Here is a 243,793-nt window from a genome sequence, read left to right on the forward strand (position 1 = left end):
AGCCACCTTCTGAGGGGATAGACCTTGTCACCCAGCAGCCATTCATCCAGCCGAGCCAGAGCACTGAAGAGCCTCAGCACCTGGGAGTGTCTGAGGATGTAAGCGTCGTGGGAGCTGCCTGGGTACCTGGCACAGACTTGTAGATTCAGCATCCTGAGATCACACACTATGCACGTTCATGGAGTGGAAGCCCTTCCTGTTGATGAAGGCACCAGGCTCATCTGCTGGTGTCTTGATGGCCACATATGTGCAGACTATAGCACCCTGGACATGGGGGATGTCAGCAATGGCCCCGAAGCCTCTGGCTTGTTCTGTCTGGCTGGCCTCATCCCAGCAGTAGTGGATGAAGGTCAATGCACGCCTGAACAGAATGTCTGTGACCTGCTTGTTATAAGTGTGGACAGCTGATTGGGTGACTCCGCAAAGATCACCCACTGACCACTGGAAAGATCCAGAGGCATAGAAATTGAGGGCAGCTGTGAACTTTAGAGCCTCTGGCATGGGGTGTCCACCCACACAGTTAGCAGAGATCTCAGGCCCTATCATATTGAGGTAGCTGCTTAGCCTTCTGTATACTTTGGTAGCAGGATAGTGCCGTTTTCTGTGTCCCCTTCCACCTTGGGCTACCTAATGGCCCTGCGCCCCTTGTGCCTGTGCCTCTCCTGCCAAAGGTGTCTTCCCTGGAGGCTGAATGTGCACTCCTGGCCTCCTCCCCATTCTAGCCCTCCCTTCCTCCTCAGAGGAGGTGCCTCCAGTAGAGAGATTACCTCCCATTCCCAGTCTCAGGGGGGGATTCCTGAAACCTACAGCCCCAAAACAAATCCTCACTGAAAAGTGCTGAAGGTTATGAGTCCAAGCAGCTGCTACGCGTTTGCAATGTTTCCATCACGCACAGGCAAATTTCACTAACTTTTGAGCAGTAACTTTTAAATGTCTGGATTCGCGAACCCACTGAGCTTTCTTCTCCCACCCGTGGATGAGGTTCATACAAACTTCGGCTACCCGCCTCGTGCAACAGACATTGTTGCGTGCCTGCCCACGATATATCACGATGGCAAGCGGTGACTTCGTCATATTACGCGTCAGTGTGCAGGTCCCGCCCTCCGCACACTGACGGAAAAATTCTGCCCAAGTTTCCAGGCAACAGGACCAAAGGTGATGTTACTTTTTGGATACTGTTGTCATTAAAGGCTTCATTCAGTGTTTTCTAATGAACAGAGCTTTCAGGGAATGAAAGAATGATGGTATAAAATTCATGATTTAGTATTGCCGATGCAGACATGCAGACAATGGAAACACAGAACAGGAATTTGCTTGTGGAGGTCATTTTAAACCATTTTATACATACAGGACATGATTCAGACTCCCTGGCCTAAATTCCCGATATGCACTTCAATTGTCAAAGTTGTGTGCTTGAGGTGCTAAATTGTAATACTTAGCCCAACGAATTACAAATCTCATTTTAGGATTAAACCCAATTTCACCACCACCACCAAAGATAAGTTCCAGAATTCAAGTAAAATAGGACAAACCTGGAAACATCTGTACAAAAGCAAAATACTGAAATAGAAACAGATAATGCTGTTAATACTGAGCAGGTCAGACAGCATGTGTAAAGAGAGAAACACAGTTAATGGGTGAGATTTAATGTTTAAGGTGGGTTCATATCCGTCGGCTGCAAAGCTGGTGGGAACTCCACATCGAACTTTTTCAGGGGGCCCAACAAAATTTTGTGAGAATGTTGCATCCGACGATGTGGAATCTGTATGGGTAGAGCTGAGAAACACTAAGGGAAAAAAACGTTAGTGGGGGTTGTACATAGACCCCCAAACTGTAGTGGTGATGTTGGGAATGGCATTAAACAGGAATTGGAGACGCATGCAATAAAGAAACATCTGTAATTATGGGTGACTTTAATCTGCATATAGATTGGGCAAATCAAATTAGTAATAATACCTTGGAGGAGGAATTCCTGGAGTGTATACGGGATGGTTTTCTGGACCAATACGCTGCGGAACCAACTAGAGAACAGGCCATCCTAGACTGGGTATTGTGTAATGAGAATGGAATAATTGGCAATCTAGTTGTGCAAGGCCCCTTGGGGATGAGCGACGATAATATGATAGAATTCTTCTTCAAGATGGAGGTGACGTAGTTGATTCTGAGACTAGAGTCCTGAATCTTAATAAAGGACACTACGACGGTATGAGGCGCGAGTTGGCTATGATGGATTGAGGAACATTACTTAAAGGGATGGCGGTGGATAGGCAATGGCAAACTTTCAAAGAGCTCATGGGTGAACTGCAACAATTGTTTATTCCTGTCTGGCGCAACAGTAAAACAGGAAAGCTGGCCAAACCATGGCGGACAAGGGATATTAGAGATAGTATTAGATGCAAGGAAGAGGCATACAAATTGGCTAACAAAAACAACAGACCTGAGGATTGGGAGCAGTTTAGAATTTAGCAAAGGAGGACCAAGAGATTGATTAAGAAGGGGAAAATAGAGTATGAGAGTAAGCTTGCAGGGAACATAAAAACTGACTGTCAAAGTTTTTATAGGTACGTGAAGAGAAAAAAATTGGTGAAGACAAATGTAGGTCTCTTACAGTCAGAAACAGGGGAATTTATAATGGGGAACAAAGAAATGGCTGACCAACTAAATACATGCTTTGGTTCTGTCTTCACAAAGGAGGACACAAATAACATACCAGAAATGTTGGGGAACACAGGGTTTAGTGAGAGGGAGGAACTGAAAGAAATCAGTATTCATAGGGAAATGATGTTGGGGAAATTGATGGGATTGAAGGCCAATAAATCCCCAGGGCCTGATAATCTACATTCCAGAGTACTTAAGGAAATGGCTCTAGAAATAATGGATGCATTGGTGGTCATCTTCCGAGATTCTATAGACTCTGGAACAGTTCCTACAGATTGGAGGGTAGCTAATGTAATCCCACTATTTAAAAAGGGAGGTAGAGAGAAAACAGGGAATCATGGACCAGTCAGCCTAATGTCAGTAATGGGGAAAATTCTAGAGTCCATTATAAAAGATTTAATAGCTGAGCACTTGGAAAACAGTGGCAGAATCGGACAGAGTCAGCATGGATTTACGAAAGGGAAATCATGCTTGACAAATCTACTGGAATTTTTTGAGGATGTAACTAGTACAGTTGATGAGGGGGAGCCAGTGGATGGGGTTATTTGGACTTTCAGAAGGCTTTCAACAAAGTCCCACATAAGAGATTAGCGTGTAAAATTAAAGCGCTTGGAATTGGGGGTAGTATATTGAGATGAATAGAAAACTGATTGGCAGACAGGAAACAAAGAGTAGGAATAAACAGGTCTTTTTCCGAATGGCAGGCAGTGACTAGTGAGGTACCGCAGGGACCCCAACTATTCACAATATATATTAACGATTTAGATGAGGGAACTAAATGTAATATCTCCAAATTTGCAGATGTCTCAAAGCTGGGTGGGAGGATGAGCTGTGAGGAGGATGCAGAGATGCTTCAGTGTGATTTGGACAAGCTGAGTGAGTGGGCAAATGCATGGCAGATGCAGTATAATGTGGATAAATGTGAGGTTATTCACTTAGGTAGCAAAAACAGGAAGGCAGATTATTATCTGAATGGCTATAAATTGAGAGAGGGGAATGTGCAACGAGACCTGGGTGTCCTCATACACCAGTCACTGAAGGTAAGCATGCAGGTGCAGCAGGTGGTAAAGAAGGCAAATGGTATGTTGGCCTTCATAGCGAGAGGACTCAAGTACAGGAGCGGGGATGTCTTGCTGCAATTATTCAGGGCCTTGGTGAGACCACACCTGGAATATTGGGTGCAGTTTTGGTCTCCTTATCTGAGGAAGGATGTTCTTGCTATAGAGGGAGTGCAGCGAAGGTTTACCAGACTGATCTCTACAGCCACTTCTTTTAAGCCCCTAGGGGAGTCGTTAGCTTTTTGTACCCTTAGTTTGCATAGTGAGTTTTCTCTATGATAATGATCATTTTATATTCCTCCTTCCCTTTCTCCACCAGATTTTCTACTGTTATTGACACTTCAGATGTCTCATATAATGAAGACAGATTCAGAATATTTGTCCAAAGTCTGCCATTTCCTTGTTTCCCATTATTAATTGCCCATTTCCATTCTCAAAAGAAGCAATATTTACTTTAGCTAACTTTTTAGGTCTGTGGTATTTCTTAAGATCTGTTCTGATGAAAGATCACAGACTTGAAATGTTAACTTTGTTTCTCTCCCCACAAATGCTGCCAAACCTGCTGAGTATTTCTCGTATTTTCTGTTTTTATTTCAGATTTCCAGCATATGCAGTGTTTGCTTTTGTTTACTTTAGCTACTCTCTTCCATTTTATATGCTTGTAGAAACTCTGACTGTCTGTTTTTATATTTCTTGCTAGTCTACTCTCATATTCTAATTTCTCCCTCTTTATTCATTTTTTAGTCATCCTTTGCTGGTTTCTGAAATTTTCCCAATCTTCTGGTCTACCACTAATCTTTGCAACTTTGTATGTCTTTTCTTTCAATTTGATACCATCCTTAACTTCGTTAGTTAGTCATGGATGGTTCATCCTTCTCAATTGTTCTTTCTTTCTCAGTGAAATATATCTTTGTTGAGAGTTGTATCTCCTTAAATGTCTGGCACTGCTTATCCTACTGTCTTACCTTTTAATCTAATTTCCAGTCCACTTTAGCCAACTCTGTTTTCAAATCCTTTGTAATTGCCTTTATTTAAGTTTAACACATTAGCTTCAGGTCCAAGTTTCTCATCCTCAAACTGAATGTAAACTTCTATGATCATTCTTCCCTAGAGGATCCATTATAATGAGATCATTAATTAATCCCTTCTCATTACAGGTTACCAGGCCTAAAATAGCCTGTTCCCTGGTTGGCTCTACAATGTATTGTTCTAAGAGATTGTTCTGAAAATAATTTATGAACTCATCCTCAAGACTACTCAAGGCCAATTTTATTTGTCCAATCTATATGATTATTGCCATAAGTATTGCAGTATCATCCTTAGAAGACCTCATTATTGATTGATTTATACTCTATCCTACAGTGTCACACTATTCAGGGGCTTAAGGACAACTCCCACCATTGACTTCTTTCCTCTGCTATTTCTTATCTTCACCCAAGCTAATTCTACATCTTGAATCTTCTGAACCAAGATCATTTCTCAACACTGTACTGATCTCATCCTTTCTTGCCAGAGTGACCCCACCTCCTTTTCCTTTCAATCTATCTTTCCAAAATATCAAATACCACTTCCCAGCTTTGATCACCTTCCAACCAAATTTCTGTAATGGCTATCATATCAGACCCAATTACTTCTATTTGCACTGTCAATTCATCTATTTTAATGGACTCATGCATGCATTCAGATAAACAGCCTCAAATTTTGTCTTTTTACTATTTTAATTTTTACTATGTTTCCCTGCTCTGACCCCAAGGCGTCATGCACCAGGAGTGACTAATTGGTTTGGCATTTCCTTTATGATCAGTTTTAACTATAGACAAATGGAAACTTCTTTCGATGCAACAAAGTTAGTTTTGGCTCAGTAAATGTTGGAGGACAGAGTAGAAGTTATTAGATTTTGTGAATCACAGGTAAATAAAACATGAATTAATGGATCTATGCCTAACCATGCATAAACATTCACTAAAGACTATTTGAGGAAGTGGTGAGGTTAACTAACCTTGTTTCACAGCATTTGGAGACAAGAGGCATATGATTAAATAAATCACTTAGCGATTGGTCAATTTGACTTGCATAGTTTTGTGATGATCTGGAGTTCCTCACCATTCACTTAGCTGTCTATTCTCCATGATTCTCACTGGTCTATGACTTTATTATAATCATTTTTATTTTAGGGTTTGGTTTTTTATATCACCTGTATACATTCTGACATATTTGTGACCAATTTGTTGCATCTTCCTGTAAGAGATTGCTGACAGTTGTGATAAACAATTATAGTCAGAGTTCATATGACTAGAGGGCATTGCAACACTGAGGTTCGATATAACAATGATGGATCAATATGCAGTCTGAAAAAGCCGGAAACTTGTACAAACTTGCACTTTTAAAAATAACTTGCCTATTTTAACAACATTTTTGCAAGTACAAAATATATATATGTTGTTTGTAATGGCCATTAATGGAACTAATTAGATAAAATCAAAATAATCAGGCAGACTCAACATGGTTTTCTGAGAGGGAAAGCATGTTTAATCAATTTATTGGAGTTGCTTGAAGAAGTAACATGTGCTGTGGAAAAAGGGGAACCTGTGGATGTAATGTACTTAGATTTCCAGATTTGATAAGGTGCCACATCAAACGTTATTGTGGAAAATAAAAGCTCATGGTATAGTGGATAACATATTGGCATAGGTAGAAAATTGGCCAGCTAACAGGAAACAGAGAGTAAGGCATAAATGGGACATTTTCTGGTTGGCAAGATGTAACAAGTGGTGTGCCACTGGGATCGTGCCTCAACTTTTTACAATTTATATAAATGACTTGGATGAAGGAACCAAAGATATGGGGCAGAATTTTTCCGTTGGCGTTCAGGGGACAGGACCCACACACCGACACATAATATGACACACGGTGATATTGGGCTCGTGTCCCAACGTCACCGGGTGCCATCGCGATATTTCGCTGGGTGGGCACGTGACTACATCCATTGCACGGTCACCAGTCATTACCGGCCCAATTAAGGTACTTATGGGTCCAATTGTCCTGGATTTTAAGGCGTTCATGTGATATTCGGCTCATCGCATAGGTGCAACAGGCTTTTGGCTATCCGAAACTTTAACGCTCCTTATCCACGGGCGGGAAAGAGGGATCATTGTTTTTGCAAATCCACACATTTAACAGTTAGTGCTCAGAAGTTATTGAAAGTTGCATGTGTGAGGTGGAGAAGTCTGAAACACATAGCTACTGCTTAGACTGCACTCAATACCTTCAGGTCAGCACTTTTCAGTGAGGATTTGTTTTGGGGCCTGTAGGTTTCAGCAAGCCTTCCTGAGCCTGGGAATGGGAGGTGATCTCTCCACTGGAGGCACCTCATCTAAGGAGGAAGGGAGGTCTAGAAGGGGGAGGAGGCCAGGAGTGCACATTCAGCCTCCAGGGGAGCCACCTTTGGGAGGACAGGCGAAGGCACAAGGGGTGCAGGGCCAAGAGGTAGTCCAAGGCGCAAGGGGCCACAGAAGATGTCACTATCCTACTGTCAGGGTATACAGGCGGCGAAGCAGCTACCTCAATATGTCTGAGGTGCAGAGCTGAAGAAGGCTCTGTCTCTCAAGGGAGACAGTCAACAGTATCTGTCAGATGATAGGGCCTGAAATCTCTCCTAACTGTGTGGGTGGACACCCCATGCCCTCTAAAGGTCACAGCTGTCCTCAACTTCTATGCCTCCAGTTCTTTCCAGGACTCAGTGGGTGACCTGTGCAATGTCTCCCAATTGGTTGTCCACGCTTGTGTCAAGCAGGTGACAAATACTCTGTTCAGGCGTGCACTGACCTTCATCCACTTCCGTTGGGACCAGGCAAGCCAGGCGCAGTGAGCCAGAGGCTTCATGGCCATTGCTGGCTTCGCCCGTGTGCAGGGTGCAATAGGCTGCACACATGTGGCCATCCAGGCGCCAGCAGGTGAGCCCGGTGCCTTCGTCAACAGGAAAGGCTTCCATTCCATGAACGTGCAGATAGTGTGTGATCACAGTATGCAGATCCTGTAAGTATGCACAAGGTAGCCAGGCAGCCCCCACAATGCCTACATCCTCAGACACTCCCAGAAGCCGGGGCTCTTCAGTGCTCCAGCCCGGATGGGTGGATGGCTGCTGGGTGACAAGGTCTATCCCCTCAGAAGGTGGCTCATGACACCTCTCCGCCACCAAAAACAGAAGCTGAGCCGCGGTATAATAGAAGTCCTGCCTCCACAAGGGCTGTGGTGGAGAGAGGCATCAGTCTTCTCAATATGTTCTTCAGATGCCTGGACCGTTCCGGGGGCGCACTCCAGTACCCCCCAGATCGAGTGTTGCTTATAGTGGTTGCTTTCTGCACTTTGCACAATCTAGCACTGCAAAGGGGGGATGCTGTGGACGAAGAAGATGTAGACAGAGTGGCTGGGGCTGAACACGATGAGTCCAGCAGTGAGTCCGAGGATGAGCACACACAGGGAAATGCTAAGGGGGCACAGGCTGACCTGGGCATGCTCCAGGGAGGCAGGCATATCTAGGACACTCCAATCCAAGGAACCTTTATCTACCACAGCACATATGGACGTGCAACACGAGCCTGGCATGTATCCTCCATTCTGGAGACCTCATCTGTCTGGATAGGAGGATTGGTGATGGGCGCCATCAATAAATCTGAAAGACACACAAATTATTCACCAAATCTCAGAAATCCATGCACCATTCCAAATAAAGAGGAACCCACAGACATTTGCGACAACATTAATTTAATATTGTTACCAAAGGCTCGTCAAATTACAGAAATCAAAATGTGTTGGACTTCCCACAAAGTTCTAATCAACTCTTGTGGGGGGGTGGGGGGGTGGGGATGGGGAATGGGGGCAACAAAAAGCCACCAGTGATGAACCCAGGGTGTACCTAAGGTGCCTTCATCTTTCGTTTGTGGGACTTTGTGTTGCCCCATCGCTGGCAGTGGCATCTGAGGCAGCCTGCTCTCTCTGATGTCCTGTTGGCCTCGATGACCTTGGTGGGCATCCTCTGGCCTGTCGAGTCTGTGATGGGCCCACATGGGAGGGAGCTGGCATCTCCCCAGTCATCTCAGCCTCTTTGGGTGCCTCAGTCACTGGCAGAGGGGCGGAGGAGCTGCTGCCCTCATCTGCAGTGCCCTGAGAGGTGCCAGCAGAGACACCAGGCAGCTGCGACGCCAACGTGAGATCCATTTGGCCCTCCCTGCTCACCGTAAATGGATGGGCACCGAGGTGGGATACCTGGTGGCAAAACCGCTGCCCACACGGGCACTGACCAGACAATGTCAATGCCCCTGTGAGGACCTGCAGGTCCGAGTGCAACACAAAGAACCCCTGATCCTGACCCTGGAGCTGGGTCTCCATGAGCATCGCCAATCTCTCCATGGAGGAAGCTTGGTTCTCAGCCATGATGCTCAATGCATTGGCCACGACCTGCATAGACTTCTCCACCACTGACACCAAGCCAAGCCGAGCCTCATGTACCTCCACCAAACGTTCCCAAGCACCTGGCTGCATGTGAGCACTTGGCTGCATCGCCCACGACTCCAGAGGCTCATCATCTGCCACAGACTGAGCATGTGCCTGGGTCCCTTCAGTCTTCCGACTGCAGGCGCCATCGGCACTCTCTGTCTCCACCAGCTGCTACAGCGACTATGAAGTGCCCTCACTGCTGTGATCCGGGACACTTGCCAAAGATATGATGCCCACCAAGGTGCCAGTATCTGCGCTGGTGCCTGCCTGGCAGAGATGGTGTGACGCTTGTGATGGTGCAACCTCATGCCCCTCAGGTGTCAGAGGGGGCCCCTGCTGCTCTGGGTCCCGGCCCTGCGCCGCTGATGCTAAAAGGAAGAGTAAGGAAATTCGATCAGTTAGCCTGCAGGCAATGTCAATGCACATGCCTGCCCCCCGGCTCATCAAGCACTCATCATTCCACACACTCTGGGCAAGCCATGTTGGTAACGCCACTCACTGAACAATCAGCAATGGCATGGATGTGGGAGACTACTGATGCCGTGAGTGCTGGCCATACCTACCTGCCCGCAGAACCCCAATCTCTCCGATTGCAGTGGACGTGGGTGCATGCTGCCTCTCCAGGTCCAGTGCCTCCTGCTCATAGCAGCTGAGTATCAAGATCTGGGCTGGCCACCACCGGTCCTCAGCTGTTATGAGACTTTTTCTCCTGAAAATGAAAAAATTGCATTGATAAATGATACTTGTACCATCAATCTCCTCGTGGCCAGCCCACCCCAAGCCCAGGTGGCCACTGTAGGTTTGCAGTGCATCCTTCCCACTCACACTAATATGCCTGGTACTTTTCCCCACCCACATGCTGCCTTCATCACAGCTGGGAGCACACAGTTGTACCAGCTCTTGCAAGGAGGCACAATGACATGGACCACAGAGGGCAGCACATCCATCTGTGCCACAGCACCTTGAAGATTCCCTTACACCGTGTCATCACCCTGACTTCCACATGTCTTGGAGTTCGACCAGTGCGCCTGGGTGAGCTCCTCCAGGTTGAACCCACCGCAGTCATGTGGGTGTCAATGCACCACATTTGCGGATGTAGAACCCATCTCATCTCAGCCCTCTCATGCTGACGAATGCATAGGCAATGTCTGGTGGGCTGCCCAGTTAAGTACACATGCCGTCACTAACCCATTGCACTCAGACCACTCAGACATGAGTCGACCACCAGCGAGGGAGAAGGTTACATGATGGGTGCAGTGAATGGTGGCAACATGCTACTCACTCTTCCCATGCACAGCAGGTCATTGAAGCGCTTGCGGCACTGGGTCCAGGCGCGCCGCACCACGTCATGTGAGGTCACAACCTCCACAACCTCCTCCCACGCACGCTTGCTGAAGTGGGGTGATCTCCTCCTCCTGTCCTCGGGGACAAGCACATCCCGCCGTGCTGCCACCTCCTCGAAGAGGTCAGCAAGGCACTCATCAGAAAGCCTGGGCTCACGCTGCCTACCAGCCCTACCCTCCTGCATGTCTCTTTCTGATTTGCCTTGCCTTGTCCCCAACTTCTGGCCACGTACAGCAGCCTTGGTGCGGCTGCAGCTTGGCCTTTAAACAGGGCAACATGGCAGTGATTGCCATTCCACCTGCGCCCGCCCACTTCCACCAGGAGTCGCCAAGCATGTTGGGCAGGCCTTAATTGGCCCACCTGTGCAAAATAGCAGCGTCCCCACCCGCACTCCCCAACTGATATGGGGAAAATACTCCCCATGGTTGCTAAATTTGCTGATGACACAAAAATAAGTAGATAAGTAAGTTGTGAAGAAGAATAAAGGAGGCTACAAAGTGATAGTGATAGTCTAAGTTAAGTTAAGAGTGGGGATAGATCTGGCAAATGGAGTATAATGTGGAAAAATGTAAAATTCTCCATTTTGACAGGAGGAATAAAAAAGAAGCACATTATCTAAATGGTGAGAGATTGTAGAGCTCTGAGGAACAAAGGGATCTGGGTATCCTAGTGTATGACTTACAAAAGGTTAATATGCAGGTACTGCAAGTAATTAGGAAAGCTAATAGAATGTTATTGTTCATTGCAAGGGAAATTGAATATAAAAGTAGAGGGTTATGCTTCAGTTATACAGGGCATTGGTGAGACCACATCTGGAGTACTGAGTACAGTATTGGTCTCCTTATTTAAGAAAAGATGTAAATGCATTGGAAGCAGTTCAGAGAAGATTTACTAGATTAATACCTGGAATGGGAGGGTTGTCTTATGAGGATAGTTTGAACAGGCTAGGCTTGTACCCCAGAGATTAGAAGAGTGAGAGGTGACTTGATTGAAACATATAAGATCCTGAGGGGTCTTGACAGGGTGGATGTGGAAAGGATGTTTCCTCTTGTGGGAGTCACTGTTTAAAAATAAGAAGTTGCCCATTTAAGACAGAGGAGAAATTTTTTTCTCTCAGAGGGCCATGAGTTTTTGGAACTCTCTTCATCAAAATGAAATGGAAGCAAAGTCTTTGAATATTTTTAAGGCAGGGCTAGATAGATTCTTGATTAACAGGGGACAAAAAGTTACTCGGGTAGGTGGGAATGTGGGGTTGAGGTTACAATCAGATCAGCCATGATCTTATTGAATGGTGGAGAAGGCTCAACAGTCTGAGTGGCCTACTCTTGCTTCTAATTTGTATTTTTGTATGAAAGTAAATGTTGTTGTGTCCATTTCAACAGTCTTTCTGGCCTATACTTATACTAACAACAACAGCACCTTTAACACAATAAAATATTTCAAGATACTTCACAAGAGCATAGTAAAACAAAGTATGATACTGCATTACCAATGAAGGTATTAGGTCAGATGACAAAAGCTTGGTCAAAGAAGTAGGAATTAAGGAAAGTCTCAAAGGAGGAAAGTTTAACGGAGCTAAGACCTCACATGTTTTATGAATTTTTTATGATATATATATAATAGCTATTTCCTAAAATTTTAAAAACTGGTTAAAGAGTTTAAAATAACTGAAGCCATGCCTGACTGTGGCTTTCGAATACTAAGAGCTATGTGGCAGTATTGCAGTACCTTGCACCTCATTAGCTCTGAAGGGCTAATGACCATTGTGGCTGCACAGGTCAAATTTAAAGGGATTTATACAAAGGCCATCTATATTTCCTAAACCAGGCCTGGACAACGGAGACTACTAATCTGCTAAAACAAAAGACCCCCAACACCTTAACCCCATCCCACGGCACCTTCCCATGCAATCGCAGAAGGTGAAATGCTTGCCCCTTTACTTCCCCCCTCCTCACCGTCCAAGGGCCCAAACACTTTGCACTTCCCACAAATTGGCCTACTGCATTCATTGATCCCAATGCAGTCTCCTCTATATTGGAAAGACTGAAAGTTGCAATGTTCCATTGAAGCTCAACGCAAACTGGAGCAACAACACCTCATCTTCCAATTAGGCACTTTACAGCCTTCCAGACTTAACATTGAATTCAACAACTTCAGACCATGAACTCTCTCCTCCATCCTCACCCTACTTTTGATCTCCTTTTTTCAATATTCATTTTTTTTTATATATATTATTTTTATTGTCATTTTTAAAATTTATTTTCATTTTTATTCATTATTTTATCCCCACCTTTTAACCTATTTTCGATCTTTTTTCCCAACACCATGCATTTCCCCCACCCCAACCCCACTAGGGCCATCTGTCACTTGCTCATTCTGCTTTGTACTCTTAGGCCAGGATTTTCCGTTTGGGGAGGAGGAAGCGGGAGTGGGAGTGGGTGTGGGCGCGGGCGGGCGTGGATCTGTTTGCTGTCCGTGATCGGGTCCGCCCTGCCATTTTACACGGGCCGGCCAATTAAGGCCAGGCCAGCCTATTTGCCGACTCCCTTGGATAGCGGGAGTGTGCGGGCTGCAGCGGGTGTTCACGGATTGTTGGGTCCAATGGTGACCCGGCAGTCTGTTTAAAGGAAGGCCTGGCAGCCTCCTGTAGGCTACTCACAATGGCCAGTTCCAGGCCACACCAGAGGGGTTCGGATGAGCAGGCCAGGCTGGAGAGAAGGCCACAGGAGCAGGGCAGGCTGCAGGGTAGGCCAGCAGTGAGGGGGGGGGCAATGTGCCCCTTGCTTTTCTGATGATTGCCTTGCTGCCCTCGAGGAGGTGGTAGAACGGCAGGAGGCGTTGGTCCTCCCGGATGAGAAGAGGAGGCCCCCCCACATGACAAAACGTGCCTGGGAGGAGGTGGCGGAGGTGGTGAGCTCCCGCGATGTGGTACGGTGCACCTGGATCCAGTGCCGCAAGTGCTTCAACAATTTGTTGCACTCTGGCAGGGTGAGTACTATGCTGGCATTGGGCATTTAACCCAGCTGGTAGCTTTACCCTCTGAGGCTCCCCCACCCCAAGTCTTACTGTCGTGACTGCATTGAATCATGTAGGGCATTTTTCCTTTGCTGGGTGGCCAAGCACATAGTGCCCATGCTGAAGTCAGCCTGAGTGGGTCATGAGGAAATGAGTTTTCCCCCACAGCGTGTGTTGATCTGAGTCCCACATGACTGGTTTGGGGGCAACCTGGAGGAGCTGCACATAGGTGCAGACTCAGAACTCCAGGACATGTCCTATTCAGGGTGATAAGACGATGGAAGGGGAGCCTCAAGGTGTCATGGCAAAGAACTATCTGCTGCCCTCTATGCTGCACGTTCTTGCACATCCTTGCTATGGGAGGAAATACTGCGTGGTTCCTAATGTGATGTAGGCAGCATGTGTCCAAGGGGCCGTTGGAGGAGTGGGGAGTAGGCCTAGCATCTCTGTCTGAGTGATCAGCAGCAGTGGGGAGTGGAGGCCTGATATGCCCCACTCTGTTTGTGGTGTGGCGTACGCGAGCAGAGTCCATGTGTAATTTGCCCAAATGAATGGTCTTCTCAATGGTGTTGATGAGGCTGGGTTAGCACGGCCAGGTATTAAAGGCCAACAGTGAAATCCGCATTGTCCTCCCAATAGCCACAGCACTGAAGATTGTTAATTAGTTATTGTTGCAACATTGCTGGGCCATTGGTTCTGGAACGTTGAGCGCATAACGATCCGGGGTGACAGGGATGAAGTTTGTCACTGTGTGCATGCTAACTGATCCACTGTCCTTGTTCTTCCTTTCAGCATCAGTGGAGAAGGGCCAGGAGAAGGAGCAGCAGAGGCCCCTCTCACACTTGAGGGGCCTGAAGTCTCACCAGCTTCACCCCATTTCTGCGAGGCAGGCACCAGCACAGATACTAGCACCTCAGTGGGACTTCAAACATCGGCTAGTGTCCAGGGGCACAGTGGTGAGGGCACTTCACAGTCACTGGAGGAGCTGGCAGAGACAGGGAGTGCCCATGTTGCCAGCAGTTGGAGAGGTACAGGGGACCAGGTACATGCTCAGTCGGTGCCTGATGATGTGCCTCTGGAGTCATCTGCAATGCAGCAGGTGCAGGAAATGCAGCCGGGAGTGTGGGCGCATCTGGGGGAGATACATAAGGCTATGCTTGGCTTGGTGACCATGATGGAGTCGTCTACGCGGACTATCACTGAAGCAATGAGCCACATGTCCGAGCGCCAAGCGTCCTCCATGGAGAGAGTAGTGAGTCTCGTGGACAGCCTACTCCAGGAGACCCACCTCAGCTGGTCACTGCCAGTGTGGGAGATGGTGTGGGTATCAAGCTTCCCAGCTTGTTGCACATCCATCCACGGTGAGCAGGAAGGTCCAAGGCGGCCTCACGTCAGCACAGCAGCTGACAGTCATCTCTGCGGGCTCTTCTCAGGGCGCTCCAGATGAAGGCACCAGCTCCTCTGCCTCTCTCCCAGTGACTGTATCATCCAGTGAGGCTGTGGCGACTGGGGAGATGCCAGCTGTGGAACTGGCAGCTCCCTCCCAGGCGGGGCCAGCACAGGCTTCACAGGCCAGAGGACGACCACCAAGGTCATCGAGGCCAACAGGACAGCAGAGTCAGCAGACTGTTTCAGATTGCCACTTCAAGAGATGGGGCAGCACCAAGACGTAGCACCCGGAAATAAAAGCATAAGGCACTTTTGGCACACCACGGGTTTTTCACTGGTGCATTTGTGTTGGCCCGAGATGAGATCCTTGTGATTTCTTTTGGATTGTTGACACTGTTGTTTAATAATTGTAAGAACTTCTGATTCACACATTAAATGCCAGATGTGTGACCATGACTGAGGGTGCCTTGTTTCTTCTGCATGTGTATGTTTAAAAAGTGTCATGAGTGTTTCTTTGGACATTCATCTTTATGTACAGGCCCTTAGTTCCTGCTGATGACCTAGCAGATTTTGCACTTAAGTGTCGAGTATCAAGGCGCCAGCCCAGGCTTGTCCTGGTGATCCATCTGTGCTGTGCTAGCTGAAGGTTCGTTGGATTAAAACATCCCAGGTGTCCCTGGCTCCCTGCGGTATGCCCAGGTCAGCATCTACTCCCTCAGCATTTCCCTGTGCATACTCATCCTCGGACTCAATGCTGGACTCATCGTGTGCGGCCGCAGCCATTGCCTCGATGTCTTCATCATCCACTTCATCCCCCCTTTCCTGCGCAAGATTGCGCAGAGTGCAGCATGTAACCAGTATCACTGAGACAAGATCTGGGGGGTACTGGAGTGCACCCCCTGAGTGGTCCAGGCATTGAAAGCACATCTTGAGAAGACCGATGGTTCTCTCCACCACAGCCCTTGTGGAGGCGTGGCTCCTATTGTACCGCTGCTCAGCTTCTGTTCATGATGTGGAGGGGCGTCATGAGCCACCCTCTGAGGAGATAGCCCTTGTCACCCAGCAGCCATCCATCCAGCCGAGCTGGAGCACATAAGAGCTCCAGCACCTGGGAGTGTCTGAGGATGTAGGCATCGTGGGAGCTGCCTGGGTACCTTGCACAGACTTGCAGAATCTGCACCCTGTGATCACACACTATCTGCACGTTCAAAGAGTGGAAGCCCTTCCTGTTGACGAAGGCACCGGGCTCACCTGCTGGCACCTTGATGGCCACATGTGTACAGTTTATTGCACCCTAGACACGGGGGATGCCAGCAATGGCCACGAAGCCTCTGGCCCATGGTGCCTGGCTTGGATGGTTCCAACGGAAGTGGATGAAAGTCAGTGCATGCCTGAACAGAGGGTCTGTAACCTGCTTGATGCAAGTGTGGACAGCTGATTGGGAGATACCGCAAAGATCACCCACTGAGCCCTGGAAGGAGACAGAGGCATAGAAGTTGAGGTCAGCTGTGACCTTCAGAGCCACTGGCATGGGGTGTCCGCCCACACAGTTTGCAGAGATCTCAGGCCCAATCATCTGACACATGTAGTTTACTGTCTCCCTTGAGAGTCTGAGCTTCCTTTGGCACTGCACCTCAAACATATTGAGATAACTACTTCGCCGCCTGTATACACTGGCAGCAGGATAGTGGCTTCTTCTGTGGCCCCTTCCACCTTGGACTACCTCTTGACCCTGTGCCCCTTGTGCCTGCGCCTGTCCTCCCAAAGGTGGCTCCCCTGGAGGCTGAATGTGCATTCTTGGCCTCCTCCTCCTTCTAGCCCTCCTTTCCTCCTCAGAGGAGCTGCCTCCAGTGGACAGATCAGATCCCATATACAGACTAAGGGAAGGCTTCCTGAAAGCTACAGGCCTGCAAATGATTCCTCACTGCAGAGTGCTGAGCTGAAGGTTAAGGGTCCACAAAAAGCTGCTGGGATGCGTTCTGAAGTACTGCAGATCACACAGGCAAGTTTAAAATACTTTCTCCAATAATTACTTCACAGAGCAGATTCATGACCTCACTGAGCCCTCTTATCCTGCCTGTGGATGAGGTCAGTAGAATGTCTCCTACCCGCCTGCCCGATGTGCCCATGTAACAACCTGAAGATCACATGGGTGCTGAAAAATTGGCATTGATTGAAGACTATAGGGCCTTAAGTGGCCTGTTAATTAATGGCGGGCACAAGTCGGACTTCATTGCCCGGCCCCCCAACATGTCAAACAGAAAATTCTGCCCTTAATGTCACCATTAGCACCTCCTTTAGCCAGTATCACCACCATCAACACCCCTTTGACCTTTTGTTTATGACATCTTTTGCAATCTCTCCTTTGCCTCCACTTATCACTGGCCTTCTATCCAGCTTTAACTGTTTCATTTCCTTAAACAGTATATATTTCATCACATTTTTCCTTCCCTTTAGCTCCACAGAAGAGTCATATGGACTCGAAATGTTAACTCTGTCTTTCTCTCCAGAGGTACATTTAAAATCGCCCACTAAAGTAAAAAGTGAACTGATCCAGTTGTTGGCAGAACATTTGGATCTCATGCTACCAGTAGCGGAGTTAGATGTCGAGCTCAATCATCACTCTGATTCCCCTCCCCTAGTCAATTTCAAGCTTGAAAAGGTCAGATTCCAGCTAGAATTTCAAGGCAGTGAAAAGGAAAGAGAAAGGGAAAGAGAGAGAGAGAGAGAGAGAGAGCAAGGGAACAAGAAAGAGCAAGAGAGAGAAAGGGAGAGAGAAGAATTCCAGCTCCGAATGTTGGAAATGGAGCTAGCAGCTCAAAGGGATTGAGAGATCCGACAATTGGAATCTGTGAGTGGGAATCTCCCTGTACCCGGTGACACCTGCTAATTCCCTAACCTGGAACCACTCTCTGAGGCCTTCAGGAATGCCAAATTCATTCCCAAATTTGAAGAGGGTGATTTTCTGTCACTTTTGAGAAAATAACAGAACAGCTAAAATGGCTCTCAGAGATCCGGACATTTTTAATTCAAGGGCAGCTGTCAGGGAGAACCCAAGAGGCTTACTCCATGCTGCCTCCTGATGTGTCCCTGAATTATGAGCAGGCCAGGGCCACCATCCTAAGTGCCTACGAGTTAGTCCCAGGGCCATATCACCAGCACTTCTGGAATGCTCGTAAGTAGCCCACACAAACCTACATCGAGTTTGAATGACTGAAACAAGTCACATTCAACCAATGGGTCGGATCCCTAAGAATCCCATGCACCGATGAGGGATTGTGGAGCTGGTATTGCTGGAGAAATTCAAAAATTGCTTACACTCCAACCTGCAGATATGCTTAGAGGAGCAGAGAATCCTCACAGCCAGGGGTACAGCTGTCACAGCGGACAGCTATGAACTCACCTGTAAACTCAGGCAGACCCTTTCCAAACCATTCCCATGTGCATTGGAAAGAGAAGCAGGGCAATCTAGATAGGAAACCACTCCCCCACAGAAAGGAAAACCCAAAAGAGGGTGCGAGAAGCCCCCCTCCCCCCACCCCACAGCCTGAAAGGAGAACCCCCAGAGACCAGTGTGTCCCCATTGCAATAGAATAGACCATTCCAGACCTGAGTGTTGGTCTAATAGGGCTCCACATGAGTAGTCCCCCAGAAGATGCCCCAGTGTATAGTGCAGCAGAGCAGGCGGGGACTCTAGATACAGAAACTTACCCTTTGGAGACCATGGCACAATGTGTGTCTGAGCCAGACAAACTGCCAGAGAGCTTCCGGAGTTTTGTCCTTTCTGGAACAGTGGCCCCATACCCGTCCCAAAAAATGAGCAAGTCCTCTGGGACACATGGGCCACTCAATCCTTACTGTTGGAGGGAAACTTAATCCTAACCTCCCCCACCCCCCACCGTCACCACCCTCCTCCCACGTCCTCCCTGAAGGCCAAAGCACTGATCTGTGGACTGGGAGGAGGATCTGTGTTTGCAACCCTCCATAAGATTCACCTAGAGCGTGACCTTGTTTCAGGCCCTGTTACAGTAGGAATTGTCCTTAAACTACCAGCAACAGGAATCAATTTCCTCCTTGGGAATGATTTGGCTGTCAGCCAGGTGTTAGCTAGCAAAAGAAAAGAGGCCAAGGCCAGCAGAAACCTGCAGGAGAGCAGAAATCTAGGGAAGGGCCCAAGGCCCAAAAAAGGTGAAATAACACCCATAAACATTGAGCGAGGGCTGCTCACATGTAGCAAGATCGAAGCCAGTCAGTAAACTTAAAAGAGGTCTAGGAAAAGCCTCTAGAATCTAAAATAGTTTAACAGAGTGTCCCAGAATTAAATCTGAACCAGAGAAGCCCTAGAGCAGAGAAAGAGATAGTGAGGGAAATGCCCCATAGAGGTGATAAGCCTGAAGGAAGGCTGGTTAACTAAACCAGGAAAGGAAAAGTTTAAGGACTTGTCTGAAGCATGGCTAGCAAAAACCTTCTATCTGACATTAAATAGGGACAAAGAGAGTTCCCAAACCAATGAGCAGATAGGGAGTGATAAACCTCCCCCAGTTGAAAAGTCACAAAGGATTGTAGCTGGGGCTGCTCCTCCACCTGAGAGCAGAAGTGTTCCAGGAGACATGGAACAGACCAGGAGAGCACCCCTCCAATGCCAAAGGACCCAGATAGCAAGCAAATGATTAGTTTAGCCAACAGCTTTATGGCAAATTTAAATATGGACCAAGAAAATTCCCAGATTAACCCAGAAAGAATGAGGGTGATGCCTCACTTAGTTGAAAAGACACCAGGAGATACAGCAAGAGTTCGCTACCTACCAGAAGGAAGGAGTGTCCTAAAAGACATGACATCTACCACCCAACTTACCAGTAGAAGGATACCAACCAGCTTGGATGCCATACTCTCCAACTTAATGCAGAATTGCAAGGTCACCTGACAGGGTTGCCCCCTGCAATTAAAATAAGCTATAACAAGCCACCAAGCTACAGTACTGTAGCCCTACCCAGTGTGGATGCAGGGGCAGCCCCTTTCGGAAGGCCATCTTCCTATCATCCAGGCCCAGAAAGGCTAGCCCAAGCTCAGGAGAGGACAGCCTGCCGGGTGCCAGGCCAACCTAAAGCACCTAGCAACAGAAGCTAGAATTCTCCATCTTATGCTAGCAGCTGAGCCCAACACTGAATCGGAATCCCCTAAAGAGGCCAACATTCTTTTAAGACACCCCAACCTCTTGCCAATCAGCCTAACCACAGTCCCTGGGTTTGAACAGCTGAACCCACAGGTTACCAAAGTGGACAGGCAGAAGTTAAGCTGAACAAGAGCAGCTCAACCCCACGACCAAAAGGCCTGTCACTCCAGACTGAGATACCCAGCATTCCCCTGCGGATAGCCCAGGGCAACTTGACTGTCACCCTGAAAAACCCTCAGACCATTTAAAGGGTACTTAATCAGGAGTTGTACAAGCAGAGTTTTGAAACCAAGGGTTTTGCTCTGATCCCCTACAGAGGAAAGTTCAGACCTCTAATCCTGAATACCTTTCCCCAACAGGTGACTTTCGAATCTTCCCAAGTCACATCGACCTTCCACATCCCAAGACAGGACAATGTCCCTGCTGATGCACTAACCCAGATTTAAACCTCAGAAAAAAAAAAATGCAGCAGGGAACTGCCATTGCCCCTGCTAGCTATGTGTATGACATGCCAGTTTGAATGAGAAAGTGCATTTATACTTCTTCGCTTTCTACTCTTACTTCATAAGAGCACATAAAAACAAAAAGAAAATGAAATAGAAGTCATTTTTTTCTCCAAGGCAGCAAGGGATATAATGGAGCTAAGACCTCACGCTATATTTTTATGAAATATAGATTTATATATCAACATGGCCACTCCCTAAGCTTTTAAAAACTAGACAAAGACTTTAAAATGACTGAAGCCATGTCTGGCTGTGACTTTCGAATAATAAGAGCTATTTGGCAGTATCGCAGCACCTTACGCCTTGTTATCTCTGAAGAGATGCTAATGACCCCTATGGCTGCAGAGATCCCATTCAAAGGGAATTAAATGAAGGCCATCTACATTTCCTAAACCAGGCCTGGTCAACGGAGACTACTAATCTGCTAGGTCAAAGGATCCTGAAATCTCCTATAAAATTCTTAATGGTTGAAACATTAACAATCCCAAGAATCCAGACAAAGGAATATACATCCTTTGTCAAAGCCAGACTGGAGAGTTGGGAGTCATATGGCCCCCCCTCCCCCACCCGCCCCCAGCTGATAAAACTAGCTCTACAGGGTTGCTGGGCTGCAACTCAGTCTGCCATTTTCCATCTACCAAGCAGCATCTCAGAAAAAGGGCTCTGTCCAGAGTTTAACGCCTGGCCCCACCTACACTCTTCCTACTGGAACTTCTATACCATCACCATCAAGACTAATTCATCTCTGCATGCCTGTCTCATTGTAGAAGTCATCTCTACTGGAAAAATGAATTATCCAGCATCAATTTTGAGCCTGACAACCTCTGTGAAGGAATACACCATAGGACTTTGATTCTGGACTCTGGATACATGTAAAACAATATATTTTTACTCTGTGTCTTTGCCCTGTAAACCTTTCTTCCTTCATCCCCCTCTTTTATGGTATGAGTGAAAAGGAGGCAACATTGCTACTCTCCTTACACATTTGGTTGTGTGCAAATAATTAGTAATTGGGTCACACCAAAACTGAGGGATTGGAAAAATACACCATCGCTTATGAAGGGGCAAATCAAATCTAAAACACCTTTCTGTTTACGGACGGGTGGTGAGAGGAAAAATCAGGGCTGTTTAAATTAAACCCCCTTCCAGTCCATAATAGAAAACAAAATAGAGGTGGAGAGTTGTAGAAAGGTTATTTCAGAGCTTGGGTCCTAGGCAGCTGAAGGCACAGCCACTAATGGTGGAGCAATTAAAATTGGGGATGCCCAAGAGGCCAGAATTAGAGGAGTGCAGATGTCTTCGAGGGTTCTAGGGTGGGAAGAGCTTACAGAGATAGGAAGTGGCGAGGCCATGCAGGGATTTGAAAACAACAATGAGAGTTTTAAAATCAAGATATTGCTTGACCGGGAGCCTATATAGGTCAGCGAGCAGAGGTGTGATAGGGATACAGGACTTGCAGCGATTTAAGACACCGGCAGCAGTTTTAAATGACCTCAAATTTATGAAGGGTAGGATGCAGGAGACCAACTAGGAATGAGTTGGAATGGTCAAGTCTAGAGGTAATGAAAACATGAATGAGGCTTTCAGCATTAGATGAGCTGAGATAAAAGCCAAGTCGGGCAATGTTATGGAGGTGGAAATAGATTGTCTTAATGATGGCACAAATATGAGGTCAGAAGTTCATCTCGGGATCAATGTGACACCAAGGTTTCAAACGTAATTAGTTTAATCTCAATCTGTTGGCAGGGAGAGGGATGGAATCAATAACTAAGGAACAGAGTTTGGAGCAGGGAATTAAAGCAATGGCTTCATGCAGTCTTCCCTGTATTTAATTAGAGAAAATTTCTACTCATTCAGTATTGGTTGTCGGATAAGCAGTCTGATAATTACTGAAGTCAGCTGATGGTTTATATTTCCAAATTCATAATGTTCACCTTATATTTTCTACAAAAGACCTTTGGCACAAATACAGCAAATCTCCATCCAAGAAAGTAAAACAAAGGGATGCCAGAGCTAAAAGAACAACATAGCTTCATGGAGTGGCCAGCAGGAGGTGTGCACTGCCCAGAATTGTGCCAGTTAAGTTTTCCTTTAGCAGCCAATAGCGATTATCTGAACGTGAAATGTCCCACTGTGTGGTTCAGCTGAAAATTGACCAAATTACTGATGTATTTGTCAGAACCGTTGAAATCAGAGCCTGGAAGTGCAGTATGTAATCCGGATATATCATGAAATTATCCTGCTGCTACTCAAGCAAACTGATTGCCTGCTGCTCTTTTCAGAGAAGCTCTGAAGGAACAAAGACCCAATGTTTGAAACTTATGTCTGCAAAACAAGTTATTGGAGCATAGCACTTTCAACCTACATATGGAACTGTGCCAAAATGAGACATGCCACAAGATTTTAAACATCTAGAACTGTTTTCATATCACAAGACTTGAAGCAGTTTCTCACTTCCTGCCTCTTTTCAGACAACTTGACCACTGAACCTAATCCCAAGGGTGGAAAAACTGAGCCTGAAATGTAACTATACATGACTTCCAGCTGGCTCATAGTTAGCTTCTCTTGAGTAATATATTTTTCAACAAAAAAAAGTCTGGAGAACATCAGCAATTAAAGTGGAAAAAACAGCCTGGGTGGTTTTAGTTGGAACAGAGCACTTATGATGACACTGAATGGGGTAGGAGGGAGGGTTCCAATGTTGATGCCATTATATTGATAGTTCGCAGAATTTGATTACAAGCCAAATGTTGAATGATCTTCACTAAGTACAGAAACTTAGATCCAGACCGTGAGCATCTACATTTAATATACAAACGTACATATGCAAAAACAGATGTGAAAGGACTAAGACCTCCTCCTGTACATTTTTAAATAACATATATATATAGATATCCTCATGGCTATTTCTAAAGTTTTAAAAACTAGACAAAGACCTTTTAAAATGGCTGAATCTATGTCTCTCTGTGACCCTTGAACAAAAGGAGCTACCTAGCAGTATGGAAGAAACTTGAACCTTATTATCCCTGAAGAGACACCAAGAGAGGTCCTTTGTGGACTGCACAGATCAAATTCAGAGAGAGCTGTAGGCTAATTGCATTTTATAACCCAGGTTGGCAAACTGGAGTCTACTTATCTGCTAGGACAAAGTGCCTTGGAATCTTCCTTTCAATTCTTAATATTAGCGACATTTAATCATCTCAGGGACACAGATGAGGGATACAAATCCCTTGGCCAAGACAATGTGGAGAGGTGGGACTCATGTGACATAGTTTATGGAACCAGTAATATTGCCTTGCTGTACTGTAAACTCAGTCTGCTGTTTACCATCCTACAAGCAGCCTCACAAAAAAGGAGCTCTGCCCAGGTTGTACCCCTTGCCCCAGCTATACTGTTTCTGCTGGAACTTCTGTAGCATTGGGCATCTCTGCATGCCCAACTCATCATGTGAAGTCAGCTGCACTGGAAAAGTGAATTATACAGCATCGGTTTTCAACCTGCTGATCTCTGTGAAGGAATAGCTCATTGAACTTTGAGTCTGGACTCTGAAACCCACATGAAACACTATTTCTTTCCTCTGTTGTCTCTGCACTGTAAATCTCTCTATCACTCTTTTACTGTATGAATGCAACCAGACAAAGTTGCGACCCTCCTCCCAAATTTGTGTGTGCAAATAAACTAACCCTTTGAATTCAACCTATCTCGAGTTTGTTGTGGGACTACCAATAGAAAATTGGATCGCACCAAGCTGAGAGGTTGGGAAACATGTCAGCACTTATAAATGGGGAAGGAAATCAAAAACAACATTCTTTTTAAGGACAGGTGATGAGAGGAGAAATTGGTGCTATTTAAATTAACCCCCCTCCTGTCTGTAACACACACGTAGGGCAGAATTTTATGCCTCGCAAGTGGGCGCACACCTGACCCAATCAAGCGTAAAATAGCGTGAGAAGACATCAGCCAAGTTTCCCAATGTCATCCCGCACATGCACAGTCTTCAGGTCGGCGGACGCTCGTGGGTGTAGGAGCCATGACCGTCATCAATTAAAAGGCCACTGAAGGCCATTAGAAACTGAATTGATCCAGATTCTATGTTGCCTGTGAGATTTTGTGCTCATCGCACAAGCAAAACAAGCAGACGGGCAGCGTACATTTTGCAGAACCTCATCCAAGGGCGGGATAAAAATGGTCAGCAGCACTGCCAGTGTGAGTAGTGAGGAGTTTAGAAAATAGTTTGCTGCTGGTTGCTTATTTGAACTTGACAGCTTCATCTCAGTTCCGAGCTTCATTGTTAGCATTTCCAGGCTTCATTTCAGGACTCATTGGTATCCCCAAGGCTCCCGGAGGATTTTGACCATGTGGACCCTTCCAGGTATCAGACAGCCTTCTGTAGCCCTGGTAATGGGGTTTGTGGTCTCCACTGGAGGCACCACCTCTGGGGAGGAAGGGAGGGACAGAATGGAGAGGAGGCCAGGTGTCCCAATACAGCCTCCAGGGGAGGGACCTGTGGGAAGAGAGGCGCAGGCACAAGTGGCACAGGGTCAGCAGATAGTCCAAGGTGGAAAGGGCCGCAGAAGATGCCACTATCCTGCTGCCAGGGTTTACAGGCGACAATGCAGCTATCAGAATATGTCCGAGGTGCAATGCCGAAGGAGGCTCCGCCTCCCCAGGGAGACTGTGACTTCTATTTCTCAGATGATTGAGCCTGAGATCACCTCCAACTGCATGGGTGGACATGCCAGTGGATTTGAAGGTCACAGTGGTCATCAACTTCTCTGTTTCTGATTCTTTCCAGGGGCTCAGTGGGGGATCTTTGTGGTGTCCCAATCAGCTGTCCACAGTTGTGTCAAGCTGGTGACAGAAGCTCTGTTCAGGTGGGTAATGACATTTATTAATTTCCATACGGATGAGGCCAGCCAGGCTGAGGGAGCCAGAGGGTTTGCAGCGATTGCTGGGTCCCCCACGTCCAGGGTGCAATTGACTGCACACATGTGGCCATCAAGGTGCCAGTGGGTCAGCCGAGTGCCTTTGTCAACAGGAAGGGATTCCATTCCATGAACGTCCAGAAAGTGTATGACCTGGCAACTCCCATGACGCTTATATCCTAAGATTCTCCCAGGTGCCGAGGCTTTTCAGTGCTCCAGACCAACTGGATGGATAGCTACTAGGTGATACGGTCTATCCATTGAAAAGGTGGCTTATGACGCCTCTCTGCCACCCAAGAACAGAGACAGAGTATCGTTATAATAAGAGTCATGCATCCAAAAGGGCGGTGATAGAGAAGACCATAGGTCTTCTCAAGATGCGCTTCCAATGCCTGGACAGTTCAGGGGGACAACTACAATACCCCCTAGAGTGGGTGTCACTGATAGTGATTGCATGCTGCGCTCTCCACAATCTGGCACTGGCAATGGAGGACCCACTGGAGGAAGTTGATGCAGCTTCACAGGCCACAGAGGATGAATCCAGCAGCGAGTCAGAAGAGGGGCACATTGAGGAGAACACTGAGGATGTGGAGGCAGACCTTGGTAACCTCCAAGGAGGCAGGGACATCAGGGACACCTTGATCCAATGCTCCTTCAGCTAGGCTACCAAAGATCTGCTTCCACCTCATGCCAGGGTTGTCAGGGTTCCCGGATGTCTGAAATGACCCTTTCATTTGAACCCAAAGTCCAGTCAGTGCCTGTGCAGTAAAGTTTAGATCCACTCACGTCCAGCATTACATACTGGCGTACCCTGTGCCAAAAAAAAGGTGAAGAATACCCGACATGGTATGACAAAATCAAAATTTATCTGGTTTTGACAATCTAAACAAATTAACAGACCAGACCAGTAAACATAAACAAAACAGTACAGAGCAGAAGTTCACCCGTGACCAGGCCCTCTTGTGCTCATGGTGCCTTAAACTTACGTTTGCGAGTGCTAAGTCTTGGTGCCCCCCACCCCTCGCTGGCAGTGGCACTGGAGGCTGCCTGCTGACTCTTCTATCTGGTAGGCTTGATGACCTTGACGGTCATCCTCTGGCCAGTGGAGCCTGTGCTGGCTCTGCCTGGGAGGGCACAGTCTGTGCCACGGCTGGCATCTCCCCAGTCATCACAGTCTCATCAGATGCCAGGGTCACTGGCCGAGGGGCGGAGGAGCTGCGGCAAACCTCCAGGGCTCCCTGAGAGGAGCCCGCAGAGCAAACAGGCAGCTCGTGTGCCATCGTGGGGTTGCTCTGGACCTCCCTGCTCATCATTGATGGACGGGCAGGGATACTGGGTGCCTCATCCATCTCCCACACGGACACTGACCACCTGAGGTCAGTGCCATTGTGTGGGCTTGCAGGTCTGAGCGCAATCCCAGGAACCCCTGATTCTGTCCATGGAGCTGCCTCTTCATGACAGTCACCACTATCTCAATGGATGAGGCAGTGCACTCGGCCATGAGGCTCAATGCAGTGCTTATGCTCCACATAGACTCCTCCACAACAGAGACCATGCAGGCATACCCTCATGGATCCTCCAGCACATCCCGCTGGACATTCAGCATCTGCTGCCTAATGGAAGACTCCAGAGGCTCATCATCTGCCTTCAACTGAGCATTGTCCTGGTCTCGAGCAGTCCTCCGACTGCTGGCACCCTGGGCACTCCCTGCCTCCGCTTGCTCCTCAAATGAGTGTGAAGTGCCCTCACAGCTGTGCTCCAACATTCTAGCTGAAGAACTAACACCCACCGAGGCGCTGGTATCTGTGCTGGTGCCTGGTTCAGAAAGCGGGTGTGACACAGGTGTTTGAAGCTCGGCAGTCCTCTGGCATCAGGGGTGGCTCTTCGGGGTCCTGCATTTGAGTACGTGCTGGTGAATCTAAGGGAGAACAAGGACATGTCATTAGTTTAAGTCATCACGCTGTCACTGTGCATACCAGGCACCCTGGTGAGACAATGGAGATCTGCATCATGGTGCCATTGTCTTTCAATGATCAATAGGGAATCCAGTTTAGTAGCTCCCATCAATGGTGAGACTACACAAGAATGATTTTCTTATTCATTCATGGGATGTGGGCTCTGCTGGCTGGGCCAGCATTTTATTGCCCCATCCCTAGTTGCCCTTGAGAGGGTGGTGGTGAGCTGCCTTCTTGAACCGCTGTAGTCCATGTGGTGTACATAGACCCACAGTGCTGTTAGGAAGGGAGTTCCAGGATTTTGACTCAGCAACAGTGAAGGAACAGTGATATATTTCCAAGTCAGCATGATGCGTGACTTGGAGGGGAACTTCCAGGTGGTGGTATTCCCATATATCTGCTACCCTTGTCCTTCTAGATGGTTGTGGTGGTGGGTTTGCACCATCCAAAACTCTCACCTCTTTGACTTGCACTCTTACCTTCGTCTGACACCCCAGCCTCTCCACGACTGGCTGACCGAGGTACATGGCGCCTCTCCAATTCCAATGTGTCCTGCTCAAATCTGGTTAGGATTAGAAGGTTTGGGTGGTCTCCGCCTGTCCACAACCTCCCTATATTGTAATAGGCCTGAAAGGACAGAGGAGCATGTGTTAGTCCAATCTCTACCTGCAGCCCCATTGCCGCCTGCCCAACACCACCTGAGGAACACCTTGCAGGGCACATCTGAGTCATGGCTCTCAAGCAACAAGGCACTCAGCCCAAGCAGCCAGGACTCACCCGCCTTGGTCAGCTCCAGTGTCATTGACAATTGGCACTCAGACTCTAACACTTCTAAGCTCCACAGGGAAATGGCCAGACCTTAACACTTCTGCACACTAATACAGGCCAACACAGTACTCACCCTTGCTGAGCGCAGCAGGTCACTAAACTCTTTGCAGCACTGCACTCATGTGCGCAGCACAATGTTGTGACTGCTGACCTGGGCTGCCACCTCCTCCCAAGCTCTTTTTGTTAGGTGATGAGGTATATTTCCTGGCAGCCACCTCCTCCAAGAGGACCGTGAGGCACTCATCCAAAAATCGGGGCCTGCGGAGGGTGCCAACTTGACCTGCCCTCCCGTCTGGCATCTCCAGTCGCACCAGAGGCCATAGCTTCAGTCTTCAGGGCGCTGCAAATATATTCTTCCATGGCAGCTTTCAAGGAGCTACCTGTACCGTTTTTAAACTGCCTGCCAGGTCACCATTGGACTCGACGGCCGACAGGCCCCGCCCTGGCCCAGCCCTTCCCGACCATTGGGAAGACATGTTTCACGCTGGGTAGGCCTTAATTGGCCAGCCAATGTGAAATCGCGGTTAGGGGCCAATTAAGGCCCGCCCAACATGAAATGCGTCTTCCCAATGTTCGGGAAGGACTGGGTATGCCTTAATTGGTCAGCCAGATAAATTCTTGGTCAGATGCCAATTGCTGGTGGTGGCCCATATATCTAGTACAATTACATTTCTACTGCTACATCTCTATATCTTTTCACAAGGGTAACTGTTGTCAGTAGCATGTTGGAATTCATTTCCACTGGTTCCCAATCATTCTAGTTAGAAAAATAACAAACTTTCTTTCTTTTCACTTTCAAAATAAAGGATTGCAATCATTCTCATTATACGTTTTTTTAATTCATCCTTGGGTTGCAGGCATTGCTGGCTAGGCCAACATTTATTGCTCCTCACTAATTGCCCTTGAGAAGCTAGTGCTGAGCCACCTTGAACTGCTGTAGTCCATGTGATGTAAATACTTCCGCAGTGCTGATAGGGAGGGAGTTCCAGGATTTTGATCCAGTGACAGTGAAGGAATGGTGATGTAGTTCCAGGTCAGGATAGTGTGTAACTTGCAGGGAAACTTTGCAGGTGGTCGTGTTCCCATGCTTCCCTTGCCTTTGTTTTCTAGGTTTAGAGGTCATGGGTTTGGAAGGTGCTGTTGAAGGAACCTTGGTGAGTTATTGCAGTGCTTCTTGTAGACGGCACACACTCCTGCTACTGTGCGTCGGTGGTGAAGGGAATGAATGTTTAATGTGGTGGGTAGGGTGCCAAACAAGTGGGCTGCTTTGTCTTATCATATCTATGTCAGGTGGTCAATGGGGTTGTGGGAGTTGGGTGGTCAGTGGGGAGCTCATATGGTCAGGGGTGGTGAGTAGGGGGTGGGGAGGGGTACAGGGAGGGCAGTTGGGGATGGGGAGAGGAGTTGGAGATGGGGATAGTCAGTGTGGGGAATCGTTGGTGGTGGGGTGTGCAGTCGGGAGTGGGGACATTCGGGAAAGTGGAGGGTATTTGGAATGTGAGGATGGTAGCCAGGGAGGTAGTCTGGGGGTGGGGGAGGGGCTTAGTCAAGGGACAGTTGAAGAGTAGGGAGGTAGCCTGAGGCTAGGTATGGGAAGTTGGGGTTCCTGTGGGGATTTGCAGGTGTTGGGGGATTCGGGCAATTGCCATGCAATCCTTATCTTGGGACTTCCGTGGGGATGGGGGCAGCACATCATACGAACATACGAAGTTGGAGCAGAAGTAGGCCATTCAGCACCTCAAGGCTCCTCCGCCATTCAATAAGATCATGGCTGATCTGTTTGTGTCTCAAATTCCACATTCCCATCTACCACTGATAATGTTTGACTCCCTTGCCTAACAAGAATCTATCTACCTCTGCCTTAAAATGACCACGCATCCACCACCTTCTGAGGCAGAAAGTTCCAAAGTCACACAACCCTCTGAGAGAAGAAAATTCTCCTCATCTCTATCCTATACGTGTGATTCCTTATTTTAAAACTGTGACCCTAGTTCTGGGCTCACCCACAAGAGGAAACATCCTTTCGATGTCCACCTTCTGAAGACTGTTCAAGACCTTATATACTTCAACCCCTCAGTCTTCTAGACTCCAGTCATCCAGCCTTCCCTCATGAGACAACCTGCTCATTCCAAGTATCAACCTCTTCTAAATCTCTGAACTGCCTGCAACGAATTTACAATCTTCCTTAAATAAGGAGACCAAACTACACACAATATTTGAGGTGCGGTCTCACCAATGCCCTGTATAACTAAAACATAACATCCTTACTTTTATGTGCAATTCCTCTCATAATAAAGGACAGCATTCCATTAGCCTTCTTCATTACTTGTTGGACCTGCATACTTACTTTTTGTGACTCATGCACTAGAACACCTAGAACCCTCTGCACCTCAGAATCCTGCAGTCATTCTCCATTTAAGTAATACTCCTTGGCAAGGAAAATAGAAAAGCAGAATATTATGCTTCACATTTTCTCACATTAAACACCATCCAGGCCAAAATCCTAGAGCTCCCTCCTGAACAAGGAGAGGCAATGGCGTAGTGGTATTGTCGCTGGGTTAGTAATCCAGAAACCCAAAGTAATGCTCTGGGGACCTAGGATTTTGAATTCAATAAAAATCTGTAAGTAAAATTCTAATGATGACCATGAAGCCATTGTCGATTGTTGTAAAAACCCATCTGGTTCACTAATGTCTCTTAGGTAGGAAATCTGCTGTCCTTACCTGGTCTGGCATGCATGTGACTCTTAAATGCCATCTGAAATGGCCTAGCAAACCACTCAGTTGTATCTGAAGGCAGCTCATCACCATGTTTGCTACCTTCATCACCACCTTCGTCACACAGCGTCACTGGTCACCGATGCTGAAGAGATGGGGGCCAGCCCCACCTTAAAGGTGCTGAGAGCACACAGAGAGAATGACGGAACTCTGTGACGCCTGCCCACGACATTCTGGCAGCAATGACCAGCACCATCAATGTACAGGCATCACTAATGTGTCCAGTGAATGTGAGGCCAGACTGTTACTTCGATCTGAAGGCTGCTCAAAGCACAGGGAAGATGCTCTGGACTGAGACACCTGCCTTCATCTAGTGCAGGAACCAAGGTTTCATATCTGAGTGACACAAACACTGCTCATCAGAACAAGGCAGGGAGACATTCTTTGGAGCTTATTGATAATAGTGAACATTATGTACAAGTGATCAACAGTTGCGTCCAAGCTGTGCAACTACACCTTCTTAACTTTCCTAACCCTGCTGCTATGTTTTGATACTCCCTCGGACATCCACAGCAGAGGTGGAGGCGGCTTGCTAACTGCTATGCCCTGTCTATTAAGAACTTGGGGGCGTCATCTGGAGGGCCAAAACCTGGAGGGCCCTGGCCTGCTTTCAGAGTCCTGCTGTGTGGCAATGGCATCCTCCTCGGCCTGAGGAGCTGGAGCTATCAAGGTCACAGGAAAAGGGGATTTGGATGGGCTGGATACTCCTGGAGTCACCTGGATGGATGGTCCGGGGTGTCAAGCTGCTTGTCCTCATGCTTATGCATGCCCAACGGCTCCTGGCTGACCCCTTGAGGAGAAGGGGTAGCTGGAGAGTGATCAAGCAGGTCCGCATCCATCTCACATGCAAACTGTTGGAGGCCAACTATGATATCAGTGATAGGGTTCAACCTGCGGAACAAAGTCCCGGAACAAAGTTTCCAATGGCTGCCGCCATGCTACCAGTGATGACCCGGGTGCGTTGGCATGCCGGCACTATCACCTCAGACTGAAGGTGGACGGACTCCTCCATTGTGCTTTGCAATCTGAGGAGTGCAGCAGACATCTCTTCCTGATGTGCCAATCTTGCCTTTGTAGCTCCAGTAACTGAGGTATAACCGAGCCCAGAGGCTCGTCATTTGACTTAGACTCAGCAACGTTCTGGTCTCCAGGAGTCCTCTAAGTGCCGGAGACTGGGGAAGGCCCTGCCATCACCTGCTGTGGATCAGACAATGCGATGTGCTCACCAGATTTTGATCCCGAGACTACTCTAAAGCTTGGTCCCACCAACATGTGTGTCTCTGTGCTAGTGGAGGGTGTAGGTGAGCACTGTGATGGGTCTTCAATGAAGGTGCCTTCAGGTTCCCCCTCAGAGGTATCTTCGGGGCTTGAATGGAGACCTTGGGTCAGCTGTTTCCCAAATGTACCTGCGGAAGCAAGGAGGGGAAGCGACTGACAACATGGCTCTCTGTTGGATGTTGCAATGCTGGATCCTCACTTGGTAGAGCACTGCCGACCTCATCAGCAGCACAGGAACAGTCCAGATTGTCGCCAACCAGCTGGATGACTCTATTTTCAAAGTCCATGAAGACCTTCATTTCAGGCATTCCTCCACCAGTCTGTGACCTTTTCCTCTTGTGCCAGCTTGTCCTGCCTAAATACAGATGGGGAGAGTGTAAGCGGGACGCCTACCAGGCCAGATGATAAGTATGCCTGACATGTGTGAGTGGTGAATGGTCCCATGGACAGTTTGGGGACAATGAAGGTGTGCATGAGAGAGTGAATGGTGATGTCCCTTGAACTGGCAGTGAGTGAGATCCCTGTGGATGTGTGACGGGTTTGTGATTGTGAGAGTTGGAAATGGTGAGAACAGTGACTTACCTTGGCGGAATGGAAGAGATCATTCATCCACTTGCAGCACTGGGTGGCTGTCCTCTTTTGCAGATGGCACTGACCACCGCTGCCAACACCTCCCAAGCCAGACTGGTGATTTTGTTGGCCCTCCTTTAGCCAGAGAGGGGGTAGAAGACATCATGGCTGGCTTCCACAGCATCCAAAAGGTGCTTGAGGGACATGTCACTAAACCAGGGCGCTGCAGTCTTCTTGTCTTTTTGGGCCATGTCTTCTGTGCAGCAGTCCTGAGCTGGAAGCACTGAGAGGTGTTTGTGTGGCTGCACTTTAAATATGGTACCCAGTGTGAGGAAGCGGCAAGACAATGGTGTGATGGGTGAATTGGAACCTACCCACCATCAAAACGGCATGTACCCCGATAATGCATGATTAATGAGGCAAGTTTGGGACGAAACAGCATGAAATGCTGCCATTGCAGCCATCGGGTAAAACATCCTTTTTCCTGGCCACTGCCGCACTTAGTGAAAATCTGGGACGATACCACCCTTTGCCTGTGTATTCTGAAATATCCCCTTAAATGTCTGCCACTGCTTCTCAACTGATCTATCCTCTATCCCAGTAAACCAGTTCACTTCAGCTAGCTCAGCTTTCATGCCCACATAGTTGCCCTTATTTAAGTTTAAAATGCTAGTTTTAGACCCACACTTCTCCCTTTCAAACTGGGTGTAAAATTCAATCATATTGTGGTTGCTGCTGCCTAGGGGTGCCTTCACTCTGAGGTCATTAATTAATCCTGTCACATTACACAATACCAAGACTAATCTAACCTGCTCTCTGGTTTGTTGCAGAACATGTTACTCTAAGGAACTATATCGAAAGCATTCTATCAACTCCTCATCCAGGCTTCTACTGCCAATCTGTTTTTTCCAGTTTATATGTAGATTAAAATTACCCATTGTTGTCCCTTTATCACAAGTACCCGCTTATATACTTTGTCCACAATTGTGGTTGCTGTTAGGGGGCCTGTTAGGGGGTCCCACTGGTGACTTCTTTCCCCTATTATCCCTTATCTCTGCCCAAATCAATTCTACACCTTAATCTCCTGAACCAAAGTCATCTGTAACTGTTTCACTAGATCCATCCTTGATTAACATTGCTACCCTTCCACCTTTACCTAGCTTCCTATTCTTCTTGAATGCCATATACCCCTCAATATTCAGGACCCAATCCTTGTCATTCTGCAGCCACATCTCCATAATGGCTATCTGATCATATTTATTTACTTCAATGTGCACTATCAATTAATTTACTTTGTTGTGAATGCTATGTGCATTCAGATACAAAGACTTTAGTTTTCTCTTTTTGTTATCTTTGTAACATCTAACCTTAACTTTTGGTGCATTCTTAGGTTTTTTCCTCTGTCACTTCCTGCCATTCTCTGACTGTTGCACTATTAGCTGAGCTGTACTATTAATAATAGAGTTGAACTGCAGACACTTCTTAAGTGGAAACAATGTTTGTTTACAATATATTCAGCAGCAATGACACGTGCTTTCAACACCAACTCTGCCTCTACACTGTGTCCTGAGGTAGCCCACACTACTCTCCTATTGGATCATGTGATCATGTGATCTTCCCTAACAAGTATTAATCTTAAAGGTACATTATACACTGGATAAAACCATAATTAATACATTCCTCCCGTTTTAACTCGGCTATACATATTATATTTACATGTACAGATTTTTCAAGACAACATAATATTCACACTGGGTAAGGAACTTACATGTTCAGTATTTCAGGTTGTTTCCTGGTACATGTGGAACGTTGCAGCTCCACAACTTCAGATTTGTTGGCAGGAACCTCCTCTTCCAGAGTTGCCTGAACATCAGGTGCTTCGGTGGGCACTTGCAGTTGTGTATCCTCAACTCCCACAGGAACATCAGACATGTCAGTCCTGGGTATCCTCAACAGGAATCGCAGAACCGGTCATGGTCACTGGTGGAACCATATCTTGATGATTTGTCTCTCTCTCTTCCTTAAATGGTCCATATGTTTATGAATGATCTGGCTTTCCACTCCACGTGATAAGATAGAGGTCCAGTCACCGCACTTATTTCACTCAATAACCACTTTGGTCCTTTCCTGAAGTTTTTCACGTTCGCTGGCTCTCTCACGGTAAATTTCCTTTTGCGACTATGTCAGTTGTGTCTAGTTTTCTGGCTTCCCTGACTCCTTTCCACCTTTCTCTCTCAGCTTTATTAAGCTCAATCTCATCCCAACAATAACTCAGCAGGTGCGATACTTGTTCTTGTGTGAGGGTAATCCTATAATGAAAAAGAAAGTGTGCTAGTTTGGTTGCCAAGGAATCATCAGTGAGCTTTTTCACACCCGTCTTGAATGTCTGAACCACTCTTTTGTCTGGTCTGTTTGAGGAAGGGTGGCACGGTGCAGTTCTTACATGAGTAATAAACGTTGAAGCTGATAAACAGTTGAAACTCAGCACTCGTAAATGCCATACCATTATCAGAAATGGCTACTTCTGGTAGTCCATAAGTGACAAAACTCTGACGTAGTTTCTCAATTGTAGCAGCCGACATTGGTGACTTCACCTCATATACATCCAACCATTTTGAATAGGCATCGACAATGAGCAGAAACATTGTTCCCAGGAAAGGTCCAATGTAATCAATGCACCCAGGGTCTACCTGGCCACTCCCATGAGTATAATGGAGTTGTCACTGGCAACTTTTGCAATTGCTGATATTGCACACAGAGCTTTACTAAACTCTGTATTTCACCATCCATCCCTGGCCATAATAGGTAGCTGTGTGCTATGGTCTTCATTCGGAAAATTCCTGGATGAGCATTGTGTAGTTCAACTAAAAGTGGCCCCCTTTCCTTTGGAGAAACTATTACTCAAGCACCCTACAATAGAATGCCATCCTTACTGGTTATTTCATGTCGTCTGTTGAAGTACGGTTTCATTTCATCAGATACGGGGTCCTGTGACCAACAATGTAGGACTTGTTCTCATATTTGAGATAAGACTGGGTCCCAACTTGTACATAATAGCGAAGAATCTGAGAAATTTAATAGTATAACAAGTTCCTGTGGAACTGGGACGTGCTTATCTTTTTTTGTAAAGGCAAACAACTAAGGGCATTAGCATTTGCGATTTGATTGCCAGGACTATATACGAAAATCAATTTGTATGCTACCAGAATTAAGGTCCTATTGGTATTTCTGTGTCTTCTTTCTACGTGCCTTCTCCTTTCTAGCGCAGACTTTAATCTCAGCCTCATTTTTGACTTCACTGTTGGCCAGACTTCTCTCAGTTGCAAGCTCGACTTGACTGAGCTTTCATTATCTGCCTGGTTTTTGGAAAATTCTGTGACTTTTGCTTCCAAAGCCTCTTTGGCTTCATTTAGCTGATTCTTCAGCTCTTCAAACTCTTTTTAGCATTTGTTTGCTGCCTCCTGGAAAATTGAACATTGTTGTGTCTTCTATGCCAACTCATTCTTCAGTTTGTTCAGAAAAATGCTGAATTCTTTCTGTTTCTCTTCATACTCTTCCAGAGGTACAAACTTTGACCTGAGGGAATCTTGTTGTGTGTGAAGGTCTTTCAACAGGTTTTCTCTTTCCCCGCGAAGGTTGCTCACCTCAGCAAGCAGGGTCTCTTTGACTTCCTTCTACTGTTCTTCCAGGCTTTGATTTAAGACAACCTGTGTTTCTTCAGGTTGCTGAGTCCTTACACACTCCTTTTCCAAAACAGGAACACTTCCAGCTTCCTTTTGGAATCTCAGAGGCCAATCAAGGTTGATTTCCCTTAGCAAATTTTGCTCTAGAGGGTTTGGTCCTCTGCCTCTCAATACCAACACTGGTAGCTTTGCTGATTCCATAATTAACAGTTACTCTGCTTATGCCTTTTACTTGAATGTCTTCACATGTATATGTTTTTAGTTTGGCAGTTGTTTCTTCTAAACTTAATTGATGTTCATCATTATTCTAATATCTGTATGTTCCCTAGTTACAGTAGTGGAATCTCCCCTGTCCACTTCCATTCTAACAGGTTCACCATTTGTTTTCACTGTGACAAAAATTGGTTCTGTCTTCCCAACTTTCAGATTAAACAACAAGTAAATGTCTGAATTTGTTGTTTCAGGCTCTTCTACATTGTAGATTTAATTGGGCTTCTCCTTTTGTTTACAAGCCTGCTTGAATCTTTCCTTGTACTGCCTCATTATTTGTCCATTTCTGTGACAAAAGTGGCATTCGACTTTTTTAAACTGCCAATCACTAAAAGATTGAATGTTTCCATCTCTATTAAAATTATTCTTCAATTTCGCTGCTAAGTTATTTTTCTTTATTCCTCAGCTAGCAGGGGCTGTTTCCCATTTCTTGACAGTCTCACTTTTTAACGTCAGTTTCAGCTGGGGTTTCCCACCCGACGTGGAGGATGCCGCCAGTTTGTGTATCCTGTATTGCTTTTAAATCTCTTACAGCACTTGCCATGGCCAGCGCTATCTCTAGTGCCTTCTTGAAATTCAGATTCACTTTGTGCAATAATCTTTTCTGAATAGTGTCCTCTTACACATCACACCCTAAACAATCTCTGAGCATGCCATTCAGAGTCATACTGAACTCAAAATGTTCCTTTAGCTGCTTCAAATTTGCCACGTAGCATGCAATTGTCTCAACCAGGGCTCTATTTCATGAATTAAATCTAAACATCTGCATTGTGACTGAGGGCTTTGGTTGAAAGTGACTCTTCATAAGGTCCACCAATTCATCAAATTTCTTCAAATGTGGGGCACTGGGTACCATCAAACTTCAGGTCAAACCAACGGTTTTGCTACCAAAAGTACTCAAGAGGATCACCTGCCTCTTCTCTTCCCCCGTAGTCTCACTCACTTGAAAAAAGAATATGAGGCCAATTGAGACCAATCATCTGTGGCTGGTTCAAAAGGATCAATTCTCCCAAATTGTGGAATTTTGAGAGAGGACAACTTCTTCCGTTCTAACGGAGCTTGCTACTTACAATCACTGGGTGAGGTACAGTGCCAGTTGCTTTCTAACTTGATTTCTTATGTTCAATCCAGTTTTATCCTCATCATCATTTATCCAGTTTGTAGTAGGATGGCTGAGTTGTACTATTAGTAATAGTACACTTCTTAAGTGGAAACATTAAGTTTATTTACAGTATACTCAGCAGCAATTACATGCGTGCTTTCAACTCCAACTCTATCTCTACACTGTCTCCTGAGGTAGCCCGCGCTATGTTCCTATTGGTTACTATAGATCATCTTATCTTCCCTAAGTATTATTCTCAAAGGTACATTACACACTAAATAAAACCACAATTACTACATTGACCCACATTTCCCATATTATTATTTTGCTCTCCTGCCCTGACTCTACCCCTTGATTTGTTAGATCTACCCAAGCCTGATCCCTCACCACCTGCCATCCCGCCTTGTTTAAGTTAAAGCCCTCTCTATTTCCTAAGTTATGTGGCTCACGAGAACACCAGCAGGGTTCAGGTGTAGACTGTCCCAATGGTACAGCCCTCACTTTCCCCAGTGCCCCACAAAGAGGAACCCACTTCACCGATGCCAGTCTTTGAGCCATACATTCATTTCCCTAATCTTATTTACCCTATGCACTCAGCTCAGGTAATAATCCAGAGATTACCTTTGAGGATCTGCTTCTTAATTTGGTGCCTAGCTCTTCATACTGACTATGCAGAACCTCTTTCCTTGTCCTGCCTATGTCGTTAGTAGCTACATATATCACAACAACTGGATCCTCCCCCTCCCACTGCAAGCTACTCTCCAGCCCCGAGCAAATGTCCTGAACCCTGGCTCCAGACAGGAAACACAGCCATCTGGACTCTTGCTTTTTCCTGCAGAAAACAATATCAATCCCCCTGCCTACCACCACTACATTCCTGTTTGTTTCCCCTGCTTGAACGGCTTCCTGTCCCATGGTGCCATGGCCAGACTGCTCATTCGCCCTTCAGATCTCACTTTCATCCATTCAGGTGACAAGCACCTTGTAGCTGTTTGACAATTGCAAAGTCTGAGGCTTCTCCACAACTCCCTGATTGGTCCTTTACCTGCCTCACTCACGCGCACATCCTCCTGTCCCTCACCACTGTCCATAACAGACAATCCTATTCTAAGAGATGTGACTGTCTTCTGGAACAAAATGTCAAGGTATTTCTACACCCTCCCTTATAAGACCATAAGGCCATAAGACGTAGGAGCCGAAGTAGGCCATTCGGCCCATTGAGTCTGCTCCACCACTAATGAGATCATGGATGAACTGATAATCCTCAACTTCACTTTCCTGCCTTTTCCCCATAATCCTTGATTCCCTTACTGATTAAAAACCTGTCTGTCTCAGCCTTGAATATACTTAATGACCCAACATCTATAGCCCTCTGCGGTAAAGAATTCCACAGATTAACTACTCACTGAGAGAAGAAATTTCTCCTCATCTCTGTTTTAAGTGGGTGACCCCTTACTCTGAGATTATGCCCTCTGGTCCTAGGCTCCCCTACAAGGGGAAACAACCTCTCAGCATCTACCCTGTCAAGCCCGCTAAGAATCTTATATTTTTCAATAAAGTCATCTCTCATTCTTCTAAACTCCAATGAGTACAGGACCATCCTACTCAACCTCTCCTCATAAGAAAATCCCTCCAGCCCCGGGATCAATCTAATGAACCTTCTCTGGGCTGCCTCCAATGCCAGTATATCTTTCCTTAGACAAAGGGACCAAAACTGTTCACAGTGTTCTAGGTGTGGTCTAACTAGTGCCTTGTATAGTTTTAGCAAGACTTCCCTATTTTTATACTCCATTCCCTATGAAATAAAGTCCAACATTCCATTTGCCTTCCCTATTACCTGCTGAACTTGTATGTTAGCTTTTTGGGATTCATGCACAAGGACCCCCAAATCCCTCTGTGCTGTCTGCAGTCTTTCTCCATTTAAATAAAATTCAACTCCTCTATTCTTCCTGCCAAAGCGCATAACCTCACATTTTCCCACGTTATATTCCATCTGCCATATTATGTCTACTCTCTTAACTTGTCTATAGCCCTCTGTATACTCTTGGTGTCATCCTCTCCATTTGCTTTCCCATCTATTCTTGTATCATCTCCAAACTTGGTGATAGCACATTCATTTCCTTCATCCAAGTCATTAATATATATTGTAAATAATTGTGGCCCCAGCACTGCTCCCTGTGACACTCCACTAGTTACAGGTTGCCATCATGAAAATGAACCCCCCCTCCCATCCCAACTGTCTGTCGTCTATTAGTTAGCCAATCCTCTATTCATGCTACTATACTACCCCCATGGGCTCTTAAATTATTAAGTAGGCACAGTGTCCGCAATTTGGCTTCCAGATCAATAATCCTGATCCAGAATTCCTCCAGCTGCTTAAACTTTCTGCTGACATGTTTGCCCTGGATCATCTTGGCCTCCAGAAAACCCACATTCCACAGATGCAACATAACATCCATCCTCCCATTTTTCTACGTTATTAGTTAATTTATTTAATCACTTTCATAAATAATTTAGAATAATTCCTATGTATACTACAATTAATCCCACCAGCAGCAGTGGCAACAGCAGCATTGGTTAGCTCTTCTATCTCCCGGCTCCTCTCTCGCTCTTCTAACTCCTGGCTCCTCTCTCTCTCTTCTTTCTCACAGCTCCTATCTCGCTCTTCCATCTCCGGGCTGCTCTCTCGCTCTTCTAATCTTGGCTCCTCTCTTGCTCTTCCATCTCTCAGCTCCTCCCTCGTTCTTCCATCTCCCTGCTCCTCTCTCGCCCTTCCATCTCCCGGTTCCACTCTCATTCTTCCTTCTCCTGGCTACTCGCTCACTTTTCCATCTCCCGGTACCTTTCTCGCTCTTCTATCTCTCGGCTCCTCTCTCGCTCTTCCATCTCCCGGCTCCTCTCTCGCTCATCCATCTTCTGGTTCCTCTCTCGCTCTTCTAATTTTGGCTCCTCTCATGCACTTCCATCTCTCAGCTCCTCTCTCGCTCTTCCATCTCCCAGCTCCTCTCTCATTTTTCCATCCCCCAGTTCCTCGCTCGTTCTTCCTTCTCCCGGCTACTCTCTCGCTTTTCCATCTCCCGGAACCTTTCTCGCTCTTCTATCTCTCGCCTACTCTCTCGGTCTTCTATCGCCTGACTACTCCCTCGGTCTTCTATCTCCCAGCTCCTTTATCTTTCTTTCTCGTGCTCTTCTATCACCCGGCTCCTCTCTCGCTCTTCTACCACCTGGCCCATATCTCGCTCTTCCATCTCCCGGCTCCTCTCTCGCTCTTCCATCTCCCGGCTCCTCTCTCGCTCTTCTAATCTCGGCTCCTCTCTTGCTCCTCCATCTCCCGGCTCCTCTCTTGCTCTTCTATCTCCTGGCTACTCTCACGCTCTTCTATCTCCCGGCTCCTTTCTCGTTCCTTCTCGTGCTCTTCTATTTACTGGCTCCTCTCTCGCTCTTCTTTCTCCCGGCTCCTCTCTCGCTCCTCCATCTCCCGGCTCCTCTTTCGGTCTTCTATCTCCTAGTTACTCTCATGCTCTTCTATCTCCCAGCTACTTTCATGTTCCTTCTCGTGCTCTTCTATCTACTGGCTCCTCTCTAGCTCTTCTATCTCTTGCTACTCTCTCACTCTTCTATCTCCTGGCTCCTCTCTCGCTCTTCTATCTCCCGGCCATTCTCTCGCCCTTCCATCTCCCGGCACCTCTCTCACTCTTCCATCTCCCAGCTCCTCTCTCGCTTTTCAATCTGTTAGCTCCTCTCTCGCTCTTCCACCTTCCAGTTCCGCTCTCGCACTTCTAACTCCTAGCTCCTCTCTCGCTCTTCCAATCTAGGCTCCTCTCTCGTTCTTCCATCTCTCTGGCTACTCTTTCGCTCCTCCATCTCCCAGCTCCTCTCTCGATCTTCCATCTCTCAGTTACTCTCTCGCTCCTCCATGTCCCAGCTCCTACCTCACTCTTGTTTCTCTCGCCTCCTCTCTCATTCTTCCATCTCCCGGCTCATCTCTCACTCTTCTACCTCCCGTCTCCTTTATCGTTCTTTCACTTGCTCTACTATCTCCCAGCTCCTCTATTGCTCCTCCATCTCCCGGCTCCTCTCTCGATCTTCCATCTCTCAGTTCCTCTCTAGCTCCTCCATCTCCCGGATCCTACCTCACTCTTCTATCTCGCACCTCCTCTCTCATTCTTCCATCTCCCGGCTCGTCTCTCGCTCTTCCATCTCCCGGCTCCTTTATCGTTCTTTCTCGTGCTCTTATATCTCCCGGCTCCTCTCTCGCTCTTCTAGCCCCCGGCTCCTCTCTCACTCTTCCATCTCCCGGCTCCTCTCTCGCTCTTCCAACTCTCGGCTCCTCTCTCGCTCTTCCATCTCCCAGCTCCTCTCTCACTCTTCCATCTCCCGGCTCCTCTGTCGCTCTTCCAACTCTCGGCTCCTCTCTCGCTTTTCCATCTTCCAGCTCCTCTCTCGCTCTTCCATCTCCCCTCTCGCTCTTCCCTCTCCCAGTTCGTCTCTCACTCTTCTATGTCTCAGCTCCTCTTTCGCTCTTCCATCTCCCAGCTCCTCTCTCGCTCTTCCATCTCCAGGCTCCTCTCTCGCCTCTTCTATCTCTCACTCCTCACTCGCTCTTCTATCTCTCGGCTCGTCTCTCGCCCTTCTATCTCCCGGCTCCTCTCTCGCTCTTCCGTCTCCCGGCTCCTCTCTCGCTCTTCCCTCTCCCAGTTCCTCTCTCACTCTTCTATGTCTAGGCTCCTCTCTCGCTCTTCCATCTCCTGGCTCCTCTCTCGCTCTTCTAGCTCCCGGCTCCTTTTTTGTTCTTTCTCGTGCCCTTCTATCTCCTGGCTCCTCCCTCACTCTTCCATCATCAGGTTCCGCTCTCGCTCTTCTATCTCTTGGCTCCTCTCTCGCTCTTCCACCTCCCGGCTCATCTCTCACTCAACCATCTCCCGGCTCATCTCTCGCTCTTCCATCTCGCGGCAACCCTCTCGCTCTTCCATCTCTCGGTTCCGCTCTCGCTCCTCCATCTCCCGGCTCCTCTCTCGACCTCCCATCTCACGGTTCCAATCTCGCTCCTCCATCTCCCAGCTCCTAGCTCGCTCTTCTATCTCCCGGCTCCATTTTTATTCTTTCTCGTGCTCTTCTATCTCCCGGTTCCTCACTCAGTTTTCCATCTCCCGGTTCCTCTCTCGCTCTTCCATCTTCAGGTTCCGCTCTCGCTCTTCTATCTCCCAGCTCCTCTCTCGCACTTCCATCTCTCGGCTCTTCTCTTGCTCTTCCATCTACCGGCTCCTCTCTTGCTCTTCCATCTCCTGGCTCCTCTCTCGCTCTTCTATCTCTCAGCTCCTCTCTCGTTCTTCTATCTCCCAGCTACTCTCTCACTCTTCCATCTCCCGGCTCCTGTATTGCTCTTCCATCTCCCTGGCTACTCTTTCGCTCCTCCATCTCCCGGCTCCTCTCTCGATCTTCCATCTCTCAGTTCCTCTCTTGCTCCTCCATGTCCCGGCTCCTACCTCACTCTTCTATCTCTCGCCTCCTCTCTCATTCTTCCATCTCCCGGCTCGTCTCTCACTCTTCTATCTCCTGGCTCCTTTATCGTTCTTTCACGTGCTCTACTATCTCCCAGCTCCTCTCTCACTCGTCCATCTCCCGGCTCCTCTCTTGCTCTTCCATCTCTCCGGCTACTCTTTCGCTCCTCCATATCCCGGCTCCTCTCTCGATCTTCCATCTCTCAGTTCCTCTCTCGCTCCTCCATCTCCTGGCTCCTACCTCACTCTTCTATCTATCGCCTCCTCTCTCATTCTTCCAACTCCCGGCTCGTCTCTCGCTCTTCTATCTCCCGGCTCCTTTATCGTTCTTTCTCGTGCTCTTCTATCTCTCGGCTCCTCTCTCGCTCTTCTAGCCCCCGGCTCCTCTCTCTCTCTTCCACCTCTCGGCTCCTCTCTCACTCTTCTATCTCCCGGCTCCTCTCTTGCACTTCCATCTCCTGGCTCCTCTCTCGCTCTTCTATCTCTCGGCTCCTCTCTTGCTCTTCCATCTACCGGCTCCTCTCTTGCTCTTCCATCTCCTGGCTCCTCTCTCATTCTTCTATCTCCTGGCTAGTCTCTCACTCTTCCATTTCCCGGCTCCTCTCTTGCTCTTCCATCTCTCTGGCTACTCTTTCGCTCCTCCATCTCCCAGTTCCTCTCTAGATCTTCCATCTCTCAGTTCCTCTCTTGCTCCTCCATGTCCCAGCTCCTACCTCACTCTTTTTTCTCTCGCCTCCTCTCTCATTCTTCCATCTCCCGGCTCGTCTCTCACTCTTCTATCTCCCGTCTCCTTTATCGTTCTTTCACTTGCTCTACTATCTCCCAGCTCCTCTCTCGCTCTTCTACCACCTGGCCCATATCTCGCTCTTCCATCTCCCGGCTCCTCTCTCGCTCTTCTAATCTTGGCTCCTCTCTTGCTCCTCCATCTCTCGGCTCCTCTCTTGCTCCTCCATCTCCCGGCTCCTCTCTTGCTCTTCAATCTCCTGTCTACTCTCAAGCTTTTCTATTTTCCGGCTCCTTTCTCGTTCCTTCTCGTGCTCTTCTATTTACTGGCTCCTCTCTCGCTCTTCTTTCTCCCGGCTCCTCTCTCGCTCCTCCATCTCCCGGCTCCTCTTTCGGTCTTCTATCTCCTAGTTACTCTCATGCTCTTCTATCTCCCAGCTACTTTCATGTTCCTTCTCGTGCTCTTCTATCTACTGGCTCCTCTCTAGCTCTTCTATCTCTTGCTACTCTCTCACTCTTCTATCTCCTGGCTCCTCTCTCGCTCTTCTATCTCCCGGCCATTCTCTCGCCCTTCCATCTCCCGGCACCTCTCTCACTCTTCCATCTCCCAGCTCCTCTCTCGCTTTTCAATCTGTTAGCTCCTCTCTCGCTCTTCCACCTTCCAGTTCCGCTCTCGCACTTCTAACTCCTAGCTCCTCTCTCGCTCTTCCAATCTAGGCTCCTCTCTCGTTCTTCCATCTCTCTGGCTACTCTTTCGCTCCTCCATCTCCCAGCTCCTCTCTCGATCTTCCATCTCTCAGTTACTCTCTCGCTCCTCCATGTCCCAGCTCCTACCTCACTCTTGTTTCTCTCGCCTCCTCTCTCATTCTTCCATCTCCCGGCTCATCTCTCACTCTTCTACCTCCCGTCTCCTTTATCGTTCTTTCACTTGCTCTACTATCTCCCAGCTCCTCTATTGCTCCTCCATCTCCCGGCTCCTCTCTTGCTCTTCTATCTCCTGGCTACTCTCACGCTCTTCTATCTCCCGGCTCCTTTCTCGTTCCTTCTCGTGCTCTTCTATTTATTGGCTCCTCTCTCGCTCTTCTTTCTCCCGGCTCCTCTCTCGCTCCTCCATCTCCCGGCTCCTCTTTCGGTCTTCTATCTCCTAGTTACTTTCATGCTCTTCTATCTCCCAGCTACTTTCATGTTCCTTCTCGTGCTCTTCTATCTACTGGCTCCTCTCTAGCTCTTCTATCTCTTGCTACTCTCTCACTCTTCTATCTCCTGGCTCCTCTCTCGCTCTTCTATCTCCCGGCCATTCTCTCGCCCTTCCATCTCCCGGCACCTCTCTCATTCTTCCATCTCCCAGCTCCTCTCTCGCTTTTCAATCTGTTAGCTCCTCTCTCGCTCTTCCACCTTCCAGTTCCGCTCTCGCACTTCTAACTCCTAGCTCCTCTCTCGCTCTTCCAATCTAGGCTCCTCTCTCGTTCTTCCATCTCTCTGGCTACTCTTTTGCTCCTCCATCTCCCAGCTCCTCTCTCGATCTTCCATCTCTCAGTTACTCTCTCGCTCCTCCATGTCCCAGCTCCTACCTCACTCTTCTTTCTCTCGCCTCCTCTCTCATTCTTCCATCTCCCGGCTCATCTCTCACTCTTCTACCTCCCGTCTCCTTTATCGTTCTTTCACTTGCTCTACTATCTCCCAGCTCCTCTATTGCTCCTCCATCTCCCGGCTCCTCTCTCGATCTTCCATCTCTCAGTTCCTCTCTCGCTCCTCCATGTCCCAGCTCCTACCTCACTCTTTTTTCTCTCGCCTCCTCTCTCATTCTTCCATCTCCCGGCTCGTCTCTCACTCTTCTATCTCCCGTCTCCTTTATCGTTCTTTCACTTGCTCTACTATCTCCCGGCTCCTCTCTCGCTCTTCTACCACCTGGCCCATATCTCGCTCTTCCATCTCCCGGCTCCTCTCTCGCTCTTCCATCTCCCGGCTCCTCTCTCGCTCTTCTAATCTCGGCTCCTCTCTTGCTCCTCCATCTCCCGGCTCCTCTCTTGCTCCTCCATCTCCCAGCTCCTCTCTTGCTCTTCTATCTCCTGGCTACTCTCACGCTTTTCTATTTTCCGGCTCCTTTCTCGTTCCTTCTCGTGCTCTTCTATTTACTGGCTCCTCTCTCGCTCTTCTTTCTCCCGGCTCCTCTCTCGCTCCTCCATCTCCCGGCTCCTCTTTCGGTCTTCTATCTCCTAGTTACTCTCATGCTCTTCTATCTCCCAGCTACTTTCATGTTCCTTCTCGTGCTCTTCTATCTACTGGCTCCTCTCTAGCTCTTCTATCTCTTGCTACTCTCTCACTCTTCTATCTCCTGGCTCCTCTCTCGCTCTTCTATCTCCCGGCCATTCTCTCGCCCTTCCATCTCCCGGCACCTCTCTCACTCTTCCATCTCCCAGCTCCTCTCTCGCTTTTCAATCTGTTAGCTCCTCTCTCGCTCTTCCACCTTCCAGTTCCGCTCTCGCACTTCTAACTCCTAGCTCCTCTCTCGCTCTTCCAATCTAGGCTCCTCTCTCGTTCTTCCATCTCTCTGGCTACTCTTTCGCTCCTCCATCTCCCAGCTCCTCTCTCGATCTTCCATCTCTCAGTTACTCTCTCGCTCCTCCATGTCCCAGCTCCTACCTCACTCTTGTTTCTCTCGCCTCCTCTCTCATTCTTCCATCTCCCGGCTCATCTCTCACTCTTCTACCTCCCGTCTCCTTTATCGTTCTTTCACTTGCTCTACTATCTCCCAGCTCCTCTATTGCTCCTCCATCTCCCGGCTCCTCTCTCGATCTTCCATCTCTCAGTTCCTCTCTCGCTCCTCCATGTCCCAGCTCCTACCTCACTCTTCTTTCTCTCGCACCTCCTCTCTCATTCTTCCATCTCCCGGCTCGTCTCTCACTCTTCTATCTCCCGTCTCCTTTATCGTTCTTTCACTTGCTCTACTATCTCCCAGCTCCTCTCTCGCTCTTCCATCTCCCGTCTCCTCTCTCACTCTTCCATCTCCCGGCTCCTCTCTGGCTCTTCCATCTCTCCGGCTACTCTTTCGCTCCTCCATCTCCTGGCTCCTCTCTCGATCTTCCATCTCCCAGTTCCTCTCTCGCTCCTCCATCTCCCGGCTCCTACCTCACTCTTCTATCTCTCACCTCCTCTCTCATTCTTCCATCGCCCGGCTCGTCTCTCGCTCTTCTAGCCCCCGGCTCCTCTCTCGCTCTTCCATCTCTCGGCTCCTCTCACTTTTCCATCTCCCGGCTCCTCTCTCGCTCTTACGTCTCTCGGCTCCTCTCTTGCTCTTCCATCTCCCAGCTCCTCTCTCGCTCTTCCATCTCCAGGCTCCTCTCTCGCCTCTTCTATCTCTCGGCTCGTCTCTCGCTCTTCTATCTCCCAGCTCCTCTCTCGCTCTTCCGGCTCCCGGCTCCTCTCTCGCTCTTCCCTCTCCCAGTTCCTCTGTCACTCTTCTATGTCTCGGCTCCTCTCTCGCTCTTCCATCTCATGGCTCCTTTCTCGCTCTTCTATCTCCCGGCTCCTTTTTTGTTCTTTCTCGTGCCCTTCTATCTCCTGGATCCTCCCTCACTCTATCATCTTCAGGTTCCTCTCTCGCCCTTCTATCTCCTGGCTCCTCTCTCGCTCTTCTATCTCTCGGCTCCTCTCTTGCTCTTCTATCTCTCGGCTCCTCTCTTGCTCTTCCATATCTCCGGCTCCTCTCTCGCTCTTCTAGCCCCCAGCTCCTCTCTCGCTCTTCCATCTCCCGCTCCTCTCTCGCTCTTCTATCTCCCGGCTCCTCTCTCGCTCTTCCATCTCTCGGCTCCTCTCTCACTCTTCCATCTTCTGGTTCCTCTATCGCTCTTCCACCTCCCGGCTCATCTCTCACTCAACCATCTCCCGGCTCATCTCTCGCTCTTCCATCTCGCGGCAACCCTCTCGCCCTTCCGTCTCTCGGTACCGCTCTCGCTCCTCCTTCTCCCGGCTCCTCTCTCGACATCCCATCTCACGGTTCCACTCTCGCTCCTCCATCTCCCTGCTCCTATCTCGCTCTTCTATCTCCCGGCTCAATTTTCATTCTTTCTCATGCTCTTCTATCTCCCGGTTCCTCACTCAGTTTTCCATCACCTGGCTCCTCTCTCGCTCTTCCATCTTCCGGTTCCTCTCTCACTCTTCTATCTCTCGGCTCCTCTCTCGCTCTTTTATCTCCTGGCTCCTCTCTCGCTCTTCTATCTGCCGGCTACTTTTTCATTCTTTCTCTTGCTCGTCTAACTTCCAACTCCTACTTTTCTCTACCATCTCCCGGTTCCTCTCTCACTCTTCCATCTCCCGGCTCCTCTCTTGCTCTTCCATCTCTCTGGCTTCTCTTTCGCTCTTCCATCTCCCGGCTCCTCTCTCGCTCTTCTATCTCCCGGCTCCTTTTTTGTTCTTTCTCGTGCCCTTCTATCTCCTGGATCCTCCCTCACTCTTCCATCTTCAGGTTCCTCTCTCGCCCTTCTATCTCTTGGTTCCTCTCTCGCTCTTCCACCTCCCGGCTCATCTCACACTCAACCATCTCCCGGCTCATCTCTCGCTCTTCCATCTCGCAGCAACCCTCTCGCTCTTCCATCTCTCAGTTCTTCTCTCGCTCCTCCATCTCCTGGCTCCTCTCTCGACCTCCCATCTCACGGTTCCACTCTCGCTCCTCCATCTCCCAGCTCCTATCTCGCTCTTCTATCTCCCGACTCCATTTTTATTCTTTCTCGTGCTCTTCTATCTCCCGGTTCCTCACTCAGTTTTCCATCTCCCGGTTCCTCTCTCGCTCTTCCATCCTCCGGTTCCTCTCTCGCTCTTCTATCTCTCAGCTCCTCTCTCGCTCTTTTATCTCCTGGCTCCTCTTTCGCTCTTCTATCTGCCGGCTACTTTTTCATTCTTTCTCGTGCCCTTCTACCTTCCGGCTCCTCCTTCTCTCTTCCATCTCCCGGTTCCTCTCTCACTCTTCTATCTCTCGGCTCCTCTCTTGCTCTTCCATCTACTGGCTCCTCTCTTGCTCTTCCATCTCCTGGCTCCTCTCTCACACTTCTATCTCCCGGCTCCTCTCTTGCTCTTCCATCTCTCTGGCTACTCTTTCGCTCCTCCATCTCCCGGCTCCTTTCTTGATCTTCCATCTCTCAGTTCCTCTCTCGCTCCTCCATGTCCCGGCTCCTACCTCACTCTTCTATCTCTCGCCTCCTCTCTCATTCTTCCATCTCCCGGCTTGTCTCTCACTCTTCTATCTCCCGGCTCCTTTATCGTTCTTTCACGTGCTCTACTATCTCCCAGCTCCTCTCTCGCTCTTCCATCTCCTGGGTCCTCTCTCACTCTTCCATCTCCCGGGTCCTCTCTTGCTCTTCCATCTCCAGGCTCCTCTCTCGCCTCTTTCATCTCTCGCTCCTCTCTTGCTCTTCCATCTCCCGGCTTCTCTCTCGCTCTTCTATCTCCCGGCTCCTCTCTCGATCTTCCATCTCTCAGTTCCTCTCTCGCTCCTCCATCTCCCGGCTCCTACCTCACTCTTCTATCTCTCACCTCCTCTCTCATTCTTCCATCGCCCGGCTCATCTCTCGCTCTTCTAGCCCCCGGCTCCTCTCTCGCTCTTCCATCTCTCGGCTCCTCTCTCACTTTTCCATCTCCCGGCTCCTCTCTCGCTCTTACATCTCTCGACTCCTCTCTTGCTCTTCCATCTCCCAGCTCCTCTCTCGCTCTTCCATCTCCAGGCTCCTCTCTCGCCTCTTCTATCTCTCGGCTCGTCTCTCGCTCTTCTATCTCCCGGCTCCTCTCTCGCTCTTCCGTCTCCCGACTCCTCTCTCGCTCTTCCCTCTCCCAGTTCCACTCTCACTCTTCTATGTCTCGGCTCCTCTCTCGCTCTTCCATCTCATGGCTCCTCTCTCGCTCTTCTATCTCCCGGCTCCTTTTTTGTTCTTTCTCGTGCCCTTCTATCTCCTGGATCCTCCCTCACTCTTCCATCTTCAGGTTCCTCTCTCGCCCTTCTATCTCTTGGTTCCTCTCTCGCTCTTCCATCTCGCGGCAACCCTCTCGCTCTACCATCTCTCAGTTCTTCTTGCGCTCCTCCATCTCCTGGCTCCTCTCTCGACCTCCCATCTCACGGTTCCACTCTCGCTCCTCCATCTCCCAGCTCCTATCTCGCTCTTCTATCTCCCGACTCCATTTTTATTCTTTCTCGTGCTCTTCTATCTCCCGGTTCCTCACTCAGTTTTCCATCTCCCAGTTCCTCTCTCGCTCTTCCATCCTCCGGTTCCTCTCTCGCTCTTCTATCTCTCAGTTCCTCTTTCGCTCTTTTATCTCCTGGCTCCTCTGTCACTCTTCCATCTTCCGGTTCCTCTCTCGCTCTTCTATCTCTCGGCTCCTCTCTCGCTCTTCCATCTCCCGCTCCTCTCTCGCTCTTCTATCTCCCGGCTCCTCTCTCGCTCTTCCATCTCTCGGCTCCTCTCTCACTCTTCCATCTTCTGGTTCCTCTATCGCTCTTCCACCTCCCGGCTCATCTCTCACTCAACCATCTCCCGGCTCATCTCTCGCTCTTCCATCTCGCGGCAACCCTCTCGCCCTTCCATCTCTCGGTATCGTTCTCGCTCCTCCTTCTCCTGGCTCCTCTCACGACCTCCCATCTCACGGTTCCACTCTCGCTCCTCCATCTCCCTGCTCCTATCTCGCTCTTCTATCTCCCGGCTCCATTTTCATTCTTTCTCATGCTCTTCTATCTCCCGGTTCCTCACTCAGTTTTCCATCTCCTGGCTCCTCTCTCGCTCTTCCATCTTCCGGTTCCTCTCTCACTCTTCTATCTCTCGGCTCCTCTCTCGCTCTTTTATCTCCTGGCTCCTCTCTCGCTCTTCTATCTGCCGGCTACTTTTTCATTCTTTCTCTTGCTCGTCTAACTTCCAACTCCTACTTTTCTCTACCATCTCCCGGTTCCTCTCTCACTCTTCCATCTCCCGGTTCCTCTCTTGCTCTTCCATCTCTCTGGCTTCTCTTTCGCTCTTCCATCTCCCGGCTCCTTTTTTGTTCTTTCTCGTGCCCTTCTATCTCCTGGATCCTCCCTCACTCTTCTATCTTCAGATTCCTCTCTCGCCCTTCTATCTCTTGGTTCCTCTCTCGCTCTTCCACCTCCCGGCTCATCTCTCACTCAACCATCTCCCGGCTCATCTCTCGCTCTTCCATCTCGCGGCAACCCTCTCGCTCTTCCATCTCTCAGTTCTTCTCTCGCTCCTCCATCTCCTGGCTCCTCTCTCGACCTCCCATCTCACGGTTCCACTCTCGCTCCTCCATCTCCCAGCTCCTATCTCGCTCTTCTATCTCCCAACTCCATTTTTATTCTTTCTCGTGCTCTTCTATCTCCCGGTTCCTCACTCAGTTTTCAATCTCCCGTTTCCTCTCTCGCTCTTCCATCCTCCGGTTCCTCTCTCGCTCTTCTATCTCTCAGTTCCTCTCTCGCTCGTTTATCTCCTGGCTCCTCTCTCGCTCTTCTATCTGCCGGCTACTTTTTCATTCTTTCTCGTGCCCTTCTAACTTCCGGCTCCTCCTTCTCTCTTCCATCTCCCGGTTCCTCTCTCGCTCTTCTATCTCTCGGCTCCTCTCTCGCACTTCCATCTCTCGGCTCTTCTCTTGCTCTTCCATCTACCGGCTCCTCTCTTGCTCTTCCATCTACCGGCTCCTCTCTTGCTCTTCCATCTCCTGGCTCCTCTCTCACACTTCTATCTCCCGGCTCCTCTCTCGCTCTTCTAGCCCCCGGTTCCTCTCTCGCTCTTCTATCTCTCGGCTCCTCTCTCGCACTTCCATCTCTCGGCTCTTCTCTTGCTCTTCCATCTACCGGCTCCTCTCTTGCTCTTCCATCTCCTGGCTCCTCTCTTGCTCTTCCATCTCTCTGGCTACTCTTTCGCTCCTCCATCTCCCGGCTCCTTTCTTGATCTTCCATCTCTCAGTTCCTCTTTCGCTCCTCCATGTCCCGGCTCCTACCTCACTCTTCTATCTCTCGCCTCCTCTCTCATTCTTCCATCTCCCGGCTCGTCTCTCACTCTTCTATCTCCCGGTTCCTTTATCGCTCTTTCACGTGCTCTACTATCTCCCAGCTCCTCTCTCGCTCTTCCATCTCCAGGCTCCTCTCTCGTCTCTTTCATCTCTCGCTCCTCTCTCGCTCTTCCATCTCCCGGCTCCTCTCTCACACTTCTATCTCCCGGCTCCTCTCTCGCTCTTCCGTCTCCCAGCTCCTCTCTCGCTCTTCTATCTCTCAGCTCGTCTCTCGCTCTTCTATCTCCCGGCTCCTCTCTCGCTCTTCCATCTCCCGGCTCCTCTCTCGCTCTTCCCTCTCCCAGTTCCTCTCTCACTCTTCTATGTCTCGGCTCCTCTCTCGCTCTTCCATCTCTCGGCTCCTCTCTCGCTCTTCTATCTCCCGGCTCCTTTTTTGTTCTTTCTCGTGCCCTTCTATCTCCTGGCTCCTCCCTCACTCTTCCATCTTCAGGTTCCTCTCTCGCTCTTCTATCTCTTGGCTCCTCTCTCGCTCTTCCACCTCCCGGCTCATCTCTCACTCAACCATCTCCCGGCTCATCTCTCGCTCTTCCATCTCGCGGCAACCCTCTCGCTCTTCCATCTCTCGGTTCCTCTCTCGCTCTTCTATCTGCCGGCTACTTATTCATTCTTTTTCGTGCCCTTCTAAATTCCGGCTCCTCCTTCTCCCTTCCATCTCCCGGTTCCTCTCTCGCTCTTCTATCTCTCGGCTCCTCTCTCGCACTTCCATCTCTTGGCTCTTCTCTTCCTCCTTCATCTACCGGCTCCTTTCTTGCTCTTCCATCTCCTGGCTCCTCTCTCGCACTTCTATCACCCGGCTCCTCTCCCGCTCTTCCATCTCCTGGCTCATCTCTCGCTCTTCCATCTCGCGGCAACCCTCTCGCCCTTCCATCTCTCGGTATCTCTCTCGCTCCTCCATCTCCCTGCTCCTATCTCGCTCTTCTATCTCCCGGCTCAATTTTCATTCTTTCTCATGCTCTTCTATCTCCCGGTTCCTCACTCAGTTTTCCATCACCTGGCTCCTCTCTCGCTCTTCCATCTTCCGGTTCCTCTCTCACTCTTCTATCTCTCGGCTCCTCTCTCGGTCTTTTCTCTCCTGGCTCCTCTCTCGCTCTTCTATCTGCCGGCTACTTTTTCATTCTTTCTCTTGCTCGTCTAACTTCCAACTCCTACTTTTCTCTACCATCTCCCGGTTCCTCTCTCACTCTTCCATCTCCCGGCTCCTCTCTTGCTCTTCCATCTCTCTGGCTTCTCTTTCACTCCTCCATCTCCCGGCTCCTCTCTCGATCTTCCATCTCTCGGTTCCTTTCTTGCTCCACCGTCTCCTGGCTCCGACCTCGCTCTTCTATCTCTCGCCTCCTCACTTGTTCTTCCATCTCCCGGCTCGTCTCTCGCTCTCCTATCTCCCGGCTCCTTTTTCGCTCTTTCTCATTCTCTTCTATCTCCCGGCTCCTCTCTCACTCTTCTATCTCGCGGCTATGCTCTCGCTCTTCTATCTCCCGGCTCCTCTCTCGCTCTTCTATCTCGCGGCTATGCTCTCGCTCTTCCATCTCCCGCTCCTCTCTCGCTCTTCTATCTCTCGGCTCCTCTCTCGCTCTTCCATCTCCCAGCTCCTCTCTCACTCTTCCATCTTCCGGTTCCTCTCTCACTCTTCTATCTCTCAGCTCCTCTCTCGCTCTTTTATCTCCTGGCTTCTCTCTTGCTCTTCTATCTCCCGGCTCCTTTTTTGTTCTTTCTCGTGCCCTTCTATCTCCTGGCTCCTCCCTCTCTCTTCCCTCTTCCGGTTCCTCTCTCGCACCTCCCTCTGCCGGCGCCTCTCTCGACCTCCCATCTCACCGTTCTTCTCTAGCTCCTCCATCTCCCGGCTCCTATCTCGCTCTTCTATCTCCCGGCTCCATTTTCGTTCTTTCATGTGCTCTTCCATCTTCCGGTTCCTCTCTCGCTCTTCTATCTCTGGGCTCCTCTCTCACTCTTTTATCTCCTGGCTCCTCTCTCGCTCTTCCATCTCGCAGCTCCTCTCTCGCTCTTCCATCTTCTGGTTCCTCTATCGCTGTTCTATCTCCCGGCTCCTCTCTCACTCTTCCATCTTCTGGTTCCTCTCTCGCTCTTTTATCTCCTGGCTGCTCTCTCGCTCTTTTATCTCCCGGCTCCTTTTTTGTTCTTTCTCGTGCCCTTCTATCTCCTGGCTCCTCCCTCACTCTTCCATCTTCAGGTTCCTCTCTCGCTCCTCTATCTCTTGGCTACTCTCTCACTCTTCCACCTCCCGGCTCATCTCTACTCAACCATCTCCTGGCTCATCTCTCGCTCTTCCATGTCTCGGCTCCTCCCTCGATCTTATATCTCCCGGCTCTTCTCTCGCTCTTCCATCTCTCCGCTCCTCTCTCGCTCTTCCATCTTCTGGTTCCTCTATCGCTGTTCTATGTCCCGGCTCCTCTCTCACTCTTCCATCTTCCGGTTCCTCTCTCGCTCTTCTATCTCTCAGCTCCTCTCTCGCTCTTTTATCTCCTGGCTTCTCTCTCGCTCTTCTATCTCCCGGCTCCTTTTTTGTTCTTTCTCGTGCCCTTCTATCTCCTGGCTCCTCCCTCTCTCTTCCATCTTCCGGTTCCTCTCTCGCTCCTCCCTCTGCCGGCGCCTCTCTCGACCTCCCATCTCACGGTTCCACTCTCGCTCCTCCATCTCCCAGCTCCTATCTCGCTCTTCTATCTCCCGCCTCCATTTTCGTTCTTTCTTGTGCTCTTCTATCTCTCGGTTCCTCTCTCAGTTTTCCATCTCCTGGTTCCTCTCTCGCTCTTCCATCTTCCGGTTCCTCTCTCGCTCTTCTATCTCTCGGCTCCTCTCTCGCTCTTTTATCTCCTGGCTCCTCTCTCGCTCTTCTATCTGCCGGCTACTTTTTCATTCTTTCTCGTGCCCTTCTAACTTCCGACTCCTCCTTCTCTCTTCCATCTCCTGGTTCCTCTCTCACTCTTCCATCTCTCTGGCTTCTCTTTCGCTCCTCCATCTCCCGGCTCCTCTCTCGATCTTCCATCTCTTGGTTCCTCTCTTGCTCCACCATCTCCCGGCTCCTATCTCGCTCTTCTATCTCTCGCCTCCTCTCTTGTTCTTCCATCTCCCGGCTCGTCTCTCGCTCTTCTATCTCCCGGCTCCTTTTTCATTCTTTCTCATTCTCTTCTATCTCCCGGCTCCTCTCTCGCTCTCCTATCTCCCGGCTCCTTTTTCGTTCTTTCTCGTGCTCTTCTATCTCAAGGCTCCTCTCTCGCTCTTCCATCTCCCGGCTCCTCTCTCACTCTTCCTCTTCCAGTTCCTCTCTCACCCTTCTATCTCTTGGCTCTTCTCTCGCTCTTTTATCTCCTGGCTTCACTCTCGCTCTTCTATCTGCCGGCTCCTTTTTTGTTCTTTCTCATGCCCTTCTATCTCCTGGATCCTCCCTCATTCATCCATCTTCCGGTGCCTCTCTCGCTCTTCTATCTCTTGGCTCCTCTCTCGCTCTTCCACCTCCCGGCTCATCTCTACTCAACCATCTCCCGGCTCATCTCTTGCTCTTCCATCTCGCGACAACCCTCTCGCTCTTCCATCTCCCGGCTCCTCTCTCGACCTCCCATCTCACGGTTCCACTCACGCTCCTCCATCTCCCGGCTCCTATCTCGCTCTTCTATCTCCCGGCTCCATTTTTGTTCTTACTTGTGCTCTTCTATCTCCCAGTTCCTCTCTCAGTTTTCCATCTCCCGGTTCCTCTCTCGCTCTTCTATCTCTCAGCTCCTCTCTCACTCTTTTATCTCCTTGTTCCTCTCTCGCTCTTCCACCTTCCGGTTCCTCTCTCGCTCTTCTATCTCTCAGCTCCTATCTCGCTCTTTTATCTCCTGGCTCCTCTCTCGCTCTTCTATCTCTCGGCTCCTCTCCTGCTCTTTTATCTCCTGGCTCCTCTCTCGCTCTTCTGTTTGCCGGCTACTTTTTCATTCTTTCTCGTGCTCTTCTAACTTCCGACTCCTCCTTCTCTCTTCCATCTCCCGGTTCCTCTCTCGCTCTTCTATCTCTCTCTCCTCTCTCGCACTTCCATCTCTCGGCTCTTCTCTCGCTCTTCCATCTCCCGGCTCCTGTCTTGCTCTTCCATGTCCTGGCTCCTCTCTCCCTCTTCTATCTCCCGGCTCCTCTCTCGCTCTTCCATCTCGTGGCTCCTCTCTCACTCCTCCATCTCCCGGCTCCTCTCTCACTCTTCTATCTCCCGGCTCCTCTCTCGATCTTCCATCTCTCAGTTCCTCTCTCGCTCCTCCATCTCCCGGCTCCTACCTCACTCTTCTATCTCTCACCTCCTCTCTCATTCTTCCATCTCCCAGCTCGTCTCTCGCTCTTGTATCTCCCAGCTCCTTTATCGTTCTTTCTCGTGCTCTTCTATCTCTTGGCTCCTCTCTCGCTCTTCTAGCCCCCGGCTCCTCTCTCGCTCTTCCATCTCGCGGCAACCCTCTTGCTCTTCAATCTCTCGGTTCCTCTCTCGCACCTCCATCTCCCGACTCCTCTCTCGACCTCCCATCTCAGGGTTCCACTCTCGCTCCTCCATCTCCCAGCTCCTATCTCGCTCTTCTATCTCCTGGCTCCATTTTTATTCTTTCTCGTGCTCTTCTATCTCCCGGTTCCTCACTCAGTTTTCCATCTCCCGTTTCCTCTCTCGCTCTTCCATCCTCCGGTTCCTCTCTCGCTCTTCTATCTCTCAGCTCCTCTCTCGCTCTTTTATCTCCTGGCTCCTCTCTCGCTCTTCTATCTGCCGGCTACTTTTTCATTCTTTCTCGTGCCCTTCTAACTTCCGACTCCTCCTTCTCTCTTCCATCTCCCGGTTCCACTCTCGCTCTTCTATCTCTCAGCTACTCTCTCGCACTTCCATCTCTCGGCTCTTCTCTTGCTCTTCCATCTACCAGCTCCTCTCTTGCTCTTCCATCTCCTGGATCCTCTCTCGCACTTCTATCTCCCGGCTCCTCTCTCGCTCTTCCATCTCCTGGCTCCTCTCTCGCTCTTCCATCTCTCGGCTCCTCTCTCATTCTTCTATCTCCCGGCTACTCTTTCGCTCCTCCATCTCCCGGCTCCTCTCTCGATCTTCCATCTCTAAGTTCCTCTCTCGCTCCTCCATCTCCCGGCTCCTACCTCACTCCTCTATCTCTCGCCTCCTCTCTCATTCTTCCATCTCCCAGCTCGTCTCTCGCTCTTCTATCTCCCGGCTCCTTTATCGTTCTTTCTCGTGCTCTTCTATCTCCTGGCTCCCCTCTCGCTTTTCTATCTCTCGGCTCCTCTCTCGCTCTTCCATTTACCAGCTCCTCTCTCGCTCTTCTATCTCTCAGCTCCTCTCTCGCTCTTTTATCTCCTGGCTCCTCTCTCTCTCTTCTATCTGCCGGCTACTTTTTCATTCTTTCTCGTGCCCTTCTAACTTCCGGCTCCTCCTTCTCTCTTCCATCTCCCGGTTCCTCTCTCGCTCTTCTATCTCTCGGCTCCTCTCTCGCACTTCCATCTCTCGGCTCTTCTCTTGCTCTTCCATCTACCGGCTCCTCTCCTGCTCTTCCATCTCCTGGCTCCTCTCTCGCTCTTCCATCTCCTGGCTCCTCTCTTGCTCTTCTATCTCTCGGCTACTCTCTCATTCTTCTATCTCCCGGCTCCTTTATCGTTCTTTAACGTGCTCTACTATCTCCCAGATCCTCTCTCGCTCTTCCATCTCCTGGTTCCTCTCTCACTCTTCCATCTCCCGGTTCCTCTCTCGCTCTTCTATCTCTCTCTCCTCTCTCGCACTTCCATCTCTCGGCTCTTCTCTCGCTCTTCCATCTCCCGGCTCCTGTCTTGCTCTTCCATGTCCTGGCTCCTCTCTCCCTCTTCTATCTCCCGGCTCCTCTCTCGCTCTTCCATCTCGTGGCTCCTCTCTCACTCCTCCATCTCCCGGCTCCTCTCTCACTCTTCTATCTCCCGGCTCCTCTCTCGATCTTCCATCTCTCAGTTCCTCTCTCGCTCCTCCATCTCCCGGCTCCTACCTCACTCTTCTATCTCTCACCTCCTCTCTCATTCTTCCATCTCCCAGCTCGTCTCTCGCTCTTGTATCTCCCAGCTCCTTTATCGTTCTTTCTCGTGCTCTTCTATCTCTTGGCTCCTCTCTCGCTCTTCTAGCCCCCGGCTCCTCTCTCGCTCTTCCATCTCTCGGCTCCTCTCTCGCTCTTCCATCTCGCGGCAACCCTCTCGCTCTTCAATCTCTCGGTTCCTCTCTCGCTCCTCCATCTCTCGACTCCTCTCTCGACCTCCCATCTCAGGGTTCCACTCTCGCTCCTCCATCTCCCAGCTCCTATCTCGCTCTTCTATCTCCTGGCTCCATTTTTATTCTTTCTCGTGCTCTTCTATCTCCCGGTTCCTCACTCAGTTTTCCATCTCCCGTTTCCTCTCTCGCTCTTCCATCCTCCGGTTCCTCTCTCGCTCTTCTATCTCTCAGCTCCTCACTCGCTCTTTTATCTCCTGGCTCCTCTCTCGCTCTTCTATCTGCCGGCTACTTTTTCATTCTTTCTCGTGCCCTTCTAACTTCCGACTCCTCCTTCTCTCTTCCATCTCCCGGTTCCACTCTCGCTCTTCTATCTCTCAGCTACTCTCTCGCACTTCCATCTCTCGGCTCTTCTCTTGCTCTTCCATCTACCAGCTCCTCTCTTGCTCTTCCATCTCCTGGATCCTCTCTCGCACTTCTATCTCTCAGCTCCTCTCTCGCTCTTCCATCTCCTGGCTCCTCTCTCGCTCTTCCATCTCTCGGCTCCTCTCTCATTCTTCTATCTCCCGGCTACTCTTTCGCTCCTCCATCTCCCGGCTCCTCTCTCGATCTTCCATCTCTAAGTTCCTCTCTCGCTCCTCCATCTCCCGGCTCCTACCTCACTCCTCTATCTCTCTCCTCCTCTCTCATTCTTCCATCTCCCAGCTCGTCTCTCGCTCTTCTATCTCCCGGCTCCTTTATCGTTCTTTCTCGTGCTCTTCTATCTCCTGGCTCCCCTCTCGCTTTTCTATCTCTCGGCTCCTCTCTCGCTCTTCCATTTACCAGCTCCTCTCTCGCTCTTCTATCTCTCAGCTCCTCTCTCGCTCTTTTATCTCCTGGCTCCTCTCTCACTCTTCTATCTGCCGGCTACTTTTTCATTCTTTCTCGTGCCCTTCTAACTTCCGGCTCCTCCTTCTCTCTTCCATCTCCCGGTTCCTCTCTCGCTCTTCTATCTCTCGGCTCCTCTCTCGCACTTCCATCTCTCGGCTCTTCTCTTGCTCTTCCATCTACCGGCTCCTCTCCTGCTCTTCCATCTCCTGGCTCCTCTCTCGCTCTTCCATCTCCTGGCTCCTCTCTTGCTCTTCTATCTCTCGGCTCCTCTCTCATTCTTCTATCTCCCGGCTCCTTTATCGTTCTTTAACGTGCTCTACTATCTCCCAGATCCTCTCTCGCTCTTCCATCTCCTGGTTCCTCTCTCACTCTTCCATCTCCCGGTTCCTCTCTCGCTCTTCTATCTCTCTCTCCTCTCTCACACTTCCATCTCTCGGCTCTTCTCTCGCTCTTCCATCTCCGGCTCCTGTCTTGCTCTTCCATGTCCTGGCTCCTCTCTCCCTCTTCTATCTCCCGGCTCCTCTCTCGCTCTTCCATCTCGTGGCTCCTCTCTCACTCCTCCATCTCCCGGCTCCTCTCTCACTCTTCTATCTCCCGGCTCCTCTCTCGATCTTCCATCTCTCAGTTCCTCTCTCGCTCCTCCATCTCCCGGCTCCTACCTCACTCTTCTATCTCTCACCTCCTCTCTCATTCTTCCATCTCCCAGCTCGTCTCTCGCTCTTGTATCTCCCAGCTCCTTTATCGTTCTTTCTCGTGCTCTTCTATCTCTTGGCTCCTCTCTCGCTCTTCTAGCCCCCGGCTCCTCTCTCGCTCTTCCATCTCTCGGCTCCTCTCTCGCTCTTCCATCTCGCGGCAGCCCTCTCGCTCTTCAATCTCTCGGTTCCTCTCTCGCTCCTCCATCTCCCGACTCCTCTCTCGACCTCCCATCTCAGGGTTCCACTCTCGCTCCTCCATCTCCCAGCTCCTATCTCGCTCTTCTATCTCCTGGCTCCATTTTTATTCTTTCTCGTGCTCTTCTATCTCCCGGTTCCTCACTCAGTTTTCCATCTCCCGTTTCCTCTCTCGCTCTTCCATCCTCCGGTTCCTCTCTCGCTCTTCTATCTCTCAGCTCCTCTCTCGCTCTTTTATCTCCTGGCTCCTCTCTCGCTCTTCTATCTGCCGGCTACTTTTTCATTCTTTCTCGTGCCCTTCTAACTTCCGACTCCTCCTTCTCTCTTCCATCTCCCGGTTCCACTCTCGCTCTTCTAACTCTCAGCTACTCTCTCGCACTTCCATCTCTCGGCTCTTCTCTTGCTCTTCCATCTACCAGCTCCTCTCTTGCTCTTCCATCTCCTGGATCCTCTCTCGCACTTCTATCTCCCGGCTCCTCTCTCGCTCTTCCATCTCCTGGCTCCTCTCTCGCTCTTCCATCTCTCGGCTCCTCTCTCATTCTTCTATCTCCCGGCTACTCTTTCGCTCCTCCATCTCCCGGCTCCTCTCTCGATCTTCCATCTCTAAGTTCCTCTCTCGCTCCTCCATCTCCCGGCTCCTACCTCACTCCTCTATCTCTCGCCTCCTCTCTCATTCTTCCATCTCCCAGCTCGTCTCTCGCTCTTCTATCTCCCGGCTCCTTTATCGTTCTTTCTCGTGCTCTTCTATCTCCTGGCTCCCCTCTCGCTTTTCTATCTCTCGGCTCCTCTCTCGCTCTTCCATTTACCAGCTCCTCTCTCGCTCTTCTATCTCTCAGCTCCTCTCTCGCTCTTTTATCTCCTGGCTCCTCTCTCGCTCTTCCATCTCCTGGCTCCTCTCTTGCTCTTCTATCTCTCGGCTCCTCTCTCATTCTTCTATCTCCCGGCTCCTTTATCGTTCTTTAACATGCTCTACTATCTCCCAGATCCTCTCTCGCTCTTCCATCTCCTGGTTCCTCTCTCACTCTTCCATCTCCCGGTTCCTCTCTTGCTCTTCCATCTCTCCAGCTATTCTTTCGCTCCTCCATCTCCCGGCTCCTCTCTCGATCTTCCATCTCTATGTTCCTCTCTCGCTCCTAAATCTCCCGGCTCCTACCTCACTCTTCTATCTCTCGCCTCCTCTCTCATTCTTCCATCTCCCGGCTCGTCTCTCGCTCTTCTATCTCCCGGCTCCTTTATCGTGCTTTCTCGTGCTCTTCTATCTCCCGGCTCCTCTCTCGCTCTTCTAGCCCCCAGTTCCTCTCTTGCACTTCCATCTCCTGGCTCCTCTCTTGCTCTTCTATCTCTCGGCTCCTCTCTCACTCTTCCATCTACCGGCTCCTCTCTTGCTCTTCCATCTCCTGGCTCCTCTCTCGTTCTTCTATCTCCCGGCTACACTCACACTCTTCCATCTCCCGGCTCTTCTCTAGCTCTTCCATCTCTCTAGCTACTCTTTCACTCCTCCATCTCCCAGTTCCTCTCTCAATCTTCCATCTCTCAGTTCCTCTCTCGCTCCTCCATGTCCCAGCTCCTACCTCACTCTTCTTTCTCTCGCCTCCTCTCTCATTCTTCCATCTCCCGGCTTGTCTCTCACTCTTCTATCTTCCGTCTCCTTTATCGTTCTTTCACTTGCTCTACTATCTCCCAGCTCCTCTCTCGCTCTTCCATCTCCCGGCTCCTCTCTCACTCTTCCATCTCCCGGCTCCTCTCTGGCTCTTCCATCTCTCCGGCTACACTTTTGCTCCTCCATCTCCCGGCTCCTCTCTCGATCTTCCATCTCTCAGTTCCTCTCTCGCTCCTCCATCTCCCGGCTCCTACCTCACTCTTCTATCTCTCACCTCCTCTCTCATTCTTCCATCTCCCGGCTCGTCTCTCGCTCTTCTATCTCCCGGCTCCTTTATTGTTCTTTCTCGTGCTCTTCTATCTCCCGGCTCCTCTCTCGCTCTTCTAGCCCCCGGCTCCTCTCTCGCTCTTCCATCTCCCAGCTCCTCTCTCACTCTTCCATCTCTCGGCTCCTCTCTCGCTCTTCCATCTCCCAGCTCCTCTCTCGCTCTTCCATCTCCCGGCTCCTCTCTCACTCTTCCATCTCTCGGCTCCTCTCTCGCTCTTCCATCTCCCAGCTCCTCTCTTGCTCTTCCATCTCCCGGCTCCTCTCCCGCTCTTCCGTCTCCCGGCTCCTCTCTCGCTCTTCCCTCTCCCAGTTCCTCTCTCGCTCTTCCGTCTCGCGGCTCATCTCTCGCTCTTCCCTCTCTCAGTTCCTCTCTCACTCTTCTATGTCTTGGCTCCTCTCTCGCTCTTCCCTCTCCCAGTTCCTCTCTCAGTTTTCTATCTCCCGGCTCCATTTTTAACCTTTCTCGTGCTCTTCTATCTCCCAGTTCCTCACTCAGTTTTCCATCTCCCGGTTCCTCTCTCGCTCTTCCATCCTCCGGTTCCTCTCTCGCTCTTCTATCTCTCAGCTCCTCTCTCGCTCATTTATCTCCTGGCTCCACTCTCGCTTTTCTATCTGCCGGCTACTTTTTCATTCTTTCTCGTGCCCTTCTAACTTCCGGCTCCTCCTTCTCTCTTCCATCTCCCGGTTCCTCTCTCGCTCTTCTATCTCTCGGCTCCTCTCTCGCACTTCCATCTCTCGGCTCTTCTCTTGCTCTTCCATCTACCGGCTCCTCTCCTGCTCTTCCATCTCCTGGCTCCTCTCTTGCTCTTCTATCTCTCGGCTCCTCTCTCATTCTTCTACCTCCCGGCTCGTCTCTCGCTCTTCTATCTCCCGGCTCCTTTATCGTTCTTTCTCGTGCTCTTCTATCTCCCGGCTCCTCTCTCGCTCTTCTAGCCCCCGGTTCCTCTCTCGCTCTTCTATCTCTCGGCTCCTCTCTCACTCTTCCATCTCCCGGCTCCTCTCTCGCTCTTCCATCTCTCGGCTCCTCTCTCACTCTTCCATCTCCCAGCTACTCTCTCGCTCTTCCATCCTCCGGTTCCTCTCTCGCTCTTCTATCTCTCAGCTCCTCTCTCGCTCTTTTATCTCCTGGCTCCACTCTCGCTTTTCTATCTGCCGGCTACTTTTTCATTCTTTCTCGTGCCCTTCTAACTTCCAGCTCCTCCTTCTCTCTTCCATCTCCCGGTTCCTCTCTCGCTCTTCTATCTCTCGGCTCCTCTCTCGCACTTCCATCTCTCGGCTCTTCTCTTGCTCTTCCATCTACCGGCTCCTCTCCTGCTCTTCCATCTCCTGGCTCCTCTCTTGCTCTTCTATCTCTCGGCTCCTCTCTCATTCTTCTACCTCCCGGCTCCTCTCTCGCTCTTCTATCTCTCAGCTCCTCTCTCGCTCTTTTATCTCCTGGCTCCTCTCTCGCTCTTCTAGCCCCCGGTTCCTCTCTCGCTCTTCTATCTCTCGGCTCCTCTCTCACTCTTCCATCTCCCGGCTCCTCTCTCGCTCTTCCATCTCCCGGCTCTTCTCTCACCCTTCCAACTCTCGGCTCTTCTCTCACTCTTCCATCTCCCAGCTCCTCTCTCGCTCTTCCATCCTCCGGTTCCTCTCTCGCTCTTCTATCTCTCAGCTCCTCTCTCGCTCGTTTATCTCCTGGCTCCACTCTCGCTTTTCTATCTGCCGGCTACTTTTTCATTCTTTCTCGTGCCCTTCTAACTTCCGGCTCCTCCTTCTCTCTTCCATCTCCCGGTTCCTCTCTCGCTCTTCTATCTCTCGGCTCCTCTCTCGCACTTCCATCTCTCGGCTCTTCTCTTGCTCTTCCATCTACCGGCTCCTCTCCTGCTCTTCCATCTCCTGGCTCCTCTCTTGCTCTTCTATCTCTCGGCTCCTCTCTCATTCTTCTACCTCCCGGCTCGTCTCTCGCTCTTCTATCTCCCGGCTCCTTTATCGTTCTTTCTCGTGCTCTTCTATCTCCCGGCTCCTCTCTCGCTCTTCTAGCCCCCGGTTCCTCTCTCGCTCTTCTATCTCTCGGCTCCTCTCTCACTCTTCCATCTCCCGGCTCCTCTCTCGCTCTTCCATCTCCCGGCTCTTCTCTCACCCTTCCAACTCTCGGCTCTTCTCTCGCTCTTCCATCTACCGGCTCCTCTCTTGCTCTTCCATCTCCTGGCTCCTCTCTCACTCTTCTATCTCCCGGCTCCTCTCTCGCTCTTCCATCTCCCGGCTCCTCTCTTGCTCTTCCATCTCTCTGGCTACTCTTTCGCTCCTCCATCTCCCAGCTCCTTTCATGATCTTCCATCTCTCAGTTCCTCTCTTGCTCCTCCATGTCCCAGCTCCTACCTGACTCTTCTATCACTCACCTCCTCTCTCACTCTTCCATCTCCCGGCACCTCTCTCACTTTTCCATCTTCAGGCTCCTCTCTGGCTCTTCCATCTCTCCGGCTACTCTTTTGCTCCTCCATCTCCTGGCTCCTCTCTCGATCTTCCATCTCTAAGTTCCTCTCTCGCTCCTCCATCTCCCGGCTCCTACCTCACTCTTCTACCTCTCACCTCCTCTCTCATTCTTCCATCTCCCAGCTCGTCTCTCGCTCGTCTATCTCCCGGCTCCTTTATCGTTCTTCCTCATGCTCTTCTATCTCCCGGCTCCTCTCTCGCTCTTCCATCTCCCGGCTCCTCTCTTGTGCTTCAATCTCCCGGCTCCTGTCTTGATCTTCCATTCCAGGCTCCTCTATCGGTCTTCTATCTCCTGGCTCCTCTCTCGCTCCTCTATCTCCCGGCTCCTCTCTTGCTCTTCCATTCCCGGCTCCTCTATCGGTCTTCTATCTCCAAGCTCCTCTCTCGCTCCTTCTCCCGCTCTTTTATCTCCCGGCTCCTCTCTCGTTCCCTCTCACACTCTTTTATCTCCCGGCTCCTCTCTCGTTCCTTCTCACCCTCTTTTGTCTCCCAGTTCCTCTCTCATTCCTTCTTGTGATCCTTTATCTCCCTTCTCCTCTCTCGCCCATTTTGGTCTTCTATCTCCCAGCTCCTCTCTCCACCATCTCACATTCTTTTATATCCCGGCTCCTCTCCCACTCCTTTTCCTATTCTTTTATTATCTTGCTCCTCTCTCACTCCTAATGCTCTATTATCTCCTGGATTCTCTCTCGCTGCTTCTCATGATCTTTCAATCTGCTGGCTTCTTTCTCACTCCTCCTCTTACTCTTTTATCTCCCAGTTCCTCTCTTATATCTCCCAGCCCCTCTCTCGCTCCTTCTTGCACTCTTTTATCTCCTCCACCCCCTCTCATTCCTTCTCACATTCTCTTATCTCCCAGCTCCTCTCTCACTCCTTTTCGCACTATTTTATCTCCCAGCTCCTCTCTCACTCTTTCTCTCACTATTCTATCTGCTGGCTCTCTCTCACTCTAGAGATTTGAGACATAATCTAGAATGAGGCTTCAGGGTAGCACCGAGGGTGTGCTGCACTTTATTTGGATTAGGCATTAAACTGAGGCCCCATCTATCCTTGGGTGGATTAGAATATCCCAGTTCACTATTCAAACAAGAACAGGTGAGCTCTCCCCATGCTGTTGCCAATATCCCTCCCTTAAACAATCTCATTAAAAACACTGTTTATCTGATCATTTATCTCACTGTTATTTATAGTACCTTGCTCTGTGAAAATTGTTTGCCATGATTGCCTGCAAAACAACAGTGACTACACTTCAAAAATTATTAATTGGCTACAAAAATAACCTGAGGTATTATTGTCATGTGAAGCTTTAACAAGAGAAGTGCTCCATGGGCCACGAGGTGCCCAAACAGGATGGTGCTAGCTTTTACTAAGGAGTCTCCCTACATGGTGGGTGGACCCCTACTGCCACTGATAGAATATCAGTAGGGGTAGGAAGTGGCCCTTAAGGAACCCTTAATTGTCATTTAAGGGACTCAATTGGCATCTGGGCAGGAATGTCATTCACGACCTTCCCACCCCTGATTGAATTGGACAGAGTCAGGACAGTGACCGGCACTCCACCCCTGCCTGCCCTCATGATTCTACAGTGCCCCCGCCCTTGCCACCACACTACCTGCTCCCATGGGCTGGATTAGATTCTGTCCTTTGTGGGCAGATCTCTCCTCCAGTAGTGCAATGTAACATAATATGCTCTGCACTCTACTGGTTCACCAATGTATCCTATAATTTTATTAGCCTTTTTCACTATTTCACAACATTGTCTAGATATTTAGAATGTCATGTCTACAAATACTTCCAGGTCCCTTTTAAGCTCTCGCTTTGTTTATTCAATTCCATTCAATTATACATATGTCTTGCATTATTTTCAAACTGTGTAGTACTGAAAGAGGCTAGAGAGAAACTTTGTGAGACACCAGCTATTATCACAAAGAACATATCAGTGTTAAATTTCATTTGCTGAATGTGGTTTTAACTGCCTAAACCATCTAATTATCTTCTTGAGAATTTTTGCTACAGTCGCTATTGCTGTTCTTCTTTTAACAATACATTTAACCAAACTACAGCTGCTTCCAGTGCCCTGGCCCTTTGTGTATATTATAAAGGAAAAGGTCCAAGCAGTGACTCTTCTGGGATCTGATCAACAATTTTCCCTTATCTGTCATTACATTCTTCACCAGTTTTCTTTGCACACACATTTCCTCTCTGGTCATTTTCAGCATTCTCATCTTCCATGCCATGAAATAAAGTATTGAAAATAACTCAATAGATCACATGCAAAATATGATACATTATGTAATAAGGTTATGGGGTACCCTGATAGAGAAACTGAAGAATTGGCTTACTCTTAACATGCATGATGATTCATTCTCCTTTGATGTTCTACAGAACACCACAATTAATTGTATGTCCCTGCTAAAAGTCAAAAACATGCTGGTAATGCCTGATGTGAGGGCCTGTGCAGTTACAAACCACTGTGTGTAATTAGGAGGAAAAATTGCTGCAACCAGGGTGAAACAAATTGCAGACCAATTGAGGTGCTTAAAGTTTTGGTGTTGTTTTCAAAGTACGGATTGCACAGAAACATTGATTGAGATTTTGCCGGCAACAACAAAGTCCCAGTGTCAAGACATAAAGCAGGTGGCATGGCCTTGCAGGCAGGTGGGGCAGATGTGAGAAAGCAATATTTTCAGGGCCATCCAATTAATGAGTGGCAGGGGAGGGGTGCTGGCAAATTAAGGAAGATGGCCAAGCCTTCCATGCTGCTGGCAGTCCCTTAGCCTCGCCAACGCCTCTGAGAGAGAGGTGGCCACTGCTGAGGCAGCAAGGAGAGCACGAGGACTCCTCCATGTTGTGCCCTTGCAAAGATGGCAGATACTTGTTTTTCCTGCCAGGACAAGCAGGCAGGCCCCAGCGGTCAGAGGCGGAACCGCTCCAGTGGAAGCATTGGGGCCAAGGGAATGGTCTTTGCTGCAGATGGCACCTTCTTGGGCCATGGGGTTCCTGGCTCCGATGGCACACCTAGAAAGCCAATGAGAAGCCATGCATGTTGGACTTTCCACATGGTTAGGGAGCCACTCTACCAGCAGCAAAAAGCTACTGGCCTGGGAAAATTACTCCTAATTGGACATTTAATTATACAAATTAGCCATCTACCTTCAGTCAGTGGGCAGGCGAGCTGCTACCGCTCCCAAGTGTATGCGTCAGGGAGCCATCGCGAAGTAGCTCCCCAGCGTTTTACCGACTCACCACCCTCCCAGTCATCGCCAGTCAGTAAAATCTTGGCCATTGCTACCAAATAATAAGATACTTTTATGCTGCCTTGTTGTTTCCCTCCTGCTCAGGGATAATGGCCTCTCGTGAGACCCTCCCAACTTTTTAAAATTGAGAACCAATATCACTGGATTCCAGTGGCACTGGATTCCACTGCCACAGCTTTATGTATCTCAATTGATCTGTAATGTGTTTCACACTAGGCACAGCAATTTATGTGCCTAATTACACAGGCCCTCACATCAGCAATAACCAGCATGTATTTGACTTTTATGAGGGACTTCTAATCAGTTGCGGTGTTCTGCCAAGTATGAATCCTTGAACATGCTAAAAGTAAGCCAATTCTTTAGGTTTCTGAGACTCAGTTCTATCAGTAAAAATGTGAGGGACCAGCTCCCTAGTTTTATGCAAACCAGCTCTGATAATCCCTTAATTTACAAACCTATTAGAATTCCAAAGTGTGGCAGCATTTATACACAAGGACTACAGACAATGGGGAGTGAACTGCACATTGCCTGCTGGCTGCACTTCTGTAATATAAAGGAGCCCAGGGAGTTTCATACTAAGTGAGTGACAGTTTGCAGGGTGGATGCCTTTTATTGCTCTTTTTTCACAGGTCAATTAGTTTAAAGCTTTGTCATGCACCTAACCTTTAGCTGAAGTCTTAAAAATGGATGTTGTCAGTCAGTATTCAGTTAATTGTTGCTGTAATCTTGGGAACTGTTATTGCTGGAAAAGGGACAGTGATCATGCAGGTGAAATACACAAGTGAACAAGTGAAGAGGGGACTCAGTAGACCGCATACCACTGCCATGCTGTGTTAACTCAACGTTATTACAATTATGCAGCTCTTCCTTGATGCTTTTCCCTGCCTAGTTGAAGTGAACTACAAACGGAAAAAAAGAAACCCTTTTATTAAGAGCTTCCATCTCACTGAGGAGGCTTCAGGCTGATCCACATCCAACAAACTGCTCTAAAAACTCTGCTCAAATTCTGACAGCTGTGACAAATTCCACCACAGCAGCCAAGACAACTCACAACATTCTAAAACAATGAGCAACATTCTAAACAAAACAGCATTTAAAAAAAGTCAGTTCACCTTATCATCCAATGTTAACGGATCCTTAAAATACTCCAGAATCCAGATGCAGATCCACATTTTTGCCAAAATCAAATCAGCTCTTCTTTGGGCCTTGTCTTATCTGTGTACTATGTTTCATTGAAATTTGTCTATTAGTTTTTGAGATAAATTGGGCAGAATCATTCCGGATTTGCATTAAGTGCAGTAGTGGGCAGGAAAAATAACATGTTCCCTTCGGCCGCAATGGTGGGTTTTCGCACTGTATCAGCCCAATCCCACTTTATTAATCATGCATTCCAGGGAAATATGGCGTTTTGGTAACAGGCGGGCTCTCATTCACCCACCAAGCTCTCACCTCGCTGCTTCATCATGCCGGCGCCATGTTTAAAGTGCATCCACTCGAAGACATCTCAGTGCTTCCAGCTCACGACTGCTGCACAGAAGACATGGCCTCGAAAGGCAAGAAGACTACAGCCCCCTGGTTTAGTGACGCATCCCTCAAGCTTATTTTGGATAACGTGGAGGCCCAAGGTGATATCCTCTGCCCCCGCACTGGTCACAGGAGGGCCAACAACATCATCAATCAGGCTTGGGAAATGATAGCTGTGGTGGTCCGTGCCAACTGCATAAGAGGACAGCCACCCAGTGTGGCAAGAGGATGAATGATCTCCTCTGTTCCACCAGGGTAAGTCACCCTTCTCTTCATTTCCAATTCTCACACTCCCAAACCCATCTCACATGCACAGGGATCCCAATCACTGCCAGCTCAAGGGACATCACCATTCACACTCACACACACCTTCATTGCCCTCATCCCAACAATGGGACCACTCACCACCCACACATGCTGACATACTTATCATCTGGCCTGGCAGGCATCCTGCTTACACTTTCTCTGGACCATTCCTGTGCTGATGGTAAGGTTGATGGTGCTCTACCAAGTGAGGATCCAGCAGTGCAACATCCATCAGACAACCATGCTATAGTCACTTCCCCTGTTTTTCAGCCTCTGCCATGTACTAATTAACACTCCTTGCTTTCGCAGGTACATCTGGGAAACAGCTGAAGGAGCTCACGGCCCAGGGCCCCCAATCAAGCCCAGAAGAAACCTCTGAAGAGGAAACTGAAGGCACCTTCATTGAAGATCCATCACAGCGTTCACTCACACCCTCCACCAGTGCAGAGATACACACCCCGGTGGGACCTAGTTCTAGAGTAGCCTCGGAGTCACAAGGTGGTGAGCACAGCAGGCAGCAGCAGGGATGTTCTAGGTGTCTGGCACTCAGAGGACTGCTGGAGACCAGGAATCCGCTGAGTCCGAGTCATTTGTGGGGCTGAAAGAGCAAGCTCGAGAACATCAGGAAGGGATGTCCGCTGCACTCCTCAGATTGCAAAGCACGATGAAGGAGTCCATCCACCTTCAAGCTGAGGTGATAGTGTTGGCATTGCAATGCACCAAGGTCAAAACCAGTTGGATGGCGGCCGCCATGCAGCCTTTGGTCCAGGACATCAGTCCTACACTGCTGCATGGGCTGAACTCCATCACTGATGCCATAGTTGGCCTCCGACAGTGTGTATGCGAGAAGGGTGCGGGCAGCTCGATCTCACTCCAGCTTCTCCTTCTCCTCAAGGTGTCAGCCAGCGGCACTCGGGTACCGGTAGGGAGGAGGATCAGCAGGTGTACCCCTCGGTGCCATCCATCCAGGTGATTCTGGGACTGTCCGGCCCATCCGAATCGCCTCCACCTATGACCTCATCAGCTCCAGCTACACAGGCCAAGGAGGGTGCCACTGCCACACAGCAGGATGCCAAAAGCAGACAGGAGCCCTCCAGGTCTCAGCCCTCCAGGTGACGCCTGCCAAGGTCATCACAGACAGGGTGTAGCAGACAGGCTGCCTCCACCTCTGCTGTGGATGTCAGGGAAGCATCAAAACATAGCAGCATGGTTATTAAGGTTAAGAAGATGTAACTCTTTTGTTACAACACAAATTAACTAAATTAACAAAATCAGGGACAAAGTAAAAGGCAGCCCCTTAAAGGGAAACTGCAAAAATAAAAGACAAAATTTAAAAGAAACTTACAAACATTAAACCAGAATTGATTATAGGGGTCAAAAAAGCACCCCAATCCCCGTGGTGCCCACCAAGCATGAAAGGCCTCAATGGTGCCAGCGGACACCGCGTGCTCCGTCTCCAGGGTCACCTGGCCCCAACCTTAGCCACCGAAGAGGGGCAGCCAGTCGGGTCGAATGACCCCCTCGATTGCCTGCTGCCTGGACCTGTTGATGGCCAACTTGGCCGGGCCCCGGGGCAAGTGCACGAGGAGGTCCTCTCCCTTCCTCGTCCATCTATGCACAGGGTGCCAGTAGATAAGGAGCATGGGACTGAAGTGCAAACAAAACAACAGTAAAAAGTTTTTCAAAAAACTAAAAAGGGGGTACAACCAACAACAACTTACATATGTGGACTCCACAAGGCTGCAAAAAATTGAGGCGTCTTGGGAGTCTGTGCACTGACACATCTCATAGTTGAATGGGACTGCCACGTGCAACACCCTCCATCCTAAGTCCCCGATGGAAAGAGGGAGGACACCCCCATTGAGGGCCCTCCACTGGGCACCGCTGCCACTGGATGGCAACAAGACATGCCTGAGTGTGTCCACATGGCGAGTGAGAGCAAGGAAGTGAAGGGTATGCAGCAGCAGCCCATGCAGGAAACCCTTCTGTGCCGTGCTAAAGGGCACGGAGGGCACTTACGCGAGGCAAGTCAGGTTGCGGAGCTTCAGCTCCCGAGGGAGGGTTCGGGGCTTGGGGCCAATGTGGAATTCTGTCCAAACAGGGGTACACTCAGATGGAAGACCACCATGTACCTGCACCACCTCGACACCCAGAATGACGTCAGGGCCAAGCACGACCATCCTAAGGTCATGGATGGCATTGGCTGTGAGCCGGTCGTTCACTGATGCATGATGCACCAGCTCCTGTGGTAGCATCCAGCCCACTTCTCTGCCACCCAGCATGTCTCCGATCCTGGTCACCCCGGCAGCCACAGCCCTCCTCTCCACCAGCCACCAAGGTATCAGAGGTGCAGATTCCTGAGCAGCAGCTCTCTGATGATCGCTGCTTCTCCAGACCCAGGGACCTGTTAACCTTAACTAGACATTCTGCGGCAGCGTACAGAAGTTGGATCCGAGCCAGGAAATGCATCCCAAACCCGAATGCTCGCAGAGTCCCGAATAAGTATTTGTGATCCACCGTGTCAAACGCCTTCTCCTGATCCAGGGAAAGGTGGGTAATGTCCTGGACCAGATGAACGTTATCGAAGATGTTGAGGCTCGGAGCCATGTAAGACTGGTCAGGGTGGATCATGTGGTCCAGCACGGTGCCAAGGTGAAAAGACATTGCCCTGGCAAAGATCTTGTAATCCATGCTGAGGAGGGAGACCGGGTGCCAGTTATTAAGACCTGCGACAGGCCCTCCCACAAAACTCTGTGAGCATCCACGTTGGATGGATCTGGAGAGAACAGAGCAGTGTAGTAGACTGTGGCAATGGCCTTGATATCCTCCGGATCTGAGTCCGGATGATTTGTGTCCCAGACTGCTGAGGGAGGCAAGGGAGGAGATCGTAGGGGCTCTGACCCGAAATTTTAAGTCCTCTCTGGCCACTGGGGAGGTGCCAGAGGACTGGAGAACAGCTAATGTGGTTCCGCTATTTAAGAAGGGTTGTAGAGATAAGTCAGGGAACTACAGGCCAGTGAGTCTCACGTCAGTGATAGGGAAACTATTGGAGAAAATTCTGAAGGAGAGAATCTATCTCCACTTGGAGAGGTAAGATTTGATCAGGGATAGTCAGCATGGCTTTGTCAGAGGGAGGTCATGCCTAACAAATTTGATTGAATTTTTTGAGGAGGTGTCCAGGTGTGCAGATGACGGTAGTGCAGTTGATGTAGTTTATATGGATTTCAGCAAAGCCTTTGACAAGGTCCCACACGGGAGACTTATAAAGAAGGTAAAGGCACATGGGATACAAGGTAATTTGATAAGGTGGATTCAAAATTGGCTTAGTTGTAGGAGGCAGAGGGTGATGAGAGAAGGATGCTTTAGTGAGTGGAAGCCAGTGTCCAGTAGTGTACCACAGGGATCTGTGCTCGGTCCCCTATTATTTGTAATTTATATAAATGACATAGATGACTACGTGGGGGGTAGGCTTTGTAAGTTTTCGGATGACACAATAATTGGCTGGGTGGTTAACAGTGAGGTTGAGTGTCTTGGGCTACAGGAAGATATAGACGGGATGGTCAAATGGGCAGATATGTGGCAGATGGAATTTAACCCTGAAAAGTGTGGGGTAATACAGTTTGGAAGGAGTAATTTGACAAGGAAGTATTCAATGAACGGCATGGCACTAGGAAGTTCTGAGGAACAAAGGGACCTTGGTGTGTGTGTCCATTGGCCTCTGAAGGCAGAGGGGCATGTTAGTGGGGTGGTGAAAAAGGTATATGTGACACTTGCCTTTATCAATCGAGGCATAGATTACAAAAGTAGGGAGGTCATGTTGAGTTGTATAGTGTGGATAGGGAGCAGTTGTTCCCCTTAGTTGAAGGGCCAGTCACAAGGGGGCATAATTTCAAGGCGAAGGGCAGGAGGTTTAGGGGGGATGTGAGGAAAAACATTTTTATCCAGAGGGTGGTGACGGTCTGGAATGCACTGCCTGGGAGGGTGGTGGAGGCGGGTTGACTCACATCCTTTAAAAAGTACCTGGATGAGCACTTGGCACATCATAACATTCAAGGCTATGGGCCAAGTGCTGGTAAATGGGATTAGGTAGGTAGGTCAGGTGTTTCTCACGTGTCGGTGCAGACCCGATGGCCTGAAGGGCCTCTTCTGCATTGTGTGATTCTGTGAGTCAAGGGATCCGTCGTCAGCCAGCAGCTTAAGGAGCTGATGGACCCCATGCTTTTTTTCCAGCGAGTAGAAGAAGGGGGAGCCACGGTCCAGGTCTTGGAGGAACTGGATCCGTGATCTCACCTACGCACCGTGAGACCTGACGAACTGCAGGTCCCGTAGCGTGCCCTTCTTCTCATCGTACACCAACCGCAGGGTCGGGTCCTCATCGGGCTGACGGAGACATGCCTCCAAGTCGAGCATCTCCTTCTCCAACTCAATCATAGATTTCTGCCTCCTTGTCGACCCCCTCACGTACTCCTGATAGAAGATACGGACACGAGCCTTGCCCTTGTCCCACCATAGCCTCAAGGAGGTGAAGCCTCCCTGCTTCCTTCTCCAGCCAGCCCGGAAATGATGGAACGAGTCCAGGAACCGCTTGTCCTCCAGTAGCAGCTTGTTAAAGTGTCAGTACGCGGACCATATCTGATTGCAGAATGGAACGAGTTTCACCCACACCCGATGGTGGTCCATGCAAGGCACCTGCCGCACAGAAGTTGATGGAAAGCAGGACACGAACCCCTTAGAAACACAAAGGCGGCCGAGTCTGGACGCTCCAACTCCAAGTGACAGAAAAGTGAAAGCTTGGGTCAGGATGGAGATGTCACCAGACATCCACCAAGTCAAAGGACCCAACCAGGTCCCTCAACAAGCTCAAACCTAGCGAGCGGTGCTGGTCACTGAGGTGGTCCCTGGCCCCGAGAGTACAGTTGAAATCCCCCTTGAGGACAATGCACTTGCCTGCGTCAATGGAGCCGAATGGACACTTGCTCAAAGAAGCTTACTTGCTGCTGCGCGCCCAGGGGAGCGCACACGTTCACAAAGTGAAGCGCCGCCCTCCCTAGGTGCACACTAAGGTGCAGCAAGCGGCCTGGCACTGGCTCCTTGACCCCAAAATCTCCAGCTGAAAATATGGGGTCACAAAATAGCCACCCCACCAGAATTGGAGGCTAGGTGACTCATGTAGACCCCCACCACCCCGTCACCATTCCAGGAGCATGTAGCTTTGCCTCCCAAACGGTATGGGTTTCCTACAGGAAACACACTGCATACTTCCTGTCCCTGAGGACCGAGAAGTTCTGGAACCTGTGCTTTGCATCGCTGCTGCCGTGGATGTTGAGGCTGGCTATGGTGGTCTTCATTGCCAGAAGTATGTGCTACTATCACCTAGCGTAAGTGCAGAATGAGAAGACTTTTTTAATCTCCCCTTTCCTCCTGGAGCCCAGCAAGAAACATGCGGATCCTCCGCTGGTTGTTCCGGACCAACTCGAGGGTTTTTAGGCCCTTGCGGGTAGACCAGAACATCAGCGGAAACAAATGCCACCAGTCCAAGGCCAACTGGACCTGCTCTGGGGACCACAATTATTCCCCAAAGGGGTTGAGGGGGGAGTCAACAGCAGGCACCAAAGCCCCCATCACCTCACTCTGGCTCCAACGACTCAAGGTCATCGGCAGTTCTCACTATTGATGCCACCTCTTCCTTCGGGTCTTCGTCTCCGGCTTCCAACCCCTCCCATGCATTGAGTGTGGGGGCTAATCTGGCACCGCAAGCTGGCTTTACCTCTGCCTCGATCCCACCCCAAAAGATCAAGGGCAAAACACCTCCCTGGTCTCCTTTCACGGTGCTGGGCTACAGGGCAGTCCCAGCTCAGAACCCCAGGCACCAGGTCGCCCGGTGAGTCCAGAAAATGGTCCGGACCCAGGATGGAGGTGCCTGGCACTAAAGGTTAGGAGGGAGCGGGCAAGCCCTCCTCGCCACTGCCACCCAATGGCCCAACATCTGGGGCAGTCAAGGGGGTGCCGCAGTCCCCTGACGGGCCAGGTAGCATCTTGGGGCTGCAAGATGGGTCGGAGTGGGGTACCACTGCAAGTGTGATACCCTCAACAATCCACGAGGCTGCACAGGTGACAGCGGCGATATTTTGGGGCTTTCAGCCTCCCCCAGAGGGCAGCACGAGGACTTGTGTGGCGGAGATGCCACCTCTCTCCCAACAGGAGGGAGACACCCCCGACCTTACGGCCATGGGGTCTTCCCCTTCAGAGGGGTGGCGCCACTTCTGGGACAGGCTGGGGAGACCTCCATCCAAGAGGCCTCCATCGCCTCCCCAGATGTACCGCTCCCTAGTGTTCTGGCAGGTTTACCCTTTCGAGCAGTACCACCGGCTCGGGACGCGCGCCCCACCGCCGCTGGACCTGGAACCTGTGCAGGGATAATGCCAGGCCCAGCACTTGGCACTGAGGCACCTACAGGCCCGGGGGCACGTGCTGTTACATCGTCAGGGCCAGATGTATCTTTTTTTCCCCGAGCCAGTGTCCTTGGTGATCTGGGGATCAGGGTGGGTTTGGGGTGTTCGAGGGTCTTGCGGGGCAGGGAGGGGCCACCTCCAAATGTCGGGTCTTCCGCCGCGCCTTCTTCAGCGCGAGTCCTCGCCCCCCCCCCCACCCCCCCAACCTCGTTGGTAGCCGCGTAAGTGGCCCGAATAGGCCCCACCACTTGCAAAGTGTTGTTGCCATCAAGATGTGCTATATCCACCCCAATTCAGGTTAAAAATAGAACAGCCTGGAGCAAAGGGGAGTGGGAGTAGGGGAGAGCAAGAGGGAGAGGAAGGAGGTGGAGAAAGAGAGGACAGGGCCAGGCAGATGCCTTGATGTTTCCTGGGTGGCGAGGTGGAGCGGGGGGTGGTGTGGGGGGTGTTTTCCCCCCTAGCACTGCCCAGGCTCAATTCAGGTGCAGATGTATGCAGTTGGCTCTGGGCAGCACCAGCTGAGCCTAGGCAAGGGAGGGCAGAGTGGGGTGCCAGTTTCCTATCCCCTTCAAAGGCTCAGTCAGTAACTGCCCTCCCTTACTCAGTAAACATATCTTCCTTCCCTCCCCCTGCAGGCAGTCAAGCAGTTGAGACCCTATCTGAAGTTATTTTCTCCCCAAGGCACCCAACCCTGGCACAGAAACAGTCCTTCCCCTCTGGCTCTCTCCAAACTCCAACTGCCAGGTTCTTCAAGCCTCGCAAGGCCCCACCCTGCAGCAACGTGGTGTAACAGCAGCAGCAGGGTGTTTGAGCCTTCAAAAGAAAAATCCCACTCCCCGAGTTCATTTCTCCACCTCATGAGCAACAGTCCTCTTCCTCCAGTTGTGGGCCAGAAAGACAGTCCACAGCAGTCATAGCAGCCACAGGGACAGCAGCAACTCTGACAGAAGCTAACCACACCTATTTCCAATCAGGAAGGTATAGTTGGACAGCCTGGGTACTGGCCTTAATCACTTGTACATAATGTTCACTATTGTAAATAAACTCGCTAAGCAGCAGTCTAAGGCTGCCATATGGCTATCATCAGCCATATCCTCTGTTCCTTGTCCCCAAGGAGCCAACCTTGCAGGGATGAGGGTGAGGAGGTCCTCAAAAGCGACGATGGAGATTAGGCCATCACACTGGCCAGGTAGGGCAGGTGTGCAGGGGAGGCCCTCATCGCTGCTAGATTTGTGGAGGATGATGACGACATTCAGTGAAGAGACACCATAGATCCTCATATTGCATGTGTGAACGTTTGACTCCAGTCTGGCTGACAGCAGCATATATACCCTCTGTGATAAAGCTCCTGTGATGGAGATGCAGCGGAGGCCCTAATAGTCCCTTAATTCCAGGAGGATGATGACAACATGCAGTGAGGACATTCAGCGAGTGGAAGCCCTCGCGGTTGACATAGTTGACCACTTGTTGCCATGGAAATCTGAGTGCCACGTGAGTGCAGTCGATGGCACACTGCACATTTGGGAAATCCGAGATCTGGGCAAACCCAATTGCTCGTGCTTCCTGGCTTTCCTGGTCCTGGGCAAATGCGCAAAGTTATGTGCCTTCGCGAAGGTGGCATCCGTGACCTCATGGATGCAATTGTGGGTGGAGGCTTGTGAGATCCCACAGAGGTCATCTGTGGAGCCCTGAAAGGAGCCACTGGTGTAAAGATTGAGCATTGTGGTCACTTACACGGCCACAGGCAGTGGATGCCCTCCATGTCCCTGTGGCATCGAATCTTGCAGTAGCTGGCAGGTGGCTGAAAAGGAGGAAAAAGAAAAAGAGAGAGACAGAGAATTCCAGTTTAAAATGCTGCCAGTTAAAAAAGAGGCACTAGTAGTGGAGGAAGGACTTATTTCCAGATCAGAACCCACTGGGGACATGTTTAAATTTGTACAAGCTCCTCTGAAGTTTGAGGAAAGGGATGTAGAAGCATTCTTTATTTCAGTTGAAAAGGTAGCTTGACAAATGAAGTGGCAAAAAGAAATCTGGACATTACTTTTATAGTCTGGGTTGGTAGGTGGAGATCATCAGATTTATGCTTCACTTTTAGAAGAGGTATCAGTGGATTACGATGCAGTAAAAAATGCTAATCTGAGTGCATATGAATTAGTCCCCGAGGCATACAGGCAGAAATTTCAGAATATAAGAAAACAGCCTGGGCAGACCTATATTGAATTTGAAAAGGTAAAGCAAAAGAATTTTGACCATTGGATAAGGACATTAAAGGTTGGAGACAAAGTATGAAGTTCTTAAGGACATAATTCTCTTGGAAGAAATTAAAGATTCACTTCATCTTCTAGTTAGAAGCCATGTTGAAGACGAGAAGGTTAAAACAGCTAGACTGGCAGCAGACATGGCTGATGATTATGAATTGGTCATCTCAGGTGACCGACCAGTTCCCTAGACATGCGCAGTCTTTCACGACACTGGTTCTCAGTCATCTGCAGGAATGAATGGCATATCTATAGATCCTGGTTTAACTAGGCACCGACGAGTGATGGCTCGCTATGGCTCTTCAGTGCCGAATGCAGAAGGCCCAGCCGCCCCATCTTCCTGAGGGAGCTTCTCCTCCCTCTGCCCAGCCAGGCGCCTCCATCACTCTCTTCTCCTTCATCTCCGCTCTCTGTACACCATGAGGAATACAGCTAGGTCACCAGGCTCCATGCTCCTGATGTACTCCTCCTGCAGGATGAAAGAGAGCAATGCATGTGTTAGCATGACTGTACTAAGAACCTCTTGATTAAGTCTGAAGGTCCCTTAATGCATGCTGGAGAGCGCTGGCCACCAACTTAGATGGCCAGAGTTTAGTCCGCTGCATGGCTGCCTGAAACCCCACCAGAATCGGCCCCACTCCACCTAAGCGATTGGCAGCAGCTTCGCCCATTGCACTGCATGCTGTGCTCTCAGCTCAGGTGCAGGCATTCTCCTAACCCACACTGCAAGGCAGCACTGTTAGATTGAATCATGGGGGAGACTGGTCCAAACCAGGATAATGACATTGCAAGGGCTGTGAGCGCCTCCGCCAGTGACTGCTCCAATGCCAACTTTAGCAAATAAATTGTACAACAGGCCCAGTTGTCCAACTGCTCTGCAGTCCACTAAACTGCCCATTAGTTTGCCGTCTGTGCCCAAGGAGTGAAAAGTTCTGGAGCATTTGGTGGCACTTTCATGTCTCTGTTGCTTGATTGGGTCAATAAGCTAGAGGCCCGACTCCAATCATATTCAATGTGGCTGCCTCTGAACTGTCTCAGCTACAGAGGAACGGTCATTTTAAACAAGGTTTACCTAATGCCTGGCCGCTTCCCTCCCTGCTGACCCTGCACATGCTTGTGCACTACATTCAACCTCAGTGCAGCCCTTCCCCCTCATCCATGTCACCTCAACCACATGGCAGCCCTTGTTCCCCCCAAGTTGCCTCAACCTTGAAGTCCAACAGGCGACCCTGACGAGCACTGCGCAATGTTACTGCACACGTACCTCTGAGTTCACCTCAAAGTGCAGCCCGCTGAGTGCACGCCTTATATATGCTGTTGCACGCTGACGTGCTTGGATGATCCAGTGTGGGGGGATGATTCCAGCGGGATGGGCTTATAATGATATGCAAATGTATTACAATGAGGTTCCTGATATTGGATGGAGGGAAATGCGGCCCGCCCTGGAAGAGCGGAGCGGACAATCACAAACTGGTTTCATGATGCTGTGAAACTGATTTTTTGGCCTTCTCACAATATTATCCGCTCTTGCCACCGAACATACCCATGGCCAGCGGGCACTGAAAATTCTGCCCATTGTTTACTGACAAACAGGCTAAGAATCATGGTCAGAAACATCACCTCTACCCATCTTTAGTGATAGGTGTAACATCCTTAATAAAAAACGTGCAGCATTTAGAAATTTAGTAAAATGAAGTGCCAAGGTGTTATCCTATCATGGGAATTGTAGGTGCTCTTTGAACAATACAGACAAATTGAGTGGCATAGGTGGGTTCACAATAATATTAAATGTTAGCAAAATGATAATTGTGCTGCAGAATTTGAATATACTTTGTTTATGCGGTGAGTAATCTGGGTTGCACTGCTCAAATGGGCAGTGGAAACAGGTTCAATATTAACTTTCAGAACGAGCTTGGACACATATTTGACAAGGAAACATTTGCAGGGCTATGGGGAAGATCTGGAGAGTGGATGTAATTCTATGCTTTTCACCTTGCGGCCTTCGGGCCACTTTCGGCCTGCACTTAACTGCAGCCTACCTACTAAACCTCACACTCGCCGACCCTCCTGCGTGCCACCACTCCTGCTCACTACCTACCTCCTGCTCATCGCCTCTCTCTGGCTCGCCACTTCCCTCGCACTCCCTGCCTTGCTCCCCGACCATCTCACTCAGCATTCCATCCTGCTGGCTGGCTTTCTCCCTGACCCTCCCGCTCACTGCCTCCCTCCTGCTGACTGCCTCACCCCCCTCGCCGCATCCTTCCCCAACGCTGCATTCCCCCCGCCAACCCCCCCACCCCGGGACCCTCCCGCTTGTGGACCCTCTCACTCCCTTGCTTGCCTCTTCCCTCTTTCCGCCCCTCTCCTGAGCCCTTTCTCACAATTAGGAGGAAGGGTCGGTGAACTGGAGGGAAGCAGTGAACAGGGGAGTTGGAAGGGCAGCAGTGAGCAGGAAGGGTCGGGAAGTCAGAAGAGCCAAGGAAGGACGTGGAGAACAGGACATTCGGTGAACAGCAGGGTTTTCATGCAAGAGGCTTGGTGAGCAGGAAGGTTGGTGAGACAAGCAGCAAGCAGGAGGGAGGCAATGAGCAGGAGCATCGGTGATTGGGAGGTTTGGCGAAGGAAGCAGCGAGCAGGAGGGAGGCATTGAGCAGGACGGTAGGCAAGCAGGAGGGCCTTGGTGGGAAGCAGCGGGCAAGAAGGAGGCAGCGAGCAGGAGGATTAGCAAGTGGCAGGGTTGGGAAGGAAGCAACAAGTTGAGAGAGGCAGTGAGCTGGAGGCAGGAAGCAATGAGCAGGAGATAAGTTGAAAGAAGTAGTGGGTCCCCACCGGCCAGTTTGCAGGTGGAGAAAATCATAAAATTCCTCAGTTGGCCTTCCCACCGCCCTGCCTCTTGCCCCCCTCAAACTGTCCATAATTTTACTTGGGGCGAGCAAGGCCTATGGCAACTTGCCTGCTCTCACTCCAGTTAAAGCCCTTAATTATTGGCCACTTAAAGGTGCTTGGCCTCAATTTTGAGGCTGTTGGGAGGAGTTCAGGGTTGGGGAGAAGCCCAGCAGGTCACCCTGCTTGAGTCTAGGATGGGCACCTGGGAGGGGCACCTCCCTCAGGGGCCCCTTTTCCACATCTGGCACCCTCCACCCCAAACCCAAAGCCCCTGGCTTCTCTCCCCTGATCTCTCCATCAAGACCGGCCAACCTCTTTCCCTAACCCCCCGACCCCTGGGCCTCACCTCCCCTCCCCGCCAAGAGACTCCCCCACTTACCTGTTCCTGGACTCTGGGACTTAGAATCTGGGGAATGCTTGTTGTCCTGGTCCTGGCCACTGCTTCCACTGGTGCTTCTAGAACTACAGATCTGACAGCCAATCAAATTGTCAGCAACTCTCTGAGGTGGGACTTCCACCCAAGTGAGAGGTAGAAATCCTCTCTCCAGTCAACTAATGCTCCTCAAAGCGTTAAACAGCTGCAAGGTTACTGTGATTGGCAGGGCCGACTCCTCAGGTGGTGGGGCAGGAAAACCTGCCATCTGAAAAATCCTGCCCAGTAAGTTATTAAGAGTTAGAAACTTTACAATTTGTAAGTTATTACGAGTTCTTAAGTTACTAAGAATTAGTAAGAAGATTTTTGGGCCTGTTAGGTTCAAGGCAGCCAATAGATGTTCACTGTTGAAATTGCAGGTTGGCAACTTAACTCTCCAGTAATGCTTATGGGAAAGCTCTTTTCCTTTAGCTGGTTTTCATTTTGCACATTGTCTTTTGGTAACACGTGTGGAGTGCTCAACGCGGGATAGCTGTATAAAGTAGAGGAGTTATATATGTTGAAGCTTGGTTAGATTGCACTTGTTGTACATGTACAGTTACAAATGTGTTTATCTTTAGTATTCATTTTTTGTGTTTTACTTACAAAGATATCTTTTTGAAGAAATGAATCGCAATGAATCTATAAGTTTTTTTTATTCCATGTGCAGCCCGATTGAGATTTTCCAATTTCCTAATTGGTCCTCAGTGTTTTTCTAGTGAATACCACAAATCTAATTGGACAGCTCTTTCACAGAACACAATAGCTTCCCTCTGTTGTAAGATTCCATGGGCCGAATTTTCGCTCCCAAGTTGGGAATGCAAAGTCAGGAAATTTCCCAACTCCACAAACCCGAAACGGGAGAAAATGCCCCAATCGGTCAGATTTTCATTCCGGGGTGATGGGGGTGGGTGACATGATTGCTAACTGGAGTCAGGCTTGCCACCCCTGAGAAGAGTTTGGAGGCAGCCACTGGGGCTGCTGAGTGCCGAGACAGGCTGTTTAAAAAGCCTGCCTTGGTGCTCCAGGACTTTGTTCCCATAATAAAAACAGCCAAACAAAAAACAGCCCCCTAGCCCTTATACTTCACAACACCTCACACCCCCTCACTCCCACACACTCCCCATGCCCCATCCATGCTACTCATGCCCATCTACCTGGTCCTCATGATCCCTCATATCTTCCGTCTCAACCTATGTCTCTCTACCCACTCCCCATGGCCCTTTATAGTCCAATGCCAGATTAGTGCCAACTCATGCTAACTCATGCCCTCCATTCACCAGCATTTGCCCTTGCATCTCCATGCCAACTCACCCACTATCTACCATGGGCCGACCTCAGGAGCAACCTGAGATGAAATGACATTCTAAGTATCTTTTACAGGCTTCAATGTATATAAAAAACTCCCATTGATAAAATCCCATTCAATGCATTTAATTCACTTCAAGTACTTAATCCCTTATAAAAACAAACATTTGTATTTGCAGCCCCACAGCAAAGTCAGCCAATGTTTTTATGACCAATTGGAGCTGTCAGTCAAACTGTGAACTGACATGCCTCCCACCGTCCACTGTGATAATGATAGGCTGTGAAAGCAGTCAAGCAGAAATAATATTAATAGTCCTTAGGCTTATGTCAACAACATCTGTTGAAATTGCAAGCACCAATTTTTTCAACTGCGGACTGGCGTTTTTTTTGTTCAAAACTTAAAGGACACAGGGTTTAAATCATTTGACAGCTTCATTGTTCCACAGATCTTATTTTTTTTATGCCTATACATGTCTACTCTTAACAAAGAGGTAACTGACCTCTCTCAAAGAGGTATCTTACCTCTCTAAAAGGGTACTTGATCTCTTCAAAAGAGTACTTTACCTCTGCAATTAACTCTGATGGTTTAGAACCTTTCCTCAAATATCTAAAGCCTGGGTGACCAAAACTGAACCACACATTTGTGAAAAAAGTCCCATGCCGCCCCCACCAACATCTCCCTCCAGCCCCGGTGAAAATGGTGGCTGCTGGGTTCAGAGCATGACTTCCAGATTCTGGGTTCCGGGGCCATTTTAGCTAAGGTGCAGAGCCTTTCTGGCTTATGAAAATTGTGGCCTATGAGATGCAATGCAGTTATGTTAATGGCAGAGTATTGAAATATCTGAGGCTGTTAGTGTTTCTTCAAAAAAATTGTAAATGTATTATCAAGTCTGTGAGGGAATTGAAATCTTCATATCAATGTTGCACCATAACATATGTACCATACAAAGACTTTGGGATTCCCATGATAAAAGATAAAAGCAAGGGGAAAATATCTGGGCCATTCTTGAGATCCACTAATGAAAGTTAATAGAATGGAATTAACAGAATCTTCAAAGAGACTCTTGTTCACTGGGATGAGTGACCAGGAAGATTGAGCATGAAGAACATAGGAACAGAAGCAGGCCATTCGGCCTGCCAAACCTGCACTGCCATTTAATTTGATCATGGCTGATCATCTATCTCAATGTCAATTGCCCATGCTACCTCCATACCCCTTGATGTCGTTAGTCTCCAGAAGTCTATCAATTTATGGCTTGAACATGCTCAATGATTGAGCTTCCATAGCCCTCTGGGGTAGAGAATTCCAAAGATTTACCCCCCTCTGAGTGAAGAAATTCTTCATCATCTCAGTCTTAAATAGCCTACCCCTTATTCTGAGTCCCCTGGTTTTAAACTCACCAGCCAGGGGAAACATCTTATCTATATCCACCCTTTCATGCCCTACAAAAATTTTGTAAGTTTCAATGTGGTCACCCCCCATTCTTCGAGACTCAAGAGAATACAAATCCAGTCTCCTCAATCTCTCCTCATAAGACAATCCTGCCATCCCAGGGATTAATCTGGTGAAAACTCTTTCAATAGCAAGTATATCCTTCCTTTGATAAGGGGACCAAAACTGTGCACAATACTCCAGGTGAGGTTTCACCAAGGTTCTATATAACTGCAGCAAGACATCCTTACTCCTGTACTCAAATCTCCCAGAATGAAGGCCAACATACCATTTGCCTTCCTGGCTTCTTGCTGCACCTGCATGTTAGCTTTTATTGACTCATGGACAAGGACATCCAGGTCCCTTTGGATGCCTGCACTTCCCAGCCCCTCACCATTGAAGAAATACTCTGCCTTCTCGTTTATTCTAATAAAGTGAATTTGTTTGGATTGTAAACATTTGTGGACCTAGCACGGATCCTTGCAATACTCCACTGATAACATCCTGCCATCCTGAGAATGATCCGTTTATTCCTACGCTCTGCTTTCTGTCTGCTAACCAATTCTCAATCCATACCAATATATTTCCCCAATCCCATGTGCTCCAACTTCATTTACTAACCTCCTGTGTGGGACCTTATCAAAAGCCTTCTGAAAACAGGATGAAAGTACGTCAGTAACTAACACACACGTATGTAAAAAAATATAACTGAAGTCTGGTTGATACACTTCAGTGCATAGTGCTAGTGGTAACCTTTAGCAATTTCTCTTTTTTTTTGAGAATACCATTTTTGAGAATACAATTCAATCAGCTTTAAAAGCCTGGAATAACTCCACATTCAAGGATTTAGGATGCCACATTATTGTTTTCAGTAAATATTAACTTTCATTCCATTATGAATTTTGCCATAACCCTTTTATGCACCTACCAGTTTTAAGCCACTTTTAATTTCCACAGACATGAGTCTTTAAAAAGGAATATTAACTCCACAATGGAGCAAAATATTGACGTAACTTCAAATTATTACATTTTTTTTGCCAGCTGTATGGATTATAATCCCCAGCAATCCATGAGACAAACAATTGATGAGATCACTAGTGAAAGCACATGTGTCATGGTTATTTTATTCCTCCTCACTGATGATCAAGTTACAGCTAAAGGTACCAAAATTTATTTCTGGGAATGTAAAGAAAAACATGGATCAAATTAAAATTTCCTTGCTTAAGTACTTTAAGATGTCTTCTTAATGTGGAATAACATTGAAATACAACTGTGATTCAAAAAGTAAATGTTCCCGTATGTTTATATTTATGGGAGATGAAATCAGGGCCGATTTGACAGCAATAGATAAAAGATTGGGCATAATGTAAACAAGCTGCTGGTTCACTTTAAGCCCAGCTTGTGTGAATGGTGATGATCAACTTCATCCCCTTATTCTCACACATAAGTTCATGTTGCCCTTTGTTACAGCATTGAGAGTTCTTGCAGACCTCAAGAAAATGGGCATGGCGATCATTAAACTGCACCCCTCCATTGTGTTGCAGGTAACTTATTAAATTGGCGCTGCTTGATGCTTTATTTTATTGTTGCGAGCAGCCATCATTACTCATGTTGTTCGTTGGCTGCATGCATCAGCAAGGTGCCCAATAGCATGAGTGGTGAGAGCTACTTAAAAACAGCCTGTACTTCTTAAGGGGAGGTGCATTGTAGCTGCAGGAAATGGGGAGAGTCATTTAAAGATAGAATCAGTGCCCTGACACTCTGAGGAATGGATGAACATGTGAGATAGCGTGTACCAAGACTTTCTAACAATGCACTGACATCTTGGTGCGAAATGTGTACAGAAGGAGGGACATCTTGTATCCACAGTGGGACAGGAGGCTCAGGAGGCAGTAGGAAGAAGTGAAGCCAGGAATTTTCCTCAAGCAACATCGATTCAATGCAAGATGTTTAACAATCTGACATGAGTTGTTAAGGTGAATGAGTTCAATCTTCAAATGACACATCCTAGCAACTGAACCAGTAGCCTCATCCACTTCTCAATTTACCACAGCCCCATCACCTGCCTAACAATCTCTATCACTACTTCATTTCATATGCTTTACCTCACCCTCACACACTTAGCATTGTTCCAAGATTTTACACAAACCTGGAGTGCAATCCTGGGTGAGTGCTTCTCTAACAGTCAGCTTGACACCATCCAGGACAAAGCAGACCGCTTGCTTGGCGCACCCATCCACTACTTTAAACGTTCATTTCCCCCCATCCTCCAGTAGCGCAACATGGCTTATGTGTGCACCATCTACAAAATTAACAAAAGCAACTCACCAAAGCTTCTTCACCAGAACCTTTCAAATCTTTGACCTCTTCCACCAAGAAAGACAAGAGCAGCTAACAAATGGGAACATCACCACCTCTAAGTTCCCTTCCAAGTCACACACCATCCTGACTTGGAACTATATTGCCATTGCGTCATCATCACTGAGGGTGCCCTAGAACTTCCTATGAATTGTGGAAGTACCTTCATCCCATGGATTTCTGCATTTCAAGCCCATCATCACTTTCTCAAGGACAATAGGGCAATTAAGGATAGGCAATAAATGGTGCTCTTGCCCGTGACACACATATCTCATGAACGAAAAAATAAAAGCTTCGCGCTCACAGCTCATTGCCTGCACACACTGGTGTCTGTTCAACCATGACAGCCACATCATCCAAACTTATTGCACACATACTGACACACTTTTCTCTTTTTCACAAGAGAGTTTAGTGCATAATGAGAGGAGGAAAAGTGGGCCTGCTTTAACCCCCAATGAAGGAGATAATGCTGGCCAGAGTGGGAAGAGCATTGCCAAAAGCACATGAAATGAAGTAGTGATTGAGGTTGTTAGGCAGGTGATGGGGCTGTAGTAAATTGAACTCATTCACCTTAACAGGTGCATATAATGTGCCATATGCACATACTTCTCATGCAAATATATGTGCTCAACTCGAACCCCAGTCTCAAACCTTATGCAGCTGGAAAGTGCTTTAAAAACAAGTGCCACGCAACCTGGTTTCACCTCCAAAACCTTTTCATCAAAGTCCTTCACCAACCATTTTCCTACCTCTAATATCCCTCACGCAGACCAGTTCTTTTACTTGTTCTGCATTTTCAGGAATATATTGATACAAACCAGATAATACAGGCAGGAACTGTGGGTAGCAATCCAACAGCAACCCACAATAAATAAAAGAGCTGTAATATCATCTCCAGGAGAAGGTAATCTGACGTTGCCAGTGCTTTCCCTCCCACTCCAATACAAGAACATTCCATTGGAAAGTTCTGTTTAAAAACTCCATTTGATGACCTGTAACTTCTTAAGCTTAATTCTGAATCTTTTTGATGTTAGATGAGAGCTGACATCCCCTTTAGCTCTCAACCAGCATTAAAATTTAACCAGTAACTGAAACTCGGTGAGGCAGATAAGGAGCTCCATCCTCTCTCGGGGAGCAACAAAATTTGTCTGACCCAGTGTCAGAGCCCTTGAGCAATGACTTATAGCATTCAACAATACACATATTCATTAAATAAAAAAAGGTGTGGTCATCCTCGTCCAATCACTTTTCCATTTCAAGTTTAGATAGATGCCAGTTCTTCAAATGTCAATAACCTAAGTATTTTGCAATGAAGCACTAAATCTGGTGGTCCAGCTGGAATGGCTATACACTTGGTCTGCTGTGCTCATTGAATTATCCCAGATTTATAGAAAGTTGATCTCATGCAGCAGCCATGAATCAGCTGATCATTGAACATGCATATTCTGTGTAATTGCAGTGCATTCAGCTGTGCCTTAAAACAATTTTTAACCTCTACTGCGAACTTTAGAAGGTCAAAGCCTGCTTGTGGTTCATTCCAGTCCTTAGTTAGGCATCAGGACTATTCTCAGAACACATTGGCCAACCTCCATGGCCTTCATCTCCTCCCTAACTAACCCTGCAGGAAACACCCCCACAGCCCCTGCTCCTTCAGCAACGCTGTACAGGTGGCACATTAAGCAGCCTGCAGTGCAGTCCACAGAGGGAAAGCAGCACAAGGCTTCTAGCGGCTACAAGCGGCACTATGTGGCATTACATGAGGCAATTTTGCACTTAGAGTTTTAAAGAAGCTGGAGTCAGAAGTGGGAGTCAAATGACGGTGCAGCTGCCTAAACATAGGGCTAGTTAAGGGGGAGGTGAAGGTCATGGAGATTGGCCAATGTGTTCTGAGAATAGTCCTGCTCCTTGACAGTGACAGGAGGCTGTCTGGCACTCAACATCATGGTATGCATGCCCAACAGCACTGCCCTAGACGCCAATCCATCAAGGTGCTCATATGAGAGCCCTGCAGCAGAAATTGTCTGCCTCTGATGAGCTGGCAAATAAACTACCCTTTTCCCCTGGCCTGGCTGCAGCCCACTCATGCTCAAATGACTCATCACATGCTAATCCAAAATCTGTGCTAGCCTCCAAATGCCAATATCTGAGGTGGTGACTGCAAGTGTTGAAGTAAGTGATGGGTCCCCTACATTAGCTCTGTGCTGCTGCTCACTTCCTGCCTCCTGGGGCTGTTGTTGTTAGGCAGATGGTAGTTCTTTTGTGTCTGAAAACAGGAACTCAGAAGGGGAAGGTTGGTGTGAGGGGGTGAATGGTGGGGTGGGGAGCAAGAAGTTCCTGGTCACTTTATCAGTAGCTTTTGCTCATCATGCCAGACAGCAGGATGATGGTGAGCTGGGTGTTGAGAAGGGGCATAAGGCAGGGATATAGCATCAGCCTCAATGTTCTCAGAGATGTTGGAAGCTCCGGGCTTCAACAACCATCTCCACCATAGGGTTTAGGAAATGCAGCAAATGCTTCTCTCCCACAGGCTTTGCTCTGCTCCCGGCAGTCATGGGCCACTTTGTCCTGCAAGAGAAGTGGCAGAACGTCAGTAGTTGGGTAGCACTGTCTTTTTAGTGTTATGCCTGCCAAAGCTGAATTGCAAACGGTTTCTGGAGTCAGCAAGAGGTGGGTGTGAGGTTGCCAGCAGTGATAGTTGTGTAAGGTTATCTGACTGTCAGCCATGAGTTCTGAGTGCCAAGGATTATTGCTGGATGACTGGTGGGTGTGTGGTTCATTGAGCAGTGTGAGAGCTTGGTGGTGTGATTGGTTAAGAGATGTCATGCGAAGATGCATTCTTTGATGTTGACCATGCATGCGAGGTTATTAGACTGCTTGTAGCACTTCTGCTATGAATCCATGAGGTGACCATCCTGGCCATCAGCTCTTACTCTCTTCTGAGGGTGGCTCTCCAGGACCTCCTGGCCCCCCTGAAAAACAAAGGTGCCTCTCCTCCAATGCCACATCCATCATTCTGGAACCATCCCTGTGACTTGATATTCAGTTTTCCATAATTTAACTTTCAGCAGTATTGTTAAATGCAATTTCCTTTTAAAAAGAGTAGTCTGGGCTGCAAACAATAATCCTTCTGCTGTGCGTGGAAGCCACTGACCACCAGAAGCAGTAGGAGGCATTTTTGAAGCCACAGGCTGCAATCATGCAGATGAGGTCGGTACATTAGGTGCGTATGTTGTCCACCTCAAACTGCATTGCCACGGGCAGATGGTAGATCAGAACTCTCCAAAAATGGGTCCATCCAAATTCTATCCCAATCTCACCTTTCCAATAATTAATCTGGCTCTTAGATAATATCTCTGAGCACAACTCTTAATTTCAATGAATGAGCTTTAAGTTCCTTATCTGTAGTCACTAGAGCAAGAAAGAACAGAAGACATTGGCTAGAATTTAGCTCCAGTAATTGGGGTGGGGGGCGGAAACCCTTCCCCAGCTCCATCAGCTGGAAAACTGGTGGGAGCCCCGCGTCGCTTGTGTGCGGGAGGCCTGACGTGGTTTTAGAGCTCTCAAGCACTTAATTGGCCAGTGCTGGGCCTCCCAAGGGATTAAGGACCCCGGAGAGCAGAAATTCTGCTCTTGAGAGCTGCCCGTCTCTGATTGGTCGGCAGCTGTCCATTGCTGGCAGTGCCACCACAAGCCGTGGCTACTGCCAGTAATACCCCGGGGCCTACCCAGAGGATTGATGCCAGATCCCCAGAGAAAGGTGAGTAGGGTGGAATGGGGGTAACAGAGAGGTAAGTTGTCACTGGAGGTGGGGAAAGGGTGATCAGATACAAGGCCAGAGGGGGTGGCTTTCAGGGACCACCCCCCCCTGCCCCCACTTCTAAATGCCAGGACCCTCAATCGGGCACTGAGTGCCTGTCAATGAAGGACACCCTAGAGGGTTTGCTGGGCAGCCTTCAGGGGGGCACATGAGACCCATGAGAGTCCTGTTAAATCCCTGAGCCGCCACTAAGTTCCTGTGGACTCGGATAATTGGTGTCAAATGGCTCATTAATGAGCCTAATTGGCGACCTGCCACTGGCAGATAGTATTCCCACATCTAACCCTTCCCACCCCCAACTTAATTGTGAACAGTTTTGCTGATGCCATGAATTTGACACGAGTACTCCTGTCCAATCTTCCCGGGACCCCCACTATCATGTCCACTCCAGTGGCCTGCATTAAATTCCATCCACTGACTTAATTCACGTTCACATCAAGCTTGTCCTGTTAGTGAAGTTTTTGACTCTGCATCAGATTCAAATCCAACTTGGCTGTGCCTATAAACCAGCACAGCCAGACTCTCCTACAGATGTGCATTCCTTCATAGATCCAAACCGTGTTCCTATCAACATCTTTTTGGAGTATGCTTACTGCTCTTTAGCATGACAAATTGTGCAGTGGTACTTTAAGTTACACAGATAAGAGTTAGTGTAGTCATAAAGTGAGGTCATACAAAAGCCATTGTCAGATAAGAAATCATTGGCAGGATAAGTTGTCTCAACTGAACTTCACCCTTCATTCTGTTTAATACAAATAAATATTGAGGGGCTTCTAATGCTGTCTGGCACAAGGCTGCTTTCGCGTTTTGCACAGTTATAGCATACCTCTGACCTTGCAATGTAAAGCAAGATGAACTCATTCGAGTAATGCTCTCAACACGCAAGGTATGATATTTTGGAACAGAGCACAAGTGACAGGGCAGAATTTTAAGAACAGATCCGACATTGAGAAAGGGACATGCCTAGACTGTTCTCGGTCTATTCCTAATGTGCATCATTTTCAAGACCATAAGGTGCCCAGTAGAATCACTGAGAGCAACTTTTGGATTTCCACATTTAACTGCGCATGAGAAGACTTGAAGGGCTGAATGTTCACCACAGAGGCAAGAAGCAGAAGCTAGGTCTGTTTTTTTGGGTTAGAATCCCGCTTCCAGTGGGAAACTGATTGAAGTTCAGATGTTCTCAGGGGTGAGCTTTTAAACCTGGAGTGGGGGGTTTAGGGGTTGCGCAAGAACAGAGTTGTGTCGGGTGATGTGCGGGACTCATTTAAATACCCCACAACAACCATCACTGAGGCTACTAGTTGTCCTGAGGAAGAGATCTGCCAAAGCCTTCCACCTCACCAGAGAGAAGTAAAATATTACAGGGGAGCCAGAGAAATGGCACACTGAGCAGGGCAGAACTTCATTGGTGGGCGAGCCGGATGTAATGCTGAGGGCTATGTAGGAAGGAAGTCCTCTTCCTGAAGGATGTCAGGAGGATCCCAACTTATTGTGCAGCAGGGACACGTCTCTGTTCAATGTCATCTCCCTCCACCTCCTCTTCCTGCTCCTCTATCGCCTCCTGCAGCTCCCAGATGACCTATCACTTTCCAAGGCCTCACTGTCCTCTAGGCCCTCACTCTCTAGAGGACCATGTTATGGAGAGTGCAGCAGACTGCCACAATGACCAAGACCCTTGCAGGGGAGTATTGGAGGGTACCAGTCAAATGGTCCAGCTTACAGAATCACATCTTTAGGAGTGCAATGGCCTACTCAGTGGTTGTCCTGCCAAACAGGTGCCATTGGCTTTGTCATTTCTGTGCCTCTGCCTGGGTGTCATGAAAATATAATAATTTTCATAATATTATGGTGATTTATTGTAAAGGTAGATTAATAATGGGGTTTGGATTAGTTTGTCTGTGTGTAGGGGTGTGTGTGTGTGTGGGTTTTAATTGAATTACAGTCAACTGGTCTGGGTGCTTTGAGGTATCAACAGAGAAGCTAGGTTTGAAATGCTAAATACATAAACATGGCTGAAGGTTTAGAATGTGAGGTGTGAAGAACATTTGCATTTTTAGATAAACCAGGGAGTTGGTAAGGTCTTATGCCTAGCCAACAGAGGCTAAGCCAAACAGTGTGTTTATTTTTCCCAAAGATTACTGATAATATGACTGCTATGAAAGATTTATATTATGGAAAAAGTAAAGCTGCAAAGACATATTGAGACAATGGGATTTACATTAAAAAGGGAGAAATCTGTATAAAGGAGCTAAGGTTATGTGTAAGCGGAAGGCATTCTAAGATCTAACAAGTGTGAAAAGCCTCCAGCCTCTATGTACCAAGCTGCTGTCTCCAGGAACTGAAGTTAAGATAATTCATTTTAAATATCACTGTCCAGGGTATTGCATGCTTTGCCTGGGTCTGTTGAAATTTATATTGTTTTACTGTTGCCTTAACAGAGGTATAACTGGGAGTTAGATTAGGGAAGCTAGGAGTTATCACAGTAGTAATTTGTAGACCTATGTATGTGCTAAAACAATTTCTTTTATTAATAAATGTTTAATTTAGTTTTGTAAAAAACCTCTAAGACCCCATGGACTTAGTACTACTGAATTCAAGGCATGCATCTCTAAATAAAAATACAAATTGCAAAAACAGCTGTGGCAGCTGTTTCAAGTTTCCCTCTGGGATTTAAGTAGCGCAGCAGTTACCATCTGCTGTGCCATAACACTGGGTTACCCATGGAGGAGTCAGTAGCCATCTCTTCAAAGGGTGTCCCTTGTCCCACAAGATCTATCCATGGACTTTGGGGGTTGGAGTGACAATATGATGCAGTTTCAATTGACAGAGAGTGAAAGAGTATCATGGCAACTGCCCGGAAAGAGAGAGTACACATGGAGGAAGCTCTTGGTATGCTCACAGACTAGCTGAACTTTGAGGGTGGGGGAGCTCTTCCTGTTGATGAATCTCACTGGACACTCACTCAATGCCTTGAAGGCCAAATAAGTGCAATCACCCTGCACCTGGCAGAAATCCAGCAATGGAGACAGAAACTGATACCCTCTGTCTCAGCGGGGCTGTGTCTATTAATGTGCTCAACCAGCTCTGGCAAAGAGTACATCACTGACCAGTGAGATGCTGTAGTGTACAGCAGTTTCTGATGCCACTAAGCTCCACAGCTGATCCTTGGAAGTAGCCAGAAATTAAGAAAGTCAAGGCCACAGTGACTTTGATGGCCAGTGGTAGGGCATGGTAACCAGTGCAGCTAGGTGCAAGGTCTTCAGCAACGAGGTTACAGATACCAATGGATATCTGCCCGAAGAGTCACAGTCTCCTGTGGCACTGGACCATGGTCACCACTAAGTAGCTCCGTCTTTGGTGCCATATCCTATGATCAGGGTTTGGCCTCCATTACTTCCTGTCTCTCTGTCTTCTCCCCTGTCCTCCTGATGCCCAGGGTTCTGGCCTTTCTGTATAGGGTGCTGTCCCTTATCACCACTGTGCCCAAAATTGGACAATCATGCCCCCATTTCCAGATGGAACATTCCTTCTGGACAGGTGGCTGCCCAGGTGTCCACAGCAGCCGTGCCTACTGCTCTACTACACATTCAAAGGCCCGGCACTGAGTGCCCACTCTCCCTGCAACCTGAGCTGTGCCAAGGATACCCACTTACCAAGTGCCCAGTTCCCTTTTTTCTTGTGCTTGTGTTCTTTGCCCTGCTGACCCTCTTATAACTGGTTCCCCACTCTTGAACCGCCTACATTCAGCTGATCAGATTCTGAAGACGCGAATAACCCACCCGCCCCTTTAAAATTTAAAAGTCATCCCTTGACATGCTCTTAACGAGCTTTTTAGCTGAATTAATTAGTCTCAATTGGGAGAAGAGCAGGATTCCTGTCCCCCACTAACCCCTCCCTGGTGACTATTACCAGCACCGGGATTGGTGGCTTGAAGTTTACACAATGCTCAGAGCCAGTATTTCCGTCCCACCTCCGTTTCCACCTTTGGGAAGGTTCTGAAAATTCAACCCCAGAAGATGCTGTCAGTTTCAGGAGAGTGATGACAGAAAGCACCGACAGTTTTGTCATTATAACCACAAAATCCATGCCATAATTAGTGATTTTGTGCATCTGTAATAATCGTAGGGATGATTACCAAAGTGTAGTCCAAACTCAATGGTCTGTTTTGGGTCAATTTGGGTTAATCTTCGGAATGCAGTTAAATTTAGCTTAAGATGAGGAAAAGCAAGGCTTTGTTTTTCAATTCATCAAAAAAATGGAAAGTAATTTGTGGCTGATTGTTGACTAATTAAAAATGTCTTTCTGCTCCATTTATGCCAAAACCACAGATACTAGGAAAGGGAAATATTCCTGATTGCTATCTTTATTACAGCTGAATGTGAACTGTGTTACAGAGGATTTGAGGGGGAGGACCAAAGAATTTTGGCTCTCGATTTCCTTTGCTGCTTATACTACTGTTTTAATTCTATCTATACGCAGTTTAAAATGCTTCATTTCTACCTTACATTTCTTTCTACAGTCCTACCTGGTCTACGCAGAGACATCCCCTGAACTCCCATTGCAGTGTAGAGTTAACAATTACTTGGATGAACCGCACTCAAAACTTAATTAAATTTTGAAATAAACTCACACTTTGATGTGGTAACAATATAAAGTCTGTTTAACTTGACTTACTTGAGTAACTAAATAATTTATCATTACTGCAGTATATGCATTAGAGAGGCTACAGATGGGATTCACGAGGATGTTGCCAGGAGCAGAAGATTGTAGCTATGAGGAAAGGTTGGATAGTCTGGGGTTGTTCTCCTTGGAACAGAAGAGCCTGGGGGGAGATTTGATTGAGATGTACAAAATTGTAAGGGGTCTGGATAGAATGGATGGGAAAGGCCTATTTATTCTGGCAGAGAGGTCAGTGACTAGGGGGCATAGATTTGAAGTGATTGGTAGATAGATTAGAGGGGAGTTAAGGAAAAACTTTCCACACAAAGGGTTGTGGGGATCTGCAACTCACTGCCTGCAAGGTTGTAGAGGCAGAAACCCTCAACTCGTTTAAAAGGCATCTGGATATGCACATCAAGTGCTGTAACCTGCAGGGCTATGGGCCAAATGCTGGAAAGTGGGATTAGGCTGGGTGGATCATTTTTTGGTCGGCGCAGGCACAATGGTCCAAGTGGCCTCTTTCTGTACCATGAACTTTCTATGATTTTATGATTCTATGTGTTTTTTATTATGATTTCACATAGTTAATGTGATAACATCAATGCTATTCTTTCATGTTTTGGCAACAAGAGGCTGAGGAAAACGAAAGAATTTTTAGGCCAGACAAACTTGATTTTGGGTTCAGGTTGGCATCAGTCTAGGATGTATGGGTGGGGGACAAGGGATCATGTATAAAAGTGTGTAAGCTTAACAGTTTTCTGTTAATGCACGGTACAAAAGTCAGCAATCATGAAACCATAATTTCACTCCTTTCCCCCACCGACCCTCCCCATAAAACTATAAAAAGTCATCAAAACCCTAATGCAAAAACAGAAAATCTGTCAGGCTGTCAAAGACAGTCAGGAAGCTTAAAGATAGCTAATCATGGTGGGGAAAGCATTTTAAAACATATTTAGAAGGAGCAGAAAACGTTGGAAGGCAGAAAACAGGTCTTGTGGAAAAACGATCAGAAAATGGTCATGAATCATTTACTTAAAAAATCAAGAGGGGAAAGTTGAAGCAATGGAAGAAGCAAATGGTTCATAGTTATATGTCCCAAAATTAGTCAGCCAGGAGAAAAGTTCACAATCCTAGAATTGTCAGGTTGCCTGAATAGTGCCACTGTAGGTATAGGTATGAGGAAATAAAACTCCATCTATTGGTAAAACTTTGTAGCTGCACAAGCAACTGTGCCACAATGAAGATGCCCATATATGGAGTGCAGAGCAGTCATGGCAAATTTCATATATTATAGTTTGAGTCAATAATATGGTCCTGGTGTCTGCACCTTTGGTTGTGTGTGCGTTCTTTTTCCACAAATTGGCACCTGAGGTGGCCTCCCCTTGCTGAGCTTTACTGCATTACAACTCCATGCATCGCCATCACTGTCTGTTTTCCATGCCTCCTAATAATAGCTTCAATTTACCAGTTAAATCTGCCTGCTCCAGACTACATTGTGCTGTCTTTCATTTGGATGCAGCTTCCACTGCCAAGATTCTGCTCACAAAAGAGCCAGATTAAGATTTTTTTTTAAGAAGGAAAACAGAAAATGCTGGAAACAGTCAGCAGGTCTGGCAGCATCTGAGGAGAGAGAAACAGAGTTAATATTTCAGGTCAATGACCTTTCATCAGAATTACAATATCTTGGAGCTATAAGAGGCTTTAAGCAAGTACAGAAGCAGGGAAAATAAAGAACGGGAGACAAGAATATTACGATCCTTGGCCAGGCCCTGGGTCTTCGGGGGAGATCTGGTTACGGACCAATAACTTTTGATTTAAAGTAGATAAAGTTTGAGATTCAAGACACTTACAAAGTGAATAAAGCCACAAGATTCCATGGGTTTGGGACAAACAAAAATAAATTTTACTATACAAGTTCAGTATGGTAAAATAACTTACAATATCTATCTTATACTCCAACATTCAGGGTAAGTATGAGGTACATGTGAATTAACAGGCGAACTGTAGTTGAACACACCACACTACACAATAAATGACAGATGTGATCAAACCGAATTCTGTGCATTTCTCAATAATCCGCCCTGACGTTTGTCACGTTGTTCTTGCAGGAGGAATGGATACTTAATGCACGTGACAGTCCCCAGAATAAAGGAGGAATTCCTCGCCTATACATTATCACCATCATGAAAAAGGGAGCCACCAGGGCCACTGGTGAAGAGCATGTCGGGGATGGTGAGACAGGCATCCATGCTGTGGAGATGGTGATTAGAGACTGCAATGAGTACATTATGGGGTGCATTGCACTCCCACCCAGCTGACAACATGCTGAAAGCTGAGCTACATTGGGAAGCCTCACCACTTGGGCCCAAAATTTGAGAGTCGTGCTCCCATTGCCAGTTCCAATCTTCTTTGTGCCCAAGTGGGCTCTGACCTGTGTTTGGAAGCCTTGCCCTCTTCTTATGCCCACATGATGTAAAGAGAGTAACAATCCTCTGCATTGTCCGTGTGCTTCTTGAACACTTCCCCACAACTTCCATTGATCCAATGGCACCTGTGCACCAATGGCTGAGTTCCCCTCTCTGCACTGTTCTCCCTTTTAGGTAGCCCACCTAATTTGTTGGGACAGCCATAACGGGCACCAGTATGCCCAAACACTGCCTGCAACTCATTAGACCCTGCCAAAATCAGAACATGGCTCTCAATCATCTCTCAATGAATTTTTAACTGCTTTAATTACTGTTATGACCAGACCAGGCAAGTTCTTGGCGGCTGCCCACCCCCCAACTGGGTAAAAGATACTGGTATTGGGAATGGCAACAGGAAACCGGCACACAGGCTGGTGCCAGTAGAGTAAAGAGTTAACACCAGAAGCTGATGTAACAATGGTGTAATGACACATGACTAAGTAACAGAGTCCTGGAGGGAGAAGTCCAACCTCCTATAGTGTTCCTAAGAGCTGTAATTAAATAATAATGGTCTTAACAAGCTACAGCCTTGAGTAGCTTACAAACCCTGAAGAACCTCATCTAGACTCTCGACACACAGCAAAATGCCAATATTTTCATCCTCTGCCAGTCTGTTCCCAACCCTGGCTGGACCTAAAAATACAGCCCTATAATTCTATGCTGTAAATTTGCACCAAAAAAAGATTTTCTTGACCTGTGGCCCACTTCTTGGTATCCTGGGATTTCTTTGACCTATCCCAATCATGGGTCATTGGGCCTCTACCAACTGGAATAGTTGTATGCACAGTTTTGGGAGGACAAAGGCTTCCAGCCTCCCCATTTTCGTCCTTAATTACTGAACATCCCAACCTTGGGACACCCAAATAAATTACATATTGAGGCTTGTGCTGAGACCCCCAGGATCCTGGCAGTCTGCAAGTGTCCAGAGAAAGCCTGAAGGTGCTTTGAAGGATAAATCATAGACTCATAGGCTTATAGACATTTACAGCACAGAATGAGGCCATTCGGCTAATCGTGTCTGCGCTGGTCGACAAAGATCTGACTGCACTAATCCCATTTTTCAGCGCTTGGCCCATAGTCCTGGAGGCTATGGCAACACGAGTGAATATCTAAATACTTCTTAAATGTTACAAGAGTTCCTGACTCAACCACCCTTTCAAGCAGTGAGTTCCAGACTCCCACCACCCTCTGGGTGAAAAGATTTCTCCTCGACTTCCCTCTTAGCCTTAAATCTAGGTCATTGACACCCCCCCTACTAATGGAAAAGGTGCCTTCCTATCCACTCTATCTCTGCCCTTCGCAATCTTATGCACCTCTATCAGGTCCCCTCTCAACCTTCGCTGTTCCAAGGAAAATATTCCCAGCCTATCCAATCTTTCTTGTAGCTCAGACCCTCCAACCCAGGCAGCATCCTGGTAAATCTCCTCTGCACCCTCTCCAGTGCAATCACATCCTTCCTACAATGTGGTGACCAGAACTGCAATCAGTACTCCAGTTGTGGCCTAACAAGCATTTTATACTGTTCCAGCATAACCTCCCTGCTCTTGTATTCTATGCCTCAGCTAATAAAGGCAAGTATCCCATATGCCTTCTTAACCACCTTATCTACCTGCCCTGCTACCTTCAGGGATATGTGGATATGCACACCGCGGTCCCTCTGATCTTCAATACTTTCCAGGGTCCTACTCTGAATGTAGAAAGTTTTCTAGAATCCCATTGCGCTCAACCCAGGTCAATTTTTTAGCCCAGGTTTGCTCTTGTTTTCTGGGCTGGTTCCGAATGCAAAGCCCTTCCAGGGTGCAGGCCTGCACCTGAAATGCATTTGCACCCTGCAAATGTTCAGAGGTGGGAAATTTGCAGGAACCTCTTTCCTCATAAGGGCAAAACATTACAGGAAAGCTGTCTCTGTCAAGTGCCTGAAGAGCAAAATCTACCCTGCGGTGCTCTCATCTTCTGTATTGTTTTAGTGAAGGAGTTAAAGTTTTCAGTAATGCACAAAGTCAAAATTGTGCCCACAATATAATTCACAATCAAAAATGTAAAGCTAAAAACGGATTTGAAATATAATTGTATGCCTGGTTGAAATTCTTTTGATTGACATATGACTAATACAGCCCATAGGGTGGAATGGTCCCAGATTTGCGTGAAGTGAAGTAGCGGGAGGAAAAAAGGATGTTTTACTCACCAGCCACAATGGAGGCTTTTCAGGCTGTATTGTCTCAATCCCACCTCATTAATCATGAATTCCCAGGAAACACGCTGTTTCGATGGCGGGCAGTCATCACTCACCCACCCTGGCATCACCTGACCACTTCATCACGGCAGACACCCTGTATAAAGTGCAGCCACGCGCACACCTTTCAGTGCTTCCAGCCCAGGACTGCTGCAAAGAAGACATGGCCCCAAAGGACAAGAAGACTGCAGTCTCCAAGTTTAAGGACGCGTCCCTCGAGTGCCTTTTGGATGCCGTGGAGGTTCGCCATGATATGCTCCACTCCTACTCTGGTTGCAGGAAGGCCAACAATATCACCAATTCAGCATGAGAGGCAGTGGCAGCAGTGGTCAGCACCAATACCCTGCAAAAGAGGACAGCCACCCAGAGCCACAAGAGGATGAATGGTCTCATCCATTCCGCCAGGGTAAGTCACCTTCTCATCGCTCTGAACTCACACACTCACAAACCCAACACACATCCACATGGATCTCACACATCAATGGATAACACCACTACACCCTCACATCTCCATCAGGCTCATGTCCTCTTGTCCTCATACCATCCATGTTTCCACTCACCACACAAATATTCCACACATTGCCATGTGTACTGCTCACACTCTCTCCATCTGCTTTAGACCATAAGACCATAAGGCCATAAGACATAGGAGTAGAAATTAGGCCATTCAGCCCATCGAGCCTGCTCCAGCATTCAATCATGGCTGATAAGTTTCTCAACCCCATTCTCCTGCCTTCTCCCCATAACCTCTGATCCCCTTACCAATGAAGAACCTATCTATCTCCGTCTTAAATACATTCAATGACCTGGCCTCCACAGCCTTCTGTGGCAATGAATTCCATAGATTCACCACTCTCTGGCTAAAGAAGTTTCTCCTCATCTCTGTTCTAAAAGATCTTCCCTTTACTCTGAGGCTGTGCACATGGGTCCTAGTCTCTCCTACTAATGGAAACATCTTCCCCACATCCACTCTATCCAGGCATTTCAGTATTCTGTAAGTTTCAATCAGATCCCCCCTCATCCTTCTGAACTCCATCAAGTATAGACCCAGAGTCCTCAAACATTCCTCATATGTTAAGCCTTTCATTCCTGGGATCATTCTCGTGAACCTCCTCTGGACCCTCTCCAGAGATACATCCTTCCTGAGATACGGGGCCCAGAATTGCTCACAATATTCTAAATGTGGTCTGACCAGAGTCTTACAAAGCCTCAGCAGCACATCCCTGCTTTTATATTCTAGTCCTCTCGAAATAAATGCCAACATTGCATTTGCCTTCCTAACTACCGACTCAACCTCCAAGTTAACCTTAAGAGAATCCTGGACTAGGACTCCCAAGTCCCTTTGCACTCCAGATTTCTGAATTCTCTCCCCATTTAGAAAATAGGCTATGCCTCTATTCTTCCTACCAAAATGCATGACTTCACACTTCCCCACGTTGTATTCCATCTGCCACTTCTTTGCCCATTCTCCTAATCTGTCCAAATCCTCTGCAGCCTCCCCGCCTCCTCAATACTACCTGTCCCTCCACCTATCTTTGTATCATCTGCAAACTTAGCCAGGATGCCCTCAGTTCCTTCATCTAGATCATTAATGTATAAAGTGAAAAGTTGTGGTCCCAACACTGACCCCTGTGGAACTCCACTAGTCACCGGCCACCACCTGCCTCCTGCCAGACAGCCAATCTTCTATCCATGCTAGTACCTAACACCATGGGCTTTTATCTTACTGAGCAGCCTCCTGTGAGGCACCTTGTCAAAGGCCTTCTGGAAGTCCAAGTAGATAACATGCATTGGCTCTCCTTTGTCTAACCTACTCGTTACCTCCTCAAAGAATTCCAACAGATTTGTCAGGCATGACCTCCCCTTGATGAAACCATGCTGACTTTGCCCTATTTTACCATGCACTTCCAAGTATTCTGAAATCTCATCCTTAATAATGGACTCTAAAATCTTACCAACAACCGAGGTCAGGCTAATCGGTCTGTAATTTCCCGTCTTTTGCCTCACTCCCTTCTTAAACAGGGGGGTTACATTAGCAATTTTCCAGTCCTCTGGGACCCAACCTGACTCCAGTGATTCCTGAAAGATTAACATTAACGCCTCCACTATCTCTTCAGCTATCTCCTTCAGAAGTCTGGGGTGTAATTCATCTAGTACAAGTGATTTATCCACCTTCAAACCTTTCAGTTTTCCTAGCACCTTCTCCTTGGTAATGGCCACCATACTCACCTCTGCCCCTCGACTCTCTTGAACTTTGGGGATTTTACTCATGTTTTCTACTGTGAAGACTGATGCAAAGTACCTATTCAGTTCCTCCACCCTTTCTTTGTTCCCCACTACCACTTCTCCAGCATTATTTTCCAGCGGCCCAATGTCCACTTTTGCCTCTCTCTTACCCTTTATATATCTAAAAAATCTCTTGCAATCTTCTTTTATACTACTGGCTAGTTTACCCTTATATTTAATCTTCTCTCTCCTTATTTCTTTTTTAGTTGTCCTCTGTTGGTCTTTGTAGGCTTCCCAATCCCCTGGTTTCCCACTGCTCTTCGCCGCCTTGTATACTTTCTCTTTAGCTTTTATGCTGTCCCTGACTTCCCTTGCCAGCCATTGTTACCTCATCCTCCCTTTAGTATGCTTCTTCTTCCTAGGGATGAATTTTTGTTGTGTCTCTCAAATTACTCCCAGAAACTCCTGCCATTGCTGTTCCACTGTCTTTCCTGCTAGGCTCATCTCCCAGTCAATTCTGGCCACTCCTCCCTCATGCCTCTGTAGTTGCCTTTTCATGCAGGAGAAGTTGGCTCAAAGCAGCAGGAAGAGGTCCCAGACTGGCGGTGGAGTAACCCACATTAGGCTCCTCACTCACCTTGAGGAGCGTTCCATCGCGCTGACTGGTGAAGATGTGGACTGTGCCTATGGCGATGGTGAGGTCGGCGGTGACCACCCATTTGAGGATCCTGCACCACATCATCCCTCTCAGCGCAAATGTGAGTGCTTTCTCTCCTGCTTTTGACTCTGCTGCCATGCACTAATTATCTCTACTTTGGTTCACAGGGAACTCTGCCAAGCAACCAACACCATCAGCCAACCATTCCCTCAGGTCCATCCAGGGTCCTCATCTCCAGCCAAGAGGACTCCTCCTCCATTGAAGAGCTAGAAATAAGCAGCCTGGAAGACCCATCACAGCACTTACCCACACCCTCCACCAGTGCAGAGACACACACCTCGGTGGGACCTAGATCTAGAGCAGGCTCGGGTTCACAATCTGTTGGTCACCGCACGGACATGTATCTGCAGCAGGAGAAGGCAGGTTTGTGCATCTTGGAAGCGTGCCCTGGTTTTTTCTCTAAGCATATCATTGATAGATGTACCAAACTCGCAATGTCCAGTTAATTTCTTCAGACTTGCCACATAACAAGCAATTGCCTCCCCCGCACCTCTATTCCTTGAGCTAAGTTTGAACCATTGCATTGTCACCGATGGCTTGAGCTGGTAATAATTTTTTACGAGGTTCACTAAGTCTTCAAAACTTTTCGAGTCTGGGGCACTGGGCACCAACAGATGTCTTACTCCCACACATGGGCAAAAGGATCATGTGTGTCTCCTCCTGCCCCGCAATGTTGTTCAACTGGAAGGAGAATGTGAGGCGATCAGCACAATGAGACCAATCATCTGAGGTTGGATTGAAAGGCTCCACTCTTCCAAATTGCGGCATGCTCTGAGGGGATCACTTCAATGATCAGGAAGGAAATTTTTCTTCACTTACAATTACCCTGTGAGGCCCGATTTCTGTTCTTCTGATTTCCTTCATTCTTTCTTGCTTTTTACCTTGTCCTTTCATGTCTTTTCTTGCTTTCTACTCTCGTCACCGGTTTGTTGGGTCTAGTGCCCTGGTTTGTTGGGGCTTAAGGATTCGGGTTGCACATTTGTTTCAGGGTAACCGAGTTGGTCAGCAGACCGTTCTAAGAAGAAACACATTCTGTTTATTTACAAAAGGCACTCAGCAGCCAAACTTGTGTGCTTATAACTCAAAACTCTGTCTTTACTCTTCAGACTCTAACTCAAGACTTCTTTACAGAGGCAGCCTGCACTATTCTGCTATTGGGTATCAAGATCATTTGATTTTCCATTACATTTTTCTTAAAGGAATATTACACATCAGATTACTACATTGCAACACTTGGAGGACTGCTAGGGAAGAGGCATCTGTGAGGTCCGAGTCAGATGACGACCCTCTGGATTTGGCCTTTCAAGTCAACATGGAGAGTCAGCAGAAGGTGACTCAACAGAGTGGCACGCAAATCAGAGGAGTGTGTCCGCCTGCTCTCTGATGAAGCAGTGCCCACATTGAGCCTAGGGAAGTGTCCATTGGAAGGATGGCAGACGCCATGGAGACCCTGGTCCAGCAGAATGCAGAGATGCGCACAGACCTTCACTCCAACACGGTAGCCATGAATGAGTTCCTGAAGTGGTAACACGAGAGGAGAACAGGGCACCTCAACGTCCCTCCAGGTGCTCCTTCCCCTCGAATCAGGTCGGGGCCCTCGGACACCCAAAGATAGGAGGAACGGCAGTCGGACACCCCGGGTCATCCATGAAACTCTGAAGTTGTCCTTTCCCTCCGAGTTCCCTTTGCCTGTGGACCCCTCAACCTCATGCTCTGCCAGTGCAGAGGGAGCAGCTGGCCCACACGGGGACAGCCAAAGCAAGCTGGGACCTCCAAGGCCTCGGCTCTCCAGAGGACTCATGCCAAAGTCTTCAGTGGCAACAGGGCCAACCATTGCACAAGCAGTCTCCGCCCCTGCTGCAGATGCTAGAAGTCCAAAGTGTAGAAAAGTTAAGAAATTCTGATCACAGCTGGTTGTACCGATGAATACATTTTGTTACTTTACAATCTGAAAATACATTCACTTTCACTGAATAATGTGTAATGCTATGTTTCAGCTTCATTTACAGGCTTTGCAAGTCAACCCCCTGCATCCTATCCCACATCCCGCCACGCACCCCCCCCCCCCCCCCGACCTGCATCTCTGGCCATTCATTCATCGCACTCCCTTGCAGCATCTGTTCTCGCCCACCACGACTCTTGTTTCACTTTCGATTTAACAAGCATGATAGTGGTACAATTTTTCTTGGGGTCCCCCGTCCTTTCCCCTCCCCCAGTCACCCATTTTCTTGTCCCATCACTGCCGAGCCCCTGGCATCACCTTCCACCACTCCACGATCACCTATCAACCACAATCCTTTTCTTTCGGGGATGTCCAGGTGAATGTGCATGTTCCCTATCTTCCTGAGAGTCCCACCCCCATCCACATTAACTTCCCTGAACTCCTCCTTCCCACCCCCAGGGTCCATGTCTGCCTCTGAGTCCTTACCAACCACCTTCGCCACCCCTTCTTACGATACCATTGCACCCTCACACTCCCACCCTACCACCTCAATCTTCCCTCGGTCATTCTCACCATTCCCTCCCACCATGACCACCCTCAGTTAGCCCCCCAGGAGGCAGTGATCAACTCCATAGATCCTTCCCTGGCATGGTTACCTGGACATTTCCCCAACCCCGGACTCCTTCCCAACTTGAAACTCCTTCCCCGCTTGGGGCTCTTCCTCCCCGGAGTCCTCTCTCCACCCCAAGTCAGGAAGGAGAAAGCTCCTTCCTGTCTCCTTCCTCTACCCTTACTTCTTCTTGCATCCTTACTTCTTCCTCCAGGCTTACTGCTTCCCCCTTCCAGCCTTACTTCTTCTCCACCCTTACTCCTTTCCCTCTCCACACACTCCTTCCTCCCCCCAGACTCCTTCCCGTCTCTGGACCCCTTCCCTTCTCTGGACTCCTTTCCCCCCCTCCGGACTCCTTCCCCTCTCCAGACTCCTTCCTCCGTCTGGGCTCCTTCCCCTCTGGACTCTTTCCCCTCTCCGGACTCCTTTCCCTCTCTGAACTCCTTCCCTTACACCTTCCTCACCCCTTACACCTACCTCCCCAGTGGCCATAGTCTCCCCTATTACCCCTTCCCCCTCCATACTCTCCCCCCCCCCCACAGCCTCATGCCACCGACACATTCATTCCACTCCCACAGCCTCACTTCCCCCCAACACACCGTCCTCTCCTAGTCAAACATAGACCTTCCTCTCCCACCCCCCAGTACATTCTCCTCTCCCAAACACAGCTGGACCTTGCGCTCCATCCCCTCGACGATCATCTGTTGTAGACCATGGCCAAGACATTGAGTAGACACTCAACAGTGACTTCACCTTTTGTGGTCTGCTTTGCAGCTGAGCCATGTCCATCAGAAGCCATCAGCATGCGACGGATGTCCTTCCAGAGTCTCGTTGCTGTTGAGCTCCAGCATCTTCTGCTCCTTGGCTATCCACAATGTGAGCAAGGCCTTGACGGTAAGTCCTGACTTCTGCAGGTCACACTTGTCAAGACGTGTTGGGCAGCAGCATGTTTTTCTGCCAACATGGGTGGGTTGGGCTTATGCAGATATACTATAATGAAGTTCCCAACATCCAAAGAAAGGAAACATGCCCGCCATTGGCGGGCAGAGTGGACAAATGCAAACTGGTTTTATGACGTCATGAAACCAATTTTTGGCCTTCTCACCGTATTGTCCGCTCACGCCGCAGAACACACCTGCCACCAACAGGCACGGAAAGTTCCACCCACCGTCTTCAAATTATGATGCCTTGCTAGAGAAAAAAAAGAACAAAAGGCCAGACTAGAGTCTAATCAAATCGTAATAAATGCTCCCAAGATAATTTTTTATGAAAGAAACTGCCCACAGTGAAAAGCCAAACTGGTCAGTGATTGCACCATCAAATTGACTTTGCATGATACAACTAGTTTTGCATGAAACTTTTCTTCCTGAGATCATGGGCTGAATTTTACTACAGGCTATGAAACCCTGTCATAGGGACCAGCTCAACAATTTTACCAGTGGTTGCCTTCTAACTGGCCACATCCAGATCAAATTAAAGATGGCAGGTGGGTTCCTGAGGCTGTCAGCCCAATCAGAGGACGGCCAGCTCTGAAGTCTCAGCAGCTCCATCAGGAGAGGTGGGCGCTACTAAAGTATGTAGGAGACTTTGGGGTGCCTCTTTTACTTACTTTGGGGTAAGTAAATTAAAAATTAAAAATTAAGGGTATGAGGATCAGAGAAAAACCCTTTGAGGTGGGAGAGGATGTATCATTGGGGCTGCAGGGGCTGCCTTCCATGCCCACAGCCCCCTCGTTGGGCCATGGAGCCTCTGGACCTGATCACCTGCTGGGCTGCCACAGAAAGCCGTCTTCATGGAGCTGGCAGTCTTCCCACGTGGCTGGTGACCAGCCTAACTCTGGCAAAATGGCCCCAACTTAATGACTCCTAACTGGGGCCTTGAAAAGGCAAAGTAGATGCCCACTTCTGTGGAGCAGATCGCCAATTGACACCCCAGCCTGCCGTTGGGAAACTTCCCCATCAGTGGGACAGCATCTGAAAACAATCCACACAGTTCCCCATTATTTTACCTGCCCTCCCGCCTCTGTTCCTGCCACCCAGGTGCCAGCAAGATTCAGCCCAATATGTTTCTCAATAAAATATCAGAAAGATGAAATATATGATTATGGGGATGACAGAATAATGGATCACAGCGTAATGGAAAAAGACAAGTTCCACTGTGGAAAATAAACTGCTAAAAGCTGTGTTGATGTTAACTAGAAATAAAAATACAAGGTTGTGCTCTATTTCAATAATCCCTAAATACTTCTGTTTGAAATAAAAAGAAATGTGGAAAAAAAGCAGCTGTCAATAGAATGGAAAGTACAGATGCCAACCGCAGTTCGGATAAACAATGGGAGACATTTACAGTACTCTGCTATACAAGGATAATCCCAGGCAGTTACTTATGACCTTCATTGACCCCCTAACACAATCTACTCCGCAAACTTACTCTGTTAAACTTCTCTCGTTTACAAAAAATGCCCCTGATGCTCTCACTTTTCAAAGGTGCCCCTGTGAAGCTGAATTTTTTGGTTGGTACCTTTCAAAGAAGTCACCAAGATGGAGGATGAGGAAAGCAGAGTCAAAACTGTCTACTTAGACTTCCAAAAATGTTTTGATAAAATACTACAAGGGGCTTTTCTGCAAGATCTAAGCTGGTGATGATATATAAGCTGGACTGGGAACTGTCTGGAAGGACGTAGGCAGAGTGTAGTTTCATGGATTTGGATATGTTTTTTATTTTTTCTTTCATCCCAACATCATCCGCGCTCACGCGATATTTTGGTCGGTGGGCGCTCGCAAAAGTCGCAAGTGCGGGAGGCCAATTAAGGTCACTAATGGCGCAATTGTCTTAATATTATGATGCCCGTTCAACCTTACCATTGGCGGACGGGCAAATTGGCCAGGCGGACTTTGCATTTCTCATGAAACCTCATGCAAGGGCAGGATGAGGTTTACATTATTATATGAAAGAAAAAGAAAAATCTATGGACAGCATTTTTATCATGTGTATGCTCAGGTGACTGATTGTGATCAAAAACAGAAATACCTGGAAAAACTCAGCAGGTCTGGCAGCATCGGCGGAGAAGAACAAAGTTGAAGTTTCGAGGCCTCACGACCCTTCAACAGAACTAAGTAAAAATAGGAGAGGGGTGAAATATAAGCTGGTTTAAGGTGAGGGGGGAGTGAGGGGGAGGTTGTAGGGACAAGCAAGCAGTGATAGGAGCAGATAACCAAAAGATGTCACAGACAAAAGAACAAAGAGGTGTTGAAGGTGGTGATATTATCTAAAATAATGTGCTAATTAAGAATGGATAGCAGGACACGCAAAGTACAGATAGCTCTAGTGGGTTTGGGGTGAAATAAGACTAAAAGGACATAAAATGTATAGATTTAAAAATAATGGAAATAGGTAGAAAAAGAAAAATCTATATAAATTACTGGAAAAAACAAAAGGGAGGGGAAAGAAACAGAAAGAGGGTGGGGATGGAGGACGGAGCTCAAGATCTAAAGTTGTTGAACTCAATATTCAGTCCGGAAGGCTGTAAAGTGCCTAATCGGAAGATGAGGTGCTGTTCCTCCAGTTTGCTTTGAACTTCACTGGAACAATGCAGCAAGCCAAAGATAGACATGTGGTCAAGAGAGCAGGGTGGAGTGTTAAAATGGCAAGTGACAGGGAGGTCTGGGTCATTCTTGCGGATAGACCGAAGGTGTTCTGCAAAGCGGTTGCCCAGTCTGCATTTGGTCTCTCCAATGTACTGTCCACAAGAATGATCCAGACTTCCCTGTCGCTTGCCATTTTAACACTCCACCCTGCTCTCTTGCCCACATGTCTATCCTTGGCTTGCTGCATTGTTCCAGTGAAGCTCAACGCAAACTGGAGGAACAGCACCTCATCTTCCGACTATGCACTTTACAGCCTTCCGGACTGAATATTGAGTTCAACAACTTTAGATCTTGAACTCCCTCCTCCATCCCCAGCCCCTTTCCATTTCTTCCTCCTCCCTTTTGTCTTTTCCAATAATTTATATAGATTTTTCTTTTCCTACCTATTTCCATTATTTTTAAATCTATACCTTTTATGCCCTTTTAGTCTTATTTCACCCCAACTCCACTAGAGTTATCTGCACCTTGCATGTCCTGCTATCCATTCTTAATTAGCACATTCTTTTGGTTATCTGCTCCTATCACTGCTTGCTTGTCCCTACAACCAGAAACATCTCCCCCCCCCACCCCCACCCCACCCCCACCACCCCATCCCCCACCTTAAACCAGCGTATATTTCACTCCTCTCCTATTTTTACTTAGTTCTGATGAAGGGTCATGAGGACTCGAAACGTCAACTTTGTTCTTCTCTGTTGATGCTGCCAGACCTGCTGAGTTTTTCCAGGTATTTCTGTTTTTGTTTTGGATTTCCAGCATCTGCAGTTTTTTGTTTTTATGACTGATTGTGATGCTTGGACCTTTTTTTTCCTGATTTTAAAAACTTTATTTAATGCTTTTCAGGTCTTTAGCTCCCTGAGGCAGCTCTCTGCCTTCAGGGAGCTTTCTGTCAGCACTCGCCCTTGCCTGCGCTGATGTCAGCGCCCACCCTCTTCCCGCCCCCACCCCAGCAGGGTTGAGCTTCTCAGCACGCGCTTCATACTGGCTGGCCATTAATTGGCCAACCAGAGTGAAAATGCAGAGTCCATTCTCCGGCCAATCCCGGATCCGCTGAACGTGCCCACCTGTTGACCTAAAAACTCTGCCCCAAACGTTCATGAGCAATGCCATGAAGCAATAGCTAGAACAAATAGTGTATTGGGGTCAGGGGGACTCATTAGGCAATTGATGTTTAAATTAGAAAAAATGTATTATTATGCTTATGGGCGGGTTGAATGTTCAAACAAATTAGGACTCTATTCTTCACAGAAGAATAGAAATAGAGTTGATCCGATCCCGGTTTATAAATTGAAGAAGAAAATACAGTGTGTTCCAGTTGACAGTTTGTTCCAATTAAGTACATTAAGGACGACCAGGGGTCATACTTTTATGTTGTTTCAGGCTAGATCTAAGTTGGATGTTAGGAGGTAGTTCTTGAATAATATACCTTTGGAACAGGTGCTGCATTTCGTGGCTTTAAGTGTGAATTGAACCTGTTTCTGCCTGGGACAGAGATCATATCTTACAAAAGATGGGTAGTGAGTAGAATTATCATACAAAAGATGGGTAGTGAGTAGAATTATCAGAGCCAATGTGATTATGGACTAGATTTGTTTGCCTAGATGCTTCGGAGGGGAATTTCCCAAATTCCACACACCCCCTCCCCCGCCACCACCAAAATTGCTTGTGGCTTTTTTTTTGCCTTTCCCAGGAAAATAATTGGCTTGCAGATGGGATTGAGAATGTATTTATTGCAAAAAGTATCACAATTGTGATGGACAGTCTGGATGAATCACAAAGGGATTTTCCTGTCTGTCATTGTTCATATGTTCACAAACTATTCTTTGGTAATAAACCCAGCTTTATTTCTCATAACCTCAAAGTGCTCCCTTTTTTAAATAGCTATTGTTTTAAAACCTTTTTAATGAATTACCCATTTTGTGCTGCCTGTTTTCCTCCTTTTATCAAATATCCCTTTTCAATGCCACTTTTCAAAAGGGCTACTTATTAAAACAAAGTAAGAGCCCTGGTTCTGCACCATTTTATTTTCAAAAACAGTTCCAGTTGTCATCAAGAATGAAAAAGGTAATGCAGGAAATGTTCAACAGGTTAAGCAGCATTAGTGAAAAGAAAAACAGAATTAACATTTCAAGTTGATGTCCTTTTGTCAGAATAGTAGTCATCCTTCTGAAAAAAAAATCTGTTCCTTTTCTTTTCTTTCCTGGGTGCCAGCCATTGGTAACACTCTCACCTTTGAGTCTGCTGCATTTCCCAACTTATTTTATTGGATATGAAGCATTTTGGGATGTGTTAATGTTGTGAGCGGTGCTATATAAATGCAAGTTCTTTCTTATATTTTCCGTTCTATTGCTAATGTTACAGCAATTCAATTAATCATGGATTCTAAGTGTTAACATTTTAAATCCATCATCCAGTGAACTCTATTAGCATCTTATCATAACTAAATGACTTTCGGATAATCTTAACAAATTGCTTTGAAAATTGAAAAGCACTTAAAAAAACAACTGGCTTTAAATGCATAATAGCTGTTTGCTTATAGAGATTTGAAAAACTTGATTATATGGAAGTGCTAAGAAAATGGGATCAGTTACCTTTTATTGACTTTACAAGTTTAAAAAAAAATTAAATTGCACAGTGCTTCCAGCAAGTGCGGTTCATGGAATTACTTACAGCACTAAATAAAAAACATGAGTTGTTCAGAAACCCATACCTCAGTACTACTTCTCCCCCTCATTTTGTGTTTAGTTGAACCAGCCCTTTCTTTCCTGGTGCATTCAAAGAAACTTGTTGCCTCCCCAGGCATGTTGCAAGTCTAAATATTTTCCAAATGAGCTCAGCTGTAGCTCCAAGCAGTGAGTTGATGTATGAGTTGAGATAAGAGCTTGTATGTATGCATGGAGATATCAAACTCAACAAAATATCAAAGGTGAAAAGAATAGAGCTAGGCCACAGCATTTTAACATGATCGAACATTTTAATCAGTCAGAAATGATACCACAGATTACAGGAGATTATTAAATGGAGAGAAGAGATTAGAATGGTAGGGCAACATATGCACCACTCGCTTGGTTGAGAGGATAAACTCCAGAATAGTACATGTTGTACCTTTGAAATGGCCTGAATTAAAGCTCGCCAAAAATGTAATCGTATTTAAGCTACGATTACCTCAATGATTTGGATTTCTTTGATTATGCAAGTTTGCCAATGCCAGATGTTGTTGTTTTTTTTCTCTTTTGAGTTCTCATTGAAATGACGAATGTTAGTACTGGGAACTGTTTGTATCTATTCATTTCCAGTACTGCCAGCATCAAATGTTTCTAGCTCAGGCCAGCACCGCCAGATGTAGATCAAAGCTTCCTCTAGTCCACCTCCTCAACAATATGCCTTAGCTCTTAACATTGCTTAGACACTGGGCAGCTTTTTCTTCACTGGTCTGCCAGATGCAAGCTGCAGAGAATTGGCACTAAGTTGGTATAAGGCCTATGAAAGGCCTTAGGGGGTGGGTGGAGAGGCAGAGGTTGGCATATAGGGTATGAGGAGCCAGGGGGTGGCTGGATGGGGCATGGAAAGTGGCATGTGAGGGATGAGGTCAATTTTCCATTGCATTCATATTTCATACCTTCGACAAACTTCCAGGGTATTTAGTATTGGATCAGGTTTGTGGACCCAGGAATTGTCCCAACTCAGGCCAGGAGCAAAATTCAGGCCTTAGTCCCACCAGTATTGCTGTAGATAGCTAGCTGATGGAAGGCTGAGAATGTCTGAGCATTGGGAGTCCTCACCCCCTCAAATGCTGCTGCATTTTACAGGTTTGTACAAGTTCCTTGGAAGGTCCCGTAGTAGCTCCAAAATTTGACTAGGAAATAACCTAGATAGGTTGTGATCTTATAGCCAGCCTTCTGGCATAGGCCTATCAGTGGAGTGCACTGGAAGGGCTGCAGATTTTCAAGGTTGTGTGTTTTCAAACAGACCCACCTGATGTAGAAATATATAATGTAAATGAGGTGTTTTCGACAATGGTAGAAATAATAGGCAATATAAATATAACCATAAGGTGTTTTAGAGCTTTAATTTGTTGTGTGACTCAGATTCAGTCACGGATCCTGTTGTTACTTTATTTTCCTGCTAATTTATCACTGCACACTCATTGTTAGTCAATAGCAGCAGGTGGGAAGCTGCAATAAAACAGCTCTTCCTGAATGGTGGTTTCTCAATGGCACAAGATAAACACTGTAATAAAAGGATACTCAGCAGGGAAAAAGTAGATTTAAAGGAAGAGGTAACCCACTGTGCAGCTGTTTAGGCCACTAGTATAAAGTTTAATGCAATAACAGATTTAAGAAAGTAGTTTTAAAACCAGGGTACTGTACTGCTACTCTTGCAGTTTCAGAAGTCCCCATTCTGTGTCAGGGAGTGTGAGAGGAACAGGCATCTAATCCAAGTGATTCCTTAGCAGCGCTGTTGATAAAAGTCGAACATTATCTAACGGCAGTCAATCTTTTTCTGTACTGACAACTACTTCTCGATATTGGAAATAAACATTTTATGTGTGAGTGAAGTGTGATTATCTTTAAAAAGGGTGTCGCTAAGTTGGGTCATGCAAGGTCTCTCTTCCCTTGACACAGAGCATTTTTCACAAAACCAAAAATTAAGTTTTACAGAAGACGTTTATTCCCATGTATGTTGACATAGGGCAGAATTTTGCCCTTGATGGGCTGGCCTACCGGCTCAGCGGCAGGCGGGCAGCCAATCGCCGCCACCGAAACGAGACCCGCCGCCATTTTAAGTGGGCGGGCCAATTTAGGCCTGCCCAGCAGGCCACCCGAGGGGAAGCGCTATGCTGGGGGTGGGAGGGATTCCCCAACTGTCAGAGTGCACTCTTTTGCACATCTCCCTGAGGCAAAGTGCTGCCTCAGGGAGACCACTGAAAGGCTGGTAGATATAAAAAATAGAACAATAAAAAATTCATTAACATGTCCCGCTCATGTGAAAATGTCACACGGATGGGACATGTTAATGAAATAAATAAAAACTTTATTAAACTTTTTTAAAACTGCTATCAAGCCTCATCCCGCCACTGGATGAGGCTTATAAAAAAAATCACCTACCCGCTTGCCCTTTGGGCCCGTGCGCCAAGCTGAATTTCGCATGGGCCCCTCAAAATCATCGATGATTGGCAAGTTAAGGGCCTTAACAAGGCCTTTAATTAATGGCGAGTGTGCATCCCGCTGCATAGCACACCCGACGACCAAAATATCGTGATGCAGGGCGCTGACGTCGGGACACTTGTGCGACGTCAGCACGTGACATTTTAAGCGCTGGCCTGTAGGCTCCGCCACCCGCACGCCAGCCAGAAGATTCTGCCCATGATGTTTGTACAACCTTTCAACACCAACTATAGCAATCAGATTCAGTGTCCTGGATGCATTGTGGGTGTGAAAATTATGGAATACGGTGACAACAATGTGGGGGATTTTCTTATAATTTTGCTGAAAAATCATGGGTGATGTGTATATATTTGGAACCCCCTGTTTCTAATGTGTTTGTTAATTAGCTTTAAAATAGTTTCACTTATTCTAAAACTCTTCATTAATTCCTTCCTTTCTCAGTTCATTGAGCCATTTTTCTTTCTCTTGCCCCTGCACTGTCCCCTTAACACCATCAGTCCCTAGCTGCCACTCTTCTCTCCAGCCCTCACCCCTCCCCAACCACGTCTGTGCCATTTCCTTCCTAATATGTTTCATCTCCCATTGGCTGCAGGTACTGCCTCAAGGGGTCAATCGCTGCTGCGTACTGTGGACAGGAATTTTTATTATCTCACAACAATTTCCATCCTCAGCATGCAGTAGTGTTCAAGTCCAAAAGCTGCAAGAGGTAAATAGGATCTGTCAGGAGAGTTGGGGATGGAGCAGGGTAGAATGATATTCACATGAGAATGCAGTTTTCTTGATTCTGCAATAAAAGAAATATCCTTATGCCTTCCCAGTGACCTTCATGTCCATCATATTGATTACGCTTGTTTCAGTGTTTGTAATCATTGCATCATAGCTACTTGTCACAAACTTGTTTTATCTCTTTCATATAATTGCAAAATTAATGCGAACAGGTTTTTAAACCCATTGCAAAATGGAGAAAAAACACAAAGTAAAAACTTATGTTCCAACTTGCAGCCTCAATACACTTTATTACCATCTCTATAAAAGACATAAATACAAAAATATTATACTATGCACCAATTCCTTATTTTAAGTGCTTCAGCGACATCCTAAGGAATTTTTATTTGTATTTTTCTCACCACTTGTCCTCCACCTTCCCTCCCTTCTCTTCTCAAGGCACAGGCTGTTGCCCAGGTACAATTCCACAGATAGATGTCTCCTGTATCCTGCCATCACCTGTCTGTGTGCCTTTGCAGCAAATGTCAACATGCTTCTCAACTATGGGGAACATTGCAGCCTCACTCAACCACCTGACAGCTGTACACAAAGATCAGGAGTGAGAACCTGGAAGATTTTGCCCTCTCCAATCGAGGGGCACTGAGGCTAATCCTCATATCGCTATCCTCTCCTGACTGAAATCAGCATAGATTGCAGACCAAATCTGTGTCTGTTTTGTACAGCTGCTCCCTGAGCCACTCAGGGAGCCAATCTGGGAACATTTTATATTATAGTTAAACTATAGCTGATGTGATGTTATAGTGAAATTACCTTCTAAGTATACTTTATTCCAGGTCCACTGTACAGTTACTTCACATGCCAATTATAATTATCTCAGTTGTCTTATTGAAAACAATATTTAATGTCACCAGCCTGTCACCAGAGACTCAGTTAACAAGCTGAAATCATACAATGCATCATGAACTGAAATGGTGACTCTTTGATTTCACACATGGTAATTTCTGGGAAGAATTTTCTCCCCATCAGGTGGGATCGGGACCGGGTGCAGGCAGGCGCAGAGCTGATCACCGCCCGCGATCAGCTGCGCGACACCATTTTACACGGGCGGGGCAATTAAGGCTCGCCCAGCGTGACTCATGCCCGGGGTAGGAGGGAGAGTCGGGGCCTGTGCTCTTTCACACATGTGCACAACAGAGCATAGAAATCTCCCTGAGGCACAGAGCTGCTTCAGGGAGATGAAGTTCAAATTGAAAGTTGGAGAAAAAGAAAAAATAAAATTATTCAGACATGTCCCCTCATGACATGAGCTGGGACATGTTTATGAATTGTCATAAAAAATTTTATTTCATTAATTAAACCTCCATGAAACCTCATCCCATCTGGCAGCCCTGTCTAATTGGTTAATCAGTTTATTAATGGCCTTAACAGGTCTTTGATAGTTCAGCAGACGCATAGCCAACTCCGGTGCACGCCTGCCAAACAAAAGATCAGAATGACGCGTGGTGACTTCAGGTCGCACGCCCAACTTCACCCCGTGTCATTTTACGCATCCGCCCCCACACGCCAAACAGAAAATTCTGGCCTCTATTTTTGTTAAATCAACATTTTTTTCTTTTAAATTGATTTTTGCATTTTTCTCCATCAGCATCCACACACACACCCCGACACCCACACAGAGTTAAGAATACAATGAAACAATTAAGGCATCACCATATTAAGTAACAAAATGGATGTATACAGAAAACCAACAAAGAAAATACAAAGACCCAAGTTTACACCAGCTGAAAGACTTCTTTTTAAATAAATTTTCCAAAAAAACTTGTAATTTTTTTCTCATTTTTAATTCATTTTTTAATATCCAGCCCATACAAAAATATTACATTGGAGTAGCTTATTGCTTTTTATTTCTTTGCAATTTTCATCAATCTTAGCAATGAGGATAGACCAAATATAAAAATACTACAGCTTGGAATTGTGTGATCCATATAAAAGTACAAAAACAAAACAGTGGCGGCACAATAAAGCTGGATTGTAAAAAAAAGATTCAATCCCATTTTTGAATATACCTCTATTTTAGTGAGTTTGTATTCAATAAGAAGGATCTGACTGCTTCCAACTTGGCACCCAGCACCAGTGTAGAACACTTTCCAAGTCTCAGGTCTGATGCAGAGCAACAGTCCCCCTACTCTGCCCAATAATATGCCTATTCCAGCTGTTAGCTTATCCCTTTACTCACACCAGCTATCCTTGTGGCCATTTTCTCTGTGGGATTTTCCATCTTGTATTGCACTAGGAGCTAAGACTGTCCAAGCTTATTTAACATGAAATCCTTAAAGTCAGCAGAAAGAGGAAACTTTCATCCCATTAATTTGAACCCAGTCACCACAGAGGTAAGGATAATGTGCTAACTCATTGCACCACCTTGTGCCAAAATATATATAGTAGCAATGATATAAAAGTGCGGTACTTGCAATTCATTATTTTAATCTTTCATCTGTGCTCTTCCAATGGCTCACTTGTCAATTTGGAACAGAGATATACTGACCACAAAGATCCACGGTTTGTGAGTGCTGAGAAATCCTTAAAGTCAGCAGAAAGAGGAAACTTTCATCCCATCAATTTGAACCCAGACACCACAGAGTTAAGGATAATGTACTAACTCATTGCACCACCTTGTGCCAAAATATGTATATAGTAGCAATGATATAAAAGTGCTGTACTTGCAATTCAGTATTTTAATCTTTCATCTGTGCTCCTCCAATGGCTCACTAGTCAATTTGGAACAGAGATACACTGACCACAAAGATCCATGGTTTGTGAGTGCTGATTTAATCCCAAGTCACTGGATGTAGGAATCCTGATCAGTTTTCTCCCTCCCAAGACCATCAATGCTGAGGCCATTTGTAAAGGCCTATTAACATCCTGACTAAGATCCACTAACAACATAGATTATATGTTCTAGTCTCAGCTTTTCTGGTTCATGTAGAACCATGGTTCATGTTTAACGCCACATCATCTACTGAATCAATAGTGAAGCACAACTTCAATTACTTAAATTTGACCCTACAAGAAAAAAAGACTGACAATGGTTTTCTAGTTATGTGACGTTGTATATTGGGGATTCTTTCCATACATTTAAAATGCTAAATGTGTTTCTGGGTACAAAGCATTATAGAATCTGCTACTCTAATTTCCTGTAGCCCTGCTGGAAAAGCTAATACATTATTTAGCAGCCACACCTTTATTTGAATGTTATAAACACACTCAACCACATTTCAATCTCTCTCAGGGCAACATTTACAATATCTTAGCACCATTATCCTCAAAAGCAATTCACAATTTGGAAAACGTCACATTCAAAATATTTCAAATGTAGATCTTGTAGAATATTTGCTCTCACATAAGATAAATATGCCACATAAGAAGGTTCTATGCTGATTGTACAGTGATTGTTTGCACCTGCTTTCAGAGGTTGAATGCATCTTTATAAACCATTATAATGAGGTTTTCTCTCTGACATGAAGTAAGTCTGCTAATTTGACAACCAGACAGAAGAGGCCCCATTCGGTGAGTTTTGAGAAGTTCAAAGATGCTATTATAGCGTGGCATTATAAAAACATTTCAGTAATTTCTAACTAACTAGTCATTCCAGTAGCCAGGTCCTGGTGCATGATATTGTTGTCATTGTATAATTAATTGTCGGTAGCACCAGTCATCCCTGAGCACTGATAATCAGAAGCCCCGTGAGAAGTTCATGCACAGAAGAAAATGATAACTACAGCACAAAAAGTCAGCTTGGCAGATATTTTCATATTAAAGCAATCACATTTAACCATTAAGAAAACACTGAGGCCAAAAAATATTTCCGCATGCAAAATAAGCGATAAATCTACTGCCATTTAAACATGATCACACAAAATTACAAAGCAATTACAATTATCTTTTTCTTAAAAACTTGTCCTCTGTTCTTCTCTAGTTGTAGCAGGAGCATTTTTTTTTCCTATTAACATTTCAGTTTAATATTAATATTGTGGAAAGATGCTTAAAAACAGCTGGCAGAAAAACGCCTTAATTCAAACATAAGTCTTATTTACACAGCATTTTCTTTGGCATGAGGACCCAGAAGGAATATGAGAAGAAAGATATCCTGGGAACACAAACAATTTCAATAAACAGCAGAGACTATTTATCTGGAATGCAATAGAAGCAATATATTTACAGCAGCTATTTCTCCCCCGCCCTCACCCATCTAATTCTTTTTGCTGCTTTCTCATCTTTTCCTGAAAGCACTGATGTTTGTCTGGATACAGCTCCACCAGTGCCAGCAGCCATCCAATATTCTGCCCAGGAGCATCCTTTGTGTGCAAACCTAGTTAGTAAATGCTGTCAGGTTGTTCATCACAGAGATCATCACAGCCAAGTCCCAACCATGTCCTGATCTGATGTTTACACATGTCCATTTTTGCAAGGGAGGTTACTGGTTAATTTTCAGGAGCGAAAGTCCTGGCTGCTTTTTCTCCTCTTTTCTCCAATGGCCCTTTTACCAAGTGCAGTGCCTACAATGCTGCTCTTGCTGAGATCACCGAAATCAGCTCTGCTCATCTGTCAGAACATTTATGAAGACGTATTTATCGAGTATTTTTCTTAGCAAATATGAAACACAATGAGATTCAGGTCATGAGATATCATTGCATCATTGGCATGTGACTTTGTCAAATCAGAAATGGTGCATGGCTTGTATTATTCATTAAGCAAAGATTCAGGCATAAACTGACTGGCTTAAGGCTGAGTCATTTAAGGAAGATTTGAAAATCTAAGTCATTTCATTTTGGATGCCAAAATATAATTCATGATAAGTGCACGGGGTGCACTAACTTGACCTATATAATTGGCTTATATGGTACTCACTCAGAATCATCCCTTTTTACATATTATATTAATTAGCAAAGAAAATAATAAAAATAATCATTATGGTATTTTGGAAAGAAATATTTGCAAACCATCATAAAGCAAATTTTAATTGCAATTTTTTAAAAGATCAAACAGATCCTAACAATAAAACTCCAAAAATGGATATGCTATAGTCATGTTCACTCAAAATAAGCTTCAAATTAAGTTTCTATAAAGTGAGATTGATGAATGGCATTCCAAATATTATACAGCACTTTTAATGACACAATAGAATGTAATGTAATAAATGCACTCTATGCATCCTAGTTATAAATAAATGCTTCGGTAAAATCAACATCAAATTAGGCTGTATTCAAAACTTTTGTCACTCATCATGAAGAAAAGAATTTGTAAAAGGATCTTCAAAAGACTGCAAGGTTGACCCTGTGAAATAATTTCCTTCGGGTGCAGTAGATATTCAAGTTTCTAGTATTACGCATTAGCCAGAGGTATAGTTTCATTCGCATTCCGTGTTGCTTTGGGATCTATTTTATCACTTTTTCTGTGTTTCATTCTTAAAAGTACCACTGCAAGGATCAAACCTATGGAAACATTTTGTGAATAAATGTTATTATTTAAGTCATTTCTCTAAAAAAAATTAAGTGACATTTTAGCAACAGATGCTCTTATTGAGCCTGCGGCTTGGTTCTTGGTATGCACGTACCTATAACGGCAAAGGTTCCAAGCAGTAATCCAACTGCAAGACCTATTCTTGATGGTCCAGATTGCTCTTCTAGCGGGATGAAACACTTGTTTCCTTTTGTGCACTTACAGATAGTAACTGAAGAGGAAAACAAAGAGAACACTATAAAATACACATTTTTTTTATTCTTTCACAGGATGTGGGCATAGCTGGCTAGGCCAGCGTTTATTGCCAATCCCTAATTGCCCTTGAGAAGTTGATGGTGAGCTGCCTTCTTAAACTATTGCAGTGCATGTGATGTAGGTACACCTACAGTGCTGTTAGGAAGGGAGTTCTAGGGTTTTGACCCAGTGACGGTGAAGGAGCGGTGATGTAGTTCCAAATCAGGATGGTGTGTGGCTTAGAGGGGAACTTGCAGGTGGTGGTGTTGTTCCCATGCATCTGTTGTCCTGGTCCTTCATGGTGGTAGAGGTTGCAGGTTCAGAAGGTGCTGTTAAAGGAGTTTTGGTGAGTTGCTACAGTGCACCTTCTAGATTGTACACACTGCCGCCTCTGTGCATCAGTGGTGGAGGGAGTGAATGTTGAAGGTGGCGGATGGGGTGCCAATCAAGCAGGCTGCTTTGTCCTGGATGGTGTCAAGCTGAATGTGTTGGAGCTGCACTCATCCAGGCAAGTGGAGAGTATTCCATCACATGCCTAACTTATGCCATGTGGACAGGCTTTGGGAGTCAGGAGGTGAGTTTCTTGCCACAGAATTCCTAGCCTCTGACCTGCTTTTGTAGCCACAGTATTTATATGGCTAATCCTGTTCAGTTTCTGGTCAATATTAACCTCCACGATATTAATAGATAACATGACATTAAATGCCCGCATCATGGTGCTTAGCGTACAACATCTGATATCATCACTTATCTAGTGCACAGCATACTAGAAGCCTCACAAAGAGGCCTAACTGAGACTTAAACGCAACACCCAAGCCAATTCTCAAACTAATGTGGGATGGGCAATAAATGCAACCTTACCACAATCACCAACATTCTCAGAACAAATTAAAAACAAACATGGACTCATGTCCTTTCGTCTAGCAAGTTACATTCCTGGCATGCCACACCTCATATCTGGTTTGAGGGAATGAATGCTGGAAGGTTTGCTACACTTGTTCTTTACCTGCCCTTGTTATTCAGCCATTCTTCGCAAATGACTGTAAGTCCACCGACTTTACAATCCCTTCATATCCAAGCCCACGTCTGCTGGGTCTACGAGGTTGCAAATATCACCAGCAGCATGTAGGCTAGCAACATACTGCTGCTAGCTAAAACATGATACAGTTCCCCACTGTGACCAATGCCACTCACCAACAGTGATATATGGACTCAATTTAAATTTTTGGAATTATCAGGCAGTCTAAAAGCCAATATGACCAAGATCTTCCTCAATGACCCAGGCCATTCCCCAAGAAAGTGAAATGGGAGCCCTTTTCTGGGACACCGCAAAGATCAAATCCCAAACCTTCCCATTGCTATCACTATTATTAAGACAGTGACCCACCCAAACTCATGACCCAACCAAGCTAAAGAGGCCATTGACAAACTATGCTGTATCCAAGAGATATGCCAACCCCAATGTACCAATGTACAAAATGACAAATTATACAGTGATTTCATTAAATATATGTATATACTTTTTCATAAGAAAAATCAAATACAAAAAACAGAAACTACTGAAGATGGGTAGGCTTCATTCTATATGCTATTTCAATGTTTTCTTTAATATGAATACAAGTAGCATATTTATTTTTCTTTTGATATTTCAGATTTCCAGTAATTGTATCTATCCCCCATCTTTCATTTCTGCTTACTCTAATCATTTTCTACAGAGTTATTGACTCACACAGACCAACACAACCACTTTCATATTAAATTTTTGGATAATTTCTCAAACCAATATTGTACAATAAAACTTATTTACTTAATTTTGTTTGACATTGAACTAAACGGAGCAGACTGAATATCGGTGTCAGCTGCAAGCGAAGAGTGCAACACAGAAAAATTGCCTCGCAAATACAGATAGACTGATTTTAGATCAGTATGATTAAAGGCAAAACTGATAAGAGGGAGAATTTTAGCATGGGAGAGATTATAAAGTAATGTGTCACATGTTTAAATCATTCTTCCTTGAAACGCGTCCTAACATGTACAGATAGCAAGCATCTCAGTTGGCATCTACAGAGAAATGTCAACCAGAAAAAAGAGTGAATTGAGGCACAGGTTTTGTGGCAAGCATAACATACAGATCTGCCTGAGGACTACAGATTTCAAAGTATCCAGCACACAACCATCAATTACCAATCTGGTTCGACCACTTAAGTTCCATCTAGCCTCAATCTCTGCAGAAACAATTCACTATTCTAGGATCATTCTGGAGAACAAAAATAACCTGTGACTTATTGGGCAGAATTTTCTGCCTGTCGGATGGGCGGGCCCAACCCAATCTCCGGCTGGCGGGGAGCCGATCCCTGCCAGTGAAGCGGGCCGTGCTGCCATTTTACATGGGCTGGCCAATTAAGGCTATGCACTCCCTGTGCGGGCAGGGGGGGGGTTCTCTAAAAGCGAGAGTCCGCTCTTTCGCGCATGCGTACAAAAGAACGCACATCTCCCTGATGCTAAGTACTGCCTCAGGGAGATCGCCTGCACTTTGAAAAATATTAAAAATAGAAAAAAAAAATCCCTTACATGTCCCCCTCATGTGACAATGTCACATGAGTTGGGACATGTTCATAATTTACAGAATAACTTTATTAAAATTTTTCAAACCCTGCATGAAACCTCAACCCGCCGCTGGATGAGGTTTCATGTTTCTCAATTGGCCATTAACAGGTTGGCGGGCCCGCAACTGATTTGGCTGTGTCCCCGCCTTCCTGAAAATTTAAATGGGGCGGGATGACTTCGGGGGTTCCGCCCAACGTCATCCTATGTCATTTTACATGCTGATGAGCGGGCCCCAGCCCCAGCTCGCCGACAGCAAAATTCTGCCCATTATCTTCATTACCAATCATCTCCTTAAACCCCTCCTTTCTGCTCCCTCCACCCTCACATGTAAAAGTGTGAGGAGCCCATGAACTTCTTTGTTAAATATAATCTATTCAGAAAGGTGACTCTGCTGTTTTCCACCCTTTCCCATTGTCACCCAAAACAACTATCCCCTGAGACCTCTGCCCTAGCCCTGAACCTCATCCCTTTCTAGTTCTCTCCCATCTTTTCATCCCTTCCCTGAGCAAGTTATCAAGAATCCTACTTCCTGCTACTTTGACCCCCCCTTTCCACTAAACTTGCTGAGCATCCAATTCCTTCCTAGTCCTTAGTTAAGTGACACTGTGAATCCTTCCTTAGCCTTGGGGACTGTAGTGTAAATGATTAACACCAGAGTACCTGATACTGATGTAACTATGATGCAGTGTCACATGACTAAGAGACAGATTTGATTGGAAGCAGAAGTACAACCTGAGATGTACATAGGTCTGTAAATAGAATGGTTCTTTATGAATAACAGTCTATGGTAACATTCTTAGGGTAACAGGCAGACGCTAAAGAAACCCCAGCTAGACCCCAACATTCTCTTCTCTAAGAGAAGCAACCCAAGCTTCTCCAAACTGTCCAAGGAACTGAAGTCTCATATTCCTAAAACCATTTTTACAAACTTTTGTTGAGTCCTCTTAAATACTTTCAGGTCATCCTTAAATTGTGGTGCCCAGAATTGAATACAATACTCAAGCTGAGATCAAACCAGTGGTTTGTAAAGGTTTACCACGGAGAGAATTTTCCACTCATTGGGAGAGTGGGCACCCAACCCGACCGAGCGTAAAATGACGCGCGATGACGTCGGGTAAGTGTCATAAGAACATAAGAACGTAATAAATAGGAACAGGAGTAGAGCATACGGCCCCTCAAGCCTGCTCTGCCTTCAATAAGATCATGGCTGATCTTTTTGAATTTCGATTTCCACATTCCCATCTAATCCCAATAACCTTTGATTCCCTTGTCTAACAAGAATTTATCTACCTCTGCCTTAAAAATATTCAATGACCCCGTCTCCACCGCCTTCTGAGGAAGTGAATTCCAAAGCCACACAACCCTCAGAGAGAAAAAATTCTCCTCGTCTCTACCCTAAAAGGGCACCCCCTAATTTAAAAACACTACCCCCCAGTTCTGGACTCACCCACAAGAGGAAACATCTTTGCAACCCCCACGTTGTCAATGTCGTGCAGGATCTTGTATATTTCCATCAAATCACCCCTCACTCTTCTAAGATCCAGTGGAAACAAGCCCAGTCTGTCCAACATTTCCTCATAAGACGACCCACCCATTCCAGATATCAATCTAGTAAACCTCCTTTGAACCGCCTCCAATGCATTTACATCCTTCCTCAAATAAGGAGTCCCAACGTCATCGTGCACTCGTGCAATATTTCGGTCGGCGGGCATGCACCAGAGTCAGCAACGCACAAGCACACAGTTAAAAGACCTATTAAGGCCATTAAAAGGGTAATTGAATGAAATTTTTTGCTGCCCGTCCAACCGTGAGGTAGAGGCCTGTCAAAAAGGCCAAGCAGCTTTTGCATGTTTTAAGAAACCTCATCCACCGGTGGAATGAGGTTTCTAACAGTAAATAAAAATTTGCCCACCCGCGTGTATGCACGAAGTTCGCACCCGCCCTTTGCCCTCCACCTGCCCCCTACCCCCCCAAAACACACACACACACACACACACACACACATAGGCAGCTCTGATCGCTGCTGCTCGCATTTCACACTGGGTAGACCTTACTTGACCCGCCAGTGCGGAATCGCAGTCCGGCCCCAATTGCAGGCAGCGATCAGCTTCCCAACTGCCCCCGCCGAGCTCATCTGATGAGGGAAAAATCCCGCCCCCTTAACTTGCTTGGTCTTGCACTCTATGCTTCCATTTATAAAGCCAGGATCCCACTTTTCTTAACCACTTTCTCAAACTGCTCTGCCACCTTCCATGATTTGTGCACGTGTACCCTCATGACCCTCTATGTACAGTTAGAAGAAGTGCAATTGCTTAATTTGGGGAAATAGAATTCAAATAGAGCAAAGGAAAAAAAGGAACTCACATTTGCTACAATACATTTCACAGCCAACAAAGTACTTTTAAATTGTATTCACTGTTGTAATATTGGGAAATTGAGGGAAAAAATATAAATTAAGCCCAGATATGTTCAAGATTGCTGCAAAATCTAGAACTGGGGATAGGGGCTCAAGTTTTGAAAAATAAAGGTGCACAACTGTTATGATTTAACTATATAGAACATGATTGTGGGGAGCAAACTTTCCAGAGAGAGATTGGAGACAGATCATGTGGAAAAAAAAACAGAGACATATGAAGGAGTGAACAGTTGAGAGATATTAACTTTTGGGACTGACCAGATAAATTGCAGAGTTTTTGTTATTCCCTTACACATGGATGGGGTTCATGGGTCATGAGACAAAACAAACTGATTCACATACAAAACAGTAACCTGTAATACCTAATATAATCATGCACTAAGAACTAGTTAGCATTTTAAGATGATACCAACGAATCATTACCTTCCAAGAAACTGCTTCCTTCTAGAGGCGGAGAGCCACTGTCGGTGATTGTCAAAGGAATCTTATAGTCTATTTCTTCAGTGTGTGAACCAAAGGCCAGGGTGACAAAGGCATGAGTACCTGTGAAGACAATCAGTGCTATAGTGACATTGTTTAGGTACAAGAATTCACAAATACATTAAAGGGATTCCAAAAATAGATTTCACCTCACTATTAATCAATCCTAAATGTTTGTTATATTGAAATAAAATTCTTGTTTGATCATTTTTATAATGCTGTAACTATTGCCATTTTTGATTTCTCTTTTAGATTCATCTTCTAAATTAGAAGCACTTTAGGACAAAAAGGGCCTGATTTTGGGCTCTAAACAACAATCCAGAAAGAGATGGATGAAGTGAGATTGTTAGCCTTCAGCTGAGGCAGAGGACAGCCATCTGAGTTTGCAGTCTCCCCATTAGTTGTGCATGAGCTGTAGGTCTGAATTGTGCTCCCCATAGCCAACTGATCAGCCCATTACAGGAAGAAATTGGCCACTGTTGCAGATTCTGAAGGACTTCTCTCACTCCTCACATATCAATCCTTGTGTTTCCCCTCAAGATGATGTGTTGATGTTGTAGGGTGTTGAATACAGTGCGGTAGGTCTGAAGAAGTCTTTGTAGTAATATGTAGACTAGCTGGAAGTCTTCATTGATTCTTAGAATTATTTCCAAATATACAATATTTGTATGCATGCTAGTACACACGACTCTGTCCAAGACTAGACTGACCCTGGTTGTAGATCATGTGCTCCCTTACATCACTGTTCAGCAGTACCGTACTCAGTCCCATATTAACCTGTATGTGCCAGACCTTAATACTACACCTCCCCTCAAGTCTTTATGGGCAGAATTTTCTGCCTGTCGGGTGGGTGGTGCGGGAGTGGGCACAGGCCCGATCGCCGGTGGCGATATTACATGGGCAGACCAATTAAGGCCCGCCCAGCATGAATCACAGCTCCCCAGGACAACGGGAATGGGCGGGCAGCGGCAGGACTGCAATGATTGCCGGGTGCAATGGTGATCCAGAGGCCTGTTTTAAAAGCTGCTGCAGCCTTTCAAAGGCTGTGAATCATGGCCAGTGGAAGGGCTCCCTAGAGAGCTGCTGGTGAGCAGGCCAGGCAGGAGGATAGGGCAGGGGGGCACTGAGCACCTCATTTTTCTGATGATTGCCTTGCTGCCCTCCTCGAGGAGATGGCAGCATGGCGGGAGGTGCTTGTACCCTAGGATGAGAGGAGGAGGCCCCCCACATGACCAAACTTGCCTAGGAGGGGATGGCGGAGGTGGTGAGATCCCACGATGTGGTGCGGCGCACCTGGATCCAGTGTCACAAGCACTTCAATGACCTGTTGCGTTCGGGAAGGGTGAGTACCATGTTGGCATTGGTCACTTAACCCAGCAGGTCGGCTTACCCCACTGGTGCCCCCCGCCTCCACCAAGTCTGAGCGTAGTGACTGTATTGAATCATTGATGGCATGTGTCCTTCGCTGGGTGGCCCATCAGATATTGCCCATGCCAAGGTCACCCTGAGAGGGTGATGAAGAGATGGGTTCTGTCCCCACAGCATGTGGTACACTGTGACCCATATTACTGTTTGGGGGCAACCTGGAGGAGGTGCACCAGGCACAATGCTGGAACTCCAGGACAGGTCAAAGTCATGGTGATGACATGCTGGGAGGGGAGCTTTAAGGTGTTGTGGCACCGATCGATCTGCTGCCCTCTGCGCACCATGTGCTTGCGCCTCCTTGCTATGGAAGGTTAGACTGCGTGGTGCGTAATGTGATGTAGCCAGCATTTGGCCATGGGGTTGGGTGGTGGTGGGGAACAGGCCTAGCATCTCTGTGTGAGTGTTCGGCAGCAGCAGGGTGAGAAGACACTGGAGCCCTGCAATGTCCCACTCTGGTTGGGGTGGGCCGTGCGCAAAGAGAGTCCGGGTACAAGTAACACTAATCAATGCTCTTCTCTCCTTTTCAGGAGAAGAATGCACATAATGCCGCCGAGCGGGTGATGTCTGGTGGAGGGCCAGCACAGTTGGCGATTCTCAGCCACTTCGAGCAGGAGGCCGTAGATTTGGAGAGGCGCCATGCACCCAGGTCCACCAGTGAGGTTGAGGTGCCACAGGCAGGTATGTTTGCCCAGCAGTGAGGTCACCATTGTTCTCCCAACAGCCATGGCAGTGCTGAATGTTTAGTGATTGAAGTTTGCAACATGGCTTGACCATTGCTTATGGAAGGGTGAGCGCATAATGATCTGGGAGACAGGGATGTACTTTGACATTGTCTCCACGTTACCTGATCCAATGTCCTTGTTCTTCCTTTCAGCATCAGCGGAGCAGGGCCGGGAGAAGGAGCAGCAGATGCCCCCTCTCACACCTGAGGGCCCTGAGGTCACGGACTCACCAGCATCACACCATCTCTGCCAGGCATGTACCAGCGCAGATACTAGCACTTCGGTGGGAATTAGAACATCGACTATTGTCCCGGGGCACAGGGGTGAGGGCACTTCACAGTCGCTGGAGGAGCTGGCAATAACAGATCGTGCCCATGGTGCCAGCAGTCAGAGGACTGCAGGGGACCAGGTACATGCTCAGTCGGTGCCTGATGTTGTGCCTCTAGAGTCGTCCACAATGCAGCAAATGCAGGAAATGCGGCCGGGCGTGTGGGACGATCTGGCGGAGATCCATGTGGCTATGCTTGGCTTGTAGTCCGTGGTGGAGGAGTCCACGCGGACTATCGCTGATGGAATGAGCCTCATGTCTGAGTGCCATGCGTCATCCATGAGCGAGTGGCGACTCTCGTCGAGACGCTCCTCCAGGAGACGCATGAGGGTTTCCTAGGGATGCGGTCTGACCAGCAAGCCCTCACATCGGCATTGACCTCAGTTGGTCACTGCCATTGTGGAAGATGGCCTAGGTACCAAGTTTCCCATCATGGTGCCCGTCCATCCATGGTGAGCAGGGAGGTCCGAAGCGACCTCACGTCAGTGCAGCAGCTGCCTGTCATCTCTCAGGGTGCTCCGATGAGGGCGCAGTCCCTCTGCCAGTGACCCTTGCATCCGATGAAGCTGCGGCAACTAAGGATGTGAGGGTCCTTCAGAGGGTGCAGAGAATGGTTCCAGAGATGGGGCATTTAGCTACAAGGTTAGTTTGGGGAAACAGGTGTTATTTTTCTTGCAGCAAAGGACATTGAGGGGAAATTTGCAAAAGCAAATGACAGTTTTAGATAAAGTAGACAAAGAAAAACTTCCCATTAGCTGATGGAAAATGACTAAAGGATAGATAGTATTGTTTTGGAAGAGAGATGCAGGGGGAAGGTGAGGAAGAATTTTTTAACGCAGCAAGTGATAATGACCTGGAACGTGCTGTCCATGAAGGTTGTGAATGATTTTATAAAGAAATTGGATGGCACTTGCAGAAAATAAACTTACAGGAATATAGGGCTGTATCAGGGTAATGGGACTGACTGAATTGCTCTATGGGGAGTCAGCATTGACTCAGTGGGCTGAATGGCCTTCTTCTATGACATAAGTGACTCTATAGCATGTTGAAGTCATGTTAGGTGGAGTGGGGCGTCTTATATGGGATATATATTCCACAAAACAGATCGTTCGACTCAACCAGTTCATGCCTTCTCAAGATCCAGGCCATTATTCCTTCAGAACAGACGAAAACAATTGCCTCAAAATCAAAGATGATGGAGTTGGACACTTGGTCCCACAGCAGGGCCAGAATTATGTTGGATATTATACACCCCTCTTTGTGTCCATGATCAGAGTAATATGAGGACAAAATTTCACCCCAACAATGTTATTGTATATGCAAAGAAGTAACAAGCAGATTATCATTTATAAAACAAAATCAGTGACGTCAAATACTACATCTGGTAATCATCCCTGACATGGTCCGTTTCAGGTAGATCAATATTAGGCCCTGTGTCATCATGCAAGTTTAAAAAACAGTTATTAGCAACAGGTGGTGATTTAGAATGAGCCACCTAAGTATTTTCACTGCTTGAGATCTCTAAAATTCCTATAATCTAAAATATATTATCCATAAAACAAATGGCTCTAAAATACAGTTTAGATGAAATTTTTGGAACAGAAAAACCTATCATCTGAGACACTGGATTTTAGGACTACACTTAAATAAGCTTAAGCTACTGTCTTCACTTACCATTTATGTGTTCAATGTTGAATTTTTTGCCTGGATTTTTAGAGATCGAAAACTTGAATGGAGGGCCAAATTGTGCATCATAATCTTCAGCTTGGATTATTATTTTCTCCTCTTCTTTAACTGGGAGGCAAATTGAAAATGAAGTGGAAGCTGCTGCTAATTTGGGAGGGTTGTCATTAATATCTTGTAAGTAAATGGAGATTCTTACTGTGGAACGCTTGTTAGGATTATCTATGAGAAAACATAAACAAATATTTAGTTAACACTGAAGAGCATTTTATGTGTGAGGTTAATCAAAGCAAAATTGGAACAACCCTACAAACAACAAACATTTCTTTGTACCACTCTGAAAATATTCTCTTAATCTTTAGTAACAAAAACAGCCAACATTTATATATTGACCCCCATTTCAACGATATCTCAGGTTCCTTTAGATAAGAATGCAGCAGACTTTGAACAAGACAAATGGATTTCGAGGTATGTCACAAAACTGTGCAAATTTTTAAAATGACTTTTGAAAGCAGAAAATTAGGAAACCCATGAAAGAATTCTAAACAATAGAGGCATAGTGGCTGGAAGAATCATGTCTGATTGTGAGAGAGGGTAAGAAACAAACAGTAAGAAGCAATTCGGAGTGAGTAAAATGGAGGATCACACTGAGTTATAGGATTAAAAATGCTTTTCCACAAAGGGTACTACAACTTAAAGATGACAACGGAAACCCTGAAAGTGAATTCTGAACCATGGAAGCCAGAAGAATTTGATGTGCTGAACTTTATGTAGAGCCACAGACTAGCTGAAGTGTAAGAATGGTAGAGACATTTGAGTCACTTGTTTAATTTTATGCTTTGCCAATTGGGCAGTAACCTGGCAAAGTTAGATCATCTGCTTTTTGTAGAACTAATGAAATGAAAATCGAGAGACAGTGATGAAATTTCTCAACATTGCTTCTTCAGGTAATGAACAAGAGTTGATGAGCGAATGTGGTGCATTTAGGAAACAAATTATCATGGTGTTGGCTGTAGATTCCAAAATTCAACTAAAATGCTAAAATAGCTTTGGGGTTATTTTAAACAATAGCAAGTTGCTGGCGGACAGGGCATGAGCTCATCATCAACCTCCTCCACACCAGCAACTGCCCCATCAGTAGCAGTACCATTTTGAGGTCTGGGATATTTTGACTTCCAGGCCTCATTAACATCCCAAAAGTGAGCTGCTTTCTGATAACGATGGAGGTAACAGACTGGCCGTTGACAAGCAAAGATCGGGCAACACTGAGGAGTTCAGTGTGGGGCAATATGAGGCCATTCACTTTGCATCCAAGAAAGTCACGTGTTTTCTTAATATCAGTATAATAGGAGCCATGGAGAAGGATAGGAACTTGGCTCTTCAAGTACACAAACCACTAAAAGCAAGTGCACAGGTAGAAAATGTTATAAAAACTCTAATGGAATAATGGCCTTTCTCTCAAAGGAGAAGGTCCTAATTGATCACCTTTACTGAATTATTTAAAGAAATAACAGGAAAGGTAAATAAGGGTAATGCAATAGACGTATTATATGTAGATGTCCAAAAAGCCTTCAACAAGGTATTGCATAATAGACTCATGACTAACTCAGGGCATATGGAATCTGGAAATAAGTAGAAAGGATAGCAAGCTGGCTACAAAATAAAAAAAACAAAGAGTAGGGGTTAAAGGCAGTTACTCAGATTGGCAGAGATGTGTTGATGAGAAGTGTTGGTCCATAAGGATGAGTGCAGGGACCACTCTTGTTCACTATTTTCTTCAATGTTTTGGGCATGGGTGTTGGAAGTACAATTTCAAAATTTGCAGAGAACACCAAATTGGGAGGTACAGTTAATATATTGGAGCGCTGTAAGATGTTATTAAATTTGCAGAAGTGACACGTGATTGGAAAATGAACAACAATACAGACATGTGTGAGGTAGTGAATTTTGATATGAAGGAGGTCATATACTCCTTAGAAAATAAGAGCTGGATTTTCATGGAGGAGTCAGGAATCAGGAGGCGGGACTAACACGCTGTTGCGATCCCACTCCCATCGTTAGGCTGCCAGGAAACGGGATTACCCCAGTGGAACAGAGTGTTGTCCTCCAAATTAATTGGCCGATATGAGGTGGGAGCTGAGGTGGGACGGGCCCAGAACAGGCCACCATTTTTGTTTACACAGTTTGAATGATCCCTTGTAAGTGCTTGCAACCGATCAGAGCCTGAGTCACCAGTACTTAAAATTGCAGAAATGATCCTCCTAGGCCCTCTGAGAAAGGGCCCATCAAAATTAATGTCTGCCCAAAATTTAGGCCCTCTATGGAGTCGCCTGTCGTCCCCCCTGCCAGCCAGTCTCCTTCTACCCCCTCCCTACTGACCTCCCTTAACATGAACATGCCTCCAATACCACCCCAGAAGGAAAAAACAGTTCGGACCAGTACTCATTTCCCAGTTTTTACTGGTGTTCCATTTTAAAGTATACAAGACCAGTTTGGACCAGTATTCTTATTTCCCAGTTTTTACTGTTTTTTCCTTATGGGGCACTCAAGCCCCTAGAAATCCCTTAACTTACCTATCTTCAGCTTCGAGCCCTTCTCTCATGCTTCCATGATCTTTCCCATCTCTTCTCACTAGGCAGGTTCACAGAGGACTTCTGAAGCCCACAAACCCTGTGAAAATCCTAAAATGGACCTATCAATAGGGGCAGGCTAGCTTCCCGCTCTGCATCCTTTCCCTCACAATGCAAAATAGCCGCGAGTGAAAATCGAGACAGAACTTCCACCAGGGCTGCTCAGCAGCCAGTTTTTGGAATCCCACCTCTGCTTGGTCCCATTTCAGGCAGCAAAATCCAGCCCTAAGTATTTAATTTGGGTAGAGGAACAGTAGGAACTGGGGATTTAGACACACAAATCAGAAAAAATAGTGGCGCAGGTTGCTAAGACCATAAAAAAACACAAATCACTGGAGTTCACTTCCAGACTGATAGTCTTTCCACTTTTCAGCCTATGTTAGGCTAGTATAGAAGCTTGGTTAAACCACACTTGGAATACTATGAACAGCTCTGATCTCTGTTGGGCCAAATAAGTTATTTCTGTCCTGTAAATGCCTTGTAATACTTTGTAATCTCAATAGGAGTATGAAGGGGAGGAAGTTATGGTTCAGTGCTACAGAGCCTTGGTCAAGAGTAACATGGAGTATAAAGGCACCATACTTCACGAAGGATATATATTCATCTTGGATGGATATAGCGCGTATTTACCAGCATGATACCAGGGCTAAACAAGATAAATTATAAGGGCAGAAAATTCTGGAAAAACTCAGCAGGTCTGGCAGCATCTGTGGAAGACGAGTCTTGAAATGTTAACTCTGTTTCTCTCTCCACCGATGCTGCCAGACCTGTTGAGCTTTTCCAGAATTTTCTGTTTTTACTTCAGATTTCCACCACTTACTTTTAAAATATAATGGCAGGTAGCATGATCGGAACATTTTTGTTTGCTAAGGTGAAACTGAGCTTTATGAAATTATGACCATTTAGCAAGAAGAAACAATTATCTCAAGAATTATGAAGGGAATGATGCAGTTACTATTTTGTGTAGCAATAAATACCTTTTGATTACCCAATGCTTTGGCATAGTACACTGCATTAGTGTTGCCATGGGTACATGTAGGCTCAAGATAATTCATATTTGAGGGGTGAAACAGTTTGCTTGGATTTGGTTCCCATAAAAGGGTTGAGTCAGGGAAATAAGTAGTTATAAAGTTATAAGTTACAAGTAGTCTCTTTTTTTCCTGGACTCGAACTCAAGTTCTGTCGAAGGGTCATGAGGACTCGAAATGTCAACTCTTTTCTTCTCCGCCGATGCTGCCAGACCTGCTGAATTTTTCCAGGTAATTCTGTTTTTGTTTTAAATAAGTAGTTATGTCTGCCTAGCAAGGCAAATGGAATGTTGTCATTTATTGCAAGGGGAATGGGATATAAAAGTAGGAATATTTTGCCACTGTTGTACAGAACATTGGTGAGACCACATCTGGAGTACTGTGTACAATTTTGCACTCCTTATTTAAAAAAGGATATAAATGCATTGGAAGTTCAGAGTTCAGAGAAGATTCACTCAACTGATACCTGGGCTTGGTTATCTTATGGAGAAAAGTTGGACAGGCTGGACCTGTACCCATTGGAGTTTAGAAGAATAAGAGGTGATCTTATTGAAACATATAAGATCCCAAGGGGACTTGACAGGGTGAATACTGAAAGAATGTTTCTCCTTGTGGGGGAGTCTTGAACTAAGAGACACAGTTTAAAAATAAGGGGTATCCTATTTAAGACAGAGATGAGGAGACTTTTTTTCTCTCAGCAGGTCATGAGTCTTTGGCACTCTCTTCCCCAGAGTGTGATGGAGGCAGGGTCATTGAAAATTTTTAAGGCAGAGTTGATAGATTCTTCACTAACAGGGAGTCAAAAGGTATTGGGGGTAAGCAGGAATGTGGAGTTGGGGCACAATCAGATCAGCCATGATCTTATTGAACGGTGGAGCAGGCTCAAGGGGCCAAATGGCCTACCCTTGCTCCTAATTCGTATACTCATGTTTATTTGTTGACAGCCTTGTGTTTGCCTGTATTCAGGGAGCTTGTCCATTTTTTAAAGTATTGTGGTTACCTCATGGGGGAAGATAGTGGCATAGTGTTAGTATCACTGAACTAGTAATCCCAAGGCCCAGGCTAATGTGCAGGAATTTGGGCTCAAACACGGCCATGGGAGCTGGTGGAATTTAAATTCAATTGATGAATCTAGAAAATAATGCTAGTCTCTGTAATGGTGAAGCTATCATCGATTGTTGTAAAAAAAAAAACCCATCTGGTTCACTGATGCCCCTTAGGGAAGTAAATCTGCCGCCCTTACCTGGTCTGGCCCACATGTGACTCCAGACCTACAGCAATGCGGTTGCCTCATAAGTGCCCTCTAAAATGGCCAAGAAAGCCACACATTTCAAGGGCAACTAGGGATAGGTAACAAATTGCTGGCCTTGTCAGCAACGCCCACGTCGACAAAAGAAAAAAAATCCCACATAAAAGAAGCCTTGATTATACTCTGAGCTTCCTTTTGTTGATAAATAGGGACAGTAGCCAAATATAATAAACTTAAGGTCAATTATTAACTGATGAATCGGTCTTTATTCAGATCGACAGGAATGATCTTATTGCCTGACAGTTGAACTCAAAAAGGTAATAAATATGCCACCATTTGGAACTCACTGTGCCTGCAATTGCAACAAAATAGAACCCACTACATCAGTATAAAGATGTTGAGCAATAGAAAAAGTAACAGTGAAGTTAAGGAACAGTTAGAGTTCTAATGAAGAGTCATATGGAATCGAAATGTTAACTGCGTTCCTTCCACAGAAGCTGTCAGACCTGCTGAATTTTTCCAGCTTTTTTTTGTTTTTGTTTCAGATTTCCAGCATCCACAGTATTTTGCTCTTATTTAAGTTAAGAAACAGGTCTGAGCCCATCCAAAGTTTTTGAATTAACTTGTATATGATAGCATAGTGTTTGCATTACTGGAGGAGTAACCCAGAGTTACTCTCATGATTGAGAGAGATGGGTCCAAGTTTTACCTGGCCCCGGAAAGTGGGCTGGGAGGCAAAGGAGGCGGGTTGCCAATGCAGCAGCTCGACACCACTGCCCAAACCCGCAACCTCAACAACCTAGAATGACAAAGGCAGCAGGTGCATAGAAACATCACCAACTGCCAGTTTCCCTCCCAGTGACACACCCTGTCTGACTTGGAAGTATAATGTCATTCTGGGTCAAAATACAGTACAGCAAAGGTAGTTTTATAACGTGGACTGCAGCGTTTCAAGAAGGCAGCTCACAATGACCTTCTCAAGGGTAACTAGCGATGGGGAATAAACGCTAGCCTTGCAGTGACACCCATATCCTATGAGGGAATAAAAAAGGTACATCATGGGTGACTCATGTTTCCAACATTCATATCAATAGACACCATGGTAACGGGTACACTAGTCCCTCTGCTATTAATTAGGGGCTGTAATAACATTTAGTAACTGTCAGTGATAAGGTTGGCAACACTCCTGGATTTCACAAGAGTCTCTTAGCAGCTGCTAGCAGCCGTGGAGACTCTGCACTTTAAACTTCCTGTCTCTGGGAATTCCACATCTTGCTCCACCATCCTCCCACCATTCCTCCAATCCCCCCTCGTCCTCCCACCCAACATTCCTAGACACCAGCTTTGGACCAGGAGAAGCATCCCCTAGATAACATCACCTTCCCACCAGTGTTTAGAGACAGACCCCTGCTTATGGGTAACAGGGAAAATGGGCCTGACTAGCTGTCAGGAGTCTGCGGAGAGAGAAGAGAGAGACAGGCTAGGGTGAACTGGGATCAGAGATTGAGGCGCGGGAGAGGGGAAGGGATGTGTGATTGACCAGTGACCCAAGGAGGAGGTGGGGGAAGGGGGGGATTGTGGTACGAGGGAGAAAGGCAGGGGAATAGGCTCAGGGATGAAATAGAGCAACTTGAATATGGCGGTTGAAAAAAAAGCGATACTGGGGCATGGGATCAAGAAATGGGTCTGAGGAAGAGAGAAAGAGAATGCGAGAGGGAGAGCAACTGGGGAATGGAAATCAGGCGATTGAGGCTCAGTCTGGGGATAAAGGGAGATTGTTGGAAGGGGGTCAGAGAATTGCAGCTTAGGGGACGAATTTTCCCCCCATCGGGAATGGAAGTTCAGGAGGGGGCGTGTGCGGGCGCACCTCCGATTGGCGGCCCCAATCGGGGGTGTGCCGCCATTTTATGTGGGCGGGCCAATTAAGACCCAGCCAGCGTGGTTATGCGCTCCGTGTGGGCGGTGAGGGAATTCCCTTAACCGGGGAGTGTGCTCTTCCACGCATGCGCGTGAAAGAGCGCATTCATCTCCCTGAGGGTAAGTGCTGTCCACAGGAGATTGGCACCAAATTTAAAAATGGTGAAGGGGCAAAAATGAAACTCCTCTGACATGTCCCCTCAAGTGACACTGTCACATGAGTGGGGACATGTCCATCACTTTTAAGTAAACTTTTAATAAATTTTTAAAAACCCTCATGAAACCTCATCCCACCTGTGGCCTGCCCACCAACCTTAAGGTTGAACGGGTAGGTCCATTAACTAGTCTAATTACTTTTTAAATGGCCTCAATCGGCCATTGACAGAGTCGGCAGGTGCACAGCTGATTCAGCTGCACCCCCGCCGACCTGAATATTGAAATGACGCAGGGTGACGTTGAGAGTTCCGCCCAACATCATTTTACATGTCGGCAAACAGGTCCTGCTCCCTAAAGATCCTGCCCCAGGTGAAAAGAAAGAAAAAGGCCTTCATTTATATATTGCTTTTCACAACTACTGGACATGTCAAAGTGCTTTACAACTAATACTTCTTGAAGTGTAGTCACTGTTATAATGTAGGAACTTTAACTGACAGGTAAGTAATAGCCAGCACACCCAGATTAACTCCTCTGCTCTTCTTCAATGTCATGTCAAGGGATCTTTTACATCTGCCCTAGGAGAAAGATGGGGCCTCAAGTTAACCTCTTATCTGAAAGAAAACACCTCTGAGAATCCAACACTCCCTCAGTACGGCACTGGAACTTCTGCAAAGCCCTGGAATTGGATTTTAACCCAGAACCTTGTGATTCAGAGGCAAGTGCATTACTAAATTAACTAGAGCTGGGTGGAAAGAGGAAAACTGGGGAATGGGAAGAGGGTGAGGCCCATTATTTGCTGCAGATCCAGAAGAAGCAGCAGCAGCCAAGTCGCAGGGAGAGTGACTGAGAGGAGCAGCACTAAAAAGATGAGTGAAACTGGGTATTTTACCCAGAGCAAATACTGAAAGAATGCTTCCACTGGTGGGTGGATGGACTGTGTGGACTATCACTTCTTCCTCTTTCGCATGGCTTGGCATAGAGTGTAGCACTACAACCGTGCTAAATGGGATATATTTCAAACTGATCTACCAACTCAAGACTAGGCATCCATGAGGCGCTCTAGGCCACCAGCACAGGATTGTACTCGAACGCAATCTGTAACCTCATGGTCCGGCATATACCCCACTCCACCATTACCACCAAGCCAGGTTCAATGAAGAGTGCAGGAGGGCATGCCAGGAGCAGCACCAGGCATACCTAAAAATGAGGTGTCAACCTGGTGAAGCTATAACACAGAACTAATTGCGTGCCAGCCAACATAAGCAGCAAGTGATAGACAGGGCTAAGTGATCCCACAACCAAAGGATCAGATCTAAGCACGGCAGTCCTACCACATCCTGTTGTGAATGGTGGTGAACAATCAAACAACTCAACAGAGGAGACTCCATAAATATCCCCATCCTCAATGATGGGGGAGCCTAGCACATCAGTACAAATGATAAGGCAATCTTCAGCCAGAGGTACCGAGTGGATGATCCATCTCAGCCCAGAAGGTTGTTTAGAAATGTTTGTGCTGGGCTGAGTTTTGGACAATTGGCCTGTGAGAAATGGCCCCAAAACTAAAACCCGGATGTTCCTCTGCGAGTTGGGTATGAATTCTCGTGGAGAATTCCTGGCTCCACAAACCCGACCTTTAAAAATGGCTACCCAGACGTCAGATTTTCAGTCCAGGAGGGCAAGTTGGATTTTAAGTCAGGACAGGCGGCCCTGGAAGAACTGAGGAGGCTGCCGAGGCCAGCTGGGTGGAAAGCCTGCCTCGGTGATCTGGCACTGCACCCAAAATTTAAAATTAAGGATGAAAACATGAAAAATCCCTTTAACCCTAAACCCCTCACTACCCACACACTATTTCCCATTCATACCCTTCATGCTACCTCATGCGGCCCAACTCCTCACAGTGCCTCAAACCTTCCATGCCAGCATATGCCTCTCCACCCACCCTGCATGGATCCTCAATTTCCTTGCCAATGTATGCTCCTGTACACATAGTCCCATGCCCCGCATACCCTTCATGACAACATGCCCTTCCATCCACCACCATGGCCCCTCATACCCTCCATGCTAGCCTATGCCTTTGTACCCACCCCCATGGCCCCTCATGCTCCCCATGTCAACATATATCCCTCCACCCACTCCTCCCCATAGCCCTTCATACCCCCATTCCAACCTATGCGCTTCCACCCTCCCCCATGGTCCATTATAGCCCATATGCCAGCTTAGTGCCAACTCATACCAGCCCATGCCCTCACCCACCCACCCACCACTGTTTGCCCTTACATCTTGCATGCCAATGCCACCAGTGTCCACTATGGACAACCCTCAGGATCATGTAGAAATGAGATAAAATAAAGTTCTATAAAATAAAGTTCTAAGCGTCCAATGCAGAGTTAACTATATTGAAAAAACATTCATTCTCAAAAACTCATTCACTACATTTATATTCCTTAAACTAAATAAAACCTTATAACAACAAACATTTAATTCAAGTATAGAATCCCTTATAACAACAAGCATTGGAATTCACAGCCCCACTTCAAAGAGTCTTTAATCACTTGTAGCTGTCAAACAGGCTGTGAAACGGCAGGCACCTGTAGTAATTATAGTTTTGATAAATGTAGGACTGTAGCTTTAAGAATAATCCTGTGTTGTAAGATCACATGATCTGTGCAAACCAATCAGTTTGTAGCATGGGGAACCTCAGTTCGATACACACATATAGCTGCTGCTGTCTTGTAAATAAAGTTCAATATTTCCACCAAGAAAAGTTGCCTGGAAAATCAACTCAAAAACAAACTAGCGGTGAGGCTAACTCAGGTCTATTGCTGTCCCTTGCCCAGCATTTGTGAATATCTGAGATGATTAAAAAGAAAGGAAGATATACTCATCCGAGATGCCACAACTTGGCAGAATCGATCCCTTTGAGCCAGCCACAGACAACTGGTCTCAATAATGGAACCTCTTGGGTTCTACTTTCAAGCTAAAGAAATCACAGGGGAGGAAAAGAGGAGAGCAATTCTCCTAAGTATTTGTGGGAGCAAGACCTACAGTTTAATTTGAAGCTTAACGGCCCTCTGTGCCCCTGATTCAAATACATTCAGTGAATTAGTAGGCCTTGTTAAGAGACATTTTCAACACAAAACCTCAGTCACAATGCAGAGGTTCAGGTTCAATTCATAGATGAGAGCCCTGGGGGAGACCATTGCTACCTATGTAGTGAAATTGAAACAACTAATGCAATATTGTGATGTCAGTGAAACCCTGAATGATATGCTCAGGGATCATCTGGTCTGTGGTGTGAAGGATTATGCTATTTAGTGAAGATCATTGGCTGAAATGGATCTTGATTTTAAAAAAGTGTTGGAAATAGCACTTCCGATGGAAAGTGCTGTAAAGGATTCACAAGCAAGTCAAGGTGCACAAAATGGCGCTGTTTTCCTAGTTGTTCAGGAATGGTCAGCTGAAAGTGGCACAAAATGCCGGAACTCCACCACAAAGTAAGAAACAGCCCCGCTACCCGAAAATTTAGAGGAAATAGCTCAGCAGCAAATTTGAAAACTAAACGTTATTGACGTGGACACAATAATATTTTTAGCAATTGCCAATTTAAAGTGGTGGAGTGCTATTTTTGCCATAAAAGAGGGAAAAATTGAAACATTGCAAACCAAAGTTAAAACAGGCTTCCAGACAACAAACAAAGTCAAATGAAGTATATAATGTGGAAGAACCAGAAACAACCAATTCTGATATTTATTCCTTATTCAACATGAAAGTAGGAAAGACAGAGTCAATCACTGTCACTTTACAGGTGAACAGGAAACCCTTAAAAATTGAAGTATACAGTGGTGCTTCTACCACTGTAGAGGGAAGGCAGACTTTCAGGTATTTAAATAAAGGTGCTCAACAAGTAAATTTGGAACACAATTCTGCCAAGTTAAGACCATAAGACCATAAGACATAGGAGCAGAAATTAGGCCATTCGGCCCATCGAGGCTGCTCTGCCATTCAATCATGGCTGATAGTTTCTCATCCCCATTTTCCCGCCTTCTCCCCATAACCTTTGATCCCCTTACCAATCAAGAACCTTTCTATCTTGGTCTTAAATACACTCAATGACCTGGCCTCCACAGCCTTCTGTGGCAATGAATTCCATAGATTCACCACTCTCTGGCTAAAGAAGTTTCCCCTCTTCTCTGTTCTAAAAGCTCTTCCCTTTACTCTGAGGCTATGCCCTCGGGTCCTAGTCTCTCCTACTAATGGAAACATCTTCCCCATGTCCACTCTATCCAGGCCTTTCAGTATTCTGTAAGTTTCAATCAGATCCCCCTTCATCCTTCAAAACTTCATTGAGTATAGACCCAGAGTCCTCAAACATTCCTCATATGTTAAGCCTTTCATTCCTGGGATCATTCTCGTGAACCTCCTCTGGACCCTCTCCAGGGCCAGCACATCCTTCCTGAGATACAAGGCCCAAAATTGCTCACAATATTTTAAATGTGGTCTGACCAGAGCCTTACAAAGCCTCAGCAGCACATCCCTGCATTTATATTCTACTCCTCTCGAAATAAATGCCAACATTGCATTTGCCTTCCTAACTACTGACTCAACCTGCAAGTTAACCTTAAGAGAATCCTGGACTAGGACTCCCAAGTCCCTTTGCACTCCAGATTTCTGAATTCTCTCCCCATTTAGAAAATAGTCCATGCCTCTATTCTTCCTACCAAAGTGCATGACCTCACACTTCCCCACGTTGTATTCCATCTGCCACTTCTTTGCCCATTCTCCTAACCTGTCCAAATCCTTCTGCAGCCTCCCCGCCTCCTCAATACAACCTGTCCCTCTATCTGTGTATCATCTGCAAACTTAGCCAGAATGCCCTCAGTTCCTTCATCTAAATCATTAATGTATAAAGTGAAAAGTTGTGGTCCCAACACTGACCCCTGCGGAACTCCACTAGTCACCGGCCGCCATCCTGAGAAGGACCCCCTTATCCCCACTCTCTGCCAGACAGACAATCTTCTATCCATGCTAGTACCTTGCCTCTAACACCATGGGCTTTTATCTTACTGAGCAGCCTCCTGTGCGGCACCTTGTCAAAGGCCTTCTGGAAGTCTAAGTAGATAATATCCATTGGCTCTCCTTTGTCTAACCTACTCATTACCTCCTCAAAGAACTCTAACAGATTTGACAGGCATGACCTCCCCTTGATGAAACCATGCTGACTTTACCCGTTTCACCATGCACTTCCAAGTATTCTGAAATCTCATCCTTAATAAGGGACTCTAAAATCTTACCAACGACCTAGGTCAGGCTAATCGGCTTGTAATTTCCTGTCTACTAACCACTGCTAACACCTCCACTATCTCTTCAGCTATCTCCTTCAGAACCCTGGGGTGTAATCCATCTGGTCCAGGTGATTTATCCACCTTCAGACCTTTTAGTTTCCCTAGCACCTTCTTCTTGGTAATGGCCACCATACTGACCTCTGCCCCTCGACTCTCTTGAACTTTGGGGATGTCACTCGTGTCTTCCACTGTGAAGACTGACGCAAAGTACCTATTCAGTTCCTCCATCATTTCTTTGTTCCCCACTACTACTTCTCCAGCGTCATTTTCCAGCGGTCCAATGTCCACTTTTGCCTCTCCCTTACCCTTTATATATCTAAAAAAACTCTTGCAATCTTCTTTTATATTACTGGCTAGTTTACCCTCATATTTAATCTTCTCCCTCCTTATTTCTTTTTTAGCTGTCCTCTGTTAGTCTTTGTAGGCTTCCCAAACCACTGATTTCCCACTGCTCTTCGCCGCATTGTATGCTTTCTCTTTAGCTTTTATGCTGTCCCTGACTTCCCTTGTCATGGTTGCCTCGTCCTCCCTTTAGTATGCGTCTTCTTCCTAGGGGTGAACTTTTGCTGTGTCTCCAAAATTACTCCCAGAAACTCCTGCCATTGCTGTTCCACTGTCTTTCCTGCTAGGCTCATCTCCCAGTCAATTCTGGCCAGCTCCTCCCTCATGCCTCTGTAGTTGCCTTTATTCAACTGTAATACCGTTACTTCTGATTCCAGCTTTTTCCTCTCAAATTGCAGGGTGAATTCTATCATATTATGGTCACTTCCTCCTAAGGGTTCCTTCACCTTAAGCTCCCTTATCAAATCTGCCTGTGTACACATCACTAAATCTAGAATTGCCTGTTCCCTAGTGGGCTCCACCACAAGCTGCTCCAAAAAGCCATCTCATAGACATTCCATAAATTCCTTTTCTTGGGATCCACTACCAACCTGATTTTCCCAGTCTACCTGCATATTGAAATCCCCTATGATCACTGTAACCTTGCCTTTCTTACACGCCTGTTCTATCTCCTGGTATATCTTGTGCCCCAAATCCTGACTACTGTTCGGAGGCCTGTACCTAACTCCCATTATGGTTTTTTAACCTTTGCGGTTCCTCAACTCTCCCCACACAGGTTCTACTGACCCTACATCATTTCTTGCTATCGATTTAATTTCATTTCTTACTAACAAAGCAACCCCACCCTCTCTGCCAACCTGCCTATCTTTTCGATAGGATGTATATTCTTGGATATTTAGCTCCCAGTCCTGATCCCCTTGCAGCCATGTCTCCGTAATGCCCACCACATCATACCTGCCAATTTCAATCTGCGCCACAAGCTCATTTACCTTATTTCATATACTGCGTGCATTCAGATACAACACCTTCAGTCCTGTATTTCCCATCCCCCTTCTCATTGTCGTGTCTTTATCTGATGTGCTTGAAGTTAGATTCCTAGCCCTTTCCAAACACTCTGTACTATTTTGCGTTCTGGAGACTTTAATAGCCTTTCCTGGGCTCTCCTTTCTTTTCAGTTTTTTCATAATTTTCCATGAAATTGAATCCACCGACACACCCCCCCCACCACCCCCTTCCCCGCCCCCCCCCCACCCCCTGCCCCCCACACGCTAACCTGCTGCTTTGTTTCCCATTAGTCATACTTCTTGGAGTTTTACCTTTCCCTCCCACCACTTCCCCCCACTTTCTAGTTTAGTTAAAAACATACACAGGCAAAGAAATCCAGTGTACCAGTTTATTATAGACACCAAACAGCACAACTACCAGTGATGATGGTAGAAGGTGAGGGACCAAGCCTTCTAGGTCATGATTGGTTGCAAGAGATTAAATTAAACTGGTCTGAAATCTTCCACTTGCAATTCGCTTCTGGAACTGCTAAAAGAAATGACACCGTCTTCCTGGATGAACTGAGGAAAATCAAATGCCTACAGGCCAAGGTTTAGGCTGACTCAGTAGCAACACCTCACTTCTTGAAAACAAGACCGGTGCCACTCGCTCTGAGAGAGAAGGTTGACGCTGAGTTGAACGGGCTCGAGAGGCTGGGTGTCATAAAAGAGGTTCAGTTCTCAGAGTGGGCAGTATCTATAACCGGATCAGACCGTCCGGGTCTGTGAGAACTATAAACTAACAGTCAACAAACAGCCAAAACTGGACAGGTACCCTATTCCCAAGATTGAAGACCTCTATGCCAAACTAGCAGGAGGGGCAACATATACAAAGCTTGATATGAGTCATGCATATCAGCAATTGGATGATGCTTCCAAAAAAATTGTGATCATAAAACACCCACAAAAGGTTATATCAATACACAGACCTGCCCTTCAGTGATTTTTCAGCCTGTACCATTTTCCATAGGATGATGGAGAGCTTGCTATAAAGACCACCTCAAGTTGTGGTCTACCTGGATGATGTACTAATAACTAGATTCATGGAAATGGAGCACTTAGCTAATTTGGAGGAAGTCCTGAAATGATTTTTGTAAGCAGGCACGTGCCTAAAGAAAGGCAAATGTACTTTTCAGGCAAATGAAGTAATTTATTTGGGCCACTAGGTAGATGCCTAAGGGTTACACCCTGTTGAAGAGAAGGTTAAAGCTATCAGAGAGGCACCTGCACCTAAGAACCTCTCTGAACTTAACTCATTTATAGGGATGGTAAACTATTATGGTCAGTTATAACCCAACTTATCACTGGTCCTAGCCCTCCTACACTCACTGCTAAAGAAAAACCAGCATTGGGTTTGTATGTCACCCCAAGAAGAAGCCTTCATGAAAGTCAAACAGCTCTTGCACTCTTCAAATTTGTTGGTGCGCTACAACCCAACTGAGGAATTGGTGCTAACCTGCAATGCATCCCCTTATGGAGTGGGAGCCGTACTATCTCACAAGATGGACGACGGTACAGAGAGGCCGATAGGCTATGTATCCAGGACACTTACCACAGCCGAAAAAGGGTATTCACAAATCAAAAAGGAAGGCCTGTCAATTATTTTTGGCGTAAAAAAGTTCCACCAATACATTCATAGACGACAATTCACGATAGTGTACCTCCCATAGCTCCTGCACAAATTCAAAGACAGGCCCTAATTTTACCGCATATGAATACACTTTTGTGAATAGACCAGGTATGCATATAGCCAATGCCCTAAATCACCTTCCTTTAGCAAGAGACCAATGAACATGTCCCAATTCCTCAAAAAATCATATTAGTGATGAATTTCCTGGATTCCTCACCAGTCTGTGCAAGGCAGGTAAGAAACTGGACGAATCGTGATCTAGTCCTGTCTCGAGTGAGTGACCAAGCATGAAATAGATGGTCCCAGGAACCAGTCTCTGATGAATTGAAGCCACTTTTCAACCAAAGGCACGAGATGGGCACTCAAGAACCTATTATGAGGTGCGCAAGTAGTAGTTCCTTCACGAGGCAGGGAACTGTTCTTTGCACAGTGCCCATCCGGGAATTTCAAGAATGAAGATGATCGTGTGAAGTTATCTTTGGTGGCCGGGAATGGATAGCGATACTGAGAAGGTAGTTAAACACTGTGCAATGCCACTTGGCAGCCCCATTACACCCATGGGAGTGGCCCGGTAGGCCCTGAGTGAGATTGCACATAGATTACATTGGTCCTTTCCTTGGAACCATGCTTCTACTGATTATAGATGCTCATTCCAAGTGGTTAGACATATATGAGGTCAAGTTGCTCCTATAGAATAGGTACACCAAAGCTTTTCTATACATGGATTGCAAGAAGTGATCATCTCGGATAATGGTACTACATTTGCTAGCAATGAATTTCAAAGATTTGTCAGCCTAAATGGTATCAACCACGTGAAGACTGCACCATACCGCCCATTATCTAATGGACTGGCGGAAAGAGCCATACAAACTTTTAAGGCAGGAATGAAAAAATTAAGGTGACTCATAGGAAACGAGCTAGTTTAGTTTCCAATTTCACTACAGAACAATCCCCCATACCATGACAGGTGCAGAATTACTGATGAGGCGCCATCTTTGAACAAGACTAAGCCTGATGCTTCCCAATTTGGAGGGGAAGGTGGAGAAAAGTGAAGGGAACCAAAAAGCGACTCATGATTTGCATTGTCATTAGCGACAATTTACTGTTGGTGAAACAGTATATATAAGGAATTTTGGTGGAGGGCTGAAGTGGTTACCTGGTAAAGTAAGCTCTGTGACCAGATCATAGCCGTACCACGTAGAAGTGGAGGGCCGGATCACCCGCAAGCACGTGGGTCATTTAAGAAGAAGGGAGATACCCCAACAAAATTATGTTCCACCTATAACCATTGTTGAATCTGTGGTTCTTGGTGAAGAATCTGTGGTTCTTGGATAGACATGCCCAATGTCTCTGTGGAAGTGGATGACACTGAACTGACTATGCCTAATGAGGTACCTGATGTTAAAGCAGTTCCAGAGAATTTGGTTTCTGCCAAAGATTCAGAAGTCATGGAGCTACGACGTTCCACACAGATAGGAAACCACCTGAAAGACTGACCTTATAATTTCATGACCTGTGTAAGTATTTATTGTGATGTCATGAGATAAATATCCTTGTAAATACAAAATGTACAGAAATATTAAAGGGATGGAATGTAGTAATTATAGTTTTGATAAACATAGGACTGTAGCTTTAAGAATAATCCTCTGTTGTAAGATCACATGTGCTGTGTAAACCAATCAGTTTGTAGCACGGGGAAACTCTAGGAAGGAGTTCTTCTTTTGTTATAGAGTGAAGCACACATGTATCTGCTGCTGCTGTCCTGGAAATAAAGTTCAATGTTTCCTCCAAGAAAAGTTGCCTGGAAAATCAACTCCAAAACAGCACCCTACTGTGATAATGGATAGTTATGAAATCAGCCATGCAGCAGAAATCCAATAATGCAAGCCCTCAATCTAGTGTCAACAGACAGAGTGAAATAACGAGCAATGATTTTTTTAAACACTCCAGACATCTTTTCCAAAGACTTAGAAGGCAATATTTTTAAATGTCTTGACAGCTCCCTTTGATGGACACTTTTGACAATTTCATTTGACAACTCCCTTTGACAGTTTCTCTTGACGCTTCTGACAACTCCTCTTGATGGCTCCTCTTGACCCTTTTGACAGGTTCCTTTGGCAGGAGCTTCTGACAGATTTGACAGCTGATTTGCACAGCTCTCTTGACAGTTCCAATGAGCTTCACAATAATGAGTTTGTGCACTTCTTCTGTATATTTAGGTCTACTTCTAATAATTCCAATGGGCACATTACTTTCACCAAAGATGTCCCAGGACCAGATCCAAAGGGGTACCTTATCTCCACAAAGGGGTACCCTGGCTATCCAAATGAATCCACAAAGTTCAGCCCTGCTTTTAACAAGTCTAATCTGCACACTCCAGGTTTCAAGCTTAAATGCTATCAAAATCCCATTTGAGTGGAGACATCTGATGATTTAAATGGCCAACTGGCTCCATAAAATGTGTATACGTGAAACACACCCCATTCCCACGAAAATGGGAACTGCTGTGTTCATGGATGAGATTTAATGATTTTCGGCCACTTCCACCATTTTCATTTCATTCAGACATGTCACTAACCTCCAAAATGAAAAACCAGTAAAACTTGGAATAGAACAATACTAGTAAAACGTGTCTGAACTGGTCTTGTATACATTAAGGTGGAACTCCAGTATTACTGGTGCCAGCATTGGTGATTTTTACTGGGATTTGAACATTTTGAACTGGCTTCCCCTTCCAGCAGTTCTCGGGGTGGGATTTCTGCCAGACTGGGTGGGACTTGATTGTGTGCAAGGTCCAACGCTGTACAGGTAGGTGCCTGATTACCTCATTGGGCCTCCTGGAGTAAAGCAAGTCAGGGCTCCCACCAGTTCTCCAAACGATAGACGAAACCCCCGTCACCCCCATTAGGTCCCAGCCACTATGGGGAATGACAAGGCAGTAAGAAGAAGGTTGCCTTTGTAATTGTTCTGCAAACAGATTCTGAATAATTAAATGCAGGGCTGGTAATGGGTAATGCAACATGGGACATTTAACATTGTAAAAGGCTATGACGATGAGGTAAAACAAGTTTATTATGTGGCCAAGCTTTTATTCATTCTCAGGTTGCCGGATCATTGGCAAAGTAAGCATTTATTGTCCTTCCCCAGTTAACCTGAAAAGATGGTGAACTAGTTTCATACAACTGAGTGGCATGGTGAGCCATTTTAGCATGAATCTGAGCCAACCACATTGGTGTAGGATTGGAGTCACACTGAAACTAGACCAGGTAAGGATGGCAGATTTCCTTCTCTAAAGGACCAGTTGGGTTTTTAAGGACAATTCGTTAGTTATGACTCATCCAAAACTTGATATAAAATGGGCACTCTCCATGCTGGGAAATTAAAAACACATTTGGATTCATGAGTATGTAATTTCCATTTAGATTAAACAGTAATACTGAACCTAAGAAAATAATCTAAAGTAAAAACCTAAAAACAAAAAACTCTTTTTAAATACATGTGTGAAAGACTGAAACATAATTGCTCCATCATATAACATACAAACTATGAGCAGGTGTAGGCCACTAGGACCCTCGAGTCTGCTCCCCCATTCAATAAGATTATGGCTGATCCAAATGTAACCTCAACTCCACATTCCTGCCTACCCCAATAACCTTTCACCCCCTTGTTAATCAAGAATCTGTCTATATCTGCCTTAGAAATAATTAAAGACTCTGCTTCCACTGCTTTTTGAGGAAGAGAGTTTCAAAGGGTGACTACCCTCTGAAAAAGTTTTTCCTCATCTCTGTCTTAAATGGGCCACCCCTTATTTTTAAATAGTGACCCCTGGTTCTAGATTCTCCCACAATGGGAAACATGCTTTCCACATCCACCTGGTCAAGACCCATCAGGATCTTATATGGTTTCAATCAAGTCACTTCCTACTCTTCTAAACTCCAGCAGATACAAGCCTCGCCTGTCTAACATCTCCTCAGAAGACAACCTGCCCATTCCAGGTATTAGTCTAGTAAACCTTCTTTAAACTGCTTCCAATGCATTTACGTCCTTCCTTAAATAAGGAGACCAGCACTATACACAGTATTCCAGATGTGATGTGATCTCACCAATACCCTGCATAACTGAAACATAACCTCCCTACTCTTACATTCAATTCCCCTCACAATAAATTATAACATTCTATTAGCCTTCCTAATTATCTGCTGTACCTGCAAACTAACCATGCACGAGGACACCCAAATCCCTCTGCATCTCAGAGCTCTGCAACATCTCACCGTTCAGATAATAAGCTTATTTTTTATTTTTCCTGCCAAAATGGACAATTTCACATTTTCCCACATTATACTCCATTTACTAGATCTTTGCCCACTCACTGAATCTATCTATATCCCTTTGTAGCTTCATGTCCTCTTCACAAATTACTTTCCTAGCTATCTTTGTGTCATCAGCAAATTTAGCAACCATACCTTCGGTCCCTTCATATACATCATTTATATAAATTGTAAAAAGTTGAGGTCCCAGCACTGATCCCTATGGCACACCACTCATTACATTTTGACAATCAGGAAATTGACCAATTTATGCTCTCTGTTTCCTGTTAGCTAGCCAATCTTCTATCCATGCCAATATGCTACCCCCCTACAACATGAGCTTTTATTTTCCACAATAAGCTTTTATGTGGCACCTTAGAAAATGCCTTCTGGAAATCTAAGTACAGTACATTCACTGGTTCTCCTTTATCCACAGCATATGTTACTTCTTCAAATAATGCCAATAAATTGGTTAAACATGATTTCCCTCTCACAAGACCATGTTGACTCTGCCTGATTATCCTCAATTTTTCCAAGTGCCCTGCTGTAACTTTTAATAATAGCTTCTAACATTTTCCCTATGACAGATGTTAAGCTAACTGGCCTGTACTTTCCTGATTTCTGTCTCCCTCCCTTTCTGAATAAAGGGGTTATATTATCTATTTTTCAATCTAACAGAACCTTCCCCAAATTTAGGGAATTTGGAAAATTATCACCAATGCATCAATATCTCACTAATCACTTTTTTAAGACCTTAGGATGAAGTCCATCTGGACCTGGGGCCTTGTCAGCCCGCAGCTCCAAAAGTACCACTTCCCTGATGATTGTCATTTCTTTGAGTCCCTCTCTCCCTTCCATTTCCTGATTTACAGCTATTCTGAGGTGTTACTTGTATCCTCTATAGTGAAGACCAGTGCAAATACCTGTTCAATTCATCAGCCATCTACTTATTTTCCCTTATTCCCCAGACACATTCTCTATAGGACCAAAACTCACTTTGGTAACTCTTCTTTTTTAAATATCTGTAGAAACACCTACTATTTGTTTTTATATTTCTAGCTAGCTTTGTCTCTTGCTCTAATTTTTCTCTCCTTATCAATCTTTTAGTCATTCTTTGCTGTTTTTTACATTCTGTCCAATCTTCCACCTGCCACCCATCTTTGCACAATTACATGCTTTTTCTTTAAGCTTGATGGATGGTGGGTCCTCCCCTTGAAATTTTTCTTTCTGGTTGGAATGTATCTATTCTGCACATTCTGAACTAGCCCCTTAAGTGCGTGCCACTGCACCCCTATTGGCCTATCCCTCAACCTAATTTGCCTGTTCATTTTAGCTAGCTCTGCTTTCATGGCCTCATAATTGCCTTTATTTAAGTTTAAAACATTAGTCTTGGACCCACACTTCTTTCCCACAAACTGAATGTAAAATTCAGTCCTATTATGATCGCTGCTACCTAGGGGCACTTTCACCGTGAGATCATCAATTAATCCGAGGTAACAGATAATTGTTTGTGTTAATCAAGAATATTTGGACAAACTGAATAAAAACAACAACTTATATTTAAATAAGACCTTTAACACCATGAAATGTCCCAAGGCGTCTCACAGGAGCATTACAAAACAAAATATAGCACCGAGGCACTAAAGAGATATTAAGTCAGATGACCAAAATCTTGGACAAAGAGGGAGGATTTAAGGAGCATCTCAAAAGAGGGATGTGAGGTAAAGAAGCTGAGAAATGTAGCGTGAATTCTGGAGCTTTGGGCCAAGGCAACTGAAGGCACAGCCACCAACAGTGGAGCATTTATAATGAGAAATGTACAAGAGGCCAGAATTTGAGGAGCACAGATGTCTCGGAGGGTTGTGAGGCTAGAGGAGATTACATAGATAGAACAGAAAAGCCATGAAGGGATTTGAAATGAAGGATGCGAATTTGTGACTTTGATAAGAGCCATTTTGGTTGTGGCAGGGGCAGAAATCTGAATAAAATGCAAGAATCAACAAGCTTTAAAATCTCTTCTACCTTACATATGCACTGCCATAGAACATTGTTATTTTTATGTTAATTCCCTATTTTTGCTCTATAATATTATCCTTGATCAGGAATGCGGAATGGTCTCTCAAGTGTAAGCCCAAATTTGTTCGTGCTTCTAAGGAAATGAAGGGATGGGATACGGAGATAGTGAGGGATGGTGGAGTTGAGGTAATTTTTTGCTGAATGGTGGAGCAGACTGAAAGGACCAAATGGCCTTCTCCTGATCCAGTGCTAATGTTCTTATATTCTTATTACTCTTTCCACTTTCAAGAATCAATTTACGGTGCTTACCTTTCTCCATTGCAATGGCATTAATTTCATAATGGTTTTTCTTCTCCGCATCCAATTCACCTTCAACGGAGATCTCTCCAGTTTCAGAGTCAATCTTGAATTGTTTATCTGGATCATATAGTTTGTATCTAATCAATCAGAAGCAGATCATTAGTCTTATTTCTCAGTCAGAATAATGTGCATCTGCCAGCATCAGTCACTGTACAATTTAAAACAGCTATGTGTACATTTTCCCCTCTAGTCTGAAATGGTACTCTGACAACAAATGAATAGCTAAAGGATAAAATGATTTATGATAAAAGTTACTATGTGTAATACTTCAATTTGTAACATTTCTCTTATTTACAATTTCTCTTATTATTAATAATATTATATATTGCAGAAGCAACAAAATCCAGGCAGTTTGCCAGCACAGACCACCAATAAGCTTCCCAGGACATTTCCAGTTCTATCTATTAGGCCACTGGCCTCCGGAGGATTAAAATGGGAAGAATTCCAAATCTCAGTGACAAGTCTACCCCACCAGGTCTTATTAATGAGGCAGCCTGGCCGGTCAAAATCACCAGTGTACAGGAATGTCACCTGACTCACGTAAAGTATTATTAAGTTTATCACAGAAGAATGACTCATATCTTACTTCTCATTGACATGCATGCCAACCCCTTAATTGGAAAATACCTACTTGGGTCCAGAGAGAATTTGCTCCTCCCCTTTGCTAAGCTGCCTGTCACTGTCTGTTGGCATGAATATTAAAATAGTTCTAAAATAGTATATCGGGTGAGTGTTCCAACTTTCCGCCCACTGACAACCCGTTGTGCATTGAGAATATACCCCCATATGCCCAAATCGCTGTTTAACTATTTGACCTTCAGATATCAAATTCAGTTTTCAAGGATATCAGATTTCAAACACATTGATCCAGAATAGCAATCTTATAATGTAGTGAAGGTCTTCAAATGCTAAGTGCAGAAATGACCGTTGGAGGATTCTTCTGCTCTGAAGGCTGAGTCCGGTGGCAGGCACGGAAGTGGAAGCGATTCCCGTTGGCGGCGGTACAGCTGAGCAAGTGTGATCTTAAGCTGTTCAGCTCATCATTTATGCATCCATCCAGAGCATGGTGAATCTTGTGGCAGTGATGGGCAGTAAGTAACCTGCCCCACCGTTATCTCATGGGGTTGAAGGTCCTACTTAAAGGGCACATGGGCAGCCATTCACTCACTGCAGGCCGGGAGATCTGATTGTGCAATGTCTAAGAGAAGAAAGCAACTTCTGGCCCCACCATTCAGCAATTCCTCCCTGGAGGTCCTCCTCCAGGCTGTCAAGGAAAGACAGGAGGTGCTGTTTCCCTAGGATGGCAGCATGAGGCCCTCCCGTCTGACCACAGCAGCCTGGGAGGAGGTCACGGGACTGGTTAGCGCCCAGGTGACCCAGAAAATAACCAGTGTCGCAAGAAAATGAATAATCTGCTGCGCTCCACCTAGTGCACCACCTACTCACTGCAAACTGACACTCTCATAATGGCATCAGGCAATCGAAGTGTTAGAACACACAGGAATGTCACACATGGCCAGTAGATTGGACATCAGCACTAAATGAGTACCAGGCACCATAAGCTCTCGATCTTATAACCAATTGCAGGGCAAACTGATGCAATCATTGGGATCACAATCAATTCTTTTGTCTTTCTGCAGGACAAAATGCCCACAACAAAAGGGAGCAGGCCAAGGCAGGAGTGGGTATGGCAGAGATTTGAGTCCTCACCCCATTTCAGAAGTTGACCACTGAGCTAGCCAGGGAGGGATGTGACCATACCTGTGCTGAAGGTGAGATCGGGCTCCCCTAGAAAGCTGGTGAGGATGCATCCTATCTGCAGATGCCATATGCATGTGCAGGCTGGGAGATCTTTTTAATTTACGAGTCTGCTTAGTCGATCACTAAATCTCTCTTTTCTCTATTCCAGGTACCAGGAAGAAACAGGGGAGGACAGCAACCTGGACCAGCCAGAGGCCCAGCCCCAAGCTAAGAATGCCTCAGAATCCTCAGGAGGATGCGATTTGAGGGTCCAGAGTGGTTGTACCTCAGCAAACCACAATCTAGGTGAGGCACTCTCAGTGAGTGGACTATAAATTTACCTGGAAAATTCTCAATGATTAAGATGTCAAGTGACATGGGTTTATGATGTGCAAGTGCTAATCGGGGGGGCAGGACCATGATCATCCCTCATCAATCTGCATTGAGGCTGATCTCAAGGGGAAAAATGGCATTCTTTCACTGCACCTCTCTGTGGATGCATCTATCTGGTTCTGCTTGAAAGGACTCTCTGCCTGGTTGCCCCCACTCTTTGGGAGCAGGTGTCAGGGCCACATGAGTGTATCCCTGGTGAGTTTTGACTTCAAATAGCTTCTTAGTTGTCATGTACACGGCCTTTGTGAAGACATGGGTGAAATCATTATTCTGCTTAAAGGTGCCTGAGGTAGCAGGAGCTGTTTAGGTTCTAAAGCAGCCATTTACTGCCAGGGCTTTGCATTTTCCCATAACTTTGTTCATTGTTACGATCCCAGCTGATGTTACTACAGGACAAGTCTAATCTCAGGGTGCAGCCTAGGTTGGTAGATCCTAACTTTTATTTTTTGTTTAGATACGTCGAGAGTGGCTACTGAACAGAGTCACAGGAGTAAGCTGATAAACTTTTAACAAAAGAATAAAACATTTAACAAAAGAATAAAACATTTATTAAGCCAGAAAAGATTAATTATATCACAATACCCCTTCGCACACAACTATAACTTTACAGATATATACAGATTTGTAAGGATAACACAAGTTACAAAAGCTACCTTATACTCTAAGGTTCACAGTAAGTACACAGTCCATGTAAACCAATAGGCGATCTGTGGTCTGACGCACCACACTCTGAAACCAAGCCACCCCAAACAGATGCTATGGATTCCACATCAACTCCCCCGAGACGCTTGTCACACTGTAAGCCAACCAGTCTCACGGAACTCCGTCTTCCACTTGAGGGTTTCCAATCTACACTTTCCAAGAACTCATTTTGGAATCTTCTACCAAACTGATGCTTTCTCTCAGACACCTTCCACAAGAGTCCACATCCTGGGTTTAGAACTCTTTTTCTGATAGTCCTCTTCCCTGGATCACCACGCACTGTCTCTCACTGACTCAGCCATCAATAGAACATCACTGCTTCACATGCCCATAGTAAAGAGTTACAGACCTTTAGCTGTCTCCCTGGACCTTCTGGCTTCTCGCATGCTTATATTGCTTTAAATCTGTGTCTTGCAGCTTTCATCTCTTCAAGCTTGAAACTTGAGCCTTCTTCTCTGCTCCTCACTGTCACTTCCACAGAATATTTGCCAGATTCTTATCCTTTGACTAGAATGTCCTCATGGGACCTTTTCTGTTCCACTCTCCTAGATTTGGGGACTTTATTCTTTAGTTTCTGGAACCTCCTTCTGCTGACAACAGCTTCTAACTCAACCCAAACTGCTTTTTGGTGTTAGAGTGTGTGCGTGTGTTCTCCCTTTCTGGGCTCCTGTTACTAGGCAACAGTAGAGTTTTTTTTCTACTCGTTTGTTTTGACTTCTCTTCAAGAGTCGTAAAAATCTCATTAGAATGCGGGTGCCTTTTAAAGTGAAGCTAAAACTCAACTTCTCCTTTTCTTAACACACAAATACAGAAATACAAATCAAACTTAACTTAAAGATAGACCTTTTTCCTAACGCACCCAAATAAACATATAACTTACATAAACTCTCTCTATTTCCTAACAGCATTCAAATGATCAAACCAACATCAGGGCTGATGGTAAGTAGTACTATTTAATACATCTCTCAAAAAAATGGAACATTGGAGAGAAGTAATGCCTGTGAACAAAAAGGTGCTGAGGCCTTCCAGCCAGCAAAGAAGAGAAAACCAAAAAGTTCAACAAATGTGTCAGCAGTTTACTCTGCCAGAAATCTGGTAGCTATCAGATTGTCACAGGAATGTCAGCCACATCTTACTCTGGCTATGGCCTCTGCATGTGGATTAGCAACATGTTGGCCCTAGTCAGTTCCATTCTCTTCAATGTCCTCCTCCTTGGAGAAGACATTTTGCTCCTCCATATCTCCCTCAGACAAGACAAGGCAAAGCAAGACAAGACAAGACATCTCTCCTTTGCAGTGCAAGGTTGTGCAGGGTGCAGCAAACAACGTTGATTGGGACACTCTGTGGTGAGTACTGGAGAGACTCACCTGAGCAGTCCAAACATCTGAATCTCATCTTTAGGAGACCAATCATCTGCTCTATCACGGATATTGTGGAGGCACGTGCGGCATTGTAGTTCTCCTCAGTAGCACTCTGTGGATGGTGAAATGGCATCATCAGCCACATTTTCTGGGGGTATCCTTTGTCCCAGAGGAGTCAGCTGTGCAATCATTGGGGTCTTTTAAAAACCTGTGGTACCTGCGAGGGGCTCAAACTGTAAGAGTTGGGAGAGCTCCATAGGTACCAAGCACTAGCATGCAAGATTTGTCTACTATGATCACAAATTAGCTGAATGTTCAAAGCATGGAATCCTTTTCAATTTATGAATGTCACAGGCTGTTACCATGGAGCTCTCAAGGCAACATATGTACAGCCAATTGTGCCCTGCACTTGCAGGAAACCAGAGATAGCTGCAAATCCAGCACTCTGGCAATCTGGTTTTCGGGATCCATGTGGAATTGTGCTCCCATGAACAGGGCGTCGCTGATCTCCTGTATGCCCTTGTGTGCGGCTGACTGAGGGATGCTGCACAGGTCCCCAATAGAGTCCTGGAAGAATCCACTAGCAAAAAAAGTTCAAGGCTGCGGTGATCTTCAATGCCACCAGCATAGGATACCCTCCAAGTCCTTGCCACCGCAGCTCATCCTGGAGAAGCTGGAAAATGTTGTCACTACCCAGAGGCACCTTCATCCGCCCAACAACAGGACCAAGACACGGATGACATACTGCACCCTCTAACATGCCCTGAACCATCTGGCTTCCTTACCCAGACAATGTTCTAAACAGGTATTTCCCTGGACAGCCTCCCAATGCTTGCTCCTATAATGTTCAAAGTTATATATATATATATATTATGACGAACTCCGATCATTACCTTAATTGGCAGTCTGAGAGTTCGGAGGCCAGGAACCACAGTTCCCAGCAGGCCCTGGGACCCCTGCACATGCACCAGCCAGGAGATGGCCACACATGTGCAGTTAGTGCTTTTATCCTTCTTCAGGCCAGGAACTGGCCCTGCGCACCTGCACAGGAGAAAAAGAAAAAGTGAAAGTGCAGGTCAGGTGACCTGAAGAGGAGTACCATTGCAGAGAAGGTGTCCCAGAGAGCAGGACACAGGGAGGGGGACAGGGAGAAGGTCCCAAACAAGGGAGTGGGGCAGAAAAAAGATCCCAGAAGACAGTCCCAGGTAAGAGACAAAGGCAGAGATCGGAAACAGATCCTGTTAAGTTATGCTGAAAGAAAGGAGCAGAGAAATAGGCTCCAAATTAAAGACAGCTGCAAGCAGCAGACTTTAAGCAAACTTGGCTCGATACAAGCCCTGCAGATCCGAGCAGGCAGCCAAAGGTTGGTGATTCCATGCTGCAGGCCTTTTGGAGCAGTGGTATTCTGCTTGGCATGGCTGAAGATCTGAAAGCATGCTTTGATGGTGAAGCTTGAGTGTACGTGGAGATCCAGGCGAAGGAATCTCAGAAGGCGAGATTGAAATCCTGGAGGTGGATCCTTGTTGAAGCTGTCCGAGTGGGAGCAACTTCTGGAGAGAATTTCAAGGCAATTTCTTCAAATATGGAGATTGGAAACCCTTGTGAGAAAGACAGTTTCAGTGAGACCGGTTGGCTCAAGGTGTGACAAGCATCTGGGTGGATTGTTGAGAAATCCATAGAATTTACTTTGGTTGCATCTGTCATTTACTTGGAGTGTGGAGTGTCTGACCACAGTTTGCTAGTTGGATCACATGTACAGCATACTTAACCTGAATATTAAATATAAGATAGATATGGTAAATTGTTTTATCTTTCCAGATTTGTATGTGTCTGTAAAGATATAGCTAGGGTGAAGGAATAATGAATGTTTGCATTGTTTTCTTGTGTTTGTATTGAGATCTTTCCAACCTTTTTGTTTGGTATAATATAGTTCATTTTTCTTGTCTAATAGTTTTTTTATTCTTTGTGTTGACAGGTCTTCTGTAGACTCCTGTGAATTTGTTCAGTTATGTACATTCACGATTCCTAAAAAAAAGTTAGAATCTACCAAGCCAGGTTTCACTCTGGGGTCTGACTGTCCAGTATTAACATCAATTGGGATCATAACAATATTGATAGTAATTCCACTCCTTTGTAACAAAGTAGTTAATGTATCATGGACTACTTTTAATGGGAGATGTCTCTCTTAGCCTTATTATTAAGGCTTTGGCTCTTTGCTTAACTTTCTCAACAATAATTCTTAAAATGTCCACTCTTAACCACCTGTGTTCACTTCTACAAGGCTGTGGTCTTGAATAACCACTTGCATTGTGTTTGTGTGTACTTTTACATACATTTTAGTAAACAGACTGTTCATTTAGTACCTCACTCCAGCACCTTCAGGGTCTTTGGCTTCCACTTTAAGCACGATAGCACCCTTGGAGGCATTCTCGAATATCCGTTTTTGATATGAAGACTCTAAGAACTGTGGTGGTTCATCATTATTGGTCACATTAACGAACAAGAAGGTGAACGAGCTTGAGTTGTACTCCACTCCTTTTATTAGTGGTTCTGGATTTGTGGCACTGATCTTTAACTTATAAGCTGAATAATCTTCAAAGTTTAGTGGCTAAAGAAACAGATGTAGGAGAAACAATTAAATGACTCAAGACTAAACGAGCCTCTTCATTCTTAAAGAGAAGTAAATTTTAATGATGTCTTTTAAGTTCACATATCAAATTTTATGTTGGTTCATTTAATGTGTTATTCTCAGTAAGTGTAACCAATACTCACTGATAACACAAGCATAGGTTTTACCTAATTCTTTGCATCTTTGAACTTTATATTCTCTCTATCTGAATGTCCTTGTACCACACATGATCCCTATCTAAAGAATTGGATAAGGCACTTGCCCCTCAACTACTGCCATTCTCTTTCCATAGCTGGCAACCAGGAAATGCACAAGCAAAGATCAGTGATTCATTATGTGGTTTTCCTCTGGAGAAGTTTCTACCTGCTTCTTGGCTTTTCACCCTGAAGATACACTTGGCACCGAGGACTTACTTGGTGGTGCTGTATAAGTTAGTATACATCACCCTTGATTTAAAATAAAAGATGCAGATTAAACTTTTAGAAGAATTACATTAAGAAGTGTTGATTGTATAAGCACTATCTGATCTACACATGATTTCAGTGGCACAAAATATTTTATCCAACACCATTTCAGATCTGTGTATTAGATTGATTTTATTATTAAGGTCAGCTATTCCAGACTAACTGATTAATGTACTTTGCATCTTCATTGAAGTCAGCCCTAAATTTATTCTTCGCTTTATTTTATTTTTGTGCTGTGCAAAAAGATTACATACCTTCTGAAATCATAATACAAGTGCATGTTACTTGATAAATTACATGGTACATGGAGATACACTTGTTTAAGAAATATTTTCTGTTATATAGCACCTTATCAAATATGCTGTCCCCAACCAGCAGCCAGTCTCCCTCTTCGACCCTGCACAGCAGCCAGTCTCTGTCCCCACCACCACCCAGCAGCCAGAATCTCTCTCTCTCCCCAAATTCAGTATCCAGTCTCTCTCTCTCTCTTTCCCCCGCCCCCAGCCCAGCCAGTCTCCCTCTCCGACCCTGTTCGGCAGCCAGTCTCTTTCCCCTCATCATTGCCCATCAGCCAGTATCTCTCTCTCCACCAAACCCAGCAGCCCGTGTCTCTTTCTCCCCTCCCAGCCAGCAGCCAGTGTCTCTCTCTCCTCTCCTGCCCAGCAGCCTGTCTTTCTCCCCCTAGCCCAGCAGCCAGTATCTCTCTCCGTCTCTCTCTCCGCCCCCCCACCTCTCTGAAAACATCCCTTTCTCCCCAGACCCGCCGCTGCCACCGGTATTTAGGCCTCAGGCTGAATGTAGCACTCTTCTGTGCCTATCAGCAGCCAACGTAAGAGATAATACACCTGTGATCGGAGGAGTAGGAACAGCTCCTTGCAGAACCTTCCACTCTATTTCCTGGCATTTTGAACTGTGTCCATGGGCCAGGATAGAGGGGCATAGTGGGCCAGATCTGGACCATAGGCCAGCAGTTGGACAAGCCTGTTCTTAAAGAAGCTAATTAGCTTAACTGCTTTTGCAGATAGTGCTTATGTTGCATAGTGTGTTTGTTATTTGACTTTTTTGTGCACTGCATGTGGTACAGATAAGTCAGAATATGCAAAAGAGAAAAAGATAATATTACTCAAGAGCTAAAGGTTTAAAGTATTACATTGTACTACCTAACCTTGGTTCACGTATTACAATATAGGACTTGGTTTATTCAAGGGTTGATTATCAGGAAAACATTGATAATACAACATTCTAGGAATACAGCCTCTTAAACCCAACTTACTTTGCAACCACAGAAGCTATGATAATTTTTCAAAACTTTACCTTAACCAGCTGCACCTTTCCTTTATTTGTACTTTCTTCAGTTATAATTTTGAAAGTTCCTTCCTCATCACCTTCTACAACAGTGTACAATATCTCAGAGCTGCCCGTGAAAGGCTCATCATTATCTGTTGCCTGAATTTCTATCAGTACCGTATCCAATGAAGTGTTTTCAGGTAAGGTGATGGGGCCATACTGGCAAACATGAAACACAAAACATTGGCAGGTAAGGACACAGTTATAAGGATGGTTTAGCATTGAAAATTATGAATATGTTACACCCAGCCCCAGAATATATTGAGCCTGAATGAGATAGCTCTCAACTGAAAGATTTATGAATGAACCATTTTAATGAGCTTCATCAATTTTTTTTTTGTGGTGGAAAAAAACTCATTTGGACCTCACAGACTACTGCCCTGCTATCTAGTAGAGAACAAATGAGCTTTATGACTGGTGACTCAATCATAAACCACAATTCTCAGGCAATAAATCAGTCTTCAGAAGCAATCCCACTAAATATGAGTCAACCAACTGCCGCATAAGGTTGTATTTGTTAAATAACACATTTTGAAGAATCCAAGCTGCAAATATTACAAATTTGTTTAAGGCAAGGAATGGCAAACACTATCGAGAGAAATGTTGAGAGTAGCTCTGATTGTTTAGTGGGTGAACATGCCATACATTGTGACAGCAAAGAACAAGGTCTTAACATTGATCAATGATCTTATCAAAAGCAACCACGGGGAAAATGCAACCGGCCTCAGTTTCCTTGGCCTGAATTTTTCGCTTGTCTAGCATGCGTGATCGGCGGGCCTGAGAGCGGACTTAATGTGATCGGCCCCCAACCACGATTTCACACTGGCTCGTGCCCCGAGTATGGCTCAGCACTGCCAGTGGGGGCAGAAAGATGGCGGGCAGCAGCATCACTGCGGGTGCTAGTGAGCGCTTCCACCAAGCTCCCTGAAGGCAGACAGCTGCTTCAGGGAGCTGCAGATCTCCACAGAATAAACAAAACAACAAAAATGCTGCAAAATATGCCCATGCAGCACAATCAAGCACCTGAAAGCATACCTCATAAAAACCAGTCCCCAGATACCTCTTTTAATTTTATTTCCCCACAGAGATTTCATCCTGCCCTGGATTGAAGTTTGAGCAAAAATGTAAAGGCCGCCTGGCTGATTGGCTCGTCCGCCAACCACGAAAAATCAACTTCAATGGCTTGCCACTTAATTGTCGGCTGGCACCCTCCCAACTACTGCATGTGCCCGCCGAGCCAGATATCGTGCGAGCGTGCGATGACGTCGGGGCGCTCACCGAACATCATCTCGCGCTATTTTGTGGCCAGACAGGTCAGGTGCACACCCGCCCGCAGGACGTAAGATTCTGTTCTTTGGACTAGGAAAAGAAAAACAAGCCAAAGTTCATGTCCTTGCTATTTGTTGCCCCCAGTCGCTACTCAACCCAAACGTGTACAAGTGAGGATAGGATCACCCTCAGTTGCAATGTTCATCACAGTTGAATAGCTGACATCTACTGCCTGGGTTCAAATGTGAAGAACAACAACTTGTACTTCAATGGATATCACATTGATGTATGTAGGATAACACCATAATGATTTGCTGTAACACTCTGACAAAAGTATATCCGCAAACATAAATATAAACAAACTCTGATGCACAATCAGGCCCTGTCCCACATTATGCTGCATAAAGCAGCAGCAACACATATCCTTTGAGTTCTTCAAATATTACAGGTGTGGTGAAATTTACTTTACTTTTACCTCTGATTTCTCAAAGATAGGAATCATGTCATTGATATCAATAACAGAGATATTGACCATGCATTCAGTGGTTAGTCCTATAAAAGAAACAAAAAGCTTTAATTATGAATTAGTCCAAACTTTGATTTGAATGATTATCAATAAACTATAAATTTCAGCAAATTGTGTCTGGTATAGTATGTTGCCTTGCCAATACTTGAGCACTCAAGTTTTAGGCAAGGAGAAGGATTTGGGAATAAAGGGCAGGGCTAGGATATAGGTGGCAAAGGGCACAGAGGACAGGGAGTGAAGTATTGAACAGTTATTGCATTTTGAACCTTGCAGGATGCAAGTTTTTTTTAAACCTAACCCAAAGCCTCCAGTTGTGATGCGGCTATCCAGACATCAGGAATTATTTCTGTGTGTGACTCTAACCTGACCCCCTTTCTCTTACCTAAACTGGGTGACTTAGTCAGGAATATTTACCACAATGTGGAAGAATATACAAGGCGAAAGTAATTCAATTCACTGCTAACTCTGCCCAGAAGAAAAAAATTCCAATTGAACTCAGAGCCACAGGAGCCCAGAGTAGAACATGGGATCGATAAGAAACTGGCGATTAAAACAGGATTCAGAAATGGAGCTGGGCACACCACATCAGGGGTAGAATTTTACAGCACCTCCTGCCAATAGGATCTTCTGGTCCTGCTGAAGTCAATGGGCTTTTGAATGGCTCACCACGTTTTCCGGCCCCGCCTCTGCCGCAACAGTGCCACAAAATTACGCCCCATGTGCCTGTGCACAGAAACATAGAAACTAGGAGCAGAAGTAGGCCATTCGGTCCTTCAAGCCTGCTTCACCATTCAATATGATCATGGCTGATCCTCTATCTCAACGCCATTCCCGCTTTCTCTCCATACCCCTTGATGCCCCTAATATCCAATGATGACTTCACTTCATAAAGTGAAATCATCTCATTTGTTGTTGTTTAAAAAGGAAGGAAGGGATGGCCTGAGTCGTCTCCAAAATGCCCAGGCATTTATAAAACAAATAAAAGCAAAGCATTTGTAATGGGCCTTGAGATCCTCTGAATGTCTATGGATATCTACAGATATCATGTCATATAATTTTTGGATTAGTGAGATTTATACAGACCTTCTTTCTGCCCTAGTTGGTCTGCGACTCGGACTTTTAAAATATATTCAGGTGCATTTTGCTTCTGCAGATGCCCTTTGAAACGTTGGATTTTTCCATTGTACTTATCAATAGTGAACATGTTGTCTTCTGGAATCTTTGGGTCTTGGTCAACAATTGCATAACTCAATAAAGAATGGGATGTTCCCTCTTCATCCTCATCTGTTGCAAGCACAGTTCCGATAAAGCTTCCTGAATTTAGAAAGTGTATCAGTGACATAAAGAAATGTATACATTAAAGTTCACCAGAAATAAAAACAGAAAATGCTAGAAATTCTGAGCAGGCCTGGCAGCAGCTGTGGGAAGAGAAACAAGAGGCCTGAATTTTATGTGCCTCCAGCAGGCATGTTTCTTATGATGGGAGTGACATATAAAATGGGGCGAGCGCCCATCTCACCACCTTTCCACTGACCCCCAAGCTCACCCCCTAATACAGCAGGCAGGTGGGTGCTGAAATCAGTAGGCCCACCCACCATATTTAAATGAACATTTAAGGGTCAATTAGGCTCGCTATCAAACCAACTGACCCTGATAATAGGCTGGCCACTCCATAAAATGTTTGGCAGGGGCAGCAGGGAGCCCAATTTTTTACATCAACTTATTAAAGTGTGAGAAGGGGATATTGCTCTTCAGGGGCTGCCCCTTCCTGATCATGGGGCTGCACCCTCTTAGGTTGAACCACACCCCTCCTTCCTACCCCTTACTCCCACCCACCATTGCCCCTCCCACTAACCTACACAAACCTTCCTAGGCCAAGACCCTGGATTTACCTGCTCCAGGGATCCTAAGACTTTGGATCCCCTCTTCACCAAAGTCTTAGGATCCCGTCTTCACCTGCAGTCCCAGCAGCAGCCACTGTGATGCCTTCCTGGCACTGCCAGAACTTATAGAGCTTAAGGCCAATCAGATTAGCTGGCAGCAGAAGGCAGGACTTCCGCGGGAGTCCCACTCAGCCCTCAATAGTCAACCCCTCAGTGCTTTATGGCTGCTGGGCGGGTCAGCATCGGATGTGTTGGCTCCACACCAACATGATTTTGGTGGGTGGGGTGGAGGGGATGGGTTGCTTTTCCATCTGCCGTCCATGCCCCACCACCCCCCCCACCGCACCTTATTATTCAGCCAAGAGTTAATATTTCAGGTCAGTAACCTATCTCCAGAGAATAGCAGAGTTTTATGCAAGTACAGCGGCAGGGAAAGTGGGAGAGGTAAAGAATGAAGGGGAAGATGTATGAAAAAGTAGACAGCAAGAGAGATTAAATAACAAAAAGATGTTAGTGCAAGGAAAATGGAAGTGGTAATGGAGAAGAAAAAAAACGTTTGATGTAGAGAAGGTGTCAATGGGAATGATTACCAAGAAGGAGAGTAGAGAAAGTTATTAAGGATATGGGGGCTCCTTGTAGCTCAGCACCAATTCCTGGGAGGCAGTTAGTGAGAGTGAATGAGTGAAAATGAGGTGAATAACAATGGAACAAGGATGAGCAGGGATACAGAGGTCAAGTGGATCATGTAAAGAGGTAGAGACAGGGGTAATTCTAGGATAGAGAGCCCCACATTGCCTATTTTCAGGGAAACCTGCTGAATTAAGTGCCAATCACAGTAGCAGTGGGTCTTCCCTGGGTTCAAGGACCCTGCGGCTGGAAGTCCCAGCCACTGAGAGCTGCTGGCCAGTCAGAGGCTGGCAGCTCTTCATTGCTCGGCAGTATCATGAGGCTGACGGTGGCTGCTGTCAATACTACACCCAATCAATCACTCTTTCATTCAAATATTTTATTCATTTAACAGGGATCATTGGAAAAAGTGGAAAAAGAATTGTAGCTTCTTAAATGGTTTATTCTTTTACTCAGTTATTCATTTTAGGGGGCTTGAATGTGATTAATAGAAACCCAATCCTTTTCCATATAGACATGATACCTCACATTTCTAATGTGATTATGCTCACCTATATCTTCATTTTCTTGCACCTCAATCATTGTTACTGCATCCTTACAAATTGGGTGATTGTCATTGATGTCTTTTACGATGATCACAATTTCCAGTGGTGTTTCCAGTGGCTCTCTATTTTTATCCAGAGCATACGCCAACAGTACATACTAAACACACAAATAAAAAAATACTAGATAATGGGAAATTTGAAGCAGTATATAGAAAAGTGCACATCACCAAATATAGCCTGTTACAGATCACAGTATACTTTTCTATAGATTAACTAATGGAGCAAATGGAGGTTGCATTTCAGGAGTTTCAACATATTGGGCTGGAGGTTCCTTTAGTTACTAAGCCCAAGGATTTTATTCTTCCAGGACCTGCCACCCAGAACAGTTTGCTAGTTCAGCATCAGTATTTTATACAGTCATTTGAGAATGTGCCAGACTGTCTACAAAGCTTTTGGAGAAGTCCCCAAGCCATGTATCAGATATGTATGATGACAAACTAACCAGGATGCAGCCCATTAGACAGAGAGTGTCCATTCTAGTCTTATCTGTAGTGAAGAGCCCTTGGTTGAGGTTCTAAGAGTGGGGATATTTTCCATAATGAATACTTATAGGAGCTTTGATGACATGGGGCTTTTTCTTTTCCTGATTCACGAATGTTGGTTAATCAGATTGAGAAAGTCATAATGCAGAGATTTTTTTTTCCATTCGTTCATAGGATTTGGGCATCACTGGCTAGGCCAGCATTTACTGTCTGTCCCCAATTTCCCTCAAGAAGGTGGTGGTAAGCTGCCTTCAACAATTTCATTTTAACCAAGATGCCTGTTCCCTCACAGATCTCAGAGCATGCATAGAAAGCATTGACAGAAGATGACATGGATGATGGACCTGCTGTCAGGGCAATGTCACATTTGTAACACCTCGGTGCCCTATTCAAAATCGTTCAACTTTTTTCAAATGCTTTTATATCTTTCTTGAAATAGGACACTCAAAGTCTATATGTTGAAATCAATTAAATGAAAATCAGGCAGATTCTAAGATGAGACAGCAATTCTCTCTGCCGTATTATCACGCATGCAGTGAAGATGAATGTTACCCCCCATATTTCTAGGTACAAAAAACCTATTGGTTTCTATCCTCAAGCCCCTTTAAGATCTTAGTACCATCCTTCGAAGAAAGTATGTTTTGTAATCTGTGAACACAGGAACTTACCTCACTAATCTCTTCTCTGTCTAATGGTTCTGTTACACTAATGTTACCAGTGGCATCGATTACAAATGGAAATTTGGGATAAGCCATCTTGTTCTTTGGCTTGAGTTCAAATATTGCACCAGGTTCATTCCACTCCACCTAAATTAGAGAAATAATGCAGGGCTATAAAACTTAAGGAACTATTGCCCATATTTTCTTCATTGGTGGAAAAGTAGTAAATAAACCTATAACTTTGTATATACATTTTAACAGCTACCATTCCATGTGGTTTACTGCCAGGTATTTTCATAAAATGTGAATTATTTAGAAGGAACAATACAAAACAAGCCAGTCATAGTAATATTCATTTCAGATATCTAATGCTAATAAAATGCCATTGAGTTCCTGGTGAAAAGTTGGTGATCTCATTGTGAAATTTGTAATAGCTCCAGAGAAATGTTAAGTCCTAGTTTACCCACAAGGTTCCTGTAAAGTCACTAATCTTCATCACAATAGCTTTACTGAGAAATAGAAGAACAGATATGTAGGCAAATTTCAGAGAAGTGGAAAGATAATAGGGTAATAATAGTGGGGGATTTCAACTTCCCCAACATTAACTGTGTTAGTTAGAGTGTGATAGGTTTAGAGGGAGCGGAATACTTAAAATGCATCCAGGAGATCTTTTAAAGCCAGTACGTACAAGGTCCTACAAGAGAGGTGGCAGTCCCAGACTTAATTTTAGGGAATAAAACTGGGAAAGTGGCAGAGGTATCAATGGGGAAGCATTTTGCAGATAGTGATCATAACTCCATTAGATTCAATATTGTTATGGAAAAGGACAAGGATGGGCCAGAAATCAGAGTTCTAAATTGGGGGAAAGCCGATTTTAATAAGATTAGATATGATTTGGCCAGAGTGGGCTGGGAGCAACTACTTTTAGGTAAATCTGCATCAAAGCAGTGGGGCTCATTCAAGAAGGAAATAGGGAGAGTACAGGGCCAACATATTCCAGTAAAGACAAAGGGTGGAACTAACAGATCCAGGGAATGCTGGATGTCGAGGGACATACAGGATTGGATAAAGGGAAAAAGGGAGGCTTATGGCAGACACCGAGGGCTCAAAACAGCGGAAGCCCTGGAGGAGTGTAGAATGTGTAGGGGGGATCTTAAAAAGGAAATCAGGAGAGCAAAAAGGGGGCATGAAAAAACATTGGCAGGTAAAATAAAGGAAAATCCAAAGCTATTTTACAAGTACATTAAGAGTAAGAGGATAACTAGGGAAAGAGTAGGGCCCATTAAGGACTATAGCAATTTGTGTGCGGAACCGGAAGACATGGGTAGAGTTCTAAATGCTTTGTGTCGGTGTTCACAAGTGAGGGGGATGACGTGGGTATGGAACTCAGGCAGAAGGACTGTGATATAATTAAAGAAATTAGCAAAGAAAGGGAGGAGGTTCTAAGTGGTCTGGCAGGCTTAAAAGTAGATAAATCTCAAGACCTGGATGAAATGTATCCCAGGCTTTTGAGTGAGGCAAGGGAGGAGATAGCAGGGGCGCTGGCAATAATTTTCAATACCTCTCTGGCCACAGGAGAGGTGCCAGAGGACTGGAGGATAGCCAATGTGGTACCGTTATTCAAGAAGGGAGGAAGGAATAAACCAGGGAACTACAGGCCAGTCAGTCTCACCTCAGTGGAGGAAGGAATAAACCAGGGAACTGCAAGCCAGTCAGTCTCACCTCAGTGGTGGGGAAACTATTGGAAGCAATTCTGAGGGACAGAATTAATCTACACTTGGAGAGGCAGGGATTTATCAAGGACAGTCAGCATGGTTTTGTTAAGGGGAGGTCATGTCTGACCAATTTGATTGAATTTTTCGAAGAGGTGACCATGAGGGCAATGCATTTGACGTAGCCTACTTGGACTCCAGCAAGGCTTTTGGTAAGGTGCCGATGGGAGACGGATAACGAAGGTAAGAGCCCATGCGATCCAAGGCAATTTGGCAAATTGGATCCAGAATTGGCTGAGTGTCAGGAAGCAAAGTATAATAGTCGAGTGGTGTTTTTGTGACTGGATGCCTGTCTCTGTGGGGTTCCACTGGAGCCTGTCTACAGTGGGGATCAGTGTTGGGTCCCTTGCTGTTTGTGGTGTATATAAATGATTTAGACTTGAATGTAGGAGAGTTGATCAGTTTTCATGGATGACACAAAAATTGATGGGGTGGTAAATAGTGAGGAGGATAGCCTTAGATTACAGGAGGATAGAGACAGGCTGGTCAGATGGGCTGATCAGCAGCAAATGAAATTTAATCCACGTAAGTGTGGGGTGATGCACTTGTGTAGGACAAACAAGGCACGAGAATACACAATGAATGGTAGGAGCCTGGGGCGTACCAAAGATCAGAGGGACCTTGGTGTGCATGTCCACCAGTCTCTTAAGGTAGCAGGGCAGGTAAATAAGGTGGTTAAGAAGGCATATGGGATACTTGCCTTAATTTAGCCGAGGCATAGAATATAAGAGCAGGGAGGTTATGCTGGAACTGTATAAAAATCTGGTTAGGCCACAGCTAGATTATTTTGTGCAGTTCTGGAATCCACGCTATAGGAAGGATGTGATTGCACTAGAGAGAGTACAGAGGAGATTTACCAGGATGCTGCCTGGGCTGGAGAGTTTTAGTTATGAGGAGAGATTGGATATCTGGGATTATTGTCCCTGGAGCAGAGGAGATTGAGGGGGGACATGATTGAGGTGTATAAAATTATGAGGGGCATAGATAGGATAGACAGGAAGGAACTTTTCCCCTTGGTGGAGGGATCAATAACCAGGGGTCATAGATTTAAGGTAAGGAGGAGGAGGTTTCGATGGGATATAAGGAAGAATATTTTCACCCAGAGGGTGTTGGGAATCCGGAACTCACTGCCTGAAAGGTTGTTATTGTTAAGTGTTGGAACATAGGGAGGAAATAGATGTAAGATAACTGAAACCTGATCGAAATCAAATGGTGTGTATTTTACGAAGCACTATTAAGGTGAGGCAGGCAGGAAGTGGGGTGAAATTATTGATTAGGGAGGCACCGATTACAATGGAGTTTGATGCTGGAAGCAGTACTGAGTCTCTTTGGATAGCAAGAGAAAATATTGGTAGTAAGAATGTGCAACAGCTCACCAAATAATTAAAGGGGGATGTAAGACATCTTTGTGAGGTACGATATTACAGATGAGTGCCAAATATTAAATCTGGGAGAATGTATGGGGAATTATAACATTGGAAGAAAATGCTTGGAAAATAAAGGAAAGGAAAACTGAAGGGAAATAGTCAAAGGTTTTATTCAATTCAAAATTTATACCTGAAATTAGTTAAGGACAGAATAAACAAATAAGATCAGTTTAGTTTACTGGCAATGTTGTAAAAGGCATTATGGAAGAGAAAACACAGAAAATATTAAAATGTCCAGGAAAAGTACAGCATGTAGAGATCCATAAAGGTAGGTTGAGGAATACCAAGAAACTGAGAAGGGTTGCAAAGATGAATTGTAAGGAAAATATAGTTCAAAACACAAAGCAGGATAGTAAAGCACTTATCAGGAATATCAGGAGTAAACAAAGCGTGCAAAGCGGGATTAACCCACTAAAAAATAACAATAAAAGTGTATCTAAAAATACATCATAGGATCCTGATTAGCAGATAATATTGAGACTTCCAACTGATACAGGCAGGAACATGCTTAAGAAAGTCAGGTCTCTACTCCAATTTACAAAATAGACACACACGTGCTGATAATCAGAAGAGGCAATGACTGGTAGAAGGAGGAAACAGATGCAGGACAAGCCCACTGTACAGATGCATTATTGATCCTAGTACAAAGATTGAGACTTTGTGTAAACATGTAAAATAGATGATAGCGAAATAGCAGCCTATTAAACATCCCTCCAAATTTTTATAATATAAAATAGATTTACACTACCGCACAAAGTCTACCTCGCAATGCGATATTTACATCATTTTAAATGTGGAAGATGTGTAGATCATTTATGAATTAGGCAGGTAATTTCTCCTTTCCATAGAGTCATAGAGGTCTACAGCACAGAAAAAGAGGCAGAAACCCTCATAACATTTAAGAAGTATTTGGATGTGGACTTGCCATGGCATACAAGGCTATGGGCCTAGTGCTGGAAAATGGGATTTGAATAGTTAGGTACTTGTTTGACCAGCACAGACTCGATGGGCCGAAGGGCCTTTTTCTGCGCTGTAGAACTCTATGACTCTAGTGTAAACCTATTTCATATTATAAAAGGTTGGACAGGTTAGGCTTATATCCACTGGAGTTTAGAAGAGCAAGAGGTAACTTGATTGAAACCTTTAAGATCCTGAGGAGTCTTGGTAAGGTGGATGCGGAGAGAATGTTTCCTCTTGTGGGAGAATCTAGAACTAGGGGTTATGGCTTAAAAATAAGGGGTTGCTCATTCAGGACAGAGATGAGGAAAATTTTTTTCTCTCAGTCGTGAGTCTTTGGAACCCCCTTCCTCAAAAGTTAGTTGAAGCAGGGTCTTTGAATATTTTTAAGGTAGAGCTAGATAGATTTTTGATTAACAAGGGTGTGAAAGGTTATCGGGAGTAGACAGTAGGTTACAATCAGATCAGCCATGATCTTTTTGAATGATGGAGCAGACTTGAAGGGCAAAGTAGCCTACTCCTGTTCCTAGTTCATATGTTCATGTGTACCCACTGCGTTACAACACCTCCCTTAATGAAATAGTTTCAGTAGATACTTCCAATGTGACCATCCTTTCCACAATTCTTTAACTCTTTCCAATCAGATTTCTGCCCCTGGCCATATCATTGAAACAGCCCTAATCACAGTCACAAAGGACATCCTTGGAGACTGTGACCATGCAGCACTATTCCTCATTTGTCAAAACTAGCAAACCTTAACTCTGCTATTCACTCTGCAGATGCTTCAAGTTCTGCTGAATATTTCCAGAATTTTTTATCTTTATTTCAGAATTTCCAGCATCCACAGTATTTGGCTTTGGTATGAGTGATTGTAGGGTGCCTACAGAGGAATCCTTGAAAACCTAGTCAGCAAAAGAATCAGATAAAGTCATTACTAATTGCTGATTAGTGATTGTATTTAAATTATGCCATGTCTACTTGGTAACCAAACAAGTGGGAACAATTCCAAGAATTTGAAGATAAAAGCAAAAAAACTGCGGATGCTGGAAATCCAAAACAAAAATAAAAATACCTGGAAAAACCAGGTCTGACAGCATCTGCGGAGAGGAACACAGTTAACGTTTTGAGTCAATGTGACTCTTCAACAGAACTAAGGAAAAATAGAAAAGAGGTGAAATATAAGCTGGTTTAAGGGAGTCTGGGACAGGTAGAGCTGGATAGAAGGAATATTTGACTTGAGTTTCTAAGTGGTGGGAGCTATTTGCTGCCAACAGTCTCAATGTGAGCTCACCCACACTCTGAAGAATGGAAAAATTACCTCCCGTGGGAATAGTAAAGAGGCTTTATTATTACATGGGGTAATACAGTAATGCATGACTCTGAAATAGGTTTATTTAGTACTGTATTCTTACATTGAACTACTGCTTATAGTTCAATCTAAATGAAAACATATTTCTTAATTTCAAAATAATCTCATCTCCAGGCAATAAGCAGTAGTTTACCATCTTCCTCAATCCAACTGTTCAAACCCTGCTCTGACTAGTCCTGTCTAAACTTGCATTATGAATTACTGGTAGGTAAGGAACTGTCTTTAAATTCTTATATTCAAACTAATAGTTAATATTACAGTAAACACTCAACATTGTTGCACCCCCTTGCACATGTGGGGATGGCTGTGTCCAAGCCTTTCTTCCACCGAACACAAATGGTATTTTTCTGCAATTTGTAACATCCTCATAGCCCTTTGATGCATGCTTCACCAAAGCGTGGGTCAACTTTTGGATCTAGTCTGCATTTCACATTAATTACTTTTTCCTTCCTTTCCCTTACTTTTGATCAATAGCATTTCAGATTTTTCATTTGGTAATTTCTTAAATCATAATCAACCGAAGATGTCAATGTTTTTACTGCACAGGACTTTATCCTGTGCTTTTATTGTTTTTACTAAATTCTATCTCTGTACTATTTTGTCTGGAATTAGATTTTCTTCCTGAATCAGTCCAGCCTCAATATCATCCTCTCACATTGGGCAGGGGTGAGTTGGGGGCTCGGAATTAATCGTCAAATGCAAAAAACGTAATCTTAGCTTGCCATTTGCACACCCATTGATGTTTTTAAGGGGGCAGGTCTTAGTGTCCCACTGTGGGAAATGGAAACCCTCATTAACTTTTCAATTAGATTCCCACAGTGCATCCTGTGACATAGACCTTCTTCATTACGACCCTCAAAAGTGCCCACCCCAAAACCTCCCATAGACTCCCATTTACAGAAGGAGGCCATTTGGCCCATCATGTCCATGCCAGTCAACAAAGATCTGACTACACTAATCCCATTTCCCAGCACTTGGCCCATAGCCCTGGTGGATTTGGCAACGCAAATGAATATCTAAATACTTCTTAAATGTTGCTAGAGTTTCTGACTCAACCACCCTTCCAGGCAGTGAGTTCCAGACTCCCATCACTCTCTGGGTGAAAAAAATTCTCTTCAACTCTCCTCTTAGCCTTCTACCTCTTACCTTAAATCTATGCCCCCTGATTATAGACCCCTCTACTAATGGAAAAAGTGCCTTCCTATCCACCCTATCTGTGACCCTCATAATCTCATACACCTCTATCAGGTCCCATCTCAACCTTCGCTGCCCCAAGGAAACCAAGCCCAGCCTATCCAATCTTTCTTATAGCTCAGACCTTCCAGCCCAGGCAACATCCTGGTAAATCTCCTCTGCACCCTCTCCAGTGCAATCACATCCTTTCTATAATGTGGTGACCAGAACTGCATGCAGTACTCCAGTTGTGGCCTAACCAGTGTTTTACACGGTTCCAGCATCACCTCCCTGTTCTTGTATTCTACACCTCAGCTAACAAAAGCAAGTATCCCATATGCCTTCTTAACTACCTTATCTACCTGCCCTGCTACCTTCAGGTGTCTGTAGATATGAAAACCAAGGTCCCTCTGATCTTCAATACTCTCCAGGATCCTACCATTCATTGCGTAATCCCTTGCCTTGTCAGCCCTCCCCATGTACGTAACTCACACTTCTCCAGATTGAATTCCATTTGCCCCTGCTCTGCCCACCTGACCAGTCCGTTGATATCCTCCTGCAATTTACAGCTAACCTCCTCACTATTTACCACCCTACCAATTTTTGTGTCATCCACGAATTTCTTGAACATATCTCCTACATTTAATTCCAAATCATTTATGTACACCACAAACAGCAAGGGCCCCAGCACCAAGCCCTGTGGAACCCCACTGGAAACAGACTTCCAGTCACAGAAATGTCCCTCTACAATCACCCTCTGCTTCCTGTCTGTCAGCCAATTTTGGATCCAACACGCCACCTTGCCTTGGATCCCATGGGCTCTTACTTTCTTGATCAGTCTGCCAATGAGGGACCTTATCAAAAGCCTTGCTAAAGTCCACGTAGACCACATCAAATGCATTACCCTCATCAACACTCCTGGTTACCTCCTTAAAAAACTTGAACAAGTTTGTCAAACACGACCTTCCCTTAACAAATCCATGCTGACTATCCCTGATTAATCTGTGTCTCTCCAAGTGCAGATATATTCTGTCCCTCAGAATTCTTTCTAGTAACTTCCCCACCACTGAGGTTAGACTGCCTGGCCTGTAATTTCCTGGTCTATCCCTTCCTCCCTTTTTCAATAATGGGACAACGTTAGTAGTCCTCCAGTCCTCTTGCACCTCACCTGTGGCCAGAGAGGATTTGAAAATTACTGCCAGAGCCCCTGAAATCTCTTCCCTTGCCTCCCTCAACAACCTGGGATGCATCTCATCCGGGCCTGCGGACTTATCCACTTTTAAGGCCACTAAATCCACTAGTACCTCCTCTCTTTCTATGTTACTTCCCTCTAATATTTCACAGTCCTCCACCCCGATGTCTATACCTGCGTCGTCCTTTTCCATTGTGAAGACCAATGCAAAATATTCATTGAGAACTGTACCCACATCTTCCAGGTCTACACACAGTTAACTCTATGATCCCTAATTGGCCCTACTCTTTCCCTAGTTATTCTCTTGCTCTTTATATATTTTAAAAACCCCTTTGGGTGTTCTTTTATTCTAGCCACCAATACTTTCTCATGCACTCTCTTAGCTTTTCTAATTTCCTTTTTAAGTTCCTCCCTGCACTTTTTATACTCCTCTAGGAACTCTGCCGTACTGAGCCCTTGGTATTTGCCATAAGCTTCTCTTTTTTTCTTAATCCTAACTTCTATGTCCCTTGACACTCAGGGTTCCCTGGACTTGGTCCCCACCTTTGTCTTTACAGGAAAATGTTTGCCCTGTATTCTCACTATTTCCTCCTTGAATGCCTCCCACTGCTCTGACACAGTTTTAACTGCAAGTCCCAGTCCACTTGGGCCAAATCATATCTCATCTTAGTTAAATTAGGCTTTCCCCAGTTTAGAACTTTTATTCCTGGCCCAACCCTATCATTTTCCATAACTGTCCTAAATCTAACTGAGTTACAGTCACTATCTACAAAATGCTCCCCTATTGATACGCCTTCCACCTCCCCGGGCTCATTTCCAAATATTAATTCTAGAACTGCCCCATCCCTTGTTGGGCTTTCTATGTACTGGCAAAAAAGTTCTCCTGGATGCAACTTTAGAATTTTGCTCCCTCCCTACCATGCACACTAAAACTATCCCAGCTAATATTTGGGTAGTTAAAATCTCCTGCTATTACTGCCTTATTATTTTTACACTTCTCTGAAAGTTGATTACATGTTTGATCCTATCTCTCCCTGACTGTTTAGAGGCCTACAGTACACACCCAATAGCATGTTTGCCCCGTTAGTGTTTTTTACTTCTACCCATATAGCCTCATTTGATGATCCTTCCAAGATATCATCCCTCCTCACTGCTATAATTGATTCCTCAATCAATATTAGAGTCATAGAGGTCTACAGCACAGAAAAAGGCCCTTCGGCCCATCAGCCTGCACTGGTCAAACAAGTACCTAACTATTCTAACCCCATTTTCCAGCACTAGGCCCATAGCCTTGTATGTCATGACAGTGCAAGTGCACATCCAAATAATTCTTAAAAGTTATGAGGGTTTCTGCCTCTACCACCCTTTCAGGCAGTGAGTTCCAGATTCCCACCACCCTCTGGGTGAAAAATTTCTTCCTCACATCCCCTCTAAACCTCCTGCCCCTTATCTTAAATCTATGACCCCTGGTTATTGACCCCTCAACCAAGGGGAAAAAATAGTTTCATCGTCACCATTTCTATATTTATTAATCCTGCCATAGCAAGATTTGAACTCATGTCCCTAGAGCCTTACCACAAAGCTCTGGATTACTAAGCCAGTGACATTACCACTACACCATCGTTTCCAACACCTGAAACATTTTTTTATTGAATTTAAATTCCACCATCCTCCGTGGTAGGATTCCCAAAGCCATTACCCTGGTCTTGAAATTACTAGTCCAGCAACAATACCACTACACCATCATGTCCCCTTAAAACCTCAGCTCTCACTCTAATAATTCTGGCAGAGCTGACATGCTTTATATGTTTTTAATTACTTAATTTTTAACAGTTTGTACAAGGTCAGTGAATCATCACTCACTGAGCAGAAATTGAACCCGGGCCATGGCGGTGAAAGTGCCGAATCCTAACCACTAGATCACCAGGGAAGCTGGGCACAAGCTTTACAACCCTCAATACTGTGACCCACCTCCACTCCTCTTCTGTCCCTCTCTCTCATCTGAATGCTCTATAACCAAGGGGAGAATTTTCTCCCTATCGCGGGGGGTTGAGCAGGAGCAGCCGTGGGTGGGTGTGCAGCCAATCACTGCCCACAATCGATTGCGCACTGCCATTTTGCAGAGCCGGGCCAATTGAGACCCGCTCAGCGTGAGGCACACCCGGAAGTGCTAAGCACTCCCTGTGCTGACAGGGGGAGGAGGGAGAGTCAGTGCCTGCACGCAGAAACCTCTCTAAGACACAGAGCTGCCTCAGGAAATTAGTTTGATTATTATGAATTAAAATAAAGAGAGAACATTATTCAGACATGGAACATGTCAATGAATATTAATGAAAAATTAAATTCATAAAGCCTTCATGAAACCTCATCCCACCCGTTGATGAGGTTTCATGATAAAGGTGAAGGCCACCTGGGCTCTTCGCCTGTCCCCCAACCTTAAGGTTAGATGGGCAGCCCAGACAACCAGCTTAATTAGATTATTAAAGGCCTTAATAGGCCTTTGGCAATTCGGCAGGTGCGCAGCCGGTTCCGGCGCGTGCCCGCCGAACTGAAGATCGGAATGACACGCGGTGATCTTGGGATGCACGCCGCATTGTTTTACGCGTCAGTAAGTGGGGCTCACCCCCGTACGCCGACCCGAAGATTCAGGCCCAAGAATGTTGAGCTGCCAATCCTGCCCTTCTTTGAATCAAGCCTCGGTCATAGCTATAATATCATACTTCCACGTGCCTACCTGTGCCCTCAGCTTGTCTGTGTTATTCCTCAGGCCCGTTGCATTAAAATATTCCATTTAGCCTTGTTAAGCTCTAGCCTATGTTTCCTCTGCCTTCCAGACTCACTTACTAGCAGTTTAACTTCTAATTCCATTTCAGATTCTCTCCCCTCTGAACTACTTTTCAGGATCCCATCCCCCTACCAATTTACTTTAAATCTGCTCCAACAGCATTAGCAAATCTCCCTGCAAGGATGCTGGTCCCGTTCCTGTTCAGATATAACCCCTCCAACTTGTACAGGTCCCACCTGCCCCAGGAATCTAAAGCTCTCCCTCCTGCAGCATCTCTCCAGCCATGCATTCATCTGTTCTATCATTCTGTTTCTATACTCACTACTGTGTGGCTCTGGGAACAATCCGGAGATTACTACCTTTGAAGTCCTGCTTTTCAATTTCCTACCTAACTCCCTAAAGTCTGCTTGCAGGACCTCATTTCTCTTTCTTCCTATGTCATTAGTCCCAACATGAACCATGACCTCTGGCTGTTCACCCTCCCCATTCAGAATGTCCTGCAGCCGTTCCATGACATCCTTGACCCTGGCACCCGGGAGGCAACATAGCATCCTGGAGTCACATCTACGGCCACATTAGCTCCTGTCCACTCCCCTCATTAATGAATTCCCTACTGCTATTGCCCTTCCACACTTCTTCCCCCCCAAGCAACCGAACCACCCAAAATGCCATGGCATTTGCTCTGGTTAGCCTCCTCAGAGGAGCTGGCAATCTCACCGTTTTCCAAGGTCGAGAAACGGTATACAAGCGAGATTCCCTCACTACCTGTCTGGTTCCCCTTCTGCCTGGCAGTCACCCATTCCCTCTCTGCTTCACTTCCTTGAGCTGCGGAGTGACCACGTCCTGAAACGTGCTATCCCCAAACCTCTCAGCCTCGTGAATGCACCGTAGTGCCCCCAGCTACCGCTCAAGCTCCAAAACCTGGAACTTGAGTTACTCCAGTTGGAGGCACCTCCTGCACACACGGTCATCCAGAAGGCCAGGAGCAAGCAGGCTTTAATCTCACTCTTTTAACCTCTCTGTCCCGAAGTCTCACTGTTTTAACCTCTCTGTCCCGAAGTCTCACTGTTTTAACCTCTCACTCCCGAAGTCTCACTGTTTTAACCTCTCTGTCCCGAAGTCTCGCTGTTTTAACCTCTCTGTCCCGAAGTCTCACTGTTTTAACCTCTCTGTCCCGAAGTCTCGCTGTTTTAACCTCTCTGTCCCGAAGTCTCACTGTTTTAACCTCTCTGTCCCGAAGTCTCACTGTTTTAACCTCTCACTCCCGAAGTCTCACTGTTTTAACCTCTCACTCCCGAAGTCTCGCTGTTTTAACCTCTCACTCCCAAAGTCTCGCTGTTTTAACCTCTCTGTCCCGAAGTCTCGCTGTTTTAACCTCTCTGTCCCGAAGTCTCACTGTTTTAACCTCTCACTCCCGAAGTCTCACTGTTTTAACCTCTCTGTCCCGAAGTCTCGCTGTTTTAACCTCTCACTCCCAAAGTCTCGCTGTTTTAACCTCTCTGTCCCGAAGTCTCACTGTTTTAACCTCTCACTCCCGAAGTCTCACTGTTTTAACCTCTCACTCCCGAAGTCTCACTGTTTTAACCTCTCTGTCCCGAAGTCTCACTGTTTTAACCTCTCACTCCCGAAGTCTCACTGTTTTAACCTCTCTGTCCCGAAGTCTCACTGTTTTAACCTCTCTGTCCCGAAGTCTCACTGTTTTAACCTCTCACTCCCGAAGTCTCACTGTTTTAACCTCTCTGTCCCGAAGTCTCACTGTTTTAACCTCTCTGTCCCGAAGTCTCACTGTTTTAACCTCTCACTCCCGAAGTCTCACTGTTTTAACCTCTCTGTCCCGAAGTCTCACTGTTTTAACCTCTCTGTCCCGAAGTCTCACTGTTTTAACCTCTCTGTCCCGAAGTCTCACTGTTTTAACCTCTCACTCCCGAAGTCTCACTGTTTTAACCTCTCTGTCCCGAAGTCTCACTGTTTTAACCTCTCTGTCCCGAAGTCTCACTGTTTTAACCTCTCTGTCCCGAAGTCTCACTGTTTTAACCTCTCACTCCCGAAGTCTCACTGTTTTAACCTCTCTGTCCCGAAGTCTCACTGTTTTAACCTCTCTGTCCCGAAGTCTCACTGTTTTAACCTCTCACTCCCAAAGTCTCGCTGTTTTAACCTCTCTGTCCCGAAGTCTCACTGTTTTAACCTCTCACTCCCGAAGTCTCACTGTTTTAACCTCTCACTCCCAAAGTCTCGCTGTTTTAACCTCTCACTCCCAAAGTCTCGCTGTTTTAACCTCTCTGTCCCGAAGTCTCACTGTTTTAACCTCTCACTCCCAAAGTCTCACTGTTTTAACCTCTCACTCCCGAAGTCTCACTGTTTTAACCTCTCACTCCCGAAGTCTCACTGTTTTAACCTCTCACTCCCGAAGTCTCACTGTTTTAACCTCTCACTCCCAAAGTCTCGCTGTTTTAACCTCTCTGTCCCGAAGTCTCACTGTTTTAACCTCTCACTCCCAAAGTCTCACTGTTTTAACCTCTCTGTCCCGAAGTCTCGCTGTTTTAACCTCTCACTCCCGAAGTCTCACTGTTTTAACCTCTCACTCCCAAAGTCTCACTGTTTTAACCTCTCTGTCCCGAAGTCTCGCTGTTTTAACCTCTCACTCCCAAAGTCTCGCTGTTTTAACCTCTCTGTCCCGAAGTCTCGCTGTTTTAACCTCTCTGTCCCGAAGTCTCGCTGTTTTAACCTCTCACTCCCAAAGTCTCGCTGTTTTAACCTCTCTGTCCCGAAGTCTCGCTGTTTTAACCTCTCTGTCCCGAAGTCTCGCTGTTTTAACCTCTCACTCCCAAAGTCTCACTGTTTTAACCTCTCTGTCCCGAAGTCTCGCTGTTTTAACCTCTCACTCCCAAAGTCTCGCTGTTTTAACCTCTCTGTCCCGAAGTCTCGCTGTTTTAACCTCTCTGTCCCGAAGTCTCGCTGTTTTAACCTCTCACTCCCAAAGTCTCGCTGTTTTAACCTCTCTGTCCCGAAGTCTCACTGTTTTAACCTCTCTGTCCTGAAATCTCAGTTTGAAGCTCTCTGTCCAGAAATCTCGCTGTTTTAACCTCTCTGTCCCGAAGTCTGGCTGTTTGAAGCTCTCTGTCCTGAAGTCTCACTGTTTGAAGCTCCCTGTCGAGAAGTCTCACTTTTTTAATCTCTCTGTCCCAAAGTCTCTCTGTTTAAACATCTCTCTCCCGAGGTCTCGCTGTTTTAACCTCTCACTCCCAAAGTCTCGCTGTTTTAACCTCTCTGTCCCGAAGTCTCACTGTTTTAACCTTTTTGTCCAGAAGTCTCGCTGTTTTAAACTCTCTCTCCCCAAGTCTGGCTGTTTAACCTCTGTGTCCAGAAGTCTCACTGTTTTAACCTCTCTGTCCTGAAATCTCAGTTTGAAGCTCTCTGTCCAGAAATCTCGCTGTTTTAACCTCTCTGTCCCGAAGTCTGGCTGTTTGAAGCTCTCTGTCCTGAAGTCTCACTGTTTGAAGCTCCCTGTCGAGAAGTCTCACTTTTTTAATCTCTCTGTCCCAAAGTCTCTCTGTTTAAACATCTCTCTCCTGAGGTCTCGCTGTTTTAAACTCTCTCTCCTGAAGTCACACTGTTTTAATCTCTCTGTTCTGAAGTCTGCTGTTTTAACCGCTCACTCCCAAAGTCTTGCTGTTTTAACCTCTCTCTCCCAAAGTCTCGCTGTTTTAACCTCTCTCTCCCAAAGTCTCGCTGTTTTAACCTCTCTCTCCCGAAGTCTCACTGTTTTAATCAATCCCCACACTTACCACATTTTTCCCAAAGGAGAAATTTAGTAGTTTTATTGAAAAGAGAGTTCCTGGTGTGTTGCAAAGGTGTGCTAGAAGTAGTGTCGTGGGTGTATTGAGGCAAACTACAAAGGGAATATTTATGAGATGGAGCAATGATCTAAAAAGTGGTAGCTCAATTACAGTATGTGCGTGCGTAATAATAAATTTTGGTTATAGACAACATTTGCAATTATGCTCTGAATTAGACTTGGCACAGTGGAACACTGAGGCTCTTGGGGTTAGATTCGCCAGACATTACCTTCAACAGATAATGTCATTAAAAAAATTAATGGAAGTCTAGGGAGTTAATAATTAACCCAACCCACCCAGCAGGAAACTGATGGAATCAAAACAGCTTTTCATTTAACACTCTGTTTGATTTGACTTTCCATTTAAGTTAAAATGACCCTACGTTTATTTCAAGAGGTATGGGATATATAAGCCAATAGGTAAATCTAAATAAAACCTTAAGGCCTCAGTGTTTTATTCATCCTGTGTACAGTATTGGGCTCCACACTATAGAAAGAATATTGAGTCTTTAGAGAAGGTACAATGCAGATTCAATGGGATTCAGTCTGCTATAAGGAATAAAAATATAAACACAAAATTGAAAAATATGGGTTGTTTCTATTAGAGCATCACAGATTGCAAGATGATATGGTAGGAATGTTTAATTATGAGAAGAAGGAAACACCATAGATAAAAGATTGTTTTCAGTAGTTGTGAGGTCTTAGAATAAGGGCTCACAGACATAATGCTGAAAATAAGAAATTCAGGACAAAGAGCAAGAGATGTTTCTTTACACAGGGAGTCTCAAAGCTGTGGAATTCACTTTCAGGGCTAGTAATCAATGGAAAAGCTATACCAATATTCAAAATTAGATTGGATAGGTGGATGAAGAAAAAAGGAGTAAAGTGACATGTAACAGAGTGGTAAATGTATTTAAGAATATTTGCTCTCCTGGAGAGTAAAGACCAACATTGACTTGTTGGGCCAAGTGGAGTGCTTCTATATTGCAACACTTATGTATTTCCAAGGATTTCTTCACAGGGAAAACTGTAGATCTGTTTCTCAGACAATCACAGCAATTGAAAAACAACAGCACTAAAATTCTGCAAGTGTTCTCCAATGGCTCATTGTAATTCTGGAAGATTCACCAGGAAAATAGTGTAAATGGTTGGAATTATGTTTGGCGAGGTGAAAAGTGGAAGAAAAGAAAAGAAAATAGCTTAAGAGTAAATGGTGGAAAAACATTTAAAAGTAAATTCAATATACTAAGTTAGCAATTCTGTCTTATGGGAGGAAAGTTTAATGGAGGAAGGAAGGAAGAACAAACAAATAAATAAAATAATTGCATCTTAAGCAAATATTATAAATCTATGAGGTTGTTAATGCTTGTAGACAACTAAGACAGAAATGGTTTTGGGTAGGAGAGGTCCAATTGGAAGCTCCCCTCCAAGTCACTCACCATCCTGACTTTGAAATATATCACCATTCCTTCACTGTGTCAAAATCCTGGAACCCCCTTCCTAACAGTACTGTCGCAGTACCTACACCACATGGACTGCAGTGGTTCAAGAAGGCAACTCACCACCACCTTCTCAAGGGCGACCAGGAGAACTCCTGTGCAATTTCAGTGCATTTCAAGCAAGAGTGACCAAAACAATGGCCCAGATTTTGCTGGAGCAGGGCATTTTGCAGCATGCCCCGGTTGTTCGACTTTTTCATGCACTTTTAGGTTTTAACAAATTTATTTTACACAGTTACTGTAGTTAGAAGCTGACAATGGTGCAGAATGGGCGATCTGGGACCTTTGTGAACAATGGGTCAAACTTCTTAACCAATAAGACTAAAGGACTGAAGAATGAACAGAGGAAAGACTGAAAAGGAGAATGAATTAGAGTAGGTGAATTTAATGCCAAATTATGCACGAAAAGAAAAATGAAGAGAAGGAAAAATTGGATTAGGAGAGAGGGAAAAACGATAAGAAAAGTAAGTTAAGGAAATAAAAGCTTAAAATGTGACATTTGTAAATCACCAAAAATTCAAAACCTGAAGATTATTTACTTTTTGAGCAAAAGATGTTGACTGGTAATCATTAACAATTACCATGTTGATAAGGGTACTTATACTGTTAGTTACTGGACAACAAGACAACTGAGTGTGTTTAATAAATAATTAATGTATGAATGCAGCAACTTCATGAAAATCACAGGGAGGTTAAGTGGATGATGCAGTTTTCGTAAAGCACCTTGTAACAATTCACAGGGCACCTCTTCCTTGCCTCAGGTTGCTGGCCAATTTATGCATTAATAATGGCACGTGCCATTCAAGCACCCGCAAATTCTGAGCTAATATTATTACAGTAATCTATTTCAGTTTTAATAATGATTACACACCAAAGTGCTTCAGTACATGGGGCATATTAGTCGGGAAAAAGGGCTGGAGACCTGCGATGTAGAGTTTCCGCTCATTTATGCATAAAGCGCATTTCAGCTGGACTTAGGGATAGACACAAAATAATTTTCAGTACTTGAAAGTCTTACCTGTGTGATTATCTTGGGATGAGGGTCTGTAGAATTCTCAGTAATTTCTATTTTACCAGGTGACTTCCACAAATTCTCTTTTACAGTAATCTTTACCACAGAGCTTGTGGTCAGAGACAAGGCAGCTGAATCTTTTGCATTAACTATCAGCTGGTAGGCATCTTCCACTGTTGGATCAAGTGAGTTATATCCTGCAAAAAATATATTTCTAATAAAACGTTACTCTTCATGACATCTTTATGAAAGACCAGTTGGCAATAATCTCTTGCTTTCAACGGAATAGAAAGATGTAAATGGATCTTTTCCTCACAGTGACAATGTGCAAGTGGCACAATAATGCATTGTGCTTTTGCAAACAAACATAAAATGTTTGGTGGAAACTTTTTCATAAAGGCAACACTTTTAAAAGCTGATGGCAAAAATTTGTCTCAATATCTAAATAGTGTAACATTCTGTGCCCTTACAAATGTATATTTAATGATGACCTTAAACATGCAGTTAGCAAATTACAATTGATTTTTTCATTCTTTCACGGGATGCGGGCGTCACTGCCTAGGTCAGCATTTGTTGCTAACCCCTAATTGCCCTTGAGAAGCTAGTAGTGAGTCGCTTTCTTAAACTGCTGCAGGTACACCCACAGTGCTGTTAGGGAGGGAGTGCCAGGATTTGATCCTGCCTGTCGCAGTACCTACACCACATGGACTGCAGTGGTTCAAGAAGGCAACTCACCACCACCTTCTCAAGGGCGACCAGGAGAACTCCTGTGCAATTTCAGTGCATTTCAAGCAAGAGTGACCAAAACAATGGCCCAGATTTGCTGGAGCAGGGCATTTTGCAGCATGCCCCCGGTTGTTCGACTTTTTCATGCACTTTTAGGTTTTAACAAATTTATTTTACACAGTTACTGTAGTTAGAAGCTGACAATGGTGCAGAATGGGCGATCTGGGACCTTTGTGAACAATGGGTCAAACTTCTTAACCAATAAGACTAAAGGACTGAAGAATGAACAGAGGAAAGACTGAAAAGGAGAATGAATTAGAGTAGGTGAATTTAATGCCAAATTATGCACGAAAAGAAAAATGAAGAGAAGGAAAAATTGGATTAGGAGAGAGGGAAAAACGATAAGAAAAGTAAGTTAAGGAAATAAAAGCTTAAAATGTGACATTTGTAAATCACCAAAAATTCAAAACCTGAAGATTATTTACTTTTTGAGCAAAAGATGTTGACTGGTAATCATTAACAATTACCATGTTGATAAGGGTACTTATACTGTTAGTTACTGGACAACAAGACAACTGAGTGTGTTTAATAAATAATTAATGTATGAATGCAGCAACTTCATGAAAATCACAGGGAGGTTAAGTGGATGATGCAGTTTTCGTAAAGCACCTTGTAACAATTCACAGGGCACCTCTTCCTTGCCTCAGGTTGCTGGCCAATTTATGCATTAATAATGGCACGTGCCATTCAAGCACCCGCAAATTCTGAGCTAATATTATTACAGTAATCTATTTCAGTTTTAATAATGATTACACACCAAAGTGCTTCAGTACATGGGGCATATTAGTCGGGAAAAAGGGCTGGAGACCTGCGATGTAGAGTTTCCGCTCATTTATGCATAAAGCGCATTTCAGCTGGACTTAGGGATAGACACAAAATAATTTTCAGTACTTGAAAGTCTTACCTGTGTGATTATCTTGGGATGAGGGTCTGTAGAATTCTCAGTAATTTCTATTTTACCAGGTGACTTCCACAAATTCTCTTTTACAGTAATCTTTACCACAGAGCTTGTGGTCAGAGACAAGGCAGCTGAATCTTTTGCATTAACTATCAGCTGGTAGGCATCTTCCACTGTTGGATCAAGTGAGTTATATCCTGCAAAAAATATATTTCTAATAAAACGTTACTCTTCATGACATCTTTATGAAAGACCAGTTGGCAATAATCTCTTGCTTTCAACGGAATAGAAAGATGTAAATGGATCTTTTCCTCACAGTGACAATGTGCAAGTGGCACAATAATGCATTGTGCTTTTGCAAACAAACATAAAATGTTTGGTGGAAACTTTTTCATAAAGGCAACACTTTTAAAAGCTGATGGCAAAAATTTGTCTCAATATCTAAATAGTGTAACATTCTGTGCCCTTACAAATGTATATTTAATGATGACCTTAAACATGCAGTTAGCAAATATACAATTGATTTTTTCATTCTTTCACGGGATGCGGGCGTCACTGCCTAGGTCAGCATTTGTTGCTAACCCCTAATTGCCCTTGAGAAGCTAGTAGTGAGTCGCTTTCTTAAACTGCTGCAGGTACACCCACAGTGCTGTTAGGGAGGGAGTGCCAGGATTTTGATCCTGCAACAGTCAAGGAACAACAATATAGTTCCAAGTCAGGACAGTGTGTGGCTTGGAGAGGAACTTGATTAAACATGAACTAATGGAAAGCAGTTTGATTCAATTGCTAGGTGCCCATAAGGAATAAATTATTCAAAAAAATTCTTCCACAATTTGTGTTAATTATTTTCCTTTTTCACTTGGGTTAGCGTAAATTGTGAACAAAAAAAATCAACAATTTTGAAAATGTATTGCAAATTTTAACTAGAAAGTCAATTATTTAATGTTAGAAATGAATGTAACATGTTGCCTCCACATTTCCTGCCACTCTAGCCAAAACCTGAGGCTTAAGTTAACAATTTCATCTTATTGTGATGCTGATGATTTCCAACTGCTATGGACAAATTCAATGTGTGCAACTGCATGGATGAGTGTCCATGAGAGAGAGAGAGAGAGAGAGAGAGACTGAAATAGCATACTATGACAATCAAGCAGAACATAACTGAGTTGCAGGTAGTGATAAAAAAAACATTCTGCTGCTCTGAAACAAAAATATCCAGAATGTACCAGAACACATCACATCACATGATAAGCATCAATAGGATCTCCTGGGTAGAGATGGGATACACAGGAGCTGGGGTTGGGGGCAGGAAGTTAGGGATGAGGATGGAAAGGAGTGAAAAGAAAAAGAGTGAAAATGATAGGGAAGGGGAAGGAGAGGAGACTATAGAAAGAAGGGAAAAGGGGCTGAGAAGATAGAAGAGTGAAAGAACTGGAGGAATCCCAGAAAGGGTAAGCACTGTGGGGAGGGTCAGAGTAACAAGGAAGGTAAGATGTGGGGAAGGCAGAGGAGTAAGGAAGGAGGAAAAGTGGGGGAAAGGAGGGAAGATGAGAGAGAAAAGGGAGTTGGAGATAAGGAGCGGAGGTGGTGAGGAGATGAGAGAAGGAGAGAAAAGGGGAGAGGAGGGTGGAAAGAGGGAGAGCTAAGAGTGAAGAGAATAGAATAGAGTACAGTGGGTTGAGTGCAGAGTGGTAAGAAGGGATGGAGGTGAAAAGTGGGAGGAAAGAAGAAAATAGCTTAAGAGTAAATGGTGGAAAAACATTTAAAAATAAATGCAATATACTAAGTTAGCAATTCTGTCTTATGGGAGGAAAGTTTAATGGAGGAAGGAAGGAAGAACAAACAAATAAATAAAATAATTGCATCTTAAGCAAATATTATAAATCTATGAGGTTGTTAATGCTTGTAGACAACTAAGACAGAAATGGTTTTGGGTAGGAGAGGTCCAATTGGAAGCTCCCCTCCAAGTCATTCACCATCCTGACTTTGAAATATATCACCATTCCTTCACTGTCAGTGGGTCAAAATCCTGGAACCCCCTTCCTAACAGTACTGTCGCAGTACCTACACCACATGGACTGCAGCAGTTCAAGAAGGTAGCTCACCACTACCTTCTCAAGGGCAACTAGGGATGGGCAATAAATGCTGGCCCAGCCAGTGAAGCCCACATCCCGTGAATGAACAATAAACATAATATTTTTACTGCATTTCAGTATTTGGAAGGTGTACTATTTGCTTAACCTGTGTCAGTTGCATTTGCAGTTTCACAAATAGATGTCATATTTAAGTTATGGGAAGGGCACATTGTCTCAGCCACCCATTATTCATCTGCCTGACATTTGGTTACATTCAAAAAAATTGCGTTTATGTAGCACTTTCCTCAACCTCAGGAAGTCCTAAAGTATTTTACAGCTAATTAAGTACTTTTTTGAAATGCAGTCACTGTAGTCGTGTGGTAAATGCAGTAGCCCATGTGTAGATAGCAGGTTCCCACAAACAGAAATGTAATAATGACAAGCTCATCTGTTTTAAGGAAGTTAAATCAAGGATGAATATTGACCAGAATAACAGGAAACAACTCCCCTGTGCTTCTTTGAAATAATGCCTTGGGATCTTTTATGTCCAACTGAGAGTGCAGGCCTTGCTTTAACGTTGCATCTGAAAGATAGCAGTTCCAACAGTGCAGCACTCCCCTAGATTTTAGTACTTAAGTCTCTGGAGTGAGGCTTGAACCCACAACCTTCAAGCTCAGATGCAACTGAGCCATGGCTGGCCCTATTGTTTTCACTATCAGGCAAGGTATATAACAGGCGTTTGATGGGATACCGACCATTTTGCACCACTGCCCAAGACAAATTTCTACCCTTAAAATTTCCACTACCTGTGAGCTACAGGAGATTAACCAAAGTTACTTATAGTTACAGTGTTTCAGGCAATAATTAACACAGTATTGATTAATTGAACTTTGCATACACAAAGTCATACATGTGTGTTTTAACATGACTTTATTTAACTGATATGATACTTTAATAACTTCATATTTTAAATGTGATAAAACAATAGCAAATACATTCTGATATCACAGTATCTTTTGAAACAGCCTTCATTTAAATGTAAAGATGGCATTCTCAAAAATGATGATATAGATTCAAATTGCCATGTTAGTAAAAGAAATGCTTCATCTTATAGTCAACATACCGTCTTCAGTTGTGGAGATTGCCCCAGTTTCATTATCAATCTGGAAATACACTGCACCATGACTGATTGGTACCTGCTGTGAGATGCTGTACTCAATTTTAGCATTAGGAGTTTCAGGGTCATCCAAATCAGTAGCATTTACATACATGAAAGGTCTTCCTGTAAATAGAAAAATATTTGTTTTTACTTTATAAATGTGTAAATGTTACTTCCCCACCCTCTTTGAAAGTTTCACTTTGTACAGCTTCACAGATGCCAGTGACATCACCAATACCTCTTCCAAGTGGCCATTCATCATGCGAAAATCTGCATGGAGTATGGTGGGTGCCAGGCTTGCAATTTGCTGATGTGCATGGCCAATGACTGTGCATCTCCATGGCAGCATTCATTTATATAGTCAGTCCGTAGTTTAATCCCACTGTTGTGCTCACTTCCCTCTTCATCAAGCAACTATTTAGTTCACCAACAACAACTTATGGCACATTATTGTAGTAAAACGTCCCAACATCCTCAACAAGTGTAATATCAATTAAAAAAAACATCTTTGACATTTTTTGACACCAAGCCATAGAAGGGGAAATCAAAAAAGATGGCCAAAAGCTTGATAGAAAGGGTAGTTTTTAAAGAGTATCTTAAAAGCAGAGAAAGAGATAGATGGTGGAGAGGTAATTCCAGACTTCAGGATCTAGACACCTGAAAGCAATGGTGGTGTGATTAAAATTGGGGATGCGTAAGATACAGAATTAGAGGGGTGCAGGAACCTCAATGTTTTGGGGCTAAGGAGGCTACCTAGGTAGGGAAGAGAGGACAATGGACAAAACTGAAAACAAGGAAGAGGTTCTTAAAATTGAGGTGCTGTCAGACTGAGAGACATTGAAGGCCAATGAGCAAAGGGGTGATGGGTGAATGAGGTTTGGAGCAAGTTAAGATATGTGCAGAAAAGTTTTTTATGAACACAAGTTTATGTAGGGTGGAAGATGGGAGGCCAGCCAGGAATGGATTGGAATATTCAGATCCAGAGATAACAAAGGTATGAAGAAGATTTCAGCAGCAGATGAGCTGAGGGAAAGTTGAAGTCATAGGATGTTACACAGGTGGAAGTAGGCAATCTTGGTTATGATAAGGATAAGTAGTACAGCAAGTTGGGGTCAAATTCAACACTGAGACTGCAAATGATCTTACTCAGCTCAAAATAGGTTATGGATTTGGGAAGCAACAAGAAGAGGAAAGACAGGTTGGAAAATTGTGTGGTAGTTTGCAGTTGCAGAGACTTCAAGAAGGGGCGATGACAGTAAATTTGAAGGGGAAAAGGGTCTGAGAAAAGGAAGCTGTTGATAATATCATCTATCATGTGGCCCAGTGAGGGAAATTGAGTGGGCACCGGTTTGGAATAGGATCGAGAAAGAAGAAGATAGATCTCATGGATAAAATATGGTCAGGGAGAGCATTTCAGGACACAAGTCTTTCTCTAGATTTGATCTCGAGTACAAGGCTAGGGCAGTGGGGAATTTTGGAGCAGCTGAATGGATTGTATCTATCTTTGTGTCAAAAAAATTGATAAGCTCCTTGCATTTACTGTCAGGGGTAAGGGTGGTAGAGGCAGGGGATTGTGAAGACCATTTGTAGTAGAGAAGAGAAGGTTATCATTATCATTTCCATCCTTTAGTGGCCCTATTCTTTGCTTTCCTGGGTGATCTTTGGATAAAAAGGCTCTTTAATGTCAGAGAGCATAGCCCAATAATGCTTTAAGTGGTCTAGCCAGCTCTGGCGATGAATGGTTAAACCAATTGTTCAAGAAAGACATTCTAGTCTGTGTCCCTTGGATTTAAAGGAGTGGAGATGATGGGTATGCCGGGGAATGATTAGGGTGAGAAAGAGCAATAGTTCCAGTGTATACAATGGCATTGAAAAGTGATGGAGAGCATGTGATTTATCAAATCCATAGCTGCTGAGGTGTCACGATGAATTGAAGGCCAAATACTAAATGGTTGGAAATTTCAGAGTAGTGGTAAGTGGGCTTGGGAATGGGGAGAAGTGATCAGAGATGGGCTTATCAATGATATCTACAAAAGGAGTATCGAAACTGTTGTGTAACTGGGTAGAAGAGTTTATATGAAGGGTGGGATTTAGGGAGGAAAGTAGGGCAATAAATTCAGGGGCGAGGGAACAGTCGGAGTTGAGATTAAGATTGAAATCATCAAGAGTGAGAAGTTGAGTATCCCCTCACTGGAGAGGTTGAGGAAGAAAAGCAGAGAAATATCTCATTCAGAAATTTCGAATTATATTTTGATGTATGGCACAGAACAAAGATTTAAAATGAAAGGCACAAGACGGAACATGATGAGATGCTCAAAGAAGGAGAAATTGCCAGAGGAGTAGGCAGACAGTCCAAGGTGTGATATAGAGATAAGGGCCACACTAATTCTGCCACAATGTTTTGAACGAGGCAAGTAGTAGAAGGTATAGCCAGCCAGCTTTATTAAGGACATCTCTCAGTCATGTTTCCTCAAAGCCATAATATCAATGGGATCCTCCACAATAAGCTCATGAATAGCAAGGGATTTATTCACAAGGGAATATTAATTCTGGAGGGAGGTGAGGCCGGGAATACTGATAGCCAACCTTCTAGCAGAGTCCACCGGGACAGAACTGGGAGCAATGAGAGGGATAGAAAGGAGGTTGGCAAGAATTGCCCACAGGTCAATTGGGGCTTGAAGAGAATGGGATAGGGCAATTGGGATTGTTGCTCGTTAAGAGGCAGTGACAAGTGTTTCAATAGGCTTTTCTGACATTGCCAAGATAGGCACAGAGGGGAGCTGCAAGGTTATAAATGAGGGAGTCAAACCTAGCAGCATGAGAGTAGGAAAGACAATGAGGACTGAAGAATTGAGGTTTGAGAGTGTACATTACCCGAGGGCAAAGAAATGAAAGGAGGCATGACAGCAGGAGAGTTAAAAAGAAAAGGGGAAATGCAAAAATTTAAATTTTTAAATTCTCAAAAAAAAATGGGCCCCACTTTTGGCAGAGAGGACCAGATTCCAGGATTCCTGTCCCCAAGTTTTGCTGGCACAGGAGAAGGGTGTAGGCAGCAAGTCCATACCCTGCATTCTCAACCTGGCTGGCTCCATTGCAGGGGTAAACATCTCCTGGTCCCCTGCAATTTTCATGGAGTCAGGCCAGCTTCTCAAGGACCCATGGTTCACGGCCTCTTAGGAGAGTTGTGAACCATAGTCTGGATGTGAAACTTTTGAAGGAATTGAGGTTTGAGAGTGCATAGTACTGAGGGCAAATAAATGAAAGGAGGCATAGCAGCAGGAGAGTAAAAGAGAAAAGGGGAAATGCGAGATTTTAAATTACCACCTCATATAGTCCCGCACACCTTCCACGCCAATCCACATCACCCACCCATCCCCCAATGACCCCTCATGCCCTGCATGCCAACCCATGCCCCCCACGGCTTCTCATTACCTTCCATTTCAAATCATAAAACTTCCATGACCTTTCACCCAGTATACACTCAGTGGATAACCAGTGAGCCCTATAGTAACAATGGCATGTATGGAAATGCTTTAAAAAAGCTTTTAAAAAACCTGCTGCAATTCTGTAAAAGTGTCAATCAACCAAAGCTTTAAAGTATTAATATCAGAAACTACAAGCACTTGTCACCACCTTCGTGTAAATAAGCATTGAGCAAGTAACAAAAAAAATCACAGAAAAAAGGTGGAAAGTTATCAATCAAGCAATGTTTTTCCTTCTGTGCACCTGTTTCAACAATGTAATGGAGCCTGGGCTCTCTGCAAGCCTCATTAAGCATTAGCTTTGTCTCATTAGCAAGCTTAGATACATTGTACTCAGTCCCTTCATCTAAGTTGTTAGCTGAAGCACCAGAAGTGATGCTTGCGGCATTCCAATAGCAACAGCCAGCCAATCTAAAAATGACCCGATTAATTCTGTTCTTTGTTTCTTGTTGTATAACCAATCATCTATCAATGCTAATATCTTACCTCAACCCCATTAGCCATTATTTTATGTAAAAAGTAAAATAACAGAATATTTTTCTGGCACATAAATAAGGAAAGGAATGTTGGAATAAGAATAGGCCCACTAAAGAATGGAAATGATAAAATCCGTAAGGATAGCAAAATAGAGAAGGTAAACATATAGTCGCCATATTGTAAAAAGGCTACAAAGGCACTGGGGAAGATGAAAAAAATGATTTACAAGAATGGTCGTGGAAGGTTGCAAGATATAACATCGATGTTGATGCTCTCAGTGAAACCTGACTCCCTGTGAAAGCCCAGCTTAAAGAGAAAAGGGGTGGGGGCACTTTATTTTGGAAGAGGAACATGCAAACATTCCCAAACGAAGCATTGGCACCTCCTGGACTACGCCATTGTCTGGGTCTGGGATAGGAAGGATGTGCACATCACCCGCATCAGTCAGTGTACAAACAACTGCTGGACAGATCTCAGATTTGTAAATTCCACCATGAGTATACACCTGGCACCTAAACAATGAAGATCCTCAAAGAGATCGAGGAGAGGATTTAACATCCATATTTACCAGGATATAGAAATGAGAACAATTCCAGCTATAACTTTCTTCCTGTCTTGCTCTCACAGGCTCCAATGATGCCAGTGTGGAAGGGTTTTGGTGCAAGATCAAATCTGTGATCCTGCACGACATGCACAGCTTCTTCCAGGTCACCAAGTCCATCTACAGACCAAAAACAAATGGTCCTTCTTCGCTCTGAACTGAAGACGGCAATACTTTTCCCAAGCATAAAACAGATATCCAAGACCGTTGGAAGGAGTGCTACCGAAACATTCTGAATCGGGAGTCTGCAGTATCGGACAAAACAATCAAAACAATCCCTCAGCAGATCCATGATATGTTGCGTATGCTGCCAACACTTGCTGAGTTACGAAGGCTATCCAACAGATGAAGAATAACAAGGCATGTGGTCTGGACGACATTCCTGCAGAGACTTATAAAGCTGGTGGTCATGAACTCTCACTCCAAATCTTGGACCTTTTTATAAAAATCTGGGAAAAAGAGGGATGACCTTTCAGCTTCCATTTTCAAGAAGGATGATAAATCAATTTATGGGAACTATAAATGCATACCCTTTCTGTCCACTGTGGAGAAGATTCTCAAACAAATCCTCCTAAACAACCTCCTATCTATCAGAGAAGTCATACTTCCACAGACCTAATGTGGTTTCCAGTCATTCAAGGGAACCACAGATACAATAGTTGTTGCTCAACAAATCCAATAAAAGTATCTAAAACAACAGCAAAGAGCTCTACTGACCTTTATTGATCTATCAAAGGCAGGATGACAAACTTTTAATGGATCGTCCATTATTTTGACTGTTCGTCCTGTGTCCATTAAGGGACATCTTTTGTCCCTTCTAGGACAGCCCGTGGAAGACTGAACCCTGCTCTTATGTTCACCAGCAACACAACCCTCTACCGTCCCTGCCCTCCTTGCTCTTTTGGTCACCCTTGGAAGCCCTTTGGAAAGTCCCCCAGAAACTTGGATATCCTGCAAAAGTTGTTACTATCCTGCAACTCTTGCTCAACAGTATGACAGCAACGGTTCTTTACAATGGATTGGAGGCCAAGCCCTTTCGTATTCAGATGGCCGTTAAGGAAGCCTGTGTGATTGCACCAATTCACTTCTCTACCAACCTCAGCCTGGTCATGGAACTGAGCTGATAATGTGGACAACTTCCACAAGGAGTTATGATTGAGTTTCAATTCAACAGGCTGACAGCCAAGACTACAGGGCCATCCAGCATTTCCATGACTTACAATATGCTGACAACTGCACAGTTGTGCCCCATACTGCAAGCAGCATTCAGACCACCTCCGAACTCTTTTACTGTACATACAAAAGGATTGATCTCTCACTCAACATCAGCAAGACCAAATACCTCCACTAGTGGGATTTGAACCCAGCTCCCCAGAGGATTGCCCTGGGTCTTTGGAATACTGGACACTGGGACTGGTTCTGAAAGGGACCTCTATAAGCAAGATGAATCGCACCCAAGCAGAGTCAGGACCAATGCCCTTGCAGAATGAGTTGCTAGTATTATTGGGTAGAGTCTTGAAAGGGGTTGGAAACTGAGAGCTAACATGAGGGAGGGAAAACAAGGTTCACAAAGAATTTGGAGAGACAGACAACACTAGAGTGAAAAATAGTAAAGTGTTATGTGGCGTCAGAACAAGAGGGAATGAAATAAGGTCTAACTTAATTTTACAATGCATGCATTTCAATGCATAGAGTGTGGTCAATAAAGCTGGTGAGCTGTAGGCACTGTTGAAGATGTGACAATAACGAGATCTGGCTCAAAAAAGAACAGAACGAGGTATTAAATATTCCTGGATTCAAGATGTTCAGGAAAGATATAGAAGGAGTGAAAGGAGTAGGGGCAGCAGGATTAATCAAGGGTAATTTAGAGTATTGGAGAGACAGAATATCTTCAAGGTGTCGAGGTCAGAATTGATTTGGTTAGAACTGCTCCAGTAAAACTACAACATTGGCATCCGCTCAGCAATGTAGAAAATTGCCCAGGTATGTCCTGTCCACAAAAAGCAGGACAAAATCCAACCCAACCAATTTCTGCCCCATCACTCTACTCTCAATCACCAGCAAAGTGATGGAAGGCATTGTCACCATCAGTTCTATCAAGAGGCATTTACTCTGCAACAAGTTGCTCTCTGATGTTCAGTTTGGGTTCTGCCAGGACCACTCAGCTGCTGATCCCATTACAGCCTTGGTCCAAACATGGACAAAAGAGCTGAACTCAAGAGGTATGGCATCAAGGAGACCCAGCATAACTAGAGTCAATGGGAATAAGGGGAAAAAATCTCCAATGATTGGAGTCATATCTAGAACAAAGGAAGATTGTTGTGATTGTTGGAAGTCAATCATCTTAGCCCCAGGAAATCACTGCAGAAGCTCCTCAGGGTAGTGATCTAGGCCCAATCATCTTCAGCTGCTTCATCAATAGTGGGGAAGATCATTGATGATTGCACAATGTTCAGCACCATTCAGATACTGCAGCAGTCTGTGCCCATATGCAGCAAGGTTTGAACAACATTCAGGCTTGGGCTGATAAGTAGCTCTAGTTCGAGTGGAGTTATGATATACAGTATGATTGTCTCTCTCCAGGGCTCCACACAAACTCCGATTTTTCCAACGGATGTCAATGACCTTACTTCATCATTCATAATTGCACCTGGGATTCTCCATCCCACCTCTCCTAATAACAGAGCAACTTTTTTAGAATTTATGATTGTATCTTAAGTTAACAAAATGTTACATACCAGGCCTGGAATTCTGGCGTACAACTCCTTCATATTGATTTTCAGTGAATGAAGGTTGATTGTCATTTATATCAAGAACTTTTACTGTCACAAATTCAGGTCCTTCAATCGTCTCATCATTTTCATTTAGGCCCTCTATCTAAAAACAAAGAAATCAAAGACAACAGTGATTTACAAAGCTAAATCCTTCTATTTACAATTGATAAAAGCATAAAAGAACGCCATTCAAATCTGGTACTCCTGCTCAAAATGCCTTGGAAAGCTGTCCACTTAGTTCCATTCCCCTGCCTTTTATTTGTAATATCTAGGACCACATTTTTTAACAGTTTTATCAGCCTTGCCTTCTATTTTTAAAATTCTATGTATCAGAACATGTGGTTAAGGTTGTTCAAGGCTAATCACCTCAGCTCCAAGACAACTCTGCAGGAGTTCCTCAGGGTAGTGTCCTCGGCACAATTATCTTCAGCTGCTTCATCAATGACCTTCCCTCCATTATAAGGCCAGGAGCGAGGATGTTCGCTGATGATTGCACAATGTTCAGCACCATTCGCAACTCAGACTACAAGAGCAGGTCAGAGGCTGGTAATTCTACAGCAGGTAACTCACCTCCCATCTCCCCAATCTCTGTGGTCTATCTACAGGGCACAGGTCAGGAGCGTGACGGAATACTTTCCACTTGCCTGGATGAGTGCGGCTCCAACAATACTCAAGAAGCTCAACACCATCCAGGATTAAGCAGCCACTTGATTGGCACCCCACCCACCACCTCAAACACCCACTTTCTCCATAGTGGCAGCAGTGTGTACTATCTACAAGATGCCATGCAGCAACTTGCCAAGCCTCCTTCAACAGTACCTTCGAAACCAGCGATCTCAACCGCCTAGAAGAACAAAGGTAGCAGATGCAACGAATATCAGCATCTGCAAGTTCCCCTCCAAGCCACAGCCATCCTGACTTGGAACTATATCATTATTCCTTCACTGTCACTGGATCAACATCCTGGAACTCCTTTCATTACAGCACTGTGGGTGTACCTGCACCACAAGGACTGCAGCAGTTCAAGAAGGCTGTTCACCACAACATTCTCAAGGGCAATTAGGGCTGGGCAACAAATGATGGCCCAGCTGGCGACGGTCACATGCCACAAAAGAATAAAAAAAGAGAAAGAGTGAGAGGGGGTGGGAGATGTTTAAAAAAAATGACAGACACAGAATCATTTTTGGTTGAATTAATAGAGAGTAACATAGGTAACCTATTACTGAGGGTATGTTCTAGACTCCAGTGTGATTCTAAACCATGAATGGGAACTATAGGATGACAAGGCTAGCAACTAATCAGGGATCTACTATAGTTATACAAGGTTTCAACTTGACTTGGACAATAACAGCCTTGATGTTTACCCAAGGGCAGGAATTCAGCAAAGCAAGCATCCAAGAGCAGAATGCAGGTTAAGTCAATTAAAACCTACTTCTCACACCAAGCTTTTTGTCACCTGAGCTAATATCTGTTTATGTGGTTCAATGCCAAATTTTGTTTGATGTGGCTACTGTGAAACATCTTGGGACATTTTAGTACTGTAAAGATGCTACATAAATGCAAGTTTGTGTTGTTGCCTATTTAGTTTGTCACTTCTGACTTCTGATCAAAATGCCAGGAAGTCAGTGGAAAGCAGTGGCTGCCCATTAAAATTGATAAAGCTAGAGGGTGATCCAGGAAATAGTCTGCAGCGCAAGTGGCTGTGAAGGTTCTGAGAGTGAAATCACAGTCGTGATGAGGGAAGGGAGGGGAAGCCAAGGCCAGGAGAGGCCCAAGGTTTCCTTGGGTGAGGGCCTAGAAGTGCATCAGTGATAGACTGTTATAAGAACTGAATGAAAGGCAAGTTTTCCAAGCTCAATAACCACAGTGTTCTGAAGATGAAGGCTTTTAATTAAACTCATGATTATGACAGACTTTTCATTTAAAACCAAAACAATCAATTTGAATTTCTTGTGCATGTCGCTGGGCACAATGCAGAACTAGATTGCAAACCAATTGTGCAGCTTAAAAGATGTGACATTCTGGAAGTAGATGAACTACACATGTAAATACAACATGCCCAAATCTCTTCAATCTTTCATGGCTCTCTGCCTGAATGCATCTCCATGCATAAACTGCATGGCTCTGCCCAAAGTTACAGAGCTTCATGTATAAGGTGCTTATAAGCTCTCTTAAAATTATGACCAGAATGTCAGAGAACAGCTTGCGCACATATACATGGTGCCTTTAACATATAAAACAAAATCTGACACCAAGCAATAAAGTAGAGAAAATGACCTAAACCTTGGTCAAAGAGCTGATCGATGAAGGCCACAGGAGCCAGTTACCTGTGTTAAGGCAGGGGAGCAGGGGTTGTGATCAGATGGTCAGTTTGGTTGGGGGGGAGGGTGGCGGTGTTGGGGGGGTGCAGAGAAGGAGGAGGGGGAAAGGGACGAGAAGGGTCTATCAAGTGGATTGTCAATTCCATGGAGGAAGGTTGGGGCCTCGGGGTTGATTGTTAAGAGGACTCATGGGGTGGGTTGGTATGAGAATCGCAGGCATGAAAGGAGAAATTGAGGCTCGGGGCGGGGGTGTTGGGAAGCTACATAAGGAGTCAGATGCTTCAGGAGGAGGTGACAGCAGACTGGAGAGGGAAATTGGAAGCCCTGAGGCGGGGAGGTCACATGCCTGAAATGTTGACCTTAGTGTCCTTGGGGGTGGAGGGGGGGGTTGCGGTGGGGGTGGTGCAGAAACAGAAACCTCAGGAAAGGTCAGATACAAGAACACAATAACACAAGAATTAGAAGCAGGAGTAGGCCATCCGACCCCTCAATCCTGCTCTGCCATTTGATAAAATCATGGCTCATCTGATTGTGGCCTCCATTCTACTTTCCTGTCCATCCCTCATAACACTTGACTCCTGGCGATCAAAAATCTATCTAATTCAGCCTTGAATGTATTTAATGACCCAGCCTGCACTGCTTTCTGGGGAGGAAATTGCATAGGCTAATGACGCACTGACAGAAAGAAATTCTCCTTATCTTAGTCTTAAATGGAAGACCCCTAATTTTTAAACTGTGTCCCCTAGTTCTAGATTCCCCCACAAGGGGAAACATCCCCTCAACGTCCATCCTGTCAAGTCCTCTCAAGATCTTATGTGTTTAAATAAGATCACCTCTTATTCTTCTAAACTCCAATGGGTACAGCCCAACCTGTCCAATCTTTCCTCATGAGATAACCCCTTCATCCCAGGAATCAGATGAGTGCACCTTCTGTGAACTGCTTCTATTGCAATCATAACCTTCCTTAAATAAGGAAACCAAAACTGTCTAATATATTCTAGATGCGGTATAACCAAAGCCATGTAGAGCTGCAGCAATACTTCCATATTTTTGTGCTCAGTTTCCCTTACAATAAATGCCAACGTTCTATTTGCTTTCCTAATTACTTGCTGTAACTGCATAATAACTCTTTGTGATTCATGTACCCAGATCCCTTTGTACAATAGAGTTCTACAGTCTTTCTCTATTCAAATAATGTATTTTTTTTTTACTCTACCAAAGTGGACAACCTTACATTTTCCTACATTATACTCCATCTGTAAGTTTTTTGCCCACTTACTTAAACTATCTATATCCCTTTGCAGACTCTCTACCTCCGCTTGAAAATTTACTTTGCTAACTATCTTGGTGTCATCAGCAAATTTAGCTACCATATACTTGGTCCTTTCATCCAAGTCATTCATAAATAATCATAAATAGTTGACATTTCAGCACTTATCCCTGTTTCACTCAACTAGTCACAGCTTTCCAACCCAAAAATGACCTGTATATCTCTACTCTCTACCTCCTGTTAACTAACCAATTCCCTATCCATGTTAACATGTTACCCCCCGACACCATGAGCTCTTATTTTGTGTAGTAACCTTTGATGTCACACCTTATTGAAAGCCTTTTGGAAATCCAAGTACACCACATCAACAGGTTCCCCTTTATCCAGTTTGCTTGTTACTTCCTCAAAGATCTCTAATAAATTAGACAAATTAAACAAGATTTCCCTTACACAAAACCATGCTGACTCTGCCTGATTGCATTATGGTCCTCTAAATGTCCTGCTATTGCCTCCTTAATAATGGATTCTAGCATTTTCCCTATGACAGACATTAGGGTAACTGGCCTATAGTTTCCTGACTTCTGTCTCCCTTCTTTCTTGAGAAGATGTATAACATTAACGATTTTCCAATCCGCTGGGACCTTTCCAGAATCTAGGGACTTTTGGAAGATCACAATCAATGCACCTAATGTCTCTGCAGCCAATTCTTTTAAGACCCTAGGATGAAAGCCGTTAGGTCCAAGGGATTTGTCAAACTTCAGTTCTAACAGTTTTCCCAGTACATTCTCCATCATGATTGTCAAATTTTTACGTTCCTCCCTCCCTTTTACTTCTTGATTTGCAAATATTCTTGGGATTATTTTGTGTGTTCTACAGTGAAGACAGACACAAAATATCTGTCCAATATTTCTATCTTTTCCTTATTTCACATTATTAATTCTTCTGTCTCAACCTCTAAGGGACCAATGTGCACTTTACTTTGTTCCTTTTTAAATACTTGTAGGATTGTAAAACCCCTTACCATTTGTTTTTATATTTCTAGCTAGCATTCCCTCATAGTCTAATTTCTCCCTTTATTATTTTTTAGTCGTTCTTTGCTGGTTTCTAAAATTTATTCAATCTTCTGACCTACCACTAATCTTCCCATTAATGTATGCTTTTTCTTTCATTTGATACTATCCTTGAATTCCTTTGTTCGCCACAGATGGTGCATCATCCTCATAGGGCTTTTCTTTCTCAATGGAATACATATTTGCTGAGAGTTATGAAATATCTGCTTAAATATATTACCTCATACAATTCCTCACGCCCACTATCTAGTGGCCCTCTCTACTGCCCTAGTTATACAACCTGCCAGAACACTGGTCCCAGTACAGATCAAGTGAAAACCGCTACATGGTACAGCTCCCATTTTCCCCGGTAATGGTGCCAGTGCCCCATGAATCAAAACCCATTTCTTCCTCACCAATCTTTGATCCATGCATTCAACTCTCTAATCTTATTCACCCTGCTCCAATTCACTTGTGGCTTAGGTAGTAATCCAGAGGTTATTACCTTTTTGGCTGCTTTTTCTTTTAAATTTAGCCTCTAGCTGCTCATATTTCCAAAGCAAAACTTCTTTCCTAGTTCTATCTGTGTCATTGGTCCTCATGTGGACCACACATGCCCTGAGCAGATGTCTCAGCCCTCTCCAGCCCTGAGCAGATGTCCTGAACCTGGGCAGACAACATAGTCTTCTGGACTTATGCCCTCAGCTGCAAAGAACTGTGTCTATCCACCTGACTATACTGTAGCCTACTACCACTACAGTCCGAGTTACTCTCCCAACTTGAACGCTTCCTGCACCAAGGTGCCATGCTCAGTTCATCCATCAACCATACAAGTTGCAAGATCATCGAACCTGTTGGACAATTGCAAGGGCTAAGGCTCCTCCAATTCTACCTTCTTGATCCCCATACCTGCCTTACTCGCAATCACACTCTCCTGTCCCTGACCATGGACCAAATCAGAAGATCCTAGCCTAAGGGATGTGACTGCCTTCTACAGCAAAGTGTCCCCATCCCTCATGCATCACAGTGTCTGAAGTTTGGCCTCTAGCCATTAATGCTGAACCAGATGTCCTCAAGCTGCAGCCACTTGCTGCAGACTTGGTTGCCATGGATCACACTGGGGTCCATGGGCTCCCACATGCTACAGCTGCAACACATCACCTGCCCTGCCATCCTTATTGTATTTTAATTAATGAATTATTTTTATGAATTAAATGTTAATTAATGTCTTCAGTCCTGCTTGTGCTTTTATTCTTATTATTTCAATTAATATTATACTTACCCCATTTAAAATTCCCTAACTTAGATAAGAGAAAAAGAGAAAATGTTCTCTGACCAATCAATCACTTACCTTCTTTCCTGTTACATCACACTTTGATTTTCTTCAGACCTACATACTCACCCACCCCTGGACTCAAACACTCAACCACCCCTTCCGCCACAGCTCTTCCAACTCTTGCCACTGTCTCTAGGTTACCTTTTTGGCTGCTTTTTCTTTTAAATTTAGCCTCTAGCTGCTCATATTTCCAAAGCAAAACTTCTTTCCTAGTTCTATCTGTGTCATTGGTCCTGGGAAGCAACTTATATCTTCTATAGCTACTGGAGGCTGAAGGAGCTGAAAGAAGGGATACTTCTTTGCCCCTCTGTACTGAATTCCCACGAGAACCAAATTCCCAACTTCACACTCAGTTTGTGTCCCACTCAGTTATAGTCTCATCTCTGTGTGTCTCCTTACTCCATGCGGTTTGAAAACCTCTCTGCTTTTATAGTCACTGATGACTCACTAGCTAGCTCAGTTTATGCTACAATAATAAACACCTCTTCAAAGCAGCCAATTTCAGGTGATTGGCAGATACCTGCCACTACCAGGCAGCTCCTGTTTAACTGGGCTATTTACTGATTTTGAAGTTTGAAAGTTCTCTGTCAGAGCACCACTCTTTGGGTGGAATATTCCATTCTGGGACGAAGTCCCATGGCAGGGGTGAGAAGTCATAGGGACGTATGCCTCTAGCCGCCAAATCACATGATGGTAAATTTATTGATTATGCAGCTGTGAGATTCTCATCGAATCTCATGGTATGTCGGGCAGGAAGCAGTCCACCCTGCCGTCACGTCCTGGGGGCATATTTAGAAGGCACCCGGACAGCCAATGATTCAGCGCACCAGGACCTTCGGAGAACCTGAAAATGTTGTTGAGGAGGAGAAGGCAGCAAGCCCCTGCTCCCCAGCTCAGTGATGTCTCGCTGGAGATTCTCCTCTGGACATCAAGGAAAGGCGGGAGGTCCTCTTTCCAAGGGATGGTAGCAAGAGGTCATTTCAACTCACCATTCCAGCCTGGGAGGAGGCCGCTAGGACAGTCAGCGCCTGTGGGGGTCCAGAGATGGACCTCCCCTGCTGTGCAGGAAGCGGGTCAATGAGGGAAAAGGATCAATGACCTTATGCTAGGATAAGCGAACCTTCAATTGATTGGGCTTACATTTACATTAGCCTATTTTCCTTGTGTTTCTTTCAGCAGCTAGAGAGAATGAAGAGAATATAGCACTGTATGCCCTGTCACTTCTCCTCTGCACTTCTATTTTCTCCCTCTGACTTTGGGGCGTGGATACATGCTGCCCTTGCCCATTTAGCTGGTGGAGCTCAAGGGTTTGGAAGGCAATATCAAAGAAGCCTTGTTGAGTTTTGAGACACACTGCTGCCACTATGTGTCGATGCTGGAGCAACTAAATGTTGAATGTGGTGGATGGGATACCAATCAAACAGGCTGCTTTGTCCTGGATGGTGCCAAACATGTTCAGTCCTTTTGGAGACTACTCCATCACATTCCTGGCTTGTGCCTTGTACATGGTGGTGAGGTTTGGGGAGCCAGGCGGACAGTTAGTAGCCACAGCATTAGGAGCCTATGACCTGCTCTTTCATCAAATTTGCTCACAATCCATCCATCTGTCTTTATGCAGGAGAAGACAGTCTAGAACAGGAGGGAGAGAGAGAAAACAGGGATTTGATGCTCGTGCTGTGACCCCTCACTCAATTTGAGCAGCAGACAGTAGAACTCACAGGGGACAAGACAGTGCCTATGCCAGTGATGAGGCTGGCCTCCCCCAAGCTTCCAGTGAGGAAGCAAGCTAATCTCCGCAAATTAGAGCCAGAGCATGAGGCAGTGTGCAATGTAGGAGGCAGCCTAGGCAGTCATTCATTCTCTCTTCTCTCCATCCTAGGTGCCAGCAGGAAAAGGGTGAGACCAGCCCCCACACCTGAAATCAGCCCCAGCCCACATGACACCTCAACAGAGGATGAGGACGATTTCTCACCTGTAGAGCCATCACATAATTCACCTTCACCCTTTGCTGGGCCGGAGGCTCACCCACGGTGGCTCATATATCTGATTTAGGCTCGGGCTCACCCTCTGGTGGTCACCACACAGACACATGTCCACAGCAGGCGGAGACAGTGACAGCCATGGTCCCCGGCACTCAGAAGACTACTGGAGAAGAGGCCCCTGCTAAGTCTGAGTCAGATGATGAACCTCTGGAAGCGATAATGGAGAACATGCTGGAGTATCAGCAAGACACAGGGCAACATCAGGTAGAGGTGTCAGAGGCCCTCAACAGAGTGGCACGTGAGGCGAAGGAGTGCTCTCTGAAGTTGAGGCTATGACACTTGAGCACATTGAAAGCTCCATGGGAGAATGGTGACACCATGGAGAGCCTTGTCCACCAGAACTCCCAGTTTCTGCCAGAGATGCGCTCAGACTTGTACTCCATCACTGTGGCCATGGGTGATCTTCTGTGTGACTATGCAAGAGAATGTCGGGGCACTTCAACCTCCTCCAGGTGCCTCTTTCCCTCAAGGAGTCAGGGAGGGGCCGTCAGGCACCTAAAGGGAGGAGAAGAATCAAGTGAATATCCCTGGGGCTTCCACCCAGGAGTCTCCAAGGGTGTCCAAGTGTTTTGAGTCCTCTCTGGCTGTGACCCCATCAGTTCCAGCCTCTGGGACCACAGAAGGTGCACCTGCATCTGAGCAGGAGACCCAAAGAAGGCCAGGGCCCTCCAGGCTTCAGCCCTCCAGAGGATGCCTGCCAAAGTCATCAGAGACAAGAGGGCATAGTAGTCAGCAGGCTGCCTATACCTCTGCTACAGATGTCAGGAATGCGCGGAAGCAAAGTGGTGGGGTTAGTAAAGTTAAGAAGTTCTGAATGAACACTGGTGGCACAGGTGTACAACCACTGTATATAGTTTTGACACTTGTAAACATAGGTCCACTTGCGCTGTTTGAAAGTTTTCAGGGTTTTTTGTAGCTGCTAGTTGCTTTAAGGTACCTGGTGCACTCTATCTCTTCCAGGTGAAGGAAATTTTGGGGACAAAGGATGGGTCTCCCTGCCCTTTATACATGCATGAGCATGGATCCATGGCTTTTTCGCAAGGCTGATGAGAGCCTTGTTTGAGAAGGCACCCTATCATGCTAGTACTCTCACCTACATAACCCTGGGGAGTCTACAGACAGGCTATTGCGTCCAACTTCCCCTGTAACTGTGACCAAACCATGACGCTCACACTTTGCCCCCCAGGACATCGATGTCGGCTCCACCAACCCGACCCTTAACCCACGATACCCCCCCGTTCAACCCCTCCCTTGCAGAGTTGATCTTCCCTTTCAACCCCTCTCCCCCTGTCAGAGCTGCCCTTTCCATTCAAACCTGCCCCCCACCACTTGCAGACTTGCCCTACCGTGGAGCCCCTCCCCTTACAGAGAGTTGCCCTTCCCCTTCAATCTCCCCCCACCTTGCAGAGTTGCCCTTTCCCGGGCCCACACCCCTGCAGAGTTGCCATTCCCCAGGATGCAAACACCCGCACCAACACCACCCCCACCCCACCCCCCCACACACACCCCCCCCCGGCCCCTTGGACCTCACGTCCCCTCCCCCCTTCCTTAGTGTGTTCGAACCTCCCCCCTCCCTTTGGTGCATGCCATCTACTGCGCGATGTACTGCCAGTGCCCAGGAGAAGGGTGATGCGAATGGCAAGGGCAGAATCTAGTGGCAGATAAGTAAAAGATATCTCCCGTGCTGGGTGCACACCAGATTTGCAGATCGGGAAACAGAAAGGCCTGATTCCCCGTTGGCAGGGTGGGAGATTTCACGGGGGCACAAGATTCCAGTCTGTAACCCTATTAATGAGCATTCATGACTTGCAGATTACAATTCCAACGTTCACCAGCGGGAAGGCTAACCCGCCATGGACATGCTGAGGGGACAGTTGCAACATGTTTTCCTGCCAGCGGATTTTTGATTTTTGATATTTGGCTCAACTCCAAATTTTCTGGTTCCACCTGCCACAATTGCCACCGCTGGCAGGACCAGAAAGTTCCAGCCTTAAACTTGAGAACTTAGCAGAACTTACCAAGTAAACCAATTTTTAAAAAAATTAATTCATGGGATTTGAGCTTCGCTGGCTGGGCCAATATTTATTGCCCATCACCAGATTCCCTTGAGAAAGTGGTGGTGAGCTGCTTTCTTGAACCGCTGCAGTCCATCTGGTGTAGGTACACCCACAGTGCTGTTAGGGAGGTAGTTCCAGGATTTTTACCCAGTGACAGTGAAGGAACGGCGATGTATTTCTAAGTCAGGGTGGTTGTGACTTGGAGGGGAACTTTCATGTAGTGAGTGGAGTTCCCATCTGCCTGCTGCCCTTGGCCTTCTAGATGGTAGTGGTCGTGGGTTTGGAAGGTTCTGTCTAAGGAGCCTAGGTGTGTTCCTGCAATGAATCTTGTAGATGGTACACACTGCTGCTACTGTGTGTCGGTGATGGGGGGAGTGAATGTTTGTGAATGTGGTGCCAATCAAGCGGCTGCTTTATCCTGGATGGTGTCAAGCTTCTTGGGTGTTGTGGGAGCTGCACTCATCCAGGCAAGTGGGGAGTGTTCCATCTTGTGCCTTGTAGATAGTGGGCAAGCTTTGAGGAGTTAGGGGTAAGTTATTTGTCGCAGGATTCCTAGCCTCTGACCTGCTCTAGTAGGCACAGTATTTATATGGCTAGTCCAGTTCAGTTTGTGGTCAATGCAAATTCCCAAGATGTTGATAGTGGGGGATTCAGTGAAGGTAATGCCATTGAACAGCAAGAGCCGATGGTTAGATTCTCTCTTGTTGGAGATGGTCATTGCCTGGCACTTGTGTGACACGAATGTTACTTGCTGCTTGTCAGCCCAAGCCTGGATATTGTCTAGGTCTTGCTGCATTTGGACATGGACTGCTTCAGTATCTGAGGAGTCATGAATGGTGCTGAACATCATGCAATCATCAGCAAACATCCCCACTTCTGACCTTATGATGGAAGGAAGGTCATTGATGAAGCAGCTGAAGATGGTTGGGCCGAGGACACTACTCTGAGGAACTCCTGCATTGATGTCCTGGAGCTGAGATAACTGACCTCCAACAACCACTTAAACTTGAGAACTTAGCAGAACTTACCATGTAATCCAATTTTTTTTAAAATACATTCATGGGATTTGGGCTTCGCTGGCTGGACCAATATTTATTGCCCATCACTAGTTTTCTTTGTTCTGCTTTTTGTGTACAGCATATACCTGGGCAATTTTCTACATAGCCGGGTAGATGCCAGCATTGTAGCTGTACTGGAACAGCTTGGCTAGTGGCGCAGCAATTTCTGGAGCACAAGTCTTCAGTACTGTTGCCGGGATATTGTCAGGGTCCACAGTCGTTGCAGTATCCAGTGCCTTCAGTTGTTTCTTGATATCATGTGACGTGAATTGAATTGGCTGAAAACTGGCATCTGTGATGCTGGAGACCTCCAGAGGAGGCCGAGATGGATCATCCACTCGGCCTTCTGGTTGAGGATTGTAACAGATGCTTCAGGCTGATCTTTTGCGCTCTCAGGGCGAGTTCAGAGTTTTAATTCAACTTGGTGCCTTATCGCTTGCTTTTCTAAATTGTTGTTTGCAGCCACACAAAGTTCTCAATTTTTAATTGAAAAATATTGCACTGTATTCAAAACTATAAATTTCAAATTTGCAAATCTGCATGAACTGCAAAATAGGATACAACTGTCATAATTCACTTCATATTGGAATTTTCTTCTCTTTTCTGTTTACCTGTAACTTGTAATTTGCTTGTTCTTCACGGTCCAGGCTCTTGTTGCAAGTCAACCATCCATCTGAAATGGAGAACTTCCCGTATGTTTCACCAGTCACTTTAAACAACTTCACAGCACTGTTGGTTGCTGTAAACTACAATGAAAGGAAATTTTATATACAAGATCTAGTTTGTGTGCATTACAATCAAATATACCGTCATGGGTTATCTTACTCTAACTTACAAATAAATAACGTAAAACTCTATTGTATTTATAAGAGTAGCTTAGTAGTTAATTGGCTGAATTTTACAGGGTGCATTAGTCCCTGCACCCTCCCCCAGTTAAAAGTTGGGGGGAGCCCTCCCACCAGTTTAATGGCTGTCCCTCAGCAAAACACTGGAAGCGGCATTACTTTTGTTTCATTCATTCATGGGATGTGGGCGTCGCTGGCTAGACCACCATTTAATGCTCATCCCCACTTGCTTTTGAGAAGTTGGTAGTGAGCTGCCTTCTTGAACCACTGAGGTCTATGTGGTGTAGGTACACCCACAGTGCTGTTAGGGGGGAGTTCCAGGATTTTGACCCAGCAACAGTTAACAAACGGTGATATATTTCCAAGTCAGGATGGTGAGAGGCTTGGAGGGGAACGTCCAGGCGGTGGTGTTCCCATGTGTCAGCTGTTCTTATCCTTCTAGATGGTAGTGGTTCGTGTGTTTGGAAGGTGCTGTCTAAGGAACCTTGGTGAGTTTCGGCAGTGCAACTTGTAGATGGTACACACTGCTGCCACTATGCATTGGTGTTGGAGGGAGGTTGTGGCTGGAGTGTCAATCAAGTGGGCTGCTTTGTCCTGGATGGTATCAAGCTTCTTGAGTGTTGTTGAAGCTGCACTCATCCAAGCAAGCAGAGTATTCCATCACACTTCTTACCTGTGCCTTGTAGATGGTGGACAGGCTTTGGGGAGTCAGGAGGTGAGTTAGTCGCCATTGGATTCCTAGCCTCTGACCTGCTCTTGTAGCCAAAGTACTTATATGACTAATCCAGTTCAGTTTCTGGCCAATGGTAACCCCCCAGGATGTTGATAGTGGGGGATTCAGCGATGGTAATGTCATTGAATATCATGGGGCAATGGTTAAATTCACTCTTGTTGGAGATGGTCATTGCCTGGCACTTGTGTGGAGTAAATGTTACTTGCCACTTGTCAGCCCAAGCCTGGATATTGTCCAGGTCTTGCTGCATTTGGACATGGGCTGCTTCAGCATCTGAGGCGTCGTGAATGGCGTGGAAGATTGTGCAATCATCAGCGAACATCCCCGCTTCAGACCTTATGATGGGGGAAGGAGGTCATTGACGAAGCAGCTAAAGATGGTTGGGCCGAGGACACTACCCTGAGGAACTCCTGCAGTGATGTCCTGGAGCTGAGATGACTGACCTCCAACAACTGCAACCACCTTCCTTTGTGCTAGGTATGCCTCCAACCAGTGGAGGCATTCCCATTGACTCCAGTTTTGCTAAGGCTCCTTGATGCCACACTCGGTCAAATGCTGCCTTGATGTCAAGGGCAGTCGCTGCCACCTTACCTTGGGAGTTCAACTCTTTTGTCCATGTTTAAACCAAATGAGGTCATAAGCTAAGTGACCCTGCCAGAACTCAAACTGAGTGTCAGTGAGCAGATCATTGCTAAGCAAGTGCTGCTTGATAGCACTTTTTGTGACCCCTTCCATCACTCCACTGATGTACATGGGGCAGTAATTGACCAAGTTGGATTTACCTGCTTTTTTGCATACAGGATGTATCTGGGCAATTTTCCACATTGGTGGGTAGATGCCAGTATTGTAGCTGTACTGGAACAGCTTGGCTAGGGGCATGGGAAGTTTTGGAGCGCAAGTCTTCAGTACTATTACCGGAATATTGTCAGGGCCCATAGCCTTTGTTGTATCCAGTGCCTTCAACCATTTTCTGATATCATATGTTGTGAATTGAATTGGCTGAAGACTGACATCAGTGACGCTGGAGACCTCCTGATGAGGCAGAGATGGATCATCCACTCGGCACTTTTGGCTGAAGATTGTTGCAAATGCTTCAGCCTTATCTTTTGCACTGATTTGCTAGGCTCCCCCATCATTGAGGATGGGGATATTTGTGGAGCCTCCTCCCCCAATGAATTGTTTAATTATCCATTCATGACTGGATGTGGCAGGACTGCAGAGTTTAGATCTGATCCGTTGATTGTGGGATTGCTTAGCTCTGTCCATCACTTGCTACTTATGCTGTTTGGCATGCAAGTAGTCCTGTGTTATAACTTCACCTGGTTGTTACCTCATTTTTAGGTATGCCTGGTGCTGCTCCTGCCTTGCCCTCCTGCACTCTTCATTGAACCAGGGTTGATCCCCTGGCTTGGTGGTAATGGTAGAGTGGGGGATATGCCAGGCTATGAGGTTACAGTTTGTGGTTGAATACAATTTTGCTGCTGCTGATGGCCCACAGTGCCTCATGTTTGCCCAGTCTTGTGTTGCTAGATCTGTTTGAAATTTATCCCATTTAGCATAATTCTTGTGCCACACAACATGATGGAGGGTATCCTCAATGTGTAAGTGGGACTTCAGCTCCACAAGGTCTGTGCGGAGGTCACTCCTACCAATATCGTCGTGGACAGATGCATCTGTGACAAGTAGATTGGTTAGGATGAGGTCATGTAGGTTTTCCCCTCTTGTTGGTTTCCTCACCACCTGCCGCAGACACAGTCTAGCAGCTATAGCTATAGCTTGGCCAGCTTAGTCAGTAGTGGTGCTACCATGCCACTCGGTGATAGATGTTGAAGTACCCACCCAAAGTACATTAAGACCATAAGACGTAGGAGCAGAAGTAAGCCATTCGGCCCATCGAGTTTGCTCTGCCATTCAATGAGATTGTGGCTGATCTGATAATCCTCACCTCCACTTTCCTGCCTTCTCCCCATAACCCTTGATTCCCTTACTGGTTAAAAATCTGTCTGTCTCAGCCTTGAATATGCTTAATGACCCAGCATCTACAGTCCTCTGCAGTAAAGAATGCCACAGATTCACTACCCTCTGAGAGAAGAAATTCCTTCTTATCCCTGTTTTAAATGGGTGACCCCTTTCTCTGAATTTATGCCATCTCGTCCTGGACTCTCCCACAAGGGAAAACAACCTCTCAGTATCTACCCTGTCAAGCCCCCTAAGAATCTTATATGTTTCAATGCCTCTCATTCTTTTAAACTCCAATGAGCACAGGCCCAACCTACTCAACCTCTCCTCATAAGAAAATCCCTCCATCCCCAGGATCAACCTGGTGAACCTTCTCTGGACTGCCTTCAATGCCAGTATATCTTTCCTTAGATAAGGGGACCAAAACTGTTCACAGTATTCCAGGTGTTGTCTAACTAGTGCCTTGTATAGTTTTAGCAAGACTTCCATATTTTAATGCTGCATTCCCTTTGAAATAAAGGCCAACATTCCATTTGCCTTACCTATTACCTGTTGAACCTGTATGCTAGCTTTTTGTGATTCATGCACGTGAACCCCCAAATCCCTCTGCTGCAACTTTCTCCATTTAAATAATATTCAGCTCCTCTATTCTTTCCTCACCTTTTCCCACATTATATTCCATCTGCCACATTTTTGCCCACTCACTTAACCTGTCTCCTGTGCTGTTGCCATGATCAGTGCTTCCTCCAAGTGGCATTCAACATGGAGGAACACTGATTCATCCGTTGCAGAGGGGGGGCAGGGTGCAGTAGTTGCTCATGATTAGCCTGATGCCATAAGACTTAATGGTGTCCACAGGTGACGTTGGCAACTCCCAGGGCAATTCCCTCTCAACTGTACACCACTGTGTCGCCACCTCTGGTGGGTCAGGGATAGTGTTGGTGGTGTGTGGGACATTGTCTGTTGGGTATGATTCTGTGAGTATGACTATATCTATGAGCTGTCTGTGGAACAGCTGTCCCAACTTTGGCACAAGCCCACAGATGTTCGTAAGGGAGACTTTGCAGTATTGACAGAGCTGGGTGTGCCCTTGTTGTTGTCAGTGCCTAGATCAATGCATCTGGTCCATCTGGTTACATTCCTACTTTAGGCTTTGTTAGCAGATTGATACAGCCGAGTGGCTTGCTTGGCAATTTAAGGGTCAACCACATTGGTGTGGGTCTGGAGTCACATGTGGGATCATCCCTAAGGGCATTAGTGAAACAGATGTGTTTTTACAGCAAGGTTAACTTTTAATTCAAGATTTTTATTCCCTGCTGTGGTGCAGATTTGAACCCATATCCCCAGATCACTAGCCTGGGCCTCTGGATTACTAATCTGGTGACAGTACCACTACGCCATCACCTCCAACTCACACCCCCTAGCTTACATTGAGTCCCATCATACTTTTAGAAACACCAGCAATTGCCTGCCCACCCAGTTATTCACCCTTTACCATGGATTCAGGAACCTAGACACTCACTTAAGGCAATACAAATAGCGTAAGTGATACGTGGTGACACAAGTCAAAAGGAAACCATGAGATGCAGTTTTGGAAGTGGGGTCTGGCATAGCTTAGAGAGGTGTAAAACATGTCAGCTCCTGATTGCCAGCAAACATATTTGCTCTTTATTTTTTTACATAAAATCTTAAAACTTTTATTTACTATTTGCTGTTTAGAATTATTTTTAATCATTATTATAATTAGAAACATTTTCAACCAAAATTATGAGTGTTACCTCATAAAAATAAATAGGAACATCAGCTCCCTCAGTCGACGTAAGTGTTATTGGCTGCAATGGGCCTTTGCGTGGCTTTGCACTCTTTCCAGTCGTTAAAACCTGCAGTTAATATAAAGAAATGAAATTATACATGTACAGAAGCTATTTCTATACCAAAGTGCCACTCCAAATGTCACTGCTAAAAATCAGACCATCTTATTTTGTCAAGTGTATACCCTTTTTATAAAATAAATTTTTTGCCATGTCACTTTAGGATGCAGGTGTATTTGTGAAAGTCACCAAGGGAAGCTAACTTAGGAAAAATGAAAGACTAGCATTTATATAGCACCGCTCACAATCTCAGGACATCCCAAAGCATTTCACAGTCAACGACTTTTAAAGTGTACTCACTGTTGTATTATACAGAAATGCAGCAGCCAATTTGTATAGAGCAATGTCCCAGAAACAACAATGAGGTAAATGACCAGGCAATTTCTTTTACTGCTTTTGCTTGATGGATAAATATTACCAGAACACAAAGAACACTCCTGCTCAACTTTGAATGGTGCCATGGGCTCTTCTACATCCACCCAAGAGGGTAAAATGGCATCAGTTTATTGTCATAGCTGCCTTAGCTGGCAGAAAGTTGAAGGAAATTGTGGCTCTCCCATGACTGAACGTCCAACAAATGGTTATCAAATGCAAATAGGAAAGAGGAGGGAGCTAATGATAAATCTTAGGGGGACCCAAAGAAGTAACAGTATGGGCTAGGAAGAGAAGCCATTACTGGAGATGCTTTGGCTAAAATTAGATCGGTAAGTGGAACCAATTAAGGGATATCGCCACTGAGCTGGCTAATGGAGGGGAGCCAGGGCAGAATTGGAGGAGTTTGTTCTGAAGGAGTATGTGCAGGAATTAAAGCCAAACTGCCCTTAAAGCAAAAAACGCAGAACTATTAATGGAAACTACTAAAAGAAGAACAGCAAACTTCTGAGAGTGACATTCAATAATCTTCTTAATGAAACAAGGCATGGAAGGGATAGAATTGTGGCTATGACAAGACACTTACCAACACAAAATAACAGTTTCTGGCACAGAGGGTCCATCTAGCCCACTTATAGGAACATGAGTAGGCCATTCAGCCTCTCAAGCCTGTTCCACCATTCAATGAGATCATTGTTGATCTATGTCTTAACTCCATCCACCTGCCTTGGCTCAATATTTTTGTCGATTTAAAGTTATTAATAGATCTAGTATCTACTGCTTTTGTGGGAGACAGTCCCAAATGTTAGCTACACTTTGCACAAAGAGGTGTTTCCTAACTTCTTGTCTGAATGGCTTGGCTCTGATTTTAAGGTTATGTGCCCTTGTCTTCGACTTTCCCAGCAAAAAAGGTTTCTCTCTATCTATTCCTTTCAAAATTCTAAAAACCTCAATTAAATCACCCCTTAACTTTCTGGAAGTACAAGCCTGGTTTATGTAACCTCAACTCATGTTCTAAGTCTTGGAACCCATAGTATAGAGAATTCTAATAACCTTGAACTGTTGACTGTTGATAAAATCTGCCTAGCTTCTTCTTGAAACCATTAAAGTTTACTGCGCCACCACATATGCTGGTAATCTGTTCCACATATTTACCAGCCTTTTATCAAAAGAAATCTTCCTGCATTTCCTGTTTTCCTTTAATAGGGAGACCAAAACTATACGCAGCAGGCTGAATTTTACACAAGGGCAGGGTTTCCCATGTAAAAGTTGAGAGCAGCCCATCTGTGCTTGGCCAGCATGGCCCCCAGTCTTTTAATAACCTGGCGGGAGGATTGAGTTGAGTGGGTGGATGCCAAGATTGACAGGGTGGGGAGAAGGGGAAACGCCGAAGAGGGGTGCGTGGTGGTGGGGCCTCTGATAAGCACAGGTGCCCAAACAGGAGGCAATCACCTGGCATGGGGCATGATGCTGCCAGGCTGGACACTTGGTACTGACCGCTCCACCTCGAGTAAAATCTGAGCAGCTAAATTGGCCAGTTAAGGGCTTTGATTACGGGCCACCCATACTTTCACAGCCAAAAGTAAAATGCACACAAGGTGGGCAGGGCCAGACAAGCATCAGGCATGACACTGCTGCCATGGCACCCAATTTTACACATCCCCACCTCCCCCACCACACGCCCCCACCACCCCACTCCTGGATGGGCTGTAAAATTCAGCCCAGTACTCTTGATGTGGTCTCACCAGGTCTAAGGACAGTTTTAAAATTATCTCTCTTAATTTGTATCATTGCACTCTTTTCGTACCTAAACATTCTGTTGCTTTTTTGTTAATAGCCTGGTAATCTCAAGCTCATCTTCTCCTCTGATACATTCACCTTTAGAACACATAATTAACTTTAACTTTTCCTCTGCTAAATTTCACAACCATATATTTTCCTGTATTAAATTGTATCTACAATTTCTCCAACCACTGATTAAGCTCACCTAGGCCTATGTTTTTGCATTTTTGCATACTTGTATACATTATTTGTCATTGCATTCAATTTTGTGTTCTCTGAAACTTTGGACATTTCAGATACTATTCCTGCCTCTGAGTCTTTTATAACAGTTGTAAACAATAGGAGCTCAAGCAGGCAGTAGGTGGTTACTCCCTAACCCTGAAAAGCCCTTCTCTATTGCAGGAAGAAGTTTAATGACCTCACAAGGTCGGCAAAGATAAATTTGATGGCAGCAAGCTACTGCTCATCTATTGTTAACATTAAAGATCCATATAGCAACACTACCCTAATACCATACCATAGAAACTTCTTCACACCAAAGAAGTAAAGTATATGCCTGTAGAATCCTGTAATGTATGTAAACCCCTCGAGGCAATATCTTTTGCTTTGGAAGCTCTATGAGAAAAGCAATAAGTTTTCCAATAGTTGTGAAATAAACTTGTCTACGCTTGAAAATGACAAGCTTTCTATCTTCCCAGAAGAATAATTGGTACATAATTCCTATGAATGACAAGTTAGAGGGAAACATACAACTGGCATCGCTGAGACAAGTTTCAGCCTTGGCTTAGTTGTAGCTTTCTTAATCAAAAATTAATGGGTTCAACCCCTATTCCTGGCTTTGAGTATATAATCTAGTGCAATAACATAGGCAAGCATGACAACCAATTTCTGTAAAGGAAGGATTTACAGACAATAATGAGATAACTGACCCCAAGTAATCTCTTTCAGTAGGCATTAGCAGAGCACATGAAAACAAACCTGCTCTTCTTTGGATAGTCATAAAGTCATTGCACCACAGGAGGAGGCCATTCGCGCCATCGAATCCATGCCAGAATAGTGTCATAAAAATGTTAATTCTACCAAGAGGGCAGACAGGGTCTCAGTTGAACATTTCATTTGAAAAATGGCTCTTCCTACAGTGCAGCACTTCTTTAGTACTGCATTGTTAGCCTGAATTTTAAGCTTCAGTCCCAGTGTAGGACATGAACTGCTGATTGTATCACTGAGCCAAGACTGGTATTCACTGTTGGAGGTTTCAGATGCAGTATTAAACTGAGGCACCAAATACCTGTTCAAGTCAATATTAAAGATCCCATGGTATTATTTGTAGACCAATGGAAAATTTATGGCCAACATCAAAAAAAAAGGAGCAGATTAACTTGTCATTCATCTCATTGCTGTATGTGTGGTCTTGATGTCTAAGAATTAACTGCAATGTTTCCTTTTAAAGCAACAGTGACTACATTCAAAGAAGTTAATTGACTGTGAAGAACTTTGAGGGAGTGGATCTGACAGATTTGAATGGTGCTACATAAATGCAAGCTCTTTTATCCATTCATCTATTAATGCTGTAGGAGAAGGAGTTGATAGAGATACTGGGATCCCATTCAGTGCAGTCAGTAGGGGAGGGGACAAGGGACATACATTGGATATCTCCTGAAAACAGCATTCTCATGCTGCCTGCTTAAATGATTTCTATTTGCAGCCAGTACTAACTTGCTGTTCATTGGCTATATGAACTTGCAGGATGCTCAAAATTCTTACTTCCTAGCACTGCTTAAAGCTAGCTCACACCTCTTAAAGGGGAGGTGTGTTGTGGCTGCAACAAGTACTAGGAGTCATGCAAGTACGAATCAGACCCACAAAACAATAAAAATGACTCAACATAGGAGAGCACAGGCTCCAAGGTTTTCTGCCACTTTAGTGGAGGTGTTGGTGGAGGAGGTGGAAAGGAGGAAAGATATCCTTTGTCCACAGATTGCCATTTGATCGTTAGACTCCTGGCTGTCAGTAGGAGCAGATAACCATGGAGGTCAATGTCAGGAGTCAAGCCCCGAGGACCAGGATGCAGTGGCACAAGAAGTTCAATTACCTCACATGAATGGAGAAGGTCAGTAAATGAATCTTCATTTGTCATATCCTATCAAGTGCTTCACCAACCTCAGTCACTTCTTAATTCATCACAGACCCATCATTCAACTACCAACAATCGCTATCAATTAGGACTCATGCCTCCCATGCATGTACTCCACTGCACCCTCATACCTTTAGGACTGCTGCAAGCCTCACACACACACACACACACAATGCATAACATGTTCTTACTGCCAGCTGTTTAACCATGGCAACCACATCACCCAAAAAGATTTCACAACACTCACTGACAATTTTCCCTCTCTCTTGCAGGACAAGGTGGAGCAAAATTGAAGGCAGCAGGAGCTAATCAGAGAAGGACAAGTGCACCTGTATATGCTAACCCTCTGCCCCCAACCCCCAAAGAAATCCTGGGGATATTGTGCATTACTGGAATGGCCCTTGCTGAGGGAGTGGTTAATGGCGGAGCCGAAACCATTGAAGATGACGGTATCCCTATACCTAACCCTCCTCACATCCCACTTATCCCTCCCCCAACAATCTCTTCTGACTTACTAGCTGCAGGTGGTGTCAACATACTTACTTTCCTCCCTCTCCCAACCACATGCTCAACTTTGTGGAAAACTAATGGGACTGAAGGCTGACAAGTCCCCTAGACCTGATGGCCTGCATCCTAAGGCCTTAAAAGAAGTGGTTGCAGAGATAGTAAATGCACTGGTTGTAATCTTCCAATATTCCTTAGATTCTGGAAAAGTCCCAGTGGACTGGACAACCACAAATATGGTTGTAACACCACTGTTCATGAAAGGAGGGAGACAGAAAGCAGGAAACAATCGGCCAATTAGTCTATCATCTGTCATTGGGAAAATGCTAGAATCCATCATTAAAGTAGCAGTAGCAGGACATTTGGAAAATCATAATACAATCAGGCAGAGTCAACATGATTTTGTGAAAGGGAAATCATGTTTGAAAAATTTATCAGAGTTCTTTGAAGGTGTAACAAGATAAAAAGCCAAATTTGCTCATGATACAAAGATAGGAAAGCAAGTTGTGAGGAGGACACAAAGGCCCAGATTTTCACTCCGTCATGACAAAAATCCCAGAATTGGCCAGAAATTCTAAGTCCCACTCCTGAACACAATATATCCCATTTTCACAGGGGCAGGATTGGTTTGGGTCAGGATTCGTGCATGCACAGTTAATGGAGGGAGCTGGCCATTTAAATCACCAGCTTCCTCTGCTGAAGTGGGAATTTGGTAAGCTAGGAGTGTGAAATACACAGTGTGCAGATTAGACCAGAACTTGGTATATTAATTTAGGTAGCCAGGGTACTCTTTTGGAGAGGTAAGGTACCCTTTTTGATAGCGTCCCAGGACACCTTTTGAAGAGGTAAGGCACCCTTTGTGATTGTTAAAAGTAAACATGACGATGCATGAAAAATGCATAAACTCATTGGAATTGTCAAACTGTCAAGGAACAGTCAAAGAACTGTCAAGCTGTTAAAGAACTGTCAAATCTGTCCAGGAACTGTCAAAGGATATTAGGTGAATTGGCATGAAGTGAGTAAGGTCAAATTGTGGTGGATGGGGGCATGGGTTGGCATGAGTTGGCACTAAGTTGGCATTGAAGCTATAAAGGGCCATGAGATGTGGGAGGAATAGGGTATATGAGGGACATTATGCTGGGTAGAGGGGGTATGATTTGGCATGGGCAGCCATGGAAAGTAGGTGGGGGCATGGGTTGGCATGTAGGGTATGTGGGGTGATAGGTTAGCATCAGACGTATGAGGGGGCAATGGAGCAATGTGGGGAAAGAGATGATATGGGTTGGCATGGATTGGGCATGGCGAGTGTATGGGGGAATGAGGGCTGGAGGGCTTTTTTGTTTTAATCTTTATTTAAATACTTTAAACAAGGTGCTGGAACACAGAGCCAGATGTTCTACCCAGCCTGAGCCTGCCTCCGCACTCATTCCAGGGGCGGAAGGCTCAACTTGCAATCCAGCCACCCTACCACCCCACTCCACCCCCCAGCCCCAGATGAAAATCCCAACAGTTGGCAGCCATTTTTAAAAGGTTGGGTTCACAGAGCCAGAAATTGTTCCATCTCTGCACACCCAACCTGGGAACAAAAACCCGGACCAAAGAATCTGCAAAGGGATATAAAAAAGTTAAGTGAGTGGGCAAGACTTTTGCAGATGGAGTATAATGTGGAAAAATGTGAAGTTGTACATTTTGGCAAGAAGAATAGAATTGCAGAATATTATTTAAATGGAGAGAGACTGTAGAATGCTATGATGCGGAAGGATTTGGATGTCCTTGTACATGAACCAAACAAAGTTAGCATGCAGACACAACAAGTAATTAGGAAGGAAAATTAAATGTTGGCCTTTATTGCAAGGGGGTTGGAGTATAAATGTAGGGAAGTTTTGCTACAACTGTTCAAGGTATTGGTGAGACCGCACCTGGAGTACTTTATTCCCCCTACTTCAGGAGGGAAATAGTTGCATTGGAAGCAATTCAGAAAAGGTTCACTCGGCTGATTCCTGGGATGAAATGGTGGTCTGATAAAGAAAGGTTGAGCAGGTTGGGCCAATACTCGTTGAAGTTTAGAAAAACGAGAGGTGATCGTATTGAAACATTTTTAAATAATTTTTATATTTGTGCACAGGATGTGGCGTCGCTGGCTGGGCCAGCATTTATTTCCCATCCTTAATTGCTCTTGAGAAAGTGATGGTGAGCCAGCTTCTTGAACCACTACAGTCCATGTGGTGGAGGTACACCCATAGTGCTGTTAGGAAGGGAGTTCCAGGATTTTGATCCAGCGACAGTGAAGGAATTGCGATATAGTTCCAAGTCAGGATATCGTGGGGTTTGGAGGGGAACTTGCAGGTAGTGGTGTTTCCATGCATCTGCTGTCCTTGCCCTTCTGGATGATAGATGTCGTGAAACAGGAGATTCTGAGGGGGCTTGATGCTGAGAGGATGCTTCCTCTAGTAGGGGAGTCTACAACTAGCGGGCACAGTTTAAAAATAAAGGATCTCCCACTTAAGACAGGAGAGCTCATGACATCAGATGTCAGAGAGGAATTTCCTCTCTCAAAAGATCATTTAACTTTGGAATTCTTTGCCACAGAGAGCAATAAGTGCTGGGTTATTAAGTATATTCAAGGCTGAGATGGACAAATTTTTGATTGGCAAGGGCATCAAGGGTTTGGAGGACAGGCAGAAAAGGAGGTAAGGCCACAATCAGATCAGCAATGATCTTATTGAATGGCGGTGCAGGCTCAATGGGTCAAACAACCAACTCTATTAGCAGACATGTGGACCCAACCATGGTGCAGCATTTAATAGCCAATGTCTCAGTTTCTACTGAAATACAAGCAGCATCTGAGTGCTGTAGTGGAAGCTCAGACTTCTTCAATCGTGGCTCCAGATATCAGGGTGAAAAGAGGTTCCCAATGTTTCACAGTACTCCTGCAGTCTGCTCTCCAACACATCTGCTCCCTAAAGACCCTCTGTCACTATGCCCTCCAGCTCAAAGCCCTTCTTGCCCCCTGCTTCCTCTTCTCTGTTCTAGCAGTTTGTCCTGTTCCCATGGCCTCTGTTTGTTATCTCAGTCATGCTCAAGAGGAATCCCTACTAGGCCAGCTATGCCTAAGAACAAATGATTTGAGTAGAAGCTGTTACAAATGTGAGACTTTGCAAGACAGTTATGTTTTAAAATGTCTCTTTTAACTTAAGGCAAAATAAAATGCCCTGAAGAAGGAAATGGTGATCATAGTAAACTCTGCCTGGAGACAGGCCCATGTGATCTGTAACCAAAACTTATAGAAAATCAAGTGAGAGTTTTCACATCATGACACAAAAGAGAGGCAGATGGTCTTCAGGGCACACAGACACCAAGGGAACCAAGACAACAGACAGGAAGACAGGAACAGCTGCTGCTGTGAAAAGCAGAGATCCTGTTTTTTGTTAGCTGCCAAGCAAAATGCTGGTGAGCACTAGTTCTCTATTCAAAGAGGTGAAACTTGTGCAAATTTAAGGGCCAAGGAGTTGCTGGAATAGGCCTTACTGCTAGAAGTCAGTTCAGGGATACTCAGTAGGCTGAGGGGAATGGCTTTCAAAGGAAAGTGAAAGATTCACTCCAGTGTGGCAGGGAGAAAGGGGCTAACTGAAAAGCTGGGAGGAATCTGGAACTTAATCTTCAAGGCTACAAATCTGTTGGGAGTGTGGCATACAGTGTCAGAAAGTATCCCTGTTGTGTTAGTTAGTTAATAGGAGGTACTTGTTCTTTACTTTGATGACTTAGTTGACTGTCAAGTAGTATTTACTCCATGTTGTCTTTAGTTTATTTCCTACAGTAAAAGTAAAAAAGTCTTAAAACATGAACTCTAGCCTTAAAACATGAACTCTTGTCCTGCAACACTGGAAAATGCATCTGTTATCGATCTCTATGGGAACTGTAGCAAAGCCTTTATGTCAGCAAAACATCCTACAGCACCTGTGACGCCACTCTCTTTAGACCTTTGCAACTCTAAACAACAATGGAAAGTGCCAAATGCTTGTAGAATTGTACCAACAGGCAGGAGAAAAATCAACCAGCAAATTAACCTGCAAATGGTTAGAACATTTTAAACTGCACTGGTGGGTGTTTCTTCATACTGTTTAACACATGTTCAGTTGTGCAAGGTTAAAAGAGAACATTGGCTGGAGCATGGAGCTCTAAAATGGCAGTGGCGTTGTTAATTCAGCCTTGCACACTGATATCATGAGCTACTTGCTCTACTTATTTTTACATGCATGAATGCTTTCACCAATGATGTATCCAGCTTGATTCAAAGACAAAGTGTCCATGTACACTGCAGATAAGACCATAAGACCATAAGACATAGGAGCAGAAATTAGGCCATTCGGCCCATCGAGTCTGCTCCACCATTCAATCATGGCTGATAAGTTTCTCAACCCCATTCTCCTGCCTTCTCCCCATAACCTTTGATCCCCTTACCAATCAAGAACCTATCTATCTAGGTCTTAAATACACTCAGTGACCTGGCCTCCACAGCCTTCTGTGGCAATGAATTCCATAGATTCACCACTCTCTGGCTAAAGATGTTTCTCCTCATCTCTGTTCTAAAAGGTCTTCCCTTTACTCTGAGACTGTGCCCTCGGGTCCTAGTCTCTCCTACTAATGGAAACATCTTCCCCACGTCCACTCTATCCAGGCCTTTCAGTATTCCGTAAGTTTCAATCAGATCCCCCCTCATCCTTCTAAACTCCATCGAGTATAGACCCAGAGTCCTCAAACGTTCCTCATACGTTAAGCCTTTCATTCCTGGGATCATTCTCGTGAACCTCCTCTGGACCCTCTCCAGGGCCAGCACATCCTTCCTGAGATATGGGGCCCAAAATTGCTCACAATATTCTAAATGTGGTCTGACCAAAGATGTTGCTTTAGTCCCTGAACAGCACCAAAAAGCATGCACTACAATGCCCAATTTCACACCAGAAAAGACTGCACCTGCAGATGGTATGTGCAAATTAATTGCTAGTGATCAACAATCAAATTTTCTGTTTTCTGAACCCAAAGAGAAAGGTGAGGAAAATATGGATAGCAGGAAACTCGTTGCATTTCTTGGACCATTTCTCTCCACAAGAGCAGGAAACAAGAAAGAAGCAGAGATAGATAATTATCCAATGGCAGCACCTTCAAACACAGGAATTTCCCATGCCATACTTCATGCTCTCACTGTCACTCTCGGCCCCAGACAGAGGCACTTGGTAGATATAGATGGTTTATATGAGGAGTGGATACACATGCTGAATTTTCCTCAGGGAGGCAGGAAACAGCAGTCAGGACTGTTTTCATCCAGTGGGAAACTGATTAAACTCAAACTTTCATATGGGTGAGCCCTTAATTGATATGGAGACATGTCTCCTGTCCAATTAAGGGCAGCTGACAGGTTCTTGAAGCTGGGGGCCCAATCAGAGGTCTTCCAACAACAACAGCAATAACTTATATTTATGTAGTATTTTACATAGCTTTAAAAAACGTGAGCATATAAAAACAAACTTCAAGTTTAAAAATGATTACTGGCATTGGTCTACATGCCCATCACAATGACTGTTTCCATCTGACAAAAAGCACTTTTATTTTTAATATAATGAAACATCCCAAGGCGTTTCACAGGAGTATTATAAACAAAATGCAACAGCGAACCTCTTAAAGGAGGAAAACAAGGTAGGGAGGCAGAGAAGTGTAGGGATGGAATTCCAAAACTTAGGGCCTAGACAACTGAAAGCATAGCCACCAGTGGTGCAGCATTTACAATTGGAAATGTACATAAGACCAGAATTAGAGGAGCACAGATATCTGGGAGGTATGTAGGACTGGGGGGGAGTAGAGAAATAGGGAGAAGCAAGGCCATGGAAGGATTTGAAAACAAGGATGAGAATTTTAAAGTCAAGACATTGACAGGAAGCCATTGTGGGGCAGCAAACACAGGGGTGATAGGGGAATTGAACTTGCTGCAAGTTACAGGCAGATGTGTTTTGGATGACCTCAAGTTTATGGAGGCTAGAATGTGGGAGGCAAGCCAGGAGTAGGTTGGACTAGTCGAGTCCTCAGGTAATGAAGGCGTGAATGAGGATTTCAGCAGCAGACGAGCTGAGACAGGGGCGAAGTTGGGCAATGTTACAGAGGCGGAAAAATGCGTTCTTGCTGATGCCACAATGTCGAAAGCTCATTTTGGGATCACACGTGGCACCAAGGTATTGAGCAGTTTAACTTAATCTCAGATTATTGCCGGGGGAGACGGATGGAATTGGTAGCTAGGGAACAGCGTTTGGGGCAGGGACCGAAAACAATTGCTTCAGAGAAGCACCTCGCTGCTGTACAAGGTATGTATCTGGGAGGGCACTTCAACAAGAAGGTGCTCATACAGTTCTTAAATCAAGAAATGGTTCTGAAGAAGAGTCATATTTGACACTAAACGGACAGAATCACCTGGTCTCGCTGGTGGTGAGCTTGGAGGCGTGAAGGGTATGTAATTAGGCAGGATGGTGGCATAGCAAAATCCTGCTGCCTTCCAGCCTCTGCCAGAATTCTGAACAAGGCCCATTGTCAACCTTCCCACCCCTCCGCATATTGAGGCCCTTAATGGCCATTAATGACCACATAAGGGCCTCATCCCATTGCTGTTGGCATTAACCCAGCTGCGGGTGGACCTGTCATCATGCAGCCAGCTTGTCACCTCCAGGAAGGAGAGATGTCCCTCAATCAAAAGCGCTCCTGATCGAGGGACTGGACATTGGTAATGGGGTGCCTGCTGAGAGCCACCCCATTGCCTTTGCTGCCAGCCCACCCATCCAGCACCCTTCTCCCTATGATCCCCACCTGGCAAAACCACAACCCTCCCCCACCTACATTACTTACGCATGGCCTGGGTTGCTCCATAATCCTGGGACTCCAGTGCCTGTGCTTCCATGAGCAGCCACCACTTGCCCAGTGGCACAGCTGAGCACAAGAACTACAGGCCTCTGATTGGTTAGCTGCTCTCGTAGGCAAGTCTTCTGGCTCCCAGGGTCTTGATTCCAAGGGAATGCACGCTGCTGGTCTCGGCACTGCCAGATTGCCTTGTGGTTCACGGGCCTTCCCAAAAAGAGGCAGCACAGGTCCCTTGCCAGTTCCCCCGCAACAAGATTCCACTTGTAGACTTGATTCCTTTCTTCACAGATGCTGCCAGACTTGCTGATAATTTCCAAAACTTCCTGTTCTTATTACTGGACAGATTTAAGATGTTTTACAAGGAGACATTTTATATGGTATACTATTCCACTGCTAAGGAATATTTCATCGGGTTTTTCTACTTTAGCTTTCATTAATCCACAATTTGCTGTCCATTAGGTAAATATTTTAATGAAGGAATTAGTTCCTGGTCTTATGCCCTAGTACTATAGGCTTAAAAAAAAAACCTAGAGATAAAAACAAAAAACTGCAGATGCTGGAAATCCAAAACAAAAACAGAATTACCTGGAAAAACTCAGCAGGTCTGGCAGCATCGGCAGAGAAGAAAAGAGTTGACGTTTCGAGTCCTCATTACCCTTCAACAGAACTATGAAACTGAGGCTGCACCTGCAGTTGCCAGTTTGAAAATGTTTAATGTAATGACTGAGATAAATATGGTATAAGAACTTGTGTGATTAGTGATTGTTCACTTATCTCTACCACCTACTTAGAGGTAAGTCCTAAAATATCAATCTATATATCCTTCCTCTATTGAAGTTGTGATTCTGTTGAAGGGTCATGAGGACTCGAAACGTCAACTCTTTTCTTCTCCGCCGATGCTGCCAGAGCTGCTGAGTTTTTCCAGGTAATTCTGTTTTTGTTTTAAAAAAAACCTAACTGTCCTTCACAATGATGTAGAACTTGAAGATACATGTCAGTAACTGATCCCATATTTGTTCAGAAGCCCATGTTACTATTTTATTATGTTTTCACCTAAGCCATGTTGCTTTTACCTCAAACCAGGAAAAGTTGTCAGGGACCAAAAGTGCAGGACACACAGTGGTGAAAGTAGTAAGAGGGAATTTGAGATAAATCAGATTGGGTCATTTTCTGAGTACAAGCTGGCAGCAGAGAACTTCATTTGCTGCCAGTACACATTAGAAAAGCATCACCCTTACAAGTTTTGGAAATGCTGGCAGTGGGTGAGCTATCATGGGTTTCGAGTGCCTGAATGTTGTAAGAGAATGGAAAGACTAGGGTGGCAAAAATTTAGAAAAGGATGAATTAGAGGAGGAGATTGTGATGAATCACAACTTCAATAGAGGAAGGATATATAGATTGATATTTTAGGACTTACCTCTAAGTAGGTGGTAGAGATAAGTGAACAATCACTAATCACACAAGTTCTTATACCATATTTATCTCACTCATTACATTAAACATTTTCAAACTGGCAACTGCAGGTGCAGCCTCAGTTTCATAGCAGTTACAAGTACAAACAGGATATTGATTTCAAAGAGATCAACGATAGATGCTTGTAAATACGATTTTAGTGCTTTGCAATGAATACAGCAGGTGAGCATGCATGTTTGTCAACTATCTTTGCTGAAAATCAGAAACAGCCCCTACTTCATAGAAGCATGGAGGTTTTCAGCACAGATGGAGGAGATTTGGCCCACCATGCCTATGTCAGCTTTATGTTAGAGCAATCCAACTCTCATTCACTACCCTGAATTTTCCCTCTTGCTTTACACCTTTCTCTGCTTCAAATATTTATCCAATTTTCCCATAAAGAGGCAGATAAAGAAAAGATCACTCTCTCTCCCACTCTTGTAGCAAATGCTTCAACAATCCAACAATTTAAAAAAAGAAATTTCTCCTGACCTTTCTTCTCATGTAAGTGATAACTTTAAGCAAATAAGCCCTTATTATTGACTCTTCAGTTAAAGGAAATAATCTTTCCTTATTCACTCTATCAAAATCCTTCACAATTTTAAAAACTATTAAATCTCTCCTTTGTCTTCCCTACTCCTGTGGAAATAGTCTAAGTACCTCTAATGTAATCAGCTACCCTTCCTAAACATCAACAGACTGTATGTGTTCTATGGCTTTAATATATTTTCTTCATAAGATGCTGAGAATTGCACAGAGTATTATACAAATTTATCTTTATTTATTTTTGTAGTCCATGTCCCTCTTTATAAAGCCAAAATGTTGCTTATATTTTTTATGGCTTCATTTAGCTGCAATTGTACCTTCAGGTAATTATATATGTGAACTTCTAGGTCGCTCTTTCATGAGCACTCTCCAACATATTTTCAATGCATATATATTCCTATCTTTTGTCTTCCGTCCCAAAACGTATGCTCATTCTTATCCACATTAAGTCACATCTGCCAGCTGTCTGCCTGTTCCTTTAACATGTCTATATTCTCCAGAAATTATCACAATTCTGCTGTCCTTAGCTGCTCTATCTTTATGTAGCTCCAGTCCCACATCAACATCATTAGGCCAGAATATTGCGGTCAGCGTGTAGGGGCGGGCCTGCCGAACTGTCAACGGCCGACGTCATTGTGCATCATTTAGATACTTTGTTCAGTGGGCGCACGCTGGAGGCGCCTGCGTGCCTGCCGAACAGTCAACGGCCTATTAAGGCCATTAAAAAACCAATTCAAGTTGTTAGCAACTCTGCTCATCCAATCTTATGGTTGGTGGGCAGGCGAAGAGCCCAAGCAGCCTTTGCAGTTTTCAGTAAACCTCATCCATGGGCGGGATGAGGTTTCCTGAAGGTTTCATAAAATTATTAATCAAATTTTGCAAAATTCACAAACATATCCCAGCTCATTTGACACCGACACATGATGGAAATGTTTAAGTAATTTTTTTCTTCCTTTATTAAAAAATTTTACTATCAACTTAATCTCTTTGAGGCAGCTCCATGCCTCAAGGAGACCCTGGCTCTCCCTCCTCCCCCTGCCCGCACAGGTAGTGCTGAGCGCTACCAGCTGCACATTACACTGGGCAGGGCTTAATTGTCCCACGTAAAATGGCGGTGCACAGCCGATCCACGCCCGCCCCCGCCCAGCCCGCCCAGCATAGGTAACATTCAGCTCTGTACTGCCCACTGGAGTGGCCTAGGAAGATAATCAGTTATACCAAACCACTGCAAAAGAAATATAGGAAGTTCAAAAGGAATATCAACTATCATCTTCTCAGGGCCATATGGGGTGGGCAGTAAATGATGCACACATCCCAAAAAAAATCATAGTTTTGATTATTATTTTTATTTAATTGAGGGGTTTTTTTTTACAAAATCTTGATTTTATCCTTTGGACTGTGATACTGTTTTAGTCTTCCATCCTTGGAGAATGGTCCATTATAGTTAATCTGGTAGGGTTTTTTCCGTACATAACCCTTTGCAACTATGTTAATGCAACTGCACCAGTTACCGCTCTTAGATATATCAATAAACATGTTTTCAAGCAATCTATTTTGAATAACTTGTGTTTTAAAATGCTGCCCAATTTCATCATTTCATAGCAGCTTTTGTGTCAGAAGGGTATACATAATGAGTTTGAGCAGAAACTCAAATAAAAGAAAACTCCTCTCAAAACTCGCACAATGTTGGACATGATTTGCACCTGGATCACCAACTGTGCTCAAAGTGGAAACTCTACCCCACATTTAGAGTAAATTTGACATGTGAGAGTGAGCAGTGGGTGTGAGACTTCAGCAATATTGATAAATTAAAAATGTAATGCAGAATATGAATAAAACTATAATGTGTAAAAAGGAATGCACATAATTTTCCTACATTGCAATAATGACTATACTTCAAAACTACCTCATTAGCTGCAAAGCATTTTGGGATGTTCTGAGGTTGTGAAAGGTGTTACATATTTGCAAGTTTTTATTCCAAGTTATTGGCAGAGTGCAGTAGGTGGAGCACACTGAACAGACAAAGAGACTAGGGCTGGGGGCAAAATTCAGGACAGTGCTGAGAGGGGAAATTCAAATCATTGTACTGCTTGAGGCAAAGAAAGCCTAATCAGGCTGCAAAGACATGGAAGCTGAGTCAGAGAATGACCCTTTAATTGAAGGACTGTCACAAAGAGATGAATCAGCTTAGGGGGAGAGGGGATAAACATTTAGCAAGCATTCTAACCAATTTTCCACCAAATAGTAAATCCAAATCTTGATAAAATGTGTGTTGGCTATAAATGGAAACAGCCCTTGCTAGGGTAAGTGCAAAAAAAGGTGGAAACAACAATCTTCAAAGGAGAGGAGTTTTAAATTTTGAACAGTTTGGAGACGGAGCAGAAAGGAAAGATAATGAAGTTTCCATTTCATTTATGTTCGAGGAATGAAACGAGTCAGGGCTCAGGCATGGAAATTAAATTGAATAACTGTGAGAATATTAATTTAATAGGGACAAATTTGAACCTGACTACAGGAACTGGGTGGGTGGTCAGTTAAAATCAATCAGGTGACTTACCCACCACTTGGGTCTCACCAGCTTAAATTTTAGCCAGCTCTTCTGAACAGGCAGTTAAAGCATTCAGCTGAAGTCAGTTGATTATGAAGTTTGGTGTGCAATGATGTCAATGGGATCTAACAATGATTTTAACCCTGGAGTGAGTGGGAAAACCACTGCAACTTTTCCCGCCAGGTGAAATCAAATGAGAAAATAATTGGAAGGAGAAGGAGCTACTAAGCTAACTTATTAACTTCCCCTTGTGGGGGCAGGAGGAGCAGGACTGCCATGCCCCAGACACCTCCTAGAACCCAAGGTTTTCAATTGCTTATGAGGGCAAGAACTGGAGCAGATGCACTTTGAAAATATTGTTCTTGGATGGCGTTTCAGTGTCCCAACACCTCTGGAACATGTTGGAGTTTTCAAAGTGAGGGCCAGGGTGGGAGTCAGGAATCCGCTTACCTCAAATTCACAGCCTGTGTGGTAATTAACGTTTTATTTAGTGTGTAATGCACCTTTAAGAATAATACCTATTAGGGAAGATCACATGATCTGTAGTAACCAGTAGGAGAGTAGCACGGGCTACCTCAGCAGACAGTGTAGAGATAGAGTTGGAGTTGAAAGCACATGTGGAGTTGCTGCTGAGTATATTGTAAATAAACTTAACATTTCCACTTAAGAAGTGTCTGCAGTTCAACTCTATTACTAATAGTACAACTCGGCCACCCTACAACAAACTGGTAACAAGGATAAAACAGGACTGAACAGAAGAAATCAAATTAAAAAGAAATCAGCACTGTACCTCACCCAATGATTGTAAGTAGCAAGCTCCGTTAGAACTGAAGTTCTCTCTCAAAATGCCACAATTTGGGAGAATTGATCCTTTTGAACCAAACACAGACGATTGGTCTCAATACATAGAATGCCTCACATTCTTTTTTCAACCATATGAGATTATGGGAGAAGAGAAGAGGCGAGCAATCCTCTTGAGTACTTGTGGGAGGAAAACCTATGATTCGAAGTTTGACGGCACTCTGTGCCCCAGATTCAAAAACTTTTGATGAATTGGTGGACCTTGTGAAGGGTCACTTTTAACCCAAGCCCTCAGTCATGATGCAGAGTTTCAGGTTTAATTCACAAAATAGAGCCCTAAGTGAGACAACTGCATGCTACATAGAAAATTGTGAGTTTGGTATGACTCTGAACAACATGTTCAGAGCTTGTTTAGTGTGTGATGTGAAAGAGGACACTCTTCAGAAAAGATTATTGCCAAAGTGAATGTGGATTTCAAGGAGGCGCTAGAGATAGCGCCGGCCATGGAATGCTCTGTAAAAGATTTACAAACAATACAGGGTGTGCAAAATGGTGGCATCTTCCACATTGGGTGGGAAACCTCAGCCAAAAAGGGTGCGAAAAAGCAAGACTCAGCCAGGAAGCGGGAGACAGCCCCGCTAGCCAAAGAATAAAGAAAAATAACTTAGCAGTGAGATTGAAGAATAATTTTAATAGCGATGGAAGCAAGCAGTCTTTTAGTGATTGGCAGTTTAAAAAAAATCAAATGCTACTTTTGTCACAGAAATGGACATATAATGAGGCAGTGCAAGGAAAAATTCAAGCAGGCTTGTAAACAGAAGAAGAAGCCCAATGAAATCTACAATGTAGAAGAGCCTGAAACAACAAAGTCTGACATTTACTCATTGTTTAATCTGAAAGTTGGAAAGACAGAACCAATATTTGTCACAATGAAAGTAAATGGCAAACCTGTTAAAATGGGAGTAGACAGGGGAGCTTCCACTACAGTGATTGGGGAACATACGTTCTGATATGACGCAGCAGTTGATAAAGGCTGAGTTGGTTAAATCTCGGAGGGAAACTCGAACAACTGTCATGACCTACGTTTTCAATTGGTATATTTGAGATGCAGCTCTGATTCAGAAATGAAACCACCAAGCCTCAAACAGTTTTTTATATAAACTAAACTAAACATTTATTAATTTAACAAGAAATTAAACACATACAGATATCTACAAATTACTACCATAACTTTTAAACAAATCTGCAAATTAATCACTCCCAAGTAAATCTTCACCAAGACAACAATAACCCATAGACTTTAAACAGACATCAGGCAAAGCACATTTAACCTTACAAATTCAAAATGAGGTCCCTTGTAATGTGGTTCCTTTGCAGACAGTTGTTGGCTTACAGGTTGGTTAGATCTTAGATGCCTCTGACCTCCACACACAAAACTCCTTTCTGTTTATACCTAGCCTTCTCTTTGAATGTAAATTCTCATTGTATCACTAGGTCTTTGAACTCCACCTCTTCTAACAATAAAACCCCTTTCATAGCGCAAATTATATTAGCATAAACACATTTCTTGGTGTCTCCCTGCAAGATTTTACTCACTTCTTTTGAATGGTTCATTCAACAAATGCAAATGCACTCTTTACTTTCTAGCTTTCCATTTATCTAATTAACATCTCAAACTACTATACATCAAAGCACCAGACTAGCTGGCTTTAAACCAAATTAAGCCACACACAGACACAGACCCTACTACAAGTCCAATTTAAAAATCATTTCCAATAACATTATACATGTTAATATCTCTTCATAACAGTTCAGATATTAAATAATGGTGAACATCAATTAAGTTTAGAATAGGCAGCTGCCAAACTAGACCTGCTGAGTTTTTCCAGGTAATTCTGTTTTTGTTTTGGATTTCCAGCATCCGCAGTTTTTTTGTTTTTAAACTAAAAACATATATGGGTGAAGACATTCAAGTAAAAGGCATAAGCAGAATAACTGTCCATTATGGAAGCCACTCAGCAAAGCTACCAGTGTTGGTATTGAGAAGTAGGGGACCAAGCCTTCTAGGGCAAAATTGGCTAAAGGAAAGCAACATTGATTGGAAGTGTTCCTGTTTTGAAAAAGGAGTGCGTAAGGACTCAACAACCTGAAGAAACGCAGGCTGTCTTAAGCCAAACCCTGCAAGAATAGCAGAAGAAACTTGAAGAGACCCAGCTTGATGACAGAGTTCGAGATGAGGCAAGCGACCTGTTGAAAGACCTTCACACACTACAAGATTCCTTCAGGTCAAAGTTTGTACCTCTGGAAAAGTATGAAGAGGAACAGAAAGGAATTAGCACCTCTCTGAACAAACTGAAGAATGAGCTGGCAGAAAAGACACAATAATGTTTAATTCTCTTGGAGGCAGCAAACAAATACAAAAAAGAGATGGAAGAGCTGAAGAATCAGCTAAATGAAGCCAAAGAGGTTTTGGAAGAAAAAAAATCACAGAATTTCCCAAGAAGCAGACAGACAATGAAGTTTTAGGAGACTCAGCCACTGAGCTCAGACAAGCTGAGCTTGCATCTCAGATAAGTCTGGCCAACAGTGAAGTCAAAAAGAAGGCCAAGATTCTGCACCAGAAAGAAGAAGACATGTAGAAAGAAGATACAGAAGTACTAATAGGGTCTTAATTCTGACAGCATACAAATACACTTTCATATATAGGCCTGGCAACCAAATCGCAAACGCCAACGCTCTTAGTCGTATGCCTTTACAAGAAAATTATGAGCACATCCCAGTTCCACAGGAACTTGTTTTACTGTTACATTTCTTAGATTCCTCACCAGTATGTGCCCGACAGATCAGAGACTGGACAAGTCAGGACCCAGTCCTATCTCAAGTATGAGAACAAGTGCTACATGGTAGGTCACAGGGGCCCATATCTGGTGAAATTAAGCTGTACTTCAACAGAAGACATTAAATAACCAGTCAGGATGGCATCTTATTGTAGGGTGCACGAGTGATAGTTCTTCCAAAGGGAAGGGAGCCTCTTTTAGTTGAACTACACAGTGCCCATCCAGGAATTTCCTAAATGAAGCACGCGGCTATCTATGGTGGCCAGGAATGGATGATGAAATAGAGAGTATGGTAAAGCATTGTGTCCAATGCCAGCCACTGTAAAAGTTGCCAGTGACAGCTCCATTGACATGGGAGTGGCCAGGTAGACCCTTGGTGCAGTTACACATTGACTATGTTGGACCTTTGCTGGGAACAGTGTTTCTGCTCATTGTCGATGCCCATTCATAATGGTTGGACATATATAAGGTGAATTCACCAACCTCGGGTGCTACAATTGAGAAACTATGTCAGGGATTTGCCATTCATGGACAACAGAAGTAGTCATTTCTGATAACAGCATGGCATTTATGAGTGCTGAGTTCCAACGGTTTATCAGCCTCAAAGGTATCACTCATGTAGAAACTGCATCGTACCACCCTTCATCAAAGGGACTGGCCGAAAGGGGGTTCAAACGTTCAAGACAGGCATGAAAAAGCTAACTGCTGATTCCTTGGCAACCAAGATAGCACGCTTCCTTTTTCATTACAGGACTACCCCTCATACAACAACCGGTATTACACCTGTGGAGTTATTGTTGAGATTGAGCCTAATAATGTTGAATTTAGAGGGGAAGGGTGGAAAGGAGTCAGGGAAACCATAAAACTAGACACGACTGGCATAATCGCGAGGAAATTTACCATGGGAGAGCCGGTATACGTGAAAAACTTCAGGGAAGGATCAAAGTGGTTACCGGGTGAAATAACCGTGGTGACTGGACCTCTATCTTACCACATGAAGGTGGAAGGCTGGATCATCTATAAACATGTGGACCATTTAAGGAAGGGAGGCACAAATTATTAGAATATGGTTCCACCAGTGACCATGACTGGGTCTGTGTTTCCAATTGAAGATACTCACCCCAAGACTGACATGTTTGATGTTCCCATAAGAGTTGAGGATACAGAGATGCAAGTGCCCACCAAAACACCTGATGTTCAAGCAACTCTGGAAGAGGAGGTTCCTGACAAAGAATCTGAAGTTGTGGAGCTGTGACTTTCCACGCGTACCAGAAAACCACCTGAAAGACTAAACTTGTAAATTCCTTACCCAGTGTAATTATTATGTTGACTTGAAAAAATATGTACTTGTAAATATAATATGTATAGCTGAGTTAAAGGGGGGGTGTAGTAATCATGGTTTTATTTAATGTGTAATGTACTTTTAAGAATAATACTTGTTAGGGAAGATTACATGATCTGTAGTAACCAACAGGAGAGTAGCATGGGCTACCTAGCAGACAGTGTAGAGATAGAGTTAGAGGTGAAAGCACACATGTAGTTGCTGCTGAGTGTATTGTAAATAAACTTAATGGCCAGATTTGGGGACGGGGCCCACTTGCCAACCGGAAATTGACACAGGATGACATTGGGAAGAACCCCCGATGTCATCCCGGTCCATTTAAATTTTTAGGAAGGTGGGCGGACAGCGAAATCAGCTGTTCGCCCGCCGACCTGTCAATGGCTAATTGAGGATCATTAAGCTCATTGAAAGACCTTAAGGCTGGCGGGCAGGCCAGGAGCCCCAGCGGACTTCTGATAATACATGAAATTTCATCCACTGCTGGGATGAGGTTTCATCTCAGTTTTTAAAAAGTTTATTAAAGTTTCACTCATATTTATTAACATGTCCCATCTCGTGTGACAGTGGCACATGAGGGGGGCATGTTAATAATGTTTTTCTTTCTCTATTTTTAAAGTTTTTTAAACATTCAGCGCTCTCCCTGAGACAGCACTTAGTCTCAGGGAGATGTGCGGCTTTCCCGCGCATGCGCAAAAGAGTGCACTTTGACAGATAAGGAGTCTCTCCACCCCCGCACAGAAAGTGCATAGCGCTTCCTGTCAGGCAACCCTCTGGGCGGGCCTTAATTGGCAGCCAGCCCTGTTTTGGTGACGGTGTTCGGCTGCCCACCCACCGCCGAGACGGTGGGGCCCGCCCGCCCATCAAGGTCAAAATTCTGGCCAATGTTTCCACTTAAGAAGTGCCAGCAGTTCAACTCTAATCACTAATAGTACAACTCAGCCATTCTACAACAGCCTGTTAAGCCCCTTGAGGAGCTTGTTAACAGGCCAGGGAGTGCAAGAAAATGATTTTCAATTTGTAAATTGCCAAACTCGAACAGTCAGTGTGGGAACTGAGTTCAATGTGCTCTGAAGTTCAAGGTTTTTTTTAAGTTGAAAAAATTTTGGTACCGGGGATTTTGCTTGGTATCAGCTGCTGTACCTTTCAATAGGCCATTTGCTCACTTCTGTGCACAGCCTTCGCAGGTACTGCCTCCTCTCTTCTGCAAAGCAGTATCAAGGCTGCCATCTGCCTTTATGGTTCGTGCTCTGCAGGCAGCGCTCACCCCCACTAATGCTGGGTATCGCTAGTTGGCACTGAGCACACAGCCAGCCCAATTAGGGTATTTACATTTGAAGATGGCATCCCATGAGCAATGCAGATGTGGCAAATGGTTAAGACCTGGAAATTATCTGGGCATCGGGTTCCCGACCCCAAACTAAAAATCAGGTCCCCACTTTTACCCGAGTGCTAATGGGCAGTCAGGGCCACCCAAATTTCCAAAGGCCAGCGCTGCTCCCTGCTCATTCTGTGCAGCAAGTTGTCTAGTGGCCTGTAGTTCATATCATTGTCCATTCTGCTATGCATATGGGAATCTAACTGAAATCAATGCAATCAGCAAGCTGCTGACAGTTAGAATCATCCACCTTTCCCAATCATGTTAAGATTTCATAAGCAGGTTTCATCAATTTTAAATACACGTATTTGTCTGTTCTGGAATGAAGGGTAATCTGACAGTATTGAGAACTTCTAATAAGAACATGAGAAATAGGGGCTGGAGTAGACCATAAGGCCCCTCGAGCCTGCTCTGCCATTCAACAGGATCATGGCTGATCTGATTGTGGCCTTAACTCCATTTTCCTGGTTGCCCCCCTGGTCAATCAAATATCTATCTAATTCAGCCTCAAATATAGCCTCCACTGCTCGCTGAGGAAGATAATTCCAAACACTAATGAGCCTCTGAAAGAAAAAAATACCTCCTCATCTCTACCTTAAATGGGAAACCCCTTCTTTTGAAACTGTGTCCCCAGGTTCTAGATTCTCCTACAAGAGGAAACATCCTCACAATATCTACCTTGTCAGGCCCAGTCAGAATCTTGTACATTTCAATAAGATCACCTCTCATTCTTTTGAACTCCAATGAGTATAGGCCCAACCTGCTCAACCTTTCCTCATAACACAAACCCTTCATCCCAGGAATCAGCCTAATGAACATTCTCTTAAATGCTTCCAATGCAATTAAGTCCATCCTTAAGTAAGATGATCAAAACTGTACACAGTACTCTAAATGTGGTCTCAACAATGCCCCATATAGTTGTAGCAAGACTTCCCTATTTTTATGCACCATTCCCTTTGGAATCAAGGGCAACATTCCATTTGCCTTCTGAATTCCTTGCTGTACCTGCTGCTAATTTTTTGAGATTCATGTATAAGGACACCCCGATCCCTCTGTACTGCAGCATTCTGTATATTTAAATAATATTCTGCTTTTCTATTATTCCTGCCACAGTGGATAACCTCACATTTTCCCACATTGTACCCCACCTGTCAAATTTTTGCTCACTCACTTAACCCACCTATAATCCTTTGCAGACTCTTCGTGTCTTCTTTACAATTTGTTTTATTACCCATCTTCACATTGTCAACAAATTTGGCTACAGTGCAGTCAATCTCTTCACTCAAGTCATAGATTGTAAATAGTTGAGGCCCCAGTCCTGATTCCTTCAGCATTCCATTAGCTCCAAAACAAAAACAAAAATACCTGGAAAAACTCAGCAGGTCTGGCAGCATCTGCAGAGAGGAGCACAGTTAACATCTCAAGTCCGAATGACCCTTCAACAGAACTAAGGAAGGGACTCGAAACAGTAACTGTGCTCCTCTCCACAGATGCTGCCAGACCTGCTGAGTTTTTCCAGGTATTTTTGTTTTTGTTTTGGATTTCCAGCATCCGCACTTTTTTGCTTTTATTCCATTAGTTCCAGTTGGCATCTTGAAAATAACCCATTTATCCAAACTCTAGTTTCCTGTTAGTTACCAGTCATCTTAACCATGCTAATATATCACGCACAATACCAAATGCTCTTATCTTGTGTAGTAGCCTTTGATGTGGCACCTAATCAAATGCCTTTTGGAAATCCAAATACACAAGATCTACTGGTTTCTCCTTTATCCAAACCACTTATAACTAAATGACTCTAATAAAGTCGACAAACACGATTTCCCTTTCACAAACCACGTTGACTCTCCCTGATTGTATTTTGATTTTCTAAATGTCCTGCTACTTAGATAATGGTTGTAGCATTTTCCCAATGACAAATGTTAGGCTAGCTGACCTGCTTTCTGTCTCCCTCCTTTCTTGAACAGAATCTAAGGAATTTTGGAAGATTACAACCAATGCCTCCACTATCTCTGCAACCACTTATTTTAAGACCTCAGGATGCAAACTACCATGTCCAAGGGATTTGTCAGCCTTAAGTTCCATTCATTTTCCAATTAAATTTTCTCTAGTGATAGTGATTGTTTTAAGTTCCTCCCTCCCTTTTTGCATCTTGATCTTCTACTCTTCTTGGGATGTTTTTTGTGTCTTCTGCTGTGAGGATGGTATAAGATACTTGTACAAAGCCTCTGCTATTTCCACATTTTCCATCATTATTTCATTAGACTCACTCTCAAAGGGACCTATGCTTATATTAGCTACTCCTTTCCTTTTTAAACAGTTGTAAGAGCTTTCACAGTCTGTTTTTACATTTTTTGCTAGTTTCCTCTTGTACTCCAATTTCTCCCTCCATTAATTTTGGTCATCTTTTGCTGGTTTCTAAAATGTTCCAATCTTCTGGCCTACCAATTCTTTGCAGAATTGCACACCTTTTCTTTCAGTTTAATTCCACTGTTAAACTTCCATAGCTAGCCATGGATGGAACATCCTTCTGGTAGTATCTTTCTTCCTCAATGGAATATATCTTTCTTGCGAGTTTTGAAATATCTCCTTAAATGTCTGCCACTTCTTCTCTACCATCTTCCCTTTTTACCTATGTAGCCAGTCCACTTTAGCCAACTCTGTCTTCACACCCTTGTAATTGCCTTTTTTTTGATTAAGACACTAACTATGGACCCACATTTCTCACTCTCAAGCTGAATGTGAAATTCTATCATGATATGATCACCCTTGCCTTGATGAATCTTTACTGAGGTCTTTAATTAATCCTGAATCATTACACAGTACCAGGTCCAGAATAGCCTGTAGGTTCCATAATGTGCTGTTTTGAGAATACTTTGTCCTCCTGTGTCATTCGTTGACTAATTGCTACTTCTCTACATCACCATGTTATTGGCATTAATTTGTGAAAGAGTCACTTGCAATGACTTGTTTATGAATGTCATAGGTCTATAGTTAGAACTGTTTTTCAGAATTGTCAGCTCTTTTGAAACAACTGAGCAGCTTTTGCTAGTTTTCTCAGGTGTATAAGTATGTTTATGGCTTCAAACTTTCTAATAACTTTCCCACCTACCAATAAATTCAGTGCTTAATAAAATACCTACTGTTCCTTGCTGATTTAAGTGTAACTAAAGGTGACATAAGCAATCTGAAAAGGGAAATTGTGTCAATTTTTTAGCTGGTGGGGTCCAATGAGTCAACCCAGCAGCCGGTTGTTAGCTGTTGAAATTTTAAATTATTTCCTCAGGCAAACTGTTCCTCAATTGCCGCTTTCCTGTATCTGAACAAAGAAGTCTGTCTCTGAATTCAAATTCCAGTTAAGCAATCTATTCCTGGCTCCCAGTGTTGAAGGTGTGGCAAAAGCTAAGTCGGTAAATATTTGTGCAAGAAACATTCACTACAATACTAGAAACAGGAGATCAGCCACCTTACTTTGCGAATAAAATCCCAAGAACATTAGAACAGCTAGTACTCAGCTACAATTCCACTCAACAAAAATAAAATTTTGTCACATCAAATATACAATTCAATTCACATTAAAAGATCATTAAATGTTAATTAATATAAATTATGAAATAAAAACTGATCCAATATGAAAACTTACCATTGCAATAAAAAATAAAAGCAGTTTGCCATTGTGCTGGTGATTGGATGTCCTCATGATGTCTCAGTATCTGTAACATGGATATAAATGAATAATAAAATGTTTTTTAAAAAAGGATAGCATGGTAAAAGAATCTTCTACATCTCATCAGGATAGTTTAAAACAAATTCTGCATACTCTACGCCAAAACTGCATAAAACATGCACAATTCATTATCTTGTGCTGGTTGAAAATAATTTTGGGGTAGGTTTCCATTTCTATTTGATGGGATGTATCACAGCCCCTTTATAGAATTAGCCTGATTTTCATTCCATTGAAATAAATGGAAAGGAAACCAAGCAGGTTCTGAAAAGAATGTGTAATTATCTTGCCAGATTACCAACCAGGTTCAAAAGACGAATATCTACCCTTTTATTTTTAAACTACAAATCATATTATGTTTTTTACAATACAGATAACATTCAACATGTATACAAAATTGCCAAGGCACCTTACGAGCGAAAAGGTGAACAAAGACAAATGGAGAAACTTGAGTTAAAAGGAGGAGAGTTGAGATGTGGAAAGGCTTTTAAAGATGAATAGAGATAGAACAAGCCAAAACAAGAACATTTAAAAAGAGTGGTAGAATATGAGTATGTGATGGGAGCGAAGGCTCTGCTACTGAATGTAGAGATGGGGTGTGAGCTTAAACATAGGGCTGAAGAAATTGTAGAGATACTGTAGAATAACGTCATATAATTTATAAATAAGGACAAGTATTCAATAGCCCAAGAACATCGAGCCAATGAGTAAGTGACGCAGATGGAGTATAAGCAAAAGGGACATAAACAGAAGATGAACAGAGTCAAGGCCCAGAAATTTGTATGTGCCCATTTTTGGGCACACATGGGACATTTATGATTCCTGAATGGTGAGGCCTGAGGCTCCCCAGATATTTGATCAACAGGTCTCTATAAAGGAATCAATGCGATGGCTGCCAGCAAAGAGTTAGTCATCACTGGGCTACTGTTAGTCGGCTTCAGGTGCATAGGTCTGGGGGTTGAAGCTGAGATTAGATCAGGCTGGGAGTCAGGCCCACGATCATGTTGGACTGGGCACAGGAGTCTGAGAATCACAGGTGCAGATTTGGAATTTGACAGAGGATGCTGGGAGTCTGTGATTGGGAGAGGCTCCACATACAGCTAAGTCTTTCTTGATTGGCAGGTGTTCTGAATGGATGGTTTCCCAGCCAGTGATTCTGGCTTCAACTACTGGCTACTTCATGGTAAACTGATCCTAGGGTGGAGGCCTTAAGCAGGAATTAGATCCTTACTAGATATACAAAAGGCCCAAAGCCTGCTTTGGGTGTTGATCAATGCCTATTTTTTGTCCTTTCCCAATGTCATCTATAGCCCATTTCCAGCAGAAATGTATGCACATTTCCTTCTTGCCATATTAGGGTATTAGTAGGCAAGTTAGATCCTGAAAAATAGTCATTGTTTGGCTGAACTTATAGACCAATGTCCCTTCAATTCTCACATCACCCTCAACTCTACAAGTTAATTTGCATTTCATCTACTATGATTAGTTTAGAATCAAAAACAGTTATGTTAAAACACAAATATACTATACCTGATAATAATTACAAGAATAATAAATCAATGGCATCGTGTTACAAGTCAGTTACCCTTTCTAAGGAACTACCACTATTTGCAAATTGCTTGCCCTTCACTTTTGTGTGTAATGACATTGTTAAAGAATCTGCCTGGTAATTCCCAGCTACTTCATCACATCCAACGAACCAGAGAGTTGCAATTAATTTTTGTGGTATGAATTCTTCAACACCGTGGAAGATATCCTCACACAGCAGGATACAATACTAGTTGCAACGCCACACATAAACAGAATCAACTAGCAGGGCCGACTTGACAAAATTATCTTTTCACTGTTTGAGCGGGGCCTGGTTTAATTACAATAACAGATTCCTGTTTACCACAGAAAGGTAACCAAACATATTGCTCAATGCTTTCACTCCAGTCAATTAGTTGTGCATAAACATGGTGGCTGTGAGATATGGAAACAAAAGCGATGTCAGACCTGAATGTATCTGCACTATCTAACTCAAAGCATGACATACTGAGTACATATTTTGTCAAGATCAGATTTTGGGAAATAAACAACAGAAAATTCTATAATTAATTTTACCTTTTCTTTAGGCTTCTCCTGCCACACATTGTTTCCCAGATAACAATGGCCATTTGGAGTCACTACTCCCAGGTCTCAGTAAATACGGCTTTTTAAATCACCATGAGGTGTGTGAGGACAGCCTCAGGTTGATTTCCTTGGGGATGCAGAGGGGTGGAATTGAAGTCCCATGTTTAAACCAGCTATGAGAGGAAGCTTGCTTTTTTCTCTACTTAAAAATTGACTAACGAAATAGTTAATACATGGCATTGATGCACAGTTTCATTGATGAGTTGTTTTTATGGAGAAGAAAACAGAAATCTTTTCTGGATTCTAATTTTTCTTCCCTTTTCCTGACAATGTACAAAAATCAAGAACTCATTGACAATGGTAGCTCTGCATTCAATCCATATTAGTAAACAGACCAACTGATTGTGTCACCTTCACATTCAGCGTCTCTATATCAGAGGCCAGTCCTGCCAATGTTAATTGTTGCTAAATTTTAAGCCATTCTTTTGTTCCTTTTCAGAAAACCTATCACACTTTTGTACGCAATTGAATACATTTTACACAGTTTCTAAAGAAATCAATCAAAAAGAGTCAGGCTCCTGACAAATTATTTAATGTTTAAAAACTGGGCCATTTTGAAAAGTGCTTAAAAACAGTGACAGAATAAAAACTGAAATCATTTTAATTGATCTGTCACATGGAAATTTCACTGTGCAATATTGTCCTAACACAGAACACTCTTGCGTTCAATGTTTGTACAAAGCCTTCTGTTTGCTACTGTGTGGCAGATAATAACCTGTTTATGCAAATATAATAGCATACAGAATAATTTCTGGACTATTTGTTTTTAAAGCACAAAAAACCACAAACTATTCTCAAATATATTATTGTACCTCATAATTAGATTATAAAGAGTGCTGCTTGCTTTAACAGAGCAATTTGTAGATGATACACTCCTATATAAATGAATGTTTTATGAGAGTCCATGCAAAAGCATAGCAAACTTCAATGAACCTGTTAGACCTGATTGTAACAGGTTGCATTAATCGGGTGGGTCTCACTAAAAGCCCGAGACAGTCACCATTTTTACATCGTGCAAGAGCTGTTTGGAGATTCTGTTATTCAAATCAGCTCCTCTGTCTGCCGTCAAATCAATGAAACCTCAATAAGAAACTGAACAAAAGCACAAATCAGTCACAAGATTGTAGGGAACTAACTTTATTCCTTACAAATAAATTACTGAAGATATCACTGAGATAAATGAGTGAAATGATTATTTTTTTGCAGTGTGTGCTTCCACATTGTTAGATAAAATTATTTTAAAATATACAGTTTTAGTCCAAGACAGAGACAAACATTCTTTTATATAACATAGGTTGTAGTATAAGCTTGCCACTAGCTGTCAACTGCATAACATCAACCAAGAACTACGCGCTTTGGAAAACCATTCACCCTGATACAAGCTGTGTTTCAGAAGCAGCCAATACAAGTTCAAACACTACCTCACAGAAAATCTTAAATTTTCATACCATACAAACAGCAGCTGCGATATTTAAAGTAAAGTTTTGGTTACCTGTCAATCAAGTTGCTGCCTTTTCCTTTAACTTCAATGGTTCAGAGATTGAAGGTAACAAAATGAGAACCTGATACCAAATAGACTTTGTCAAACTTTAACTGTCACTTTATTGCAGCTAATGATTTCTCAATCCATACCTCATAAAACACAACTGGAGCGTTTGAACAAATAAGGCGGAAAGATCCCTGTTTCAAATCATTTCGGTCATATACAAAGGTGCAGCAACAGTCAATCTACAGTTTCACCAAACCCCACAGTACAAATATCAAGCAATGTTAAGACACGCCCCTTTGCTATTTCCATGCCCCTTTGAATTTCCATATTGCTTAACTATTCAAAACTTTGCAAACACAGTTGCACAATTTGCATTATTCCTTTACCCTAAGTAAAATAACAAATAATACTCTTCATTATTTTGCAAACAAAGCCAGTTGCTTTTCTCCTGAATGAAAATAGCCATCTTCCCATCTCCTTTTTATCTAAAGGCTTGTCTCCTTTTTAATAGCACTCACATTGTTTTTGTTTTGTTTAACACAGTTTCCTATCTACCATTCATTCAAAAAAAAATCATAGCATTCAAATTCCAGGGCGGTCATGGGGAACACGGGGAGATTTGGGGCAGCAAAGAATTCTTTCCTGTCTACTGTCAATGTCCCTGCTCAGTCTGAAATCCTGGGGTCAGCATCATCAAAATACTTTGGGTAGGCACCTGAGCCATTGTTCACATAACTCGAATGCCCACCTGAGGGAATGGATTGCGGTCTGAATTAGGCCGGGGAAATGGAAGTTATGTAGAAGAAAACTTGCTGTCATACCTTAATGC

General features: G+C 45.2%; 1 protein-coding gene across 3 annotated transcripts; it reads right to left on the minus strand.

Moving 5' to 3' along the window:
- Positions 1–116,875: 116,875 nt before the first annotated feature.
- Positions 116,876–243,215, minus strand: cdh17 (cadherin 17, LI cadherin (liver-intestine)). Of its 3 annotated transcripts, none has more exons than XM_041190020.1 (18): positions 242,968–243,215; positions 239,223–239,292; positions 212,894–212,995; positions 208,190–208,324; positions 196,410–196,548; positions 189,076–189,234; positions 185,884–186,074; positions 167,182–167,319; positions 165,978–166,128; positions 164,000–164,230; positions 162,866–162,942; positions 161,089–161,280; positions 159,045–159,289; positions 152,435–152,562; positions 130,457–130,687; positions 126,251–126,370; positions 120,665–120,781; positions 116,876–120,542 (listed from the first exon to the last, which is right to left on the minus strand). In XM_041190020.1, exons 2-18 carry the CDS (start codon positions 239,277–239,279, stop codon positions 120,433–120,435), a joined length of 2,523 nt encoding a protein of 840 aa, XP_041045954.1. In that variant the 5' UTR covers positions 239,280–239,292; positions 242,968–243,215; the 3' UTR covers positions 116,876–120,432. The 3 variants fall into 3 exon arrangements, with proteins under 3 accessions (XP_041045954.1, XP_041045955.1, XP_041045956.1); XM_041190021.1 differs by having other exon boundaries at positions 243,108–243,210; XM_041190022.1 differs by lacking the exons at positions 239,223–239,292; positions 242,968–243,215 and adding an exon at positions 224,667–224,702.
- Positions 243,216–243,793: the final 578 nt, after the last annotated feature.

Source organism: Carcharodon carcharias, chromosome 6 (assembly GCF_017639515.1).
Source record: "Carcharodon carcharias isolate sCarCar2 chromosome 6, sCarCar2.pri, whole genome shotgun sequence".
In the NCBI taxonomy this organism is placed as follows: Eukaryota; Metazoa; Chordata; class Chondrichthyes; order Lamniformes; family Lamnidae; genus Carcharodon; species Carcharodon carcharias.

What these genes read in the sequence shown, in the direction of transcription:
- cdh17 (XM_041190020.1), bottom strand. Translation starts at nt 239,279, where the DNA reads ATGAGGACATCCAATCACCAGCACAATGGCAAACTGCTTTTATTTTTT. An exon ending in ACGCCAGAATTCCAGGCCTG is followed by an intron (nt 189,235 to 196,409) that starts GTATGTAACATT and finishes TTCTATTTACAG; the next exon opens with GAAGACCTTTCATGTATGTA. An exon ending in AATCTCCACAACTGAAGACG is followed by an intron (nt 186,075 to 189,075) that starts GTATGTTGACTA and finishes TATTTTTTGCAG; the next exon opens with GATATAACTCACTTGATCCA.